The sequence below is a fragment of the Vipera berus genome (assembly GCF_964194415.1).
Source record: "Vipera berus genome assembly, chromosome: 4".
In the NCBI taxonomy this organism is placed as follows: Eukaryota; Metazoa; Chordata; class Lepidosauria; order Squamata; family Viperidae; genus Vipera; species Vipera berus.
Window position 1 is genome coordinate 62,180,166 of NC_138206.1, and position 288,358 is coordinate 62,468,523.

Sequence of the window (288,358 nt, forward strand, 5' to 3'; positions counted from 1 at the left end):
CATCTTTATTGGGAAAAGCAATACTTTTACATGAGACATTATAGCCCTTACTGAGATGCAAACCAGTGTGATTACTCTTGTACAAGCATTTATACTAAGTGCACAAATGCCTGAAGAGAAGCCATTGCCATTAGTGATGCCAGCCAAAAGAGAACATGGCAAGTGGTCCAGAATCTTAGTCTTTAAGGCGCTTACAAATGGAAGTATAGATCAAAGCATCACAAAACCTCTTTTAACACTCTTCTGAAGAATCAAAATATATGTGCTTGAATATAGTTAATATCCATTCATCAGTTTTAATTAGTGTTCATTGTAACAAGGAGAAGCATTTTAGAGACAAACCTGACTATTCCTACTAAATGATTTGCTTGGTTTTGCTATGCAAAGTTTCCAAAAATACTTATTTTGAGGGAAAAATTGTCAGCATTTCTTGCTGTAATCCATTTTGTTTAAGGTAAAGTATTTTTCAAGCCAGACTTCTGATGATTTCATGGATACATTTATGTAGTTTTCTTGACAGCAACACAGAAGTGGTTCACCTTTCCTTCAAGCTCTTTCCTTGACTTCTGCTATTCCCTGTAGGTTTCCCATTGTAATAGAAATCAAGACCAATTCTCCTTAATTTCTGAACCTAGATAAAGTCAGTCCTGTGTTGCCATCTGCTTAGACAATCGATTTTTATAATTGAGCCATTTATTAGCACCACTTTTAATAATAGAAAAAGTATGCACGACAATAATACCACACATAGTATTATATACGCTCACGCTGAAGACTATTTTGTTTCCCCAAATGTAGGGATTCTCACAGAAAAAAAAAACAAATTTGGAGAGTAAGAATTAGCGCTATACAGTAGAAATCTTTGAAACATCAAGTCGCAATAAAGTGCTAAAAAGTGTTAGGGTTCATTTGCTTCTACAAAGGGAGCATATACTCTTTCTCTTTCATTTGATGTTAACATGAGGTACTGAAATACTATTCACAATGTCCTCGTACTGAGGAGGAGGATCCAAATGATTTGCAAACTCATTTCTCTCTGTGCTTCGTTCACCAGCAACTTCCTCATAGGATGGTGGTGGTTCAAGGTTTGACAACGGGATTGATAGGAAATCCACAGGTCTCTCTGTGTAGCTCAGGTACACTGGGGACCGTCCACTGCCTTCAAACATTTCTTCTTGGGGAGAATGAAGAATGCTGAATGCCTGAGGGATGGGATTTCTCCCATCAGGAATGGCTCTGTCGCCTGTATCTTCCCTGCTTCTGCTCTGTGTGTACATGGATTGTCCATGTGGTTTTTTTTTGAACAGGCATCTCCATGTGACAAATACAATAAGAACCACCACCAAAAGGCCAATGATTAGAGGAAACGTTAGGTAAAATGGGTACCAGTTCTGTCCTGCCTGATTTCCTCCATAGAGTCCACTGGTGTAGTCTTTCCAAAATTCTGCCTAAAATAAATAAATTGTGGGTTATTGTAATCAATTTTTAACCTACTGGTGCTATAATTATGGTTGTTTGCCATTAAGTTTGATTTTGTATTTAGATTATAGCAGTATGTTTGAGTGACAAGTGGAATAGAAGTATTTGAAATAAAAGAAAGCAAAAAAAAAAAGAACAAAGAAAAATGAGTTCCTTTTTACAAATTAATCTCTAAAAGGAGGAATTTAAATTGGGGGATCTCTAAAAGTCCATCTTTTCCATGTTAGAATAAAAATAGCTGTACATTCTGATCAAGAAGATAAAAACAATGGAATCCTATTAGCCTGCTGAAAGATCATTCTGGGATGATTTAGCAAAAAGGAGCTGACTCAGAGTAAGGATCATCTAGGTCCAAAATTTAAAGTTTCATATTTTTAGCAGTTATTTTCTAGCCTCATTCTTTAAGACAACACAATGCATGGCTTAGCTCTAATGCAGTATGTATTAAAATATTATATAAATTAAATATATGAAGAGTGTTTTACATTTTTAGTAGGTAACGTACCGTCTTTTCATCATTTTCAAATGCTTCCCTTGCCTCTTCTTTATCACAATGTTCTTCATAACATTCACGCTCGATGTTTCCTTTTTTAAGTTCTTCCAAAAGTCCATTAGCCCGTGGGTATCTCTTTAAGACAGAATTGGCCTTAGCGTCTGTGAGGAATACTGCAGAAGACAAGGAATTACTAATACTTACAAGTTAAGAAATGTATGTTCAGGATATTAAATCAATATTCTGCAGCATGAAGATGTGCTGTTTGTGTCTACTTGGCAGCAAAGTTAATTCTACAGCCAGTTCAGTTAATCAAACTGAATTCATCCTAAGGATGAGAGTAGGTAGTAAGATTTAAAACAGCATCAAGTAACATGTTTCAGATATTTCAGATATAAACTCATCCTATCTCTGTAAAGCTTGAATCTATTGGATTATGCAAACATAAAAAATGTACTATACTGATAAATATTTGGAGTTGTTTAAATGCTGGAACTAACCACATAACAATAAAAAAATGATTGAGAACACTTAAAGTCTAATTCCTAAGTGTTAAAATTTAACAGACAATTAGTATACAAACATCCAACAGAGCATGCTCAACTTATGCGTGCTGTATTACTTACTTTAGGCAGGGATAGTAAAGAAAGGCAGCTTTCACAAAACAAAACAGGAAGTATTAGCACCCTAGTTGTCCTATATTCAATGCTTTTCTCCATGCTGGAGGAGAAATAGTGGCATGTATATGGAACTTAGGGACGCGGTGGCTCAGTGGGTTTGGATGCTGAGCTTCTCGATCAGAAGGTCGGCAGTTTGGCGGGTCGAATCCCGAGTGCCACGTAACAGAGTGAGCGCCTGTTACTCGTCCCAGCTTCTGCCAACCTAGCAGCTCGAAAGCACGTAAAAATGCAAGTAGAAAATAGGGACCACTACGGTGGGAAGGTAACAGCGTTCTGTGCGCCTTTGGCGTCTAGTCATGCCAGCCACGTGACCACGGAGACGTCCTCGGACAAACGCTGGCTCTTCGGCTTTGAAACGGAGATGAGCACCGGCCCCTAGAGTCGGAAACGACTAGCACGCATGTGCGGGGGAACCTTTACCTTTACCTTATATGGAACTTGGGGCTGGATAATAAATAACTATAGAAAACTTTGGGAAAAGAACCTATGTGCAGCTACAAATAATTTTCCCTTGATCTGATCTGAAAATGCTTAATTAGTGCCAGATACTGGGAAAGTGGGGGGTGGGGGAAGGGGGTTATCTTGTGATCTACCCATCATGGATAATACACAAATTAAATTTAATGTTAAAATAATGATGTAATTCCTGTCAGGTTGAATTGTTGGAATGGAGAAACTGATGTGAAGAATCTTACCCCTGAAATACATATATACTAGCTAGGTAGTTAGGCATGCAAAAAAAAATCACCCACAAAGATTACTCATTTTCCAAAGTGAATGTTCAGATAGATAATATGCACTTACCGCTATCCATGTTTAACACTTTTCTCTAGAAAGTGCTGTAAGGAAAAGAGAAACAACTTTTGTTAATGGGATAAAAAAGTTTTAAATCAAGAAGTAGTGATTATGTGGCACAAACTGAATTACAGGTTAATCTGATAATGCAGATATTACTATTTCTATTCTTAAATCTCATTTAATGTGACTATGTACATAAAACCATCATTTCATTTTAAAAAATAAAGAAAACCATGCCACACTTTTGTCAAATCTGTGTTTCACATCTGAAACGACTGATTAATGATTTCCATTAATAGAAAGCCTTTGAGTAGTTCCTAGGTAACAATGCATAAGACCATTTTGAACCAGAACAATCTTATAAGATGATTGGTGCCCTTAGTTAAAAGGAAAAAATGAATTGACTGCACTGAATTAACAATTTAACATGTTAAGAAATGTAAATAAAGTTTATATTAACTATTTCTCATCTGTTTTCAATTGTATGGAATGTTTACCAGACCTTTGGAATACAGAGGATGGAAAAGTATTGTTTCAGAAAAGATTTGTTAGTTCAGAGGAAAGAGAAAAGTGTGAGGAATATAAAATAATCCTGCCTTAACTTATTCGTAAGTTGATCTGGAGAATTACTTTGGCAGATTTCACTAGTCTACAAATTTTGGGAAATTATCAACCTCCGAGATAAAGTATGTTAATTCTTCCATTTTTTGAATAGCTGAATTAGAAAACAGGTGATAAAGGTGTTGGTTGGCTAAAGTTTTCAAGATATTTCACAATAAAGATTTATACATAGGCAAGTATATTTGCCTACAAGGGAGGGAGGGGTCTAATGATCATGATACCTCGTAACTTCTCAACAAAGTACAGTAGAACAATGAAAATGGTACCACATGGAAGTGTATAAATCTATCTTCACTTTGAGACTAAAGATTATTACCTAATTGTAATTTATTGTTGTTTTATTGTAAGATACATTTGTCGTAGTCAGATCTACGCATCATACAGTTACATCTGGTGGCTTGTGAAAGTGTCATTGCCTAACATTTCCAAGGAACAGTTGTGTGATATTTTCCCTCAGAAGCCAAGATGCCACAAAACCAGGGTAGATTTTATTTAAATGAAGTCGATTTAAATCACGTTTAAATCACTAGTAAAAAGGCTTGATTTAAATCAACTCAATTTAAATCATAATTTTTAAAGATCAACTGTCATCTCTGTCCCACAGTGGCTCCTCATCTGACCGGCTGTTGACTCACCAACAGTCCCATTCACTTTAATGGGACAGCTGGTGATGTGGCAGTGACACAACAATATGAGGGACGAGGCAGGCAGCAGGTGAGTGGATGCCCGCCAACAGGCGCTGGCTGCCATGATGGATCTGAAATGACAGGTGCTCTTTAAAAATAAGGACTCATTCTTGCTGGTAGTTAGAATCTTTAATATGATGATTTGCAAACAAAATGAAGGTTTCCTATTTAGAATAATAAACTGTCAGGTTAGTAAAACAGTAATATGAGAACCAATTTTAGGTTAATCACACATAGTTGGAAAAAAACTACTCAAATACTTTTATTTAATTAAAATATTTAGAGCCTGGTATAGATACATTTCGCTTCAAACAATCATAGAGTTTGTAGTGTACATAGATTTGCAAAACAAAGGGATGAAGTAATATTCCTGAGCAGATAACTTCTGCTACATTTGCGGCAAGGTTACATTTGCATCTCAAAAGTGCAGTATGAACGCAGTGGTAAAAAAAGGCATACCACCTATATTTTGGATGCAATATAGGGGATCAGGACAAGTTGCATTACATGTGCAACTTATCTGCATCATTGGCTAAAGAAGAAGAAAAAGTCCATGCCTTTTGCAGTTCCAATGGTGTGGAGGGAACCCACCAATTCATAGTAGTGACTGCTCTTTTTGCATGGTTCCCCCAATTGCAAAAGGGATCTTAAGAAAGAAGAAGTAGACCATAGCATATTGAAACATTCCATCTGCACTGGTCCTGTACCCTTTATGGTGATGACTTGCCAATTCCAGATCCACCAGAATCCTACTCTCTAGATTCAGATGATGATGAAGGTGATGAATAGGATAGAGCTGATCCGGGGCCGTTGATGTCAGCGGACCCAAACTTTAGCCCACTGTATGCTCCTCCTGAACCACATCTAATTTCACAGAGTGAACTAAATGACCTGGTCAGGGATTTGGAATTGCCTAAGAGTAAGGCAGAACTACTGGGCTCCAGATTACAACAGTGGAACCTTGTCATTTACCGTAATGTGATGTTAGAGCTTGTCAGTTTTTCATGCAGAAAGCATGAAAATATTACATGAAAAGCCAAAAAATGAATGAAAAGTTATGTTACTGATATCAGTAAAAAGATAAATTTATAATGATTGATGTGGCACCATTCTCATTGCTATATCACATTTTGCAGAAAAGTTATGGAACATAATTGCACATCCCCCTCATAATTTTGAATTATGCTGTGACCCAATTCTGGTAAAATTAAGCTACTTTCATTTCCGAGATTTTCTCCTTGTAGACCAGTGTTTTCAAGATTCTGTTATATTATTCAGCTAGCAATGAAAATCATTCCAGCAATCCAAGGGGTGTTTCGATTTCTGGAATGATCTTCATTGCTAGTTGAACTTGGGGCTGGATAAGTTTCCTGAACTTTCTAGGTGTGAAGACCTTGACAGACAAAAGCATTTTCACCATGTAATAAATAAGCTCACAAGAACACAAAAAAACCCCAAAAGTAGAAGTTGCAATGGACAATATTGAAGTTCACATTCTTATTTCCTGATATTAGGAACAAGAATGTTCTTTTAAATGCTATTAATTTTTCTAAGATTGTTAAATATTTTTAATGTTTTAAGTAGCAAAAAACTACCGGTAGTTCTTTCTGGAGAGAAAAAGAAGTAAATTACAAACTAGATATGGCCAATTAGTATTTCTTAGTATTATCTTCTACAAAATCTTATTTCCCATTCATCTGGAACAGAATCAAGAATTGATTCATCTTAAAATACTGTGGCTGAATTATGTATCAAACTATGCTAGGGTTTTCCAACAAGTCACACTGTGTTAAGCAATAATGTGAAGTATTGATTAGGTTCATGGAATGAACTGATACAGAAACAGCCACATTACCACTTAAAATGATGTGTTAACTTAGCTAACTACAGTGGTAGCTTAGTAATCAACTGCTTTGAAACTCATTGAATTTGGTACTCAGCACATTTTGTCCCAGTACTCAACACACAAGCTAGAATTTGGCTGCCTTGTGACTCATACATTATTCCTTATGAGAAAAATCTGTTTGGTACTCATTGTTTTTGGTACTCATCATGCCTTCCGGAATCAGGAATCAATTAACAATGAATACTGAGGTACCACTGTAATTTACACCTTGCTCCAAAAATTGAACAAATTTAGAAGGATTAAGAGGAAGTAACTGGAAGACACTGGATGGTTTAGGAAGAATTAATGTAGTTTATTCTCTTCCCTGCCATTTTTTTCCAAGCATACATAATCCATTAGAGAAACTAGTACTGTATCTCCATGGCAAACTCACAAATGAATTTAGAATTAAATGGCTTAACAGCTAGTTTTGTTAAAAAAAGAACTTCAAATATTTGCAGTTTTTCTTGAGACCATGCACACTATTTAACATCATTGTGGATCTCTAATGTAAAGCAATATTAAGACTTATTAGATTTATATTCTGCCTTTTCTCTGGGAGTTCAAAATGGTTTAAAATGAATAATAAGAACATGAAAGCAAATTCTTACAAATTCACAGATGGACAAAAAATAGATTGAAAAACAGTATACACATATTTATTGAACTTTTTCTTTTTAATTCCATCAGATTCAAGCAAAACCTTAAGCTTTGAAATAAAACAATCAACATTGTAAATATAAAAAAGGAAAATGCTGTATTATGAGTTTTGCTGAATTAAACAAAACCAAAAAGTATTAATTAAAACAATGAGGAAAAAAGTAGAAACTTGAGCAGAAACACATAAACACACACATACATGAAACACTGTCTCTTTTTCTGAACCTGAAGTATACTGTTATAAGAAGTTTCTTAATCATAATAATAATAATCCCACCTCCTTTACATGGATGATTTGAAGCTGTATGGAAAAACACCAACTGAAATAGTATCACTGCTCAACACTCTCTGTACATACAGGCAAAATACTGCAGCTAAGCTTGGACTTGACAAATGCGCCATCCTCACTATCATGAGGTGAAAAACAGTGAAAACTGAAGGAATCAGGATGCCCTATGAAATAACATCAAGAATCTGGATAAAGATGACATCTTTCAAGCTGACAATGGAAAGCATACTGAAATGAAGGTTAGAAGGGAATATATCAAGAAAATGAAGATCTTAAAGTCCAAACTCAGTGAAGAAAGAAAAAAAGGGCATTTGAAGAATATCTGAAGGACAGTGAAGAAGATGGACTGAAGCTAGTACACCATGAAGTCTTACTGAATACTAGAGTGAATGAACTGGCCTACAAAAACAAAACAAAAAAAACCCCAAAACCCCAAAACCAAAGTAGGCAAAGGAGTTAACAATAAGGCCTGGCATTGGCTAAAAGCAAGAAAATGGAAGAGACAGAGGAACTAATTCTGGTTACACAACACAAAGCCTTAAGGACAAATGCATATAAAACCAGAATTGAAAAGACAGCAACAGAAAGTAAATACCATCTCTGCAAAGCAGTGGACCACCTGATTAGCTGCTGCAAGAATATCACATAAACTGATTATAAAGGAAAGCATGATAAAGTAGCAACAATGATATTATTTGCCTGCACGCAAGAACTGTTGGGACCACAAAATAGACAGAGTAATAGAAAATGAAGCTAAAATGCATGGGATTTTAGAGTTCAAACAATCATCTGCCACATAACATCTTAACAACTGTTAAGAAAGACAAAAAGTCTACATAGTAAATATGGCAGTACCTGGAGAACAGCAGGAGAAAGAACTGGAGAAAATCACAAAATACAAAGTCCTGTAAATAGAACGTAGCAAAAGAAAAGATAGTACCAATAGTAATAGGCACCTTAGATGGAATCCCAAAACAGCTGGAGCAACACTTGAATACCACTGGCATTGACAAAACCACCTTCAGTCAATTACAAAAGGCACATTTATTTGGAACAGCTTACATCCTGTGACAATACCTTTAATATTATTGAACAACAACATCTGCCTATTCCATATCCTTGGGAAGGATTCAATAAGTGGACAAAAATGCTAAATCCAATCTAAACAACTGGTCGTGCAATCAATCATAATTTAATAAATGTATATGGTGTCAGATTCCCAAAGGCAGTTTACAACTATTGAAAACATTTCAGAACAAAAAAAAAAGATCATTCAAAACCCAAAACACATAGAAGAAGAAAATGGGCAGAACAGAACAAGACAGAACAAGGACAGCAAAGAAAACTAACCCAGAGAACAAAAAAGAAGAAAGGGTTTGCAATAGTGGCAAATATCTGTAGCTGTGAAGGAGAAGGGTGAAAGTTCATTCTCTGAGCTTGTGGGTTGGTTTCCGAAGGTTTCTTACCAGGCTACGTAACATCTTTGCCTATGTTTGCTTATAAGGGAAAAATCCAAATTCCATGCTTGGGTATATCTTTATCAAGATCAAAGTAACATAAGAAAGTGTACAAGGATCTGAGTAGTTCAAAACTGTCCACAAAACTATTTTTTTTAAAAATGATAAAAGTCCAAAAATTAAGTTAGATGTTTTAATCAATGAAATCTCTGATATAAGATCAGTACCACCATATAATTTGTGCCAACTGAATTATTATTGGCATTAAGATTACAGGCATGGAAACTTTTTGGATCCTGTCATTCTTTGGCTGTCATGGCACATTCTCGCTGAGAGTGACTAGTTCAAAGTCATCCAATAAGTTTGCCCCAAAAGGATGGACTTCATCCCAATACATCTAAACCACTACACCATGGTTTGAGTATACATAAATTGTATACAATGAATATATGTGAAGAGAATAAAATATAAATAATGCTGAGAGTACAAGTGTAACATTGATTTACAATAACCAGTTTCTCATAATATGGAACTGACTGGATTTCCAAATTATTTCTAGGAATTTATTATGTAAAACCACTATTTTTGCAACAGAAATGTAATACCTATTTTAAAAATCTATTTAAAAGATTTTGTAAAAATGTCTATATGTGATTGAATAGGCTTAAATGCTCAAAATGCAGAAAACTGTATCTTACACTTGTCCACATGTTTAGTCCTGTTTCACACTACAAAACACAGGCGCTTAAGCAAGTTTAACATGTTTCTTGAATTTTAAAAAGACACACATGCCCTTTGATTCAAACTACAGATTGTACAGTGTACTGACATAAATAAATCAAATCATAGCTTGTAGCAACTACTGTCAATGACTACTACACCAACACATTAACAAATCTGAAAATTAATTCTGAGACTGGTTTGAAGCATTTGATGTAGCCAGCAAAAATGCAGCCTATTGTTGACAGACGCCCCGAAGAAGAAGAATAACACCACCACGTATGACCCGGGGCAAACACTACAAAAGAGAAAAAACTAAAAGTGAAACAGCTTTCCCCAGCAAATATTCTCCAGTTGGACTGCTACTCCCATCATCCTGAACCAACGCGGAAGCGGCGTGAAGAAACAAGAAGCCATAATGGAGGAGTTTCCTGCTAAACTCGACAGGATTGGATTGCAACACGAGCGAGCGATCAACGCCGTGAAACTGAGAGAAGTTATTTTTTTTTAAGGTCACTTCATTGGGATGAACGAAGTTCGAGGCCATCTCCACTCGAGAACGGATAAAGTCTAGACGTTCCCCTACATTTTCCCGCGTCTGCTTTAAAATTAATCGTTATATTAAGATTAATTTACCCCTAAGATTTATGTGCATGCAGTTCCTGTCCCGAACGTTTTTTTTCCAAATCCTCGAACTTCTTCTCGTCGCGGTTTTCTGTGCCTGGCTTCCTAACATTTCATTTACTTCGGAAAAGGGCTGGAGCGCATTTTCACAACCAGATTACCAGTGCTACAAAGAGCCGCTCACAGCAACACCGGGACCAGCTTCATACACCGTATCAGCACGAGATGCCTTTGACAAGCAACGTAGGGTCTTTTTCAATACCGAGAATCTCCGGATCTCAAGCTAAGATTGGGGCGGAGGGGTGCGCTTACGTATCGGACTATCCCATTAGGATCGCAAGCGAGTCCATCGGCCCACCGAGGATCTCCAAGCACGGGAAGCCAAGCTTGACCTTCCGTCTCCCTGGGCTCAGAGCTGCTAATCCAAGCCTTCGTAAAACTTTTCTTACCGCCGCTCCAAAGCAAAGCCCTCTTCCTGGGAACCCCGCCACGTTAAGAACAATTTGTTTCCCGCAGATTGCAACGCGCTCCTTTCCCTCATCTTGTCCACTCAACCCGCCGACTGGCCGCCCGTTAACAGCCCGGAACTCACCTTCTTTTCGCCTTTGCAGGCGGCTTCGGCACTTCAACTAGTCCTTAAGCTGGAACACTTTGGAAAAGCACGCTCTGCGCATGCGCCATACCAAGACTCAACTCCACCCTGTAATTCCTAATGGTGGAGAACGAAAGAAAGCTAAGATGGGAGGAAAAACGATGCGAGAAGAGGCCGTAGCTCCGCCCCGGCTTATTCCGATTGTTTCAGTACAGTAACTCCTCCCCTGTTCTTTTCCGTTCTCCCCATATAAGATAGTTTGTGTTTTCAAGTTAGTTGAGGGTAGAAGGCAGCGGGAATGGTTTTAGAGTTTTAGGCAAAGAACAGAGTTACTTTCCCTAAAAGATCGTTTTCCAAAAACCCAACTAAAATACTAGCGAATGCTTCCTCAGTTTTACTCCTGGAAAGTCTGCGCGACTCACGATAGGAATTGGTATATAAGCGATCTGACTGAGGGAAAGAATATTTTAAGATACTGGTAGGCTTTGACTTACAACAGTTCATTTAGTGGCCAAAGTTAAAATGGCATGAAAAAGTGACTTGACTGTTTTTCACACTTATGACCCTTGCAGCATCCCCATGGTAGTGTAATCAAAATTCAGACACTTGGCAACTGATTAATATTTATGATGGTTTCAGTGTCTGGGAGTCATGTGATCCCCTTTTCCGACCTTCTGACAAGCAAAGTCAATGAGGAAGCCAGATTCACTTAACAACCATGCTACTAACTTAATAACTGCAGTGATTCACTTCACAACTGTGGCAAGAAATGTCACAAAATGGGCCAAAAATCATTTAACAACTGTTTTGCTTAGCAATATAAATTTTGGGCTCAATTGTGGTCATAAGTTGAGGACTACCTGTATTTTTTTCTGAACAGTACAGCCTCAATTATTCTTATGGCCAGCATTTTAAATCACATCTCACTCAGGAAAAACCTTTAGGACAGTTTAATTGTTATGTAATGCCAATTTTGTGAAACTAACAGCCTTTCTAAAGTTGATTAAAATTATCTAAAAACTTTGCTTAGACATCAAACAATGCTTAGTTACACTAGAAAAATTTGGGTATATTATATATTTTGAGTGTTAATAGTTAAACCATTTTTAGCTTACACTACAGCTTTAGCATGTTTTCTAAATAATTCCAAAGAAGGATACAATATAGATCAATGCAATCATGCAAAATTCAAGCTAAAATGATAAAAGACAATGGCAATACTTTTAAGGCTATGTTTCCACTTTAACCTAATCACTGAAAAAAACCTATCCTTGCAAATGTTGTTTTCTGAGGTGTCCCATTATATTGGAATTTATCTTGTCTCAGCCCATGAATAACAAAGGTTTAAATTGTTCTTAGCCTGTTAATCATTTCCCACTTTTTCTGACACCACTTAAGGGCAGCCTCAACATGTTCAACATCTGTTTGTCATTCATTCCTCAGATGGAAGTCAGGTGACTGGCAGTGACAAGAAAGAGGTGTATAGTGATCAGCTATAGAGAGCAAATTACATGCCCTATAGTTTTCTGGGCACTTAAGGATGGGTGGAGAATGCTATACCTTAATTGTGGGGAAAGGCCCCATATGACACACTATCTTAGTTCAGTCAAGGCAGTGTGATCAGCTAACTAAATCTGTGCTAATGGTAAATAGACAGGAATTCTGTAACCTGGAGGTTTGCATCACATATGAACTCATAAGATGCTGCATAGTCGATGTATAGCAAGCGATATATGTTGATTTTTAATTTTGGTCATGCAAAAAGCTTGCGTGACTCAGCAATGATCCAGGTCCATGGAAATGAGGCCTTATATTTTATGACAAACATCTTGAATTTGGCTTAGTAACACTGAGGTAGTAGATGGATTTTTAAAATGTTTGCAAATCACCCTAGTAAATTTTTGGCATTTTATTGTTAATGAGCTTCACATTTTTCTTGACCTGGACTTACCAGCATGGCCCTCAGTGGCTGTAAGCCCATATTTGGGATACCAGTGATAGTATCTATACAGCTTGTACTTTGCTGGCTTTTCCCCCCTTTGCCTTCATTATTCCAAATGTCAGGGTCTTTTTTGAATGATGTGTCCAAGATACCATACAAAATTGTAAATGAATACTTTATAGTAAAAATTCTGCTTCAGGAATGGCACCACACAGCCTCCCTACTGCATAGTGAGGCCGTGGGGAGGACTGCTTGCTCTCCTTCCCAAATTTCCTGGGTTTGAGGAAGAGTGTGTGGGGGGGGGGGAGGGGAGGATGTGCTTCAGGGAGTAGGATAGGTCCTGAGTGGCTCAGGCCAGACATGTGAGGTGAGGAGGTGCTACACTGTCTGGGCCTGTAGTAGGCTTTTCAGAGCCTTCCCCATTCCTGAGGCACCTCATGCTCCACTTAGCAACCCATGCAGTTGCTTAACAGGTTCCAGAGGGAGAGCAGAGATTGGGATCATTAAGCAAGATGATCATGTGGGCACCTCACTTAACAAATGTCATTACTTGTTGTGACTGTAATAGGCAGGCTCCATTATGGTTATTAGTTGAGGACTACTTGTAAGTGCTACAGAACAAAAAACAAGGAAGAGGACGTGCTAATGAATAGCAAGGTCTGTCTGGCAACATGGACGTAGGAGACTCAGATGGTTCTTCCCCAACCATCCTCTCTGCAGTGAATATAGGCTGAAATAAAATACCTGAATCAAAGAAGTACTAAGTAATTAGTAGTTTTGTTAGGTAGAATGTATTTAGCATTGTCTTTGTGTTAGGCTGTTGCCTTCCCATATTTTCATTAGTCCCATTTTCTGAATAAACCTCTTACATCTTGAGATTTGATTTCACTGCTTTTAGAAATTAATTTCTTATTAAAACTTTCCAAGGCTATGTGGTGACACAGCTACCTCAAAAACACATTTCTTTTTAGATTTCCTAAAGCTGAGCTGAAGGGTGAAGTCCAGCCTATAAAGCTTAAGAACTCTTCAGCTGAACAGAAAAGGAGTGTTATTTTATTTTATCATGGGGAAACCTTGCACAAAGAGGTCTGCCAGAGAAGTTTTCAACTTTTAAAGTGTCAATCTAAAATTTCTCCAGTAAGAATTGTAAGGCAGCCCAGATTTAAGCTCAAAAGGCAGCAATAAAACTATACTGCTCAAAAAAATAATGGGAACACTTAAACAACACAATGTACTGTATTTAATAGTAGGATGTCTTATTTTCTGTTCCCTTTATTTTTTTGAGCAGTATATGTTGTTGTTAGTTGCGAAGTCGTGTCCAACCCATCGCGACCCCATGGACAACATTCCTCCAGGCCTTCCTGTCCTCTACCATCTTCTGGAGTCCATTTAGGCTCACGCCTACTGCTTCAGTGACCCATCCAGTCACCTCATTCTCTGTCGTCCCCTTCTTCTCTTGCCCTCAACCTTTCCCAGCATTAGGCTCTTCTCCAGTGAGTCCTTCCTTCTCATTAGGTGGCCAAAGTATTTGAGTTTCAACTTCAGGTTCTGGCCTTCTAAAGAGCAGTCAGGGTTGATCTCCTCTAGGACTGACCGGTTTGATCACCTTGCAGTCCAAGGGACTTGCAGGAGTCTTCTCCAGAACCATAGTTCAAAGGCCTCAATTCTTTGGCACTCGGCCTTTCTTATGGTCTGACTTTCACAGCCATACATTGCAACTGGGAAGACCATAGCCTTGACTATACGCACTTTTGTTGGCAGGGTGATGTCTCTGCTTTTTAGTGTGCTGTCTAGAATTGCCATAGCTTTCCTCCCCAGGAGCAAGCATCTTTTAATTTCTTGGCTGCAGTCCCCATCTGTGATGATCTTGGAGCCCAGGAAAATAAAATCTGTCACTACCTCCATTTCTTCCCCATCTATTTGCCAGGAATTGAGAGGGCCGGATGCCATGATTTTGGTTTTCTTAATAAAAATATACTTCCAGATTAACAACAACAACAAACATACCCTACAGAATAGAAAGGTAATAAAGATAAGCAATATAAAACATATCTGGAAACACAAAAGGCAAGATGCATACCAGAATGTGGTATGTTTAAAAATTGTGGAATTCATAGTTCTTATGAATAGTTACTACTGTTGTAACAACGGACAGAAGGGTTTAGCAGATTTTGAAATCTTCATATGCAGACTTTATCAACTAATTAAATTGTTGATTATTTATTTATTTGTATCCCGCCTTTATTATTTTTACAAATAACTCAAGGCAGTAAACATATACAATACACCTTCCTCCTCCTAGTTTGCCCACAACAACAATCCTGTAAGGTGGGTTGTGCTGAGAAAGAGTAACTGGCCCAAAGCCACCCAGTTGGCTTTCATAGCTAAGGTGGGACTTGAAAGCACACTCTCCCACTTTGTAGCTTGATGCCTTAATTACTACACCAAACTAGCTCTCATAACCAGCTATAACTGGTTGTGACTCCTTTTCCCCCTCAACAGAATTATTTCATTGCTTCAAGAACTGTGGAACATCTATACAGAATCATAAGCTATTGGGATATTTGAAATAGAAGTTCTTTGAAATTAATCTGTTACTCCAAGCAGTAGTCTGTCAGTGTATCCTCATGTTTTAATTTGAATGAACTACACCTCTCAATATATGATCCATGGAAAACGTGAATGTGACTGAGACTTACACATCAACAAATAATAATTTTAAAATAGACTGATGATCTAGAAAAATGCAAAATAGAGAGTCTGAGCTCCAGATGATTCCATTTTTCTCCCAGAAGAGGCCATCAGAATAATACATTTCTGGAATAAAAGAACCCTAGGCTAGAACATTCAGCCTGACTCTTTATAAAGATTGAACACTGCAGTAGAAAAAAATTCCAAAGCTGATTTACTCCAATTTGCCTATAAGTATTAATCTCCCATCAAAATTGAAAGGCATAAATGTAATAATGTGGCAAGCTTTTGCTAAATTAGAGAAAATAGGGTTACTATCAGTTTTATTGTAATGCTCAGTATTTGAATTATAAACAAGTTACACACTCATCCTCCATAATATGAAGTTTTCCTTGCCAGGTCACCTCTGCACTGATTCTCTCCCTCACATAAGACTCCCAAGTTATTGCAAAATCAATAAAGCAATGAAATAAATCCATTTAACAGCCAACTGCTACTGGAATTTTTTTCACTAAGAGCCAGCCCAACAGATCTAGTTGCAACTGCTACAGCTACAGTCAATAATCACTTGGCTTTTATACAAATAGCAAGATGGGACAGAGAATTTTTTTGCTCAACTCTTAATATAAACAGGCAAGATAGTCATGTAATGTCTAAATAAATTAAGTAAATAAATAAAAATTGTGTTTTTCTGTATATTTGCTCTTTAATGCCAGTGTGATGCAGCTGCCAAAAAAGACAATGTGGTCTGAGAGAGAAGGTTTAAAGATCATGTGAAGTGATAGTACTGCTTTATACTGCACTAGTGAGACCGCAGTTGGCATACTGCATCCAATTCTGGTCATGACAATACAAAAAAGATATTAGACTCTAGAAGAATGCAGAGAAGAGGAACAAAGATGATAAGGGGTCTGGAGGCTGAACCATATGATGAACAATTGAGGGATCTAGGTACATCTAGTCTAAGGAAGAGAAGGGCTGTGGTAATATGATAGCAGTCTTCCGTACTTGAGGGGCTGTCAGAGAAAAAAGGGAGTCAACTTATTCTCCAAAGCACCTGAGAGCAGAAGTAATGAGTGGATCATTAAAGAGCTTTTCAACCTAGAACTAAGGAGAAGTTTCCTGATAAGAACAATCAGTGGAACAGCTTGCCTTTGGAAGTTGTGGGCACTCCATCACTGGAGGTTTTCAAGAAGAGACTGGACAGTCATTTATCCGGAATGGTATAGCTCAGATCTACTGTTATGGGCAGGGGTTGGACTAGAAGACCTCCAAGATCCCTTCCAATTCAATTATTCTATGTTCTAATGTTATTTCTACAATTTTTAATTGAATCTGAACATTAAGCTAAACTTCTAAATTTTATTTTTATTTATTTATTTATTTTTTATTTTAATTCCATTTATATCCCGCCCTTCTCCGAAGACTCAGGGCGGCTTACAAGCTTAGCAGTAGCCTTCATTCTATCTATATGCCTGCTTATTAGGGCTTTCAGCCCCCCCCCCAAGTGGCATTTTTACAAAGTCAGCTTATTGCCCCCAACAATCTGGGTCCTCATTTTACCTACCTCGTAAGGATGGAAGGCTGAGTCAACCTTGAGCCTGGTGGGATGCGAACCTGCACTAATTGCAGGCAGCTGGTGTTACTTAAGGAGGCATTAGCCCACTGCTCCACCAAGGCTCTTGACACAAGCTCAACTGAGATCTTGTTTTCAGAAAATGAGAGTTTATTTGTTGTTTGTAGATCTATGTTATGATCTGTGAATCTCCAAGCCTGAACAGACAGATCAGACAGGCCACCAGCCTGAACTGGGTGGTCAGTCTGATCTGTGGGTAAGCAGACATCTGTGCCATCTCTGCAAGACTCTGAGCAGACTCCTGATTCTGACAGGAGTCTAAGCCCCCATTATGTTGGCAGCTATAAAGAGCAGAGCAAAGTGACTCATCAAGCTGTAACAACATTCCTGTTTCTTCCATTGTTTGGGAACAATGACTCTGGGCTCATATTCCTTGCCCTTTAGTCAGACATTCAGACTGGCTTATGCAATTCTCTGGTGCTACTGTATATACCTGGACTGTTACAGACAATGCTTTTACTTCTGCCTTTGTCTTATTAGTAAAAAACTGCTACCTCATATTTGGAAGCAAATCATAGCGCTCTCTAGCTAATTGTCCTGGCTACTCTCCGTAAGTTTAAAGGTAAAGGTAAAGGTTCTCCCGCACATGCGTGCTAGTCGTTTCCAACTCTAGGGGCCGGTGCTCATCTCTGTTTCAAAGCCGAAGAGCCAGCGCTTGTCCGAGGACATCTCCGTGGTCATGTGGCCAGCATGACTAGACGCCAAATGCACACGGAACGCTGTTACCTTCCCACCGTAGTGGTCCCTATTTTTCTACTTGCATTTTATGTGCCTTTCCACTTACAGAATAACAGAATAACATACATTTGCCTAGTTTTTGGTTTTACATCATTTGGCTCCAGCCTCCAACAAACATAAGCTAGGTGGGAAAAGAAATTACTCAAAGAATCTCAATGATGGTTGAATGGTGTACAGGTACTCCTCGACTTACAACAGTTCATTTAGTGACCATTCAAAGTTACATCAGTGAAAAAAGTACCTTATGACCATTTTTCACACTTATGACCATTGCAGCATCCCCATGGCACATGATCAATATTCAGACAGTTGGCAACTCAAGTTTATGACAGTTGCAGTTTCCCAAGATCATATGATCACCTTTTAAAACCTTCTGACAAGCAAAGTCAATGGAGGAAACTGGATTCACTTAACAACTATGTACTGCATTGATTCACTTAACAACTGTGGCAAGAAAGGTCATAAAATGGGGCAAAACACACTTAACAAAAGTCTTACTTAGCAACTTTGGGCTCAATTGGTTGTAAGTCGAGGACTACCTGTATTTAATTCATCAAATTTGCAGACGACACCAAGCTGGCAGGAATAGCCAATACTCCAGAAGATAGGCTTAAGATACAGAAGGATCTGGACAGACTCGAACACTGGGCACTATCTAACAAAATGAAATTCAATGGTGAAAAAAGTAAGGTTCTACATTTAGGCAGGAAAAATCAAATGCATAGGTATAGTATAGGTGGTACCTTGCTCAATAGTAGTAACTGTGAGAGGGATCTCGGAGTCTTAGTAGACAATCACTTCAATATGAGCCAGCAGTGTGCTGCAGCTGCCAAAAAAGCCAACACAGTGCTAGGCTGCATTAACAGAGGGATAGAATCAAGATCAAGTGAAGTACTAATACCACTTTACAATGCTTTGGTAAGGCCACACCTGGAATACTGCATCCAGTTTTGGTCACCACGATGTAAAAAAGATGTCGAGACTCTAGAAAGGGTACAGAGAAGAGCAACCAAGATGATTAGGGGGCTGGAGGCTAAAACATATAGGGAACGGTTGCTGGAATTGGGTATGTGTAGTTTAATGAAGAGAAGGGTGAGGGGTGACATGATAGCAGTGTTCCAATATCTCAGGGGCTACCACAAAGAAGAGGGAGTCAAGCTATTCTCCAAAGCACCTGAAAGCAGGACAAGAAGCAACGGATGGAAACTAGTCAAGGAGAGAAGCAACCTAGAACTAAGGAGAAACTTCCTGACAGTTAGAACAATTAACCGGTGGAACAACCTGCCTCCAGAGGTGGTGAATGCTCCAACACTGGAGGTTTTTAAGAAGAGACTGGACAGCCATTTGTCTGAAATGGTATAGGGTTTCCTGCCTGAGCAGGGGGTTGGACTAGATGACCTCCAAGGTCCCTTCCAACTTTATATATATATATATATATATATATATATATATATATATATATATATATATATATATATATATATATATATATATATATATATATATATATATATATATATATATATATATATATATATATATATATATATATATATATATATATATATATATATATATATATATATATATATATATATATGGATCCTTGGTTTTTCGGGTTTTTCCCCGCGTAGAACTAGAGGTGTGGGCGCAACGTTTCGACGGAGTCCCATCCGTCATCATCAGGCTTTAGCTTCCTTCTTCTGGGAGAAGCATGTGGCTGTTAGTTCCTCTTTTTTTTTTTTTTTTTTTTAAACTGCCAGAGGGGGTGTGTTCTGTGGAGGTGTGCTCTGATTGGGTAGGGGACCAAGTGTGTTCTGATTGGGTGGGAGTGTGTTTTGAATGGTGGGTGTGTTCTGATTGGGTGGGGGGGTGTTCTGAGTGGATGGGCTGGTCTCAGCTGCCAGCTCCAGAACTGAGCTGGTGAGTTGTGCTGCTTTTGTTCGGCTTCGTGTTTGTGGTGGTGCCATGTTTTTATAGTGGGTGTCAGTTTGCTTATTGTGTGGTTTGGAGGGGTTTAAAGTGGCTGATGTTGCAGCTGTAGTTAGGTTTCTGTTTTGTGGTTGTGTGTCTTTATCGTTGTGGGTTCGGATTTGCTTTTTGAATGGTTGTGTGGTGGTGATGTCATGTGATGTTATCATGAGTTTGGGTCTGGTATCATTCTTGGTGGTTGGGCCTCGTCTGTCAATCAAGGCGGGTTTCTACGCGGGGAAAAACCCGAAAAACCAAGGATCCACATACAGGCACCCGCGAAAACCTCAGAAAACATATATATATATATATATATATATATATTATTATTATTATTTATATATCCTACTAGATAATGGTATCCTTCCCCTTTTAGTTAATGTGAAAATAAAACATTTAGGTAACTAGGAAGAACCTTTCTCCTCATTAGATAATCTGTTCTAATGAAAGGACTTTTCTTTCAGCCTATAAAATATTTGTTTCTAGTTCCTCTTTTTTCTGGTTCTCTCTTATGGGTTAGTTCGGCTGGCAAGTCTGAAGAAGGGATCAAGTTGTATTGTAAGTCTGATGTAGATTGCAAAGGCCCCGATTTCAAGGCTAAATTAGAGAGGTCATTCTGAAGAATAAAGGGGGGATATGGATATGGCAAAGATGAGCTTAGAAAATCTGTCTGAGGTAAAGAACACTTTAGATTAAAATCCTCCTTTATGAGACAGTAGTGGTCTGTGCAGTAAAATTAACAACAAATTTGTGATAAAGATTAGGAAAACCCACTATCTGTTGTACATCACAGATAGTGTGATGCTGTATGGTTTCCCAAGAGAGTTTTTGTGGGAATCCATTGGATTCTTTCAAAGGAAATATGACAGTCACCTTACTCCAGCTTGGAATTAAGTTTGTACCTATGAAATGCTTGAAAAACTGCCTGAACTTGTTCAGTGTGGATTGTGGGTGTTTTTGAGTAAATCAGCAAATGAATTTGTTTACCCAGACCAAATTGCAATCCCAGGAATAACGTTTGTAGAAATTGCAGAATGAGTGGGAAGAGCCAGAGCCTGAATTTCTTCCTTCCCAAATGAGCAGCAAAATTAATATCCCAGCACACTTGTCCACTGCTTTTTTGTCCTTTTCCCTATGAAAACAGTGCAGATATTCTTTATTCAAAAAGTTGACCCAATTGTAGCAAGAATAAAAAAATAATAAAACAGTAAAGGATGAGATAAAGGGATGATCAAGTGATCTGATAATAGAAGTAAAATAAAATGAAAAGTAGAGTTTTAGGACGAGTGCATTGTAACCACATTACCTTCTTGCCTGCCATTATATTGAAGGACCTGAAGTGTAATAGGAATTACTTCAATGTCTACTACTATGTTAAGATCTAATCTTAATATCGGATGTTCTCCAGTTGTGTTCTCTCTATTATTTTTTAGGCTTCCAAGCTGAGCAAATTACTGCCGTTTCTTTCTGCATGAAACAATTATGAAATTAACAAAAATAAATTATATTATTTTTCTCATGCATAAAATTACTTCTTTTGTGGTATCAAATAATGCCAGTATCTCACAAAAAAATTCCACACTCTGTTGTTTTACACAATAGGCAAATCCAAACTGGATCCTTGGCTCACAAACAATTACAAATTGTTGTATTACACTCAGGATATGTCCACTTTAGGGCTAATTACCCTCAGCTTAAGAACCACTGTGGTTGCAATAGGTTGGCTGTTTTAACTTTCTGGTGTGAATATGTATTTGAGAAATATACCACAATAAAAATAGTTACAGTTGCATTTATAATATCTATAAAATCTTTGCCTTTGTTAATGTTACATAATCACCAATTAAAACTGACATAAAATATTATTGCTTTTTTAATTTTTATTGAGAAATTTTACTTGAATAAAAGAAAAATAAGAAATATATAAAAAGAGAAACTGCAGGAAACAATACAAGGAAAACAAAGAAAACCAGATGAAGAAGAATCGTCCAATTGTGGGAAGTCAGCTCCCCAGAGAAGGAAATATTAAAAGGGCAGGAAAATATATTTCCTAAAAAGATATTGAAGAACCAGGAAAGCATGCTCAGATTTCTTAATAGTCCCAGGTCTCCTTCCCCTAAGCAGAAAAAAATAGTTCTATAGATATGCAAATGTCAACCATCAGGAAGGTTGGGGCTAGAACATTAAGAAGACAAAGGCCTACAATCTACATACCCCAGCCCCCTGGAAAGCAGGACATGACCTTTGGACATAATAGGATTAACCCATCACCATCAGAATGCCAGAAGGGGACACTCAGACTCAGGCCAAAAGTTCATGACACAGGAAATAGCCTCGAACAGGAACAGGAAGCAGCTCTAAACAAAAGGATCCAGAGGGTATAAAAACCTACTCCTTACATGTGCTCAGTCCTTCTTTTCTGCCAGCCATCTTCCTGTCTGGTTCTCCTTGATAGAAGTAAATGAAAGCGTCTTCAAATTTTAATACTGAAAGAGAAATTTAAAATTCAATATGCTCCAGTGGAAATTTACTAGGTGAATGGAGAAGATGAGAACCAGGAAAGGAGAGCACAAAGAAAGGATGTTAAGTGAAACACATAGGCAAAAATTAGCTAGGTCTTAGAGTGGGAAAGGAAGAAGACAAGCTATAAAATCGTCTGTAAGAGAAGATAACTAGTAAAACAGGAAAGAACCTATTTTTTCTAAGAGGTCACAAAAAGGGGGCCAGAACCCGGGCAACTGAGCATGTGCAATTAGTTGATTAATATTAACTGACACACCTTGCATAAATTATCTCTTAATTTTAATGTACATGGGATATATGATTTAGTATGTAGCAGGAAATATGTAGGAGGCGGTCAGAAAGTGTGTAACCTCATAGTACCTCAGCCAATGGCGAAAGAGGAGGGATGTGCAGCTGGGGCCAGGGATCTATAAAATTGGGAATAGTTTGGGTTGAAACTTTGGAGAGAACCAAGCTTTAATAACTTCTCTCCTCGCTTATTGCAATAAACGAAACAAAAGGCCTTCACTGTGTCTTGGCTGGTTATTGGTCAGGCGAGCTTGCCTCTGGTCACGAAGGAAAGTAGCCAGGAGCGCATAACATCCTCTTCAATAAACTACAATCTTCTTCCCAAAGCAGTTGCCATGTTTATTTCCAGCTTGGATGAACCATAATGAAGACTTTTCTTCCAACACAATCTTCATAACAGCAGTTACAATCAAAACTGTTATCCCTCCTCCCTCCCATAATTCCTTTGTCCCCATATTCATCAGTTTTTGATTGTCTAATCTAAAATTCATCATTTTAGCTCTGTTTGCAGCAAAAAGTTCATAAAAAGTTCAGTATTCTGCAAAAATACTTGTATTTCAATATATCACCATTTTATGATAATAATCTTAATAACTGGCAAAATAATGATTAATACAAATTAAAAGAAAAAAATAAGTTACAGAAAAGAAAGAAAAGGTAGAGAAAAAGTGAAAAAGGAAAACAATTAGTAAAGAAAAAGAAAATGAAATGACTTAAGAAATTTTAGAATCTTATGACTTCCTCATAAAATACAACAAATGCATGAGAAAAACCCTTTGGGAACGAAATCCATTTAAGGTTAGCATTAGGTCCATATGAAATAAGTCAGTCAGAGCAATGTGACAGAAGGTTTTGGAGATTCTTTTTTTTTTTTTATTGAAAAGTTTTAACATACAATTTTTGCCTTGAAAAATCCCCCCTCCCCCACCCTTCTCCCTCCCCCCCTTCCTCTCCCCCCTCCCCCCCTCCCCCCCCGACTTCCCAGAGCTAAATACAAGGTATATATAAAAAAAACAATCGTAAACAACCATATACTAACAACCATAAATTCTAAAATCTACCACTCTCTAGCTTATATAGGATAAAACAAACCTTAATAATATTAAATATATATATATATATATATAAAAAAAACTAATATAGAAAAAAAAAACAAAGAAAGAAGACTTATTCACATATAAAACTTCTCAACCCTATACTTATTCTGAATAAACTCAAGCCATTTTCTTCCTTCCATAATATAGCGTTCCTGCAAGTAATCTTTCAAATAGGCCGAAATCTTCGCTATTTCCACCAGGTCAGAAACCTTTAAAGTCCACTCTTCTATGGTCGGCAGTTCCTCTTTCCAGTACTAACCTATCAAAAGTCTTGCTGCCATATGAAAATATATTACGTCTTCATCACCACACCTCCAACATTTAGGCTAATAATTCAGATACATGCTTAACTTTTTAAAATCTAAATACCATCTATAAAATATTTTGTAAAAATTCTCTCTTAGATTTCAAACTTATATAGATTTTACATTCCTCACCCAAATCTTTTCCCACCTCCCACTACTTGGCTGTAAGTACGTTGTGAAAGTTCCATAGACTTCTGCTGATCTTGTTCTTTTATCTTTTTTGATCGTTTTAAAGCAGCACGCGTCACCCTCTGTTCTCTGGGATCATCCAAAAGTGTTATAACTTGATCTCCTCCAGCACCATTCTCCTCTGTCTGTCCATCTTCAGCCTCTCGATGTTCTCCTTCTCCAGATCTCTTTGCAGCTTCCAGAAGTATTAATGGGGTTGCTTTTAAAACATTGTTATAAAAATCACACGCTTGCATCACAGTAACCAGACGGTACCTTTTACCTTCATGCATCACCATCAACCCAGCTGGGATCTCCCATCTAAACCTTATATCTCGTTGCTTAAGCTCTTGCACAAGAAATGTAAAATCCTTCCTTCTCCTTAAAATCTTTGGAGGAATTTCTTTTAAAACCAGAACTTCTTGATCAGCAATCACAACTTTAGTATCATAGGCAGCTCGTATAACTTCATCTCTAATTTCCCTTTTTGCAAAATAAACCACCACATCTCTAGGCAACTTTCTCTGTCTAGCAATCCATGAGTTCACACGAAACACTTTATCCATGCCTCCTTTTATTTCAGATGCTGGCTGATTCAATACCACTTCGAGAGCCTCAGAAACCAGCTGCTTTAGATCTTCCTTAATATTCTCCTTTAAACCTCTGATTCTAATGGCAAACTGCATCTGGAAATATTGAGCAAGACTCAATTCTCTATCCATTTTATCTCTTAAATCTTCATTCTCCAATACTTTTGCTTCTAATATGGCATTCTTGTGAGTCAAATCTTCCACTTTTTCTTCCAAATCTTCCACACATTCAGCCACTTTATACACTGAAGACAAAATGTCTACCTTCATCACCCTGAACTTCTGTTCCATCCTCTCCTCCATTCTCTCCTCCAACTTCTTCAATTTCTCCTCCATCTGTGCAAATTTATCATTCATTGATTCCAAAATTGATTCCAAAATTACCTGAGTATGTTTTTCAAGAGCATCTTGTAAGTCCTTCAATGTTAATACATCAGGAGGATGCAATGCCTGCAATGATGATTGTTGCACCGGAGAAGTTCCAGCACTCCGAAGAGTTTTAGGGGGAGGTTTAGCCGCCATCTTTTTCTTTCAATTGTGACGCACTTTCACTTAAAGTTTAAAAAGTCCATCAAGCTCGAGAGTAGAATAAAATAATCCTCTTCACCTTTTCCTCTTGTACCGCTCTGCCTGCTCTTTTTATTCCATAGTCCTTCCTTCAGGCAGGGGTGGTCGCAGACGCCTGGCTCTGCTCCATAAAGTCAGGAGCAGAGGCGCTGGCCAGCTGGGAGCAACCCAGGCTACGGGGGAGTTCGATCCTTCGGTCGCCCAAGCTGCAAGCTCAGGCGGCCCCGGAGAACTCGACCCCTACCTGGGGCCTCACCCCCTCCTCTTCTCCCGAGGAGGGGGCTTCAAATTCGCCCGAACAGCTGATCGGCGCTGTTTCGGGCGAAAATCACTCAGCTGAGCCGCGGGCAGCCCGGGAAGGCTGTCTCCGGCGCCGCGCAGCCACCGGAAGTCCGAGATTCTTTTTATGGTTATTGGGGCTCTTAGTTTTCCCTGTTTCCATATATTATTCTTCTGGTAGAATGCATGGAAGTTGCATCATATTTACTCAGTGAGTAAATCCAACATGACAGAGAGGTTCAGATAAGCAGTTCATGGTTAGTTGGCCTCTTACATTTCTGTTCTATCTTGTATTATGTTTTTTGGGTGGAGGATGCATGTGGAAATCTCAGAGTTATAGAAATCTAGCTAATTAGGGTTAGTAGTCCCTCATGAAATTGGTTAGAAAAAGCAAGGTGGGAGAAATATTTGGAGTGGGGGGGGGGAGAGAAACTATATTTGGTGAAGCAAGGGGAATTGACTCCCATACTTTCCATAAATATGGATACCTGATTTTTGTGAGCAGACAGGAGTAACCATCATTTTTACATCCACTTTCAATCAGTTGTGGGTCACCAGTTCCATCATACAATAAGTTTTAAATGTAGTCTTTGAAGGACTCATGGTTTGACTAAACCTCATCCTTTCAATCACTTTAGAATTTTATTTATTAGTTTTTTATGATCAAAAAACCTTTAAAACCACAAGTTGCTGGGATTCTTTTCAATTTGTTTAAAAATAAGCAAAATTATGCCCTTTCAACATCATAAGAGCTTTATTTTTTTGCTATTTCTAGCTCTATACAGCAAAGATGTGACTTCTGGTTTGTTTATGGAACACTTTATAAATGCTAAGGATTTATAAAATTGACCTAAAGAATGTATAAGTGGAAAGAACCTCATTTGGGAAAAATCTGTCTTATTTACATATGGATTGTAAACAAGAATTTGAATGTCAATTACTAGAGTACAGGATGGCTGTTTTAAAGGAAATGTTTAATTTATGAGTTGTTAAAGCACTCAAGCTTTTTAACTCTTTACTGAAACCAACAATTATTACTGAAGATGAGCAAATTCCTCTGGATATAATTGTAATTGATTTTAAGGCTTATTTAAAAATTACAAATGAAAGATGTGGAAATATTGAAAGCACAACTGGATAACTTAAAAACTGTAAAGGACATACAAATAATGTATCAAAAACAGCAATGTGGACTACCCACTAAAATTGAAATATAAAAGATTTTCTGGAGCTACTTCAGGGAAATTACAAATGGACTTCAATAAAGTTAAGAATGTTGAGAGAAGAGGTAAAGATGATCGATGGAAAGAGGAGTTAGCATTTCATTTATTGGGAGGAAGAAGCAAAAAATTAAACTGATTTAAAGAAACGAGTTCCTGTTTTTGCGGTGCTTTGTGGTTATCTGGATTGAAGTTTTTCTTTCGCAAGTTAAAATTGTAATGGATTTTTTATTATGTTATTTTTGATATTTAAATAAGGGCTTATTTTTGTAATGTTAAACGGTTTTTAATTCTTTTTCTGCAATATTTATGTGAGATTTTTTTTGCACATAAAAGAGGGTCCTGGATGAAATTGATTATCTGTACCTTTTCAGTTAAAGATTTAGGCCTGGATATGGATGAAAATGGTATTGGTTGCACTTTTCAATTATTTCTGGCAAATGCTATTTGGATGGAAATTCACCTAGGATTAGGGTTAGCCTCCTGTGAATTTAGTGAGAAAAATGAACATCACAGTTATATTGGGAGACACATTTTATTGATTATGGGGCTGTTACATATGCAGCTAGTTACATTTTAGTACCGTATTTTCCGGCGTATAAGACGACCCGGCGTATAAGACGACCCCCTACTTTTAAGAAGTTTTTCAAGGTTTTTTGTCTTATACGCCGGAAAATACTTACATGCCCTGCCCTCCCTGTCCGTCGCAGAGGAGGCGAAGGCCCGACTGGCCCCACCGGCCCTCCCACTGCTCCTGCGCTTCTGCTGGCCCCCGAGACGCAGCGTTTCCCGGGCAGCAGGCAGCGCCGGAAGGCAGCCGCCACCCGCCACGGCCGGCGCCCCTCCTGCTTTCCCCCCCCAGGCCTTGAACTTCTCCCATTCGGCGCAGGGCGGGGCAGCTCCGCCCGCAGCCTCTTTTTCATGTGCCGCTTCCCTCTCACCGTCAGCCGAGGCGCGCTCGGCCCGGGCTCCCGGTCCCTCTTCCCGACCGGCTTCCCGCCCTGCCCCTCATGGAGCTGGACTGGGCGTGCAGCCTCTCGGTGTGGCTGCTTTTCCTGGGCAGCCTGGCGGTGCGGCTCCTGCGCTCGGACCTGTTGCTGAGCCGGTGGCTGCTGCTGCGCGTGGGGCTGCTGCCCCTCAGCGCCGCGCTCACGGCGGCTGCCTGCTGGCTCGTCTCGGCCAGCACCGCCGGCTCCCTGCCGGAGTTCCCTGCCGGCTCCACGCTCTTCCCTCTTGAGGCAGCTGCCTCAAGAGCGAAGAGCGTCGGACGGGAGTCGGCAGGGCAGTCCTGCACACGTGCGCACTCCCCAGCTGCTAAGGAGCAGCCGGGGAGTGCGCGCGTGCGCAGGACTGCCCTGCCGGCTCCCGCCAGACGCCACCCACTGATTTTCCGGCGTATAAGGCGGCTGGGCGTATAAGACGACCCCCCAACTTTTGAGAAGATTTTCAGGGGTTCAAAAGTCGTCTTATACGCCGGAAAATACGGTATCTTGGCAAAATGCATGGGAAATCCCTTTTGGCTATAAAAACAATTCATAGAAATTAATGCTTAAACATGTTTATATTTAAACTTCCATGAAATCAGTGAGGAAAACCAAACTTATTCATTATGAGGGCCCCTTTATGTTTCCTTTATTTCTGTTGTGCCTGGTTTTAATAGCTTGGTAAATGGATTGGGAGATCCTATTTGGCTGGAGATTCATATAAGGTTAGGATTAGGCTTCAATGAAATTGAGAGAAAGCAACATCACTGATATGGAGAAGCCATGTATATACAGTGGGTGTCCAACATTTCTGTTCTTCCACAAAACACACTGGAAATCCATTTTTGGATGGAAATTTATAAGGCTACAGAACCAGAAAATGTATATAGACAACAGAATGAATATGAGTTGGTCGTTGTCTCAGCCTTAGGAAAAAGGTAATGACAGAGCTTCTGAAAATGTTACCAGGAATCTGAAAAACATGGATTAAGAAAAAGAATATGTAAGATTGCTCTCTCTTCCTCTTACAATTATTACTGTATTATGTTGTACAGGTAGTCCTCAACTTACAACCACAACTGAGCCCAAAATACAACCTTTATTAGTTAAATGAATCACTGCGGTTATTAAGTAACACTGTTAAGTAAATTTGGTTTTCCCATTTCCCATTTTATAACCCAGAAGCTTATGAAAGGTGATCGCATGACCCCAGGACACTGCAACCGTCATGAGTCAGTTGCCAAGTGTCTTAATTTTGACTACAGGATGTTTCAGTGTGAAAAATTGTTGTCACTTTTTTCAGTGCCATTGTAATTTTGATCGGCTACCAAGTGAACTGTTGTAAGTCGAAGATTGCCTGTGGTTGGTTGTTATATCTCATCTATCACTGAATCATATATTCAATGCCTCTGTGATTAAGAGAAAGCCATTGGGATCACTGAGCAGCAATTCCAGCTGGTCAGATTCTTGGCTTTACTATATAGTACGATTGTGCCTTCAGGGATGCCTTTGTCTCTAGAACGTAAAACGGCGGGAACAACAAACACCAAAATAAAGCTCACCCCCTCCTTCCCCCCTCCCCTCCAATCACTCGTGCAGCGTTTCTGATTTGCTTGTTATTGAACGGCCGCATCTTTCCCTTTGCAGGACAAGGGTTCCCTTCTATTGGAGGCTCGGCGTTCACGGGCGGAGTTTCAGTTTGAAGCCTAGTCGCCAATCAGAATACGGATTCCGGTTGCGGGGCAACAGCTCTCCGGCGGCTGTCTGCCAAAGAAGCTTGCGTCTCCTTGGAGACACCAACTCTCGGCGCACCAAGCCGGCTGGCTTAGAGGCCGCCATGAGCTCCCGCGGAGGCGAGCAGGGAAGCGGCGGATCCATGGACGTCGACGGAGTGCGCATTACGCCGCCCGAGCTACGCTTCGCGGATGCGATGCCAGGCAGTTGTTACAGGGCGCTGCTCAGCGTCCAAAACCTGCAGACACGCAGCTGTTCGCTTCATTTACTGCCTCCGGAACGGCCTCAGGTGGGACGGGAACAAGGCAGTGTCAACCAAGGGCAGGGGTAGGCAACCTCGGCTCTTTTATGACTCATGGACTTCAACTCCCAGAATTCCTGAGTCAGCGTAGCTGACTCAGGAATTCTGGGAGTTGAAGTCCATGAGTCATAAAAGAGCCGAGGTTGCCTACCCCTGACCAAGGGAGTGAAATTAGCTATTTCTGTAAACTCCGGACAAACTGTTTTTTTTAAGCCGGTATCATATTGGACGGAGTTAGTTTTGTTTCAGCAGCATCAAACCTAATGAGTCTTAATGAGAAACCTCTTTAGCAATAAACCTTTAATTTGGATGTCCCATCTTTGGGGAGGGAAATACTTACAAGGAAAAAAAAAGGATACTGAGTGGGTTACTGGAACTCACATTCTTTTTGAAAAGCCATGATTATTATTTCTTGCACTATGATTAGTATATGAAGGGGGAATAGTTTTTGTTCCTCCAGTTATTTATAGGTTAGAAACATACTTGTCTACAATCTTGAACAAAGGCAGTTCAGTAATAAGTTGAAATAAGAATTCAGTCAATAAAAAGTTAAAATTCAAAGGTAGGAAATACATAACTGCATCGGCACAATATTGTCGAGTAATGCAGGTTTATCATACAATTTTTGAATCTGGTGCTAGATCTATTACTATGCCATCACCTGTCTATTACAGACATAATGTGGCTGGAAAAGATAGAAGATACTCAAAATATCTGCAGGGTGTAAGTTTGGGCAAGAATCTTGCAGTATATTACCAGGTAAATAGTTCAAAAAGAATAGGAGGCACAATGAGATTACAGTCCCTTTAAAAAAGCAGGTGACCTTCCTAATTGGTACTTCCTCTTTCATTTTTGTTGTATTTTTCCTATGTTTATGACAGTTTCACACTCCTTACCACAGTACTTTCTCTTGTAGTATTGTTTCCTATATCTACAGCACAATTTTATGTCCATCCATCCATCCTGTTTTGCTTTAGTTGTTGCCAGAATACATCATGCAACTAAAAGAAAAATGTTTCCTTTAAAAAATCTTTATTTGCACTATAATTTGCTGAGTGATAGTTGTATGGTGGCGAAGATCCTCATGTTCAGATAACATTTGTAAAATTGAATGGTTTCCTAATTTTGCAGTTCAAACTAATTGTGGAAAATCCAAAGAAACCTGTTGCTTCTGGCCTTTACATAACAGCCACTGTGGAATATCATCCGGACAATGAGGAAGACCTTCATGATAGGCTCCTCCTTCATGTAGAGAAAAAAATAATTGAAATTCCTCTGATTGGGTATGACATTTCAACATAAAACTCTACTGTTGGTTAAATATTTGGCAAGCTTTTGCACATTATACCCCAACAAATGGGCAAAACTTTAGCTTAGTTTATTCTGATGATTAGTTTGTTTTAAAACAGGAAGTTCTCAAACTTTGTGGCTCTGCAAAGCTCTAAAATAATGTTTTGTGACCTCCAGCTAAACCTAATTATTTAATTAGAGTAGCATTGGATGAGAAAAAAATACGCCACATTTAATAATTAAAATTTTAATCTATATATTTCAGGGGATCTCGATCTTTGTTCTACTGAAGCAGTCAATTGGTCTTGCACTAATGTGGAACAAAGCCTGTTCTGACTGTTCCTCCATTTTGTCTGTGTAAGGCCGATCAGGTGGAAAAAAACCATTAACTTTACTTATAAATGTTTGTGACTCTTAACCTGCAGTTTCAGAAGTTCTTAATTTAATCTGCTTTGTTTAATCTACTTTGTTATGTGTGAAATATGGCAGTATCTCTTACACCAAGTATTGTGAGTTTATGTAATACTGAATTAATATACAGTGGTACTTTTGGTACTCATTGTTAATAGGAAGGGACAATGAGTACCATACCCAACTACCAAACAAATTTTTCCCATAAGGAATAATGTAGTGAGTCACAAGGCAGCCAACAACAAGTTCTAGTTTGTACATTGAGCACCAAACTATGAATATTGGGGTAAAACTTTCGCATCAAAATGCATTGAGTACCAAATTCGATGCGTTTCAAAGCAGTTGAGTACCGAGGTACTGCTGTAATAGTACCAAAACTATGATGATATTTCAGGTATTAATTGTGTACTAAATCATTATCTTGAATAGAAATAGGCAATAAGTATTAAATATTTTGACATACAAAAATTTCAAGCTAAATAAAATGTAATTACAAATATGATTTCATTGTGCTTAAAAAACATAGCAACATAAGTATTAAGTTAAGAAATGTAGTTAGTGTATCTGTTGAAAAAGTCCAAAAATACCTTATTTCCCCTGAAATGTATTTAAAATTAAATCAATAAAATGATGATATAAAACCTATAAAATACCCTTTTTTTGCAGATTACGTCCATGTTGTTTCTTAGAAATTGAACCTGAGATAAATTTTGGAACAGTGATTGCGAACAGTAAAATAATACATGCAGTAACTAAAATTACAAACTATGGATCATCCCCAGGTAAATATTTTTGTAGAGTTTAGTGTATTTAGCTAGCTGTACACTTAGACAAATCATAATGTAATTTATTTTGGTTCAGCATGAAATATGAACCCATCAAAGGAAAAACAAATGACAATGTGACGTAGCTCAATGGCTGGACATAGCTTTGGCTATTATATGCGACATAGTAAACCATATTGTACTTTGATTTAGGATATTAACTAGATTTGAACCGTGGCATGCATTATGTAAAGACTGAGTGCTTAATCAAAATATGAAACTGGTTTATTTACAATAGTGTATCTCAACCATCAATATATTATCAAAACTTGAATCTGTTGTTTATCCCTGGCAAATGCTTTTATGAATAATTGCACAGTGAAATCCCTGTAGCAACAATGTTCTAGTGCATGAGCCACTTTTTATATTTTTTTATAGTTTCCCCCATCATACAGTCCATAGCCATAAATAGGTGCCCCAGTTGAAGAAAAATGAAGAATTGAAGAATGACAGATTAGTCACTTAACCCAGGTTAATGTTGTATGACCCTATGAATGGTGCCAATATATATAAAGAATATGATTAAAAAGCTAATGTCTATATAATCTATATATTAATTACATTGGTGATTTTCCTTTGCTCCTTAATGAAAGACGTTTCATGTAAGTTTAAGAAATTAAAGAAAAAACTTTATTGGGAAATAAGCAGCAAAAAGGTGATTAGAAGCTTGATTATGAAAAGTTTTGAAATGGACTAAGGGGCCAGATTGACTGGAAATAAAATTATAAAATAATTTTAAGTATATTTCCTGTGGTTTGTTCAGAATCTTATCAAAATATAGGAAGAATTTGAATTTTAAGTGTAAGAAATCCTTTCACTGGGAAAATGTGGAGTAGAGAAAAACATGATAAAAGGAGACTTTGGCGGCAGGTTATTAAAAGCAACCATAACTCAAGATTTTAATTAAAGAAGATGTCACACTAATATAGAATGGAGAAAAGTATTTTAACTCTGGGAGAATTCACGGATTTTTTGGCAACAATGTACTCAGAAGTTCCTTTTCAGATTGTCTTTTAGTATAATAATGGGCTCAAAAGAAGATGATACAACTGAGAATCGGGCTGTTTTGGATATGGATTTAAAACTTACAGAATACAAGAATGATGTCAAAGATATACTGAATTTATAAATAAAAGTGGCTGATATTTTAATAGCTAGCAAATAATCAGAAAAATGACTTAGAAGTGTGGATGTCAAGAAAGTTGTCCAAATAAGTCTTTTATTTTGGAATTACAAAAGAGATAGGTTATAATTTTGAAGAAGCTCCTGAGAAAAGATGAAGCAAGAATGAAAAGATATCGACTTCAGGCAGATGATTTAAAAGGAATAAACATCAAGATTTCAAAAGTAAAAAAAAAGGTTTATAAAATTGGATTATTCAACCAAAATTAAAATGTGTATTTTTTTCTTGCAGCTTTTTCTTTTTAAAATAAGGACTGAATGATGAGACTTTAAATATTTGTTTATAGTTAAGATATGAAAAGAAAAGATTTTTTGTTGTAGTTTTAAAGAGGAAAAGTGTTATATTTGCAAAGGAGTTTCTGAGGGGAGATGAAGGGAAAATGATAAGAATTTTTTGGGATATTATTTGATGGGATTAAATTTCAATATGTTGTTTCTGGTAGCTCTTGATCTTTTCTGATTCCTTGAATGGTCAGGCTTTAAATATTTGCTTTAAAAATATGGAACAAAAATAATTCTTTTTCTATTTTTAGAGAAAATAAATTAGGCAAATCACATCAAAGTAATATGAAATTTATATACTACTTAGATACATAGATAGGATGAAAGTTAAAATATTAAGAGAAGTCATTATTCTAACATTTCTAATTTACTGAAACTGTACTTGTGTTGATGAAGGGAGAAGTCATTTTTTATTATTTTCCACTCTTACATATTTTTTTCCAGCCCTCCCACATTCTTTTTTCTCTTTGCACTTTTTGCTTTTTTGTTTTTTTGTTTTTTTCTTAATTTGTATTAGTTTTTTATCTTTGTATTTTTAAATTTCAATAAAAATTATTATTGAAATTATTTTTTATGCATGAATTATAAGTAGCTAATGTTAGGTGGCTTACAGGTAAAAATACTAAAAATAGTAAAAACATGTTCAGATGCATCATAGAACCTGATACTTTTTGTTAAAATGAGAAAAATAGTGTGACAGCACAATGACATTTTGTTTGCACATTCAACTCACGATGTACAAAAGGGCTGGCACTTGTGGTGGTTTGATATTTGTCTTTTGCCCTCCTATGAATGAAAAATAAAGATATATTACATCATGCAAATGATATCAAATGATAAACTCCCATAAGCAGTAATTTCCAGTTAATTAGCATCCTCTACCTTGAAAGTATATTGGAAAAGCAGTCTTCGCCGCTGTCCAAAGTATAAGCAGGGAATAGAGTATTCCAGAGTAAGAACAATATCATTGTTTTGGCATTTCCTCTCCTGTAATATCTTGGGTGGGGGATTTGCAAGCTGCCATTACAAATAGGGTGGAAGGAATGGACAGGCTTAATGTTTAGTTTTCATATAAAGCTAAAGCATAGCAATAGCACTTAGACTTATATACCATTCCATAGTGCTTTACAGCACACTCTGAGCAATTTATGTTGTCAGCATATTGCCCTCAACAATCTGACTCCTCATTTTACTGCCCTTGAAAGAATGGAAGGCTGAATCAACCTTGAATTTGTCTGGATTGAACTCCTGGCTGTGGGCAGTTAGTCTGCAGTACTACATTCTAACCACTGTGCCACTACGGCACAGTATATAATGATTAATGCATTAATGGAAGGGCGTTCTCTGTGGGCGCGCCGGCCCTTTGGAACCAGCTTCCCACGGAGCTTAGGACCGCCCCCGACCTTCGCTCATTTCGTAGGGACTTGAAAACTTGGTTTTTTGAGTTGTCTGGCCCAGACTGAGGGGTTTTAATTTTTAATTAATGGGGTTTTAGTTAAGTTCAGGGATTAATTTAATCTTAGTTTTAATCATTTTTAATTGTATATGATGTATTTTAACTTTTAATTTTCCCTGTAAACCGCCCTGAGTCCTACGGGAATAGGGCGGTATATAAATTTAAATATAAATATAAATAAATATAAATATTGGTTAAATTTTTAATTCTTTCATTTCTATGGCTGTATCTACGACAAGAGGAGTCTGCAGTTCTGCTTCAGTTGTGTGAATGCTTGGGATTAACATTTATTGTTAGCTTTACCTCAGATTACCTGTATTTGAAGCAAGATTGTACTTTTTATAAACTTAGAATGATGTCTTTTTCAAAAAGAATAATGGATGTGAACAATGAATAACTAACTCATTGTTCATCCACATTATCATACAATATGACTGAGAAGAAATAGCTGAGAAAGATAGACAACCTTGATGAGATCTCTTGATGATGATGCGTCTTATTATGCTGTGATCCTTTTATCATTGGAGGCAAAAAGATTAGTATTTAATTTTATGCATATTGACTAAATGGTTTGGTTTTTAATTTATTTAATTTTTATATTTTAAGGTACATTTGACATAAAATATAGAGGAAGTGTTCCTCTTATTATTGCACCAACCAGTGGCGTGATAGAACCAAAAACAATGAAATTGATTAAAGTGGAGATATGTACCGATGTACCCAAAATAATTAATCAGTTAGCCACGTAAGTGCAGTATATTTAAATTGCAGTGTTGTCTCTTTTGATTTACTTCTTGAATTAAATTTTATGATACATATAAATAAATGGAAGCATATGCCATGCTGCAGTGTTCTTTGCCCTTTCACTGCATAGATATGTTTAATTACTTGTGTCAGTGAAGTAAGTAAAAGTATTGCCAATTCAAGTGCAGTTTATGTAATAACAATTTGAGTGAATGATAGAACCTTTTTATTGCATATTACTCAATTTCCTATCTAAAGAATGGATGGCTGTGCTTAAATAAATTATATGACAGCTCAGTGCATTGGGTATTACAGTTTAATTGAATCAAACTGTTTAATTTTATTTAGGTAGAATGCAATGGTAAACTCCAATTCTAAGTAAAATCTAATTTGAAGCCTCATTTAAAAATCCTTATATTGAAATTTGGTGTTTCCTTTATTATTTCAGATTGGGGATAATGAAGAATTAGTTCAGTTTTAATTATTCTAATATTATGTAATATTAAGAGCACTTTCTGTTCTATAAGAAGCATTAATGTTACAAATAGGCAACTGTTGTAAGTTTAAGTTATAAATGTGTGTGTGTTAAATATGCTAATAAAATCTTAAATTCCAAATGATTAATATGGCATTATTAATCTTAAGCTGTGATTGTCCTGAAGCCCACAATTCCTTTTTATCTGTTGTTATCCAAAGTGTGGAGTTGCAGGGAGGACCCACTGCTGAGATAAAAATCAAGGCCAATATTGTGGAACAAGTTCTTGAGGTTTTAGGTGTGCCTCACTCAAATGCTATCCAGTGTGTTAATTTTGGATGTGTCTACTTTGGAACTTCCAAGATGGAAGAAGTTATTCTTCACAATAAAAGTCCAGAGCCTGTGGATTGGGTGGCAGTCTTGATGGATAATGCTGTTGGTGGAGAGATGGTAAGTAAACTCTTGATTTTAGGCCTGCTTTTAAACACCTATCTTTTTTTCAGCAGAATTCCCTTTCCTCTCTGTCATACTTAGAAGGTATCAAAGGAGAAATAAAGTTTATTACTCTTTTACATTTTTAGCTACTATTTGTATATAAATGAGAGTTCCTATTATTCTTGCCCTTGATAATGTGAAAAGGTAAGAGTATAACTATAAGCCAGATTTGGGCTTGTTGTATTTTTAAACACAGTTCATATAAGCGTTCAAAAGCCATTTCAAAAGGCAGATTAAGATTTCATTCCAGTAATGTCCACAAATTTACTTCTGACATCTTCCACAAATAAGTGAATGGTATGAACATGGACAATATGTTAAAGTGGAACTAAAACCTACCCTGGTAGAGGACAGGAAGGCCTGGAGGAATGTTGTCCATAGGGTCGCGATGGGTCGGACACGACTTCGCAGCTAACAACAACAACAAAAACCTACCCATTGCTTTGATATTATATGACTTTATTATTTACTCTTAAGGTTTCATGAGAAAGCTGTAGTGATCTTATACACCAGATGAATGTTGTAATAGTTTTGGTATTTCTGAAGTGCATGCCTGTCATATCAGTGGACATTTGTTGATGAATAATAATTGTAGACATTTATTACTTTTAAAATAATATGCTAGCCATGTTTTAAAGGAAAGCTTAGTGGGTTCTAGACTTGGTGATAAGTTTTGTTCACATTTTTATAACTTACCTTTTCAGCAAGTTTATTGATCTTATGTACGAAACATCCATGTAAATACATGGAGTAATTTTTAGCATATTCATTTTATGTTTTCTTAAAGGGCACAGATATTCAGCAGAGTTCAAATGCTGCTTTGAAAGATTATCCTGAAAATCAAGGAACAGATGTTTCAACTTTGATTACTTGCATACCTAATGAAGGAACACTACAACCTTATCAGAAGATTGTGGTTTTTCTTTCTTTTAGTCCAGAGTAAGTGGTTTTGTAAACTGAAGTAATGAGCACAATGAAAATGATAAAAGCTGTAGTCTGTGTGTATGTATATATGTACGTAGGTGTGTATACATGTATACATACAAAACCCAGGTATATATATTCCTAATTTCATTAAACAGAATTTATTTTCTTCACTGTAGCAATAATCTGTATCTATTTATTGTAATTAGCCTATTTTGATGTCACCCCCACAATGTAGAACATACCAAAATATAAATTCCATAGAATTTTAAAACTTCTTTTTTAAGATGAACTATAGTAATATAATTTTCCAAATCCAATTATGCTTTCCCATATCCATGTGAATTGGGGCACTGGTTACTGGCTATGAAACCTTTACACATGCCTTCTTGTTTTGGGCTTAAGCAATGATTGCTCTTATTGTTAAAGGATTGTTGAACTATGCAAGCTCAAGGTGCCCCAATAGTAGAGGTATAATAGTATAATCAGGCAACATAGCATCAGAAATTATAAAAAAGGGTTGGAAATGCCAAATACAGTGTGTGCATATGTGTTCAATGATTTAGAAGTTGGTAAATTGAAATCTTAATATCAAAATAATGTCATTGTCAAAGATGTCAAGAAATATTCATTATCCTGAATTGTGAATAACCTAATCTAATGTAAGTATTACATGTGGCCTTATGATTAACAAATGAGAATATTTATTATGAAAAGATTCTGTTGAAATTACATAGAACATTTCAATTCTACATATCCTGATTTTGGATAAGTTAAATTTTACAGCCTGTGGTTCCTTAAAATTATGGTATCTGATGCCCTTTTATTTTGCTATGTAGTTTGATATCAGCAGTTACAAATCAGTAAGCTGAATGATAGAAATGTAAATGTAATTTTGAATTTTATAGGCAGCTGCAAATTGACAGGGACTTTGACAGAACGCCATCACGAAAAGATTATGCTGTCTTTTTGAAATTTGAAGCTGTAGGAAGCAAAGATGATTTCTTACACACAATGCTTGGTGCTGAAATACCCATCCAAGGTATGGTATGGATAAATACTGAATTAAGTATAAAATAAATGTATTTTCTAGGAAAAGTAACGAGATCAATATATGTATTGTTAAAAAACATAAAATTAATTTCTTGATGAGCATCTAATAAGAACAAGTTCTTCTTTCTAATGTTGTGTATAAGATAAAGATATTTTGAAGTTTGTAATGCTATAATGCTGATCTCATGGAATTATTTATATATTTCATTAGATAAAAATTATAACCATAATATTGATCACAATTATTGCATCCTATGGAATTTCTTGAAAGTACTTTAATTCATATTCACAAAATAACATTTCTAATCAGTTATGCAGCTTTTGAGAGGCCTTATTTTGTTAGCCTTTCTGAAATTATAAATTCTGGTTCTAGATGGGACTGCCAAACATCACAGTTTGGGCTTTCAGGTACTGTTGAAATATAATGATGAACATTTCCACTAGAATAAATTTGAAAGTTATGGCAATTGAGTATACGTAGAGTTGTTTAAGATTGTTTGAAACTATAGCTTGTAGATAGGTTGTTATAGGATACTGAGAATCTTGAATGTTTGAACTATATTTGGAAATCACGGTTATTTGATAAAAAATCTTTATGTAGTCTTCGTGGCAAGAGTCAGGGATATTGTACTGGCCATTATTTCATGTCCATTTTAACCAAGAAGTCTAACTCATTAGATTAAAGCATTCATGAGCTATGTATTGATTTATGCAACCTCATTACTTGTTTTAGTGAGTGAACGTGTTAATATAGGTAATTTAATATTACTGAGTTTAGGAATATTGATCATTTTTACCCAAGTAAGATAGATTTGTTAAGTCATTTTAAGATAGATTTTTTTTTAAGGAATCCTAGATTGTTTTAATATGGCAAACTTAACTCCATCTTCAGACATCACACTAAGCTAATCATCCTCATTTGTGTTTTTGTTGCTAAGAGCAGATAAAATCAGCTTATGAACCAGGCTACTTGAACTATCACATAGCTAATGCCCAAAGATACAAACAATACATGATTATGGCTATCTTCTTTGTTTTGATGAATTATTAAATAATTACAGAAAGATCCCATTTCATGCTATGCAGAGGATGCTAGGACATTAATACAAACAAATGACACCATCAATTTCCTTGCTATCTATGGTCAAGGTTAATTTGTCAGGGTAGATTAAGGTACTGCTAGTCCATCCACTCCCAACTTGCCCTTCTCCTTCATTTAATCATTTAATTATTTTGGTTAATTCAGCAGGTTTAAAAACTCACCTACATTTAATAATACCTGGGCTTTCCTTTAGGAGTTGTCACTTAAGGCAGCAACTGCATAGCTTTACCATTTGAGTGCAGGCATTTGTTTTCAAGAATGCTTTATTATTCATGTGAACAGTACTTTGTAGAACAGATTTTTGTTGTTATTAGCTTCCGTAAGTTTTTTGGTGCATTAGAGAACAATATTTGTATTTGTAATGCATTATTTGCTCCTTTATAGCAGCATATCCTATGAACACTTACTGGTATACTGTTACTCTCCATCTCAATGTCTTTTTCAGGGAATCCTCACTGTGTTGAATTGGGATTGATAGGCTCAGGGCTTCCAGTCATGTTGACATTCACCCCAGGACCAGTTGTCAGTTTCAAAGAGTGTTACATTGGTGAACACACAGATCTTGTTTGCACACTCCAAAATGAATGTGATGTTCTTCCAGTGACATTTGTTTTTCATAAGATTGCACATTATAATATTTGCCCTGAAAAGGGAAAAATAAAAGGAAAGTCTGCAAAGGTATTAGCATATTTTCTTTCATTTTTTATACACTATATATTTAATTTTTAATATATTTCATGTTAGAGTGTGTTGCATTACATAATATTGTACATTTAAAGAACACTCCTTTTTTAGCGCAGAGAAGGTAGCAGAAAGTTATAGATCAGGGCTTTTCAACTTTTTCACGCATTGTACCACTTTTAGGATATGGCAACATCCGAGTACCACCAGTCGCCTAGCAAGGTGTCAAGAACTTGATGACCCCCCCCAAAAAAGGAAAAAAGTGATTAAATACAGGTAGTCCTCGAATTACAACAGTTCGCTTAGTGACTGTTTGAAGTTACAATGGCACTGAAAAAAGTGCCCCCCCAAGCCACAGCCGAGCAAGACACCTGCCTGCCCACCTGGCGGTGCTCTTCTTCCTGTCCGAGGTTTTCATTGTTGTGAGCATTTCTGTTGAGGATTGGCAGTGTGGTTGGGATGGGGGGCGGTGTTTGGTTTTTATCCCCCCCCTCTGCTGGGTGGTTGCAGCAGGTTTTGGTCACTTCACATGACCCTGGGACACTGTGACAGTCATAAATATGAATCAGTTGCCAAGCATCTGAATGTAAATCACAAGACGCCGAAGATGCGGCAACATTCTAGCTGATGGGCGCTTCTTATGGGCTCAGCAGAAGTGCCAGGATCAGCGCCGAGCTCCACCGGTTCAGCTCATTCCCCTCCCCCGCTACCATTTTTCTAGGACGGTCGCGTACCACTTGCCAGGTGCCAATGTACCACAGGTGGTACCCGTACCACTGGTTGAAAAGCCCTGCTATAGATGATGTTTGGAGATGCAGGAACTGCTGCTTTTCTGTTCTTTTTCTTCAAACATGGCAAAGAAGAGAAAGTAACCATCTGTCACATATTGTGACTTTCCATTCTTAGCATTAAATCCTTTTTTCTCTTCTTCAGTTTTTGGTTAAACTACATTAGCCATTTTATTGCTTCCATATGCTGGTTCTCTCGTTACTGTTCACAATATTTGAATTGTAACTCATTTTCTCCTATGTAGTAGTCACTATTATTTTCTTTATATTTATTTCTCAGGTACTTCATCAATTACAAGTTTATACTCAATTCTAAATTATGTTTCCTTGTCTTGCATCTTCTTTATTTCCTCTTTTCTTTCTATCCTGCTTGGCTATATTTTGCTGGTGTTCATTCACATCCTCAAACTTTTTCTTCAGTTGCTAAATAGCATGCTCTCTTCTTCTTTTGTTTCTTGGTGAGATTCAGTTTTTTAGAATATTTTATTATATAAGCAATACGTACCTAATTTCTAATTTACGTCTCTCATTTTATTTTATCGTTATTTGTTTGGTACCCTCAATTTCTCTTTCATTATCCATTTGTATATTTAAATGTTATGTCTATTTCATATGTGAACGAGAACATGATAATATATCATTCAATTCTGTTGCATCATTTCAATTAGAAAATTTTTACAATTTTATTTTTTAAATATAAGAAACAAATCAAATTAAAGTTTTAAGTAAATAAGAGTAGGCATAATGTAACAAATTGAACTTTTTATAACTTGCATTAGCTTTTGGTTTCCTTTTTCTATGCTTAATACTTTTCTCCTTTTATTTTCAGGATGTGATATTTTCATTTATCCCACGACATATAGGAACCTTCACAGTGAGGCAGAAAGTAGATATTATAGGACCAGTACCAAAGAAAGATGACTTTCGGGTTTTAGAGATGAAACCATTTCATCAAATACAGTTAGTTTTTTCTGGCCTCTGCAAGTCGGTATCTGCTAATGTTGTGCTGAAAAGTAACCCTGGTATGTTATTAATTAAAAAGTGCTAACTTTTTACTGAGTTAGAAATATGTTTCTGAGAAACAATTTAGACATTTTCCCAAGATAAAAGTGATCTATTTATCACCTGAAATGATAGAATTCAGACATGCTGTCCTTATGAAGAAGTAACTGATTTAAGTGCATTATTAATTTTGAAAATTATCTGGAGGTCCATGCAGCTTAACATAAATCTTTTTTGAAATTAATTTTAGTTTTCAGTTAAGCTTATTTGTAATATTCCTTTTAAGATAAGTAGGATACCATAAATCTCCAGGATTCTAAATAGATCATGGAAAGATCGGAAAGGCTGGACAAGCTAGCTGTTTTTCCTGTGATTTTTTTTTTTTAAAAAAACTAAATAGAAAATTTTAATGTCTCAATTACATTTTTAAACACGTGGATTTAATTTTCTATATGGGTGGGAGGTGTTGATTTTAGTTTTAGCCTTTTACTTTCTCTTTTACAATTTATAATAAACTTAGCACTTAGACTTACTGTATATACTGCTTCATAGTGCTTTACAGTCCTCTTTAAGTGGCTTACGGAGTCAGCATATTGCCCCCAACAATCTTGGTCCTCATTTTATCGACCTCAGAAGAATGGAAGGCTGAGTCAACCTTGAGCCAATCAGGATCGAACTCCTGGTAGCGAGCAGTGAATTAGCTTGCAATACTGCATTCTAACCACTGTGCCACACATCTGTAATCTAAGTACTATTATAATCTGCTTTTGTGTGTGTGTGGGATTGGATGTGAAAAATATGCCACAATGTTTTCTTTCCATTTGAAATCTAGAACACTTACTGGGGCAAAAATATTAATGTAATATTAAACAATATGATGACAAGTCTATAAGTTACAGATAGTTTTTAACTTAACATCTGTAATTGACCCCAAAACTACCAATTTTACAAGCGTTTTTGTGGGAGTCATTAAGCCAAAACAGTGATTGTTAAGTGAACCTGTTTTAGCCAATGGATTTTTATTTTTGCTGAAAAACGGAAATAAATATAGCTTTCCAACAAAAAAATATGAATTGTGACTATGAGATGCTGCAAATGGCTGTAAATGCAGCCTGGTTGCCAGGCACTCAAAATGTGTTTGTGTGATCATGGGGAAGGGGCATTAGAGTCACAAAATGAGGTCCTAAGTATTTTTTGAAGGGTCCAATGTAACTTTGAATGATTGCTAAGTGATAGGTCGTAAGTTGAGAACTACCTGTACTCTTTTGGAATGGAAAACTAGGATTGCTAGAGCATTTTGGAATTTCAGATTTCTAATAGCAGTTCAGAGGAGCTCTTCTCCAATGTGCATGGTTTCCTGAAAGTCTCCCCTGGATTGTTCAAGACATGCATGCTGATTTTGCATTAAAAAAATATTTCACTTAAATGTCAAGCTGAATAGCTGTGGGTATATGGAGCACTACTAGTAAGCTAATAAATGATTAACTCAGATTATTCAGGTACTTATAATGTGTAGAATGCATGTGGATGCTTTGGATTCTAATTGGTGAGAAGCAGAAACCGCAATTGGTTTCCTATATTTCAAAATGATGTTCCTTATTTCCATAGTTCTTTTTTAGTACAAGAATACCTTTTTTATATAGTTCCTGATATTTGTTTGGAAGTGAGCTATAATTTAGTCCTGAAGCTTAATATTTTATACAGAAAAGTAAGTTTTGCAACAGGATTTTCACAACCTTTAGTGTACTCAACTAAAAAAATACTAGCTCTTTGAGATATTTTTGTAATTATTGAATGCCTTCAGTTAATTTTTATTATTTATTTTGATTTATTTATTAGTATCTGCTCTCACCTTATCTATGAAAAGATTGAAGCCTTCTGCTTCAGTTTATTTTTGAGTTATCATTTGATCATTATAGAAATATAACATATGAACACATACGCACAGAATGATTTAATTAAATCTCTTTTTGGTGTTTTATATTTGCCTGGTTTTAGGAATAAGAAATAGAATTAACATGCATAAATTCTGAAACATATTGCCATAAAATAGAAATCAAATATGTGATACTAACTAGTATATTTTGAAATTTAAGTTGTGTGTAATATCTTAGTTTAACTTTTTGAATGATGCAGTTTATTTTTTTTGTGTTTGTTTTCTCCAATCAGTTTTACTGAAGCTCATTTTAGATTTTAAAAGGCTCAGTCTGAAAATTGTTACATTATAAGAGGTTAGGTGTGGATATGATCCTTAACTGAATAAAATGTTACTGTGAATTTAATATTGTAGAATTTGTGGGAATAAAGTACAATAATTAATATTTTGGTTTGCTTGTCCTATATAATACAGTTTTTATTTAAATCCTGACCCAAGGTTTAACACCATTGATTTCCAATGCTACGGGGATATTTATAGCTACCAAGGGGGATCAACTGAGTGATGTTGCACCAGTAGCACTACTTAAATCAGATAAGACACAATTACATGCTCACCGGATTAATAGGAACTTAAGCAATGTACTAGTAGCTCTTCCCAATGATCGTCCAGCCAGCATAAGACCTGCTGAGTTGCATAAGGATTACAGGTATTATAAATAATGATGATCTTAAGACAGATTATGTTTATTATTTTATATGAGTGTTTTGCCATAGTGAATATTATGTTTATAGTGGGAATTATTTTTTTCTGTAATTTTTATTTGTGCAGAAGTTTATGTGCTGTTAATATTTTCTTAAATCAAATTCCAATTATTTTGTCCTTTTGTGCTTGCCAGATGAAATGATTAGCGGAATAATAGGATATAATATATACTATAATATAATATTATAATATTATAATATATATATATATAAAGCAGTACTATTTTGATTCTTCAATGCATATTTAAATATTCCATGTACTAATGAAGTTGTATGTCATTGTTCTGATTTAGGACTATTTTCACAAAAGTTCCCAGATATTGTTATATAGATCCAGAGTTCTCTTACACAGTATATGAAGAAATGGAAAAGCAAATGAATAAAGACTACTATGCAGACTACATTCACAATTTAAGAAAAGTCCGTTTAAATAAAAAAGAAGCTCGGTAAGTTGCTTCTAGATGAAATACCCAAATCTATAATACTGATTATACATCTTTACTTATTCGAATGTCTTTAAATCTCTACTTATTCTACTAAGTCTTTGGAAAACAATACTTCAAAGAATACGGAGGCAGAAACAGCCTGCAGACTTTAAAAGTAGCTGTGTCTTTTCCTGAAATAATTTAGTACAAAGTTTCTCAACTGGGCTTCTGCGAAACCCTAAGGTTTCATAAAAGCCCATCAGATGTTCCCCAGGAGATCTTGATTTATTTTGAAAAAGCAGAAACCAAATCCTATAAACTCCAACATTGGGTTGGCTTGCTAGATGGGGGAGGGGAGGATTGCTGAGGAAAAAAGACAAGTAGTGGATGCAGCCTTTTTGCAAGTGCAATGGCTGGGAGAGCTGTGTCTCAGCCAGGATTAGGCTGGCCTGGGCACCAATGGTAGCAAGTGCCACCACAAAAGGGGGGGGGAAGAGGAGGAGGCAAGGGAAGGGGAAGAGAAAATGGTGGTGGAGGCTTTGGCATTAGATTTCAGGAGAGGTTGAAGAGTGCAAATACAGTGGGACCTTGATACTCATCATTAATTGGTTCTGGAAGGTGCAGTGAGTTACCAAAACCCAGTACCAAACAGATTCTTCCCATAAGGAATAATGTAGTGAGTCACAAGAAAGCTGACACCGACAAGTTCTAGCTTGTTCGTTGAGTATCAAACAAACAATGAGTACCGGGACAAGATTTTCATGTCAAAATGCATTGAGCACCAAATTTGATGATTTTCAAAGCAGTTGAGTACCAAGGTACCACTGTATTAAGGGGACGGTATTGGAGGTTGCAAGATATCATCCTCCTTCTAGTTTTGTAATGGGGTCTTTGGGACAAGGAAGGGTAAACTAGATTTGGGGAACAAGCTTCATGAAATGAATATAATAATTTTATAACTTCTGGTCTATATTTGAGCCTGTATGTGCATGAATTCCATATCGCATGAAAAATATTTCAAGGGCAACTCCAGGCTTAAAAGGTTGAGAAAGGGTGATTCAGCAGCTGCAATGGGAAAAGATAAGACCGGTTCAAATAAGCTGCAGATGGCTGATCCCAAAACCTCCAAATTTGGGGGTAGTATTCAAAATTATTTCAGAAAGACTTCGAAGTCCTGTTTTCTGATCAATTTTTTGTAAAATTTCTTAAATGCTGAAATAATTCTGTGTAGCTCAGGGGTCAGCAACCCGAAACAGCAAAAGAGCTACTCGGAACCGGTTCCGTCATACACACAAAAAAGTGGGAGCCGCAAAATGTGCGCGCGCATGTGGGCATGCACGCGTGTGCGCAGAACAAGCAAAAACATACACCACCCTGACACCCGCACCGCATTCTGAGCCACACGCACCTGTCACTGCCCAGTGCCACCAGCTTACGGGGGGGGAGGGACGGACTCGCAGGCCAAGGAAGGAAACGGCCTTTCAGAGGATCCCTCCGGCCCCCCTCGGAGGCAACGGGCCCTTCCCCGGCCGAAGGAAGCCTCGCGAGCGTCTCCTGCAGCGTGGCTCCCTCGAGCCGTGAGACACCTGTGCGACGGCGGTGATGGGTCTCCCTGGCGACGGGCACTGGGTTGCGGCGGTGCCTTCAGCCCGGGCGCCGCCGGAGCCACCCGAGCGCCCTGCCCCTCTCCTGAGACCTCCAAACCTCTGCATTTGATGAACGCAGCAGCTCTCCAAACGTGGAGGTGGAGGTTTGGAGAGCTGTGCAGCTCTCCAAACCGCCCCCGCCCCGTTTGCAGAGCTGCTGCATTCCTCCGCATTTGAAAGAAACACGGACGAACGCAGCAGCTGTGCAAACGGGACGGTGGCAGTTTGGAGAGTGCACGCGCACCTCTCCAAACCGCCACCGCCCGTTTGGAGGTCTGCCGCGTTCGTCAAACATGAACGAACGCGGCAGCTGTACGAACGAGACGGTGGAGGTGCAGCTGTACGAACGGGATGGCGGCGGTTTGGAGAGTGCGCGCGCACCTCTCCAAACCTCCGCCGCAGGCAGCAGTTCTGCAAACGGGGTGGGGGCGGTTTGGAGAGCTGCGCGCGCAGCTCTCCAAACCGCCGCCGCCTGTTTGGAGAGCTGCTGCCTTCGTCAAACATGGACGAAGGCAGCGTCTCTGCAAACAGGGCAGTGGAGGTTTGGAGAGCTGCGCGTGCAGCTCCCCAAACCTCCGCCGGCGGAGGAGGACTGGGAGCCGCAGGAGACTGCTTAAAGAGCCGCATGCGGCTCCAGAGCCGCGGGTTGCCGACCCGTGGTGTAGCTGAATGAATATTAGAATATAGAAATCTGTGTACATTCCAGCTTTACTTGCTTTATCCAGGTATCAGCTCTGATCCTAACTACTTACAAATTGATCTCACATTTGTGTCACCTCCATTAAGCTGCATTAGAATTTTAAACGTGCTGTTAATACACAGAATGGTAAAATACAAATTAAGCAAGGGAATGTTTATTTAGATATCCACCAAGTCACTAGTTTAAACATCCTCAGATTCCTGCTGTATCAGAATTGATTGTTGTGAACTGAAATAACTGCCTCTCATTACTTTTGAAGTGCTTGCTATTACATAGGGCAGTGGTGGCGAACCTATGGCACGGGTGCCAGAGGCGGCACTCAGAGCCCTGGGCACCCGCGCCATGCCTCAGAAGTGGCAACTGTCCCTCTTCAACCAGCTGCCTGTTAACTTGCCGAGGTCCCACGTGGCTGGATGCATCCCGGCACAGCTGGTTTCTCTCCCCCCCGCCATCCCTCCTGGCCTCGCATGCTCTCCTTTTCCTGGGCATGACCCACTGCATCGCCTCCTCAGCTGTCGCCTGACTATCCATCTCGGAGGCGGCTTCTTTGAACTGCTGGCGATGGGCTGCAGAGCTTCAGAGTATGCCGGTCGAGGGGCCAGCATGCTGTGGCTACTGACAGACACCGTTGGCCTCCATGCGCTCGCTGGCATCTGTGTGCGGGGGCCGATGGTGTCAGGCAGCAGCCACCCCAGCGACATTGAGGTGACCACACCCACTTTGGCTACACCCACCCAATCTTCCATGACCACCACAGCCATACCCACCCAGTAGGCCACGCCCACCTGGCACCCAGCGATAAATAAGTGGGTTTTGGGTTGCAATTTGGGCACTCGGTCTCTAAAAGGTTCGCGATCACTGACATAGGGTTTAGACTTCTGGAGGACTCACATGATTATTTGCTATTATAAATGAGGCAAGAAAACATTGGTCCAGTGGTCTTGATAAAGATTTCAAACAGGTGTACCTGGCAGTTCTGAGGCTGATGAGCCAAAGAGAAAGAAAATGCCACTGATTTGAAGTCGCCTAATTTTGAGATCTCGCTGAAAGGATCTAGGGTAGCAATGATATTGTTAAGAGAATTTTACTTTCATAGTCACTTTATAGAAAGTTGCCTTTGGAAAATAAGCAATAATTGTTTTTGAAGAAAAAGTTCAAAGGTAGCCGGGGGAACTGAATATCCACCAGAAGTTTCAATAACAGTTTGGCAGGACATTGTTTGTTAGAATTTTCCCTTCACACGCATTCAGTTAATAAAATCCAGCAAACAAGTTAAGTCAAATTTTGCAAAACTCTGTAATATATATGGGCTAGATAGTTGAATATGACATTTTTTTTTATTCTGACACAATAGGATCTTCAGAATGCTTAATAATCCTGTGGACATAGGATTAAAGCCAGCATCAGGGCTAAAATCTCCTATGCTCAGAATTTTAAAGCATGATAACATGGAGAAAGAAGCTGCTTGTGTAAACAGAAATAGCCTGTTAACTAGTAAACAGCTAGGAGAAATCGAATCTAGATCTATACAAAAAGAGGTACGTTTACTATTGATGAATATAGTCTCTTACTTTTAGCTTCTCATAATTTACTTGACTTACACTGTTTACCCCTGCTCTATTAACCATTTAAATGTACTTTTCATATTCTGTGTATTTCCGTGAAGTCCCATTTAAATTAATAGGGTTTATTCCTAGAAAAAAATAAATTATTTGCAGTCTATTGCATCGACTTGAAAACCCTATCTCCAAAATCTAGTACCTTTTAGTAAGTGTGCAGCTTGCAAGCTCCTTCTCTATATTCACTGATGGCCAATGAGAGTCTGAGCTTTAGTCAACATTCAGGAGGAAGAGTTTGGCATAATCCGATGCACCAATCCTCCTGGTTAGGAAATCTCTTCATTTTTTTTTTAAAGAACTAGAAGCAGAAACCTGGGGAAGCTGTGTGATACGATTGAGAGAAGGAGCAAGCTACTATTGATCTCCTACAATGTCTGATTAAAATGAATTACCAGGGAAATGGCATTTTCAGTTAGCAGAGCCTATAGCACTGGGGAAAATTTATAGTTAGAAACAGTACTGATGTGTTTATAAGACTCTTATTTTGCTATAATTTACATAGAGACTTTTGAATTGGGGAGGGGGTGCCATAAAAATTATAAAATAAACTTGAAATGTCAAGTTTGTTTTACCATACTTGAGATTGGCAGGAATATATTAGATTTATTTGGAATATTTTTTTAGTCTTATGTTATACTGTACCATTGCATATTTCACAAAGGAGATTGTGCCATTTGTAGTGAACCAGGGCCATCTTGTGGCCAACTATTATATATTACTAAATTAGGGCATCTCTATAATTCATTTTCTGCGGTTTGGCATGTAGATATTTAAAATTAAAGTATTTTTTTAACCTCCTCTCCTTTAAATAAACTTTGATATTTTTTTTAGAAACCTTGTGAGTTATTTTATTTCTTTAAGGGAGAAAGGGGGCTCAAACCTCTAGTCATATGCCTATACTCCGTAGGCTCAGGAAATTATAATGTAGCAATTATTTCATTTTTTCCCCACCACATTTACTTTTTTATTTGCCAGGAGGGCACCATATCTGTCATTCTCATGGCTGGGGAATAGCAGGAGAATGTCAGGTGAAAGCAGTTGAAAAAGTTGCTGTCCAGTAGTTAGACTAACGAATGTATGTTTATACATTGATTTGTAATAATTGTAGACATAATTTTTTCTACATGACACATTTATATATAAATATATACCTTTATTGTTAAAGTACAACATGTGTACATTGAGATTAGCTGAGCCTCCCCCCCCCGTGCTCTCCCCCCCAACACACAGTGACAACAAAACCTCCATCCTACCACACCATGTGAACCAACTACACCACACACCGGCCTCCCAAATCAATTCTGCATAAGTTCACAGAGATTATATCCCATTTAAAAGCCTAACAGCCCACGGATAAAAGCTATTTTTCAGCCTGTTGGTACGGCTGGCTATACTCCTATATCTCCTACCGGATGGTAGGAAAGTAAAGAGATACCGTCCAGGGTGTGAGTCATCCCTCACTCTTCCAAGGCAACGAGCCCTGGTGATGTCATCCAGTGGTGTCAGGGAACAGCCCACAATGTCTTGTGCTGTGCTTACTACCCTCTGTAATACTTTCCTGTCCACGGCTGTCAGACCAGCATACCAAACCACAATACCATACAAGAGGACGCTCCCTATAGTAGACCGGTAAAAGAGGGTCATTAGCCGTTGTTCTACCCTGTTCTTCCGCAAGACCCTAAGAAAGTGAAGCCTCTGTTGGGCCTTTCTAGCCACCTGGGTTGTGTTAACTTTCTAGGTCAGATCTTCACAGAGGTAGACTCCCAGAAATTTAAAGAAGGAAACTCTCTCCACACAGTCCTCCCCGATGTAAAGTGGGGCAGGTTCCTCCTTTTTTCTCCAGAAGTCTAACACCATCTCTTTTGTCTTGCCGATGTTTAGGTGCAAGTTGTTGTTACTACACCATATGGATAGTTTTTGTACCTCCACCCTATATGCTGTCTCATTTGATCCAGTACTGTTTTTCTTAATTTGAGGTGTGAAGGAGAGATAATTAAGTGAATATTACATGGGAACAGATAGCCCCTTCTCTAAATAAAAATAGGATAACAACTTATGGATTGAATTTAAGAAGGTGAAGAATGTGGATTTATTGTTGGAATGCAAAAATAAAGGTGAACAGGAGGAGATTGTTGGCATGAGAAACTAAACAGGAATGCTTACAAAACTAATATACTCCTGAGCAAGAGCATACAATTTCAGCAGGGCCTCCTGTTTATCCGTGAGAAAGCAATGAACCTGGTCATCCTGAATACCAATCACTTGCTTCATAGCTTTTACCCATCAGTGACCTAGTGATTTCTCAGAATTGCTAGAAAAAGTAGCTGTTAGTCTCTGTTGTTGTTTTTTTTGCAAAGGAGGTAATCCATGAAACCTTGAAGTGGAAAATTGGCTCTTAGGAGATGGTGTAGCTTGCAGTCTTGGGTACCTCTTTAGTGGGAATGACATTTCTTCAAGGGAGGTGGTGAGTCCAACAAATCTTGGAAATGGGAAAAGAACAGAGAAGGCAGGAACTCTTGTCAGCTTGACAGATTTTCTGAAGCATTTTAATTTAGGAGTCATAAAAGCACAATTTTTTGAATTCAGTCTTTAGGACTTTCATATATAATTAGACAAGAAAATAGATGCGATACTTTTGTATCTAAACAAATTACGCTCTTTTAATAGTCTGTGGGGTGGTGTTGGTTTTTTCTTTTATAGGTGAATGATTGTCTTAATCCTGAACCATTGTCTCAGCAAGAAGTTGAAGACTGCAGTCTAATTTTGACACCAAAACAGCTTCACAAAATAGTCATTGGTAAGATAACGATTTACTAAAATGTATTTTCCTATCTTAAATTATCAACTATTGTATAGGTGAATGGAAAATTGGAGAGAGGTAGAATAATTCTAGAAGAGCATATAGATGATTTAGTTTGAAGAATATGGAACCTTAGAGCAGTGTTTTTCAACCACTGTTCCGCGGCACACTAGTGTGCCACGAGATGTTGCCTGGTGTGCCGTGGGAAAAATTGAAAAATTCAAAAGATTTTTAAAAAAAGACTCTCCCCTCGCGAGGGCGGCGCCTTCTGCTTTCCCTTTTGCCGCCACGCCAGTTTGGTCACTGCTCACCATGACCTTGTTGACTGCCGGTAGCAGGGCGGCCGCGCGCCTCTTGGGAGCCAAGGTGAAGGTTTTTTTTCCCTCCCCCCCCTCTCCGTTCGGCTCCTTCCCTTTTTCGGGGGGGAGTGGGGGGGTGACTGTTCTTGCGAGCGCCATGACCGCTATTGCCGTGACTTGGGCTTGGCTCGGGAAGGGGGAAAGAGGAGAAAAAGGGGCTGCAAGTCTTGTCACCGCAGGGCAGTCTCTCTCGTGTCCGCCTGGAAGTTCTCGGCGATTCCCTTCCCACATCAGCTTGCAGAGCAGCCGAAGTGCGATTTGGGCTGGGTGTTTCCCCTCGCACGCAACCCCCCCTTCCCCCTTTTTGGTCGTGCCAGCCCTACGGAGGCTTGGCGCGGAGAGTTCCTCGGGTTGAGATGGGGTGTCTTCCCCATCTCTGTGCGCTCTCCAGCAGCTGTGAGCTTCGCTCTCGCTCTTTAGTCTCCTTTCTTGTCCCGCTGTCGCAAAGAGATGATTATGCGGTTGTCAGGGTGGGGTGGCTAGAAACGGGAGGGAGGTTGGTAGTTGGGAAATCTGGGCTCGCTAAAGAAAACAAAACACGAACGAACAAGCAAACGTCGTAAGGTAACCCCTTTCTCTCCCCCCCACCCCGCTTCCTTCCAATACCGTGAAGTTTGACCACCTTGGCCTTTATGGTATTCTTTTAGGCCTTGGCGGGACGGCTCACACTTTTTTTTCCGTTCACGTGACCTCTGAAGGGGAAGCTCTTGGATCTCTTGTCATTGTTCAATCTGCATATAATATACTCGAATACAATTTTAAATTGGTATTTAGGGGAAAGATGCATGCTGGGTATTCGGTTCCTTTGGAAGGCATGAAACTGATACGGCTAGCTAGACCGAGCTGGTAGAAAGACAGCTTGGAAAAATATGTCTATTTCCCCTCCCCCCCTTTCGGAGTGCCTCGTGATTTTTTTCATGAAACTAGTGTGCCTTTGCCCAAAAAAGGTTGAAAAACACTGCCTTAGAGATTAAATGCTCCTGAGACTATTGCTCTCTTTTTCTTTCAAACCAACTTATTTTGAGCAGTTGACTTGTGGAAACTTTTCTTGATCATATGTACAATAGTATTGGGGTATATTTTCCAAAAAAGAATTACATTTTCCTCTTAACTTGTACAAGCTGAACTTTTGTTTAAGCAAATCTATTGTCATTAATCCCTTATCTGCAGAAAGAGAAAGGAAAATCACAATTGCAATTGTATTTTCATGTTTTCAGTTTTTAAAAATGAATTATTTAATTTTCAAAATAGTTATAATAAATACAATAAAGTATAGGAATATATAAATTCTCTGAAACACTACAAAATAATAGACCACATTTCAGACAATAGCTGAAAAGTTAATAAAACCAATAATACTTTAACTAAGCTAAATAAATATTTTAATTAAATATTTTTAACTTCCATACAAACACTTCACAGTAAGGACACGTTTAAAATCTGCGGGAAATTTATATCACTAGCTGGGCCTCATTACAGGGAATACCCCTCTACCACAACTGAGTGAATATAAACAGTGTTGTAGTCAGTAGTGCATCCTGTCGTACAAAGATTGAATAAATGAACTAGATATAAAACTATATAAAAACTCTTTGAAAATGTCTTAGTAGTTAACTGGCAGATGGTACTGTGTAATTAGGGGTTTCACTGAGTAACCTAAATACATATTTTGCCTTTGATGTGGTCCTTGCACAGCTTGAAAGAGAGTTCCTACACAAATGCGGAGTCTGAAAAATGAATTGTATATGGAATATTGTACATAATGCCGCTTGGGGTGTGTGTGAAAGCCCTAACAAGCAGGCATATACATAGAATGAAGGCTACTGCTAAGCTTGTAAGCCGCCCTGAGTCTTCGGAGAAGGGCGGGATATAAATGGAATTAAAATAAAATAAATAAATAAATAAATATATAGGTGTGCGCTATGATTTATGAGTATATTCCCCTTATCTATAAAACTATTATGCCTTTTCTATTCCTTCCAGGTCCTTCCACTCTTGACTTTGGAGAAGTCTGTGTGCATTCTACAACTGTCAGAAAAATGCATATCATAAACAACCTACCTGTGCATATATGGATACAATTAGAAATTAAAAGTGAAGAACTGCAACGGACTAATTCTTTGTCGCATGTCATAACACCTTTTATGAAAACTTGTATTCCTGTGGTGTTTGAGAGGGACACATTAGGGAACTTTAAAAAGTAAAACTAATTTCTCTATGTAGTAATTTGGTAGTCGAGAAATAATTCTTCAGTAATAACACTGAGCTGAAGGGCAGAATAGGATTCTTGTTGGAAAGGAGTTGTAAAAAGATGATTAAAAATTAAGTATTCTTTTGTAAGATTTCGTATATGTTGTCCTAACCAAATTAAGTTGTAAGAATTAAATTTAGAGACAGTATAAGAGCTTAGCAAGTCTAAGTCAATTTCAGTATTCCTAAGTTGAATATAATCAATGGCACAGTTTTACCATTGGGGCTACTTGATGGCATGGTAGTAATAATATTTCCATCTGTCAGTTACAAAAGGATACACTGCTTGGATCTGCACATATACTATACGATACATTACAATATCCAAGGTTCTTGAGAGGAGCCCAGTGTGCTTGAAAACCTGAAAACCCACCAGCTAAAGAACTGGTAGCTAAATAAAATATCAGTACCATGTAACATACAAAGTTAGTCTAAAATCTATAAAAGTTAAAGCTATCTCTATCTAACTATAGAAACCTACTGCTGCCTATTGTCTATAAATGTTTTATGCTTTTGGATAGTTTCTGAGCAGAGTTTTGCCACTAAGTTGGAATGTTAGGTAAGCCATCCTTCAGTAGAAAATGGGGGTTGAATTTTGTAGCTTTCCCACCCAATTTTCTTAAGGAGTGGAATAATCTTCCATCTCCAGGCTTGCTCATCAATAAAACAGTTTAGAAGGGTGTTTGCTATAGATTCTATTTCTCTTTATCCATAAGATCAGACTCTTTCAAAATAAGGAGTCTTGTGATATTTGTCCTCTGTTGCTGTAGAAGGATATAAATTAATGTGTACACTAAAGAAAGCCCATTTGTGTTTATAAAAGGTTAAATTATATAGGTATTTAGTAGGAGGTCCAGGAGAGACTTTCTGAGACTTTTGACAAATCTTTGTAGGATTCTGTTTCGGCTATTCTTGATTTGACTATATTAACAGTATCCTCACAGCTTATGTGATGTAGAAATTCAAATGAGAATCCATGTGTCTGACTTTTCCCCCAGGTTAATTGCCAAGTATCTTTGTACTTACCTAGTAATAACAGGTTAATAAGACACTAACGTGGTTAACTATTCTTAACTAGCTTGAGATTTAACACCAAACATTTCTGTTTCTAGCCTTAATGTTGAAGATGGCATGATAATGATGTTTTCTTAGCAAGTGTTTGGCTATGTGTAATTGCACCAGCAACAATGGTGCAATTACAATTCGGGAGAAGGGCGGTATATAAATTTAATAAATAATAATAATAATAATAATAATAATAATAATAATAATAATAATAATAATAATAATAATATAATAATTAATAATAATAATGGACCACAAAATCGCAATAAGCATACATAAATTGAGGAAAAATAATTATCTGTTCCAACTCTAAAACTGTAAGCACAATTGAAAAAAATGCAAATTATAAAGCAAAATCAAATTTTGAGGATAGAAATTTTAAACATATGCTATGTTCAGACATGCTAGAATTTGACTTCCTTTTTATGACATTAAACAAAGTATCTTATAATAATTTATATTGAAAAATATCAGTTAGTTGGTTTTTAAAGGGATCAACGTAAGAAAAAAAACTTTTATGTCAAAAATTGTCAGAAATTTTCAAGGTGCTGCAAGTATCATCTTTACCAAAAAGAAGAACAAATTTAAATTTAAACTCAGGCCTCCTGTGTGTGTGTTTGGAGGAGTGAGAATGAATTATTTGCACTCTCATCTTATCAAAATGAGCAGTCTCCCACCTTGTCAAAATAGAATTGCTAATTCCACGTGAAATTAGTGTTGAAGCTGCTTCTCCAGTTCAAAAATGTACTATATAAGGGTGCAGTATGTAGGTGTGCATGTATACCTGCCAAAAGCCACACTCCAAAGAAATGCAGTCAAGACAAGAAATGAATTTATATTAATTTAATAGGCTATTTTAACTACTAATTTAAAATAATTGCCTTTAAAATAAGATACTCCACTTTCAAAATTAATTGCCATCTACATAAACTAACCATTCTTTTGGGGAAAACACACACATATAACCAGAAATACCCATCGATTTTCCTTTCTACTTCTAGCAAAAATAATTACAAGACAAGGGAGAAGTGGGGTAAGAGAGGGAGGAAACTGCAATGGGAAAGGAAAAGAAAAGAAGATTGGATCTGATTTGGCTAGAAATGTGATGAAGCAAAGAGACTGCTGAGTAAGGAAAGAACTTTGCCCTGTGACTACGTGGATCTTCTATTGGGTTTCTTTGGCAACATAGGAAATTGATTTATCTTCTTTCAAAGGTTTTTTTTTCTTTTTACAGTCCAGCCTGCAGCCCTGGGATTTTCCAATGGTCTTATCCTAATTAGCACTTTTCCCCTCAGCTCAGTCAGCTACAGCTAGGAGCTGCTAAACTATATTATTGCATATATGATACTTAAATGAAGCATCTGATGAAGAATTTTTTTGTGTGTGTTACAGGTCTTTCACGTATTCAATAAACCAACACCATGTTGGACACGTTTTAGTGATAGCAAAAATTGTGCCAGTTGCCTTGGAGCTATCTACGAGGGAATTGACTTTAAATCCTGCTTTTAGCTTTCTAGCAAAAACTGGATTTAGAACAACAGTCACTCTATATAATCGAAAAAACTACCCTGCACATTTTACTTGGAAGCCTGTCAGCACGGATAACGGAATGGGATTTTCCATCTGTCCAGAAAAGGGTGATGCATAATATGCTTTTTTCCCCAATCAAAGAGCAATTTTCAATCAAATATGTAATGAGAGAATATTAACTTAAACCTGAGGGGACAAATCACATATAGCTAGCTTTTCTTGAAAGCACACTGCATGGTAATAATTTTGTTGTTCAAAATATTTATAGTTATCCAAGGTTGGTTATGTTTCATCACTTTCTTAGCCAGCCTAGCTGCTATGCATGGTCCATGATTATTGCAATCTAGTCTCTTAAATTATGATGAGAGATAGTGATTTGGGGTCCAAATTCATTTTAAAACCCTTTTGGAGAAGAATTGATCCCTGGTTTTCCAACACTTATATTATTGATGCTGTGCTAGCTAATAGCAGTTCTATTGCACAGTTTATATCAAAACTAAGAGTTACTGAAGTTATTCACTTATTGAAAGTATCAATAGATTAAACTTTTTTGTGTAATATCAATATTTATTAATAATGTTTCCATGTGTTGGACTGATAAAAAATATGGAGAATTGTAAATGAAGACGAAGAATGGCTTATAAAATGATATAAAAGAACCACCCTAATTTGGATACATGATTTTGTGTTCTTGTCTTGTAACGTTTATTTGTCTAATTGTATATTATGTCAATGATTATCAATCATGTTTTCATAAATATATTCTTCCCGTTTACGTATGCTGAAATATAAGTAGGAAAAGGAAATCATTGTTTTTCAGTACTCACCTGAATTAAAATTATATCTTCGATATGGCAGGGTTTTTTTAGGGATGGCATGGAAATAGGAAATAGCACATACTGGCTGCAAACAAACCTACGCTAGATAATTATTTGAAATTCAGTAAATTAATTTTGGGATATTCCAGATTAATTAAAAATACAACTGTAATTAATATGGAGAACTTTATCAAGTAATTCTGTGAAATGACTGAATATTGCAATACATTAAAATTAGTTTTCAAATTACTATTCATCTTTCATAATAGTTATATTTTTAACAGCTGTAATGTTTTCTCTCCTTTTATATTTAGGTATAGTAGAAGCAAGTAAAGATCTAGAATGTGAAGTTGTTTGGCATCCAAGTTTCTCCTCTTCAACAACTGGAGAATTCGATTTGTGTGTGCATGAAGGAAAAACACTTAGATTAAAATGTTTTGCAAAGGTATTAGTATATTTTTTGCCTACATAGTTAGCATTTCTTTTATTTGTAATAATGATGCCTATGTGTGTTAATATGTATAATTCTAAAGAAATAAACAATGCCAGTACATTAAGTTAATGTGAAAGAAACATTCTCTCTTCACTAAATTCAAAGCTATCAGGAGAAACGTTTGCCACAGTGGTACTTATAAGTACCAATAGTCTTCAACTTAACAATCATTCATATAATGACCTCACCTTAAAGTTATGACCATTGCATCATCCCTGGAGACACAAGATTGTAATTTGGCCACTTGGCAGCTAACTTGCATTTAAGACCAGTTGTAGCATCTTGTGGTTGCATAATTGTGATTTGCAATATTCCCAGCCATTTTCTGTTAGGCTGCAAAAACTATATTGTGATTCTTCTGAACAGATTTCTTTATTGTTCCTCATCCAAAGACAGAATCTTGCCAAACTAAAGCAGATTACCAGTCACATAAAGCATATACTCTGGGAACTATTAGGGAGGAGCTGGCTTTACCTTCTTTGTCTCACATAAACCGTCTGAACTAAGTTGTCTGAAATGCACTCCTTTCTCCTGGGAATCCAGACTACATGTCATCAAAATTTCCAACAAACGGTCAGTTGGGAAAGTCTAAATTTGCTTAGCAACCACGACATTCAGTTAAAAACTGCAGTAAAAATGGTCATAAAATTGGGTTAGGTCACATGATGACTTGTTTAATGTTCACACCACTTAGCAACTAAAATTCCAATCCCAACTGTGATTCCAATTTACAATCACAGTTGGGATTGGAATTTCATTTGCTAAGCAATGTGACCATTAAATAAGTCATCATGTGACCTAACCCAATTTTATGACCATTTTTACTGCAGTTTTTAATCACCTGTATACTAGGATAGAGATAAGTAATATTATTGTGGCAATCTCTGAAAGAGGTGCTTTGCAATAATCAGAGTACAAATGTACTACTCTTTAAATAATTACAATAACTATCATTTTCCAGGTGTACATCAATGCTTAGTAAGTTGCTATATATGCACATTCATGCATAGCCAGTTTATTTAATTTCACTAGCAACAAAATAATGCTGCCTCAATAGTAGTAACTGTATGAGGGATCTCACAGTAATAATCAAATTTATCATGTTTAAGTGATTGTCCACTAGATCCATTTCACAGTAGTAACTGAAAGGTATCTAGTGGACAATCACTTACAGTAAATAAGTTATTACAGTTATTACAGCAAATATTAACAGAGGGATGGAATCAAGATCACATAAAGTGTTGTACCACTTTATAATGCCTTGGTAAGACCACACTTGGAATACTGCATCCAGTTTTGGTTGCCACAGTATAAAAAAGATGTTGAGACTCTAGAAAGAGTACAGAGAAGAGCAACAAAAATAATTAAGGGACTGAAGGCTAAAACATATAAAGAACAATTGCTGGAATTGGGTATGTCTAGTTTAATGAAAAAAAGGACCCGGGGTGACCTAATAGCGGTGTTCCAATATCTCAGGGACTGCCACAAAGAACAGGGACTCAAGCTATTTTTCAAAGCATCAGAAGGCAGGACAAGAAACAATGGATGGAGACTAATCAAGGAGAGAACCAATCAAGAACTAAGAAGAAATGTCCTGACAGTTAGAACAATTAATCAGTGGAACGACTTGCCTCCAGAAGTTGTGAATGCTCCAACACTAAGAGTTCTTAAAGAAGAGATTGGATAACCATTTGTCTGAAATGATATAGGATTTCCTGCTTGAGCAGTGGGTTGGACTTTATTCCTGCTGGCTCAGGAATTCTGGGAATTGAAGTCCACGAGTCATAAAAGAGCCAAGGTTGCCTATCCCTGGACTAGAAGATCTCCAAGGTCCCTTCCAACTCTGCTATTCTGTTAATGCTGAGCCACTTACAAACAGTCAGAAATACTTTCCAAAGCAGCTGCCTGAGGCTGGATAAAATATTAACTCTTGTTCCATTTTTTTTGTCCAACATTTTTATTTGCCCACCAGTGAATTTTGGGCAGCAATCAATTGCATCTGCTTATTTCAGCTGTCTTACATTTTCCCCCAGCAAATGAGTTACAGTTAGGGTTATCAATTAATGGTTGACAGTTACCTCTATGAATATGTTATGACAAATAACATATTGTTTAATCTGCTGTAATCACAATAACATCACACCAATCAATAATATTCATGGCAGCCAAACATTTTTTGGATATGAGATTTTAACACTAGTGGTGGGCAAATAAAGATTAAGATGTCTGTTCAAATGCTTAAAAGAGATGCTTAATATGAATCCCCACATATTGCTAGGAACTTCTTCCAAAGGATGTTCAAGTTGTAGTAAATAAGGCAAAATCATGGTAAGGATTAAGATAGGCACAGTAGAATCTGATTTTGATAGGATTAGAACTGGTTGATTAGCCCATGGATAAGAAACTATTTTATCAACAAAATTCATAGACTATTACTACTACTACTACTTTAAGGACATTGGCCAGTTCAGTTCTGCTGAATGTGCCTCTTTAGAGAGTTTCATGCCATTAATGGTTTGCTGTCTGGATTTGAATTTGATCTCTCTGATACGAGTGGTAAATTTAAGATACCTGTTAAATAAATACTTTTGGGCTAGAAGCATAGCATTTTCACTAACAGAAATGTAATGCATTCCCCAATTTCTGAGATCAAGTTGTTTCATTTCAGAGGGTGAAATTTCAGACAGCAGCTGAGGTTTTACTGATAGCTGCTGACCTATCATGAGAAAGGTGCAACTGTCCCCATCTGTTTTTATTCTCTCATAATAGCAATAGGTTTGGGCCCACATAATAGAATTGATGTGGACTGTCCAAATAGAATTAGTCATCTTGCAAGACAGAAAGTAAAGAAGTAAGGATAGAAAGGCATTCTGTTATATTTATCATTTCAGCTCTTGCTTTGTAATACAGATACGTATTCAGTCCTTTTTCACACTGACAATTTTAGTTTCTAAAATGATTTGTAGAAATATTTCACATTTTGATGGTAATATGGAAACCCCTAGTTTCATTGGATTTTCTCTAATATACTGTACAGTATATAGCTTGACACTGGTTAGCTTTTTTTCTAAACAGCATACTTTTCCCCCCTGCTTATTCTACTTATCCATCTGCAAACTAAGAATCAAGTTCTTTCATGGACTTTTCCTTCTAAAAATAAACACGGATAGCAGTGTTCCAATATCTCAGGGATTGCCACAAAGAAGAGGGAGTCAAGCTATTCTCCAAAGCACCTGAAGGCAGGACAAGAAGCAACGGATGTAAACTGACCAAAGAGAGAAGCAACCTAGAACTAAGGAGAAATTTCCTGACAGTTAGAACAATTAACCAGTGGAACAACCTGGACAGCCATTTCCTGCCTGAGCAGGGGGTTGGACTAGAAGACCTCCAAAGTCCCTTCCAACTCTATTATTATTATCCTTAAAGGAATAAAATTCCAAAGAAAAGAAGAAAACAACAACAATCTACTCTTTCTGGTTATTATGTATGTGTGTGTGTGTGTGTGTGTGTATGTATGTATGTATGTATGTTTCACATTTCTTAACTGCCTATCTTCCTTGGAAATGATGGCAAATTAGAAACACAAGTCTATCTTAAAAGATCCTCACTACTGAGTGCTCCATTACCCAAATAACCCAGCTTCCCACAAGAAGAATTGTGTAAGAACATTATTCAGAAAGGCACAAGCATACTCTAGCAACCCAATACATCAGAAAAAGGAAACAGACTAGCTATGTAATAGCTTCCAGCAAAATGGATACCCAAATACTCAACCCACTACAATCGATCCAACACTATTTATTCATGTTGCCTTTTCATTCTTTTGAAGCATGATATCTGAGGGATAGTGCAGTATATAGCATCTCAAAAGAATGAGACATATTGCTTGATTGTTTTTTAAAAAAAACACACAATTGTTTCAAGCATTTGATTCATAACGTTGCTGAATTCAATGCCAAAAAGCTTTTAAAAAGCTGTAGAAAAGTTTATGGCTTTATTTTTGTTAGTTGACACCTGGATTGTTTACGTTTTGCCAGTTTGCCATCCAGTAAAATGAGTGATTCGTCAATGGCTTTGTCCCTGTTGGTGGTTCTGCATTAGAGGTAAAAATGTATTAATAGAAATGAAAATGTTTAATATTGATTTGCTAGCAATGATTAAATATATTTTTAAGGATGCTAGGATGTGTTTAATGGGTTTATATATTTATAATGCAATTAAGATATGCTTCTGTTTTTATTATAATTTTAATTTCTCAAAAAGAAAACAAAATTTTATGTTGTTTCCGTGGTGTACTCACATTATTGTGAAGTGAAAGAAAAATTGCAGAAAAATAGACATTTGATACATATTTTTTTCTTTTTTCACAATATTAGCTTGGCTCTACCAGTGTTAAGTTTAAGGAGCAAAGGATTACCTTTAATAATGCTCCTCTCCATTTAACCACTTGCAGAACAGCTATTCTTCAAAATTTGGGACATAACCATGCGTATTTCCAGGTAAGGTATATTCACAATGATATTGGGGTGTGTATAATGTAGCTTTACCATGGATATTCCGGCATGTTTGGTGATGAAATACTTCTAAGATAGTGGGGGAAAAGGACATTTATAATACTATACTTGCTTTTATTGACAGGTCCTTGATGTCAATCCAGTTCCTGGAATGATTATAACTCCTTTTCAGGGTGTAATTCCTGTGGGAGGCCGTACTGAAATTAAAATTTATTTCAGACCCAATGCATTAATGAAATTTGACAGCAGAGTAGAGGTATTTGAATTGTTCAAAAGCTTTTATTAACTTGGATAATAAATATTGTTTTCAAAATATATGCATATTTTAATGTTTTATTCTGTGAAAGTTGTGATTAACCACGTTTAGTTGAATTTCTGTAACAATATAAAATGTATATTCTGTTTGCTGAAGGGATAAAGCAGCAGCAGACATAGTGGTTGATTTTTGCTTTTGTGAGATTCAACTGAAACTTCTCACACTACAGTGGTATCTCAGTATTCAACTGCTTCAAAACTTGTTGAATTTGGTACTCAACGCATTTTGATGAGAAAATGTCTTGATACTCGTGGATTCTTTGGTATTTGGCACATTGTAAAAAGGAAGAGGGGGACGGCCACAGAGGGTGGGCAGGAAGTTGGCCATGCTGGGAAGGTTGCTGCAAAAGGAAGAGGGGGAAGGCCACAGAGGTTGGCAAGAAGTCGGCCATGTTGGGAAGGTCACTGACATAGGAAAAGGGACTGGCAGAAAGTTTTTCCTGGCTAAGAGGGTCACGAGGTAAGTCACTTGGTTTATTTGGCATTCGTAGTTTTTAGTATTCATTGTGCCTTCCAGAACCAATTAATGTCGAATACTGAGATACCATTGTACTTAGAAGCAAGGACCTGAACACAGAAAGGAAATTGAATACTACAAAGTTGACAATGAAGAATCTTAGCAGGAAATGCAAAGAATAGGTAAATAAAGAAGAAATGAAACTGAAAATGAGAAATTAGGAAATCACTGTTTTTCCCTCTCATTATTTAGGTAGCAATACGCAATGCAAAATCTTTGGAACTTAGGATTGGTGGATCTGTAGAGGTTCCTGACATTTATATCAGTGTGGTAAATATGTAACATTTTGTGCATCCTTTAGTTTCTAAGATTTATAGTACTGAATATTGTGCATTTATTCATAGGGAAGTCTCATTCATTTTAATGAAAGGTATGATAAGATTTAAAATGCTCTGTGGTGCTAAAGGTTCTATGTGGGTAGGCATGTCCTCAATCTCAAATATGTTTACCTGAGATAATGTTATTACAGAAATCAATATTTTTGGTCCCTCAAACAATAACACATCCCTTTCATAAAATATAAAAGCAGCAGTTGATAACTCCAAAGACTTAATTATTCACATTCTGTTTTTAGAATGTTTATTAGGTCCTGAGCATGTTTAAGATTGTTTCTTCTTAGCTCATGGCAAACTATTCTTTAAGGTAATTACACATCTTTGTCATGATCTTTATGGTGATGCAAATTCTTTGGAACAGTTTTTGTAATATGCAGGAGAATATATGAGGCACCAGTGTTCAAATTATTAAAGCAGATTTATTGTTTTTTCCATATTGATGTGGCTGTTTCATAAGCTGTCCCTTAATAATGCCACATATTCACAACAATAATATTGTTATATCTCCATATGCATATAGACATCCTATCTCTACAGCTTCTTCAACAGAATTGTTTGTAATTTTGTTTCTTTATCATTACCTTGGTCACTCACATGATTATTTATTGCTTTCTTTAAAGTGCTCTTTTATCTTCCCTGGTGTTTATGTTGATTCTACTCAAGAAATTCCATTTTCTATTGAGAACAAAGGAAAGTCATATGCTAAAGTGACAATAGATTTGTCTGAACATGATGACTTTACTCTACATTTTCAGTCAGGTATTTCTTAATTTAAAATTGTAATTGTCTAGAAAAATCTGCTTAGTTTTTTTTTAAAAGGAAAGGCTGTTATATTTATCTTAAAGTTTAAACTTTTAAAATGAATTAAATATTTTCTATTTAAATACAGACATTTATGTATTTGTTCAGAGAGTTCCATTTAGTAATTCTATTAAAACTTTCTGTGTTAAATGAGAGAAAGATTAGTTGTAAGCCTGCATGTATTCTTTTGATGTTCCTACATCCTACAATAAAGTAATATCAACCTGAAAACTATACAGGATATATATCTGTGTAAAAATATGGCCACCATCTCCAGCACTTTCCTCCAAAAGTGAAAACTGGATAAAAATTATCCAGAATGATTCAGTTTAAGGGGGAGTGGGATGGGATGGGAGGAAGCTAAAACAGATGTGGCTGAGTTAATAGCCACCAGAACTTTGTCCAGTTTATCAGGCACAAACTCTTCACTTTATCGGGAACAAACTCAGTCATGTCCACAGGATTTGCTTCTAAGCTAGCGTCCAATTTAGTGTGAATCTGATCAACTTCCTCCCTTAGATTTCTAGCATATTCCTTACACTGACCTTGTAGATGAACCTCTGAACTATCTCCTTCCAGGAGGGCTTGGGTAATTTAAAACAAGGCTGCTAGACAGCTAGTTATTATATAGACAGTAAGAGCAGAGGTATATTGACATTTGATTGCCATTATCACCAAGAGATAAGCCCTAATAATGGCTCTAACTCACATTAGGTAAAATTTGCTCCAGTTGTTTCTTTAATCAATTCATCTCTCTCAGTTCCTATAAGAGAAGGATAGTTCTGGGATTCCCGAGAAAGGAAAGGCTGCTTGGAGAAAATCTGATTCAGACACCAACTTCCTTTTTAGTGTTTGGGGCTACTGTGGTTTTGGTTGGATCATGTGGCATACCCTCATAAGCAACTCTTAAGTTTGCTTTAGAACTCAACAGGGTCCATCTGTTACTTAGTACATATGACTGATACTCATACTGTATATTGAAGTCTGGTCTCTAATCAGTTTCAGATAATTGTCACGTAATGCATGTGCCAAATGGGTGGCAGCTTATCTTCTTCTCTCAGCTATTCATCAAGAAAGCCACTCCATGTTCACTACATGGGTCATACTGGGAATAAGATGCAAGGGGAGTGTGGGCAATGCTAGGGTCCATGAGTGTGATTGGGAGATCATTGCAACCAGATCTTCTTAAATCTTTGAATGCTAATGCTATCTGCAGACTGTGACAATCTCTTGTTTGTACTATTGGATATAGTTGCTGCCTGCAGATTGCTTGTAGCTTTCTGGATTCACCATGAGCAGGATTTAAATCTATAGAATAGAAATATACTATTATAAAATTGAAAGTACAAATAATTGATAAAATTATTTTTATATTTTCTGATAGATATATATAATACATCAGAGGCCTCTCGAGTATATCGTATGACTATAGAAGCCAATACTATTATGGAATGTTCTCTGAATTTCACACCAAAAGAAGTAAGCTTATGTTTTAGTGAATATTAATCTATTTATATTGTTTTAAAATGTTATATCCCATCTTCCTTGCCCAAGTTCTTTTAGGCTGCCTCATCATAGCGGTGTATGTGTGTGTGTGTACGAGTATGGTAGGGGGAAGGGTGCTCCTGGGAGGGATGAGTGAGAGGATATGCCAAGATTATATATTCCCACTAGAGTTACCCACCATGTAAAGATCATCCCAGCTGCTCAGCTAAAGTAAACAGGCACCTATATTCTATACTGGCCAGCAGCAGTATAGAAAAATACTGGAGTGACAGTTGCAAAGTCATCAATTATTGTATGGGAGAAAGGGAAAGTAAACCATACCTATATTTTTTATCAATAAAACCACATGGATTGAAAATATAAAATGATTAATGATATTACACAACATCTTTAAAGACATTGAAGATGGAACCAAACAAGGAGTGGGAGGCACTGTTTTACAGTGGTTCTCCTCCTACCTCCTGGGCCGCTCGCAGTCGGTGTTGATGGGAGGGCAGAGATCCACCCCGAGATCTCTCGTTTGTGGAGTCCCTCAGGGGTCGGTCCTCTCTCCCCTCCTGTTCAACATCTACATGAAGCCGCTGGGTGAGCTCATTCGTGGTTTCGGGGTGGGGTATCACCAGTACGCTGATGATACCCAACTTTTTCTTTCCACCCCGACCCAACCCAGTGATGCCCTCACCGTGATGTCCCGTTGCCTGGAGGCGGTCCGGGTTTGGATGGGGAGAAACAGGCTTCGTCTCAATCCTGACAAGACTGAGTGGCTGTTCATACCGGCATCTCGGGCTGACCAGCCTTCTCCATCATTAACAATAGGGGATGAGGTATTACCCCCCGTTGATAGGGCTCGCAACTTGGGCGTCCTCCTGGATTCACGGCTCAGTTTGGAAGATCATATAGGAGCCGTGACCAGGGGGACCTTTGCCCAGATTCGCCTGGTGCACCAGTTGCGTCCCTATCCGAACCGAGATGCTCTACGTACAGTCACTCATCCGCTCGTGACCTCCCGGTTAGACTACTGCAATGCCCTCTATATGGGGCTGCCCTTGAGGACCACCCGAAGGCTTCAACTGGTGCAGAATTCAGCCGTGCGAGTTTTGATGGGAGCTTCCCGATACTCCCATGTAACACCTCTTCTCCGTGAGCTACATTGGCTTCCGGTTGCCCTCCGGGTGAGATTCAAGGTGTTGGTGATGACCTATAAAGCCCTAAATGGCTTGGGTCCGGACTATCTAAGGGAACACCTGCTGCCGGCATCATCTTCCCATCGTCCTGTGCGCCCCCACAGGGAGGGCCTTCTCAGGGTACCGCTGGTTAATGAATGCCGGCGGGTTATTCCCAAGGGAAGGGTGTTCTCTGTGGGTGCGCCTGCCCTATGGAACCAACTACCCACGGAACTTAGGACTGCCCCCGACCTTCGCTCATTTCGCCGGGACCTGAAAACATGGCTCTTCGATCTGTTTGGTCCAGACTGTGGGGTTGTTAATTTAACTGGGTTTTAGATTTACTCTTGGGGCTTGAATTTAATTTAATTGTTTTAATTGTTTTTAATTTTTTGTATTCATGGTTTTAACTGCCCTGTAAACTGCCCTGAGTCCTACGGGAATAGGGCGGTATACAAATCCAATAAAATAAAATAAAAATAAGGAAATACAACGAAAGTCTTTTAAAAGATTTCTGAATTTAGGTTCCAAGCTTGAATTGGGCATGCTGAAGAAATCCAGTGGATAGATCATAGCCAATTTAAAGGTTATCAAACAAAAGATAGAAATAGTATATTGAAATACTACATAGTAGAAATATCAACATTTAAGATTCCTTAAAATATATTTCCTGCTTACACAAACCTCTGGTACTAGATGATGAAGTTAGATCAGCATCCTGATCATTACCCAAATCAAAGGGCTACAGGAATCAATGGAATACCTATTGATATACAGCAGTTAAAAGAACAAGGTTGGTCAAGGCTTGGTTAAAATTCCAGCTAAACTATGCCAGCAAATCTGGAGAATGACACAGTGGGCACAGATTGGAAGAGATGAGTCTACATTCCAGTATGTAATAAAGTAGTGTGCAAACTATCGTACATATCCTTAATTTCACAAGCTAGAAAAATAATGGTTAAGATTATCCAATGTAGATTAGAACCCTATATGGAAAAAGAGATGCCGGATGTTAAAACTAGCTTTAGAAAAGGCCGAGGAATGTGAGGCCTAATTGCTGTATAATGGGGAAAGCGAAAAAATAAAATAAAAAAGAAGTTAGTATGTCCATCAATGATTATCAAAAAGTCTTTGATTGTACCAGTAACATCAAGCTGGAATGTGCTCAAAAAAAGGAGAATCTCAGAATATCTCATTGTATTCATGAGAAATTATATACAGATCTGGATTGGCAGAGGAGTGAGACAAGGCTGTATATCTTCTCTTATGTATTCAATTTATGCTGAATATATATATTAAGGGAAGCAGGAGTAGAAGAAGATGAATGTGGTTTTAAAATTGGAAGAAGCAATTTCCATTAGTAACATTGGAGATTTTTCTTGAAGTTACCTGGTACTAATTCACGGTGGTTCCCATTGCTGTTTCCTATTGTCAACGTTTCATAATCATGTAGTTTTGACTTCCCCAACATGGCTCCCTTCAAATGTATTTTATCAGTTTCCATACAGTTTGCACTGCCAATGGGAGCTAACAGTTGATACTTCTGAAAAGTATCAGATTTAGAAAAATTGATATACACAACATTTTTAGATGCAATGAATAAGCCTATATGAACCTCAGTCATGTATGCTTTCTTTTGCTGTCCTGCAACAGGAGGAGGAAAAAGGAAGGATTTTCACTTTAAAATAAATGGTACTTTGTACTGAAGACAACTTTGGAATTATTTGTGATCTGGCAGAACATGATAATAAATAGCTATTTTAACTAGAGTTCTATGGGCTTTGTTGTTGTTGTTAGCTGCGAAGTCGTGTCTGACCCATTGCTACCCTATGGACAACGTTCCTCCAGGCCTTCCTGTCCTCTACCATCTTCTGGAGTCCATTTAAGCTCATGCCTACTGCTTCAGTGACTCCATCCAGCCACCTCATTCTCTGTCGTCCCCTTCTTCTATTGCCCTCAATCTTTCCCAGCATTAGGCTCTTCTCCAGTGAGTCCTTCCTTCTCATTAGGTGGCCAAAGTATTTGAGTTTTAGCTTCAGGATCTGGCCTTCTAAAGAGCAGTCAGGGTTGATCTCCTCTAGGACTGACCGGTTTGATCACCTTGCAGTCCAAAGGACTCGCAGGAGTCTTCTCCAGCACCATAGTTCAAAGGCCTCAATTCTTTGGCGCTCAGCCTTTTTTATGGTCCAGCTTTCACTGCCATACATTGCAACTGGGAAGACCATAGCCTTGACTATATGCACTTTTGTTGACAGGGTGATGTCTCTGCTTTTTAGTGTGCTGTTTAGATTTGCCATGGCTTTCCTCCCCAGGAGCAAACGTCTTTTAATTTCTTGGCTACAGTCCCCATCTGCAGTGATCTTGGACCACAGGAAAATAAAATCTGTCACTACCTCCATTTCTTCCCCATCTATTTGCCAGGAATTGAGAGGGTCGGATGCCATGATCTTGGTTTTCTTAATGTTTAATTTCAACCCAACTTTTGCACTCTTATGTTCTTTTATCTGATTTGTTTGTTCATTCTTTATCGTTGTTTTCTGAGAGTTTTTTAATGGTAAGTTTAGGTTGAAGATGTGCTCATTTATGTCATCAAAGTTGTTTTTAATCTCAGCATGGTTTGTAACAATTGTCATTTGAATCTGTCGCAGCATTGCATGCACTTCCTCCTGGAAAGTATTTGCCTTGTCTTGGAGTGTTGCTCTTGCAGATCTCTGATGTTCCAGGTTGGGGCCTTCAGAAGAGAATATTAGGTGTGATTTCCTGTCACTTAGATAGGTATGCAACATCTATTTTGTCTCCCCCCCCTCCATATAGTCTTTCACCGGTACCATAGTCTCTATGATTAGCCTCATCAAACCATCCAATCTTAAAATCCAAACAACCAAATCTTATATAGTTCTTACCTTTATATATGGTTTTTGTAATCCAGTGCATTTCCAATTGTCAAAGTACCATTGAAAGCAGTGTTTTATAATAGTTCTTCTCTTCAGTGGTTTTAAGATTATCATCCAGCCAAAATTGCAGCTCAGAATGTTTAGCCACCTAACAGCTTTCCAGTAAATTCCCCCCTAGAAGATTAGCCAAAAGTTGAGGTTTTTCTTTCTCTGTAAATAATTCTTGAGCTTAGAAATCACAGTTTAGTAAGTATAATCCCAGAAGGTCAACAGTTTTTAAAACAAATGTGGTTTTCACTCTGTAGTAGATGGCCCAGTATATTTTCTTTCCTCTGTTCCCAGCTGTTTTTTATCTGGCTAAAAGTCTCTTGAGTTTTTCTCTATTTCTGGGTGTCTTGCCAATTTCTGAGACAATGCAGCTGTAGTTTTATGCTCTAATCCTTCACTAGATGTCAGTAGCTATTCATTTTCCAACTTTTAAGACAGATAATTATTTTCTTATAATTTCATCAATACTCTTTCAGATATGGAATCTTTAACAATTTTCATAATTTTCAGATTTATCCAGACTGTAGTATTATTAACTTCAATATATTTCTGTCCCCCAGAAACATTAATTCGCTGCTTTTGTCTATGGAAGGGTGGGGATGTAGTTCCCCTCCCTTCTCACTTTTGGAAGATTTTTTGCTTCTTGGGGATCTTTTCCAGGAAATCAGTTACAAAATAGGAGGGAGAAGATCGATATTCTCACCCAATTCCAAGTACGCTGTTCACAATTGTTCTGGTTAGTGCTTTTGGACTTAGGGTGCCGGTAGCTTGGGCTAATCAGCGAGATGTGGATAGCCTTTCTCCTGTCGGGTTGGAGGGTTTCCCCCAGATCAAACAGAACAAACGCCATTGTTACGCAATCAGCGGGGGAATTCTCCTTCGTTGCCTCTCCAGGGCGACCCATTTAGGGTCCCCTGGCAGGGCGAAACCAGCCGTGGGGTGCGGAGCCCCGCAATCCCTTGGCTGCGGTGCTACAATGCAAGACTGGAAGTCTCAGAGTTGTGGAATTATTGTTTCTTAGAAAATACATTGTATTCTTGCCATTTTTTAAAAAGTTAGAATCAATTATAACAGCAGCCTTTTAGAGCAATCACCTATGAATTTTCTCAGTCATTTTTCATTCTTAAGGAAGACTGTCTTGTTTCCTCTCCCCTCTTTTCTCATTCTTTGATGGATATTCCTAAATGAGAACTGATTTTTCTAGGATGATAGAAATAACTCTATCTGATTTTATTTTGCCAGTAGTAACAGTTCTCAAGGTATTAATAAAAGCTGAAGTGGATAGATAACTTGAGGTGTGAGGTCACTTCACCTCCCTCCCTGCTGCCACCATTTTTCTCAATGCCTCATTCTAATGATCCTCAGGAAGATGAATTTTGGTTATGGTGGTGGAGATCTGAAGCACTAACTTTCATCATGAGTAAAATAAGCAAGTCTGAGAATTATTATTTGTTACATTAATCAGTTAATTGCTAGCTGGTTAGAATAATGCAGCCCTTCATATCCTCCTGACCTATTGCCCTTCTGGTTGGGCATTCAATCAGGGGGTGATGGTATATAGTTAATCTCAGAACGAAAGTGGCTAGTGTTGGGATGGTGATGACTAATAACTCTCGTGGTTCTTGTGTGAGGGTTAGATTGAGCAAGATCTGTAATGAAGAGCCTTGAATCTGCTTTGTTTGACATTGTTGTGATTCAGGGTCAGCCTGTGGGTTCGGCAGTTGGGTCGGACGATTCAGAGGAGGAGGAGGGGGGTGTTGGAGACCTTGCTGAGGATAGTATTGAGGCTCCGCAGAGCCCTCAGCCAGGCCCCTCCCATCTGGTCACGACGCAGACCCAGCTGTGTGAGCCTGACAGCGTGGATGAAGATGACCCACAGCTGGCCCTGTTCAAGGACGCCCGACGCAGGAGGCAGTCAATCAGGAGTAAACAGAGGAAGGCAATGGGGCACCTCGGAAGGAGGCAGAGAGAAGCCACGCCCTGAACTGTTTAAAAGGGGAATGTGTGGGAAGGCTGGTTTGCTGAAGACAACCGTTTGAATAGCTCCTGTTTCATGGCTCGTGTTTGCTCTCTTTGCTCTGTTTGCTTTGTTTTATGTTAATAAATTTGGCAGGCTTAGTTCCAGCCTCTTGCCGTTTGTAAAGGGGTTTTGCTTTAAGGAATGGTTTATTTACAGCTAAAGTGCAATCTGTAACTTTTAACTAGAAATGCAAGTATAGTTATAATATATCATTATTTAAACTACCTGCTGAAGATAGATAATCCCATTAAAGAAAAAAAAAGGTGCATGCAGCTCTTATTTTCTTAATGGTGTTATTTAAATCTGCACTGATATTTTAGTTCTTCACTCTTAGCAAAAGCACATTTAACTAAAATAGCTGCACATCTTACATTCCATTTTCTAAGTGTTATTTTTTTATCCTTTTTTGCTTTAGGTAAAGATTCTCCAATAGTGATTTGTTTAGATTCTATTATTTATACAATTTGATTTTAATATGACTTGAACTTTCAAGTCATTATAGTCTTAGACACTTAAAAGATGATTGGGTGCTCACTCATAATTATCCCAGCAAATGGTTTTGATTTTCTTCCTATCATTATTGTACATCAAACCCACTATAGGCCGTTTGGACATTTGTTATAATTGAAACAAATAATTCTGGTAATTAATGAATCATTGGGGAGAGAGAGTGAGAGAGGGCTGTTTTTTTCAAAAAGAAAAATTAAATTTCTTTTATTGGTGAGTGCAGTAATGGGGCACTGTTTAGTTTTTTTTCTATTTTTGGCTGATAAAATATTTTTATGTGTGAAGCATCTATTTTTTCTCCTTTTAAATTTGATTGTTTATGTCAAATGAGTCTGCTTTAATTTTTATGCAAATTATCCCTGGAGATAAATAGAATGTTTTCCTATACAGTAGCTTTTGACATTTTGCTAAGCCAGATTTCTTGTTTCATTATCTCAGTTCTACTATTGCTTTGAACTGGTTTCACTCCACCTTGTTTTTTGTAGAAAACAGTTCTAAGAAAATTGTCCCTGTAAAACTCCATGTTCAACCATGTTCAAAATGCTATATCTGCCATATTAGGATGCATATTCATCTATATAAAGATAAATTGTCTGAAGCTGTAGGTTTGGTATCATCAGTGTACAAATAAATTCAATACACAACAAATAATTAGTACAACATAACACCACAGTACCACTGATATTTAACCTGTACTTCTTTATTGGCCCTGCTATTACTATTTGTAACTCGCTTCTGGAAGCAGGGATAGGTGGAAGACAATGAACAAATTGCAACTGAATGCAGATAGGTTGTCCTTCTTTAATATAAGAGCAGTGTTATATTTTCAATATACTCAGTCAGATGCTATTGTTAAAAAACAGAGGTTAGGAATGTGGTGTTTCAGCTGCATTTGATGCATTGTCTTCTTTCCTCTACTGAGATTCAACCTTGAAACGTTATTTCAGATTCAAAAGAATAAAATTTTAGAAAATTAACTTCTTAAAAAGAATAAAGCCTAAACTTCTAGAAACGCAACAACGGTAAAATGCAACATACTTTCTGAGGGCTGTCCTCAAATATTTGTTTGAAAACTAACACTTTGGGCAGAATGTGGCAGTCCCAGTGGATCTACTTCTTTTGCAATACTTGCTGATAAACTTCCAAGTCCTATTTAAAGTGCTATTAACTTTAACTTCTGAGTGCATAATCTTTTATACTATTCACTTGCTTTTGAGATAATTTTCATAGTACTTCCTCTTAAAATCATCTATATAGATCAGGTTGCAAGAATTTCTTTGAATATTTAGCGGAAGGAAGGCCACAAATTTAGTTTTTCACCAAACAATAGTCCCCCCCTTATTTTTAGAACTGTATTTCCATTTACAATCTTTTTAACCTTAATTTCATTTCTTTATGGAATGACTTTTCTTTCACAGTATTTTGGGAATATGAATTGACTACTGCCTGAATACAACCTTTGTTGGTTTCTGGTATTGAAACATTTGTATTGTTAGCAATAAGAAAATTATAAATTTATATTCATCCTCTAGGTGGCAGCCTATGACTTTACACTTCCAATAAAAATTAATGCTGATGAAGCTCAGTGTTCCACAAATACTTCAAAAAAGTTAAGTTCTGCTAGTTCAGCAAAGCATATGGTTGTTCCTCGACCTCAGTCATTGACTATACCTATTCAAGAATGCAAAGTTCAAGCAACTGGTATGTAAGCCTCAGAGGCAAATATAGATGTGTATATACAGAACATCCTTTAATAATTTTTAAATGTGAAAAAATGGACAAATCAGCTGACAAGAACAGATGTCTAAAATAAAATATTTTTTTAGGAATTTATTTATTCACATTTTTGAATTGCCCATCCCCCTCAGAGAGGGGCTCTGGGTGATGTACAGTAAAATATAAAAATAGTATATAAGAATTTAAAAAATAAAAATAAAAAATAGAATTTAAAAGGAGGCAAGGATGATTGCACCTTGTTAAAAATTAGTTAAAAAGGTGAAGAGAGGGCTCTCAGAGCTCAATCCAACCTGTGTGGTCCTCTTGGCTTCCCAGATGAGGCCACAGAGCCTTGTTTTAACTCTTTTTCAGAAGGCCAGGAGAGTGGCAGGTGCGCCTTACATAGGGTTGAGGGTGACAGCTAAGAAGTCTCTCTTTCTAGACATCACTCGTCAAAATTCTTTAGCTGATGGTATCTGCAACATATCTTCCTTGCCTGACTGGGTGGAATGGGCCAATGTAGTGGGATGAAGATGTTTCCAAAGGTAGCCTGAGCACATACCATGTAGGGCTTTATAGATCACAACCAATATCTTGAATTGGACCCGGAATCAAGCTAGCCAATGTAGTTCTCAGAGCAAAAGTGTTACATGCACCCTTTTGAGGGCATCTAGAATTGTTCCTGTGGCTGCATTCTGCACTAGCTGAAGTTTCTCGATACTTTTCAAGGGCAGTCCCATATGAACCTCATTGCAGTAGTTCAGACAGGAGATAGCCAGGGCCTGAGTGAAAATTTCTATATTATCTAGATACTTTCTGTGTGGATTCAGACTTGAGATGTTCTTGATTACCAGATGAATGATCTGACCTGATAGACAAAAACAAGAGAAGTGTGACCCAGTTGATATTTAGGGGTCTTTTAAGTGATCATTGATTTTTATACAATACTTTCATGGAGCTTAGAGAAGGAATACCTTGTAGTGGTTCTACCTTTACCACTCTAACAGAAGTATTCCTGAGATATCTACTCAGATCTTTTTATTTTCTGTATCATATGCTACTACATTTCACAAGGACCTATGATTGTGTACAGTATAATAAAAATGACATACAGTAATAAATCAATAAACCAAGTAACATACCCTAAATAGTAGTTTTGAAGATCACATGTTCCATAATACAATAAAGCCAATAATGATACAAACATGCTGTGACCAATAATCAACCCCCCCTCCCAACACTCTGTTTTTCCAGCCTTCCTGAAGTTCACAAATACCCTCCTGGTCTGCAGTGGGAGGATGGTCTAGAGCAGGGGCGTCAAACTGCCAGCCCATGGGCCGGATGCGTTGTGGCAAAACTGCACCCACCCCATTGCCGACAATGGAAAAAAAGTCACGATACGTTGCGACATGTCACGTGACGTTGCAAGTTTGATGACCTTGGTCTAAACTAAGCATGGGTGTCAAATTGCTGGCCCACGGGCCAGACGCGTCACGAAGAAACTGTGCCCACCCCATTGCCGGCAATGGGGAAAAAGTTCCGATACGTCGTGCGACGTCACGTGATGTCGCAAGTTTGACATGTCTGGTCTAGAGGGTGGGCATTGTTATCCCAAAGCAGTCATTCCTTTCTGTCTCCTGAATTTATGATGGGAGAGGAACTATTAGTATATTTATTTAGGATGAATACATTAAACAGATAAGACCTCTTTGAAAACAAATGTCCTGTAGCTACTGGAGTACCAAATTTTGTTGAGCTTTGTAAGTCAAAATGAGCATTCATTCCTTTTTTATATATTTATTTATTTTGCATGCTTCTATGCTGCTTTAGACATGAGACTCCATGCAACTTAATGCAAATATATACATAAAACATTAGCAAAATGATCAAATGTATCAATAATAGTAATAGTAAATACAACTAAATATAAATTCAACATAATGCTATTATTGTTCTAAAAACAATGCATCTTTTAATACCAAAGCAGACAGTTTTATCCCACTGCACATAAAACTTCCATTCTTACCTCAGTCCTCAAAGATATACTTAAAAATAAAAATAAAAAAATCAATAAAATATATTACCAAAAAAAAAGATGTACTTTTCTAATATACATCCTGAATATTAGAAGAGAAAGGAATAGTTAGGAAGGAGCAGAATCACTCTGAAATTCTGTAGTGCCCTATAGAGATACAATGAAATCAACCATTGCTGAGAGATCTAAAAAGGTAAAGAGGTACGCATCCATATTCTCACACAGGATCTCATCTTCTGTTTCATGCCTAGGCCTGAATTCTGGATGAAAAACATCCAGATAAACTTCATTCTATAGGGTGGTTTGCAAGTGATTGGACACTGGATGTCTTCTTCATGATGGAGTATATACCATTGCCTCTTTCAGATCAGAGAGCACCATCCTTTTCCACAATGAGGCATTGACCATTTTCCTGATCCATCCATTGCCTCCCCTACCTGCTACCAAGATCTTCAGGATTTTGTAGTTTAGAGCAAATCAATGTACTATAACAGTGGTGGCAAACCTATGGCACGGGTGCCAGAGGCGGCACTCAGAGCCCTCTCTGTGGGCACCCGCGCCATGCCTCGGGTGTGGCAACTGTCCCTCTTCAACCAGCTGCCTGCTAACTTGCTGAGGTCCCACATGGCTGGATGCATCCCAGCATGGCTGGTTTCCTTCCCCGCCACCCCATCCCTCCTTTCTTCGCATGCTCTCCTTTTCCCAGGCACGACCCACTGCATCGCCTCCTCAGCTGTCGGCCGGACATCCAGCTCAGAGGTGACTTCTTTGAACTGCTGGAGATGGGCTGTGGAGCCCCAGAGTGTGCTGGTTGAGGGGCCGGCATGCTGTAGCTACTGACGGACACCGTTGGTCCCCATGCGCTTGCTGGCTTCTGTGTGCAAGGGCCAATGGTGTCAGGCAGCAGCCACCCCAGCCCTTGTCTTGCCCCATGGCAATGGCACCCCCGCCCTGTCTCACCTCACCCCGCAAGACAAGCCTTCTGCCTATTGCCCCACCGGCCAGAGACCCCCTGGATCTTCTCCATCCTTTCCCACCCCCCACAGGTGTCCCTCCCCACGAGCAACATTGAGGTGACCACGCCCACCTTCACCACACCCACCCAATCTGCCATGACCACCACAGCCATGCCCACCCAGTAAGCTACGCCTACCTGGCACCCAGTGATAAATAAGTGGGTTTTGGGTTGCAGTTTGGGCACTCAGTCTCTAAAAGGTTCGCCATCACTGTACTATAACAAAGTAATCAAACATTTTAGCCTGTACCAAAAATATTTGGGCCTCAAAGTCTGAATGGACATAGTGACATTATCAGGAGTATGAGTTCCAAATTTAACAGCCTGCTTTTTGGAGAATTTGTGAGTTGCTCTTTACAACAAAAATAGGTATGGATGCTTTAAATTGGGATTTATTTAATCTTGTTATGATTTTGAGAATCTAAGAACCTTCTTAGAAATATGTATTTAAGTGCATAAAATCAAATACATAAGTATAGACTGCATTACAAGGGAAACCAATTGTACTCAAACATAGTTTTGTTAAAAATACATAACGGTAGTACAGTAATATATATGATTATTAATCCATAAATCAATAACAAAAGAATACCCTTTGTTGGGGCATAATAATTTTAGATATTGAGATTTACAAGTTAGCAAATAATTTTGGAATCTAGATGTCATAAATTACTTTCTTGCCTATATATACATTATTGAATGAAAAGCTAAATTTCAATTATTAGTTGATGAAAATAAAGTTTTAATTTTTCCCCATCCATCTTCCTAAAATCTCTTCATAGACTTTACATAAAGAACACCTACTTGATGTAGGTGCTAACTTAATTTGGCAAACCTATACAGGTCTGGATAGAGCTTCAGTTTTATCTCCCCATCAGGGTACCCTGAAGTTTTCTCTGTATAGTAAGCTGAGAAAAGACAGATCCAGTTTTGTTCATGTACTGAGTGTATTTCTTGCCATTTCAAATCAACCAAACTTTTGAAATCTGGATTCTTTATTGAGTCTTGTTTGATTTGAAGATTTTCCAATTCTAGTCAAAATTACTGATTTTTTCCAGATTTAATCCATGTATAGTTTAATAAATCTATGTTCTTGAAGTTAAAATAATTGTCTATGTTTGTTTTTTCTACAGTGTTACAGCCGCCACTGCATATTTATCCTTTAGAGCTCACCTTTCAACATAGTGTAAAATGTATCAACATGGGTGTTATAAGCGACAGCAGTAATATAAAGGTTGGTACATATTATAGGGAAGTGTGGATACTTCTAATTGTGCCACACTGTTGTTCTGAAATTCTGTTTATGTAGTGTTTTCAAACAAGAATTAATAATTCAAATGCTGGTAATTTTTGCTCACACTATTTCTGTATATTTTCTTTTAGATTCTATATCTGCTTTTGATTTCCTGTATAATGGCAGAATAAAAACATACCACACACAATCATACACAGATGCATATATACACTAAAAATTATAGTGCTTTTTTATATCTAAAATAAATCAAATATATCTTACAGAATATAGAGTACAGGATTAAAAACCAAGAAATCTACTTGCAGTTTTAAAATTGAAACCTAAAGACCTCACTGAAACATAAGACTAAGCTACTAATCAAATTTATAAACCTTAAGTCATGCCTTAGGTTCAGTCCTCTGATGTGGCCAAAGATAGGAGAAAAGTTTTATTACCTTTCTCTCTCTTTTTTTCTATTAAGCACAGTTTAGGATTATTTCAAGTTAATGCTGGATAGCGGTCATTTTTTTCCAGGAAAAATGTGTATTTATTGCATTTACATCTGGTTTTTTTCCCTTGAATAAAATTTTATTTTATTTAGAAAATTAAGGTAAAATAAAAACTCAAAGAAGACAGAGAAAGAGAGAGAAAGAAATGTTATAAAAACAAACAAGGATGGACAAAATATTAGATAGGAAATAAAAAATGTACATTAAAAAAGACAAAAGTTTTTTTAAAAAGGCAAAGTAGTTAACGGGAACAAATGGCAAAGTTAAAATTCAGAGGCATCTGTTAACAATCTGTTATTGTATTTAACTTGTAGAAAGTCTGCAGCCGCTTCTTAACTATCATAAATCATTGCAGTCATTGTCTCTGATCTGTCTGGGATCAAAGATCCTTATTTGATTTTTAATAATAAAATTTTTCCTTAAGATTTTGGTTGAGAACTTTTCCAACAATTGTATCTTTTCTCTCTAAATCATAAACCTCTGTTGTTGATCCATTTTCTCAAAAAAGTCCAATTGAAATTATTTTCCCGTTTAGATATAGTAAGTCCATTCCCCAGTGACCATCAATCTTCTTTAGAAAGTCCAGTTCATCACTCAATTCTGTTAACTCCAATTCTAGAATAGAATAATAAATTTATTGTCACTGAATGTACACCAATTGGCATACATTAAAATGAAATTTTGTTGCATACAGCTCTCAAAGGGTCACCACCTCCTACATAAATATGACAAAAATAAATAAATACAGAATTATGCAAATACCTACGTATATTATATGACACAGAGAAACAACAGTCTAGTTTGGGTTATGTATACATGTGCATGGTGAGAAAAACGAATCTTGCGAGTTTATCAGACAAGATGGCATAGGGAACAGAGCTATTACAGAATCAGGTAGCCCTGCTAGAAACAGTTTGAAACCTCTTCCCAGTTGGGAGCAACAGAAACAGACCATGAATTGCGTATGTGGGATCTCTAACAATGCTTTCAGCTCTAAGCACATAGCGCTTATAAGCAGCATCCTGAATACCAGGAAGTGAGCTTCCTATGATCTCAGCTGTTCTTACCATTATTGGTATGGACTTTCTATCTCCTGCCCCCAAACCAGACAGTGATGCAGTTTGTTAAAATGCTCTCAATCTTGCCTCTGTAAAAAGTGGCCAGGACAGAAGAAGAAAGATGTGCTCTCCTCATCCGACGCAGGAAATGCAGATGCTGATTTGCATGCTTCACTAAGGATGACATGTGGAGAGACCAATTCATATTGTTAGTTATCTGCACCCCCAGATACTTAATACTGTTGACCACCTTTACAGCTGCATTTTTGATACTGAGTGGAGTGTGACTATGCCAGCTCTTTCTAAAATCTACAATGATCTCCTTTGTTTTATCAACATTTAGAACCAGGTTACTTTTATATTCACCTCTTCCCTATAAGCATCTTCATTGTCATCCCAGATAAGACTCACCACTGCCGTGTCATCTGCATACTTCGCAATATGTTTCATAGCAGATTTGGCACACCAGTCGTGGGTCATCAAGGGACACAGCCCTGTGGAAAACCTGTACTCAAGGAGATGGAATTGGAAACTTTCTTTCCAACTCAGAAAACCTGGGACCTACCAATAAGGAAATCAAGTGTCTGTAGAATCTGTAGAAGCCATATCCCTTTCAGCCTTCTCCAGCAAACCTACAGTTTCCAGACCAAGCTTCTTCTTTAAATCTGCCAACAGCAGTTTAGATTCCAATCCATTCACTTGTGAGCTTGGTTGGGCTATATTTATTAATTTTATTTATTAATTTAATTTGTATACCGCCCTTCTCCCTAGGGACTCAGGGCGGTGAACAGGGCAATACATAAAAACTAGATACAAAAATTAAAATTATTAAAACATGATTAAACAATGCCCATAAATTAATACAAATTTAAAATTAAAGTCATTTCCCACCCCGTCCCATCAGGCCAGGCCAGCTTGTTTAAAGAGGTAAGTTTTAAGATCGCGCCGGAAGGAGCGGAGATCGGGCGCCATCCGGAGCTCAACCGGAAGATGGTTCCATAAATCCGGTGCACCCACAGAGAACGCTCTCCCCCTGGGGGCCACCAGTCGGCATTCTTTGACCGGTGGCACCCTGAGGAGGCCCTCTCTGTGGGAGCGTACTGGGCGGAGGGAAGTTGACGCCGGCTGCAGGTGCTCCCCAAGGTATTCTGGACCCATGCCATGAAGGGCTTTGTAGGTCATTACCAACACCTTGAACCTCACCCAGAAGACAACCGGTAACCAATGCAGCTCGCGGAGTAAAGGTGTAACATGGGAGTATCGGGAGACTCCCAGTACAACTCTCGCGGCTGCATTCTGTACCAGTTGGAGCCTCCGAGTGGTCTTCAAGGGTAGCCCCATGTAGAGAGCGTTGCAGTAATCAAGACGAGAGGTCACGAGCGCATGAGTGACCGTACGCAAGGCATCCCGGTCTAGATAGGGCCGCAACTGGCACACCAGGCGAACCTGGGCGAAGGCCCCCCTAGTCACAGCTACAATATGGTCTTCTAAGGAGAGTTGTGAATCTAGGAGGACTCCCAAGTTGCGAGCCCTATCTACAGGAGATAATGACTCACCCCCCCATAATGAGGGGTGGGATATCCTGAATATCCCGAGATGCCGGTACGCACAGCCACTCAGTCTTGTCAGGGTTGAGTCGAAGCCTGTTCCTCCCCATCCAGACCCGGACCGCCTCCAGGCACCGGGACATCACGTCGAGGGCATCACTGGGGTGGTTTGGGGTCGAAATGAAAAGTTGGGTATATCAGCATACTGATGATACCCAACTCCAAAACCACGAATGATCTCACCCAGCGGTTTCATGTAGATGTTGAACAGGAGAGGCGAGAGGACCGACCCCTGAGGGACTCCACAAGCGAGAGGCCTCGCGGTCGACCTCTGCCCCCCTGCCAACACCGACTGTGAGCGTCCCAGGAGATAGGAGGAGAACCACTGAAGAACCGTGCCTCCCACTCCCAATCCCCTGAGACGCCGCAGCAGGATACCATGGTCGATGGTATCGAAAGCCGCTGAGAGGTCTAATAGGACTAGAACAGAGGAATATCCCCTGTCCCGGGCCCTCCAGAGATCATTCACCAGCGCGACCAATGCCGTCTCCATGCTGTACCTGGGCCTGAAGCCCGATTGGTACGGGTCTAGATAATCCGCTTCATCCAGGACCAGAGGGAGCTGATGCGCCACCACACTCTCAACAACCTTCGCAAGAAAGCGAAGGTTGGAGACCGGACGAAAGTTATTCAAAACAGCCGGGTCCAAGGCAGGCTTCTTGAGGAGAGGTCTCACCACCGCCTCTTTCAAGGCGGCGGGAAAACTACCCTCACTCAGAGAGGCAGATATAACCGCCTGGAACCAGCCTCGTGTCCCCTCCCGGGCTGCATAAACCAGCCAGGAAGGGCACGGGTCCAATAAACATGTGGTGGAGCTCAGCCTCCCCATGATCCTGTCCACTTCCTCCGGAGTCACAGGATCGAACTCCTCCCAGGTGACATTGACAAGACCGCTCGTGTCCTGATCGTCCGATACTGCCCAGTCGGAGTCCAAACCGGTCCGAATCCAAGCGATTTTGTCCAACAGATGTTGACTAAATTCCTCGGCACGCCCCTGCAAGGGTTCCTCACTCACCTCCTGATTAAGGAGGGAGCGGGTCACCCTAAACAGGGCGGCCGGGCGATTATCTGCGGACGCGATGAGGGCAGCGAAGTAGTTAGATCTCTATAGTTGATTGTGTCTGAATATCCTCTTTAGATAGATTTAAAACTATTGTTATGTTATCAAACTTTTTACCAAAGTTTTCAATTTGAACTTATAGGTTAAAGAGCAATTTGTTACCCTGAAGGCTTCCCAGAGGGCTTTATCTTTAAGTTGGTACACTGCCTTTTTTAAATTCAAGTTTTATTGGTTTTTCAGTATTTACATATACATGTATTTGTGAAGCAATATGGTGGTTGGGTAGTGAAAAGTAACAAATAACAAGTTGTTTGTAAATAGTTCAGGTTGCATCACTAAAGATTCCCTCTCTGATTCCCTTAGTTTTCACACAGTCATTTTTAATATAGTCCTTTTAACTGGGCATTCATAAATAGACATAAAAGGTTCCTTTCAAAGATGGGAGTAAGATATACCGTAACAAAGTAACCATAGAGAATGTTGAGATAATATTTCTCAAAATAAAGATGGAAAAAAAGAATAGGAATAAAATACAGAACAGAAATACAAAACAGAAAAAAACATACTTCCAGCAATAACAACAACAAAAGAAAAAATTACCCAAACATCCAACATTAAACATAAAAAATTCACCCTGGCTGGATGCTGAAAAGAAAAAAAAACCTGATAAATTCTCACCATACCTAATGGGTCTATAAATAGTTATAAACTTTCTCATTCTTATTAACAAGAAAAATATATAAACCAATATTTCAGATGAGATCTCTATCTAATTTTTTATTTTTTTATTTTATTTTTTATATATATTATGTTGGGTCTATTAAAGAAAATTTTCATCAAACATTAAAAAATCAAGATCAGAGCTTTTTTAAAATTAAGAAAACACAAAATCTGTATAGTGAAAATCTGATGCAAATGAAAAGCTACGCAGGTCACTTTCACTACCCAGAAAATCTCCATCAACTTCCATACAGAGAAGCCAATAGTAATTCAGAACAGCAGAGTGAAAGAGTGAAAAAACATTAAAGAATTCATGTTAAAATCTAGCAAGGGGTTAGAATAAATCAGTTTTCAACCAGTCGATTAACTGATAAAATAAAAATCAAGATAAAGAAAATTCAAACTGTACAATTAAAGCCCAGGTGTGCCTAAAAAAAAATCAAACACCTGGGAGGAAAGATGGAGATTTGACTTTCCACCGCTCCTACTGGAATCCTCAAGATTCCTCTTCACAGGAAGGTCTACAGTTGTCCGAGGATCGTCTTGATTCTTATCCATCTTGATCCATTTTGATAGACTTGAACATTGGGTGCTATCTAACAAAATGAAATTCAGAAGTGAAAAAAATAAGGTTCTACATTTAGGCAAGAAAATCAAAGGCACAGGTACAGTATAGGTGGTACCTTGCTCAATAGTAGTAACTGTGAGAGGGATCTCAGAGTCCTAGTGGACAGTCACTTAAATATGAGACAGCAGTGTGCTGCAGCTGCCAAAAAAAGCCAACACAGTGCTAGGCTGCATTTACAGAGGGATAGAATCAAGATCACGTGAAGTGTTAATACCACTTTTCAATGCCTTGGTAAGGCCACAGTTGGAATACTGCATCTAGAAGATGTTGAGACTCTAGAAAGTAGATAACAGAGAAGAGCAACAAAGATGATTAGGGGACTGGAGGCTAAAACATATAAGGAACGGTTGCTGGAATTGGGTATCTATAGTTTAATGAAGAGAAGGGCAAGGGGGGGACATGATAGCAGTGTTCCAATATCTCAGGGGCTGCCACAAAGAAGAGGGAGTCAAGCTATTCTCCAAAGCACCTGAAGGCAGGACAAGAAGCAATGGATGGAAACTAGTCAAGGAGAGAAGCAACCTAGAAATAAGGAGAAACTTCCTGACAGTTAGAACAATTAATCAGTGGAACAACCTGCCTCCAGAAGTGGTGAATGCTCCAACACTAGAGTTTTTAAGAAGAGACTTGACAGCCATTTGTCTGAAATGGTATAGGGTTTCCTGCCTGAGCAGGGGGTTGGACTAGATCAGTGTTTTTCAACCTTTTTTGGGCAAAGGCACACTTGTTTCATGAAAAAAATCACGAGGCACTCCACCATTAGAAAATGTTAAAAAATTTAACTCTGTGCCTATATTGACTATATATAAAGTAATTCTCTTGAATAGGAATCAAATAAACACAAAGAAAGTATTTTATAATTACTTTTCAATTTTTCCCACGGCACACCAGGCAACATCTCGCGGCACACTAGTGTGCCGCGGAACAGTGGTTGAAAAACACTGGACTAGATGACCTCCAAGGTCCCTTCCAATTTTATTATTATTTATTATTGTTCTTGCCGCCGTCATCAAAATCTTGGCCCATTTTTAGCTGCCATTCAGATCTAGGAACCAGCTGTCAAAGAACCCACTTTGGTGGCAAAATCAACAGTTTATCGACAGGTGAAACAGATTGCCCTTCGTTCAGCACATCATCTTGGGGGAAATCCAACAGTAAAATGAAACAATTCAATTCTCACAACTGCCATAGAGATAGGAAGGGCCTTCTCTTTGGGCATTATTGCTTCAAAAGTGACCTGATCAGTGCTCTTTCAGTAAAGTTGAAGTATCTTTTGTATCAGAAATATGTCTGAAATATCTTTTGTTTGGATTTCTAAAGCCTTGATTCTGAGCATAGCATTTTTTCCCCTAATTTGATACATGCGTATCAAATTAATTTGTTTGTACAGCTCAAAATTCATGCAGAAACAGATATTTTGCGTTTGTCACTTTTACATCACTCATTTTAATTAGCAATCTGAACACCCCACTACTATTTTGCACAATATTATAACTCTGGTATTTTTCAATAACACTCATAATTTGGAGAAAATATGCCTGAAATTTGGAGGATACACATAAATCTTTTGATGATAGGTCTTTTTGGTGTCATTAATTATTCATAAAGTAGCCCATCTTATATCATGTGGCTTACCTTATCTCTTTCTGCAGAAACTGTATTTGAAAAACTTCTCAAAGAAACAGCTTACTTGGCGATTTGATCTTGATGCAGCAGGCAAAGACGTAGATGATGGTATCTTCAAATTTAGTTTACATACTGGAATTCTCTATCCGGGACAAAATACAGTTGTTACCATATGCTTCTGCCCATGTAAGAATTTGTTTTCCTGTCTACTCTGTATATGTTTAAATCAATTCTACATCTGAAATGCTTTATAGATACTTTCTACATTTTTCTACATTTGACAAGTTAGTTATTTTGTTTGAAATTATATATATATGATACAGGAAATAAAGATTTGTCCCATGTTTGGGGCCTAGCAAGGTAATCTAAATAGTTAGCAAGCATTTAACATATATATGTATGTATGTATGTATGTATATATATATAGTATACGAAATCCCATGCACCACCTGCCCCACCACATACATCGGACAGACCAACAGAAGAATAAGTGCACGCATTGAAGAGCACAAAAACTCACTCAGAAAAGGAGAACAAACTTCATCCCTGGTCCAACACTTTGAAGCCATGGGACATGAAATTGATTTTTAAAAAACCAAAACTATCGCCAAAATTGAACATTTTAACAACAGAATAATCAGAGAAGCCATTGAGATAGAAAAACGCCCCCACAGCATAAACAAACGAGATGATACCTCTCGCCTACCAACCATTTGGAAACCCGCCTTGATTGACAGACGAGTCCCAACCACCAAGAATGATAGACCCAAAGTCATGACAACACCACATGACATCACCACCACACAACCATTCAAAAAGCAAATCCGAACCCACAATGATAACGAGGCACAACCACAAAACAGAAACCTAACTACAGCTGCAACATCAGCCACTTTAAACCCCTCCAAACCACACAATAAGCAAACTGACACCCACTATAAAAACATGGCACCACCACAAACACGAAGCCGAACAAAAGCAGCACAACTCACCAGCTCAGGTCTAAGGCTGGCAGCTGAGACCAGCCCATCCACTCAGAACACACCCCCACCCAATCAGAACACACCCACCATTCAAAACACACTCCCACCCAATCAGAACACACTTACTCCCCCACCCAATCAGAGCACACCTCCACCCACAGAACACACCCCCTCTGGCAGTTTAAAAAAGAGGAACAAACAGCCACATGCTTCTCCCAGAAGAAGGAAGCAGAAGCCACCAGCCTGATGATGACGGATGGGATTCCGTCGAAACGTTGCCCCTACACCTTTAGTTCTACGCGGGGAAAAACCCGAATAACCAAAGATCCACATATGAACACCCGCGAAAACCTCAGAAAACAAATATATATAATATATATATATATATATATATATATATATATATATATATATATATATATATATATATATATATATATATATATATATATATATATATATATATATATATATATATATATATATATATATATATATATATATATATATATATATATATATATATATATATATATATATATATATATATATATATATATATATAATGATTTGAAAGAAGAAATGCTTTTGTTTGAACAGTTTCAAAGAAATTAATGATTTCATTTAGTTGGAAGGTGACTGAAAATTACCACTGTAGGGGGTGATATACCTTGTCTCAAATCATCTCAAACAACATGCAAAGCTGCACAATCACATAGTATGCATTATAGGTTAGCCTTTTAACTTTTCAATTAGTAAATCATTATGGTTCTTTCTAAAGATGAAGACTATCAGACTTTTCCTATACAGTAATTATTCTGCATAGCCATAAACATGTGCACTGTCTTCCTCTAGAAAAACATCTACAGCAAAGTTATGCTAAACTCTTGCTCCTTCCACTCTACAGAGAGATTTAATTTTCATTTCTTTATGTACTGAACAACATAGCAGAGGATTTTGACAACTTTACTAATAAGACAGATAGACAGATAAATAGATAGATCAATAGATAGATAGATAGATAACCCTTGTCATTTTTTTTTTACTGTGGGCACAATGGCACACATTAAAAATGAAATTTAGTTGCTTGCTCAGTGTGTATGCCTACATAACACACATTTAAACACACTATATACAACATATGTATAGACCTACACCTTACATATAAGTAATATATAAAATTGTGGGCCTGTTAATATATATTTCTTTTTTTTGATGATTTAGCAATTTGATAATTTAATAATTATAAACGACTTAGATGTGGGAATTGAAGGGGAACTCATTAAATTTGCAGATGACACCAAACTGACAGGTATAGCCAACACCTCAGAAGACAAACTCAGGATCCAAAAAGATCTTGACAAACTTGAACAATGGGCCTTATCCAACAAAATGAGTTTCAATGTGGAGAAAAGCAAAGTCTTACATCCAGGCAGGAAAAACCAAAGGTACAAATACAGATTGGGTGAGACCTGGCTTAAAAGCAGCAACTCTGAGAGGGACCTTGGAGTCCTAGTGGACGATCACTTGACTATGAGCCAGCAGTGTGTAGCAGCAACCAAAAAAGCTAATATAATCCTGGGTTGTATAAATAGAGGCATAGAATCAAGATCACACGAAGTATTGTTACCACCCTAGTAAGACCACACCTGGAATACTGCAGCCAATTTTGGTCACCATACCACAAAAAAGATGTTGAGAGTTTGGAATTTTTTTTAGAGAAAAGCAGCTAAGATGATCAGAGAGTAAAACATACGAAGAACGGCTATGGGACTTGGATTTGGGTAGTCTAAAGAAAAGAAGTAATAGAGGAGACATGATAGCAGTATTCCAGTATCTGAGGGGTTGTCACAAGGCAGAGGGGGCCAGGTTGTTCATCCAAGCACCAGAGGGAAGGACGAGAAACTGGTTGGAAACTGATCAAAGAGAGAAGCTACCTGGAATTAAGGAGAAATTTCCTAACAGTGAGGACAATGAACCAGTGAAACAGCTTACCCCCAGAAATTGTGGGTGCTCCATCACTAGAGATTTTTAAGAAGAGGCTAGACAGTCACCTGTCTGAGACAGTATAGGTTCTTCTGCTTGAGCAGGGGGCTGGACTAGAAGACCTCTAAGGTCCCTTCCAGCTTCTATTCTATTCTATTCTATTATTCTATTCTATTCTATTCTATTCTATTCTATTCTATTCTATTCTATTCTATTCTATTCTATTCTATTCTATTCTATTCTATTCTATTCATTCCATTCCATTCCATTCCATTCCATTCCATTCCATTCCATTCCATTCCATTCCATTCCATTCCATTCCATTCCATAACAAGAAATTAACGCTTTCCATGAAAACATATAATCCATTCAAAAGACTTCATTTTAAATGATAGACTTCATGTGATGTTGCACATTAGGTTACTTGAATTTGGCAGTGGAGATCATCAAAACACAAGATAGAATGACTTGTAAGACTGTATGTTTTGAGACTGTGTGTATGTCCTAAGTGTATGTCCTAAGAATTGCTGTTTATCCAGTGTGATTGATTGAATTATTATTTCCATATAAGAGGCAAAGGCTTGTTTTTTGGAAGGAGTTCACTAAACAAATAAACAAGGACAGCTAACAAGAATTTGGTGATGGAGTTCAAACAGGAGATTCTCAACATTTTTTTTTCTAAGTCAACAATGTGCTTGGCTAATATGAGAGCCTGGGATAGGGACAAGAAATAAAAACATTTCTATTTGTGGTGCCTCGAGAAGCAGAGGTGAACATAAATGGACATGACAAGGCAATAATGATTTGCAGTACTTATGGCATGTTTTTGTTTTTGCTTGAAAACAATTTGGCATATATTTGCAGCACACAAGTTTGTAATGGTACTTGAAGAAAAAAAATAGGTTTGCAGCAGTGAGAGGCCATATTTCAGCTTTTCAAAAAGATTTATTACACAAAACAACAACAACAACAACAACAAAAAGTCATTACCAAAGGAGTTGACACAATAAATCTCTACAAGCAGAAGAAAACAGGAAAGAGAGCAAGTCCAGTGGATAAAAATGTCAACTAAAAGAAGAGACATGGACTGTTAAAGCATTCAGAAGAGCTGCTTTATAAACCATTTAAAGTTGCCCCATCATGGGGAGGCTCACTAACTTTTCCTATGCATGTATGGACAGCAATTTTATTTTTATAATATTGGAAGTCTTGTTTGTACACAAGCAAGTAGTTGTAGTACTTGGTGAATGTGATAGAACATTTGCCAAGACTGAGCACTTCTTCCTTATTTAATGCAGAGAGATGATACTATTAAGAACACATCACCTTGGCCCTAGAAAGAAGCTGAAGAACTTGGACCTATCCTTTTCCTTCCTGAAATGTTAAAGTAGCTGGATCCTTTTGGAAAGTTTATGTGTGCATTGAAATTCTGACCCTTGAAGGTTCAAGTATTTTGAGTACATGGAGGCTGATAAATTAGCTTTCCTGAATAGAAATAGTGTGGTAACAGTTATCCAGAGTTTATTGTTTTATTATTAGACCCAAGTTTTTTATGGCAATCATCAGTAATAGAATATGAAATAGTAGTTGGTAACCACCATGTATTTTGTACAGTAGTACAAAACAATATCAGATTTTAACAAGAATAGTACCTTAGAAAGTGTCTTGACAGAATTTTAAAGTGGTATATTCATTACTCTTTTGTTTTGATCCAACTGAAGGTCCTTGTGTTGACCTTTAATTATTCAAGTCTGCTTGAATCTCAAATCATTAAAAGTCTGTCTACATATCTAGAGTCATTTATTGATGGTCTTCAGATCATGTACAATTGGAACAGATTATTATTTGAGTGTGATTGTAAATGTGCCCACCTTAAAATTTATGGAACTGCTGCTGGAGATGACCATCTGCTATATAGTCTGTTGTTTTTTAGGAAACATAAACCTCTTTAATCTCTCAGGCTTTATATTATTCTATTTAAAAATAAATGTTGTGGAATCTTTTATAAGTTGGAATAAATACTTTCCCTGAGTAAAGAAACTATAGTAGGCCAGCTAGTAGCCCTGGTACTTATAAAGGCTTCCACATGTCCCATTCTCAATTATACAGCTCTGAATGATGTGAACTAAAAATTCTGGGGAATACTTCAGTGAAATATCACTTACATGCTCTCGGTGCCACCTGGCTGCCTTTAATACAGTATTCTAGACTACAAGTCTTCATGAGATTAATTTTGTATCATCAATAAAGTTAAATTCAGCATCTTACAAGCACCACCTTATTCTCCTGAGTTTCACCAAAGCCAGCAATCTCAAACTTGGCTGCTATGTAATAATAGTCTGCTAGACAGAAGAGGTTTTGTAAAATGGTATTTAGTCTGAACATTTTACCTCTTACACTTAAGATTTTCTATTAATTTTTGCTGGAAAGGTCAGAATGAAAGGGCTAGGGAAAAAAGGGAAGATGACATCAAAAGTATAAATGGGTCAGATTTGCAGAGGTCCTTGCCCCAGGATCTGAATTGTATGTATCAAGATGAATGTAAATGATTCAAAGAAAACTACATTATTTTTTCTTCTTTTTAAATACACTGCCAGATAATACATATTAATATTAGTAAGTTGTAACTTATAAATGAACAAAACATGAACTTCTGTGACACTTTTCTGTAAAAAATGGAGGGATTTTTTTGATTTATCATAATTCACTATGAGCAATTATATTCAAACCTGTCAGTTATAACTGATTATAAATAATACACGTTGAACATTAATATGTGTGTGTGTGTGTGTATAGATGATAGATAGATAGATAGATAGATAGATAGATAGATAGATAGATAGATAGATAGATAGCAGTTTGGCAGGTCAAATCCTGAGTGCTGCGTAGCAGAGTGAGTGCCTGTTACTCCTCCCAGCTTCTGCCAACCTAGCAGTTCGAAAGCATGTAAAAATGCAAGTAGAAAAATAGGGATCACTACGGTGGGAAGGTAACAGCGTTCCGTGCGCCTTTGGCAGTAGCCACAGCAGTGACAGCTCATATTTGTGGAATTTTTTTTTGGCTTGCTAACAAAGAATAAAGGGAGACCGATATGATCATTTCAAACTTATTTGTTCTCATCAGTCAGCCATACCCTTCTGAGATTCGAACCTGGGCCCATATCTTCCTTGCTTCTCAGCTAACAGAGAGAGAGAGAGCCTGTGGCCTAGGTATATATATATATATATATATATATATATATATATATATATATATATATATATATATATATATATATATATATATATATATATATATACATATATATATATACATATACATATACACAGACACAGACACACACACACACACACACACACACACACACATACACACAAAATCTTATGTTGTTAGTTGCAAAGTTGTGTCCGACCCATCGCGACCCCCTGGAAAACGTTCCTCCAGGCCTTCCTGTCCTTTACCATCTTCTGGAGTCCATTTAAGCTCACGCCTGCTGCTTCAGTGACTCCATCCAGCCACCTCATTCTCTGTCATCCCATTCTTCTATTGCCCTCAATCTTTCCCAGCATTAGGCTCTTCTCCAGTGAGTCCTTCCTTCTCATTAGGTGGCCAAAGTATTTGAGTTTTAGCTTCAGGATCTGGCCTTCTAAAGAGCAGTCAGGGTTGATCTCCTCTAGGACTGACCGGTTTGATCGCCTTGCAGTCCAAGGGACTTGCAGGAGTCTTCTCCAGCACCATAGTTCAAAGGACTCAATTGTTTGGGGCTCAGCCTTTCTTATGGTCCAACTTTCACTGCCATACATTGCAACTGGGAAGACCATAGCCTTGACTATATGCACTTTTGTTGGCAGGGTGATGTCTCTGCTTTTTAGTGTGCTGTCTAGATTTGCCATGGCTTTCCTCCCCAGGAGCAAACGTCTTTTAATTTCTTGGCTGCAGTCCCCATCTGCAGTGATCTTGGAGCCCAGGAAAATAAAATTCAGGAAAATAAAGGTATATATCTTATACCTTTGTATACTTTGTATACCTTCATTAATGTCTTATAAGAAAATAAGATATACGCTCAAATATATCACATTTTAAATTGGCCAAATTTGAACTGGCTGCACAAAAATAAATCATGTACTGTATATACTTGAGTATAAGCCGACTCGAGTATAAGCCGAGACCCCCAATTTCACCCCCAAAAACTGGAAAAAGTTATTGACTCAAGTATAAGCTGATCCGCCGTTCTGCAAGCCTCTGCCACCGGCGGAGGCTGGATCCGCGCTCTGCAAGCCTCTGCCGCCAGCAGAGGCTCGATCCGCCATTTTGCAAGCCTGAATACACAGGAATACCCTGTGTGGCCGCGGCTCTCGGGGAAGCCCTGGCTGTCCGCTTCCTCGCTCCACGCTGCCATTCGGGGCCCGCGCGTTCCCCGGGCAAATAGCGGCGCCCAGCAGGCGAGGAAACACGCCCGCTCCAGTCGCCCCCCCTTCCCTCAGGAGACGCGAAGCAAGTGACCGCCCGGAGCTTACTGAGGACTTGCGCGCGGCCGAGGCTTCGGTGCTTCCAGGATCGCGCGCACCTCTCCCAAGCCGCCGCCGTCCGGAGACCTGCCGAAGTTTGGGGAGGTTTGGGGAGGTGCGCGCGCACCTCCCCAAACCTCCCCAAACGTCGGCAGGTCTCCGGACCTCCGCACCCTGCCTGCCTGCTTCTTTCCGCTGCGCGGAGGTCCGGAGACCTGCCGACGTTTGGGGAGGTTTGGGGAGGTGCGCGCGCACCTCCCCAAACCTCCCCAAACTTCGGCAGGTCTCCGGACGGCGGTGGCTTGGGAGAGGTGCGCGCGATCCCGGAAGCACCAAAGCCTCGGCCGCGCACAAGTCCTCGGTAAGTTTTTTTGTTGACTGGAGTATAAGCCGAAGTGGAATTTTTCAGCCCAAAAAGTGGGCTGAAAAATTCGGCTTATACTCAAGTATATACGGTAAATTATAAAATCAATTTATTAATGGCAGCCTTTGGCATCTTCATAAAATGAGTGATAATGTAATTTTTTAAAATGTATAAACATTGATCTGAGAATGGAGTTTCAATTTCTGTTTTTTATCTACAATTAATCTGTTTAGGATAATGGGTTCTATACTATTTGTGTCCTTTCGAGTTAAAATATTTTCATTCTGTTTTTTTCATTCTGTTAGAGAGCCACACCATGGAAAAGCATTTAGGATATATTAAAGAATCATTACGGGCAAAATGTCACTGCATTATCAGATAGGTACGGCTCCAGCAACATTAGATGAGTTTGCATTCTAAAATTAACTGTATAGATGCTTCATAGCTGGCTTAATAATCTGATTTAGTGAAGAAGAAAGACAAAAGAATTTTAAAGCAGAAATACTATTTAGGTGCTTCTGACCAAATAAGATGCAGTTGCTTCTAATTTAGGTTTTTCTTCTGGAAATCATTGTATTTCAATCAGTCCATAATTAGAGGAACTGTTCTTTGCGATGTGTACAAAATTGCTATTGATATAACAAAAGCTGTGTTTGTTGTGAAAGATAGGAGGTAACTTGGAAGACCAAAATTCAACCTGGGTATTGGATTTAATACATTGATGGATTTTATCATTAATTTATTTATTGTTTTTTTATTTGTTTTTTTTATAATACATAATACATTATAATAAATAATACATTCATAGCAATACATAAATAACTTTTTAAAATATTTTTTGTAGAAAGAAGTTAATACAGATCAGAAATTCCAGTCCTATATTATATCCTCATGCTTTCATTTGGTAATAGGATTTTATAACAACAATTTGGCCTGTTACATAAAGAACTGCACACATTGCCAATTGCACTTTTCCCCCCCTTCAGATTGCCCTGGAATATATACTGCTGAGCTGCCTACATTTTTGAATGATGAGCTACTTGTTTATAGAACAATCGCATTATCTGGAATTGTGAAATCAAATAAAATCAACTTTAAACCTCAGCTTTTGATATTGATGCCTGTTCCTCTCAATGTTAAAACAGGAGCAGATGTCTGTATAATTCCCCAGGATTATTTAAGGTAACTAACAATTCAAATTTTGACTTCATTAGGTGTTATTGTTTATTGTCTCTATATAATTTCAGATGGTGAATTTATGCAATTAATAACAAAAACAATAACTGTAGCAAGTAATGAATTTCAACTAATTTAAACCTTTTCTCATCAGCTTACAAAAATATATGTGGATATTTGAAATTATTCCAATTATTTGCCATTTGAAATATTAACATGCAAATGTATGGAATGCTAAACATTTTGATTTTTTAAAATTATTGGTTGGGTCAGTTATTCCTTGTTACTTTTAGCACTAATCATTATTAGACGATCTTCATTACAGTCACTGTCAAATAAATTAAACAACTAATTTTGTAATAAAAAAGTGGAGGGAGCCATAATGTAGGAAAGAAAACATAAATCAAAATATTGTCAACTTCTAAACAACCCTGCTTGAGGCCACTCACTTTCATTTCTCAGTTGCCACAGAAATGGGGGGTGGGTGGGGGGATGATTGTTTTAGCTACTTTGCGCCAGACACAACAGAAGACAGGAAGTTTCTTAAATCATGTGGAATTGAAGCATTCAAAAAGAAGGAAAACAAATCCACTGAATGTGACCTTGACTATACCAGAAGTTATTTGGGCCAAACCTGAATACAATTCCAAACTAATTTAAGATAATTGGCATTAGAACTCAACAAAGGAAAATTAGTGCATTATTATATTATACCATGTAGGCTACTTCACTTTACATTTTACTGCTTAGGAAGCTAGAAATATAAAAGTATAATTAAAAATGTGTAAAGTGAAATATAATTTTCAGTAACTTCCCTTTAGATCTAGCTATTTTAACAGAGCATCTTTATTGATAACTTACATTTCACTGTGTGTTTTTCCTTTGAAAATTACTATTTTAGCCTAACGGTGAGTGTCAAATAGGTGTCAAATAAATTAAGTAAATAAATATTTTAAGTCCTGTTATTTTGAAATTTCATGTCTTACTCTCTTGGTTTTAACAGGCCATCAGTTTTACAAGCTGAAATTCCAGAACTTGATTCTGGAGATTATGAGGGTGGTGGTGATACTAGTGCTCAACAGAGACATCCCTTAACAGTGGACTTTCCAAAAGGCAACAAAATTGAAATAACACCAGAAGGAAACTGTATTGGATTCAGCTGCCGCATCAATTTCATTTCTTCAAAGCCATTGTCTTTTTTGAAGAATATATTCTTTGTTGATGAAGAAAGTAACAGGTAGCTGCAATATGATTTTTTTAGATACTTAAGTAACGTAAGATATTTCAAGGCTCAATGTTATTTTACTTATATGATATTACATGCATAATTTGAAATGCTTTATGTACCCATATTTTATTGCTAAAATATTAACAATTTTTGGCTAGTATAAAAGAAATAGTTTAATATTACTTACTTTAGAAGAGTGTCAGCACATACCATCTGCCATGGGCTCTTGTTCAAAAGTTAGTATATAGAAAGAAATACATGAGGGGAATTGTTCATTCTCTCTGTGATATAAAAAAGCTTGAGTTGGAAATTAAATGGCAGTAGTAGCCTATGTAGAAACTCCATTTCAGTTTTGAATTGAAAGATTAGAGCAATAATACTTCATCATTTCAGTTATCCAAGATCAAAAGGTGTATGTATGTATGTGTATATATATATATATATATATATACATATATATATATATATATATATATATATATATATATATATATATATATATATATATATATATATATATATATATATATATATATATATATATATATATATATATATATATATATATATATATATATATATATATATATATATATATATATATATATATAGTTGTCAAGATTTGTCACTGTTATTATTGTACATGAATTGAACTGGGGGTAAAAATATCTAATAAACTGTAACTGTAGTTATTACAAGGAAATCAGTATCACGGGGGGAGATAAATATATTTGAAAGAGATTTGATCAAAATAGGCAGTGCCACATAATATTCCAGGTTTTTTTAAATGAATACATTTAACTTAAAATACTGTGAAAAGCAGTTTTGGTTTCCTAGCTTCCAGCTATTCAATTGATTTACAATCCTCTAATAATTTTACATTGCACAGTGAACAGTTCTCCCTCCTAGAATGACAATATGTTGTAAAAGTAATAGTGACAAGCCTGTTTTATTTATTTGGAAGCTTTTTCCATACATAATGCAGCGTTTGCACTTTTGCATGGATGCCAGGACAGTGAGGAAACTGAGAATTTAATTATAAAATTCTGCTAATAGCAGGGAAATATTCAACTATATTTTTAATGAAAGTTATTCTAATTTTAGATTCTCACTTCAAGTGTCTGCAACAGCAGAGAATTGCCTTCTTACAGTGTATCCCTACTTGGCCTGTCACCTTACTAATCAACAAATTGTCTTGGAAAGTGGTGAGTAGTTTCTGATTTGTTTTTATATTATTCTGATTAGTGTTGCTTCAAACATTTGACAGTTTAATGTGCTATATCAAGATTCTATTTTTTTTATTGTTTGCGGTCACCAAAAGCCCTTAGTTTTTACACAAAGTACATCCTGATGCTTGGATGGGTGAGACATTACTGAAAGTTATAAAAGTACATTTGAAGAGGTATACATGATAAGGCTGGTAGACATGAAACAGTGGGATGAAATAAGAAATAAATAAGATTGATATACATAAAGTTTAGAATGGATATTATTAAGCTTTCTAGTTCCAAAAACTAGAAATTAATCTAAGTGATTAAGTTTTCTAGAATGCTAAAACATAATGCAGAAATATAAAATATGAATTAATAATTTGTTTAAATGAAATGAATTTGATGTATCTTAAAAATTTTAAGTGTTTCACAGCTAGTTATAGCCTAATGCTTTAGCATTAGTATTTAAAGAATTTTCACTAATTGAAATTATTTTTTTCTTCTTAATTACCTAGAACATTTATATTCTTACTTTCAAAAATTCTAAATTATTTTCTTAGCAATTTAAAAGTCTTTACTTCCCTGACATACTTAGAGGTTAAGAATTTTGTCATTGAATGTGATGGATTAGCATTAGCTTATTTATGCTAGTTTGAATTCATGATATATTTGTGCATAATATACAGTTAAATATTTTGGGATGTACTTTTAGAATGAACTGAATCCTGCATGATAGCTTTTGTGTGTGTTTTCATCATACTTAGATTCTAGTAAGATAATTTACAGCACTGGAGATACTTTACAACATCCCTGCTACATTCCTGGAACATGTATACAATCTTCTTCCAGTATTTTTGATCCAGTTACCAACTCTGATTATGAAAATTCTGTTTCAGGTATAATTAATTAATTAATTTATCAATTTATTTATTTATTTATCAATTTATTTATTTATTTATTTAATTTATTTATTTATTAATGGGATTTATATCCCGCCCTATCTCCCGAAGGACTCAGGGCGGCTAACAACAAAACATATAATAAGTACAGAAATTAAGAGAAAAATAAAATTAAAATCATCTGTGCAATAAATTAAAATTAAAAATTAAAAATAAATTAAAAATTGTAAATATAATTAAAATGCCTGTCAGTCCAGGTCAGCCAGGTGGAAAAGGAGTGTTTTGAGGCTGCGGCGAAAGGACTGGAGATTTTGGGCCATCTGAAGCTCAGGGGAGAGCTGATTCCATAGGACTGGTGCTCCCACAGAGAAGGCCCTCCCCCTGGGGGGTCGCCAGTCGACATTGCCTAGCTGACGGTACCCTGAGGAGGCCTTCTCTGTGTGAGCATACTGGGCAATGGGAATTCGTTCCCGGCAGCAGATGGTCCTGCAAGTATCCCGGGCCTAAGCCATGTAGGGCTTTAAAGGTAAGTACCAGCACCTTAAATCTCACCCGGAGGGCAACCGGTAGCCAATGCAGCTCACGCAGGAGGCGTGTAATATGGGAGTATCGGGGTGTTCCCATCACTACCTGTGCAGCTGCACTCTGTACCAGCTGAAGCCTCCGGGTGGTCTTCAAGGGCAGCCCCATGTAGAGAGCATTACAGTAGTCTATACGGGAGGTAACGAGTGCGTGGGTGACTGTACGTAGGGCATCTCGGTCCAGAAAGGGGCGCAATTGGTATATTAGGCGAATCTGGGCAAATGCCCCCCTAGCCACGACTCCAATATGATCTTCAAAACTGAGTCGTGAATCTAGGAGGACGCCCAGATTGCGTGCTCTATCAATGGGAGGTAACATCTCTCCTCCTATAGTCAAAGATGGAACCTCTTGGACTAAACAAGATGACGGTATGTAGAGCCACTCAGTCTTGGCCGGGTTGAGTCGAAGCCTGTTCTTTCCCATCCAAATCTGTACCGCTTCCAGGCAACGGGACATCACATCGAGGGCATCACTGGGTTGGTTCGGGGTGGAGATGAATAGTTGGGTATCATCAACATATTGATGATATTTCACCCCGAAGCCACGGATGATCTATCCCAGCAGCTTCATATAGATGTTGAACAGGAGGGGTAAGAGCACCGATCCCTGAGGCACTCCACAACTAAGTGGCCTAGGGCTTGACCTCTGCCCCCCTGTTAACATCGTCTGCGAACGGTCCGAGAGGTAGGAGGAGAACCACCGCAGAACGGTGCCTCCCACTCCCAATCCCTCAAGACGACGCAGTAAGATACCGTGGTCAATGGTATCAAAAGCCGCTGAGAGATCTAATAGGACCAGGACAGAGGAATAACCTCTATCTCGGGCCCGCCAGAGATCATTCACCAGTGCGACCAATGCCGTCTCCGTGCTATACCCGGGTCTGAAACCCGATTGGTACGGATCCAGATACTCAGCTTCCTCCAGGATCAAAGGGAGCTGTCGTGCGACCACGCTCTCAACGACCTTCGCAAGAAAGTGAAGGTTGGAGACAGGACGGAAGTTGTTTAAAATAGCTGGATCCAATGCAGGTTTCTTAAGGAGGGGCCTTACCACCGCCTCTTTCAAGGCGGCAGGGAAGTACCCTTCACTCAGTGAGGCATTGATAACTGCTAGGAGCCAGCCTCGTGTAACCTCCCGAGATGCATAGACTAGCCAGGAGTGACACGGGTCCAACAAACATGTGGCGGCACTTAGTTTCCCCATGATCTTGTCCACTTCATCCGGAGTCAGAGGATCAAACTCTTCCCAAATGTTCTCGGCCAAATTCATCATTTTCCTCTCGTCAGATACTGCCCAGTCAGAGTCCAGACCAGCCCGAATCTGAGCAATTTTGTCCACCAGATATTTACTAAATTCCTCATCCCGTCCTTGTAGGGGGTCCTCTCCCGTCCCTTGATTTAAAAGGGAGCGGACCACTCTAAATAGGGTGGCCGGGCGGTTATCTGCGGATGCAATGAAGGTGGTGAAGTAAGCGCGCTTTGCCACCCTCATTGCCACAAGATAAGATCTAGAAAAGGATCTTAACTGTGTTCGGTCAGACTCGGACCGACTGGTTCTCCAAATGCTCTCTAGGCCCCTTCTCCGGCGTTTCATCTCCCGCAGGTCCTTGGAGAACCAAGGAGCGAGTCGGGACTTGCACCGGGTCAGAGGCCGCAAAGGGACAACGCGGTCGAGAGCCTCCGAAGCAGCCTGTTGCCAGGCATTAACTAAGGACTCGACCGGGCTGTGGGAGAGGGAGGTGGGAATCAGTCCAAGCGCCATCTGGAATTTATCTGGGTCCATCAGGCGCCTGGGGTGGAACCATCTGGTCGGTTCCGCCTCCTGACAGCAGGGGGTGACGTGACGGAGGCCCAACCGCAGGAGATAATGGTCTGTCCATAATTTACAAATGATCTCTAAAATGAAGGAATGATTGAGAACTATGGTTGAGCTTTTCAAAAGTTATTTGGAGATAGTAAATTTTGTGCTCCTTTCTGAGACTTGCAGCTGGCTATAATTGGCACAGTTGTTGAACAAATGGGATATCTACTTGGGAGGCCTGATTTATATAGCGAAGAAAAGTTCATTAATCAGATTTTAATTTGCTCAGTTTTCAAATATAAACTTAAGAACTAATATCAAATAGTTCCATCTTTGGAACTAAAGATGCTAAATAACTTTTCAATGAGTAGTTTTGGTTGTGATATACCAAAATAGTGTAATATAATTCTGCACTGTGGATGTTAAAAATTACATTGAAAGTACCAATTGTCATTTTATGTCTTGTTAATACTAATAATACTTATTACTTATTAATCTGGAAGCACAATGCAAAATGGTTTCTTTGGAAGATTTCTGAAAAAAAATATATATAAAGGAAAGTACTGTTCAGGTACCATCTGCTTTATTTAATTCAAAACTAATTCTCTGAACCTTGCTTGGGAATTATTAATCAGCCAGTGGAACTGATACAAAGAAAAAGAAGAGGTTTTGTTGCTTTTTGTAATAGTTTCAAAGGAGACCAATATAGAATTAATTATAATCAAGACAATTAAGACATGGTTCATCATAGCAAAATCAGAACATTTCATAAAATATTATCAAATCTTATTTTGTGCATAAGATCTTCTGGCAAGAAACAAATTGCTAGGCCTTTTGCTAGATCTAAGAATACTTCATAGTGAAGGATCAGAGTGAAGATCCAAACTGAGATCACTGCTAATTGAACAAAATGTTTGCCAGTAGCCAGATTACTAGAAGCCAGCATGGGCTTTTTAAAAATAGGTCATGCCAAACAAACTTTATTGCCTGCTTTGATAACTTGACTAAATTAATGGGCAAAGGAAATGTTGTGAATATAGTATATTTAGGCTTTAGTAAGGCATTTGATAAAATAGGTCACGGCCTACTTCTTAGAAAGAGAACAATGTAGGACAGATAATATCACCAGATCGATTTGCAGTTGGTACTCAACATGTAGTCTTCAATGGAAGTATATCTATGTGGAAGGAAGCAATGAGTACTTCAAGGTTCTGTCTTGGACCCAGTTCTCTTCAACATCTTCATAAATCAGCTAGATCAGGGGATTGAAGGGGTCCTCATCAAATTTGCAGAAGACACTAAGTTGGGGGGAATTGCTAGCACTGAGTGATAGACTCAAGATTCAGAAGGATACCTAACCTTTATTGTCATTTTTTACTGTGGGCACAATGGCACAGATTAATGAAATTTAGTTGTTCCTCTCGAAGAGTACACATACATAACACAGATTTAAACATACTATATACAACATCAGACTTGAGCATTGGGCCAATCAACAAGATGCAGTTGTTAGTGTGAAGAAAAGTAAGGACCTATACTTAGGAAGCAAAAACTAGATGTCCAGGTGCAGGATAGGCATACTTGGTCAACAGTAGTACCTATGAGAGGGATCTAAATGTCCTGGTAGACCATCACTTAAGTATGAGCTAGCAGTGTGCTGCAGCTACTAAAACAACAACAACAATGCAGCTGCATTAACAGAAATAGCATCAAGGACATCAAGCCTGAAAATAAGGAGGAATTTCCTGACAGTCAGAACAATTAATCAGTGGAACAACTTGCCTCCTAGAGTTGTGGGTGCTCCATTGCTGGAGATTTTCAAGAAAAGATTGGACAAACATTCATCCAGGATAGTATAAGGAGGTTGGACTGGAAAACTTCCAATGTCCCTTCCAGCCCTCTGCTTTTATGATTCTGTGAAATACTACTACAATACCCCAATTTCATTTCAATATTTTTTATTTATTTTATTTTAATCCCATTTATATCCCGCCATTATATGAGTTGTCTAGGTTAACCAATAATTCAGTAATATACATAATTTTTTTTAGTTTAGGTCTAATATTAGAAGCTCAAATACTCCCTCTCTTTTTCAAGTAATAACTGTTATCTCATATTGGGCAAACAGAATTCTTATTTTCAACTAAGTAAAAACATTCTTGTTACATTTATCAATACTTTTATCCTATACATAAACTTTAATTTCCCGTCAATATAAAAAAACAAAGAAAAAAAACTATTATTTATGATTTCCAAATATTTTATGTTAGGTGACCAAAGGTTTTCCTTATCTCAACTTCTCCCTTTTCCCCTTTTCATACCAATGTCTAATAGTCTAGTTACACATCTTACCTATTCAATTATAATGTTACTCTATTTTCTAAAAGTTATCTATTTTCCACCGTATTCAGCCCTCTAATTAGTAATATAATATCCCCTCTAATAAATCAAAGTCATTATTTTCTTCAGCCTTACTCTGGCTTTCTTCCTTTGCCTCCCTATTACTCCAATTTCCCACAATTGTCCTGATAGGTTTATCTTCCATTCAGTCTATTCTTCCTTTTCCTCAAATTTCTTCTGATTTTTGTAAAAAGTCTTTTCCAGTTTCAATGTTGTCACTCTGTTTTCTGATTTTTCTGTTGGCTGGGTCTCTTGGTCAGTTGGGTCCTCTATCTTAGTGTTTAGTTGTACCAATTTTCCTTTTATTTTCTGCATTGTTAGTTCTTTGGTTGTAGTCAAAATCTGGGTTTGTATATTTAAGTTGGCACATTGTTCCTTTATGTTACTTCTTATTTTGTCAGAAGCTGAAAGGATGGTTTTTGTGTATTGATTTCAGCATGGAAAGGATTTTTTCCTGATCTTCATCCATATTCTGTTGATAGTTTGTTAAGTTGGCTGGACATTTTTATAGGGGTTGCTTAGTGTATGTGGGATTAAAGTGGGGTATAAATTATAACAAATAAATGAGTAAATTATATCAATAAATACTTATTTCTGAGGGCTCACAGGGAAGGAAAAAAAGAGAAAAAGTAAAAAGTAAAAATGTAATAAAGAAAAAGACATATATGAAGAAGTGATTTCAATCTTAATCACAACAAGCGTAAATAAAGTAAGTGACTATCTCTTCTAATTTTATAAACAATTATTTCTTTATCCCATATTTATTTATTTACTAAATTTATATTCCACCCATCGACTCTGGGCAGCTTAAAGTAGCATAAAATCCCTAGATATAAAAACATTAAAAGCATTAAAACTAAGATTAACAATTAAATCCCTTATCTGTAGACAAAACCATAAAGCATCATCTTCTCAAGCTTGGTTTCAGCAGAATTCCACTTTTGGATAGCCAAAAGTGACAATATATCTTCTTTTAACCTTGAACAACTAAATCTACTTTATATTCACTTTTTTTTACTTTACCTAAAGTTTTAATTTTCATTCAAATATTGTCATAGAATTTCATTTTTCTTCTTTGTCTTATTGTACAGGGTTCTTCACGACTTTAACAAGCTTCTTTTGTAAATTCCATAAAAAATTGTCCAGGTCACTGTCTTGGTTTATCATTTGTATTTGCCCCTTTGAATTTTAAAACAGCAATAAAATCCTTTTCTGGATCTAGTAAAACGTTCTTTTCCAAGTCATATGCCTGTCATTTTAAATGCATTTTTGATACCATCTCTATCGTGTGGGCTAAAATGTGTTATTTCATTTCAATACATCTTTTGAATAGAAGGAGACATCATTTCTGATATTGTTAATATTGTGGCTACTAATTTCTGACTCCATTCTTCAAAAGTCTCCTTCAGTATTTTCATTGTTACTATACCTGTATAGTAATTCAGTTTCATAGAAACTGTGATTGATTATTGATTGAATGATTAGGTACACCATCAATTTTATCAATCAAATAATGGCATATTCATAATCAGTCTGACCCATCCAATATGAAGCTATGAATTTTATTTTATTGGATAACTACTTATATTTACAAAGTAAGAAATAGATACATTACTGATTATTGGATCATAATCACCTATATTTGGACATACCTGAAGTGTTTGAACTTGTTTTCAAAAAAACCTGAATATTAAATAATTAAATAAGGTTTAATTGTTTGCCAGAAAGTGGTACAACTAAATTACTTTATTTTTATGCAGAACTGGAAAAGATCGTTGAAAATGAAAAGTTAAAGAAGTGGGAGGCTATCATCCAAAGTAAATGGGTTAGGAGGAACACATGTAATGAATTAGTTTTTCCTGCAGAAGACACAGCAAAATATACTTTTTTCCAGAAAATTGTAATGGCAGTTCAGAACTGGTTTACTCTTTTTGGCTGGTCTAAAGGACCAAATCCAATTTCAATTCCATATACTCTAAGACGGTAAGAGCAGATCGTTATCATAGAGAACTTTTTTTAACAAATGAACGCTTTATTAAACTTAGGGAAATATTTCAGTATGAGTTGAAAGAAAGAGCAGCGATTTATATTTATAGTTATAAACTAGACAGTTCTTGACTTATTGGATTATTGTTTCGCTGATATTTCCTTACCAGATTTCTCAGTGTGTTCAACAATGGCAAAGCATCTAATGTATTGCCTTCACTGGAAAAGTTCCTAAAAATTCAGAAAGATGTTCAGAAATTTATCTTGAATTCTATAGCAGTCAACATCAGGAACCAATTACAGGAATGTTTTACTCCATTTTGTATTATGTCATAAAACAACGTATAAAATTTACCCTATTTCAGTTCCATGGGAGTCATGAATTCTGCATTGTGTATGTGTCCTGTATTAGGACCCCAGAACTGTACCTTCTCTATAGCAGTACCCACCTTTTGGAATGAGGTTTTCCCTGAAATCTGCATATCTGTTTAAAAGGCCTTGAAGACCTGACTCTTTGCCCAGGCCTTTGGTGAGATGGATGAAGCCCCCTTGCTTCCTTTTTGGGGGTCTTATTGTTTCTGCCATCTCTTATTTTTCATTTATTACTAAATCTGCTGTTCTTATTTAGTTTTTGTATGCTATCTAGACTTGTTGGTAGTAAGACAGTATACGCAAATAATAAATGCATCTAGTCCTCACCTTACAACAGTTAATTTACTTACCATTCAATGTTACAATGGCGCTGAAAGAAGTGACTTATGACCATTTTTCATAGTTATGACTGTTGCAGCATCCCCATGGTCACATGATCAATATTCAGATGCTTAGAAAATGACTTACATTTAGGAAGATTGTACTGTCCCAGGATCATGTGATTGCCTTTTGCGATCTGACCAGCAAAGTCAATAAGGAAGCCAGATTCACCTAACAACCATGTGACTAACTTAACAATAGCAGTGATTCACTTAAGAACTGTGGCAAGAAAGATAATAAAATAGGGCAAAATTCACTTAACAAATGTTTCACTTAGCATCAGAAATGCTGGGCTCAATTGTGTTTATAAGTCAAGGATCACCTGTACCAGAAAATAACAAAATAAACCAGTAGGAGGTTCTTTAACTTACCTTACTTTTAATAATAACAGATTTCTTTCTGTCCTCTATCTAGTGATATTTGTAAAATTCAAATGACTTCATCAGATGAAAAACTCAAGCTAAACCTTGGTAAAGATACCAAGACAATTTATGACTTGCTCCTTCATTTAAGTGGACAGTTATTGCCTGGAATTAGTTCAAGTCAAGTTTTGCCTTTTGATCCCATCCAACGAGTAGTGCAACTTCACTGGCAACATTCTACAATGATCACTTTTCTCAAGTATGTGCTTTGAAAGTACTGGTATGATTTGCATGTAGTTTCAAACGTTTTCCAGATCTGTACATTTTTACTGAAGTACTAATATGCTAGACCATCCTGAAATACAATGATATTAATTTTAAACTGACCTCAAAAATCACAACAAAAACACACAAATATTATAGATAGACTGGCTAGAGGCCACAGTCCATAAATGAGCAAGGTAAGGGCAAAAATATAAAATCAATATCAATTCAATTAAAAGGTGTTAATTTATTTCACAGGCAAATACTTTTAAATATCTAATTTGTAAAAATCAATAAAATATATGAAAGTACATATATTAACCCTCATTTCCTTCCTTCCTTCCATCAAATGCAGTAAATAAGAAGATGGTAATAAAATGAAAGGAGAAAGGACAGAACTGGGAAGAGATGAGAAAGGGAGTTACAATTTGGGATGGAGAAGAAGAAAAGAAAATAGCTGTTTGCAAAAAGCTGAACAAGCATTCATGTGCATTTTGCAATCATAAACCAATGTATACTTATCCTATAGAAAATTCTATTGAGTTCAATGGTTTTTATTCCCAAGTATTCTTAGGATTCCTATTCTTTGGTTGTGAAATCCTGCAATAGTCTACTCCTCTATTCAAGAGGGATAAATGTTCTTGAGAGAAAAAGTAATATGTTAATTATCTCTTTTGGAGGCTATCATATTTATAAGATTTCATATTTATGGCTATGGATAAAACCTCTTGAAGTTAGTGCATTCACAGGTAGTTGAAGAAAGGGTGATTCTTTTCCAATATTTTGCATTGTTTTCTAATTTTTTATTTTGCTTTGATGTTGACTTTAGAAGTCAAGGAGCATCTCTTTCCCACATTATGCCTCAGTTTCTTCTTGACTTTGAAGATTATACGATATGGTCCCGTTTGCAGCTTATGCTGAAGGTAACATACCTAGCTAAACTTCGTGTTTTCAATCTTAATGTTAATATACTGTAATAATTGAAAAAGATATTTTCCTCTGGTTGTATGAATAATAGTATCATATGTAAATCTACCCCTTTTTATTTTGTTGTGAGTTATTTACAAGCTATGGCCAGAATGTAGTGCTTCAATGAAACTTACATCAAGAAGGAAATGTACAGATTTGTACAAGGATGTTTGCTGGAAATATAATATACTTTTTTTCTCTTTCCTGCATGGCAATCTATTAACAGCTCACTGAAGCATATTTGTTTGAAAGCATATCAAGTTACCAAATAAATATTGGTATGACTAATACCATTTTTATAGTATTTATAGAATTTTGGACACAGTATTTTCTGCACCCACAGATTTATTACTTATACTAATTTATGAGACTTCAGTGTCATCCAAATGTGCAGAACATCTTAATAATAATTTTATTTCAGATAATAGTTAGTATTAGTTCATTGTGGTAGATGATGAAAGAAAATCAAAATGTAAATCAGAATTATTTCATCTTTATTTAAAGATTCAAAAATCTGATGAAGATGACAATTATATTGATGTTTTGGATGACTCTATCTTCGAGACTGTGAGTAAGCGAGCCTGGACAGATGTGCTACTTCAAATATATAAGGTGAGATGAATATGTCTTTATTCACATAAGCTTGATTGACATAATGTAGAAGAATTGCTTGTTTTAGCTGTAATTATGATAGTGCAAAGACTAAAAAAATAACTTCACATTATCATTTATATCAATCTGAAAATTGATTGGATAGCTTAAAAGCAATTTTGTACTTAAATAAGATTTCTGCTGAAGAATGTAGACTGAACCTGGAGATTTGAAATCTTTAGTGAATTCTCTGAAAGATTGGAAAAAGACATCCTGATTAAAAAAACGATCACAAGAGATGCTGTGTAAGAACATTATTCAGATGAGTACAAACATTCTACAGCCCCCCAAAACACCAGCCTACCTCTCCAACATCATCCAACAAAATGGCTATATTTCAAAAAGTGTCTGGCCATTCAGCTTAGTACAGCACAATAAGCACAAGCTATGGAAAGGTTAACACTGCCATAGTTCAGAAACATCTCAGAAAGAACAGACAAACTATTATAACTGCACCCAAATCAACTAAGCTCTCCAAAACATTTTACCATAGGTTAATCAAAAGACCCAGTAGCCCAAGAAGGAAAAAAAACCAGGAGTTACTTACAACATAGATGTAAGGACTGTAACAACTACTTTGTAGGACAGAAGACTGAACACCAACTAGCAGTCAGAAGACATGATGAAAATTCCTTAATCTGACAACACAAGGACAGATCAGCTATAGTTTCAACTGGGAAACTGCACATCCTAGACTAGGTTAAATGCAGAAATGCTAGGAAATTTCTGGAAATTTGGAATGAGCCATCAATAGATACATAAGCCACATTTACACATCATTCAAAAGAGACAATAAAAAACAAGGAAGCAAAAAGACCAGAATACGTCCTCTCCAGCAGCCAACACTCAGATGAACTTGGATTAACAACAGGCAATCAATCAATCAATAATTAAGGAACTACCAAAGAAAACTACATCCCCACCAAAACTGGCAGGTAAAGCTCCTCTCTATATAAAGGGAGCATAAGCTACATTCACTCTCATTATTTAGTTGGGTAATGAAATGTCTGTAAGCAAACAACTACGCTCAGAGAGAGAGAAAAAAATAATGTTTTCAAAATGCAGAGAAAATGACGAAAAGAGTGGAATTAGAATTTAGTCTATTTGCTAGAGCATTGGAGCTGTAGTTGGTAATTGCTTGAATATAAATATAAATATAAAGGTGAAATCTAAAAAGTACTGTGAGTTTGGCAGGTAAATAAATAATAATCAAATACTCTTCAAGATGGCTGGAATACTGAGTCAGGAGTGCTGAGATGGATAATGTGTTGCAATATTCTGATATAGATCTCACTCATGTTAATATATTACTGCTCTAACGGATCTTAGAAATACTTACCTAATTACAGGCATTTCTGTACAGGTATTCCTCAAGTTATGACAGCTCATTTAGCAACTGTTTGAAGTTACAACATCACCCCCGCAAGTACTTATGACACAGTCCCTAGGTTACGAATGTTGCAGCACCATGGTAGTTGTTCCCCCTTACGAATGACCACAGAGGCACCCCAACATTCACCCTGCCTATTTCCCCCCCCATTGGATTTCCACAGGCAATGGGCCACTTACCTTGCAAAGATCTAGTGAGCTGTCTACTTCTAGCCTTCCTGCTGCAGTTTCTTTGCCTGCCTTTGGTGCTTCAGGCCGTCCGTGCATTCACAGAGAATTCGCTACTGATCTCACGTGATCTTGCGCTACTTCAGGTCTCCATTCTTTGCAAATGGATGGGAGGCTTTGATGTTTCTGGCCTTCCATCCATTTGCCGTTTCCTTGCTGAAGCCTACAGGGGCGAGAAATTGCATCCCTGCAGGCTCTGGTGGTCTTTGCAAAAAGCTTTTGGCACAAAGAATGGAGGCTGGGAGCAGCGCACATGCCCCTCCTGGCCTCTGTTTTGCAAAGACAATTAGAGCCTGCAAGGATGTAGGCAAAGAAACTGTGGCATAGAGGCTGGAGACGCCACAGCTTGCTTGATCATCGAGATCTTCAAAAGATAAGTGAGGTGGGGCAGGATGGAGGGGGGAGGGGGGGAAGCATGAAATATCTCAATGGGCTAGGGGAGGCCTTGGGTGGTCGGAAGCAGTAGGTCCCACAGGGTCTTCCCCTCTCTGAAATTCCTCATGTGCAATTAACGACCTGAATGTTTGATTAGCAAATGCATTGGGTAAATCAGGGAGGGATCACGTTCATTTAACGTGATCCGATTAACAAATTCCTCGAGTTACAAATGTAATTGGTAGGCTCTCTTACATTCGTAAGTCGATGACTACCTATACTTCATGTATTGATTTACTGTAGATGTCCAATAGATAGCAGCAGAAAGATACAGAAAAAAGTGTTGCCATCTAGTGTGTCAACGCTGCAAACATTGCATGTTTTTGCTTTGACAATATAAGAGGCAGCCTTTTCCTTTAAATTGTTTTGCTCTTAAAATTAGATGAAGCTGGGGAGAGGAGGGAGAATGTTTTCCCCAGTTGTTTTTAATAAGATAAGAAATGGAGTGTTACAGACCGGAAGGGAAACTTTGCCCTTCAAACTGATTGGAGAATGTGATTTATGACTGCTAATTGGAGGAGGGAATTGTGCCAGATATTACTGTAGGTGCTGAAGGGAGGGGAATTCAGATCTTGGCATGCCAACATGCTGTGCCGACAATTTGTTCTCATTATTATAGACTTTTTAGAATAAACAATGCCTGAAGGTTCTTTGAAGTGTTTCATTAGTCAGAACCATGACATTGTGGTTATCTAGATTTCCACAGCTCAGATTTGGTAGCCCCTAATCTTTAATCCAAAACTGAAACATTGAAAGATAGTGATATAGGTTTGGTTTGCTATAACTGGGGTGAGGGGGAAGGAATGGAATGTGCCATAAACAATGCAGGGTCCATCCTATAATAGTACTACTATGCAACCACTGAAATTACTGGCATTTTGGGCCCTGGATAAGAGTGGAAAGAATTATAGCTCCAGTGGACACAGTTTGTACATTGTAGATCATTATTGTAGCAAAGAATCAATTTTCTTTTTCAAAAACGTAAGCTTTCCTTTACTTGGGTTTGTTTCTAACACTGATAGGGACTCATAAGCCCATGTGTGGCATTCAGCAAAGATAAATATGAAATGTGAATATTTTCATAGTAGCATTACTAGTTATAAAATTTAACTGTTGCATAAGTAGAAAGACCACAATATTAAAGTTCATTTAATGGGATTTTACCTAAATGTAAAATTATTGGTAAGAAGCATTATAGCTTGCTGTTTCAGATTCTGATTCTCCAGCGAGTTTCGGTTCTTGAGGACACTAGCCAGACCAATACAGAAGACACAGAACACCTTCCAAAAATAAGCATCGATCCTTTGTCAAGTAACATATATTCTTCATCTGAAAGAATTATTCTTATTTGGATGAACAGACATTTTGAGAAGACACGAAAAATTGTGTGGAAAGATTGCAAGAAAGGTGGGGAAAATCACTAAATTCATGTTTTTGTAGATTCTCCCCCCTCCCCTCGTGCTGTACAGGAAAGAAGTTTGTCTTATACTAGTGCTATACAGTAATTTCCTAGTGCAGTTTTACAATTTTAGAGTTTATAATTTTCTCAAATATATTGCATTACTAAGTTCAGAAATATAATTTCTTCTCTGAACAAAATTTCCATTTATACACTTTTTTTACAGCTGTTGTCCCTTGACTCTCCCTTGTCTTAATAACTTCCATTCATTGGTAGATGGTTGTTGGGAGTGCAGAAAGAAAAGATCATATTTTATCATTCTTCTTGTCAGATAAGTTCCAAGGAGAAACTACCAGAACGCTTGTCAATAGTATCTGGGATGAAGAACAAAAGTTCACCATTTTTTAAGGTGATAGGTTCCTTTCAAAGGGGGGAGGCAGTCTAAAAGACCAGGATGAAATGACTATGAAAGCTTGTGATCAGTTCTACATCAGAGAGGCACTCTTATTATAGCACAGAGTAGCCAACTAGTTTATTACGTCACTGAAAATATGTTAACTATGACAATAAAACAATTTTGGGGGGTATTGATTGCAGATGCAATGCAGAATTTCAGTTTGATGAGCATTAATATTTAAAATAATGTGCAAAATATTCTTTTAGTTGAATTATTTGAAATATATTTTTGTTTATTTAAAAGAGATATATTACACGGCTCATGATACAAACATATAGTATACATATACATAGGGCATGACTGTATGTATACCTTGAAATCCTTTGGAGTTGTACAAGCATAAATTCCTGATACTCATTAAAGCACACGTAATTTTTTAAAGGTTATTCTTCATCCTAATATAGTAGTTACAGGTATTAATCAGTCCAAAAATACTATTCTTGTAAAAGAATAACAGAAGTAACAATAACAAATTGCAAAGCAGATAGCTGTTGATGCTACACATTGACTTTATGATTACTACTTTAAATAGGATTTAATTGTTTTTAATAGCCATGCTATTTTGTATTTTTAGTTTATATTTTTACAGTTGACTTAAGGTATTTTAATATAGATAAAGAGTGAATAGGTGACATAATTTTACATGTAACATCTAGGTCAGGGGTGTCAAACTGCCAGCCCGTGAACCGGATGCATCATAGCAAAACCGTGATCACCCCATTGCTGGCAATGGAAAAAAAGTCATGATATGTCAGAACACATCACGTGATGTTGTGAGTTTGACACCCCTGATCTAGATGTACAAAACAGCAAGAAAGGAATTAAAGAAATCATGCGTCTTTTTCTTAACTTAAAGCAGGGGTGCTAAACTGCTGGCCTGCGGGCCGGTTACATCATGCAGAGGCTGCGCCCACCCCAGCTCCGGCAATGCAAAAAGTCACGATATGTCACGACACATCACGTGACATGGCAAGTTTGACACCCATGACTTAAAGGGTTAGACTTCACATAAGGTTCAGCTCTTGTACCTTAAATTACATGTATTAACTTGTGAACAAATTCAAGTTGCCAGTGACTGTCCAGTGACTTTAAAGAAAATGAGGAAGCTCTGACTTCATACAGTTCAAAGATATTGAATCATTCTCATGCTTTCTTGTTAATCTTCTCTTGGCAATGCTTCAAGTTTTTAGAACTGAAGTACTTTAATTACTTTAAATATTAAAAATGTCCAAAGTTATGCTTATAAATTGGGTTATATTTTAATTCATTATAATATTTACCCATGAGTCCTCTTCTTATGCATTGTTAGTTGATAAATATTCTAAGTGATGAGCTGTATTAATTATTGAAGCACATAATGTAATTGTCAGTCAAGACATATGGGGAATTCTAATTAATAGATTTCCTAGTTATATATTCATAAAAAGAACAAGTAATTGTTGAGTTTTGAAAAAGCACACACTGAAGCAGAGGTAAAGCTAGTCAACCTAGCTATTCATCAATGAATGAAAACTGTTGTTTCATTTACATAATAGAATGCACTTTCATTTGTTAGAGAACTAAATCTACATAATTCAAATGCATTAAACAAACTTATCAGGTATTGTACACTAATATTCAAACATAGATATGTATACATAATATCATAAAATAAATCTTTTTAGAAGTAATATATATTTAATGATATGATCATATGATTAATTTCCATGGCTTCCAAGTGTTATCTACAATAAATACATAGACAGACAGACAGATATATCCTGCATGCCTCCTTTTAGAACAAATGGAATATTTAATTATACAGTTATACTCACAGAGACAGTGGCTTGCTCTTAATCGATCCCATTTTAATAGTCAGCAGTCACAAGTCAAATAAGCAGGTAATAGTTGTCATTACTCCACAGATCTTCTAAACCATGGGTGTCAAACTCGATCGTATCACGTGACGTATTGTGACATATTGCGATGTTTTTTTGCCTTTGCGGAGCCAAGGGTGGGCGTGGCCTGCATATGACACATCCAGCCCACGGGCTACCTACCAGTTTAACAAAATTTCAGGATTGTTAGAAGTTGAGAAGTACTTTCCCCTGATTTCATTATCACAGAGTAGGTTAATACAGCTCTTAGAGTGATTGACAGGCAGCGTGATGGGCAATATGCTAAATATATTCCTACATTTTTCCTGCCATCCAGATAATGTGTTTGAGCAATTAAATGGAATTCCATGGAAGACAGACACTTCACTTAGTACCCTTTAATCCTAGAGCACCGCTCTATGAAAGTAACTTTACAGAAAGAGTTTGGAAAAATAAAACCCTCTCTATTTCAGTATGGTCTCTGTGACATGTTCCAGGGCAGCATTTTCATCAAAAATTAAATTCTGAAACCTCTGCCATTAAAGATCAGAAAAGTTACATTGGACATGCTGTGGTCAGTGGTCAACATTCCTGGGTTAACCTATAGTCTGAAATGAAGGGGGCACACGTCAGCCCTTCCCCCTTTCCCTTGAATGGGAAGTTGCAATTTTCCACCCTATATTCCCCTACTGCTTTCCTATTTGCTCCCAGGCTATTTTGTATTTTCCTTTCACTGACCTCAGTATCTCTCTATAGCATTCTGTGATGCAATCAAGAATGCAATTTGTTGCCAATTAAGAACTGCTCCCTCACAGTAAGCATGTACTCTGTATAGGAAATTTAGCTTATTCCTATGGCTCTATGAACATTGAAACTACTGAAATATCTCTTTCTGTTGTTCATTTTATAGAATCATGCAAAGTTGATTTCTCCAATATTTGTATCACTGCCAGGTTGTGCATACCAATTTATGTTTTCTCACTAGTCTCAGTAATTATTTTATGACATGCAAGATTGCTAAATTTGGGGCAGGAGCTTGTAAAAAGTTAATTAGATGCAACAAAATCCTTACAGTTGTTTGCTATGTGCTTGGTTATTTGTAGTCATTTATTTTATCTAATTATTTAATTTCAATACAGCATTTGCCCATTTCAGAAAAGTAACTGTGGGCAGTGATCAATCATAAAACAATTAAAACAATTACAATATAAATAAAAAGTAAATATATATGGCAGCCAATCCTTTCAGCAATCCCACTGTTCCACACTTGTTTGCACTCTGATTCAGGTGACCCTAAGGATACAGTTTAACTCCAGTTGGTTTTAACACCTCTCAGAGTGCTAATGACTGGCTGCTGTAACAAGCATAAAACTTTCATTCACCCTCAGTTAGAACTGAAGAAGCTTGTTAGATGAAAAGTGAAATGTCTTCAAGAAAATCAAGAAAGTCCAGTTGTTTTAACACATCTTTGGGATAGCCATGACTGGGATGACGAGAGCATCCTTAGACATGAGGCAGCTGAGAAAAATTTTCAAGATAGATATCTATATAGCCAGGAAATAGAACCTTTTGTACATTCAACATTCCATATCCACACACATAACCAGGTCTTCAAGGGCTTATGAAAAGCCAATAAGATTGGAATCATCTTAATCTTTAAGGGAGAATGTTCCAGAGGGCAGAATTATGGTAGAGAAAGCATGTCTCCTAGTCTCTGCCAGTTGACATTCCTTGGCTGACAGGACCCTTAACATGACCAACCTGTTGGACTCATAATGACCTATACTCTATCGTTATTGTTTTGTTTTTATTTTCATAAAACATTTTATTTTTTTCCATATTTTAGATTTATTATATACAATTTAATTGTTTTATAGCAATTTTCAGCTCGTCATATACCTATATTAAAACATACTAAAGATATTTTAGTATTAATATAATTCATCTTTAAATTATTTGTAGACTTTAGTTTCCCTTGTTTCTGTGCTATTAATTTTAATCTTTTATATATATTCCTCATAATCTATAGAGATTGTAAAATTCTAGTTTTAGGCTAGTTTATGTTGTTCTATGGCCAAAAGAACTACGTAACTATAAGAAAACAAAGCAATGTATCGCTCATACTCTTTTGGAAATGACCTTATGCCCCAGGATGTTGAACCTCTTTTGCTCCATTCTCAAGCAGCTAATAAGATTTTGAGCAGATGTTCTACATTGGGAGTCGGGACCAGTTCTTAAGAAGAAGGAGCACACTCTGGGTGCCACAGTGTCTTGGAGCTGTAATCCTAAAGACAAATTAGAAAATGAAGCAGCAAGAAAGAAAATTACTCCCTGTTTTTCTTAGTGTACCTACTGTATATATAAGATTTTTTTCTGCCTCAGCTTGCAACAGTATGATCTTTGTCTAGCAGATTTATGGAGAAGTTGGAAGCGTAATATAATTCAGTGAGGGAGTGATAATTTATAATAGTTGTCAGAAGAGTTAGGTTTATCAGATACATTGCAACATCTTTCCTATGAAGAACAAACACAGCATTTTTATAAGTCCACAAAATTTGCATTGTGAAATTCTAAAATCTCATTTCAAATAGGGGACATACCTCCAACAAGATGGATAGTTAACTTCGATAGAGATCTTCATGACGGCCTTGTCCTTGCTGCACAATTGGCAAGCTATTGTCCCTATTTGGTAAGAAAGATTTTAAATTTTTTTTTGATAGAAATGTTATTTTATGTTTGTTTATAATATATTTTAGCATATTAATGGAAGAGCTAATGTGGTATTTTCATGAAGTTTGAACCAAACCAAAAAAAAACAAATTTAATTATTTTATAATTGCATAAGCTATTTATTTAATATGGTTACCATTTTAGCTTGTGCATTTTATGTCTCCTCTTCTAAGTATGTTACTTTTAAAACTATGTCCAAACTCATTGCCAAACCTTCTCTTTTATCTGAGTCTCTCACACTAGTATTGAAACTTTTCCTTTATCTTTAGGGTTATTTATTTTATTCAATTTGATGCCACCTCACTCTAAAACAAATATGGAAGCTAATAGCACAGTGAATAGAATTTTTTAAAAAAGTCTTGATAAATAAAACAAGATAATACAGAACAAGAAGCATACTGGAAAAGGGAAGAGAAGAACACAGTGGGAAACTGGCTGAGAACCAGAGCATATTTAACCTGCACCCAAGGGGTTCCAGATGCCTTGACTCAAGGCCTGCAGAATAGCCAGGTTCTTAAGGACCTCTGGAGTGCCATGAGACCACCCAGATCTCAGGGAGAACTTCATTTCAGAGAGCAGGCCCCACAGTAGAGGAGGCACACTATCTAAGTCCTGATAGAAGACACTGATCACAGGAAAGTGTGCCAGCGTTATTATTTTTTTCCTGTTCAACATGCTATTCCCTGTGTTTGAATTCACAGGGAGAGAGAGAGAGATTGTTTGAGATTTATAGGAGTGGAGCAGATATATATATATTATAATATTCAGGATTGGTCAAATAGGGTTCCCAATAAAACACTTAGATATTGGAGTGTTCTGATATCTAAGAGGCTGCCGCAAAGAAGAGGGAGATCAATCTATTTTCCAAAGTCCCGGAAGGCAGGACAAGAAGCAGCGGATGGAAACTAATCAAGGAGATACCCAACCTAGAACTAAGGAGAAATTTTCTGACAGTCAGAACAATTAATCAGTGGAACTCCTTGCCTCTGGAAGTTGTGGGTGCTCCAACACTAGAGGTTTTTAAGAAGATATTGGACAGCTATTTATCTGAAATGGTATAGGCTTCCTCCTTGAACAGGGTTTTGGACTAGAAGGTCTCTAAGGTCCCGTCCAACTCTGTTATTTTATTATTCTTATTCTGTTATTCTTCACCTGTAACTATTCAATAAATTCACTCAGAAAAACTTTCATTTTCATTTTGGTTGCAGATTTCAACTCACTTTGTGAATATGTACACTCATCCCACAAGTTCTGAACAGTATTTGCACAATGCCTTGATACTTGTGAATGCTTTTCATGCAATAAATCTTGACATAGATATAGTGGTAAGTGGTCCTATATTCCAAATACTCTAGGAGTAATTATATTCTTTCAGTTATATTGTTTTATATTCCTATTTTTTTATTGAAAAGTTTTACAATACATTTTATCTTTAACAATCCCCCCCTCCCTCCACCCACCCCTACCTAACCCTCCCTATCCCTCCCCCCCATTCCCCCCTCCCCCCCGACTTCCCAGAGCTAAGTACAAGGTATAAAAACAAAGAACAATCATAAACATCCATATGCTAACAACAATAAACTATTAAGTCTATCGCACTCTAGCTCATATAAAATGACTACAAGCAATACTAATATTACATAAAAAAAAGAAAAGAAAAGAAAACTTATTCAAATGCTAGGTGAAACTTTTTAGTCCCATATTTGTTCTGGATATATTCCTATTTTTAAAGTATGCACATAGGTAATTAAATTAATTATTATAATAATTCCCATTATAATTGGTATAATTAGCTTATTTTAACTCTGTAAGAATAAAAAGGGATTAAGAACTTTAATTTTATGGTGGTTTGTAATGTTTAAAAATATGGAGGCTTTGAATTAATTATGCATGAATTTATTTGGCTTATATCTTGCCTTTATTTGTCATATCAAGTCAGTGTACATAGAACTTCCTCCTCATATTCTTACCACAACAACAGCGCTGTGGGATCAGTTATTAGAGTAAGAGAAAGAAATAGATCCAACATCTCTCAGTCAGCTTCCATCACTAAGGAAGAACTAGAATTTACAGATTTCTGGTTTCTAGGCCAGCATCTTAACCATCACACCAGATTTTAATATGTGTGGATAGGAAATTTGCTTTTCAGAAAAGTAACCACTAATGCTATCCATGTTGTAAATCCAACTAAAAAAATGGCAATTGTTAGAGGAGGTTAGGATGAATCACAATTTTGCTGTGCTATCCAAAGAATTCAAATTATCATATTTTGAATACAATGAACAAAGATTTAGCTATCTGGAGAAGTTTATAATTCTGGGAAAGGTGCAAGGAAAAAGAAAATGAGGATGGCAGCAGCAGGATGGACAGTCTTAGTTACGGCAGCAATGAGTGTACCATAGAAAAATCTGAAGAACTAGGTTGGGGACAGGATGTCCTGAAGAAAATTTATTTTATGTGATCACTTGGAGTCAATGCCAGTTAGATATTGGATAATCATCGTTAAAGTGCAAACTTTTTTTAAATGAGCATGTAATACAATAGGCTAGAGCTGTATACATCATATTCAAACCCAAACCAAACTAAGTCAGTACCAATAATGCTGGCCCAGTTCCAGATTATTGTCCAAACAGTGAACAGGGTAGCTCCTAACCTTTGGAGTTGGGAGAGATTTAAATTCAGCACGTATCCTGTTATTCTAATTGTCAGCTCAGCCTGGTCTTGGATTTTGTTTTACCAAGAATTGGGTTGTGGATACCTTTCTCTTAAAGAGTTTGCTCTTGCTGCTTATGTTGAACATCTGCTGCAAAAGAATATTGTTTTTTTTAAAGTAGGAAAATGATAGAAAAGAGATAGTTTTGCATGAATTGTTTTATTTATTTAGTTAGTTCACAATGTATAACATTTTTAAGGTAGTTTTAAATGGCTTTGTATGTGTTTGATTTCCTAGTCCAGCTTTCCTTTCCTGCACTCCCATCCAGTTACTAATTAAACCATATTATACATAGCTTTTTGAAATCTATTAATAGAGTAAGCAAATGATTAAGTAAATCAGTACATAAAGAAGTAATAAAATATTACTTGAAGTTTTATTTTTGGCTTGAAAATTGTGTTTTTTATTATTTTGTTTACATACAACTTTCTCTTCTGTTAGTTTTCTTTCTTGAATGATATTTCCTTTACAGGAAATATGTGATAATCTGAATAAATAGATATTTTGTACTTCATATGTATAAAGAGAAAGTGTTATCCTTCTCTGCAAATTTCACTTCCTTGTGGAAGGAAGTGAAATTTACAGAGAAGGATAACGGTGATCTGGTGGAATGTCTATCAGAAATAGGAAGAAAATCATACCTCATCCTTCACCCCTCAGAACATAATGACCTTTTTGTCTTTTGCCTTTAACATACTGATTTCAAGAAGGCTCTATAATATACTGTATTTATTACTGCTAATAAATTGTAATTGTAAGTAGTAGCAATTGATGCTGTTATTAGTACTGAGCAACCTAAAAGCACATGATCATGAAATAGCTTTTCATTGATTATTGTTCATTTCATCAAATAAATGTTATACTAAGATAGCAATAAATACAAATGTGGGAGTTGTTATAAAACTATAAACAATGAATTTTGCAGAAAATAAAATTTGTAAGTACAAAAAGTAATACTCCAGAGTATTAAATATTATTTCTGTATATTGTATATTTATGAATATTAATGAGTTATTTTGAACAGTCAATCTTGTTGCTTTAACGAAAACCTTTGAAATAAAACCACAGTAATAAAGGAGTGAATATATCCTCATTATGATTGTTCCCTCATCTTGATTATATGCCATCAATCATTCTTGATTCTTAGCAACCACATACAGTAGATAGATTTTTCTTCATGACAATTTGTCTATAACCAGGTCTTTCAAATCTTTCAGTGGTGCACATATTGCCACTGTAACTGAGTACATCCACCTTGCTGCTGATTATTATATTCTCTCTCCTTCCTCCTTTCCCAACATTAGAGCCATGGCCAGACAACTAGGTCTGTGTAATGTGTCTGAATTAGAATAATTTGACCCTGGTCATTTGTACGTCAAATGAGAACTCTGGGTTGATTTATTCAATGATCGATAGATTTTTTTCCCCTTGAACTGTATTCCCAGGATTCTTTTTTCAAAACCAAAGTTTCTGCTCTAGAGAAACACATAACTGAATTTCAGTAAGCTGTTTTAAAAGTGTATTTTAAGGTTTTATTGGTATACTAATTTTAAACAACCAGTCACTATAAATATATTTGTAAGAAAAGAATTATGAAAATGTAATATTTTCTGTATTACTCACTTACCGGTAATTAGTTCTTAAATATTTCTGTAAATTTCCTCTTGTTTGTAACACAATACACTCAAAGGGTTTGTTTCTCAAATATCTGCTTTTATCTACTTCTTTATGTTGATGTTTGAAATAAAATTGGTTTTAGTTCCTACGTTTTACTTTCTGTTTTGTACTGGCTTTATATATGGAATATTGTTAGTTAAGAAGATAATTATAATCTCTTAACATTTTTTTCAAAGATTTTATCTATAGCATCAATTTACACTGCCTTATTTTTAATGTAAAATTAGGCTGCTGACATTTCTGATCCAAATCCAGTCATGATGCTTATGCTTTGTGTCTATTTATATGAGCGGCTTCCTCAGTATTCACCTAAGAAAACTCTTGTGTTTGCTGGCCAACTTCATGCTACTATTCTTAGAAAGGTATTTGTATATAAAGATTTTAAGTAATTATTGATAGAATTGAAAATAGGCCTGGGGATTTCTGCTACTAATAGTGGAAGAAATGAACCTTTATAAATAAGCATTATTAGTAGATACTGGAAGATAAGCTATAACTGACAGGGATTTTAATTATGTTTTTAATTTTTTAACTCTAATTTTTAATTTATTTTAATTTTAATTTTAATTTATTGTACAGAGGCCTTTAATTTTAATTTTATCTTAACTTCCGTATTTATTGTATGTTATTGTTGTTAGCCGCCCTGAGTCCTTCGGGAGATAGGGCGGCATATAAGTCCCAATAATAAATAAATAAATAAATAAATAAATAAATAAATAAATAAATATAACATGAAGAAAAAAGAACCTGCACTTACTGATTCATAGCTAGAGGGCTGGTTTCCGAATTTTAACCTTAATAGGCAGTCATGCCATATCAAATATTAGGTTATTATCTGCAGATCTGAAAAATGTTTTCACATTGTTATTCAGATATTTTACACTTCAGTTTCCATAATACTTGTGATTACTGGCAATTAAATTCTAACACTCAAGATAAAGGTTGTCTCATCTTTTACTATACTTTAACACTTTTACTATTTGAAGTGTTTTTGATAATGAGGCAATTTATTTGATTGTTTTCATTTCTTTTAGGAATTAATCAATTTTTATTCAGCATTTTTTTTAATGTTCTGTGATTTTGGATGTCCCTGTTTTGTTACTAGAGCTTTCATCTAATAAAAGATGTAATTTAAAGTCTCAATACAACTCACTATCTTTTAGCTTTTCTTTCGTCTGTAATATATGAATTATAATTCTGTCTTTTTCAGTGATATGCCTCTACAAAAAAGCATATAATATATAGCTTGCTGCTTCCCCCAACATCTTGTTGCATTTACTGAAATGAAAAAAAAAGTAATATCACTTGTCATACTTTTTCTGCACAGTTTTATGTAAGCCTTTGGGGGCTGCTCTGAAAAGCAGAGTAAAAAGATTTAATAAATGAAATCTTGTATTTTTGCAACAGATACAGTTGAAAAACCCCAGCATAAGGCCCTTGGTATACAATGCTATAATTTTAGGAAAAGAATCTTCTACCTTTTCATTACCTAAGGGAAACACTGTCACAATTCCCCCAAAGTAAGTAAAGTTCTATTTGGTTTACCCCCAAAGTAAGTAAAGTTCTATTTGGTTTAATTAAACTTTTGATTTACTTTGATTTATGAGTATTAGTTAAAAAATTGTTGGTTTTATGTGACTTGGAATTCATTTATGGCAGAATTCTTGAAATTAGGGCTAGATCAATCTTATCTATCCTGAAATTTACATTTTCGTTGCTTTTTTGGGGGGGGTGTAACTGCCTTTCAGATTGTTTTCCTTGTTTTTAGCAGCCATGTATTTTTATTTCCTTTGCCATTGTAAAGTAGCTTGACTACTTCAAGTAATAATAAGTCTTTATTGATTAGCTTTGGACCATATCAAAGTGCAAAGTTCCAGCAACAAATTATTACTAAAAGTTGATAAAAGCAATTTAAAATGGAATTAGATAAAATACAATTTAAAATGGAATTAGAATAAAATATGATTTAAAATGAAATGGGAATAAAATACAATAAAATGAAATTATAATAGTGTACAATAATTTAAGATATAGATAAAATATGCTAAAATCATATTTTGGAATCGCCCTTGCAATCTACCCAAATCAGTCCCACACATGCAGATCTCAACCGAACCATTTAGTACTGTGCTGCGTTAAATGTTATTTTCAAGTTCTGGCTGGACATAAGGTAAGTTGTTTTGATACAGGGATCCCCATGGGTCATTCGTTTAGAATATAGACCAAGATACCTGTCTCTCACTTTCTTATACAGGCAACAAGCCAATAGGATGTGAGCCAGGTCTTATACCACTGCCACTTTGCAAATGCAGAGATGCTCATTGTAGGGTATAGCATGAAATCTCCCATATCTGACCATTGTGTCAAGCTGTTTGAGTCTCGCTCGCGTAAATATTTCCCTAAGATGTTTTTCAAATAATTGTCTACTTGAAAAGTACGTTTGTATTTACTCAGCCATTTTAAGTTACCTACCTTACCAAGGATAGCTATATCATTTTGTGCTTCTATATCCTTAATTCTTTGTGCAACTTTTTTTTGCAATTGTTTTCCTGTTACGCAAGAGACAGGAAGGCCACAGCTTCTTACAAAATTTGTTAGTTTGGTGATCCAGGAGATTTGTGATTGTTTTATTTGCTCTAGTAGACAGAATTTCCGGCTCAACCCGGCCAAGACTGAGTGGCTTTACGTACCGGCATCTTGTTTAGTCCAAGAGGTTCCATCTTTGGTTATAGGAGGAGAGATGTTACCTCCCGTTGATAGAGCACGCAATCTGGGCGTCCTCCTAGATTCACGACTCAGTTTTGAAGATCATATTGGAGTCGTGGCTAGGGGGACATTTGCACAGATTCGCCTGGTACGCCAGTTACGCCCCTTTCTGGACCGAGATGCCCTACGCACAGTCACCCACGCACTCGTTACCTCCCGTATAGATTACTGCAATGCTCTCTACATGGGGCTGCCCTTAAAGACCACCCGGAGGCTTCAGCTGGTGCAGAATGCGGCTGCACGGGTAGTGATGGGAGCACCCCGATACTCCCATATTACACCCCTCCTGCGTGACCTGCATTGGTTACCGGTTGCCTTCCGGGTGAGATTTAAGGTGCTGGTACTTACCTTTAAAGCCCTACATGGCTTAGGACCGGGATACTTGCAGGACCATCTGCTGCCAGGAACGAATTCCCATCGCCCAATACGCTCACACAGAGAAGGCCTCCTCAGGGTACCGTCGGCTAGACAATGTCGGCTGGCGACCCCCAGGGGGAGGGCCTTCTCTGTGGGAGTGCCAGCCCTGTGGAACCAGCTCCCCCATGAGCTTCGGATGGCCCAAGATCTCCAGTCCTTTCGCCGCAGCCTCAAAACACTCCTTTTCCACCTGGCTGACCTGGACTGACAGGGATTTTAATTATGTTTTTAATTTTTAACTCTAACTTTTAATTTATTTTAATTTTAATTTATTGTACAGAGGCCTTTAATTTTAATTTTATCTTAACTTCTGTATTTATTATATGTTATTGTTGTTAGCCGCCCTGAGTCCTTCGGGAGATAGGGCGGCATATAAGTCCCAATAATAAATAAATAAATAAATAAATAAATAAATAAATAAATAAATAAATAAATAAATAAATAAATAAATAAATAAATAAACAAACAAATAAATAAATAAATAAATAAATAAATAAATAAATAAATATACAAAGGTGTTAACCTGTTCAATTGGTTCACCATCTAATTGCCATTTATGTCTCTGATGGTGTCTTCCAAACACCATTATTTTTGATTTAGATTTTTTATAATTTATTTATAATTTAATTTGTATACTGCCCTTCTCCCGAAGGACTCAGGGTGGTGTACAGGGCAATAAATACCAAAAATACAAAATACAAAAGTTAAAAACAAATTAAAAAATTGTGCCCGAATACAATAAATTAATTAAAAACAGTAATTAAAACCCCAAACCCATCAGGCCAGGCCGGCTTGTTCAAATAAATAAGTTTTTAGATCAAGTCGGAAGGAGCGAAGGTCGGGAGCCATCCGGAGCTCAACCGGTAAACGGTTCCAAAGGTCTGGCACGCCCACAGAGAACGCCCTCCCCCTGGGGGCCACCAATCGGCATTCTCTGACCGGTGGCACCCTGAGGAGGCCCTCTCTGTGGGAGTGCACTGGGCGGAGGGAAGTTGACACCGGCCGCAGGTGCTCCCTTAGGTACTCCGGACCCATGCCATGTAGGGCTTTATAGGTCATTACCAGCACCTTGAATCTCACCCGGAAGGCAACTGGAAGCCAATGCAGCTCACGGAGCAAAGGTGTAACATGGGAGTATCGGGAGACCCCCAACACAACTCGCGCGGCTGCATTCTGCACCAGTTGGAGCCTCCAAGTGGTCCTCAAGGGCAGCCCCATGTAGAGAGCATTGCAGTAGTCTAACCGAGAGGTCACGAGCGCATGAGTGACTGTACGCAAGGCATCCCGGTCTAGATAGGGCCGCAACTGGCGCACCAGGCGAACCTGGGCGAAGGCCCCCCTAGTCACAGTTACTATATGATCATCTAAGGAAAGCTGTGAATCTAGGAGGACTCCCAAGTTGCGAGCCCTATCTACAGGGGGTAATAACTCACTAATGATTTGCTAATGACTTGCTAATGATTAGGGAGTTATCCTGACAATAAGAGCTGAATCTTCTTATAGCCTGTGTAATCCTACTTGTGAGTATGATAGTAAAATCATATCAGCATAAAGCAAGCTGTTATAGTGAGTATTTAGAATCATCAGCATATGTACCATGGGATCCTTCATTAATCCTGGCAAGTCATTGATACATAAAATAAATAATAATAATGGGGCCAGGATACACCCTTGCCTTATCCCTTTATTTGTCTGAATCCTGTTAATCAGAGCCCCATTAACCTCATACCGCACCCTCAAAAAGGTACTTGTGTAAAGGGCTTTAATCAAAGCCAGAAGTCTAGGTTCTATTTTAAGAGATGTCAATTTACTCCATAGTACTTCTCTGTTTACCATATGAAATGCTGCTGTAAGGTCTATGAAAGCAGCAATCAGGGGTCTCCTCTTATAGGCATATTTGGCAGTTAGATGGTTCAAGACAAAGCAGTTATCAATAGTAGATCTGTTTTGTCTAAAACCTGCTTGTTCTTCTGTGAGGATATTGTTTTCCTCTACCCAGATTTCAATTCTGTTCAAAAGGTACCTGGCATATATTTTTGCTACTGTTAGGCATATGATGATAGCCTACATATTGGGTTGGAAATATATAAGCCATGATGATGATGTAGGTAATTGATCCATGGGTGTGTGAGGTTGCTCATGGCCATAAGAGGGAGCTAGAAACGTAGATTCTCTCTCTCACTGGATCTCTCTGAATATCTGAATTTGCTGATCGCTCTATTATTGCTTTTTTGCTCTGTATCTGTATAACTGTGTTTTTGACCTCTGGACTGGTAAGAAGACTTTGTATTAGGATTTGTACTTGGACTGTTGCTATTGTGTATGACCTGGACTGTTTATTTTTTGACTGTGCATTTTTGTTTTTACACCACCTTAAAGTAAACTACTTTCTATTTTCACAACTCAGTGTATCTTGTGGTTACTGTGATCTTTTACTGCTCTCAATACCCTTCCTTGTCTGTGCAACTTCTTGGTAGCACAAGGAGACCTCTGCACAACAATACCTAACAGCTACAATGTCAATCAGGCTGATGGGCCTGTAATTACTAGGATCCTTTTTATTCCCTTTTTATATATGGGGACAACTATTGCCATCTTCCACCCATCTGGTATATGGCAGGTGTTATTTATGTGTGTAAAAAGACCTGCCAATATAGGGCCCCACCAATTGGGAAATTTCTTGAATAATTCTGCTGTTAAAAAATCCTCACCTGGGGCTTTATTGCTCTTTAAGCTTTTAATGATGGACTGTATCTCCTTTTCTGAGACTGGTGGCCAAGGAGGGGGGAGTTCTAGGGTTTACTAAATCACTGTTTAAAGACAGTTTCTCTACCGGTTCCGTGGGAACAAACAAGGACTGATAATAATTCTCCCAGTCCTCAGCAGAGATTGTATATCAAATGCAAATCTCCGTTCCTTCAGGATACCTGCTATAGAGTGCCAAAATATTACGGAGTTATGACTTCGGGCAGCCAACTCGAGTTCTGACCAGATTGAAATGGCAACTACTTCAAGTAGGAAAATAAGGCTGTCTTCTTTTTTTTAAAGTAATTTTATTATCATTTCTGAGATTGGTCTATCTATCAGAGAGGGAATGAGACTGCTTCCCTAGTCCCATATGGTGACTAGGGTGATGCTATGGAATTTATTGCATTTCTGTTGTTGTTTTTCTGTTTGATAGTAAGATAAAGTTGCATGTGTGGGGCCTAGAAGATGTCTGTAAGATACATATTGGTTATCTTACCAAGTATACACCAAAGGAATTCTCCATGATACAGCGTATGTTGACAATAGGATTTTAAGCATAACTTTACTAGCATGTGAAATTAGTGCAATGGTGCGATAGCTTGAACAGTGCCTTTCTTTGGAATTGGAATGTAAACTGATCTTTTCCAATCCTGTGGCCACTGTTGAGTTTTCCAAATTTGCTGGCAAATTGTAACTCTTTTACTGCATCATCTTTCAAGATTTTGAATAGCTCAGCTGGATTACTGTCACCCCCACTAGCTTTGTTGTTCCTAAGGCCCATTTCACTTCACATTTTAGGATGTCTTGTTTGGGGTCAGTGACCACCCAATCGTGATTATCTGGGATGTTAAGCTCGTTCTTGTATAGTTCTTCTGTGTAGTTTTGCCTCCTCTTCTTAATCACTTCTGCCTCTGTTAGGTCCCTGCCATTTTGGTCCTATATCATGCCCATCTATGCATGAAACGTTCCCTTCATATCTCCAATTTTCTTGAAGAGATCTCTAGTCCTCCCTATTCTATTGTTTTCTTCTATTTCGTTGCACTGTTCATTTAAGAAGGCATTCTTATCTCTTCTAGCTATTCTCTGGAATTCTGCATTCAATTGGGTGTATCTTTCTCTTTCTCCCTTGCCTTTTGCTTCCCTTCTTTTCTCAGCTATTTGCAAAGCTTCCTCAGACAGCCATTTTGCTTTCTTGCATTTCTTTTTCTTTGGGATGGTTTTAGTTGCTACCTCTTGTACAATGTTGTGAACCTCTGTCCATAATTCTTCAGGCAGTCTGTCTATCAGATCTAATTCCTTAAATCTATTTGTCACCTCTACTGTGTATTCATCAGGATTATGATTTAGTTCATATCTGAGTGGCCTAGTGCTTTCCCCTACTTTCTTCAATTTAAGCCTAAATTTTGCAACGATCTGAGCCACAGTCAGCTCCTGGTCTTGTTTTTACTGATTGTACAGAGCTTCTCCATCTTTGGCTGCAGAGCACATAGTCAATCTGATTTCTGTGTTGACTGTCTGGTGATGTCCATGTGTAGAGCCATCTCTTGGGTTGTTGGAAAAGAGTGCTTGCTATGACCATCGTATTCTCTTAACAAAATTTTATCAGCCTGTGCCTTGCTTCATTTTGTATTCTAAGGCCAAACTTGCCTGTTATTCTGGTTAACCTTTGGCTTCCTACTTTAGCATTCCAATCCCCCATGATGATAAAGACATCATTTTTTGGTGTTAATTCTATAAGGTGCTGTAGGGCTTCATAGAACCGGTCAATTTCACCCTCTTCAGCACCAGTGGCTGGAGCATAGATGTGGACTACTGTGATGGTTTGCCTTGGATTCACACTGAGATCCTTCTGTCATTTGGAGGATTGTATCCCAGTATTGCTTTTCCTACTCTTACTGACTATGAAGGCTACTCTATTTCTTCTGAGGGATTCTTGCCTGCAGTAGTATACCTGATGGTCATCTGAATTAAATTCACCCATTCCTGTCCATTTTGCAGTTTAGGTATAATTGGATGTATATCTGAATACAACAGCCAACAATGCAAGTACAATACTAAGTGAGCAAAACTGGCGACTCTTCGGGACATTAGAGAAGTTATGTGAACTAAAAGGGGAGAATGTTCCTTCTGATTTAGCAGATTAGGCCAAATAAAAAAATAGCATTATAGAAAAAAGTGTGAAATGGTTTGAGGTCCTTGTGTCCAAAAGTGTTACTCAATATTTTTTCCAGTAACATGGAGAGCAAAGCATTGCACATGGTAAATGTGAAAGCTTTTTTATGAGATGGACATAAACTAATGGCTAAATAGACAATTGCAGAATAGTCTTCCAATTAAACTCATCCCTTACAAAAATATATTTGTGCTCAGATTTCTCTGAATATCATTCCTGATATTGCATCCGAGCCAATGAGGCTTTAGTAGGGTTACATAGTACAGTTACATAGACTATAGAATTTTATATTCATATCTATGCCTTTCTTAAATACAGATAAATAATTATTTTGTAAGATCAATGAAGACAGGGAACTATCAGTAAATACTAATTTAAGTCATTTGAGGCATCAGAGTTCTTAAATTGTAAAGATTTTTTTCAGAAATAAAAAAAAATGTTGGAGGTGCAGTTGGGGACTCACAATAAGGCTTTAAAAATTAGATTGGATTATAGAAACCTTAAGTATGATGATTGTATATATGTGTACCATATAACAGATGGCTAATTAACTTTGCTCTGTGACTGGTGCATAATTGTTGCCATTACAGCTGGCATAACATAAAATGGCATTTGCAGGTCTGTGGGTCTGGACAGAAACAGCCATTGGTAGTTCTTTCCAGAGTGCTTGCTTGATAGTGAAAGACAATGTACAAGAGTTTAAAAATCCTAATTTATCCACTAAAGAATTACTAATTTTCTGAAAATTTCATTGTGAAATACCAGTTTTCAAATGTCCATAGTTTTTAATGATTTTGTAGACTTGATAGATGGCAAGACTTGATTAATGCAGTCTGGGCTAAGTCCATTTGGAACTTCCAGGGAATATCAGAGCTATAGGTTAAATCTGGAAGTAAAAAAATATATCCTGAAATGTAGCCATGGGAAACCCCTTCTATACTGTTGCTTAGAAAACTTCATGGATATGTCCATAAATTCACAAGAAGTGAAGACTTTACCTTTCAGTTTGTTTTAGCAAAAGATATTCAGTATCAGGTGTATAAAGCTGTTGCACTTTGCCTGACATAATTGCATTAGAAGATATCTTATTATTCCCCAATTCAGGAGTGAAGTAAAAGTTAATGTGGAATTTACTAGCCGTTTCCTGTATCCTGCTGAAGCTGTACTTTTGCTTGTTTCAAAAGCTTTAACTGGAGTAGCAGGCTTTACAATGGCTTTTTCTTTGAAGACAAAAATTAACTCTGTCAAACCTAGTGTAAGTATATATTTTGAGGAATTCTACAAAATATGTAGTTTATTGTAATTAATCCATCTATAATACTCAATAAAATTAAGAACGCTTACAGTTTAAACATAAAAAGAAGAAACTCACTCATGCATGTAAAAAAAAACCATTTTATTTATAGATAGATACCTGGAAAGAGGAAGAAGATACTTGGCAAAGAAGACTATTTGATCAGTAACATATTCATTTGAATTATTAACTCCCTCTTCCTCCCTTCTTGCTGAATAATATGGTTCATTCCTGTAACCAGCAAAAAAGATACAATAGACTTGTTCTATTTTCCTGCTTCTCTCATTTCTTCATGGGCCCCTTCTTTCTGAATTAAAAGTTTTCTTCAATCTATGTTTGGACACATTTAAGAACATGTTATTGGAAATATATTTCAAATTATCACTGTGCAGTAAAGTTTAAAAATCAGGAAAATGAAATTTAGACTCTTTGTAAATCACTCTAGGATTTTGTTATACTTTTTTTTAAACTCAAAGCAGCAAAATGATCTTTCTTCCTCTTCCTATTTTCAGTAAAACAATTCTGTGAAGTAGATTGGGTTGAGAGAGACTGACTGGTTGGCTTTCTATTTATTCTTTTCTATTAAAATGCCTAGGATTATTAGACAACCTGATATTTTCTGGAAGTTTTGGAGTTCTACACCCTTTTTAACATTCCTACATAGCAATGAAGGAACTCTATACAACATGGGTGTCAAACTTGCTGCGTTATGTGATGTGTTACGACGTATCACAATTTTTTTTGCATTGTTGGAGCTGGGGTGGGCGTGGCCTCCACGTGATGCAACTGGCCCGTCGCTGGCAGTTTGACACCCCTGCTATACAATGTCTGGCAGGCACTTGGTTGCCTTCTTCAGCTGCAAAGTAAGTTAAGTCCCATACCTTAAAATTTCATAGACATTTATGCCTACATCTAAATCAGCAGAACCTGTTCTACGCGTTTCATTGAGAAATTTTTCTTAAAACCTGGTCCATTTGAACTGGTCATGCCTAAAAGCTGAAAGGCGGGGGGGTTGCTTACAAAATAGCATTTAACAACTGTGTTTTTATTTCATAAGCTGTTGCTGTGAATTCCCAAGCTAATACATGTTTCTATTTATCTAAAGGGCATATTAAAATGCAAATCCTCATGTTATGAGTTGAAAAAATATAATCTACAGGTTACTAGTCCATTCAGAACTGAGGGGCCATTCAGGTATGCATTTGTAATAAAAAAATGTAATTCATTTTGAAAGTAAAATTACTGAATCCTTCCTCCCCCCTTTATCCCCCCTCTTGTTTTATAAAACCTGACAGGAAATACGGCATATATATATGTACATGTATATGTATATGTATATGTAGATTTTGGTCATTCGGGTTTTTCCCCACGTAGAATTGGAGGTATCAGGGCAACGTTTCGACATTGCCCTGATACCTCCAATTCTACGTGGGAAAAACCCCAAATTACCAAAGATCTACATACAAACACCCACGAAAACCTCAGAAAACATATATATGTAAATTATTCAAATTGCTAATAAAGAATTTTAGGGAGGCTGAAATGATCATTTACACAAATAATGAGCTGTCATAAGTTGTGACTATATCCTGTGGATAGCCTTGAGTTAGGCCAAAACAGGAAAGAAAGAGGTAATTAGCAAGGCATATTCAAATGACTTGACAAATATTTAACATATATATATATATATATATATATATATATATATATATATATATATATATATATATATATATATATGCCATATATATATATTCTCCAGATAAAGGGTAAAATAGAACATGTGGTGTAGATACAAAAAACACTGTTACTTTCAAAGAGCATTAAGATGCATAGGCCCAAATTCTAAGCATGACATCAAATGTTATGGGAATTTCCAGGACCTTAGCCAAACTGCTACACTGGGATATTGAGTAATCCATATGAAAAAAAAGGATTATGATGGTATTGATGGGGTGTTGGGGGAAAAGAAACATGGGACAAAATTTTGGGGTAATTCTCATAACATTGGCTATACAGGAAGATTGGCTATCTATTCATGCAATATTTTTGCAAAATTTGGATGGGACAAGAAGTCTGCTGAAAAGTTGTTTTCATAACTTTCCTTCTGTGAGTACCAAATTAGATATCATCCTGGAAATCTAAATAAGTATTATTATGTTCTAGTTTTGTAAAATATTTTTATTTTATTATTTGTGAAAACTATAGACTTTTTGAAAATTTAGATTTCTTTTTGCAGTGTCATTTTAATTGAATCAACAAATTGCATCATGGATCCTGAGACACTTGATCACATCAGCAAAATAAGGCAAGGAAAAAATAAAAGGTAAGTCTTTACTAAGACTATACTCACAGTACAGTTTGTCAGGCTGGTGTTGAAGCTTAAAACAAGTTGGCTACTTGAATGTATAATTGAACGATGCTGTGTTCATGGTCATGCCCAAAGCATTATTGAGATTATGCTTCTCAGTAATTTCTATTTAGTAATGTTTTATTTATTTATGAATTCATTTGCCTCCTCAATCTAGGCAGTATACAGATACTAATTTTTAAAGCATACACAGCCCTGGTATTTAATCTTATGCTACATTGTACATATTTGTTATGTTATGTAACTTTGTGTTAAATCAAATCTGTACTATGTCAAGAAACCTAAAATGCAATTTAATGTTAAAATCAAATTGGCTTTTATTACTGGAATCTTAAGTTATTTCATTGTTTCACTTCTGTTTCTTTTTGCTTAGTTCTGAAGCAGATTTCCTAAAGGGTGCACATGATGTGATAGATGTATGTGGATTATATAATCAGGAGGAAAATGCTGGTAAATGTTCTCTTTTTGGTTTCTTACTAGCTTCCTAAAATGTGCGTGAAATTTTTTACAAATTGTTTTTTTAACAAATAAGACTTCCCATCCGATTAATTAGTATGGATTACATTGTATATTTTAGTTCTCAAAAATATTGCAACGTTTCAGGTATCTGTCAGTCATTTCTTAATTTTCATATTGCATATAAAACTTTCTATTATATTCTGACAGCTAATGAGTCCAATTGCTTGCAAGAGTTCTTTAGTCCATTGGATACAGTATTTGTGGACCAAGATAATTCTGTCACTCTTGATCTCCACTATCTTCCTTTTAAGATGGGAAAACGTTATTGTGTGATTATTTTGATCAATGAGCAGGTAAATTTTATTATAATGCTGAAATGGATTAAAGTCACCATAGTAACAATTAGAATGAACAAAATAATGTGGTGCAACTTAAACTTAATTTCAGTGAAATTAAATAGTAATGTCAAGAATAATAGCATTAAATATGCTGTATATATAAAGATAATATAGTATATAATGTTTGACTATAATTTTCTTACTGTTTATTTTGGGACTGTGGTTTGTTTTTTCATCAAAAGAAAATATTGCCATACTTTTACTAGTAGAATTTTGTTGTGAATTTGTGATTTTTTTCAATGTGATATACAAATTGACAAATAAGAAAAAATAAAATAGAAACAAACCAAAAAAGCACAAATGCTGCTGCTTAAATCAATTTCATAATTCAGCAAATGAAGCCATACTAGCAAATGAACAGCCCCAACTCACATTGTCATATGTTCATCCTTGTATCTGCTGTAGCATTTAAAAAATAGCTCACATGAGAATGACATCATGTAGATATTCAAAATATTGAATACTGTACCAAATATATGTCCAGTTTTCCCCCCCTAAACTTGAGTTTAATAAGGGTCACTCTATAAATAAGGGTCACCTTATAATCATTATGAACATTAGGTAATCCAAGAAACTTCTAATTTATTCTGAGGAATTGTTTCCAAGAAATGGCTTGCATATGTTCTTGTGTTTCAGATTGGGGAATTTTTGTATTTGGTGGAGGGTATATGTGGTTTGCCATTGCCTTCAAGCCTATTTCAAATGGACAGCTCAAATATTTTGTACATTAACAGCACATGTGAAGGTAAGGGGCAGACTTTAAATTTGGAGGTGCTATGAAGTTTTTACAGTAGCAAGAAGTAAGGAAAGTTGCTGTTTGATTTATGTGTGTGTGTGTTCTTCAACTAAGGTACTTTAATTGTAAGGCACTTACTGCCGTATGAGAACTTTGTGCTCGTGCTAATATCTAACAACCAGATATTATTTCAATATTTCATGTTTTTTTTTTACTAGTTGTAGTCTCTTTTCTAGCTGTCTTAGCATAGCCATATTTGGTCATGAAAATTAGTGCAAGTAGTAAAAGCTATTTGTGACTATTATATTTTATTTATTTATTTATTTATTTATTTATTTTAATTCCATTTATATCCCGCCCTTCTCCGAAGACTCAGGGCGGCTTACAAGCTTAGCAGTAGCCTAAAAAAGCTTTAAAATATTATTCTTAGAAATATTCTTCTAAAATATTTATATTAGACTGAAATTTAATTTGGTTTATCAAGATTAAACTGGCTTTGTTCAACTGATCTTTTCTAAGAATGCTGCCATCAGTATTTATTGGTGGTTGATATGACCACAAACTGGTATCCATGGAAGCAATAGGCAGAGAGAAAGAAAGGTTACTAAACAGTAATTGTAATTCTCAAAGATAATGACTTGTATAGCCTTCATTCCCTTTGCATGGATTCATGCAACAAATTATCTTGAAAGAACTACAGTTACTGCCCAAGAGACGTTTCTCTCATGAATTTTGATTCAGACTTATTTTTGTATGCCCATTTAATGAAGGCTAAACAGTCCTGTCAGTAAGAGACTGATAATCATGGAATTATTGTGCACTAGGTTTCTCCAAAACAGGGCTTACTGTACATTGACACAGTTGTAGCAAAGAGAAATATATCTACAGTTCTGAGTACAATTGATTTAAAGACATATAGCATTGTCAACAGATATGCAGTGCCTCTTAACAGTTTACAGTACTTGACCTCTCTCTTTAAATACATCAATTTTTTTACAGTCCGAATTTACTTTGTTTTCATCGGTTTGAATAGCTCTTTCGGTTGTAATCCTGAAAGTGACTTTGTCAACTGCATACCGACATGATCATTGGTCTATGTATGTCATGCATCAATCACTAACATTTTTCATAGTTTTGCTCTGTATTTATGTTTTGAAATGATTACATCAAAATATATATGACTTCATTTTCACACATTTAAAGTGTACTTACTGTGGTGGAAAGTATATTTTATTCTTTTTTATTTTGTTCTTACACCCCTCTTTCACAAAAAAGCACTCACTTTTTTTGTTTAAACTGTTTTAAATGACAGTTTTCTCAAACTGATGTCCAATTGAATAATGAAAGTGTGTATTATAAGTAAAAATTGCCAACTTTTTTTCCAACGGCATTTATTAATCCGTTTCATTAATCTGCTATTTCACATTTTAACTATTATGGAAAACTTTACATTTATATACTACTAAAACATTCAGGTTTGTTTGTAATTGTTAACTTGAGAAAATAGTGCATCCCATGACAGTTTTTGAACCAAGATACTTCAAGTGGGCTAACTTACAGAATGCATCCAAAATCCAGGACCCATGACTCTCATGAAATTGAAATTTGACAAATTTTATAAAACGTTTTATGACATAAATATTATCATAAAACCTTTGACATAGTAAAGTTTAAAATGTCATAAAACATTTCCTATGATCAATTTCTGGTGTTTGAATGTGCTGTACAATTCGGTATGGGCTATTTTCAAGGGAGAGGCATCTGAAATTTTCCTTGAAAATTTAAGAGTTTTCTAGCAAAGGCAGTACATTAGAGGCTCTGCCATTGTTGAAGGCGTTGAGGAATCGGGTAAGGAAATATCTGTGAAAGGATAACCCAAGGTTTCCTATTTGGTCTTTAAGGGAACAGAAGCCTTGTTAAAAGTCTGCAGCATTGGTTGTTGACTATACTGAACCTCTCCATTATTTCCAACTTTATGTTGAAAGAAGCAAAAAAAAAGTTAGTGCTATTGTTCTAGATTTAATACTGACACATGCTAATAAACCTGCACAAGCAGAATTTTACTGTGTAGTTTATGATGCTGCTTCACTTTCCTACCAGCATTAGAGCAACAGAGAGGAGGCACAGCATGACTTTATAGTGATGAATCTTTGTTGCTTGCTCGCTGTCTCCTCTGTGAGTTGTGAATAAAAGGGCAGATGACAAATGATTTTATTACAGGTCAGAGAGAAATGCCACCAGTTCTTTATCTGAAGTGTCACCTTACTGATATACTTAGAGAAAAGCTGAAGATCCCTTTGGTCAATGAAGCTAGAGAGAAAGCATTGGCTATCGCAGCACAGCAACATATGTCTGCTCTGGAATATGAGCGAAGAAGGGCCACAGGAACACTTGAGAGCAGTAGCGTTCGAGTTGCAGTTGCAGCTTTGGGATTGTCAAGAGTTGAGGTGAAAATGCTAATTATTTAAAATATGACTATAATTTTGCTTCATACATTACCTTTAAAACCACTAGCTAAGCAGGTTTTTATTGCACATAAAACAGACTGAAAAGGGACCTGACCCTCCTTTTGCACCTCTTATCTATCTTTTGGACTCTAGTTTTCTTTCTTCCGTTATAAAATCACCAAAGCTTTGAAAAGATTGGATTTCTTTTAACCATAATGCTGCAAAATGGAACATTTATGTCTTTTTCTTATACTGCTATTTAAGAAAAGTCTTAAACAGAAAAAAGAATTAAAGAACGTGCTGTCATAAGTGCAATTTCATGGCACATGTATCTTAGCCAAAACAAGTCTGATTGAATTGGATTTACTAATGAAGTCTAGTGGACAATAATGTTTAGGCCCCCTTTGGAATAATTTATAAATAATAATATATTAAAATTAATATACTTGTCCCTCCTGAGCACTTCATTTTCTCTTCTGTTTCATGTTATTAGTTTAAATGGGCTATGGTTTTGATAATTTTCTAAGTTTTTAAGAAATTCTGTATTCATTTATTCTAACTTTTTGATATATCATCCAATGGGGGATGTTTAAACAAGATAGATTTCTCAGCCATTAATTTCTGCTATTCAAAGGTGCATTCTTAATATAATCACATATTTTTCTGTGAATCTTGTTTCTAAAAATTCTTTTACATCATCATTAAATCTATGTTTTTACAGAAAGATGCTCTGCACAACTATCCTTTATTCTCTGAAAAATGTATTGAATATAATGTTGAAGTGAGCATGCCTGAGTGTTTTGAAATTCCTTCAAAAATATATATACCTGTGTTAGCCTCAAGCAGAGTTAATTCCTCAAAAGCTAGAAAACAAGACCATTGGCTTGATAAAGCAGGTAAGAAGCATCAAATTAGTTCAACTAAAAATTAACATTTAGGTGCCATCTGATCCAGGAACAAAATTTATCTAATATTAATTAAGACGCCATCTACTGTACTGCAATTTTTTATCCTAAGCTTTGTATAGCAAAGAGATACCTCGTGAGTAGTACATATCCAGTACTGGACAGAAAGAAATCAGTTTGGAGTTGTTTATGAGTCATCAGGAGTAATGTAGGCTACAAGATAGTTATCTAATTTTCCACCAAAATCTCCCCAGTTCTGGGATAATAATGCATACTAGTGCTTGATTAATTTATTTCAGACTAGACAGGTGGGGATGTCATGATCATGATGTAATTGTTATATTTTCATAATTATCAGCAAGGTACAGGCATTCCTTGATATACAGCTGCAATGGATCCTGCCCATTATGATTGCCTTGCTTAACCACCCACACCCCATGCTCTCCTTGATGTGGCTGTTAAATGAATGTAAGGGTTGTAAAGTGGAGCACAGGTACCTCAGTGGTGGGAGAGGCACTTGGAGGTCCAGACCCAGGCCTGCTACCATAGGCCTCCTAAGGCCTCCTCAGCTCTCAAGATACCCCATATTCTACTTCCCACCCCTTGGCAGGCCTTCTCCCCCCAGACCCAGTCTGCAACCCTTTTTCTCCTTCCATTGATTCACCATGGTTCTATGTAGGCTTTACCTCCCCTACTATGTCCTTACAGGAATTTCCCCCCTCCTACTGGCTCCTTGTAGGCCTGTCTCTTTCACCGGGTCTCTGCAGGTCTTTTTCACCTCCCCCTGGTTCCTCACAGGCTTTTATCTCCCCCACTGGGTCCCCATAGGCCTTAGGCCTAATTTCTCACCCCATCAGACCCCACACTCTCCTCACTTATCTTTTGAAGAGCTCCAAGGCCTACAACACTGGAATGGACTGCTTCACTGCACAGACTTTGGAAGTGGTCACTATGTTCCCAGCTACCAGAGTTCACTTGGCAGGTGGGAACATGGTAGTCACTTCTGGAATTATGTTGCATGTAACCAAAAGCATTAAGCCCTATTAAAAATGAATCCTTAAAAAAAACTTTGGTAGAATAATAAAATAAAATATGGGGTAGAAAAATTGTATTAAACTTAGACTGATGATAAAGATGTATCCTCTATAAATTATTAATGAAATTTATTTACTTCAAAATATTAACTGTGTCAAAAATTGTTCATAAATTAAGTGAACATTGTATTAAAAAGTTCTTATATTGAATTATTAGCATTTGTTTTAATTTGGATATTTTCTTGTGCTCCTGTTTAAACAAAAAGGGACAGTTATAATCTTATTCAAGCAAAATTTATTCATGAGCCAGGAATATGGAAATTAGTTGTACTGCTTCTCTAATTGTCAAATCTGAGTATTTTTGTGAGACATAGCCAATGAGGATAATAATTGGGTGAAAAATAGAAACAAGATAATTCATGAATTAGCAGGTCATAATCTTACCTTTAGGAGACAAGAAACTGATTTCTTTCTGATGAATTTGAACCTTAGGTGCAATGTGTAATCTGATAGCTAGTGATAGTATTATAGTAACATTGGAGACATAATATAATATAATGGTGTATTATTCTCCTTAAATAATAGTTCAATGAGGGAAACTATTTAATACAAAAATGATTATATCCACTAGCTTGCGTAGGTCAGCTGTAAACATCTTAACTTGAGACTGAATTTTAATTTGAAGAGGTCCATTTACCAGTGAAGATATTATAAGAAATTATTCTAATCACAAATTAGCAAATTAGCAATGAAAATTGTGCAACAAAGTAATAGACCAACAAGAAGGAGCAATTTACTGTATAAAGCTGATCAAACTCATGAGCAAAGTACAAAAGATTAAAAACAATATGAGAACTAGCAATGGTAATGGTATATATATAAGTTGCCCCAGTTGTCCACATGGCTCTAGGTGTTGTATAACAAGGAATAAAACTTCAGTACTAGTGTAGAGGCATATACTCTCCTATAATGAGGTCTGTTAAAAAGCCCACCATTAGGGCTTCCCTAAATTAAAACAAGGGACGCGGTGGCTCAGTGGGTTGGGACGCTGAGCTTGTCGATCAGATGGTCGGCAGTTTGGTGGGTTGAATCCCGAGTGCTGCGTAACAGAGTGAGCACCTGTTACTCGTCCCAGCTTCTGCCAACCTAGCAGTTCAAAAGCACGTAAAAATGCAAGTAGAAAAATAGGGACCACTACGGTGGGAAGGTAACAGCATTCCGTGCGCCTTTGGTGTCTAGTCATGCCGCCCACATGACCACGGAGACGTCCTTGGACAAGCGCTGGCTCTTTGGCTTTGAAACGGAGATGAGCACCAGCCGCTAGAGTTGGAAACGACTAGCATGCATGTGCGGGGGAACCTTTACCTTAAATTAAAACAATCAAGGCCATGTAGTCTTTAGGCTATTACACAAACGCAGCCACAGAAATGACACATCTTTGAGGCCCCAAAATTTATATAACTTTAATGGTGAGACATGGAACATGGTCCTTCTAAGTTTAGAACAATGGTGCAGGAATCCAACCTTGTTTTTTTCCCAATAGATTGTCATGTTGAGGGAGAAAATGCTAACTTTTTTTGCTGTTTACTCAGTCTAGTAAACTTGTTTCTGATTCACAGAACAAATGTGGAAATATGTACCTAAAGGAAATGCATACTTTAACATCTTCTTTCCCAATGAACAAATTTATTATAATTTGCTTAAATCGATCAATAAGTTTTTTTTCAATACAGGTTTTCCATATAACATTAATATCACTTGTTAGCTGTCATAGTTACGATAGATCAGGGGTGTCAAACTGATGGCCCATGGGTCAGATGCATCATTAAGAAACCACGCCCACCCCATTGCCGGCAATGGAGAAAAAGCTCCGATACGTTGTGAGACGTCACGTGATATTGCAAGTTTGGCATGTCTGCGATAGATGAAACCCATCAAAAGAACTTCGAGGCAAAATTCTTCCTTAAAGAACATTTTATTCAGGAAACAAAGTATCACATTATATAGTTGAACCCCAAAACTAAATTCCCTTCTCACGGATACAGAGTAACAAAGTGCAATTCCCACCCCCAATAAACTGTCATAAATCACATTCCCCAGTTAGTTAAAAGCGCAGGCTTTCTCCCCAGCTCCTCAGCCCGCCAAAATGTTATCAGCTTGTCCTTGGGTTCCTTGTGGTCATGTGATCATCATTTGCAATCTTCTCAGCTACTTTCCAACAAGCAAAGTCAATTGAGGAAGCCAGCTTAGCTTAACAACCACTTGATTTGGTAAACTACCGTAGTAAATTCTAGTCCCAATTATGGTAGTAAGTTAAGGACTGCTTGTAACAATAAACATGAACGAGCATTGGAAGACAACAGCAACATCTATTCAGACTGACTCCTGTTGCTAATTTCAACAGTCTTGCATATTCAAATTGTGAAATTGACTAAATCAATTTCTAGCCAAATTTTGTTTCCATTTTCATATATTCCAGTCAGATGCGTAAAGTCCACTTTCTAATTAGCTTCTGAAAGGTTTCATGCATCCCAGAAATGTTTATAATGCTTAAGTATGGAATTTAACTTTTAACTTTAACTTTTCCCCTCTACAGAAGATGATGCAATTGAACTTCCTCTAACATTTAAGCCCCAGCATGCTGGTCGATATCCTTGCCATATCCTTCTGGAATCTAAATATGACGTCCGCCTCTTTAAGATAGAATGTGTGGTGAACACAGATACATGTGAGGCTGAACTAGAGTTTGTAACTCCAGCATATCAAGCAGTGATACAGGACATCCCAATAGTATGTCTTTTTTTACTTTATGAAAGTTAAATATGATGTATTAAATAAATTAAATATTACTATAGTCAAGATGCTATTCTGAAAACTAACAAACTAAAATACAATTATGCAAAAAATGTCAAAACGTTTTCCTATAATTAGTATTTAATTAAGGGAGTAAGTTCATATTCGTTGTAGCAGCAGGAGAAAACAGAAGACTTTTATCCCTTCTCTTTATTGCAGGGCTTTTCAACCAGTGGTATGGGTACCACCTGGCAGGTGGTACGCAACCATACAAGAAAAGTGGTAGCGGGGGAGGGGAATGAGCTGAACTGGGGGCAGCACCGCACAAGCCTGAGCCAGAGATGGTTGGAGCTGCAGGGCTGTCAGGGCTCAGCGGAAGCACCAGGATCATTGCCGCTTTCCAGCTGATCAGCGCTTCTTCGGGACTGTCAGCTGGAGCTTGGCGCTGATCCTGGCACTTCTGCTGAACCCTGAAGAAGCGCCGATCAGCTGGAATGTTGCAGCATCTCCAGGGTCTTGTGATTTATATTCAGATGTTTGGCAACTGACTCATATTTATGATAGTCACAGTGTCCCAGGGTTATGTGAAGTGACCAAAACGTGCTGCAACCACCCAGCAGACAGGGGGGAATAAAAACCACCCCACCCCTACTGCCAATCCTCAACAGAAATGCTCACAACAATGAAAACCTCAGACAGGAGGAAGAGCGCCGCCGGGTGGGCAAGCAGGTGTCTTGCTTGGCTGTGGCTTGGGGGGGCACTTTTTTCAGTGCCATTGTAACTTCGAACAGTCCTTTTTTTTGTCATCAAGTTTTTGACACCTTGCTAGGCAACTGGGGGTACTCGGATGTTGCCCTATCCTAAAAGTGGTACAGTGGGTGAAAAGGTTGAAAAGCCCTGCTTTATTGCATTCAAAAGATCTGTCTGATTTCAACTAAACTGAAATCATTCTAGCAATATAACAATTTATTTACTGTATAACTCAGTCCAATATATGTTTATTCAAATCATATATTTTCTATGAGTTTAAACTTGAATTCTCATTCATGTTGTTTTTAGCTACATTTCAGCACATCTAACTACAATATTTTATATCAGGTCCTCTCTCTTCTCTCTCTTTTGTCAATATTAGATGTTAACATCTTTCATTGTAAATATTTTTTGTTATTTTACCAATTACCACAATAATTTAGCAGTTTATGTAAAAAATCAAAATATCTAAAATCAAAGTATCTTGTTATTGCAATATTGAATTGAAATTTTTCCCCTTCCCCCTATTCTCTGCTGTTCTTTAACTGTTCTTATATGTCTTGCACCTCATAAAATATTGACTGCTTTCATATTTTAGACTAATCTGAGTCAACAAGATTGGAAGCTTAAAGCAGATTTAAAAGGATACTGTTTTTATGGTCCTCCTGTTATATATGTAGTCCCTGGTGAAACAACTCAGTATCCTCTCATGTTCAAGCCAACTGCTGAATGTGTAACTATGGTAAGAAATTAAAGCATTGCTTGGTTTTTTTGTTTTGGTCCTTTGGCATGATATTCGCTTTCACTTATGACAAGAGTATTTTAATCATATATGCATCATACGCTAATAGTGACTATAAAGCAGACTAAAATAGCATGCAATTTGTAAATATATGTACAGTAAGCACACATAAAATAAAATCTAAACCCAGAGCTTATAAAAGGTTTTCTATTTCAGTTTTATCTTTCGATCATTCACTAAATCAGGCATGTCAAACTTGCGATGTCTCGTTACTTTTCCCCCATTGTCGGCAGTGGGGAGGGCATGGTTTCGTTGTGATGCATCCGGCCCGCAGGCCGGCAGTTTGACATGCCTGCACTAAACTATTAACTCTATGATTACATTAACACAGAGAGATAATCCAGAATTTCAGGAATCAGCATATAGTATTGATAAGCTATGTGCTGATATAGCATTAATATACACTTGCTCCTCCCATTCTTAGGTGCAGCTAAATTAACCAGAAAATCAGAAATTCATTTTTTGTGGTGTCTGGGCTTTGGACCTTTATCCTTCCCAGATATTAGATTGGCCCCCAACATTATGTCTTTTTGTAAGGGTTTAAAGATATGGTTTTATTATCAAGTTTGGAGAGCCAGGTGTTTGGTATAGCTTATGTAGTAACTTAATTGCTGTTTGTGGTTTTTGTAACTCGTCTGCTGACTGTACTTGCATAATTTTTATATAATTTTTAATTCCTGCTAGATGCTAAGAATCATGAATTTGAGATGGGCAGCAGCCATATAAATTGAAATAATTAATAAAGGAGCTTATCCGCTCTTGAAAATACCAAGGAAATCATTCTTTGGTGTAGTATTACCTGGACATCCTGGGTTTATGGACTAGGTTGTATGGATTTGTCTGTAATAATAAGAAGGTTGGTGAGCATATTCAAAATATAAGGAGAAAAGAACAGAATGCATATGTGAAAGTACAATTTCTTTTCTCACTTTCAAGTAGCTCTCTGTTCTGAAGCAAGGTCGCCCCCAAATCCAAATGGGTCTCTCCCTGATAGCCTTCTGAAAGGACTTGGAAGCTTGATTATTCTCCTAAGCCTTGGGATGTGTGGATGGATTCCAGTTTTAGAGAGCCATTTGTATGTTACTGGGATTGCCATCTTGTAACTACCTTGTACGAAGTAGTTCTTGATTTACCACCACTCCTGTAGCAACTATTCAAAGATAAAGTAGCATTGCAAAAAGGGTCTTATGACAGGTCCTCACACTTAAAACCATCACAAGCTCCCCATGATCAAGTGATCAAAATTTGGGCAAACAAAATCAGTGGGGGAAACTGAATTTGCTTAACCATCATGTAATTCACTTAACAACTGGGGTGATTTACTTAACAACCATGGCAAAAAAGTTTGTAAAGTCAAGCACAACTCATTTAATAATCACCTCGCTTAGCAACAGAAGTTCTGGTCTCAACTGTGGTTGTTAATTGATGACTATCTGTAATTTTGGGGGGGATTAATTTTTATTCTTATTGCTTTTTGTGTTTTGCAAAAATGTATTTTGCCCTGATAATAAATGTTCATTTCTATAATCATAGGGGCAGCTTACTTTACAAAATGAAGCAGATGGTACGGATCATACCTTTCTCTTAAAAGGAATTGCAACAAAACCATTGGCACTGGATCATATTAAGATAGATTGCAAAGTTAGACAAACTATACAGAAAGTCATAATGGTGCCAAATTTCACCAAGAATGAATTGATATACAAGGTATATATGTCAGTTGGAATGAGACTGTATAATTGTTTTACAGAATATTCAGTTGCTCCACAGAGATTTCCCTGAAATAATAGACAAGTCTATTGCTTGTGACATAATCTAAATGACTCTGGTAAATTTAAACTGGTTTCATATCATTCAAGCTGATTTGTATCATGATATTATTTGCAAATGATGCAAATAACTTCATTTCTGATGACCTGTGCAATGATGTCATTATACAAATGATATAAAGCACCATCAGTGATGTAATATATGAAGCACTGGGCTTTCATAAATAAAAGGTATTCTATTCATCCAACTAGTTTGAGATTCCTTTGATCTTTATTATTAATTAAATTATCTTCCATCTTGTGATCCTTAATATGCTCAGAATAGTAAAATAAAAGAAATACAATTTAATTTTTTTCTCTCTTTTCATAACATCTTCTCAAAATCAGAAGATTTGTCTTCAAAACCAAAAATAAGTAATGCTTCAATTGGGTATTTGTGTTTGTTTATTTTTAATACTTTTACTACAGTATTAAATGCAGGAACTAGTTTGTTTTAGTGGTTAAGGCATCAGGCTAGAAACCAGGAGACCGTAAATTCTAATCCCACCTTAGACACAAAGCCAACTATGTAAGCTTGGACCAGTCACTCTCTCTCAGCCCTAGGAAGTAGATATTAACAAATCAGTTCTAGAATCTTGCCAAGAGAACATGCAGGGATTTTTCCAGGCAGACACCAAGAATGAACATTGACTTGAGGGTGCTCACAAACACACACACACACACACACACACACACACACACACACACACACACACAGACAGACACACACACACCACCACCACTGCCATCGCCACCACCACCACAAAACTCAAAACTTATTCAATGCATGTTTAATAAAATATACTCTTCCAACCTCCCAACTAGTAAGCAGTTTTAACATACTTTTGATAAACTCACACAATTCTCAATTAGATATAATTTTAGACATTTTAAAGGTGCTAGTATGTTCCAAAAATTAAATAATTGCAGGGCATAGCCACCAGCTTTAGAATGTAGAGAATACTTGTCCTTTTCATCCGCTGTTGATTATCAGTCTGGCATATGACACAGAATTTGGTCCTTGGCATAAGATACCCCAGAATGAAGTTACCTTTAGATTGTCTTGTTACCACTTCTACTCCATATTTATATTTTTACCTGCAATCCCACTCAAGTAGCTGACCTTAAAGATTTTGTTAACTGTGAAGGAAAGTATTAAACCATTGGATACAAGTTGGGTGGCAAATAAATTTCATAAATAATAAAAATAAATAAATACTTATGTTCTGCACAGTGATTTAAGCAGAAAAAAATGCTGTCAAATTTCAGGACAGTACAATGCTTTAAGAGCAACAGAAGAGGTTTGCTCAAATTTGCCTTGTTGCTGGCTTATAAGAACATTGTATATAGTATGTTTATTTGGCGGAATAGCTTTTTTTTAGTACAAAGTATGCTTATTGCAATAACAAAAGCAAGTACCAGGGGGACTTATGATAAGTAATAGTCAACTGCTGCAACTATCTGGTTTTTCATGTGCACCTGTAATGATATTAAAAGAAATTTAACTATTAATATTTTAGCTTAGAAATTATTGCAGAATCCTGCATGTAAGAAAAATACTGCAAACATATATTTTCCAAGCAAATTTTTTCTGAATATACAGTTTAGACCAGTGATGGGGAAAAGATTCTGTGTTGTCAATAGCTCAGGCTTTGGCAAAGCCTGGGAAGATTGGTCTGCTTTCCTTATTACACAGGCTCCTGTTAATTGGTGAAAAACTGATGTCCAGAAATACTCAGTCTCTTTCATTACTGTGTTAGCAAAATCTATTGGACTTTTGTGACTTTAGATTATTATTTTTATACTATAATCTGACATTGGTCTTAATTCCAACCATAAATAGGTTTAGATCTGAGGTTATTGATATCAATGATATAATTTTTCTAGTACAAGAGTTGCCTTTGATTTTTGAGTGCTATGCTCGGGGCCTGCACTAGAAGAAAGGTAATACAGTTAAAGCAAATAAAATCAGATTTATTTCATTTTAATTTATACTTAATTATCTAGTTAAAATATTTCTCCTTAGTCATATATTCAATATTTTTTCTCATTCTTAAACAATTAAAAGTGTAACTTTTGTAGATCTTTAGGGTCTGTATCTTTAGGAGCTTTCAAGAGCTGCATGATGTCTTGAGGTTTCAGGCTGTCTACCTCTAGTTTGCATTATTCTACTTGTATCAATTATGCATGTTATCTATCACCCTGAGAAAATAGTTTTTAACACTAGAATGGAAAGAGGAAAAATATTCTTTTAACATAATGAATATACACTCTTAACATACATACATACACACATACCTCTAAAATATCACTTTGTAATTTTTTTCGATGACAAATGTCAATTAAAATGATTTGTATATCTACATTATGTGTATAGAAGTATATAGAGTATTTCTTGATTTTTAAACTTAATGTATGATTTTAAAGTGTTAGAAAAAAATCTTGATCTTGCAAGCTTTACTTTGTCAGAATTTTTCAAAAGTTGTTACAGTGGTACCTCGGTACTTAATGTTAATTGGTTCCAGGAGGCGCGATGAGTACCAAAAATGATGAGTATCAAACAATTTTCCCCCATAAGGAATAATATAGTGAATCACAAGGCAGCTGACACCAACAAGTTCTAGCTTATGCATTGAGTACCAAACAGACAATGAGTGCCGGGACAAAATGTTCACACTGAAATACCTTAAGTACCAAATTCAGTGAGTTTCAAAGCTGGGTACCAAGGTACCACTGTATACCTAAATGTGATAGATTTGAAATGACACACTAGAAATCGTTTCCTTCATACAACAGTCAATGAAGCTGGAGTACAAGATCAAGATGATTACTAGAATGCAGCAAAGTGATCAAAGTGATAGCAGCAACAAGCTATCTTTTGCAATGTAGTTATTTGCACTTTTATAGTGAAGACCTGGTAGTTCTTATTAAGCATGGTAGAAAAATACTGGCATTTGAACTCATTTTAAGAGCAAAAGTTTCTATATTATTTGCAGGAAAATTGTAATGGAGTTTTTTTCCCCCCTGGTCTTATTAGGTATCTTCAGATCTTTCCATAGTGAGTGGTGAAATGATTTTGAAGGTAGAACCTGAGGATACAGCTGCCTATACTCTGAATATATCTCCATGGAAACGGGGAAAATTTAATGGTATGTTTTAAATTTAACCTAGTGTTAGATTACAACTATGGGATAATTAACAGATGATTAACAAGGAATGCTAACCACTCATTAAATTATCTGATCTCTAGCCTGTTCTATTTTTCAAAGGATCAATTACAAAAGCTTTTCCTTCTTCCTATTTTAAAGCCCATCAAATATAATTCTAATCTAGAACATATATTTCCCACAGTTTAGAAAAACTATTTTTCATTTGTTTTATCCAGCCCATTCTCTCTTCTGGCCTGTTGCTTTTCATCATGTTGAACTTGGTTTTTATCATTTATGTCTCTTGTAAGAAAGATTATTTCTTTCATAGACGTTTCTCTGCTATATTTATCACAGCAGTTCTTAGCGCTAAAGAGGGTAATCATTTTTTAAATAAAATAGCAACCTTCTTGATGAGTAGCAATATCGGTAGAAAAAGCCATTACTTGTCTTCTGGGGTTCTCGTGATTTCCTTGCTAGTAATGTCAGTTATTTTGAACAAAATGACCATACTTATCAAAATATATCTACCCCTTTAAAGTTATTTCATAATGCTTCACCATACTTTAAAATGTTGACTGATGTTGATTACTCAAAAGAAGGAAATCTTTAGTTTACCATTCAAGTATTTACCCATTCTGCAAATGGGTAACAAACTTCAAAAACATTGTAACATTTTATTCGGCTTATAGTCTCAATTCAGACACTGGAGCATTTTTAAAACATGACTTTTTTGCATGTGAAAATAAATAATGAGTTAGTTGCCTAGTTTCCCGTCCTCTTTCCATTGCAGCCATTATATCCTTCTTCTTCTCTCCTTTTTAACGGAAAGTGCAAAATGAGAAATTGGACTGATGCTTTGTCGCCGTCCCCTTTATGTTTCTACAAACCTATGTTTCCTTTTCTTTTCATATTGATACTTGACATGTTTTTAACTGGTCTGAGTGCTCCTAACACCTAATTGATAAGAAATGATTTTATTTTTTCCCCTGAGAAGATGAATTTGAAAAAGATTTTTTTCCACTTTAATTCCCAGAATTCTTCTTCACAATCAATGTTTTTAAGGAAAAAAAAACATATTCCATGGTGGCTCACTGGGACAACTTCAGCAGAGAAAAAATTCCATTCCCCTCTTTTCTTACTGCAGAAGAAAATATGTTTAGTGTTAATTGCTAAAAATTTGGCAGGAGAACAGTTTTCCTCTGAGAGCTGGGAATTCCTCTAAGATTTCTAATTTATTGTTAACTAACCTTAATAGTTGTTGAAGAGGCATCTCGTATTAATGCAGATAGCTTTGGACAGCTGACAATAAATTTCTGACTGTTGCTATATTTTTTTCCAATTCTAATTACCAAAATGGATAATTCATTTTCTAAAATTTGTTTGATATGTAATGAGCAGATCATTATTTCATATCTGATGGTGATGTTGCAAAATTCAACAGTTTTTTGACCCATACTGGAATGAACAATTTTTGCCACAATGAAACAAATCTAAAAAAGTGAATCCCATTTTCACTTTCTATAGTTTTTTTAAACTTTACTGTACCATATATATCCCTTGCACTTCTACTGTTAACTTTGTATATGTTAATTGTTTCAAGGTTATTATGTGGTTTTTCTGGAAAAAGTAAGGTTCTTACATTTAGGCAAGAGAAACCAAATGTACAGGTATAGTATAGGGGGTACCTTGCTCAATAGTAGTAACTGTGAGAGGGATCTCGGAGTCCTAGTGGACAATCACTTCAATATGAGCCAGCGGTGTGCTGCAGCTGCCAAAAAGGCCAACACAGTGCTAGGCTGCATTAACAGAGGGATAGAATCAAGATCACGTGAAGTATTAATACCACTTTACAATTCCTTGGTAAGGCCACACTTGGAATACTGCATCCAGTTTTGGTCACCACGATGTAAAAAAGATGTTGAGACTCTAGAAAGAGTACAGAGAAGAGCAACAAAGATGATTAGGGGACTGGAGACTAAAACATAAGGAACGGCTGCTGGAATTGGGTATGTCTAGTTTAATGAAGAGAAGGACAAGGGGGGACATGATAGCAGTGTTCCAATATCTCAGGGGCTGCCACAAAGAAAAGGGAGTCAAGCTATTCTCCAAAGCGCCCGAAGGCAGGACAGGAAGCAACGGATGGAAACTAATCAAGGAGAGAAGCAACCTAGAACTAAGGAGAAACTTCTTGAAAGTTAGAACAATTAACCAGTGGAACAAACTGCCTTCAGAAGCTGTGAATGCTCCAACACTGGAAGTTTTTAAGAAGAGACTGGACAGCCATTTGTCCAAAATAGTATAGGGTTTCCTGCCTGAGCAGGAGGTTGGACTAGATGACCTCCAAGGTCCCTTCCAACTATTATTATTATTATTATTATTATTATTATTATTATTATTATTATTATTATTATTATTATTTATTAAAACATCTCATAACTGAAGGTTATTCATGTTAGCTAGATTAACAAATAATAAACCTTTCTTAAGTTCATATAGTCCTTAATGACTTGTTGAAGAACAAAAACCTGTTCTGCACATCACCTAGCTGGTGTCACACATAATGTCACACTACACTTCCCAGGTTTTGTTCATTATCATCTCCTGTATCATTTCAATCAGAATTTTATCAAATGTGTCTGTAAGTTTACCTAACAAACTAATTACCCTGTAGTTTTTGCATTCATTCTTGGTATACATTCCTCTGCATAGTCTCTGCCTTTTACAACTCTTAACTATTCCTTGCTCTTTAACTACATCCTTTTATATACATATACATTATGAAATATCTTCATGTCTTTTTCTCAGCATTTGTCTTCTTACATGGCTTTCCCTCCTTATCCACAGTCTGTTTAACTTCATCCACCAAGGATTATTTGCCTTACATTCCATTCTATGTAGTTCTGTGGAATTTTATTTTTCCCAAGCAAATGTGTGTGATGGGCAGAGGAATAACTTTGAATAATTGGATAGCAACCGAGACAATGGTCAGATAAAAGAAATATCAAAACTCAATTTGAATTAATATTTTGGATATTGTTCTGTAATTAAGCACAATATCAGCATTGAGATGAAGATAGCAATTGATCTTATGAAACGGATTCTTTCGTTAATAGAACATCTGGTAACTATTTGCTTAGGTATAATTGCATTTGTTGCTGAAGATAGAGAACAGCAGCAATATCAACAAAACTCTTTACTGGAGGAGCCAGATGGTGTTCAGTACTCTCAGAAATCATCAACAGAGAAGCTTGAAACGGGCAATGGGGCAAACAGTGGTAGGTTTTTTTTAATAGCCTTTTTATTAGTCTGCTTAAATGTTCTATCATCAGTCGTTTTGCATTGAAATACTTATTGTATATGTCAAATCAGATTCTCCTTAAATAATGCATTTTGCCTGATTCTAAGACAAATATCTATTTGTTGTGCAGAAAACATGTTTATTTTTCAATGTATAATCAGACTGTATAATCAGTTTTTTCCTAGTGTTATAAAACCAGCTTTCCCCCCCATTAAGAATATTGAATTCGAGCATAAGTTTCAAAGGTTTCTTCGGATATTAACTAAAATGTTTATATGGTCAGTATATACAAAATATAAATTAGCATTCTAGTACAAATAAACTGGGAATGCTTCTTGGTCACTGTACGGCATGAATATTAACTAATTTGTTATTTTTCAATTTTAATATGAAGTCTTTGTTTGCATTTAACATTTGTGCTCAGAATATAATAGATACATGGCTCATAACCAATATAGGAGTCTTGGGATAATCCTGAGACACATTCTCATCTTAAATAGAAGGATATTATTTGACAGAAGCTCCTTTATCTTCTGCACTTGAGGAAACTGTAGAAATTGTAAGAAACATACCTTCAGGACCATATAGAGTCCAGCTTATTTTACCAACCAAAAACCTCATATGATTCCCCCACCCCCTTTCTAGTATTCTCTCCTGATTATTTCGAAGAGTTTGAAATGGAAAATGTGCTTTATTGTAACCTTGGGACTTGGGCCTAGCTGGAATTGTAACACTTCATTAAGATCTTCTGACATCTATTTAGCCATGCAAGAATATGTTCTGGCTTAATGTGAGACCTGCCTTAATTTGCACCTTTAAGCAAGAAGGACCCTTAACTCCATTTGTTGAGAAAGTTATAGTTTACTAACGACCCTTAACTCCATTTGTTGAGAAAGGTATAGTTTACTAAAGGTCAAATGAAATACAGTAGAGTAAAGCCAGAACTGAAAAGTGCACACCAAAATTCCCAAGTGTAACTTCCCCCACTTTAGGTGTTGGGCCCCATTGTCTAATCAAATTCAAAGTGATTGGTTTTGGAATGGTTCATTCACATGCGGGTTGGAATATAGCTGGGATCCGTTTTCAGCTGTCTGATCTTGAAGTCATATCTCTGGGTGAATACAATGAACTCTTCCTTACCCCTGAATCCTACCCACTCCTAGCCGGGGTTCATGGCAGACTGCACCAAGCGATAGCAGAGCACAAGTGTGAGATGGCAGTTCTGACAGAAACGAGTGGAGTGGTTGGGGGCTGTAGTATTAAATAATGAATATCAAGAAATAAATTTTGAGACAAGCAGAAATGGTTATCTATAAGAGCATCCTTCACCCTCCTTTTTGTATTGAAGTAAGAACTGAGGATGTCAGAAAAATCATTAGTTTGAATAGAGTGCTCATGGGAAAGTAAGTGTGTATGAAAAAGAAGGAACAATATAGACAATGCAGAATGAATGCAGAATGCAAAATGAATGACGGCTCATTATGAAGGAGGTGTATTAAAGTAATTTCGTTCTACAGAAAAATTAAGGATCAGGTGATGTTGCGTGACTTGGGAGGAATTGCTAACATTTTGGAAGATAGATTCAAGATTCAGAAGGATCTTGACAGACTTGAGCATTGGGTCCTATGCCAAAAGATGCAGTTCAATGGCTAGAAAGTTAGTGTCTTGCATTTAGACGGGAAAAAACAGATGCACAAGTACAGGCTAGGCAGTACTGGCTCAGTAATGCCTATGAGAAGGATGTAGGATCCTGGTGGACCACTGCTTAAATATGAATTAGGAATATGCTGCAGCTGCCCAAAAACCCCCACAGTCTTGGGCTGCATCAACAGAGGTAGAGTATCAAGATCAAAGTAAGTAATTGTTGTTGTTGTTAGTTGCGAAGTCGTGTCCGACCCATCGCGACCCTATGGACAATGTTCCTCCAGGCCTTCCTGTCCTCTACCATCTTCTGGAGTCCATTTAAGCTCACGCCTACTGCTTCAGTGACTCCATCCAGCCACCTCATTCTCTGTTGTCCCTTTCTTCTCTTGCCCTCAACCTTTCCCAGCATGAGGCTCTTCTCCAGTGAGTCCTTCCTTCTCATTAGGTGGCCAAAGTATTTGAGTTTTAGCTTCAGGATCTGGCCTTCTAAAGAGCAGTCAGGGTTGATCTCCTCTAGGACTGACCGGTTTGATCGCCTTGCAGTCCAAGGGACTCGCAGGAGTCTTCTCCAGCACCATAGATCAAAGGCTTCAATTCTTTGGCGCTCAGCCTTTCTTATGGTCCAGCTTTCACTGCCATACATTGCAACTGGGAAGACCATAGCCTTGACTATACGCACTTTTGTTGACAGGGTGATGTCTCTGCTTTTTAGTGTGCTGTCTAGATTTGCCATGGCTTTCCTCCCAAGGAGCAAGCGTCTTTTAATTTCTTGACTACAGTCCCCATCTGCAGTGATCTTGGAGCCCAGGAAAATAAAATCTGTCACTACCTCCATTTCTTTCCCATCTATTTGCCACGAATTGAGAGGGCCGGATGCCATGATCTTGGTTTTCTTAATGTTTAGTTTCAACCCAAGTTTTGCACTCTCCTTCTTCACCCGCAACACGAGGCTCTTTAGTTCTTCTTCACTTTCTGCCATTAGAGTGGTATCATCTGCATATCTTAGGTTGTTGATGTTTCTTCCGGCAATCTTAATTCCAACTTTTGATTCATCTAGCCCTGCCTTTCTCATGATGTGCTCTGCATATAAGTTAAATAGGCAAGGCGACAGTATACAGCCTTGCCGGACTCCTTTCCCAATTTTGAACCAATCAGTGGTTCCGTGTCCAGTTCTCACTGTTGCTTCTTGGCCTTCATATAGGTTTCTCAAGAGACAAATAAGATGGTCTGGTATGCCCATCTCTTTAAGGACTTGCCACAGTTTGTTATGATCCACACAATCAAAGGCTTTAGCATAGTCAATGAAGCAGAAGTAGATGTTTTAATGGAACTCTCTAGCTTTCTCCATGATCCAGCATATGTTAGCAATTTGATCTCTAGTTCCTCTGCCTCTTCGAAATCCTGCCTGTACTTCTGGTAGTTCTCGATCCACATACTGCTGGAGTCTAGCTTGTAGAATTAAGTAAGTAATAGTACCACTCTATACTGCACTGGTGAGGCCATAATTGGGATGCTGCATCCAGTTCTGGTCTCATCACAATACAAAAAAGATGCTGAAGCCCTGGAAAGACTGGAGAAAAGAGCACCAAAGGTCATAAGAAGTATGGAGGCTGAATCCTATGATGAACAGCTAAAGGAACTAATTGTGTTTAGCTTAACAAAGAGAAGACTGAAGAAAAACATGATAGCAGTCTTCCAATACTTGAATGGCTGCTACAGAGAAGATGGTGTCAATTTATTTTCTGTAACATCTGTAGACAGGTTAAGAAGCAGTGGGTGAAAACGTGTCAGAGATAGCTCCAACTTGGGAACAAGGAGGAATTTTCTGACAGTGAGAACATAAAGCAATGGAACAGGTTGCTTCTGAAGTTGTGGGTGCTTCATTGTTGGAGGTTTTTAACAAAAGATTGTATAATTGTCTGAGATGGTATTAGGACTCTTGCTTTCAACAGAGAGTTGGACTAAAAGAATTTTTAAGGTCCCTTCCAACCTCAGGATTGTATGTTTCCATGAATCTTGAGTAGAGGTGAGCCTGCCATTATAAATATAAATCGGCTATATAAACCAAATAAATGAGTAAGTAAATACATTTGTGTTTGTCTGTTTGTGTGTGTGTGTGTGTGTGTGTGTGAGAGAGAGAGAGAGAGAGAGAGAGAGAGAGAGAGAGAGAGAGAGAGAGAAAAGGTGCTTCATTGTTTAAGACAGGGGTGTCAAATTGCCGTCCCGCGGGCTGGTTACATCATGTGAAGGTTGCACCCACCCCAGCTCTGGCAATGCGAAAAAAGTTGCAATATGTCATGACACGTCACGTGATGTGGCGAGTTTGACACCCGTGGTTTAAGACATCCGATGTTCATCACTCAGATGACATATTGACTCTAGAAAGCACATAGTGGTTTAGGGTTTCTAGCCTATATTCTCCAGCCTATATTCCAGTGTGTATAATTTAATTACCGTATATACTTGAGTATAAGCCGAATTTTTCAGCCCACTTTTTGGGCTGAAAAATTCCACTTCGGCTTATACTCCAGTCAACAAAAAAACTTACCGAGGACTTGTGCGCGGCCGAGGCTTTGGTGCTTTCGGGATCGCCCGCACCTCTCCCAAGCCACCGCCGTCCGAGACCTGCCGAAGTTTGGGGAGGTTTGGGGAGGTGCGCGCGCACCTCCCCAAACTCCGCGCCTTGCCTGCCTGCTTCTTTCCGCAGCGGAAAGAAGCAGGCAGGCAGGGCGCGGAGGAACGGAGACTTGCCGACGTTTGGGGAGGTTTGGGCGCCTCCCCAAACCTCGGCAGGTCTCCGTTCCTCCGCGCAGACCTCCCGACGTTTGGGGAGGTTTGGGCGCCTCCCCAAACCTCGGCAGGTCTCCGTTCCTCCTGCCGACCTTTGGGGAGGTTTGGGCGCCTCCCCAAACCTCCCCAAACCTCGGCAGGTCTCCGTTCCTCCTGCCGACCTTTGGGGAGGTTTGGGCGCCTCCCCAAACCTCCCCAAACCTCGGCAGGTCTCCGTTCCTCCTGCCGACCTTTGGGGAGGTTTGGGCGCCTCCCCAAACGTCCCCAAACCTCGGCAGGTCTCCGTTCCTGTTTGGGGAGGTTTGGGCGCCTCCCCAAACCTCCCCAAACCTCGGCAGGTCTCCGTTCCTCCGCGCAGACCTGCCGACCTTTGGGGAGGTTTGGGCGCCTCCCCAAACGTCCCCAAACCTCGGCAGGTCTCCGTTCCTGTTTGGGGAGGTTTGGGCGCCTCCCCAAACCTCCCCAAACCTCGGCAGGTCTCCGTTCCTCCGCGCAGACCTGCCGACGTTTGGGGAGGTTTGGGCGCCTCCCCAAACCTCCCCAAACCTCGGCAGGTCTCCGTTCTTCCTGCCGACCTTTGGGGAGGTTTGGGCGCCTCCCCAAACCTCCCCAAACCTCGGCAGCTCTCCGTTCCTCCGCGCAGACCTGCCGACCTTTGGGGAGGTTTGGGCGCCTCCCCAAACGTCCCCAAACCTCGGCAGGTCTCCGTTCCTGTTTGGGGAGGTTTGGGCGCCTCCCCAAACCTCCCCAAACCTCGGCAGGTCTCCGTTCCTCCGCGCAGACCTGCCGACCTTTGGGGAGGTTTGGGCGCCTCCCCAAACGTCCCCAAACCTCGGCAGGTCTCCGTTCCTCCGCGCAGACCTGCCGACCTTTGGGGAGGTTTGGGCGCCTCCCCAAACGTCCCCAAACCTCGGCAGGTCTCCGTTCCTGTTTGGGGAGGTTTGGGCGCCTCCCCAAACCTCCCCAAACCTCGGCAGGTCTCCGTTCCTCCGCGCAGACCTGCCGACCTTTGGGGAGGTTTGGGCGCCTCCCCAAACGTCCCCAAACCTCGGCAGGTCTCCGTTCCTGTTTGGGGAGGTTTGGGCGCCTCCCCAAACCTCCCCAAACCTCGGCAGGTCTCCGTTCCTCCGCGCAGACCTGCCGACCTTTGGGGAGGTTTGGGCGCCTCCCCAAACGTCCCCAAACCTCGGCAGGTCTCCGTTCCTGTTTGGGGAGGTTTGGGCGCCTCCCCAAACCTCCCCAAACCTCGGCAGGTCTCCGTTCCTCCGCGCAGACCTGCCGACGTTTGGGGAGGTTTGGGCGCCTCCCCAAACGTCCCCAAACCTCGGCAGGTCTCCGTTCCTGTTTGGGGAGGTTTGGGCGCCTCCCCAAACCTCCCCAAACCTCGGCAGGTCTCCGTTCCTCCGCGCAGACCTGCCGACCTTTGGGGAGGTTTGGGCGCCTCCCCAAACGTCCCCAAACCTCGGCAGGTCTCCGTTCCTGTTTGGGGAGGTTTGGGCGCCTCCCCAAACGTCCCCAAACCTCGGCAGGTCTCCGTTCCTCCGCGCAGACCTGCCGACCTTTGGGGAGGTTTGGGCGCCTCCCCAAACCTCCCCAAACCTCGGCAGGTCTCCGTTCCTGTTTGGGGAGGTTTGGGCGCCTCCCCAAACCTCCCCAAACCTCGGCAGGTCTCCGTTCCTCCGCGCAGACCTGCCGACCTTTGGGGAGGTTTGGGCGCCTCCCCAAACCTCCCCAAACCTCGGCAGGTCTCCGTTCTTCCTGCCGACCTTTGGGGAGGTTTGGGCGCCTCCCCAAACCTCCCCAAACGTCGGCAGGTCTGCGCGGAGGAACGGAGACCTGCCGAGGTTTGGGGAGGTTTGGGGAGGCGCCCAAACCTCCCCAAACAGGAACGGAGACCTGCCGAGGTTTGGGGAGGTTTGGGGAGGCGCCCAAACCTCCCCAAACAGGAACGGAGACCTGGGGAGGTTTGGGGAGGCGCCCAAACCTCCCCAAAGGTCGGCAGGTCTGCGCGGAGGAACGGAGACCTGTCGAGGTTTGGGGAGGTTTGGGGAGGCGCCCAAACCTCCCCAAACAGGAACGGAGACCTGCCGAGGTTTGGGGAGGTTTGGGGAGGCGCCCAAACCTCCCCAAACGTCGGCAGGTCTGCGCGGAGGAACGGAGACCTGCCGAGGTTTGGGGAGGTTTGGGGAGGCGCCCAAACCTCCCCAAACAGGAACGGAGACCTGCCGAGGTTTGGGGACGTTTGGGGAGGCGCCCAAACCTCCCCAAAGGTCGGCAGGTCTGCGCGGAGGAACGGAGACCTGCCGAGGTTTGGGGAGGTTTGGGGAGGCGCCCAAACCTCCCCAAACAGGAACGGAGACCTGCCGAGGTTTGGGGACGTTTGGGGAGGCGCCCAAACCTCCCCAAAGGTCGGCAGGTCTGCGCGGAGGAACGGAGACCTGCCGAGGTTTGGGGAGGTTTGGGGAGGCGCCCAAACCTCCCCAAACAGGAACGGAGACCTGCCGAGGTTTGGGGAGGTTTGGGGAGGCGCCCAAACCTCCCCAAACGTCGGCAGGTCTGCGCGGAGGAACGGAGACCTGCCGAGGTTTGGGGAGGTTTGGGGAGGCGCCCAAACCTCCCCAAACAGGAACGGAGACCTGCCGAGGTTTGGGGACGTTTGGGGAGGCGCCCAAACCTCCCCAAAGGTCGGCAGGTCTGCGCGGAGGAACGGAGACCTGCCGAGGTTTGGGGAGGTTTGGGGAGGCGCCCAAACCTCCCCAAACAGGAACGGAGACCTGCCGAGGTTTGGGGAGGTTTGGGGAGGCGCCCAAACCTCCCCAAAGGTCGGCAGGAGGAACGGAGACCTGCCGACGAGCCTTGGCCACACAGGGTATTCCTGTGTATTCAGGCTTGCAAAATGGCGGATCGAGCCTCTGCTGGCGGCAGAGGCTTGCAGAACGGCGGATCGGCTTATACTCGAGTCAATAACTTTTTCCAGTTTTGGGGGGTGAAATTGGGGGTCTCGGCTTATACTCGAGTCGGCTTATACTCAAGTATATACGGTAATATAGTGACTGGTACTGTCACAATCCTAAGAAAATAAATCTCTCAAATCATTCTGCTCCTTGGCAGTGTATTTGAAATACTCAGGATACTTCAAAAACAGCTATGATAATTTAAATACTAAAATGCTAAAACTCAGGACCTTCCTTCCTTCCTTCCTTCCTTCCTTCCTTCCTTCCTTCCTTCCTTCCTTCCCAGAATACAAGTCATCATGCTGCAAAGTGTGGTTCTCCTTGGAAATACATGGTATGCCAGCACAGCCAGAAAAAACTCTGAATGTTGAATGTGCAGTTTTGGTAAGTCAGCTTTCATTAATAATGCCAGGAAGTATATTTTAGTTGTATGGTGAATTGTGATTTTAACTGATGAGGCAGGATTCTTCCAGAAATCCCCTTATTTTAGAAATATGTCAAATTACTGCTGTGTTTTATGGTGTAAAAAGAAAAAGAAGGAAAAAGTGCTTGGACAAAAGTCTTGATATTCTTTTATTGTGTTTAAGTCTTTTTTTAAACCCCATCATCTAAGACTATAGAGTAATTGACTGTAGTCTGAAGCTTCTTTATCCTTATTGTGGGATAATTCTGTAAAATGTTATATTTTCTAATCCATCATGAACTTTTCTAAGATAGGAGTACAGTGAATATTACTTTAAAAAGTAAGAAAAACTATAGGATTGTGTGCACTGTCCACACATTCATCTATCCTTCAATGTGTTGCTCATTTTGAATCAATTTTTAATTTTAATATAATTGCTATATTGGCGCAGTGATTAGAATGCAGCATTGCAGGATAACTCTGTCCACAGCCTGGATTTTGATCCTGATAGGCTCAATTTTGATTCGGCCTTTCATCTTTCTCAGCTCAGTAAAATGACTACCCAGATTGTTGGGGGCAATATGCTGATATTTGTAAACCGCTCAGGGACGGCTGAAAAGCACTGTGAGGTGGTATATAAACCTAAGTGTTATGGCTATACAATAACTACTGATTATGCTATTTTGCAAATTATTGGGATTGATGTCCAAATATCCACAGGACACCTGACTTGTTGCTACAGTTGTTATATATGTTTTTACATTATGCAGTTGTTATATATAATGTTTTTATTTCTAGATATGTTGGGCTTTTTAAATGTTCTATTATATAGTATATGATTCAGGATTGTTCACCAGTAGATTTTTTTTCCCTGAAATAAATTTCAGAAAGGAGGTAAGAAATCTTGTGCCATGATTATAACACAGAGGGATTAGCATAGAAATTTCATATATAAGAAATGTCTTCTTATCATGAAAATGTCAGGCTCAGAAAACCTCAAAATATCTTGCTATTTTATGAAAAATATAGAAACTGATAAGAAAATGTTAATGAGAATAATATCAAATGAGAACTGATGGATATTATCAGAGGACAGGAAGGGACAGAAACTTCCTAGACAAGGCATACATTTCTTCTCTACTTACAATGATAGTTAATACATATATTGTAGAAAAAGAGCCACATTAGAGCAGCAAAAAAACAAACAAAACAAAACAAAACAGAAAGAATAAGGTTTTGTGATTGCTTTCCATCATAATTCTTAAAGTACTTTTTTTGTTTAGCTGATGTAAGAATGTTAATGCTGAAAATGTTGTTATTACAATAAAATCTGCATAGAGAAACAACTGCATTAATTTATCTTATCAGTTCATAAGAAGCAACTATCAAAAAGAGAAATACACTATCCCTAGAGAGAAAAAACGTTGATTAATACAGAATAACTGCTAAAGATTACTGTAATCAGTTCTCTGATGTATCTCTTTAGGCCTAACATTAATCAGTACATGATTATCTTCAAATGCAAGCTGAAAAGACCAAAAATATGGTAACTAGAATATACTATTCACTGTATACCATATATGGATATTTAAGAGAAGAAATTACTTAATGTGCTATATGTATGTACACATATAAGCAGATTTTTAATTTGCTTTTTAAATATAAAAATATTCTATTGATTTTTCACTCTGAATACTATAAATAAATGAATAGTATAGTCATGAAGAAGAAGCTTGCTTTAAACACTTTCAAACACAAATCCATACTACTTGTTTTTTTCTGTATTAAATTGCTCCAATTAACAACTCATTACTGAATGAGAAGTTGGAATAGCTACAAGGCTTTCCCCCCCCCACCCGTTTCAATATGCAGTAACTCTTAGTAACCAGAATAATATCAGGCTTGATTTTGAGGATAGCTACATTAAATGCATCATTAGATTGAAAACATATTAATGATCACAAATATAAGGATTTGTGTTTTTTAAAAATAATTTGTTTGCTGAATAATGCGACAAACTTTCATCATTATTCAGTCATGTCTGACCCTTGGCCACTTATAGATCAGCATACTCCATGCCCCTCTGTCTCACATTGCCTCCTTCCACTATACTGTGGTAATGTTTTTTATTTAAAAATGGCATCTGCATTTTGCAGTAAAGTATCTTCTAAATCATCTAAAAGTTGGGAAATTAAGAGATCAGTGACAGTAGGCAGGACTGCCTACTCTAGGAAGAACTGGATGTACAACTGTAGATGTACAACTTGAAGTAGTTGGACTCCAGAACATTTTGTTTCTCATTTAAATAGTTTTTACATTGGTACATTACTTGAGTTTTTTCATGCACAAGAGGTTATCCCTCATATCTGAAACATTTTGTTTGTTTGAGGCCATGGGAAATACAGTTTTCACCCCCCCCCCAGAAACATTGTCTAAACTTTACCATTTGTTGCTTATGTGGAGTTTTCCTTCTTTCTCTTTTGGATTCTTTGGATGTATTTTCATCCTTAATGAGATAATGAGTAAAGGAACCTAAAAGATCCACACTATGTAGAGAATTGCAATACTATTTGAAATAAACATTATTTCCCTGCCATTTCCCTGCCATTTTACTAAACTTTTTACTAAAGTTTGAAGATATCTCTCCTTTTGTCTCTCTTAGGATACTATTGACTTTGGAATTCCAATAACTAATCCCACAGCTGATGTTCTTGAATTAGAAGTAGAATTAATAGATGCTATTATACTTAGTGGTGAAAACAAGCTTATTCTTGAACCAAAAGAAACATTATTCTATGAAGTAAGGTATTCTCCAGCTACTACTGGCCATATGGACGGGAGGTATGTTCTGCTATTGTAGTTGATATATCTCACATATTTCTTGTCATTAAATGTTTTCAGTTTACCTTTATTCTGTACTTTATTGTGAACTTTCATATTAATAAAAGCGGCTTCAGATTGCTTCAGTACTCGGGTGTTTGTCTTTTCAATGTTGTTTTATGAATATTTCTCTTTGGGATACAACCTTCAAACTGATGGATTTTTCCCCCCTTGAAATACATGCCTGGTGATGAACGACTTTTGTATCATACTTTCTGTGAACTTTATTTCAGTCAACTAAAAATAAGATACATTTAAAAAAACAACAACCCAGAAAGATAATGTTGATTACAGTTACATCTGATTACAATAACAGAGACTTGGCTTACCCAGTGAGAAAGTATATATTTTTTCCAAAGTCTACTTAGTTTTCCTGGTGACCTTTCTTGTGCTACTGAGAGGCTGTGCTATCTAGCTTTCAGAGGAACAAACAAAGCTCAACAAAGCTAATGGAAGAAACACAGTGGAAAAGGCAGTGATTGTTTTCTTCTGCCTTCACCACTGATTTTTTTCCCTTTAGCTTCTTTTCTGTTAGACTGATCACTGTGATATGAGTTTTGATGTAAGCTTAGAAAGAAATAGAATATGTTAATCTATTTCAGATTGTCTCCATGGAATAATTCATTGATTATTAATTAATCAGCCTATTTTTGGTGAAATTACAAAGAAAATTATCTGCATTCTTTTTATCAATGGATATCATTACACATAGATTTTGAGATTGTAGTTTTATCTAAATAATGGGAAATAATGAAAGGAGCCCAATTTATTGCAATTTTGGAGGATTTTTGGTGCTTTTAAAAAGAAAACTAGTTTTAGAGTGCAAAGATAGGATATACATACTGTATATTTACTTTGGCATATCCAAAATTCTGCAATATTTTAAGAAGAATTGTAATGCAATCTTACTTCTCTATGTTCTTTGTGGATTAGATTCTTTTCTGTGGTCTGACCTTTTTAGTTTTATTTATGATAGTCTTTATGTTTATTACACCTAATATTCTTTTTAATTCTACTAGTTAGCCTATAGATATACTGTATGGCTATATACTGTATGCCTCATAATTTACTTTGTGCTAGTTCATAATGGAGGAGGAGGAGGAGGAGGAGAAGGTGATCATGATGATAATTATTATGATAATTATGGTGTTGATGATGATATAGATACCTAATCTGTGATTAGATGTGAGAAATTAATTGAGGTATAACAGAAAAATTCATTTTGCTGACCCCCTTTATCATCTTCTTTTCCATTTTGTTGCTGTCTTTTATATAATAAGATATTTTTACCAACAGATTTATAACTCTCATTTTAGTGTTATATTTACATCAGAGAAATTAGGAGAGTTTTGGTATGCATTGAAACTGAAAGGACAGATGCCTCAACCAACAAGATTGCCTGAAGTAGAGTGTGAACTTGGAAAGTAAGCAATCCTACATTTAACCTGAATCATGGGTTTAGTTATATAACAGTACAACAAAATATTATTTTCTTTTGGCTAAATTGTTCTTTTGATATTGAGACAACTAACCATTAGTTCAGCTCTTGGCAGACTTGGCAGGAGATTATAGACCATCCTCAGCTAGATTAGAATTTTTACTGCAGACAAAAATGAAGTTTTCAGCATAATAGTTCATTGCCTACTATAAATATTTTCCTGAGACCTACAGAATACAGAATAAAAGAGTTGGAAGGGACCTTGGAGGTCTTCTAGTCCACCCCTCTGCTCAAGTAGAAGACCTATACCATTCCGAACAAATGACTGTCCAGTATCTTCTTGAAAATATCTAGTAATGGCATACCCCCTGGAGGCAAGCCATTCCATTTACTAATTGTTCTCACTAGCAGGAAATTTCTCCTTAAATCTACATTGGATCTCTCTTTGATAAACTTCCATTCATTACTACTTGTACTGCCCTCAGGTGCTTTGGAGAATAGGATGATCCCCTCTTCTCTGTGAAAACCCCTCAAATATTGGAAGACTGCTATCATATCACCCCAGTCCTTCTCTTTGTTAGCCTAGACCAGGGGTAGGCAACCTTGGCTCTTTTATGACTCGTGGACTTCAACACCCAGAATTCCTGAGCCAGCTGTGCTGGTTCAGGAATTCTGGGAGTTGAAGTCCACGAGTCATAAAAGAGCCAAGGTTGCCTACCCTTGGCCTAGACATACCAAAATGGAAATGATAGTTAACATAACTGGGAAAAACCTACCATTCATTTGACTAGAAAGCATAAACACAATCATCTTATTTTTTCTGCTCAGACTTCCAAGGTAATCAAGATATATAACAAGTTGCTATAATAAATGCTATTTTGAGGAGTTAATGAATGACAGGTTGCTCTTGGCAATTATATGTATTAAAAGGAAATGCAGTTATTATTGCTTACATTTTGATTATTACTAATTTTGTCTGGTTTTTCTGAAGACAGATTTTTATGGAGTGTAGGTGTGTATATTACCTTTTTCTGGGTGCAAAATATTTTTTAAAAACATTTGTAATTGGTGCATAGCTAGCATGACCTATATAGTATCTTAAAAAGATACCTAATTTGATCCTAAAGCTCTTAAGTTTCATTTCTGAAAGCATTGTTATTGTAATACTTTAGATTTTTTAAATACATTATGCTTGCTGTGTTAATTCTATTAGGGTCTATTACTGATTTTTAAATATGGTCATGACTCTACCTTGGAAGAGAATTGAAAGAATGCTTCTTTTTTATCAGAGTTTCTGTCAATTCATGATGTCAAAATATGTTAAATCTTTGCCACAAAACAGAACAATCAGTATTAGCATTGGTAAAACATAATGAATAGTGCTGAAGATATTAGTTTGAATAACTTTTCAAAGAAAAGTAAATGCTATATAAATAAAGTAACCAGCAGCAACATCAGAAGTAGTCAAGTACTTTGTAATGATTAAATAACTGGATTTTTTGTGATGCTTTGTTACAGATGGGTCCGCCAGCATATTCCTCTGGTTAATCCTACAAATGAAATTCTGGAATTGGAATATGTGAACAGCAATCGAGCCCATTTTTCAATGGAGATTAACCCCAAAGCCCAGGTAGGTTTTACTGATAAACATTTGTATTTATGAAAATGTTTCATGTGAGACACTTTCCTTTAAGAATTTAGATATCGCTCACATATTCTATTTAATTGATTAGAAGAAAAAAATATCTCTGCATGAACTCTGTATTTTGTAGAAAACAAGTGGAATTTCAGGCCAAAATTTTGATGAAGTTTATAGGGAACAGGTAAGACAAAGCCCAAGGATGATATACCGTAAGAGTTAGAAGTAAACAAATGTCTTAATGGAGCAAAGAAGAATAGTGCAATATAATGTAGAAGCCAGTACAATTATTTTGCAAAACAACAACAAAAAACCAAAAACCTAGAGTAGTTAATTATGGAAGTTTTAATGTTTAGCATTCCTTTAAGAATATATGAATTGAGTCTAAATCTTGGTGACTTCATAAACATAGTGTTGTTGTCTTCACAACAATATGGAATGGTTTGCTTTTGTCTTGTCTGAAGATGTGTTTTTCAACCTTGCACTCTAGTTAGTAGCCTGGATTTCTTAATGGTGTCTCATCTAAGTAGTAAGTGAGAATGGAGAATGGAATAGAAATAATCATACTAAACTGAAGAGGAAGTGGAGCCAACAAAAAGAGGGAAAACGAATCACTTTTTCTTTGGAAAGGTCATTCTTTTTTTAAAAAAAATCCCATTTATATCCCACCCTTCTCTGAAGACTCAGGGCGGCTTACAATCTAAAGCACAAATCAATGTGCTTAGCAATAGCCTTCATTCTATGTATATGCCTGCTTATTAGGGCTTTCGCCCCCCCCCCAAGTGGCATTATTACAAAGTCAGCTTATTGCCCCCAACAATCTGGGTCCTCATTTTACCTACCTCGGAAGGATGGAAGGCTGAGTCAACCTTGAGCCTGGTGGCACTCGAACCTGCACTAATTGCAGGCAGCTGGTGTTACTTAAGGAGGCATTAGCCCACTGCTCCAGCAAGGCAGTGGGCTAATTCTTGTTACTAGAATTACAGCATCCAGCAAATGAACAAGAACAGATGAGGGCAACCTATTTCTCGTTACCCTAAGATCCCTTTTCTTAGTAGAACTATCTTCCAGATTGTTTCTAGCACATGAAATTATCAGTTTTATTGTAGTAGAGAACTGTTGTCTGTGGTTTTTATTTGTTAATTTGACTGTAATAGTAATAATGTGCAAACATTTAGCCCAGACCTGGGCATTTTGCAGCTCGTGGACCACATCCGGCCTTTTGGCTATCTCTGTCCCTGTCCATCCCAAACAGGTTAGAGCAGGGGTGTCAAACTGCTGGCCCGCGGGCCGGATGCATCATGTGGAAGCTGCGCCCACCCCATTGCCGGCAATGGCAAAACCATCCCGATACCTTGCGCGACATCATGTGACGTCGCGAGTTTGACATGTCTGGGTTAGAGGGATGTATTAAATCAGGCAACAATAAACTAACATCAGGCTTGAAACTGGATTGAAAATTATTTTATTTTTGAATGTGCATGTGATCCTTAAATGCTTTGAGCTTTATCACATCTTCTAATGATAATGTGGCCATTGCATGTAGTCATGAACCAATCTCTTTTAATTTAGAGTAAATAAGTCACAGTAGGGTAGTTTCTTTATTCATATGAATGTGTATAACTATTGGAAGAGCATAGAGACACTGCAATTAAAAATAACCTGGATAATGCTCTTTAAAAATTGCATTTTGACTTTTTAAGATTGTGTCACATGTAAGACTTAAATATATCTCTGTGATATGTAAAAAAAAAGGAAAAGGAAATTCGACAGCAGCTCTCTTTCCCCCCATATTTTAAAAGTAACCCCAGTTTCATTTTTGTGGTTAGCGACACATTTTTTAGTTTCTAAGGAATAAGCATGCTGTGATTTCACTTAGTGCTGTTTACTGTAGTGTATTTTATCAGTTTTATCAGTATTTTATCAGATCCTGCATGCTGAGAATAGGAAGGCATACAGTAGAACACATTAATCATGTAAACATCTTGATACAAGGAACAAGAAGAGAATTGGATTGAAAAGAAAGGAAAGGAAAAAAAGAACACTGGAGGTTTTGGTTTGTTTTTGTTTACTTGCTTTTCATCTCTCGCTTCGCTAACCATGTTTTTGCAGTTGACCGTCGCTCCTCATTGCACCACTGAAGTATCAGTTCTGTTTTGTCCATCTGCACTTGGAAGAACAAATCACACTGCAAGCATAATTTTCAAATGTCCACAGGTAGGAATGTCCAATTACATTTAATAAATAAAAAAGTATCTTAACATTAATACAAGTAACAGGCTGACAATAAAAGCTAGTTTTTGTAACATGGCTCAATTGTAATTCTCTTCCTCCTCCCTCCTTGCCGCTCCCCTCTCTATCCTCCTCCTCCTGTTAGACAACCCACTCCCTCCTTCTGTCTAACCAAGAGGATTCCTATATACTTGGAAGTAAGTTGAGAATTTAGGTCCCAAAATGCACCTCCAAAATTGGGTTTGGCTTATCCATAGATGTGCTTATCCATGAGTATATTTGGTATATAAAGATAAATATTTTCCTTCCTTCCTTCCTTCCTTCCTTCCTTCCTTCCTTCCTTCCTTCCTTCCTTCCTCCCTCCCTCCCTCCCTCCCTCCCTCCCTCCCTCCCTCCCTCCCTTTTTTTGAATATAGTTTATATTATAATTAAGATCTTTACTAAGAATTATGGGGGGGAGAACAGGTGGTCCTGGCTAAATGATGGTATTTGAGACAGTTATTTGCATTGCTAAGCAATGCAGCTATAAAACACAACATGTGGCTACATTACTTAGCAACAGCAATTTCAGCAATCTCTTTTGCCATCACTGAGTGAGGATTGCAGGTCATTAAGCAACTTCCTGCTGGTTTCCATAAAGCAAAGTCAATGGGGAAGCTGGCAGGAAGTCACAAGTCTCAGTTGGCTGATGGGCAGGTAAGGGGCTGCAGTGGAGTGCAGAGCAAATGTACTGTAGCTGGGCAGGGGATGGATGCTTTGGAAGGTAGATGAATGCTGCTATAGACTGATACAAGCGCAGCTTGATGGGAATAGCTACCGTGTAGTGGAGGAAGTATGAAAGTGGCAGAAATGACTAGCAATCTTCCCTAACTGCTTCCTCACTGACTTTGATTTTGGGAAACCAGCAGGGAAGGTGGCAAATGAAGATCACATGATCATGGGATGCTGCCATTATCATAAGTGCAAGCTGGTTGCCAACTATCCAGATCCCAATCATGTGACAGTGGGGATGCTGAGACGGCTTGAACTTTGAGGACTAGTTGGAAGTATCACTCATTGGACACTGACAGTTGCTGAACAGCTGGTTATTAACCAAAAATTACCTGTTATATTTTTTTCAAGGTATCCATATATCTTGTATATGTCTGTTCACATTGTTAAATGTTACACTTACTAAAAAAATGAATGACTCTTGAAAGTAACATAGTGATATTTTTGATCTGGTTTTTATAGAAGACAAATCATAAAGACAGCAGGATGGCAAGTCCTGCTCTTTCCCCCACTGTTTTATTTGCTACCCCCCAGTAGGTTGATTGGAGTCTTTGATTTATAAGCTCTTTGTACCTGCCAATATCAACTTGCTAGCAGGTTTCTGTTTATAGACAATTCTCACTTAGCAACAACTATTTGTTCAATGACTGCTCAGTTATGATGGTACCAAAAAAATAATTTTATAGTCCGGTTATAGCCATTTACTATCTTTGCACCATCTCTCAGTTACATAATCACTATTATAATCAGAACATGTTGTCCTTTGCCTGAAGTATGGTTTTTTCCCCCTCCCCTCTTCCCTTGCAAAGCACAGACTTCAGAGCGGAAAATATTGCAAGACAATAAGCTGTTTCATCTTCTATACATCAACAGCAATGCAATTATGCCAGCAACCCAGATTGGGAATTCTAAATGTGTTATTCAAGCTAGCTTGCGGTATTGTCTTGAAATCCTTTCCTTGCAATCTCTTTGTTCTGTGGAGGGGGGAAGGTTTGAGAAAAAAAAGTAAGCAATTTCTGTTGGCAATTTTTCCTTTGCCTACCCCACCCCTAAGAGGAGAGATTGGAGAGAAAGAGATTTAAAGAGAGTAAGTTATTTGTGTAGTGTACCTGTGGTTCCCAGCCTGGCACTGTGGTCTGATTGCACTGCTTTTGATAAGAAGAAAATAGTTAGCAGGCGTTGAATATTTCAAAGGACAGGGGGATGGTTAGGAGGCAAACAAAAGCCTTAGATGTGAAACTGAGATTTTTTGTTTCTTTCCAGCCAGAAACACAATAGTGAACACATGATTTCCCACTTAGCAATCACTTTGCTTAGGAGTGAAATTGCTGGTCTTAATTAGGGTAATTATGGGAGGACTATATCTACTATTTTTAAAATAAGTTGGAAAGACCTTATTGGAACTTTGCAAATGTTTCACAAAAGGTTTCTTGCAATCCTTGTCTTTGCTGGGAAAAAATTGGGAAGCAAAATGGCTATGCAGGCACATGGATATGAGACAGCTAGGAGTATATAAATTTACAAATCAGCTGTGCAAAATCTGTCAAAGGATTCCAAGAAAGATGCTTTACTCCCATGTGTTGAAAGATATTTATTTATTTATTTATTTATTTATTTTAATTCCATTTATATCCCGCCCTTCTCCGAAGACTCAGGGCGGCTTACAAGCTTAGCAGTAGCCTTCATTCTATGTATATGCCTGCTTATTAGGGCTGTCAGGACCCACCCCAAACCACGTCTTAGGAAGACAAAAACTCTTGGAGCCAAATCTTACTCCAAAAGAAATCTTTACTATGACATGCTTGGTTGTAGGAAATGAGACAGGGCTTAATGGTTCCACGATGTAAATCCTTATAAAGAGTTCCCGGTTTAACCCCCCCTTAATCCCCATTTGGTCAGTCCCCCCCATCCTTCCTCTCGTATCATCCATCTCGTGGGAAAAAGGAAGTTAGGACCCTTTTGTTTATTGCTGTCTGCCGTGACAAAAGCCAGATGCTAGCCCCCCCTTTTGTTTCCCCAGTTCAAAAGGCTTCTCCTTTCCTTTGAAATGCCTATTGCCGGTTCAATACACATCTATCCTCTTCTCTTCGGGGGATGGCAGAATCCATGGGATATGTTTGAAACATTCCATTTATGAATATGATATAAATGGATTCTGACAAGGGCTTTCACACACACCCCACGCGGCATTATTACAAAGTCAGCTTAATTGCCCCCAACAATCTGTGCAACTCTCATATTTGAACCTTTACACTTTTTACTCTTAATGTTTTTGCAATACTTTATAGTTTTTACACCAAAGGTTAATTTCAAAAATAATGTAGATTATTTCTTTTTAAAATTTTATTTGGAAGAAGTGTTTAAAAAAGCAAGTACTAGTATTTCTGTAATGTATAGTTTAATAACTAACTCAAAGATGGTTCAAAGCAATAAAGTGATATTTTGTTTGAAACTACGAGAGTTTATTAAATTAAGAGGTTAATTCTTTATCAAAAGCTAAAGAAACAAATTAATAATTTAATGAAAACTTTCTACTTCAAACTGAAACTTAACAATTTTTGCTTTTCCTATCAAACAGTGATAAATTTCCAAGTTTTTATTTCAGCTAAACCTTTAATCAATATCTTATTTTTATATTTGTCATGTTGTGCTACATTAACCTTTTCCATGATTTTTCCTTTAACACATATTACTTTTCTTTGCTCTTTTAATCTCAAAATCATTTAAAACCTTTGACTTCTTAACTGCATCTCCTAAGAAAAGGTACCAGTTTATTGTACTGAAAATATATTAGTAATTTGATTGTGCTGATTCAGTGCCCAGATTTTGTTGCAAGGCCCTTCAGAAATTATTTCGATAATGTATGTAGAAAAGTTGGCAAAACTTCAATTAAAAAAATGATTCTCTTTTCTTGATTTACTGATTAAATTCTTCTGAATTTATACTTTAAGCCATCTCAAAGATAAGTAGCTGATAATCTAAAATCAACTAATGACAGCACTTACAAGACAAGCAATAATCATTTATGATTGTAATAGGTGAATTGAGAGAAGTTGCTATGGTTATTATCTGCTCCTTTTCTAAATTTTTTGAGAAAAACTGTCGGCAATAAAAATTTGAACCCGGTAATCATTTTGCTCTTAATTGAGTTTGATAGTAGAATGGAAATACCAGCCTGGCTGTAATAGTTACTTGAGATCTTAACATACGTGTATAACTAGCTCCCTTGACAAACCAGCAACATTCATTTAGAATGGAAAGAGACTAAGTGCTTTTAGAGGTAAGAAGAATCTGTTATCAGGTCCTGCAAAATATTCTTTGCTTAGATTTTTTTTCTTTGTCTTATTATTTAATATGCTACTGTGACTATGCAGCTCCTCTAAATAAGCAGAACTATTCAAAGATAACAGGGATAGGAACACAAAGCTTGTAAAAAGTTTAAAATTATTTTAAGATTGGGTTTATTATCTTTCTTATTTTGATTGAATATAATTTCCATTTAAGTGAAGCATTTATTACAGTAGACTTTGTTGCTTTAATTTAGTGACTTCAACTTTTTAAAGTTATTTTTCTGGAATGCTTTTAGGATTGTTATTTGTATAGTTGTACTATTGTTGATCCAACTGTCAAATATTGTGCTTAACAAAGTACTTGTTTCTATAAAAGTTGCACTCTATAATAATTCTTTTCTGTGTAGAATGCCCAACTTATTTGCTCTCAGGGCAGTGATTTTTCATTTAATGTTTTGATAGTTTTTTTCACTGTTATCGAAATAGTGTAATAATTATTCATGGCAGAATTCTGATTCATAAGAGATTTGTCATGTTGTTGTTTTATAAAAATGCACAAATTAGGTCTCCATGAGAAGCCATAGTGCCATGTGCTATTTGTATCAATGGTGATGAAGAAACTAGTCCACCATCACAAAGACAGGAATAACCAGTTTGTTAAGAATTTGTTATAGCATTTTCCCAAATCATAATGATTATAGTAATCATAATCAACAATGGCTTCAGTGGGAAAGCAGCAGAACTCTCTCTTGTGGTCAAAGAGTATTTTCCTTACACTGTAGCTCTGAGTTTGTGTTATAATACTGTAAGCATAGGAGTACCAAAGCTACTTGACTGGTGTGGAGTCAAATGTATTTATATATTTTTATCTGATACAAGTTTTACATATTTTATTTTAGAGTAAGCTAAAAGACTTAATCTAGTTAAAATATGAGCCTTTCTATCCATTTACAGTTTGAAGAATGGGTGTTTTACTTGTCGGGTATCGGTCGGATACCTCAACCAATGGAACCAGCTAGTGTCAGTTCTTGCCTTAGTCACCATTCTTCTATCATTGTAAACTTCAAAAATCCTACATTTGAAGAAGTAGTGGTAAATATCATTTTAACAGGTACGGCAGTGCCCTCATATTCGTTTATGACTGGGAAATTGGATTACCAACTAAAGAAAGCTTTAAAAAATTCTACTGTATACCATGGAATGATTTTTTAAAAAAAATAAATTATATTACATAAAACTAATTTCTCCCAACAGTGAAGATTGAGTTTCATAGTAGGCCTTCTACCATAGTAACTAGGATGCAATATAGGGTTTTATTCTGCCAACCACTACCCAACTCTAGAGAAAATAGTCATGATGCTGATAGATAAACAGCAAGTTGGACAGTACCTTTCTGAATCAGTTTGTTTTCTTGAGTAGCAAGAACAATATAACTGCAATAATTCATGCTGCATGATCATTGAAATTGACAACTTCTGTCAGTCATTTTAGAATCTTTACTTAGAAAGTACATAAAACAGAAAGAGAGATACAGGATATAACTCTGTTATCTCTTTCCAACAAGAACCAATACAAGTAAGATCTGAATCCATCCATGTACAACTGTATAGCAATAATTGTGCAATGCCATATCATAGCAATAGAACATTAATATTCTTTATGTTTATCTATAGGAATCTTGATTTTCATGTTAGCAGGCCCTCAATGGGGAAATAGGAGCTAACTTTTATGAAAATCAAGACAGAATTTTGCTGAACTAAAAGATTAATGCCTCTGTGCAATTACTAATGTTCTAGGTGGTAACTTTCATATTTTGGATCAAGTTATATGTACTGTGAATGCTTTTTAAATTTTAAACCAAACTCTGCAGAAATATGTGATATTGCATTTAATTGGTATACTTTATTTCACAGATAATAATTGCTTCACTTGCAGAGGGCATTGCTATTAAGAGCATTTGCATAACAAAATTGTAGACCACACACCTCAGTCACTTCATTTCCATTGTGAAATTGCTATTTTTCTGTTCCTCTGCTTCTTAGGGATACTGTTATTTAGATAAAATATTTAGCAGAATTACAGTATATGCTGGATGCAATCTAAACCAAATTCATATTGTTGCTTATAGATAAAGTAATTGGTATATTTTAAACTGTGAAAACCATTCAGTATATTAAGAACAAATTATTTTCACGTTTATTTACATGTGATAATGAAAATATTGATTTTGAGAACAGCTATAACTTTCATTTTAACTATATTATAGATTAACACGCATAGGTAGATGTTCTGACAAATACCTTTAATACGTTCAGTGGTAGTGTAGTAACTGGTAGCATAATTCCCTCTTCAAGCTGCTCCTGAGGGTTTAGTTATGATATGTTCATGTTCTGCACTAAGTATGTGAAGTTAATGTGAACTGTATCCTGAGACAGATCACTCTATGATTGCCTTCTGGCTCACTGGTGTCAGACTCACCCATTCAGTTGGCCCATCCCAGATGACTGTTGGACTCAATGGGGATCCAACTACCAATGGAATGTCTGGTTACTGTCTGTCCTTAGAGCAGTAAGATTTTGTTTCTAGTTATATTTCTAGGCTCACTCATCATATCAGTATAGGTGCTTAAGAAATGTTTCTATTCTCATATTCATCCATTTGTTTTCAGTTTTACTGTGTTGATGATGTAACTTTTCACTGGTTGCACATTATAACAATGTTATCATTCAAATCATGCTATTCTTGTAGAACTGTGTTTTAGAAATATTATTTTTTGGTAAATTAATAATATAGAAGGGAGTAATTAAGCTCCATAACCTTTGCACACTGCTAGCCAGGAGTACATAGATTTCTACTGTGACATGAATTAAGTCTGTAACAGAACAATTGGACAAAATGACTCATGGCAGTTAGACTTTGTGCAGTAAACTGCTAGATGGTTTGATAGCACACATCTAACATTTTATTCTTGAGCACAGATGTAACATTGTTTTATTCTCCATTGATAGTAACATTTTTCTGTACATCATTTACCATAGACAGTGCAAAGCTTTTGAAATCCATTATACATTATACCATGCAAAAACTAACCCTACCATACAAAAAAGAGGTGTTGGAAATGACAGCCAGAATTCTCCAACCCCTAGGAATAGCAATAGCCCACAAACCCCCAGTCACACTTTAGCAGGAATTATCCAGAACCCAAAAAAAGACACAGAAGGATGAAAGAAACAATGTAATCTACAAAATCAAATGTAACCATTGCAACCAATTCTACATGGGACAAACATCATGTCAATTAAAAACCAGGATCCACGAACACCAGCTGGTAGTCAAACACCACTATCCCAAATCCTTAAACTCTACCGACACTAAACAGCACCAGTTTGATTGGAGTAATAAAAAAATCATCGGCCATGCTACCAGCCGTCATTCTTGTGAGTTCATTGAAGCCTGACACTCCACAAAAAATTCCATCAACTGACACATTGATCTGCAACCAGTCTACAAACCCCTCAGGATCTAAATCAACCACACAGCCAACCAGAGATCAACCCATACAAGCCCCCCCCAGCAGTTCACCTCCCAATGATCCTGACCTGATGTAACCTCCCCCATCACAAGACCCATCACAAGACTCACTGATGACCAGGGCTTTTTTTTCTCATAGAACGCTTAGAACGGCGTTCCGGCACCTTTTTTTTTTTTGCAAAAAAAGCTCCCTCTATTGGCTTTCTTAAGCCTATTGCAGGGCTAGGCAATCTTGGCTCTTTTTTATGACTCGTCGACTTCAACTCCCAGAAATCCTGAGCCAGCCAAGCTGAGCTCAGGAATTCTGGGAGTTGAAGTCCTTGAGTCATAAAAGAGCCAAGGTTGCCTACCCCTGCACTAGAGAAGGACATTAAAATTATTTACAGGGTTACTTCTTTAGGAACTAAACTTTTAGAATCTAAAGCAGCTAATTCAAAAAAGCCAACAGGAAAGAAACTCAGATTTTTCATCTGCTTCTGTCTTTTGGAAGGTAAAATTATATAACAAAATAATCTATTTCCTATGTTAACATCTCTGCAATGATGATTTCATAAAGGTAACAGGGAAGAAATGAGAAACATTTTTCTCAATGTAATATGTCTAATTTAGCTGATGCTAGAAAAAAATAATAGTATCTTTTGTACATACTCTTGAAAACTATTTTGAATCTAACCATCTATTACAAGTAAACCACTTTAAATTAAACAATTCTTAAGAATGAAATATTCTTAATTTGGACTTTACTTCTACTGTTTGGACTGTTGTGTGTTTTGAAAAATAGATTATTTAGAATCTAGTTATGTTGCACTTCAGTCTTTAAATAATTAACCTAGTATATACAGTACATAACAATATATGATGTTTTCCATGGTGAGCTTAACGTCAATAACAACATTTATTAAAAAGGCTAAAATAATTAATGGTGGTATCTGTACATTAAAATTTTGTTTAGTCACAATCTTTCATTTTTCCCATTCTGGACAAGCAGTGGTCATGTATTCTAGCAAAAGATGTTACATATATGCATAAGCGTAGTCAGTAGCATATGCCTTTTTAAAAATATCAAACATGCAAAGAAACAAAAATAAGTCCAAAGTATCTGTATTACATCCAGAAATGCCAACTTTGCAACCAATATTTCTCATCCATAACTATGGCACTCTAAGGATACCTACATACATGCAAATGCTTCTCTGGGATCAATAATGCAGCAGGGATTGCTTTTTCCTTCCAGTAACATATACCTAAAACCAATTTATTGCATTTGGCAATTGTACTAAAAAAAATCTCATTGTCAACCAATACAATTCATTTAATTTGAAATCAAGTAAAAAATTGATTTAAATTATTTTATTAAAACAAATTAACGGCAATTCTTTTATAAGAAGTTGCCTCAAACAAAATGAGTTTGACATGCCTGCTCTAGATAGTTGAATGCTCCAAAATAAATTCTAGACCAGGCCTGTACATGCAGCCTACCAAGCACCCTTGGACAGAGCACAGACTTTTTTTTAAAAAAAGTAATAAAATCACCACCACTGCCCTGAAAGACATGTTGCCTAGTGTCTCCATGGCTTACCATGACCACAAGCTCCAACACTGTAGATGCTCCTCTAGTCACCAAATCATTGATTAGCCCACCAGCATTCCTTTGCAGAACACAAAGATATTTAATTTATCAGTGTGGGCCTTTCCCTTCTACAAGTTGCACAGACCTCTTCTAGATTTTCCTCTTGCCTTTCCGAGTTAACTCTTTGGTCTGTCATTGAGCAAGAATTGACTTTGTAGGGAAGCATATTATCATTTAATGTATATTTAACATATGTTCTACCTTTGTTTACCATTTATATAATATTTGTATGCAGTCCACATGGCGAGGTTTGGGGCAACTTACAATAGAAAAAATATATTTTTAAAATCATAAGATTGAAACATAAAAGCAGGGCTTTTTTTCTCATTGAATGCTCTGAATGGCGTTCCGGCACCTTTTTTTTTGCACAAAAAAACAGCTTTTGTACAAGCTATGCTATTCCCTCTATTGGCTTTCAAAAGCCTATTGGCTTTCGAAAGCCAATAGGAATTGCTGCTGAGTGCACCAAAAGACCCGGCCGGCAAACGTTGCACCGGCAAGTTGTCTGCAGCGAAGGTGAGTTGGCAGGAACTTTGTATCCCTCCCTGCTGCCCAACTACACCATCTCAACTAGGTAAGTAAGAGAGGACAAGGAGTGGGAGGTGGGTTCTGCGGAGTCCATGTGCACTCCTTCCTTGTGCTCACCTGTGTCAGCCAGGCTGGTGGCCTACCCAGTGCTTGACCTGCACCACTGTCGCCTTGCCCTGCACGCCTAAGTGGCCGCCCTGCATTGCCTGGCTCGCCCTGCCTCCGCCACCCACCCCGCACAGCCCCTCCATATAGAGCAGGCCCCGATGATCTCACAGCAGCACTGCCCCCCACCTCCTGTACCCGCCAAGATGAGAGGTCCGGCACCTTTTTTTTTTTAGAAAAAAAGCCCTGCTGATGACACACCTGGTCCATCACAAAACCCACCACAGACCCCCCACTTGACACACCCACACCTGAAGCCCTGATAAACAGAACACTGACACTGACATCCCCTAAACTCTGCTGAAGATGTGACCTAGCCTGGTGATGAAATATTCAGGAACCAACCACAAGCTCGGACAATGAATCTTCACCCTCATCCATTATACTTTTTATACATTTTCCATAAATGTCATCTTTATTAATTAGTTACCTATTTTTTCATATGCATTAACTATCTCAAGATAAATTTTTCAAAACAGTTATATGAACAGTTATATGAGTTAACAAACAGTTATATGAACAATTTGTAATTATTAAATCATGAAAAGTAAATCTGTTTAGGTTATCATAAATCTTTGTAATCATGAAAAAAGATAAAAAATGTGATTGGTTTGCTCATGAGTAGCTTATCTGAAGACCTCATAGAGGTCTTCCTGCTATCCATTTACTATTCGTATTGCAAATTGTATAGTTTTAGTAAAGAAATATGTATTTCTTTCCCATTTCCTAGTGCTGGAATGGACAGTCTGTGCATCAGAAACCTTAGTTTGTTTTTTAAAATATTAATAAATCTGGTGCAGGATATTCATTTGATGCTAATTAATATAATAAAATGTCAATAACTTTCAATAACCCTTTAGAGAGTCATGGTATTGCGTATATTAAAAATTCTTACGATAGATGTCTGCATACCAGTTATAAATAGGGCCATTCCCCCTCCCATGTGACTTCTGATTGTTATCCTGGTTGTCATTTAATCCTTAAATCTATTTATTGTACTGGATTGACCAAGAGTCAGTTGAAATAGCATGTACATCTGATAGATAGATAGATGCAGTAGATAGATAGATAGATAGATAGAAAGAATATTCAACTATGTAGGCATATATAATCAGATTATCCATTATTTTCCTTTTTTATTTTTAACTAGTCTTATTTTTCTCTCTACAGTAGCAGTCTCATTGTTTTCTACATTATAGCAGTAGCATTTATTCTTTTCTATTGTATTATTCGATTATATGATATTTAAAAATCATTTTATCATCAAACTCTATTCAGAGACTTGTTGAATCAGGAGAACACTATAAATCTTCAGAAAATTTATTGCAAATAAAAATTATAAAATAAAGAATTACTAAAAGTAAATCTTAGTCTGATTGTGTTTTCATTGCAGATAATAATGTCTTTTAAACTATGTAAACATTATTTTAAATAGCAAACCTCTAACTCAACCCGTTTCCAAAATGGATATTTTTGGGGAAGGGTAGGAAAGAGCAGAAATTATTTATACATTATTTCAAAGCATTTTAATACGTCTCCATGAATATTCATAGGGGTTTTTTTTGGCATGTAATATATAAATTAAAATGCAAAAGGACCTTTTAACAAATTCAATTTCTGTTCCAAGGACTACTTTGATCATTTCAATCTTTAGTGAATTTTCCTCCTTGAATGTGACTAGAGATTTTTTTTTCTTTTTCATTAGATCGAGATCATATCACAGATCATCTTCATGCAACTTCCACTAAAGAGAGTGTTTTCTGGCTTCCACTCAAGGAAACGCAAGGTAGCACTTTTATAAGATACCTTTATGTAACTGTGAAACTATATGGTTATGTAGCTCAAATTCACTTAATAGTGGTATGCAGGCATAACCATTTTACAGTAGAAAAAATGGTTTGATGTAAGGAGAGTTTTAATATGAGGGATCACTTCCACTTGGATTGAAAACAATCTGTTTGTATCAAAGTGATAAAATCTATAAGAAAAATGTGGAGTGTAAGCTAGTATATAAAGATATATAACTAAACTCTACCTTCTGTTTTCATTAGATATATTTCCAGTCATATAAAAGCATTACAAACACAATGGGTAACCCAAAGTAGTATTTTAGGAAATTTATATTGAACAAGCTCTAGAGGGGCAAAAGGAAAAAAGGACCTAGTTGTATTCCATACAGGAACTGTGCTTTAATGTTAAATAATTTGACAGCTGACTCATAATAACTCCTTTTGGTCTCTTTGCAAACATCATGGTTTTAGTATCATTGATTTTTCTTATAATGCTGAATTGCAACGTATAAAGCTCTTCTAAGAATCAGTGCATCATCTGCATAGAGACAGATAGAGATATACTTGTCTGCAACCTTAGGAGGACCTTAGGGTCATTTAAGTAGCATAAATTTGTTGTTTTCCCCTTTAGGATTCTCATCCATGGAATTCTTCCCATGGTGTCTCTAAGTTTATTGAAATTAGCTCTTTTAAAGTCCAAGACTCTAGTTTGTCTGTGTTCTATTGCTTGTGCTTCCAGAATGTTGAATTCCAATATTGCACGATCACTTCCTCCCCTTGTAGGAAACACAGAGAAAATCAGATGTATTATAATAATGTTAGGAAGTCTTATTACTTTAATTATATTGTTTATCTTTTTCAAAACTAATAATATCAGAACTCTCATTCTAGACTAGTGCAGTTATTTAAATTGTTCACTGTAGCAAAAGATTAATTCAATTAAAATGAATATATCTGCCCTGCTTCACCACTGTAATACTGTTCTTTTTGAAAATATTTTTTAGAATGTTCTAAATCTTATTAAGGTAGAAATGATACATAATTCATTTCACATATACAAACCCATCCCTTGCCATTTGGATTTCCCCATTTTCTATTCTGAACAGTAGTATTTGGATAAGATAAAACTCATGCTGTTAAACTTGTCTGAGTTAATTTAGAAGGAATATTCTTCCACCACTTCAATTTACATTTAATTATTAATTCATTTTAAAGTATTATTTCTATTTCTCATGACTGCAATAAATGGAGCATAGGACTCAGTGCTCAAAAAAAAACATTAAAATATGATATGTGTTTAATATTCATTGTTTATTTTGCATATTAGATTTATATCCTGCCTTTGCTTTAGGTTGGGAAGATCATATTCATAGCACTTATCTTTTTAATTTTTTCTCATAACATCAAATGTGAAATAGGTCAAATTTGAGAAAGAAGAACTGGCCTACATCAAGGAAAGGGCATCTATTGTGATCCCCTTTATAAGCTTGTACAGTATAAGAATGCTTCTCCTAACTTGGCATTCTGTCCCCCTCCCCACTTCAGATTTATTGGAGTATAAAGTCTTGTCATGCACAAACAGTTCATACAGGTGGGCTTAATATCTTAAGAGTTGCAGTCCAACATACTTGAGGTCAGTAGATTGGAAAAGGCTGCCATAACAAATTACGTACATAAAGGTATATGCAATTAAATAACATCTTTTATTGATCAAAAGATGGAAAGAAATTTAATGTTTTTATTATGCTGAAAATATTTAAAATTCATTCATTTTCACATGGTTTGTGATGACCTTTGGAATAAGAATACACTGAAAAGGTCAGAACTGTGGGATATAATCATTTGGAGACTGCAGGAAATTTCCTTGCAATCATGGAAAATGTAATGGATACAGTAAATAAGGACATTCTATTGAGTGTAAAATGCTAATATTCTTTGGAACTTGAGTATAATTGGTACTCTAACAGAATAAGAGTTGGATTTTATCCTGTTTGCTTTCTGGGTTACCTTATTTTGCTACCACATTTTTTGATAGTTGTATAGTTCTAGGTTGGTTTATTTTTTTTTTGCACAACAACCCAAAATTATTTGAAGTCAGGCAATGCAGAAAAAGTTATGTATTGTTTATATTTATTTATTTTAACCCTATGAAAACCAAAGGGAGTGTTTTCCAACATTTCATGTGGTCATCTTGCAAGCTGCTTAAATACCTTATTGCTGTTAGAATGTCCCTAATGTCATCTTTGGTGTCTAAAGCACCATGATGAACCATAATGAAGCACAATGGTAATACACCACACCACCCCGGTTACTACTTGGGCTAATACACCTATCTCAATTGATTCAGTAACTCTTCCAAGTACATTCCAGTAATAATTTTGATCTCATCCATCCACCTCAAATGGTATTTCTTTTCCCTCTTTTACTTTCTTCACCTTTGCCAAGCATGGTTTTTTGAGGTCATCATTAGTCTGATCACATACCAAAAGAATGTGAGTTTTTCCTTGCTGACCAATGTCTCAAAAGATTGCCAAGACTGATTGATCAATTCTTCTTACTGTCCACAATAGTCCTGATTGAGTCTTATAATTCACAGTAAAAACCATGTGCAATCTCATTCGTTGAAGGTATGTAACTATTCTTACCTTGTTTGCCATATAAATAGCTTTATCTTTCATCAGAATAAATCTCTTTACCTGTTCACTTCTTCACTGTCAATTGTAGAGTAAATATTTATTTATTTATTTATTTATTTATTTGTTTTTATAAACCGCCCTTCTCCCGAGGGACTCGGGGCGGTGTACAGAATAAGGTAGGCATACAGAATGAACAATAGTGAAAACAAACAATAGTAAAATACAAGCTGGGACCCCAGATTAGAGCTATCAGGCCAGGCCAGACTGCTGGAACAGATAAGTTTTTAATTCGCGCCGGAAGGTGCGGAGGTCGGGGGCCATCCGGATTTCGGTTGGTAAGCTGTTCCAGAGGGCTGGCGCACCCACTGAGAATGCCCTCCCCCTGGGGGCCACCAGCCGACATTCCTTGAGCGGTGGCACCCTGAGGAGGCCCTCTCTGTGGGAGCGCACAGGACGGTGGGGTGCTGACATTGGCAGAAGGTGCTCCCGTAGGTAGTCCGGACCCATGCCATGTAGGGCTTTGTAAGTCATTGTTAGCACCTTGAACTTCACACGGAAGGCAACTGGAAGCCAGTGCAGTGCACGGAGGAGAGGTGTGATATGGGAGTATCGGGAGGCTCCCAAGAGTGTCCGTGCCGCTGCACTTTGCACCAGTTGAAGCTTCCGAGTGGATCTCAAGGGCAGCCCCAAGTAGAGAGCGTTACAGTAGTCTAGGCGAGAGGTCACAAGAGCATGGGTGACTGTACGTAAGGCATCCAGGTCCAGATAAGGCCGTAATTGGCGAACTAGTCGAACCCGGGAGAAGGCCCCCTTGGTCACAGCTCCTATGTGATCTTCCAGGGAGAGCTGCGAGTCAAGGAGGACACCCAGGTTGCGGGCCCTATCAACAGGGGGTAGTAACTTGTCCCCGATGTTAAGGGATGGGATGTTCTGAGTATCCTGGCTTGCCGGTACGTACAGCCATTCAGTCTTGTCCGGGTTCAGTTGAAGCCTGTTCCTCCCCATCCATTCCCGGACCGCTTTCAGGCAGCGAGACATCACGTCGAGGGCATCACTGATGTTGTTTGGAGTTGAGATGAAAAGCTGGGTGTCATCAGCATACTGATGGTACCCTACTCCAAAGCTGCGAATGATCTCGCCCAGCGGTTTCATGTAGATGTTGAACAGGAGAGGCGAGAGGACCGACCCCTGAGGGACTCCGCAAGCGAGAGGCCTCGGGGTCGACCTCTGTCCCCCTGCCAACACCGACTGCGAGCGACCCTGGAGAAAGGAGGAGAACCAACGCAGAACCGTGCCTCCCACTCCCAGTCCCCTGAGGCGTCGCAGCAAGATACCATGGTCGATGGTATCGAAAGCCGCCGAGAGGTCTAATAAGACTAGGACAGAGGAATGGCCCCTGTCCCGGGCTCTCCAGAGATCATTTATCAGAGCGACCAATGCCGTCTCCGTGCTGTAGCCCGGCCTGAAGCCCGATTGGTACGGGTCTAGATAAACCGCTTCATCCAGGATCTGAGGGAGTTGGTGCGCCACCACGCTCTCAACAACCTTCGCAAGGAAGCGAAGATTGGAGACTGGACGAAAGTTATTCAATGAGGATGGGTCCAAGGTGGGCTTCTTGAGGAGAGGCCTCACCACCGCCTCCTTCAAGGCGGTGGGGAAGTGACCCTCCCTCAGAGAAGCGGAGATGACCGCCAGGAACCAGCCTCGTGTCCCCTCTCGAGCTGCATATGCCAGCCAGGAAGGGCACGGGTCCAGTAAGCATGTGGAGGAGCTCAACCTCCTCATAATCCTGTCCACTTCCTTAGGAGTCACAGGATCAAATTCCTCCCAGATGACGTCGACAAGACTGTCCATGCCTTGTTCTTCCAACTCAGCCCAGTTGGAGTCCAGGCCGTTTCGGATCCGAGCAATTTTATCCAGCAGATACTGACCGAATTCCTCGGCTCGACCCTGCAAGGGTTCCTCCCTCACCTCTTGGTTCAGTAGGGAGCGAGTCACCCTGAACAAGGCAGCCGGGCGATTATCTGCGGACGCGATGAGGGTGGAAAAGTAGTTGGATTTTGCCACCCTTATCGCAGCGAGATAAGACCTGGTGAGGATTCTTAATCGCAATCGGTCGGATTCGGATCGACTGGATCTCCAACGGCTATTGATTGGCTTTACCTTTGTCTTCTTAATAGATCACAATAGACTAGATTTTCACTTTGTTTTTACTTTCATAATGAACACACCTCTTCAAAAGGTTATTACCTTCTTATCTCAGGTTTAAGTATTTAATCACCCTTTCTGATTTTAGAAAATTCCCAAAGTATTGGATATTCCATCAAACAAAGTGAAGACAGTCATCAACAAGTGGAGAAAATATGGCACAATAGTGACATAACCAAAAACTGAAAAAAACCTAGTCCAAACAGTTACCAAGAGACCTACAGCAACATTAAAGGAGCTGCAGGAATGTCTGGCAATCACTACCACATAATCTCCCATATTCTTCATTTGTCTGGGCTGTAGGGTAGCATGGCAAGACAGAATCCTTTTCTTAAGAACAAAAATATCCAAGCCCAGCTACATTTTGCAAAAACCTACATCAAGTCTGACAAAAGCATGTGGGAGAATGTGTTATGGTCTGATAAGTCCAAGGTTGAACTTTTTTGGCCATAATTACGGAAAGTATGTTTGATGCAAAAACAACGCTGCACCTTACCAAAAATATACACCATGCTCATGGTGAAGCATTATGCTTTGGGGCAGCTTTCTGCTAAAATACTGAGGTTGAAGAGGAATTTTATCTTTCAACATGACAATGACCCAAAGCTTAGCTTGAAATCGGTAAAAAAATAGCTTCACCAGAAAAAGATCAAAGTTTTGGACAGGACCAGCCAGAGTCTGGACTTGGATCCAATTGAAAATCTGCAGGGTGACCTGAAGATGGCTGTGCACCGGAGGTACCCTTGCTATCTGACTGTGCTTTTGCAAAGAAGAGTGGGCAAAGATTCCCAAGGCAAAATGTGCCATGCTGTAGGCTCCTACACCAAAAGACTGAATGCTATCATAAAATCAAATGATGTTTCAACAAAATATTAGTTTTAGGGGGCTCACACTTATGCAATTACATTACTGTAAGTTTTTTATTGTTATTTCCCCCCTAAAAGATTCCAGTTTGTTTTTCAGTTGAATTGTACAGCTTATATGTTATAATAAATATGGAAACAATTCTGACGTGAGTTACCTTAGTCTGACTTTTTTTTACGTCGCAAAAATCTGGCATTTTAACAGGAGTTTGTAGACTTTCTATTTCACATTATTGTATATATCCTATTTGAAACTATTGCCTATCATATCCTAGTATCTAGTGCATGGGTGTCAAACTCGCTGCATCACATGACATGTCGTGACGTATTGCAACTTTTTCTGCATTGCCTCCGCATGAGGCAACTGGCCTGCGGGCCGGCAGTTTGACACCCCTGATCTAGTGGAATAGAATATGAACATATTTTCTCTGCTAATGTTTTTGTCTTTCTATAATCCTGCTTGTAAAGGATTTCAGTATAGTTTTCTGTCTTCTGCTTTTGTCTTGACAAGATTTCTTCCATGATCACTATTAAGTATTTTAGTTTAAGTCTAATTTTTTTTGGTGGTTGTCTTATATTTTAAAATAAACTATCATGATAGCATGCTCTGTTTGTTACTTAAATCTTTTACTCTTTACATATTTCATTGAACTATAATATAGCTTGCTGTTATATTCTGAGTCCATCTTTTCCATGTCAAATCGGGTATTAATGTATGTTTTTTTCAGAAAACTCTATTATATGTCTCATGTATGATTGTATTTATCCAATGCAAATCAATTTGTTATTACAGATTCCTCCGTTTCTTCTATTTTTGCACTCTGATCACATTATAGTAGTTTTACATTCTTTCTTGATGTTGCATTTAGCATTTCTTGCAAATTGTTGAGGAAGTAATTGCTGTACCTTGTATACTACCCACCTACCTACCTACTAGATATTAATTCTAAAACATATGACCTTGTCATTTATTAAGTTTTAATCAAACATATATTTAGCACACTTTTAAAAACTAATAATAGTTGCACTCAGGTCTTTTTTTTGTTCCCATACCAAGGGTTTTATATAATATGAGTTGAACCTGCCCATTCTGGTTCATCCAAATTTACTTATTCCTAAAACACACTATTTAATGAACTTTTTCCTTCTGTGTCAAGACATGTTTTCCTGTATTGTAGTTCCTTTAAAAACAACTTTTTCCCCACACTGACCGAATGAAGGACCAGCATTTTGTGCTTTTGGTCTGGCCAACTCATAACCTGTAACATATCTATTCATGAAAATTCAACATTTATGCTCACATAATTAGAGGAGTGTTTTCTGAAGTGTAGATTTCATCACCTAGCATCTAAACTTAAACAAATGTTAACAGCCTTGTCCTGTTGGCAACAATATTCAGATGATTTACCAGTACCTTTTAATGATTGTTTATAAAGTTATTTCTCTTAAGAGTCATTTGGCTTTCACAAAAGTTCTTGCTCCCCTTATCGCTATTTGTGGAATATTCTTAGCTTCCCTGTCTCTGTCAGCTTTAAGAGTGACCCTTGGGGTAGCTTATTTTTCTTCCTGAATTGGTCTCAAGGTCCTGGAGCCAGGGATCATTTCACCAAGTCGGGGTGGTAAATCCTTTGGAAGGCTAAAGGTTGTCCGTTAGAAAGAGAGATACCGATATATTTTGTCTAAATTAACCTAAGAGAGAGAGGAATAATCTCATGGTTGTATTAGATAAGGGTGAAATTAAAGAAGCAAAAGTGTAGATTAGATAAGCACCACTATTTGGATATCAAACACTTGTAAACTGGTTACCTGTTTCTGAGAAATAATGGTTTCAATGTTGTTTATATATGACTGGATTTTTTTTAGTAGGAAAAGGAGTTCTTTATAAATAATTGTGTTTCCTTTTATACTGCATATTTTTAAAATGACAAACCAATTATTTATACTATTTAATTTTCTGCTTTTTAGGAATAATTTTACCTCAAAAAAGCAAGCTTGATATTCCCGTATTATTTGCCCCTCTTTCTATGAAACTCTATGAAACTTTTCTTGTTATTGAAGTTAAGAAGATACATGAAGAAAACTGGACTTATGATGACACATTTGAATTAAAGGAAGCAGTAAACAGGTAAGTATTTTAAACATTAGATATCCATAACAAATGTTGATTTAAATTTGAAATTCTTAAGAATTTCATACTATAAAACTTTAGATAATTCTGTACTGCCTGAAATTATTAGACTGTATAAGTGTGACAAAGTCATCTTTGGTTACAACTCTTGGACAACTCTTTCATAAGATTTGTTAACTACCCAAGAGGGTGCTTTTTGGTCTAGCCAACTCATAATCTGTAACATATCTATTCATGAAAATTCAACATTTATGCTTTGGATACTTTTCAGCCACTAAACTCAATGGAATGATGATTATATAAGATGAGCCAAATTGCCATCTTTGCTGATTAAAGCAAAACAAATTAAAACTAATGATTAATTGAGGGAGTCAGTATCTCTGTTATAAATAATGTAATATTGGTAGCTGTAAAAGAGGCTATAATGAGGTATATCATCAATGCATGTGTTGTTATTTCCTTTCTGTTTTGATGTTACATTAAGTTTTTGTACCAAAGCCACTTTAATTGCTTGGTGGATGGCATATATTATGAAATGGCATCAGCCCTAGTACATGGCATAATTTTCTAAGAAGTACATTTTTAAACTAGATTTTGTATCAGATATATTATTGATACAAGAAATTTCAAACAAGTTTTAAATGGATAGATAAAGTCATGAAGTAATGATTGTACTAGTTTTTTTAAAGTGATAATGTTAATATTAAAGTTGCTTATATTTCTCAGCCAATCTGTAATAATAGAGGATGAAGAACTTAAAGGACTCCGTTGGATCTACCCAATTTATGGAATTTCTGAAGCTCCACCCAGTGAATTAGCTCCAGGTATCTATGAGCAATTACATTAAAATTGGGTAGAGTAAAATGAACATTTTCCAGCTATGATCCAAGCTAAAATAAATGGAATAGTAGATAAAGTAAATTTAACACAAACATTCAAATGACCAAGTAAATTACTATTGCTATTATAATCAATCAGTGCCTTCTTCTTGTGGTATAGTAAAGAAATGCATGTCCCATTTGGTATGCAATAGGGCTTGACAAACTGCTGTTTCCTGGAAAACTGGAAGATAGCTCAGGATTGACAAAGTAATTCTATACAGATTGAATTCTCTCCAACTATCATCACATCTACTACTTTTTCAGCAGTTTGTTCTACACTAGTTTATGGAGAAAGGAGGAGAATAGCAGAACATACTTTCCCCTCTGTTTGGCATTTACTGTTTCAAAAAAAGAAAAATTAGCAGGTTAGAGAAGAGAAACTACTTCTCTTTCTCCCATTTAAAATAGGTGAAATAACTGTATGCAAGGATAGAGGCTCATAGAAGCTAGCAAGTAGACAGAGGAGGTTATTTATTCTCTATTTTGAATTTAAATACCATCTGAAGAATAATTTAGGCATAATATGCGAATCTGAGAATTTATGATTTGCCAAGCCACAATTATGCATTCAGAATCTCCCATGCATAACAGTGATTGGAGATTTTAATGTATTAGCTTTAATGTAATCAGAGACTTGAAGCATAGCCAACAGTATCTTGGATCATGGCTGCAATCTTATAACCTTAGAGTATCAACTGAATTGTATCTTAGTATGAAAAAGCTGAACCAAGAATATTAAAGGTATTGTTTGATATAATAAATAATAATAATAATAATAATAATAATAATAATAATAATAATAATAATAATAATAATAATAATAATAATAATAATAATAATAATTTTATTTATATACCGCCCTTCTCCCGAAGGACTCAGGGTGGTGAACAGGGCAAACATATAAAAGTACAGGAATACAAAAACTAAAAAAGAATTAAACAAGATGCCCAAGTTAAAACAGTAGATTAAAATACATTTAAAATAGCAATGAAACCTAAACCCATCCCCCATCAGGCCAGGCCGGCTTGTTCGAACAAATAAGTCTTCAGATTGCGTTGGAAGGAGCGAAGGTCGGGCGCCATCCGGAGCTCAACCGGCAAATGATTCCATAAATCCGGGGCGCCCACAGAGAAGGACCTCCCCCTGGAGGCCACCAGACGACATTCTCTGACAGGTGGCACCCTGAGGAGGCCCTCTCTGGGAGCGCACTGGGTGGAGGGAAACTGTGGTTAAAAAATGTGGTTAAATTAAATGTGAAATCCAGAGTGGTTTACAAGAAAACTCCCAAAGGCAGCTATTGTAAAGCATCACCAGCATAGCTTAAAACAATATCAAAAGTGTGCATTTTAAGAAAGAAAAATATTAGTAGTAATTTACTTAGTGCTGTTTGACCATAAAATCTGTTGTTGTTCTACATATGCCTGGCTGAACAGTGTGTTTGGAGTTGCCTCTAAAATGGTGAGGGATGCACAGTTCGATATGCTGTAGAGCAGTCATTAATTGTTTATTAAGACTATTGGTATTACCTCCCATTTTAATTTTAAGATTTAAATTGGAGGGGGAGCTCACTTTTTTAAAAAATCAATTTGTATGACAATTTTATGATTGACTTTATGCTAATTGGGCAGCTAAAACTTTTTTTTTGCTATTGAATACAGCTGTTACAGAAATTTGTAAGGCAAAAGGGAAGAATTCAAAATTTTGGCAGCCTATGATAATTAGATCATGCAATGGCAGAAGCAAAAGGTGAAATTTCACATTAAAGTTCTATTGATAGGTCTCATATAAGATTTATGATAGTGTTTTGATCAAAAGATCTGCAACAGAACTGTTGTGTAGCAAGTTCTTTGGAGGCAGGAAGCAAGACAAGGTTTCAAACAGGAACATTTCTTTATTGAGGTAAACAGGAACAGAACTGAATCAGAGGCTTCTGCGCAGCTACATATATGGTTGGCCACTAGGTGGCGGCCAATAGGTTTAAAGGAACCCACTCAACTCATCCAATGATCTTCTTGGAGACAGCAAGTCTGGCTAGTCAGTGACGGTTACACAGAGACCTCAACTGAGCAACCTTAAACAGCATTCAAAAGACACATGAAAACAGTTCAAGTAAAATCCCAATACATTACAAGAACCATCTAGATATGCATGCTAACTTCATAGCAAGGCTAAAAGCTGTCTTTGATATCTCTGCCAAATGGGTAATAAGATGTGACATTTACAAGTTGAATATACAGTATGTGACTAACTTTCAATTGTTGGATCAGGATGTGGTTATTCATAGTTGACCAATTTAAAGAGAACATACAGTCATGGCCGAAATTGTTGGCACCCCAGAAATTTTTCCATGTTTTGCTATACACAGGTTTATTCCCTTTGTGTGTATTGGAACACAACAAAAAAAGGGAGGAAAAAAAGCAAATTGGACATAATGTCAAACAAAACTCCAAAAATGGGTTGGACAAAATTATTGGCACCCTTTCAAAATTGTGGATAAACAAGATTGTTGCAAGCATGTGATGCTCCTTTAAACTCACCTGGGGCAAGTAACAGGTATGGGCAATATAAAAATCACACCTGAAAGCAGATAAAAAGGAGAGAAGTTCACTTAGTCTTTGCATTGTGTGTCTGTGTGTGCCACACTAAGCATGGACAACAGAAAGAGGAGAAGAGAACTGTCTGAGGACTTGAGAACCAAAATTGTGGACAAATATCAACAATCTCAAGGTTACAAGTCCATCTCCAGAGATCTAGATTTGCCTTTGTCCACAGTGCGCAACTTTATCAAGAAGTTTGCAACCCATGGCACTGTAGCTAATCTCTCTGGTCATGGACGGAAGAGAAAAAATGATGAAAGGTTGCAACGCAGGATAGTCCGGATGGTGGATAAGCAGCCCCAAACAAGTTCCAAAGGAATGCAAGCTGTCCTGCAGGCTCAGGGAGCATCAGTGTCAGCGTGAACTATCCGTCAACATTTAAATGAAATGAAATGCTATCGTAGGAGACCCAGGAGGACCCCACTGCTGACACAGAGACATAAAAAAGCAAGATTACAGTTTGCCAAAATGTACTTGAGTAAGCCAAAATCCTTCTGGGAAAACGTCTTGTGGACAGATGAGACCAAGATAGAGCTTTTTGGTAAAGCACATCATTCTACTGTTTACCGAAAACGAAATGAGGCATACAAAGAAAAGAACACAGTACCTACAGTGAAATATGGTGGAGGTTCAATGATGTTTTGGGGTTGTTTTGCTGCCTCTGGCACTGGGTGCCTTGAATGTGTGCAAGGCATCATGAAATCTGAGGATTACCAAAGGATTTTGGGTCGCACTGTAGAGCCCAGTGTCAGAAAGCTGGGTTTGCGTCCGAGATCTTGGGTCTTCCAGCAGGACAATGACCCCAAACATATGTCAAAAAGCACCCAGAAGTGGATGGCAAGAAAGCGCTGGAGAGTTCTGAAGTGGCCAGCAATGAGTCCAGATCTGAATCCCATTGAACACCTGTGGACAGATCTTAAAATTGCTGTTGGGAAAAGGTGCCCTTCCAATAAGAGAGACCTGGAGCAGTTTGCAAAGGAAGAGTGGTCCAAAATTCCGGGTGAGAGGTATAAGAAGTTTATTGATGGTTATAGGAAGCAACTGATTTCAGTTATTTTTTCCAAAGGGTGTGCAACCAAATATTAAGTTAAGGGTGCCAATAATTTTGTCCGGCCCATTTTTGGAGTTTTGTTTGACATTATATCCAATATGCTTTTTTTCCTCCCTTTTTTGTTGTGTTCCAATACACACAAAGGGAATAAACCTGTGTATAGCAAAACATGTGTTCCTGCAATACTTTTCTGTGAGAAATACTTGATTTTCTGGAAAAATTTCTGGGGTGCCAACAATTTCGGCCATGACTGTATATGATGAAATATAGGATAAGCTCATTTAACTAATGAATTCAGTGGAAACATTAATACTCATTTGAATATAGATGCAAATCTTAAAGAACTGGCTCTTCAGGATATGAGCGTCCCAATCTCAGAAGGCTCAGAAATAAAAACCACCCCAAAATTAATTGGAAGTAACCACAGGAATATGGAAATGAACAGGCTGATTTTCTGTCATGCAAATCTAACCCCTTTTGTTCCTTATGGCTCTTTCTTACCTCTGTCTGGTGACCTAAACATTTTACTCTCCCAGGTTCAATTTGCGAAACCACTGCAGCAGAAGAAAAACTTTTCTGGCTAAGCAATTTTGCACATAGAAGCTGAACTGATATATTAAATAGAAGATATATTTGACATATTGGGAGAATAATATTTTTAGCCTTTCCTCCATTTCTGAGATAGTCCATCTGGTTATGCCTTGACATTAAGGCATCCCTAATCATCTGAACTTTAATAGAGGTTGGCAATTCATAGCCCATTTCTATTTTTTAAAAAGACTTTTAAATGTTAAATATCATTTTTCCTCTCACCATTAATTGCAATCTGATAGTAAAACGTAGATGAATGCCACATTGAAACAATGCTCTCATTGCTGGTTTAACCACAGATAGTCTATTCATTCAGTGACTGTTCAAAATTATCACAGTACTAAACAAATGATACTTGGAGTCTGGCCATTGCAACATTCCATAGTCACTTGGTATACAGCCCATGATTATGACATTGCAGTGAGCTGCAGTCACATAATAGCAATTTCCAATGTTCCCTGCTGATTTTCCACATGCAGTCAATGGAGAAACCAGCAAGAAGTCAGAAGACATGATCATGTGAGTTTCATCCTTAAAGACTCACATGGTCATTATCATATGTGGTGGTCATGTCCTAAAGCTAAAAGGTTCTGGCTTAAGATACATTTATGGTTGGAGAAGATGATTAAAAAACAAATAGAATTTAAACCAGAATTGTTTCTGTTAGGAATGATAGGTCCCAACTATGACAAGGAGAGTGGATACCTAATGTTACATGTATTAACAACAGTGAGAATTATGTATGCCCAATACTGGAAAAATGAAAAGTTACTGACTGAAGAAGTATTAATTAAGAAAATATTGAATTGTGCAGAAATGGATAGATTAACTTTAGAGATTAAAGAAAAGGAGCATTCAGTTTATTATAGAACTTGGAATAAATTTTATCAATGGCTAAATAAGTGAGTTAGAGAGAAAGGAATGTGATATGTAATTTTGAATTTAATACTATACATTGAAAACTTAGTATTGTTTATGATAATTTACTATACTTATTATTGTTATCAATTGTTACTTTTACCATTTCTATTTATATAGATTTACCCAGACAATATGCTGTTTGCCAAATATTGAATGTTATTGGGGGAAACCCCAACCCTTACCCCCAACCCTCCCTGCACCCTAACCCTAATTCCCACCCCCTTACCCGCCTCCCCAACTCTATAAAAACTAATAATTTTTTTTAAAAAAAGACTCACATGGTCCTTGCTTAATAATGGCAATTGGAATTGCCATCTCTAAGCAACGTGCTCATGTGATGTTGTGTTTTACAATTACATCACTTAGTAATGGAATTTCTGGTCCTAATTGTTTTCATAACATGAGGACTACCTGTACCAGCATGACAACCATCCTGATCATTTGCTTATACTGTAGTTAAGTTTGTCTATAATAATGATTTCATTCTTCTGCTTGACTGTCACTATTTCATGCCTAGCTGAGCTATCACTTCCTAACACTTCTACATCATCCCCCCATTCTGGAGGCTCCTGCTTTCTCTAGGAATCCCAAGCAACTGAATCTTGCCAAATCTTGCCACAAATATATTGCTGGCTGACATTGCTAGGAAGTTCCCTTCACCATTCTAGTGGCATTCTACTGTCATCATCATCATCATCATCATCATCATCAAGTTGGAAGGGACCTTGGAGGTCATCTAGTCCAACCCCCTGCTCAGGCAGGAAATCCTATACCATTTCGGACAAATGGCTGTCCAGTCTCTTCTTAAAAGCTTCTAGTATTGGAGCATTCACAGCTTCTGGAGGCAGGTTGTTCCACTGGTTAATTGTTCTAACTGTCAGGTAGTTTCTCCTTAGTTCTAGGTTGCTTCTCTCCTTGATTAGTTTCCATCCATTGCTTCTTGTCCTGCCTTTGGGCGCTTTGGAGAATGGCTTGAGTCCCTCCTCTTTGTGACAGCCCCTGAGATATTGGAACACTGCTATCATGTCCCCCCTCGTCCTTCTCTTCATTAAACGAGACATACCCAATTCCAGCAGCCATTCCTTATATATTTTAGTCTCAAGTCCCCTAATCATATTTGTTGCTCTTCTCTGTACTCTTTCTAGAGTCTCAACATCTTTTTTACATTGTGGTGACCAAAACTGGATGCAGTATTCCAAGTGTGGCCTTACCAAGGCATTGTAAAGGGATATTAATACTTCACATGATCTTGATTCTATTCCTCTGTTAATGCAGCCTAGCACTGTATTGGCTTTTTTGGCAGCTGCAGCACACTGCTGGCTCATATTTAAGTGATTTAAGGAGTCCACTAGGACTCCAAGATCCCTCTCACAGTTATTACTATTGAGCAAGGTACCCCCTATACTATAGCTGTACATTTGGTTTTTCTTGTAGAACCTTATTTTTTTCACCATTGAATTTCATTTTGTTAGATAGCGCCCAGTGTTCAGGTCTGTCCAGATCCTCCTGTATCTTAAGCCTGTCTTCTGGAGTATTGGCTATTCCTGCCAGCTTGGTGTCGTCTGCACATTTGATGAGTTCCCCATCTATCCCCTCATCCAAATCGTTGATGAAGATGTTGAAGAGCACTGGGCCCAGAACAGAGCACTGGGGCACCCTACTACATACTTCCCTTCATGTAGATGCTGTTCCATTGAGGACCACACACTGAGTATGGCCGGTCAGCCAGCTACGAATCCATCTGGTGGTGATTCTGTCTAACCCACATTTTTCTATCTTGTCAAGTAGAAGGTTGTGATCCACTTTATCAAATGCCCTATTGAAGTCCAAGTAAACTATATCCACAGTATTCCTCTGATCCACTAATTTTATCACTTGGTCAAAGAATGCAATAAGATTTGTCTGGCATGATCTGTTTTTGACAAACCCATGTTGGCTTTTAGTAATGACTTTGTTTGCCTCTAGGTGCTCGCTGATTTGTTATTTGATTATATTTCCCAGAATCTTCCCAAGTATTGAGGTCAGGCTGATAGGTCTGTAATTTTCTGGATCCATTTTTTTTCCTTTTTTGAAGATGGGAACTACATCAGCTCTTTTCTAATCCTCTGGTAGTTCCCCAGTGCTACAGGATCTTTGAAAAATATAGTTCAGTGGTTCTGAGATCATATCTGCCAGTTCCTTGAGGTGTAATCTATCTGGTCCTGGTGATTTAAACTCGTCTAGACTGGACAGGTACTCACTTACCATTTTCTTGCCTATCTTAACTTGTGTTTCTCTTCTGTTTTTTATGGCACTGTTTTTGATAGGTTGGACTGTTTTTTTCCCTTTGTGTAAAGTCAGATGCAAAAAATGAGTTAAATAGTTCTGCTTTCTCCCTGTTGCTTGTCACCTTCTTGCCTAGTTATGTGCCTCTCTTTCCACTTTTTATACTTGACCTTTTTATCTTTCAATTATCAGAGAGTTCTTTATGCAGCCATGCTGGTTTCTTTTGAGAGCTGTTATTTTTCTTCTTTGTTGGTATTTTGCTAGACTGGACCTTTATTATCTAACTTTTCAAAATTTCCCAAGCTTCTTGAGTTGTTTTCCCCTTTAGGATTCTCATCCATGGAATCCTTCCCAAGCTCTCTCTACATTTATTGAAATTAGCTCTCTTAAAGTCCAGGACTCTAGTTTGACTGTGTTCTATTGCTTGTGCTTCCATAATGTTGAATTCCAACATTGCATGATCACTTCCCCCCAAGGTTCCTGTGGCTTCAACACCTTCTATCATTTCATCTCTGTTAGTGAGAATTAGATCCAATATGGCTAATCCCCTAGTTCCCTTCTCTACTTTTTAGGAGACAAAGTTGTCTGCTAGGTTTGTCAGGAATCTGTTTGATCTTCCACTTGTTGCGGAGTTTGTCTCCCAGTTGATGTCAGGGTTGTTAAAGTCCCCCATTACTACTGTGATGTGCTTCCTACATACCTTAGTTAGCTGACTAGCAAAAAGTTCACCTATTTCCTCTTTTTGGTTGGGTGGCCTATATTATACACCTATGGCAATGTCATTTCCCCACCCCCTTTTATATTGAACCAAATGCATTCAAGTTTACAGTTTTCATTATTGTTGAAAACTGTAAACTTGAATGCATCTTCCTCCTTACAACCTTCTCTAGAAAGCTGGATGTCAAGTTTATTGAACCATTCCTTGTAATCACACATGCCAGTGGTCACTTTGTGGCCTGCATTAATGTAGATGAAAATGGGAATAGCGAGAGGATGTGAGTGCTAGATTTATTTCTTTGCTTGCTTGTTTCTTTATTTGACCAATCAGTCACTTTATCTGAAATGCATGACTCTCACCAGACTGAGTAAAAACAAGATACAAGTATCATAACAAAACAATAAATAACATATACAGTGCCCAAAACAAAAACCAACCAAATCAGTGTAACTAGGACACAGACTCAGTCACATACCCAGGACTTCAGACTTGGGAATTAAACACAGTCTCAATTTCTGGTGGAGTGATATTCCAGAGGGCAAGATCAGAAGCCAAGGGCCTGACCAAGCTAGTCCACTGCAGTAACAATATAGAGGCATTAATTACTATTCTTAGTCAGAAACAGATGGGTCTCAGTCAACTATATCATTGTTGGTGTGGGGAAGGAACAAGAACTTTCTACATAAGTACACATACAGAGAAAGAAACAGTATAATTCTAAAAACTAAAGTATTGTTTATTTTTAAAGTGCTAAGAAAATAATTTGGGTTTATTTCTAGTGTACACTGACATTATTTCCACAGACTACTATATTAACATACATTTATATACAAAACAAATTACAGTCTATTCACTGTCTCATTTCATTATTCAAATAAGTGTTAATTTTACTATTGCGAGAGGAGGAGGGAAAGAAGAATAACTCTTTTTTGAGCCTCTTGTCACATCTTCCTTCACTGAATTTTGCTCCATTTTTTCTCAATTCAAGTTTTCATCCCCTCAATTGCTTCTCTGAACTCCCTGTCTCATTCTGCTTGTTCCTCCTGGGTCCTCACAGGTTCTTCCTACAGGGATCCTCTCTCCAACATCATACCTGCTTTATTCCAATGTCTCTAGTCCTTGTACCTTAGCACACATCGTATCTCCAATACACAGAACAACAATTTTTTTGCAGATGTTTTCACCAAAAGGCATATGAAAAGTAAATGAATAAATAAAAATCCTCCACTTGGAACCAGATAGTAAGTTAGTCTCAGTCAGGGCAGCTCACCGGACATATAGACAGGAGAAAGAGACGTAAGATTACATCTTAGAGCTGTATTGAATTTTCACAAAGGTGATTTTCTTCATACTACCAGCTTTTCCAGTATCTCTACTAAAGCCATCTTTTCAAGAGCTAATGTTTTTGAATCTCTATCTATAAGCCTTCTAATTGCAGTATCAGACTGGGGGGAAGCCTAACATAATCTGAGATATTCACCCAATATACAGGTGAAACTCAAAAAATTAGAATATCGTGCAAAAGTTCATTTATTTCATTAATGCAACTTAAAAGGGGAAACTAATATATGAGATAGACTCATTACATGCAAAGAAAGATAGTTCAAGCCGTGATTTGTCATAATTGTGATGATTATGGCGTACAGCTCATGAAAACCCCAAATCCACAATCTCAGAAAATTAGAATATTGTGACAAGGTGCAATATTCTAGGCTCAAAGTGTCCCACTCTTGTCAGCTAATTAAGCCATAACACCTGCAAAGGGTTCCTGAGCCTTTAAATGGTCTCTCAGTCTGGTTCAGTGGGAATCCCAATCATGGGGAAGACTGCTGACCTGACAGTTGTGCAGAAAACCATCATTGACACCCTCCATAAGGAGGGAAAGCCTCAAAAGGTAATTGCAAAAGAAGTTGGATGTTCCCAAAGTGCTGTATCAAAGCACATTAATAGAAAGTTATGTGGAAGGGAAAAGTGTGGAAGAAAAAGGTGCACAAGCAGCAGGGATGACCGCAGCCTGGAGAGGATTGTCAGGAAAAGGCCATTCAAAAGTGTTGGGGACTTTCACAAGGAGTGGACTGAGGCTGGAGTCAGTGCATCAAGAGCCACCACACACAGACGGATCCTGGACATGGGCTTCAAATATCGTATTCCTCTTGTCAAGCCGTTCCTGAACAACAAACAACGTCAGAAGCATCTTACCTGGGCTAAAGAAAAACAGAGCTGGTCTGTTGCTCAGTGGTCCAAAGTCCTCTTTTCTGATGAGAGCAACTTTTGCATCTCATTTGGAAACCAAGGACCCAGAGTCTGGAGGAAGAATGGAGAGGCACACACTGCAAGATGCTTGAAGTCCAGTGTGAAGTTTCCACAGTCTGTGTTGATTTGGGGAGCCATGTCATCTGCTGGTGTTGGTCCACTGTGCTTCATTAAGTCCAGGGTCAACGCAGCCATCTACCAGGAGATTTTGGAGCACTTCATGCTTCCTTCTGCAGACGAGCTTTATGGGGATGCTGACTTCATTTTCCAGCAGGACTTGGCACCTGCCCACACTGCCAAAAGCACCAAAACCTGGTTCAAAGACCGTGTGATTACTGTGCTTGATTGACCAGCAAACTCGCCTGACCTGAACCCCATAGAGAATCTATGGGGCATTGCCAAGAGAAAGATGAGAGACATGAGACCGAACAATGCAGAAGAGCTGAAGGCCGCTATTGAAGCATCCTGGTTTTCCGTAACACCTCAGCAGTGCCACAGGCTGATAGCTTCCATGCCACGCCGCATTGAGGCAGTAATTGCTGCAAAAGGGGCCCAAACCAAGTACTGAGTACATATGCATGCTAATACTTTTCAGAGGTCCGATATTGTTCTATGTACACTCCTTGTTTTATTGATTGCATGTAATATTCTAATTTTCTGAGATTGTGGATTTGGGGTTTTCATGAGCTGTACGCCATAATCATCACAATTATGACAAATCATGGCTTGAACTATCTTGCTTTGCATGTAATGAGTCTATCTCATATGTTAGTTTCTCCTTTTAAGTTGCATTACTGAAATAAATGAACTTTTGCACGATATTCTAATTTTTCGAGTTTCATCTGTATTTGTTCAATGAATATTCTGTATATGAAAGGAAGTTTGGACTAATAAAGCATAAATCAGTACTATGAGTCATCATGATCAACCTCAGGATAAGGGGAGAATTCTACTCTTCAAAGCAATATCTCTGCTCATCTAGGATCTGGATCGTATTATTTGGTTTTCTTGTTCTTCATTTTTTTCTTTTTCCTTCTATTATTCTGGCATAAAATGTGTTAAGTTGTACTTCTTTTAAATGCATCTGATTCATAGTATCTGAAGGACTGGGATTTGCAGAAGGAGCTGTTTTGAGTATGTGCAAAGTGGAAGCCTTTTTAATTCTATATTCACTCTTACCTGGATTACTATAGTGTTTGAAAGGCTATACGCAGTTGATTACATTGAGATCAGGCCTTTCTTCTATATCTTCTTCCTTTTTAATTAAATAGGTGTTTCACAGCTTATTGGAGCTCTAAATCCTTACTGGATAATAAGAGATTCAGATGCCCCCTGAACTATACCTGAGAGTCACTTGCTTGGATTAAAATCTGCACTAAATAGCCCAATGTGTATGAACATGTATCTTGTATAGACAATATCTCTACATACTAATAGGCAGGAACTGAAAAGCAGTGTCATGGTTCCGATTAATAAGAGAGATCAAAGAACATTCAGGCATAGCTTTCTTAAAAGTCTATAATAATGAGAACAAAGCATTGGCACTCATGGATGGATGCCAGATTATGAATTCTCCTCTCCTGAACACATCGTATCATACACAATTCCCTCCCTTAATTACACGTCATGAATCACATTCTCCAATTAGTTTAACATGCAAAGTTTCACTTCCTTTCTGTAGTGCACTATTTCTTATCTTATCAAATCAACCGGGTCAGCCTTCTCCTCCTCCCTCCCCCCCAGCTTCATTGATTCAAAGCAAAACAGTTTCAGGGAAAAGACTGCCTCTTATATTGTCAGAGCAAAAACATCCAATGGTTGCAGCATTGACATCTGGCCCCCCTTACAAAAAGGATAGATCCTGTAATGTAAACAAAAGTATATGTCAGGGATTATCTCTTGGTTTGTTGGGGGTTTTTTGAAACTTTTTTTTATTTTTTATTAAAGAGTTTTACAAAAACAAAATTTTACAATATATCCCCAAATCCCTCCCACCACAAACTCACCCACTTTCCCCCCCCCCACTTCCCAGAGCTAAATACAGGATTATAGTTACAATAAACATATTCTAAATAAAAATTATACATAATATACAATTAACCAAATTCATAATGTGCTTTAACTCCCCTTTGATATAACTACAAACAACGTGCCAATAACAATATCCCACTAAAATCTACTCATAAGCTAAATGGAACTTTTTAGTCCCATATTTGTTCTGGATATAATTTATCCATCTCCTCCAAACTGAAATATATCTTTCCTGTGAATGATCTTTCAAATAAGCAGAAATCTTAGACATTTCTGCAAGATTCGAATCTTTAAACACCTATTCTTCTATAGTGGGCAAACTATCCTTCTTCCAATATTGTCCCACCAGTAACCGTGCTGCTGTTATCATGTTCAGCATCAAGTTAGTTTCTTTAACATCACAATCTACAACAATACCCAATAGAAACAATTGCGGAGAAAACTTTATCTTTCTCTTAAAAATCTTTTGAATGTTCCACCAAATTTTGATCCAAAAAGCTTTTATATTTCTACAAGTCCACCACATGTGAAAATAAGTAGCTTCTAAACTACCACACCTCCAACATTTAGACTGTAAATTAGGATACATGTTGGACAACTTCTTGGGATCCAGATGCCATCTATAAAACATTTTATAAAAATTTTCTCTTAAATTTTGAGCCTGAGTAAATTTTAACATTTCTGACCCAAATTATCTCCCAGGTGTCCAACAAAATTGGTTCCTGAATATTTTATGCCCACTTTATCATGCAGTCTTTAACCAGTTCCATTTCCGAATCCAATTCAATTAAAGCATTATATATCCTCTTTATATGTGCACAATTTAAATCTCTAATTTGCTTTACTAAATTTTGATCTGTAATTGTGATGCCAACCTTTTGATCTGACTTCCACCTAGCTTTCAATTGGGTATATTGAAACCAAGAGTAACTTATGTTTTCTTGTCTTAACTCCTCTAATGGTTTAAGTTGCCAATCATTCCTTTGCAATCTAAGTAGTTCCTTATAAGAAACCATATCCATACTCACTCCCATAGATACGCCCTCTATCGCGTGTCCAGGAATTCCCCAAATCGGTATTTTATAATTTAACTTATAATAATACTTTTTCCAGACACGCAATAAAGCACTTCTAAGAATATGGGATTTAAAAGCCCTGTCCACCTTCTTATCATAAAGCAAATATGCATGCCATCCATATACCAAATCCCATCCCTCAAGATGAAGTATTCTCTTGTTAGTTAAATTAAGCCAATCACTAATCCAGGTCAAGGCAACCGCATCATAGTACAATTTCAAATTCGGCGCCTTGAGTCCCCCTCTTTCCCTGGCATCTTGTAAAATCTTAAATTTAACTCTTGGTTTTTTCCCCGCCCAGATAAATTTGTTAATACCCTTCTGCCATTGATCAAGGTTGGCATCCTTTTTCAGTATAGGTATCATTTGAAACAAAAAGAGAAACTTTGGTAGAACATTCATTTTAACAACTGCAATTCTTCCCAGTAATGATAATTGTAATTTTTTCCAATTGTTTAAGTCCCTTTGTACCTTTTTTGAAACTTTTTGATGAGTCGGTCAGCCTTCACATCGCTAGATTTCACCCAAGTAGCTTCAGACAGCGAGTACCTCTTCCATTGTACTAGGTACTGCAATTTCCCTTTAAAGATTCTAGAGTCAAGAATGCCTTTCACTTCATAGTGTCTCTGACCCGCTACTACGAGGGGCCCGGGTGTCTTCTTAGTGGGAGGTCTTAAGGTGGAGTCCCGAAAAGGTTTCAGCAGGCTGCAGTGGAAAACAGGATGAACTTTCCCTAAAAGCCTAGGGAGTTTTAATTCTACTGTGATGGGGTTGATGATCTTTACAATGGGGAAAGGCCCCAAGAATTTCGGTCCTAATTTCTTGCTGGGTAATTTGAGGCATCTGAAGTCTCCGCTGGAGTGGTTCCAGCCTGACGACCAGATAAGCTCTCCTAACTGCTTGTGTTCTCCCTGAAATTGGGAGACCTGCACAAACTCATCTTCCCACAGCATGCTATCTGTTACTTCCTCCTCAGTAGCTGCCAGGTCCACCGTCTCCAAGCAGTTTCTCTTTTCCCATGATGAAGATTTTTCCATGAATCTTTGCCAGTTTCTCTCAAGGCTAGAGACAGTGGCTGGCACTCAGGACTCCCAGGTTGTTTGAAAAGAAAGTAGATTCTGGCATGATGTCATGGTTCCGATTAATGAGACAGATCAAAGAACATTCAGGCATTGTTTTTTCTTAAAAGTCTATAATAATGAGAACGAAGCATTGGCACTCATGGATGGATGCCAGAATCTGAATTCTTCTCCCCTGAACACATCGTATCATACACAATTCCCTCCCTTAATTACATGTCATGAATCACATTCTCTAATTAGTTTAACATGCAAAGTTTCACTTCTTTTCTGTAGCCCAACTATTTCTTATCTTATCAAAACAACTGGGTCAACCTTCTCTTCCCCCCCACCTTCATTGATTCAAAGCAAAACAGTTTCAGGGAAAAGGCTGCCTCTTATATTGTCAGAGCAAAAACATCCAATGTTTGCAGCTTTGACAAGCAGTTTGTAGCTTCAGACTAAGATGAAAGAAGGCCAAGATTCATGAATGAATTAAAAGTTATTTTGGTATATATTTCAGAGATATGTCAATATTGTTATAAAGGTACTGGGACACTCAAGTAAGTATGATGGACATATTCTTCAGATTAAGATGCCGACTACTATTGTAACGAGTCTACTACATATTACAATGGCTCTTCATGTATAATATACTCTCAGATAAAGTTATCAAAACTAAAAAATATGTCGCACATTTTTTCCTAGCTGTTGTATGCTGCCGTGCCCGCAGTAGATTAGAGGAAAACATAGAAGTGCTATTAACTGGTGTGGTTCCTGGGACAACTGCTTCACAAATACTCCAAGATACTGCAATGTTAAGTCTTTCTCAGAGCAAATCTTCCCCAATTCATGATGAAGTTCAAGTTACTGATGGTAAGGAAATTTTTTTTTAAATTTACTAGGTAAGGCAATAAGTACAGACAACTTTATAGCTCTCTTAAAACTATACAGTATATATTTAAGAACATGTTTTGAATGTTGATGGGGTTGCAACAGAATTTAAAGATTTCACATAAAAGTTGATTCATTCTATTCATTCCTTTTTTCTAATATTATTAATCCAAGCTTCTTGATTCTTGCTACTTGGATTAACTCAATTTTAATTGCAAGAAGGGAAATCTGATATTAATTCCAACAGTCTTTACTCCCTGTACAACACAACCTTGTTTTGAATGCTTAGACTTGGATTGTGGCAACTGATTCTCTTGCTTTGTTGTTGACTACAGTTGTTACAGATCACCACTACCTTACTTAAAGCTAAACTTGCCATGGGCTAGAAACAACCAGATGGTGAGCCTAATACCACTGGATAACATAGATAATTTTAGGAATCATTGTGCTTTATAGGGATTAGGTCAGCAACTTTAGTTTCTATACCATTTCTATGACTATGAAACTAGCAGTTGCCCCAGAATTTACAAGAACAAAAAGTTCCACCTTTTGTCTGGATTCCAAATTAACAATAACAAGAGTAAAAGTAAGTATGCTTGCCTTTTGTTAGTTGAGGCAAATTTTATCCCAGTTGCTGCATTAGTTAAATCATGGCACCTTGTAAGTTGGTCATCTGTACATCTATTTGTTGTTGGGGTTGCAACAATCTGACTACCAGATATTAGTGATTAGTGCTATTATTAGTGCTATCATGTCACCCCTAGTCCTTCTCTTCATTAAAATAGACATATCCAATTCCAGCAACCGTTCTTTATATGTTTTAGCCTTCAGTCCCCTAATCATCTTTGTTGTTCTTCTCTGTACTCTTTCTAGAATCTCAATATCTGTTTTACATCATGGTGACCAAAACTGGATGCAGTATTCCAAGTGTGGCCTTACCAAGGCATTATAAAGTATTAAAACTTTATGTGATCTTGATTCTATCCCTTTGTTAATGCAGCCTAGCACTATGTTGGCTTTTTTGGCAGCTGCAGCACACTGTTGGCTTATATTTAAGTGATTGTCCCTGTCACAGTTACTACTATTGAGCAAGGTACCACCTATACTGTACCTATGCATTTGGTTTTTATTGCCTAAATGTAGAACCTTACTTTTCTCACCATTGAATTTCATTTTGTTAGATAGCGCCCAGTGTTCAAGTCTGTAAAGATCCTCCTGTATCTTAAGCCTGTCTTCTGGAGTGTTGGCTATTCCTGCCAGCTTGGTGTAGTCTGCAAATTTGATGAGTTCCCCATGTATCCCCTCATCCAAATCATTGATGAAGACGTTGAAGAGCACTGGGCTCAGAATAGAGCCCTGAGGCACCCCACTACACACTTCCCTCCATGTACATGCAGTTCCATTGAGGATCACACACTGAGTATGGCTGGTGAGCCAGCTATGAAAACATCTGGTGGTGATGCTATCTAACCCACATTTTTCTATCTTATCAAGTAGTAGGTTGTGGTCTATTTTATCAAATACCTTACTGAAGTCCAAGTAAATTATATTTACAGCATTCTTCTGGTCCACTAATTTTATCACCTGGGTCAAAGAATGCAGTAAGATTTGTCTGGCATGATCTGTTTTTGACAAACCCATGTTGGCTTTTGATAATGACTGTTTACCTCTAGGTGTTTGCTGATTTGTTGCTTGATTATCTTTTCCAGAATCTTCTTTTTTGAAGATGGTAACTACATCAGCTCTTTCCCAGTCCTCTGGAAGTTCCCCAATGTTCCAGAATCTCTGAAAGATATATTTCAGTGGTTCTGAAATCACATTTGCCAGGTCCTTGAGAACCTTGGGGTGTAATCCATCTGGTCCTGGTGATTTGAACTCGTCTAGGCTGGACACGTGCTCACTTACCATTTTCTTGCCTATCTTAATGTGTGTTTCTAATCTGTTGTTTACGGTACTGTTTTTGATAGTTGCACTGTTTTTTCCCCTTTGTGTAAAGACAGATGCAAAAAACAAGTTAAGTAGTTCTGCTTTCTGTTGCTTGTCACCTTCCTGTCACTTTCTCCCAGTAATGAACCAATCATATCCTTAACTTTTTAATTGTTTTTTTACATGTTGACAGAAGCTTTTTTTTGTTATTTTTGACTTTTGTCACAAGCCTTATTCATTTTGAGCTGTAGGTTTCCTCATTTCATCTTGCAAGCTCGAGCTATTTGCTGATATTGTGCCTTAGTTATGTGTCCCTCTGTCTACTTTTTATACTTGTCCTATTTGTCTTTCAATTTATCAGAGAGTTCTTTATGCAACCATGCTGGTTTCTTTTGAGAGCTCTTATTTTTCTATTTCATTGGTATTGTGCTGGACTGGGCTTTTGTAATCTCACTTTTAAAAATTTCCCAAGCTTCTTGAGTTGTTTTTCCCTTGAGGATTCTCATCCATGGAATCCTTCCCATGCTCTCTTTAAGTTTATTGAAATTAGCTCTCTTAAAGTCCAAGACACTAGTTTGACTATGTTCTATTTCTTGTGCTTCCATAATGTTTATTTCTTAATGTTTAAATTTTATGTTAATGTTTAAATTTTTTCAATTTTTTTCTCAATTTTTCCCCTTAATTTTCTTAATTACTTTTAGTACTCCATCTGGGATTATGCCAACCAGACTACTGAAAACTACAAATCTCCTTTGGTGCTGCTTATTTTTTTTATCCAGAGATTTACGTGTAAATACAGGTTTACAAATTTCACTCAGTCATTCTCACCGATACACATCGAGCTTAAAATCTGGCTAGTTTCCACATTTGTAGAATTACCCATGTACAGTTGCAAGAAAAAGTATGTGAACCCTTTGGGATTACGTGGAGTTTTGCATGAATTGGCCATAAAATGCGCTCTAAACGTCATGTAAGTCACAACAATAGAAAAACACAGTCTGCTTAAAATAATACTACACAAACATTAGCTGTTGTCATGTTTTAATTGAACATAAAATGGAAACATTCACAAAAAGTATGTGAACCTTTGGACTTAATAACTGGTTGACCCTCCTTTGGCAGCAATAACCTCAACCAAACGTTTCCTGTAGTTGCAGATCAGACCTGCACAATGATCTGGAGTAATTTTGGACCACTCCTCTTCACAAAACTGTTTCAGTGTAGCAATATTCTTGGGATGTCTGGTGTGAATTGCTCTCTTAAGGTCATGCCACAGCATTTCAATCGGGTTGAGGTCAGGACTCTGACTGGGCCACTCCAGAAGGCGTATTCTGTTCTGTTGAAGCCATTGTTTTGTTGAATTACTTGTATGCTTTGGGTCATTGTCCTGTTGCATCACCCATCCTCTGCGGAGCTTCAGTTGGCGGACAGATGGTCGTACGTTTTCCTGCAAAATGTCCTGATAAACTCTGGAATTCATATTCCCATCAATGACAACAATCCGCCCAGGCCCTGAGGCAGCAAAGCAGCCCCAAACCATGATGCTCCCTCCGCCGTGTTTTACAGTGGGGATGAGGTTTTGATGTTGGTGTGCTGTGCCTTTTTTTTCTCCACACATAGTGTTGTGTGTTTTTCCCAAACAACTCAATTTTGGTTTCATCTGTCCACAGTATATTTTGCCAGTAGTGCTGTGGAATATCCAGGTGCTCTTTTGCAAACTTCAAACGTGCTGCAATTTTTTTTTGACAGCAATGGCTTCCTCCGTGGTGTCCTCCCATGTACTCCATTCCTGTTTAATGTTTTCCTTATTGTAGATGTGTCAACAAAAATGTTAGCATGTGCCAGAGATTTCTGTAGGTCTTTAGTTGACACTCTAGGATTCTTCTTTACCTCATTAAGCATTATGCGCTGTGCTCTTGCAGTCATTTTTACAGGACGACCACGCCTAGGGAGAGTAGCAACAGTGCTAAACTTTCTCCATTTGTAGACAGTCTGTCTTACCGTGGACACATGAACATCAAGGCTTTTGGAGATACTTTTGTAACCCTTTCCAGCTTCATGCAAGTCAACAATTCTTGATCGTAGGTCTTCTGAGAGCTCTTTTCTGCGAGGCATGGTTCACATCAGACAGTGCTTCTTGAGACCAGTAAACCCAAAACAGGTGTGTGTTTTTAAAGGGCAGGACAGCTGTCAGCAACACATCCAATATCATCACACTGATTGGAGTCAAGGTTCACATACTTTTTCCACCCTGCACTGTGAATGTTTACATGTTATGTTCAATTAAAACATGACAACAGCTAATGTTTGTGTAGTATTATTTTAAGCAGACTGTGTTTTTCTATTGTTGTGACTTACATGATGTTTAGAGCGCATTTTATGGCCAATTCATGCAAAACTCCACGTAATCCCAAAGGGTTCACATACTTTTTCTTGCAACTGTAGTAGGGTTGGTTCCCAAGAACAAGCATTCTCATAAATTTTATAACTTCCAACAAGGTTTACAAATCCATGAAAGCTTGCCCTGACCCACCTTGGTGGTGGTGTTTGTTTTTTTTTGCACTCCTCCTGGTAATGTTTCATTAGAATTCATTGCTTCTTTCATTTCACAAAAGATACTTTTTATTGAATTGTCTTTATATCTTCATACTCTCTATTCTGATACTTTGCTGCATGGAGCAGGAGCTGAAATCTCAAGCTTTTTGGCCTGCTTTGAGAGAGTCTTACATCCAACATCTTTCATGTACATCCATTCATGCTAATATACTGCATAAAGGTACATTATTTTTCTATCAATGCATTATATAATGTGGTTTGATGCTACTGCTAATCCACTGACATTAATATACTGATATATTATTCATCCTTTAAAATGGTTATTCATGATTAATATATTCAATAATGCATTTGACAGAGACATAATGTAGTTTATAAAATAGAGATTTCAACAAAAATAAACAGTGAATGATAGGAGATGGTGAGTATATATGGGAGAAACAAAACTAACCAATTTTTTTTTTAAAAATGAATGGAAATGGAATATATACCACAATTATGAAGTTATAGTTCAGACCTTGATATCTGAATACCATGATTTTCAATAACCATTGTGTTTGCACAATACAATGATTTGATTGCTGAAGGAAACATCTGCTTAGCAATATAATTTTTCTCTGTGTGGTAGGTTTCAAATGATGTCATTCTTCCTCTCTCCTATTAAGTTTATTTTTATGTTAGAATCTCTGCATGATGACATTTTATACAGTGGAATAATTATAAGTCTTCAGTGGTATCCTACTGTGAATGCACTACTTTAGTACACAATTAGTAACCAATCAATTTGACAAAGGTTGAAAATGGTATTCATACCTTAATGATAGAGTGTGCATATCTGCTAGAGGATATCATGATTTATATATGACATAAATGAATAAGTTCTAATATTTTAACCCAAGAGCTCTCATACAGAATTTAATCTTTGTTTATGAACTTCCATCTTTGGCGTACACACACACACACACACACACACACACACACACACGCACACACACACATACATACATACATATATATAGTCATTAGTGAGCAATCTCTGGTTCAAAGGACATATTATACCTGGTTGGCACCTGTTTCTGATCTGTGGCCAGTGGAACTTCATTTGGGAGGTGGAAAAAAATTGTTTCCTGCCTCATCTTGCCCTGTTTTCTTTATTCCATAAGAGAGAAGACAAGAAAGGAGAATATTTGTAACTCAGGGTTGAAATGAGGGGTCTTTGGTGCTTTCTGAAATTGGTGTTTTCTTGCAGATTTTAATTACCCAAACTAGGTAACATCTATGCTTATTTGAGTTCTGATTGCTGGTGGGGAGGTGCTTAAGTCTTTTTGTTCCCTTTTTGGCTTGTTGATTGTCTCTTTTGCATAGTCTTTAGATACTTTTATGTTTATGTATCTATTGAGGGCTTCTTCACTTCTTCAAATCCCTATACTGAAGCACCAACCAGCCTACAGAAAGTAAGATACCGTGTTTCCCTGAAAGTAAAACATACCCTGAAAATATGCCCTAGATTGATTTTTGCTGGTGGGCCTAATATAAGCCCTATCCCAACCATAAGTCCCAGTTTTGGGGTGAGGCACACACTTAAAAATGAAGCAAGGCCGGGGGTGGGGGGGGAGCTGCTCCACGTGCCCCACACCCACTTTCCTCACAGGCTCAATTCTTGTCTGGTGTCTTCTGCAGCCATACCTTCATTTCACAGTCAGGCCTTTCCAGAAGGCCTCTGCAGTCAATGGATTAAATCCATTGCTCGGTTATTGGTTGCAGAGGCCTTCCGGAAAGGCCTGACTGTGAAATGCAAGCTCGAGCTCCATTCCGAGCTGCAGAATGAAGCTGCTCCTTTGGCTGCAGAAGAAGTGGATTGGCTGGACAGGGCTGTCAATGCCGGAGGTGAGTGGAAAAGACCTGGTGCCTCTTTTGGAGGCAAAACAAAACAAAACAAAAGTCCCAGTCTTATTTTCGGGGAAACATGGTAATTCTTCAGCTTAATTTGACAGTTATAGAGAGCACTATAGATGGGCATTCAACTAAGCTATGATATCCTGGAAGAGACGTACTGTATTTGTCAAATTCATTGACCTCTATGTGTAGATATGGATACAAATATTATTTTTTTCTGATATTTGAAAAAAAATCTTTTCCTCTTTCCTCTTTTTGATAAATACAGTACTTTTATAGATGAGTATTGAGTTTTTCAGTTTTGACATTTTCACACACAAAAATTTTGTGAAGAAACTCAAAAGAGGTTGGAACTAAACCTCTGCATTGGTTTGCAATGCAAGATTTGTTTGTGCTTAGCTATTCTTTGGGAAATTGACTCGTGTTTCTTGATTTTTTATTTTGGTCATTAAAATCTCTGTAACATTTCAAGCTGTTTAAAAAGCCAAATGCATTTATATTACATGGATAATTATCTTGATTTTACAGGATTCTCCACAACAGATGAATTTATGTATGAAATTCAATTTGAATCTGAAAGAATGAAATCTCAGCTGAAATCTGCAATAGCTATAAACTTGGTAAAGAAAGAGCGAGATCTGAAAACTGGAATCGTGACCTTGGTCTTTAACATAATATTTACACCCTACAAACCAACGAGGTATATTTATGATAGTATCCACAGTTTACTTACTAGAATTGAAACATGAATTTTCCTTTATATCTTGGATAAAACTAAAGAGTTGGTTCTAATCCATTAATTCTGGCACATGCAAAATACTACTGTCTTGTAAACTCTGATTTAATAAGCTCTGGAAAATATCACATAATTCATGTGTTCATGTTAAAAACCAAAAATTCTTGTTCATGTACTGAACTATCCCCTGTATCCCAAGTCAGGGCAATTAACAAAACATGTGTTGCAGTGTTATGATACAAACTCTGCTATTTCTATGATTCAGGATCAAATACGCAGCATGTATCATGAGGTCAGAATGCATGTCATTTTGGTATTGTCATGCTTAGAAACAAACTCCTGTGTCTCTAGTCATGGAATTCACTTGAATCAAAGGTTTGTGTCCTCTAAACTGAAAAGAGGACTCTATATTAGGAATCTATTTAAATTTATCTGCTTTTTAAATGACCAATTTTAGCCATTTTGAGCCTAACTATTTGGAATTTCCACTGGATAACATAGTTTTTGCTGTGAACATTGATCTCAAAAGAATTTAAATATCCCATGAAATTAATAATAATAATAATAACAATAATATAATAATAATAACAACAACAATAACAACAACAATAATAAGTTGGAAGGGACCTTGGAGGTCATCTAGTCCAACCCCCTGCTCAGGCAGGAAACCCTATACCATTTCAGGCAAATGGCTGTCCAGTCTCTTCTTAAAAACTTCCAGTGTTGGAGCATTTACCACTTCTGGAGGCAGATTGTTCCACTGGTTAATCGTTCTAACTGTCAGGAAGTTTCTCCTTAGTTCTAGGTTGCTTCTCTCCTTGACTAGTTTCCATCCCTTGCTTCTTGTCCTGCTTTCAGGTGCTTTGGAGAATAGCTTGACTCCCTCTTCTTTGTGGCAGCCCCTGAGATATTGGAACACTGTTATCATGTCAACCCTCACCCTTCTCTTCGTTAAACTACACATACACAATTCCAGCAACCGTTCCCTATATCTTTTAGCCTCCAGTCCCCCAATCATCTTTGTTGCTCTTCTCTGTGCCCTTTCTAGAGTCTCGACATCTTTTTTACATCGTGGTGACCAAAACTGGATGCAGTATTCCAGGTGTGGCCTTACCAAGGCATTGTAAAATGGTATTAGTACTTCACGTGATCTTGATTCTATCCCTCTGTTAATGCAGCCTAGCACTGTGTTGGCTTTTTTGTCATTGATCAATGATCAGAAGGAGTTATTGTTTATATTTCAGGTTGGATTTGAATTTGAATTTGAATAGGTGAACTCAAACTCAGCTTCAGCCAAGATTTGACAAAAATGACTTCAGAAAGCTAATTGTCCCTCATACTTTCTTCCACTGTATCTCCAGTTGTCGTCAAACTAACTTATATCTGAAAAACACTTTCAGCAGTTCAGTCCCTGGTTGTGCAGAAGAGGAATAGGAGGGAAGAGTTATCTTTTCTGACTAGTTTCCTTAAGAATGAAATCTCACCTCTGATGGAATGTGGAATTTATGATAGAATGTTATATTACTTTTGGAACTCAGCTATTGGATATTATACTGTTGTCACATTATAAATAGTTTTCTCTTATTTAAATACTGTAGTATTTAAATATACTGTGGTTTAAGGTGAACTAGATTGCATCAATTAGTTTTGGTTTTTCATTTCATAAAGGAGCACATAGAAAAAAATAATACGATATGTAGCTGTCAGCTGTTTCAAAGGAAGAAAAAATATACTATCCTGCCTAAACATAATATCTACAATGCAATTTAGAAAGAGCTGTGCAATGCATTACGTGTTAAGGAATATAAGCTTCCATTGCACCATCATTGACTTGTCTTGTGTTTCATTAAACTTTTTAATGATAACTAATATTGTATGCTTATTTTTTTTTCCAGGAATCCAGCAACTTTGGTGGTACAGCATAGCACAGGAGGCATTTGGAAATTTCCAATATTGTTTGTTGTCACAGATCCAGAAGTAGATGATGTTATCGATATTGAAGCAATTGGTTTAAATAAGGAGTCTTTAGTCAGCTTTAAGCTTACAAGTCAGACAAGGTATGAATATTCAAGACAAAATGTCTTATCTATTTGTTTATTAGAGTGATATTTAGACTCTAGTGACTTTCATCATGGTGTAAGATAGATAGATTAGATAGATAGATAGATAGATGATAGATAGATAGATAGATAGATAGATAGATAGATAGATAGATAGATAGATAACCTTCATTGTCATATTTTTTACTGTGGGCACATTGGCACACATTAAAAAAGAAATTTAGTTGCTTACTCTCAAAATGTACACATACATTACACACATTTAAACATGCTATATACAACATATGTATAAACCTAAAAGGTAAAGGTTCCCCCGCACATGCGTGCTAGTCGTTTCCGACTCTAGGGGCTGGTGCTCATCTCCGTTTCAAAGCCGAAGAGCCAGTGCTTGTCCGAGGACGTCTCCATGGTCATGTGGCCGGCATGACTAGATGCCAAAGGTGCACGGAATGCTGTTACCTTCCCACTGTAGTGGTCCCTATTTTTCTACTTGCATTTTTACGTGCTTTCGAACTGCTAGGTTGGCAGAAGCTGGGACGAGTAACAGGCGCTCACTCTGTTACATGGCACTTGGGATAAACCTACACCCTTACATATAAATAACATATAAATATTAATCACTGTCCATCTTGAATACATAACAGCAAGAGGAAGCTTTAGAATTCACAGTGTTAATACTGTATGGAACGAAACTATGACTGAAGCTGGATGTTCTGCTTCGGATACCACGAAGCCTCCTCCCTGAAAGAAAACAGGTTGTGAAGAGAAGGTGTAGTGTCCCAGTCAATCAATAAGTAGCAGAAGCCACAAAATTAATCAGTACAATGGTTCACCGAACATTTTCTTCAATTGTTCATATACAAGTAAGTCAGCATATAGGTGAAAGGAATATGGTATCAGAATGAAATTCGAAAGCAGATTAACAACTGCTGTAGCTGTTAAGTTATTGAATCTCTCCAGGATCCAATCTATGGTAGTTTTTAATTTTTAACTTACTATTCGATTTATGTTTTGCTTTTCTTAAGGAGATCAAGCGAGAGCACAGAGAGTTTTTTCCTTGTGTTATCTTCAAAACAACCACCTTGAAAACCTGGTGATTGTACAATGAGCAAACCCTCCTCTCCAATTATTACATAATAATAATAATAATAATAATAATAATAATAATAATAATAATAATAATAATAATAATAATAATTTTTATTTATATACCGCCCCTGTCCCGAAGGACTCAGGGCGGTGAACAGGGCAGATATATAAAAAATACAAAAATACAAAAGTTAAAAAATATTAAACATATGCCCAAGCTAAAAACAGTAAATACATATATTAAAAATGACAATAAAAAACCCAACCCATCCCCCATCAGGCCAAGCCGGCTTGTTAAAATAAATGTGTCTTCAGCTCGCGACGGAAGGAGCGAAGGTCGGGCGCCATCCGGAGCTCAACCGGCAACCGATTCCATAGTTCCGGGGCGCCCACAGAGAAGGACCTCCCCCTGGGGGCCACCAACCGACATTCTCTGATCGGTGGCACCGAATGGGAGGGGTTTGAAAAATTGCTGCAATTCTTTCACTTCAGGGGGGAAGGAAAATGCCAAGAACCCAGGAAGGGAAGGGCCAACAGAGAATGCTTGCTCTACTGCTCCATATAAAATAGGACAAAATTGTATTTGTGTTATTTACTTTGGAGCAGTAAGATTCGAAGTAAATTGGCACATCAGGCAAGGTCCATCAAAAATTTCACAATAAAACGAGTCTACAGGGGTTCAGTATCAGTTACATCAGTTTTTCCTCAAACTTGGCAATCCCAGAATTCCCCAACCAGCATGAAGTCCATACATCTTAAAGCTGCTAAGCCTGAGAAAGACTGCTTTAAAGACTGCTCTGACCTTTCAAAAGGCAGTGAGAACTTCATTATTATAAATAAGTATGTGGAACAGACAGTCATGATGTTGACAATTTAATCAAATTACGATAAGGAAGCTGATATTTTCCTAAGCCAGTTTCTGGGGGGAAATAAAGACCAAAAACACTGTCTCAGAGAATAGGCAAGGTTTTTTCTGAGTTGAAATTATATCTAGGCTCAAGAATTACAGTACTGGTGTGGCTTCAGCTGCCAGCACCTTCACACATCTCTAAAAATTCAGCCTATTTAATATTGTGCTGCCCAATTACAGTGTGTAGGGCTGAATTTGAAAAGCCAGGGACTAAAGCTGCACAACGAGTAGAGTGTGTAAATTCCAGGGATTACATGGAATAATGGTTTTGAGATTTTCTGATTTTGTTTCACAAAACTGATTTGTAATCTTCACAGCAACTAATGAAATTAAAAGGCCACCTGTCTCTCCTGGAGCTTATTCCTACCTTTATAAACATCGATAAAGACACTTTCTGACTATCACGTGAACTACAGAATATATTAATGTATGTAGGAATGAGGGGCAAAATTAGGAACATACCCCCATGAAAGATTGATAAAACAAGCATATGGATCTCAGCAAAACTTTACCTTTGAGTATCACTTTTCTATCCTTTGTTATTTCCTATCAATCTGGGCAAATGATTAAGGGAGGGAAGTTCTTGGAAAAGAGGAGAGAGATGAAATGTCATTACTTCCAAAGGATGTCCTTGGCTATAATTGATTTTCTGTGTAGAATTGACTTCTTGCACCTGTGTATAAGAGAGGGACATTGTCACAGTTCCTTTTCTTGACTCATTGGAGAGGATTCTTCAGAACAAAGCAGAGCTTTCTTTACAATTTTAAGATATCCACTTCAGCGGAGTAGTCTATTTTAGATCACAAAAATGAAGCAATTGCCCTGTGAATGCTATAATCTACTGGTAAGGGTTGATGGTGATGAGAGATTTAATGTTCTCTGAAAAGGTATAATAAAATATTTATAAAAAGGGCTATTCGCAGCCTTGATTTTGCCATTGCATGTAAAATGAAATTAGAAAATAATCTTATTTCATTTGGAAAGCGTTTTCCCCATCCCTCCCTTTTAATTAGCCAATTGACATTTGTACAGATAGATAGACCAATATTTGTTCTTCATCTTGGAATAAAATTATTAATTTTGCTTTTTCAGTATTGGAAATAATTCTAGTTGCATAGTTAAAGAGCAGAAGTCAGACAATTTTACTTTCATTGCTAGGGTTGTGAATGCTTTGAAAATGATTTAAAATAAATGTTTCACATCTCCCTGATAGGGAATCCATAGAACTTTTCCAGCAGTAGCACCTTATTTTCAGGTTTTCATGGAAATAATAAGCAATTTCCTAAAGTAATTAAGAGAGGAAGCAGTTTCTCTTTAAAAGACTTCCAACATGGCTTAGACAAAATAAATATTTGCCAGGTCTCCAGACCTCTCAGACCAGCTGGAGAACACTATTTTGCAATCTCTTTGCAGAAAGAATCTGAAAGGACACAAACATGGGTTATCCTTGCCTTCTCCGTAATCTGGAGAGGAGTTCCTAGCAGCTGATCTCTTCACTGGCTCCTATTTTGGTCATGTTTGTCAAACACAGTTTGCTGTGTTGTCCCAGAAATCCAGGACAGAAAAATTCTAAAAATGTATCAGAGTGATAAATGAGATATTTCGTGCTCTTTCAGAAACATGGTAAATTATGGTTGGTTTCTTTATGAAGACTCAAATTGAGTACCAGCAAAGAAGTTCTATAAACCAAGACATTTTCACACCTAAAGTAGGAGCATGCAAAATACTTCAAGGGCCAACTGTTTAAAGTTCAAAATTGATGCTTCTAGTGTGCTGTTCTCAGAGCAAAGCACCTGTGTTTTGAGAGTTTGTTTCAGAAATACTTGGACCAAAATAACCAGCCATTTAAAATGACGCATTTGCAGTGTTTCCTGCTGCTCTGGGTGATTTGATTAGAATGTTGTCTTGAGTATAGCTATTTCTTTAAAATATTCCATCTTGGCCAGCTAACAGCTGTTCTTGGCATGGCATTTGGCAGAGAGGAATGGTGAGTTGGGATAAAGGATCCAAACTGGCATATACTGCAAACAGATTAGATCATTTATAAAGAGTCATTGGGGATTGTAAAGGCTGAAAGAGAGAGGAAGACCAGGAATTCTGCAAGAAACTTGTGACTGCATTGATCTCTGTATACCTATTAAGTCTTCTGTCGGAACTGGTGGTTTGAGTCAATCGTATTTTGGTTTAAGAGTGCAGCTTTGAATTTTGACTTTTAGGTTGAAAGCAGCATAATAAGATAGATGGTTAAAAGTGATGACTAAGAAGCAAAAGAAAAATGCCTCTTATTTTGTTTGTTTTTCAGTTCAACCACTTTAAAATTTTAAATTTCTCCTCCCCAAAATCATTGCCTCCAAATAAGGCTAGTTTGTTTATTTAGATAAGTTAATGATCCTCACAAGGTCTTGGCTATTGGTATGGAAATAATGTTTTCTTGTTTTCCTGATACATATATAACATATTAAATAGATTTTAAATACTGTTTCCCTTTAAAACATATTTTCCTCTCTTTAATCAGATTTAAGATTTTCCCACCTCTCCTGCAGTGTGAATTAGTGAATGGAATATTATGTTTAGGACACTGAATGCAGGACATTTTTATTGCTCCTTAGTTGCTGCCTCCTTACCTGTGCTGAATAAATGTTTTATGAAGGATTTGCCAGAAGCTATCACACTATCGCACCATTGCACTCATATCTCATGCTAGTAAAGTTATGCTTAAAATCCTACAAGCTAGACTCCAGCAGTATGTAGATCGAGAACTACCAGAAGTACAGGCAGGATTTCGAAGAGGCAGAGGAACTAGAGATCAAATTGCCGACATACGCTGGATCATGGAGAAAGCTAGAGAGTTCCAGAAAAACATCTTTTATTTTATTTTATTTTAATTCCATTTATATCCCGCCCTTCTCCGAAGACTCAGGGCGGCTTACAAGCTTAGCAGTAGCCTTCATTCTATGTATATGTCTGCTTATTAGGGCTTTCACACACACACACCCCAAGCGGCATTATTACAAAGTCAGCTTAATTGCCCCCAACAATCTGGGTCCTCATTTTACCTACCTCGGAAGGATGGAAGGCTGAGTCAATCTACTTCTGCTTCATTGACTATGCTAAAGCCTTTGATTGTGTGGATCATAACAAACTGTGGCAAGTTCTTAAAGAGATGGGCGTACCAGACCATCTTATTTGTCTCTTGAGAAACCTATATGTGGGCCAAGAAGCAACAGTGAGAACTGGACACGAAAACACTGATTGGTTCAAAATTGGGAAAGGAGTCCGGCAAGGCTGTATACTGTTGCCCTGCCTATTTAACTTATATGCAGAGCACATCATGAGAAAAGTAGGGCTAGATGAATCAAAAGTTGGAATTAAGATTGCCGATAGAAATATCAACAACCTAAGATATGCAGATGATACCACTCTAATGGCAGAAAGTGAAGAAGAACTAAAGAGCCTCTTGTTGCGGGTGAAGAAGGAGAGTGCAAAAGTTGGGTTGAAACTTAACATTAAGAAAATCAAGATCATGGCATCTGGCCCTCTCAATTCCTGGCAAATAGATGGGGAAGAAATGGAGGTAGTGACAGATTTTATTTTCCTGGGCTCCAAGATCACTGCAGATGGGGACTGTAGCCAAGAAATTAAAAGACGCTTGCTCCACGGGAGGAAAGCCATGACAAATCTAGACAGCTCACTAAAAAGCAGAGACATCACCCTGTCAACAAAAGTGCGTATAGTCAAGGCTATGGTCTTCCCAGTTGCAATGTATGGCAGTGAAAGAAGAACAGTTTAGCTTCTTCCTTTTACAATAAGAACAGTTTAGCTTCTTCCTTTTACAATATGACTGGAAATTTTATTTTTTTGTTACTATAGATATTATTTTCTATATGCCAACTGTCCCTAGGCCCACTCAACCAGTAAGTAAAAGATGAAACACCTTGAACTGTACAGTCAGCACAGTACAATTGAGAAATAAAATATGTCAATTTCAACTGAAACAACTGCACACATTTTCCATTTTAACAAAGTTCAGGCCTCTCATGCTAGTTAGTGGATCATTTATTTCAGGTGTAATAAAATCAGCCTAGAATTTCTGATTTATGTTAATTCTCAGTTTCTTGTCTGATATTTCAAAGCATATGAAAGCATTCTCTGAAGATAATACGTGTGTTTGGAGAAGGCTATTGCTATCACAGATCACTTCAACAAAATAAATGGAGAGGAGGGATGCAATTAGAAAAGTTCTACATAAAGAGTATGGAGGAATCTATATTTGCTAAAGAAAACTTGCCAATGGGTGTAGCAGTGATGGATGTAGTTTCTATAATCCTCAATTCAAGTCTTCCTTCAGCCTCACTAAATTATCACATTTTCCATTTATGTTGGCCATCTGCTTTCCTGGTTTCCACATTGCTAAACAATAATATGGCCAGTTTCTTTTTATTCAATTTGTTGTCCAAACTTACCCATTATTTCTCAGGCTTATTTGTTGAGGGTCATTTTAGTTTCTTCATCAGGTTAGGTTAAAAATCCTGGCTTGCTCCAGTGAGGGTCTTTCAATTTTATCAATCATACAAGAATATTACAGGGAACAGAGTGGGAAGAGGAGTTATACAGGTAGCCCTCAACTTAGGAAAAGCGGTCATAAGTCACTTTTTTCAGTGTCATTATAACTTTGAATGATCACTAAACAAACAATTGTAAGTCAATTTTTTGCATGTGTAAATGTTTCCTGATATTCATTTGGCTCTGGATGAATTTCATGTGAATGCTAATCAACAAGCAACTGGGTTTTTATGTTATTAGATTTTATATACAAGAGATTAGATATCTAGTTTGCCCAGAAGATATAATTAAAAATTGAAATATATTTTAACAATATATTCTTGAGAGTATTAGTATAAAAAAAAGGTAAAGGTTCCCCCGTACATGCGTGCTAGTCTAGGGGCCGGTGCTCATCTCTGTTTCAAAGCCAAAGAGCCAGCGCTTTTCCGAGGACATCTCTGTGGTCATGTGGCCAGCATGACTAGATGCCAAAGGCGCACGGAACACTGTTACCTTCCCACCGTAGTGGTCCCTATTTTTCTACTTGCATTTTTACGTGCTTTCGAACTGCTAGGTTGGCAGAAGCTGGGACGAGTAACAGGCGCTCTGCTACGCGGCACTCAGGATTCGACCTGCCAAAACTGCCGACCTTCTGATCAACAAGCTCAGCGTCCTAACCCACTGAGCCATCAACTCAAGATGCTGGTTGTCACCTTTAAAGCCCTACATGGCTTGGGCATAGGTTATTTGAAGGCCTGTCCTTTCTCATTCACTTCTACCAAACCCACCAATGCAGGGAAGCAGGGATGCTATGAGTCTGCCCTCCTAAGAGTTATATTTAGTGGGACCGAGAAGAAGCCTTCTCTGTAGTAGCTCTGTTCCTTTGGAACGTAATCCCTGCAAAAATAAGATTGGCCCCCTCTTTCGCAAAGCCCTGAAGACCTGCTTTTGCTAAAGGGCCTGGGGAACCCAGAGTGGGATGGAGCCCATGAAGTGGCTTATTTGTTGTTGCTGGGGGGGGGGGTTGGGGGATTATCACTTCTTGTTGTTTTATATATGAGATTTCTATTTTTATAAGCTGCCCGGAGTCACTGAGAATCAGTTGTGCGGCTGTAATAAATTTTCTTAAATAAATATATAAAGATTTCATCATGCAAATGACATACTGCCATGATATTGCATTTCCTTTTGCCAAAGCAGTCATTCTCTTACTATTCCACAAATATTTCAGGAAAATCAGACATGGCAAAGAAAAATAAGGAGAATAACAGGATGCTAATTAATATTTAGTTGCTAATATCCTAGAGCAGAACACAAATTACTTTGAATTATTGTTGCATTATGCTAACTGATGGGCAATTTGTTTTTCTTTGTTGTTCACTAGGTACCCAGAGCCTTACACAGCATACTTTCTACCAGGCAGTGATCCTAAATTCACTGTATCTCCTCAAGCCGGGGAGCTTCTTCCACTTGATACAGCTGGAACCTGCATTACTGTTGGATTCAAGCCCAGTATGTACAGCAAAAAACACAAAGCAACTCTGGTAATACAGGTGAGCCCTAAAAATGAGATTCTTGATAACAAACTTGTAGATTTAAGGATATTTTTCCTCCCTGGTGAATATGAAGACAATATTTTTATATTTAAATTTTCATGCTTTACTATATAAAGGCAACTGAGAAAAGTTTTATTTTGTTCCTGATTTTTCATGCTGTACTTGCAGAATTGTTTGTAAGTTCATAAGAAAATAAATCAGTTTGTGAAATGTAAATATATATTTTTTTCATTGTATTACAAGAAAACCTACATGTTTGTTAAATGTGATTCTTACTAATTTGCCTGAAGTTTTAATATACAAATGCAAATAACATTTGGGTCAATTTAAATAATTTGTGTACAGATAGTCCTTGTAACCTTGTTTAGCAACCACTTGAAGTTACAACTGTGCTGAAAAACATGACTTATAACTGGTCCTCGCATTTACAACTGTTGCAGCATCCCTGCAGTCATGTGATTATGATTTTTGTGCTTGTCAACTGTTGCACATTTACAATGGTGGCAGCATCCCATGGTCATGTGATTGCTATTTGCATCTTTCCCAGCCAGCTTCGAACAAGCAAAAGGGAAGCCAAGAGACAATGTTGCAAATCATGGTCACATGATGCCTCATTTATGACCACCACTTAATGACAATTTTTACAAGTAGGTCTTTATTGTGGTCATAAGTCAAGGACTACTTGTAGTGACATTGCTCATTGCAAATTCCAATGCAAACTGGTGGAAATAGCATAAATTTAATAATGTAAATGTAAATACTTTCTCCAGACAACTTGAGTTATACAGTAATGGACATTTAAAGAGATATCGGTATGGAAATTTGCCCATTTCATCCAAAATCCTATATTAAATGGGGGTAAATTAAACTGAGTTTTTACTTTATTTTAACAAATGGTATATTCATAAGGGAATATTTGAAACCACAGCTTCCATGCATGCTGCTTTTTGTTATTGTTGTTTTAATTCTGTGAGGGTTTTTCTTCAATATGTCTTAAACTTGGAAAATGTTAGCTCGGCCTTTTTTTAAAAAATAAATAAAATAGAGGTGACTCTTCTTTCACCAGCAGTGAAATTTTATTCCCTCAGGATTAGTTGTGAAACTCAGTTCTACTCTTGCCTTAAGAAGAAACCAATATAATAAACTGCTTGGAAGTTATTTCATACACACACACAAAGACAACCCAGAATTATTACATAAACAAATCATCCTTGAATTAGAAGAACAGAGAAGTGATTCAAGTTTTTCCCCCCTAACGAGGTTAAAAAAAGAGCCACTGATAAAAGCATACCAATATTAACATAATTAAAGTGACATTTTAAAACTGTACAGTACATAGATTCTGGGAGGAAGAACGTCCTGAAACGAAGTTATTTTAGTAAATCATATCTTTTAAGTCAGAAATATGGTTAGAACTGACTATGTCTCGTTTTAAAGATGCTTATTCATGCTGTTCCCTTTACTCTAGTACAACATAAGTTGTTTTTCAAATAAGACTGGGTCTGTAAAATTTTGGGGATATTTATCATAGAATTAAATTCAATTGACTGACATTTCTTCCTATAGTCTTCTATTTACTATTAAAAAGCAAACTGTGAGAATGATCCAATTTCTCTGTACAGTATGTAGAGTTCACATAAAATACAAAATTCACCAAGAGTCAATATTATGATCTGGCTTTCTTTTTCTGAGTAGTACTATTGATGACACTGCAAAGAGGTCATTCATTTGTTCAAAATTATTTGATACCAGACACCTAAACATGACTATGCAACATATAGCTAGAGAAGCATGAGGATCAAGAACATAATAAGTTTATAATTATGGGAAACATGGTGGGATGAAACTCACAAATGGAACACACAGGTAGAGGGATTTAAATTATTTAAAAGAAACAGACCAAATAGAAGAGCAGGTGGAGTTGCTCTCTTTATAAGAAATCTCTACAGAAATAGAGAACAACAATGATGAAAACTGTCTTGAATGCATTTGGGTCAATATAAAAGGGGGAAAAATGACATTGCCATAGGTGTATACTACAGGCCACCCAACCAAACAGAGGAAATAGATGAACTTTTTGCTAGTCAGCTAACTAAGGTATGTAGGAAGCATATCACAATAGTAATGGGGGAATTTAATTACCCTGACATCAACTGGGAGATAAACTCTGCACCAAGTGGAAGATCAAACAGATTCCTGACAAACCTAGCAGACAACTTTGTCTCCTAAAAAGTAGAGAAGGGAACTAGGGGATTAGCCATATTGGATCTAATTCTCACTAACAGAGATGAAATGATAGAAGGTGTTGAAGCCACAGGAACCTTGGGGGGAAGTGATCATGCAATATTGGAATTCAACATTATGGAAGCACAAGCAATAGAACACAGTCAAACTAGAGTCCTGGACTTTAAGAGAGCTAATTTCAATAAATGTAGAGAGAGCTTGGGAAGGATTCCATGGATGAGAATCCTAAAGGGGAAAACAACTCAAGAAGCTTGGGAAATTTTGAAAAGTTAGATAATAAAGGCCCAGTCTAGCACAATACCAACAAAAATAATTTTTAATATGTATCAATTACTACGGGCATAGTTGTTTAATCACTTTTTAATTTTTGTATCCTGTTTTTTATTATGTATTGCCCTGTTCACCACCCTGAGTCCTTCAGGAGAAGGGCGGTATACAAATTAAATTATTAAATTAAATATTAAATTAAAGAAGAAAAATAACAGCTCTCAAAAGAAACCAGCATGGCTGCATAAAGAACTCTCTGATAATTGAAAGATAAAAAGGTCAAGTATAAAAAGTATAAAGAGAGGCACATAACTAGGCAAGAAGGTGACAAGCAACAGGGAGAAAGCAGAACTATTTAACTCATTTTTTGCATCTGTCTTTACACAAAGGAAAAAAAAACAGTCCAACCTACCAAAACCAGTGCCATAAAAAACAGAATAGAAACGCAAGTTAAGATAGTCAAGAAAATGGTAAGTGAGCACCTGTCCAGCTTAGAAGAGTTCAAATCACCAGGACCAGATGGATTATACTCCAAGGTTCTCAAGGAACTGGCAGATATGATCTCAGAACCACTGAACTATATTTTTCAAAGATCCTGGAGCACTGGGCAACTACCAGAGGACTGGAAAAGAGCTGATGTAGTTCCCATCTTCAAAAAAGGGAAAAAAATAGATCCAGGAAATTATAGACCTATCAGCCTGACCTCAATACCTGGGAAGATTTTGGAAAAGATAAACAACGAATCAGCGAACACCTAGAGGCAAACAAAGTCATTACCAAAAGCCAACATGGGTTTGTCAAAAACAGATCATGCCAAACAAATCTTATTGCATTCTTTGATCATGTGACAAAATTAGTGGACCAGCGGAATGCTGTGGATATAATTTACTTGGACCACTAAGGCATTTGATAAAGTAGATCACAACCTACTACTTGATACGATAGAAAAATGTGGGTTAGACAGCATCACCACCAGATGGATTCGTAGCTGGCTGACAGGCCATACTCAGCGTGTGGTCCTCAATGGAACTGCATCTACATGGAAGGAAGTGTGTAGTGGGATGCCCAGGGCTCTGTTCTAGGCCCAGTGCTCTTCAACATCTTCATCAATGATTTGGACAAGGGGATAGATGGGGAACTCATCAAATTTGCAGACAACACCAATCTGGCAGGAATAGCCAATACTCCAGAAGACAGGCTTAAGATACAGGAGGATCTGGACAGACTTGAACACTGGGCACTATGTAACAAAATGAAATTTCAATGGTGAAAAAAAATAAAGTTCTACATTTAAGCAAGAAAAGCCAAATGAACAGGTATAGTATAGGGGGTACCTTGCTCAATAGTAGTAACTGTGAGAGGCATCTCGGAGTCGTAGTGGACAGTCACTTAAATATGAGCCAGCAGTATGCTGCAGCTGCCAAAAAAGCCCACACAGTGCTAGGCTGCATTAACAGAGGAATAGAATCAAGATCACGTGAAGTATTAATACCAGTTTACAATGCCTTGGTAAGGCCACACGTGGAATACTGCATCCAGTTTTGGTCACCACGAGCTAAAAAAAAAGATGTTGAGACTAGAAAGAGTATAGAGAAGAGCAACAAAGATGATTAGGGGACTGGAGGCTAAAACATATAAGGAACGGTTGCTGGAATTGGGTATGTCTAATTTAATGAAGAGAAGGAATAGAGGGAACATGATAGCAGTGTTCCAATAACTCAGGGGCTGCCACATAGAAAAGGGAGTCAAGCTATTCTCCAAAGTGCCTGAAGGCAGGACAAGAAGCAGTGGATGGAATCTAAGGAAAGAAGCAACCTAGAACTAAGGAGAAACTTCCTGACAGTTGGAACAACTAACCAGTGGAACAACCTGCCTCCAGAAGCGGTGAATGCTCCAACACTGGAAGTTTTAAAGAAGAGACTGGACAGCCATTTGTCTGAAATGGTATAGGGTTTTATACCTGAGCAGGGGGTTGGACTAGATGACCTCCAAGGTCCTTTCCAACTTTATTATTATTATTATTATTATTATTATTATTATTATTATTATTATTATTATTATTATTATTATTATTATTATTATTCATTATGGGAGGCATATTTGACCAAGCGTAAGGTTTTCTGCTCTGTGCTACCTTTACAGCATCTACTCTTTCAGAATGATTTCAAATGCCTGATTTGTATCTTGTCACTCAATATCATATACTGTGCATTCGTTTGTTTATTCTATTTGTATCTGGCTGCAATCTAAAGTGATTCTTGGCAGATATCCAAAAAAAGACTTAGAACCTTATTAAATAATTATATTAAATTGTATTAAATATTAAATAATTTTAATTTTAATATTAATGATTTGTAATATATTAAATAATAAGATCCTCATATTTCTTGGACATTGGATTAAACCCAGTGTCTAAGAAATAATCAACAGCATTAGCTTCTGTGATGACCATTGGGGAGGAATGGAAACTATACATCTGGATCTCTTGCATTGATTGCAATTGGATATAATGGTAAATTACAATAAAACATTATGAGACACAACTAGTACAGTGTTATGAAAAAAAACTTGGAATCAGGCTACTCTTTGTTACAAAACCACAGTGCTTTGCTTCTTTTTAATAAAAGCTGGTTACAAAAGGTGGTTCATCTTCTGATAATGTTTACATAAAATAACATTAAATGTTTATTAAATAATCTTGTTTCTACCAATTCTAATTAGTAACTTTAGCATTTAGAAAACATTCCAAACTTGATGTGATCTTGCACCTTGTTTTTATTATAAATCTTGTTTTAATGTTGTAATGTTGAAATCTTGTTTTAATGTTTAATGTTATAGTAAGAATCTTATGCAATGTATACAAACACTGGAAAAGCTGTTCAATCCTAATACAAACAACAATGCTTGCTCTTTGCCAGCTGTAGATTTTATATTGGTATAATATATCCATATGTCCCAAATACAGAAGTTTCCAGGATAAACTACTCGCAGTTTGCTTTTTCTATGCTAGATTATGAGATAACTCATTAACCCAAACTAAGACACTGAAAGTTTATGCTATTTCTTGTGCTTACCCCCAATAATCAGTGGGATATAAATAAAGCCAGCACCTTATTTGTTGGTTTTGTGTACTTCCTACTGTGCAATTATCTCCTTGAAACAGAATTCCAAACTGTGGCACATTAACAAGTGCATAGATTACCTGGGGTGCTAGACAGTGTGCGTATTTGAACATGCTGCTCTTAGTAGATAAAACAAAATATCCTTTCTTACTATGCATGGTAATGCTTTCTTTCCAGTATGGTGCAGTTTCAACAGTGTAGCACCCCCGCCTGGAAAACACTGAAAGACGTAATTACAGGCCTTGTGCCAGATAGCTGTGTATGCTTCATGTAACAAATGATAAACTTTTATTGAAACTTTTCTTCTATGTTTCAGACGGCAGCTATGCAATGGATGTATGAAATTAATGGTCTACTCCCAAAGACTATCCCACCCACTTCTCCAGCAAAAGTAATTTGCAGGAATACGTACATGAGATCAGCAACAGTAAAACAACGCAATTTTGTACGGGAAAATATGAAAATCTTATCCACCAGCGTGTCCTCCCCAATTAAGGGGGCACCTCTCGTTTTAAGAACAAAATAAACTTTTATACAAAATAATTTTTTATCTTATGAAAAATGTAGAAAAAATATTGATATATAGACAGATATACTACACTTGTGTTAATCAGCAATTAATGAAGAATTTTGTTTCATTAATTTGGAAAAAATGTGTAAATCTGTTGGGTTTTCTATATCCTTGGGATCTAGTGGCGATGGTGAAGAAGAGAGCCTTGCAATTTTCACAAAGCCTAAGATTGGAATAATATAGTACTTCATCTATTTTTAGGGTAGAAACCAAATTCAGTAAGTTAGCTAAGTATAAGGCATTGCAAAGCACGATTTGGGCTATTCATGCATATAAATAGGAGCATCAAAGTTATTATGGCATCCTTTATTAACAAGTACTATAATTATTTTCTATTACCAGCGCTATACTGTTGATCATTAAACTACTATTTTATGCTGATTTCAGTTTGATATCTGCTGATTTTTTTATTCATAAAAATACAAATTATAAAAAATTGCAAGTACCTGGAATGTTTAGCAGCACATTTGAAGAAATTTTTTTTAATAATATTGATGATATGAACTGGTAGAATCACAGGTTTGCTATAGCTGCTGCATCAGCTTCATTAGCAGGAATAGAGTGAAATTTTATCAGGAGCCCAAAAACAGATTTTGGTTGAATTCTGCTTGGCTAAATAAAACAGAAAGATGCTCTAAGTTTAAAGATGCTTTAAACTTATTCAGTCATGAAAGTAATTGAGATCTGTTACCTGCTAACATATATGGGAACGCTGAATAAATGACATAATAAGATTTGTAAGCACTATTGGAATGAATATAGATTACACTAATCAGAGTTACATGGATTATGGCCCATTTTAGGGATTAATTCAAAACTGTTAATGGCCCATCAAGTTTTTTATTAAAGTTTTTGAATAAAACTTGTAAATTAATGATACTTTTTTTCCAAAAGATTCCAAGAGAGCTTTATCTCTTTTTGTAGACATTGTGAAGGCAAATTGTTCTTTTCAAGGACAGGAAAAGCTGATATACTATAAAAAAATGTCTACAGAAAGAACATAAAGATAAAATTTCTCAAAATAAAAGGTGATTTAAAAAAAGGAATTTTCCCATCAAAAGTTTTTAAAAAGACCAGAGTTTTTTTTTAAAAACTAAAAACAAATCCTTATAGTAAAATCCAGTATAGATATAAATCAATGAAATCGCTTTTGCTATGAAGAATCCTTTCACCACATTTTCTTACATAGTAAGAAAATGAGAAAGTTTATAAAAATCCAGCAAGGGGTTATAGGATAGATCAGCATTGAACCAGTTGATTAAAGTGTAAAACAAAGGTAAGAAAAGCTTTTAAAAAATGAAATTGAAACCCAGGTGTGCTTAAAAAAATCCCAAACAGCTTTGGGGAAAAGATGATAAAAGACCTGACCACCTGATTGCTCCTACAAAGAATTGAGGTCATCAAGATCCCTCTTCTTTGAAGATACAGAGTCATTTGATGGTTGTCCTGGGTTGCTCCCATTCAAATTTAGAGAGCATAAGCCACCAAGTAATCGAAAGGGACGCGGTGGCTCAGTGGGTTAGGACGCTGAACTTGTCGATCGGAAGGTCGGCAGTTTGGCGGGTCGAATCCCGAGTGCCGCGTAGCAGAGTGAGCGCCTGTTACTCGTCCCAGCTTCTGCCAACCTAGCAGTTCGAAAGCACGTAAAAATGCAAGTAGAAAAATAGGGACCACTACGGTGGGAAGGTAACAGCGTTCTGTGCACCTTTGGCGTCTAGTCATGCCGGCCACATGACCACGGAGACGTCCTCGGACAAGCGCTGGCTCTTCGGCTTTGAAACGGAGATGAGCACCGCCCCCTAGAGTCGGAAACGACTAGCACGCATGTGCGGGGGAACCTTTACCTTTACCTTTAATCAGCTTTGGTGGCATAATCAGCTGTTTGTTGGCAGGAGAAAAAGGATCGCCCACGCTCAGCATGCCATCTTGGGGGAAATTTTCAAATAGGCTTTAATCTCAAACAACTTTAGATATATAAAAATAGAGCTATAAGGGTATGAGCACTCATACAAAAGGCTCTGCGACTTTTCTACAATGCATGCCTTGCATTCATAGAGAAATATGTCTACATTATGCAAAAATTGGTTTAAATAATTGTCAAGGTTTTGAAGAATTAAGTTCTGGCAGATTTAAGGGCACACAGCTGCTGAGATGTCAGATTATATATGATAGAAAAGGCTAATAGAAATTAGAAATGAAAAAGGTAGAAATAATTTCCTCTCTATTAATGGTCTTATTAGTAAACAATAAAAATGTTGATGTTAATCCCTAAATAGTAATGCTTACAAAATAATACTAAAGGATTTACAAGAAAAGCTAAACTATAATCCTAAGAATTGAAATAGCCATAGAATATGCAGAATAGAATGTAATAGTATGCTCCTGGAATACCATACCTGGAATTAGAATAAAATTCCTGAAAAATAAACAGGATTAACAGCCTGAATATGTGCAGTGCTTCAAAGTCAATTTCAGCACGATGCTTCAGGATATCTGAGGAGTCACCCAAACCCAGGTAAAGACACAACCACTGTAAAGAGTTATAGCCAGGTGTGACATTGGTGCTCCCATGCACTCCACAGTTACTTTTCTTAGTCGTTTCTGAACGACTGTACAGCTCTCACTTCAACTACTAAGGAAAAGAAGATATGCAATTTACATATGTGGGTCAAACATGATACAGTGGAAATTTCTTGCCTTCAGAAATTGTGGGTGCTCCATCAATGGAGGTTTTATGAAGAAATTGGACAGCCATTTGTCTGAAATGGGTCTAGGCAAGGGGTGTCAAACTCGCAACATCAAGTGACATGTCGCGACGTATCGCTACTTTTTCTCCATTGCCAGCAATGGGGGTGGGCATGGTTTTGGCATGATGCATCTGGCCTGCGGGCCGGCAGTTTGACACCCCTGGTCTAGGGTCTACTGCTTGAGAAGGAGGTTAGACTAGAAGACTTCCAAGGTCCCTTCTAACTGTTATTCTGTGTTATTTGTATGATGACATCATAATGTGTATGTGATTATTCTGATGTAGGTGTCTTGTGTGAACATGGTTGTGGCTTATTCAACCAGTCACTAGTTAGTAGGATGCCAGATGATTACCTTTTTGATCAGCAGTTGAGAGGTTTGATCATCAAATTTGAATCAAATGTTTTTAGATGAGGTTTTTTTAAAAAAAGATTTTACTACATAACATTGCTTTTTATTTGAAGGCTCTTCTTTTACTGCCATACCTTCTGTGTCTTCTTCTCATCAGAAAATATATGAAACAAAGCTGGAATAATAATGGCTTTGAATTGATGTTAGGGATCACACGTCTAAAAGCAATATACTTGATACTATACCATGATGCCACAGATGAGTGCAATTCAAAACCATCCAGTATGGGACTGGCAATGTCACTTCCTGTATTCTAAATTTACAGATGTACTAGAACCAGCCATTTTAGACTGTATTTGAAAGCTAGCAAATAGTGTGAACAGTAGTATGTTTTTTTTCTGTAGGCTTCTAAAATATTTTAGTATAACCTGTAAAGGAAAACAAATCAAAATCAGGCTGGATTGACTTCCGGTTTGCCATTACTGTGCCGCGGACACAGGAAGACTTCTCTGACCTTGACAGCTAACCACCTGTGAAAAAACCCAGCTGCAAAGAAGGAAGTTCTGGGTGGCATATCTGGCTTATTTTTGAACTATGAATGTAAACTTTTACTGACTTTTGGAGCTATACTTGGCTGAAGAAAATAACGGCTTTGATTTACTAAGTAGAGGGTTAGTTAGTTATACTACTTAGATGGTTTAATATGGTGGAAAATAGATATCTTTTAGAACAAGACTATATTCAAATATATAAGATGTGTAATTAGAATATTACACTGTTATGAAAAGGGAAAAAGAAGAAGTTGAGATAAGGGAAACTTTGGTTATCTAAATATAAAATGCTTGGAAATTTTAATTTGAATATTGATGGGAAATTAAAGCTTGGGGAAAAACAGTAACAGGACATTGATTGTATATAAGGATTGAATGCAAACACAAGATATGTATAAGCTAAAAATTATTGATAAATGTAACAAAGATCTTTTTATTTAGTTGATAATAAGAACTGTATTAGCCTAATATGAGATAGTAGATATTAAGGGAAAAAGAGAGGAAATATCTGATGTTGTAACTTGAAATTTATACTAAAGACGTATGTATGTTATTGAACTAATGATTAACCTAGTCACCACATTGTTTTTTAAATATTTAATTCTAAAATGAGAAAATTAATAAAATATTATTAAAAATATCAGGATGGGGTTTAAAAATAATCCCTTTTCCTTGAAAGATATATAAAAAACCTTAGTAATTCTATATTGCAAACCATAAACATTCAAAATTACCAATGAAACAGAATGATATGAATTTGTTCTGTTTTAAAAGATAGCAATATTAACCATTTCATATAGCAGGATGTAAGTGCATTAACATGTTTTATTTATTTGTCACATTTATAAGACTGATTCCATAGAGATGGCTTGATTCCAGTCTTATTATTTTAGTTTAAGCTGAGGTTATGACAATGTAGGAACATTTTAGTGCAAAAGGGTCAGCTTTTTTTTCTGTTGGCAGTATGTTTTTAATATTAGCAAGTCTAAAAGAATATTTTCATAAGGCTATCATTTAAAACACTACAGCGCTTTAAAAAAAATCTAGTCATATATATGCCGAACAAAATCAGAAAAAGAAACAACATACAATTTACTTCTAATGCCCTCTGTAACTCAGGGAAAAGACAAAAATGGTATTGTCAGTAAAGTATTTTACATTCTTTTATATAAAAACCCCCTATTTTAAGAGCATTTATTGCAGCTGTTAATAATAATAGCAAAACTGTCAAGTCAGGTCAAATGGATTGCCCTTGTCTTAAAGAATTCTGGGTGCCAACGTTGAAACAATACCACTAGCCTGGTAATTGACCTGGTAATTTCTGGATGTGCTGAATTAAACTTCTGAGTGATGCAGTATAGCTTATCTAGGAAGTACTACAACATTTGAAAGTGGACCAGCAACAGTCATTAGGAATTCATTGTCTGTAATTTAGCTATTATGCAAAGAGGTGATTTGTTTTAATGATGATTTTGTAAAGAAGCCGCATCCATTGCTTCACACCATCACCACCGCTGCATTTGTATGACTTTCTGCCTTGCCAAAGTTTCCAGTCCTGCTCTCAGTTCTCTGGAATGAAAGGCGGACTACCAAAATTATCTGCTTGAAAAATGACAGTAGACTGCTTTAGAAGCACTCAAGGGGAAAAAAAAAACCCTTTTAATGAGAATAAACAACTTTTTTGTTCTTGTTACGGTACAAGTTCCTTTTTTTGATAATCGAAGCTGGAATGAGCCATCATCTCCTTGCTCTTTCCTCCATGTGGGTTAAATATATATTTGAAGGGATGAAAGCCTCTCCTTTCTTTCTGATTTCCAGGGAAGAGGAAAGCAAACTAAGAAACGGATACTAAGGCTGTGAGGGTAGAGCTGCCAGGCCCCTGAGTAAAAAGGTGTTAGAAACTGCAAGTTGTTTCTTTTCAATCTTCATTAAACAGCAGTTAAGAGCAAAGTAAGTGGAAATGCTGCTGTTGCTCAGCATCCTTGCCATTTTTACAATGAGTTGGCGAAAATGCAGCCGTCAGCATGAATCGCTTCGGTTTAAGCTCGCTCGAGCCATTTATTGTTTGAAGCTTTAGAAATGTAGCGGTCCAGAAGAAACATTCTTTTCTTTTTTCTTTTTAACCCACAGCAGTAGATTGACAGTGATGAGCAGAAGTTAGGCCCCGGAGGAGTTGCGGCCATTGGTTAGGATGATTTTCACACACTTCAAAAAAGAACTAACAACATCGTTATGAGCCAAGAAAATGGAAAGTCAGATCTTAGTTTCACGCAGTGCACTTCCTAAAAATCATTGCTAGATGTCACTGGCTTAAAGACGATCTCCTGCCAAGTTTAAGTGAGGAAAATGTGATTACCTAAATGAACAAATTACGGTAGCTCTAGAGCCGTGAAGCAGGAGGCACAGCTTACCTTTTGCGCAATCTTTTTTTACCCCTTCTCAACCATTCAGGAAGTCTGTGAATAAGTAATTCTGCAAAATTGTTTCGTGTTATACAAACAGCATAATCTGATGCATGTTTACTTCAAAGCCAGTTCCACTACAGGGATTGGAAATAGTTTTGTGGTGAAGGCCCTATTCCTTTATGCTGTACCACGTGCCAGTCATCATAAATGAAGGCAAAAGGTAAGCAGAGCTGGCTGAATAACTTCTATATTCTTCTATATTTAGTCAAATGTGCACACACATACATACAGATGCACACACACACACACACACACACACACACACACAAATATACTTCTTGAATCTACTATATTTCTGACAACATCTTCTCTTTTTTTCTCCCCAGGCTTACACAAGTAACTTAAGAAGAACTTCTTGAAATTAGGCCAAGAACCATGTACTGTGTTTTGATGCCTATAAGTAGCTTATCTTTGTATTTTTACATTTGGTGCTGTTTAAATTATTTGTAAATATATTCTAAGTCTGCAAGTGTAGCTTGTATGACAAGGTCAGCCCTTCAAGGTCATCCAGACAATAAAAAAGAAGAACTTGGCTTGAGTTCTAACACTACCTTTACAGTAAAGCTAGAATAACAGAATCTTGCAAGTCTGAAAGCATTTCTTTCCTCCTTTACTTTTACTTTCCAGAAAACTAGGAAGGGCTCCCATTTCCCCTCCTGCTTCTGTAGACTGAAATATCTTTTGCATGATAAATTTCTATGCTGTGGCTCCCAAGACATTCTGCATATCAGTTTACAGCACAAGTTCATGCCTGGTCTTTGTGAGGGCGGTATATAAATCTAATAATAAAATAAAATTTTAATAATAATAATAAAATTTCTCTCTTGGCCTGCCTTTTGGATATTTTTAGAATTTTCCACATAGCAATTAGTAAATGGTGATTTCTTCATCCCACATTGAGCTGAGGTGACCACCAGAAAGCAAATATATATAAACCCTCTGATTCCCAACAGTCACATGTTATGCCTTAACCAAAGGAAACAGTGTACCAGAGTAATAAAAGACAGTTGCACATATCTTTTTCAAAGGTTCATTAGACAGTATAAGATTAAATGGTCTTACAGCCCAAGGTAAAGGTAAAGGTTCCCCCGCACATGCGTGCTAGTCGTTTCCGACTCTAGGGGCCGGTGCTCATCTCCGTTTCAAAGCCGAAGAGCCAGCGCTTGTCCAAGGACGTCTCCGTGGTCATGTGGCCGGCATGACTAGACGCCAAAGGCGCACGGAACGCTGTTACCTTCCCACCGTAGTGGTCCCTATTTTTCTACTTGCATTTTTACGTGCTTTCGAACTGCTAGGTTGGCAGAAGCTGGGACGAGTAACAGCCCAAACAATCATTCAATTAACAAATCAACCATTAATCAATCAATAAGGACCAACTTTAAATCTAATATTTATTTCTGTGGATATCTCTAGCCCCATATAGATTCCAAAGCATTTCAGAAATAATACGGTGGGTGGTTACAGCTCGGTGTTTTGTTTGGAAGTATACTTTTTGGATCGGAAAGAAGAGAAATGAAACAAAATCTACAAAGCTAAATTGAAGTTATAAAGAATATTGTGGGAGGCTAGAGAAGGCTGAAAACAATTTTGCTTTCTGAGAAATCAGCATTTTGTGATTAACCATACCCACAATGACAATTGTTTTGACAGTATCAATAAGTTTTCAAATGTCTGAGTGTACCTACTACCCCCCCTCCCCAAAGTTGAATGACAGGAGCTTTCTAGATATATTGTCCTGTCATGCGTTTGTGCATGTGCATGTCTGTGTCTCAAAACCTAAGCAACCACACAGTATTATCTTACATGTCATGCCTGAATTCATGAGTTTAATTGATTTTATCTATGGGTTTTGCTTAATTAGAATATTTTTATATTGTCTTTAGACAAAAGTTATAGAAATTAGCCACCTGTCACTGAAAATTATACAATAATAGCTACTCCAAGCAGTTGTGTCTTGCAACGTGTTGTCTGGGTTCACATATTTAACATTAATAATAATACAATTTCCATTCCTACTCTTTACTCCGTTTTTCTAGCCATTTGTAAAAATTATCCCAAGTTTGCTTACTAAGCACTAAAGTTTGTAACTGTAAAAAATCAATTTATATATATATATAGCTTGCTGAGCGCCAAAGAATTGAGGCCTTTGAACTATGTTGCTGGAGAAGACTCCTGCGAGTCCCTTGGACTGCAAGGTGATCAAACCGGTCAGTCCTAGAGGAGATCAACCCTGACTGCTCTTTAGAAGGCCAGATCCTGAAGCTAAAACTCCAATAATTTGGCCACCTAATGAGAAGGAAGGACTCACTGGAGAAGAGCCTAATGCTGGGAAAGATTGAGGGCAATAGAAGAAGGGGACGACAGAGAATGAGGTGGCTGGATGGAGTCACTGAAGCAGTAGGCGTGAGCTTAAATGGACTCCAGAAGATGGTAGAGGACAGGAAGGCCTGGAGGAACATTGTCCATAGGGTCGTGATGGGTTGCACACGACTTCGCAGCTAACAACAACAACATAGCTTGCTATTAGAAGACAAGAACAACATTCACAGGTGTGGGCACACATGGCCACACATAACCATGTCTTTAATCTAACAGGGACCAAGGCAATTGCCAGTGACAACACTAAAGGCGGCCGTTTGTTTAAGGAAGCTTGGTTTTCAAACCACTCCTATATCAACCGGCACATAGACCTCCCCCCTGCATACCAGGCACTAAGGAATTGGGAAGAGGAACGACGTGCATGATATGGAGGCAAACAGCGCAAGCATTTACAGAGCACATCATTGTATCAAAACTGAGATTACACAAACATACAATTACCCTGTATTGTAGAACATAGGGAAGAAGAGAAACAACTATTTACAACCTCTGGTATAAGAACACGGGCAATGACTAGAGCTATGGCTATAACACACGGAACTGTCAACAATCCACTTTTGATAACAGACACCCAGAGACAAGTACATCCCCCCAAAATGGATGCGAGACGACTCAAAGTAATACAGCCGGCCACAACGAACAGACCGGTGACACGCTCCATGAGCAGAGTGCAGAGGCACTAACAGTATAAATGCGATCTCCCCACCCCAGCGTTTCCATCCTGCCGATGTTGGCAGTTAGCCAATGAAAGCTTGATCTTTTAAATAAAAACTGTTTTAGTTTTTCTTATTCCATCCCAGTGTTCGCTTAGTTTGTTAATTTTAATATGCCTGGGATTCGCATTTTTAATCTTATGAAGGAATATATGTGTGTGTGTGTGTGTGTGTGTGTGTGTGTGTGTGTGAATTTTTTGGATTGCTAACAAAGAATTAAAGGGAGACTGATATGCATTTCAAACTTATTTGTTCTCATCAGTCAGCCATACCCTTCTGAGATTCGAACCTGGGCTGATTGCGAGAAAGAGCCAGTGGCCTAAAGGTTAGAACAATTGCCTAAGGTGCAATTGGCCCAGGTTCGAATCTCAGAAGGGTATGGCTGAGTGATGAGAACAAATAAGTTTGAAAGCCATACCCTTCTGAGATTCGAACCTGGGCTGATTGCACATTAGGTAGTTGTTTTAACCTCTAAGTTGACTGATGAAAACAAATGAGTTTTTTAGCAAGCCCCCCCAAAAATTTACACAAATATGAGCTGTCATTACTGTGACTACTGCCTGTGGATGGCCTTGGGTTAGGCTGAAACAGGAAATAAGATTTGTTTGGGGCCTAGCAAGGTATTCCAAATACTTAACAAACACTTAACACATATCTCCCTTGCTTCTCAGCTAACAAAGCGAGAAAGAGCCAGTGGCCTAAAGGTTAGAACAGTTGCCTAAGGTGCAATCAGCCCAGGTTCAAATCTCAGAAGGGTATGGCTGACTGATGAGAACAAATAAGTTTGAAATGCATATCAGTCTCCCTTTAATTCTTTGTTAGCAATCCAAAAAATTTACACAAATATGAGCTGTCACTACTGTGACTACACAAATATGAGCTGTCATTACTGTGACTACTGCCTGTGGATGGCCTTGGGTTAGGCTGAAACAGGAAATAAGATTTGTTTGGGGCCTAGCAAGGTATTCCAAATACTTAACAAACACTTAACACATATCTCCCTTGCTTCTCAGCTAACAAAGCGAGAAAGAGCCAGTGGCCTAAAGGTTAGAACAGTTGCCTAAGGTGCAATCAGCCCAGGTTCAAATCTCAGAAGGGTATGGCTGACTGATGAGAACAAATAAGTTTGAAATGCATATCAGTCTCCCTTTAATTCTTTGTTAGCAATCCAAAAAATTTACACAAATATGAGCTGTCACTACTGTGACTACTGCCTGTGGATGGCCTTGGGTTAGGCTGAAACAGGAAATAAGATTTGTCCCATGTTTGGGGCCTAGCAAGGTATTCCAAATACTTAACAAATACTTAACAAACACTTCACACACACACACACACACACACACACACACACACACACACATGATAAAACTACTAAAAATGTGATCACGGAGACTAAAAACTTTATTAAAAATTTAGCTTTCATCAGCGACTGCTGATGTTGTCAAAGTATAAACCAGGATCTGGGAATGCTCATCTTTATAGTCTTTGAGAAGCTAACAATTTGGACAATGAGCGTGTCATAGGTTTGTCCATCCCCCGCCCACCCACAATTGGCTGCATCTATCCTGTTTCTATTGTGCTGGCTGACATCCATTTGAATTTTACTGCTCTTCCTCTCCCCACCTGCCCCGCCTGCCGAGAAAGTTCGTCTTGCAGCATGCGATCATCTAACGCCACTGCCTGACTGTTCTCCCCACTGTCATGCCTGAGTATGTCCCCCGCATGCAGTGCCATTGTTCCAGCGTGCAATCTCTCCACTGTGCCAGCATCGTTGGTTGTGTTAATTTGATGTCCTCTCCTGGAGTTTGTAAGTCCATTCTGCTCTTCCGTGCATCCAATCAATGCAATTATATATATATATGTATGTATGTATATATATAATATGTTATATAATTATATATAACAAATTGCAAATTTTAACAATAAAAATAGTAAGATACTATACACAATAAATATCAATAAATGTTATAATGGTTAATACTACCAGCTACCTGTGGGTGGCAACTGTCAAATTGATTTATTTCTTAACACAGAAAATCATAAAAAACTCATTGCTATCATCCATAAGTTGATCTCTGAGGGAGATGGGCAATTTATATATATATATATATAAATCTGGATTATTCTATTGTGATAAGTGGGGTTGAGAAATTGGATCAAAGTACATTTTTCGAGAAATAAAATTAATATGGTAATTATAGAAGGTACAGCAAAAACACATTTTAATATCATAATTAAATAGTTTAATTAGTTGAAGGTATTATATACAAACATGCCCAAAGAACCCAGCATAAAAATCTGCACTAAATGGACAGTTAAACATATCCAAACTTTAACAGTAGAAATTTACAAACAGTTTATTGAGCTTTTGAAAATATTTTCCAGATAAATATAAATTTCAAATAAAATATATAGTATCCTTAAAATTGTATTCACTTTAAAAGCGTTTATACTATCCCAGAGACTAAGACTAATGGGCCCATTAATCTTTATATACCTTATTCATATTCAGGGTAATTGTTGAAGAAATATTGCTTGTAATAAGAAAACCTAGATAATTGACAAATGTCCATATATGAAAATGACAGTTAATTAATGCTTGACTGAACAACCCTTCACTTTTAGGCATAACTTTTAGCTTAGACCACTTAACAGAAGGTCTCATTTTGAATAAAGGCATTAATCATATACATCAAAGCAGGAACCCATCCCACTAAGACAAGACTGTCCAACTTGTGCTGGCAGAGAAAGCCTACCATAGATCCCATCGGTCAAAGAACTCTACTATCAGAATCCATAGGAAGAGCCTTCTCTGCCACTGTGTCTGCCCTTTGGACCATCCTACCCTTCAGGGTAAGATCTTCCCCTCACCCTCCTATCCTTTTGTAGGAGCCTGAAGACCTGGGGACACAATGGGGGAGTTTCATGCTGAGCTTGGTTTTGGATTGATGGCTGACTCCCCCTCCCCCCTCTCTCTCTGCTCTCCTCCCAGCCATCTTTTGTTATCATATTGATGTATTCTTGTTTTCTTGTTTCTTGTTTATTTTATTATTCTATTATTTTACTTCTGCTTCATTTACACTTCTTTTGATTCCTTTGTTTTTTATTATTGTAAGCCGCCTAGAGTAGCCCCATGGTGAGATAGGCAGCAAGTAAAAGAAATAAATAAACTGAAATAGGAGGTTCAGAGATAAAAAAAATAAACTATCACTGGCGTCTAGAACAACTTTGCATTCTGATAAGCTATGCAAAAATCCATGGATATTATAATCTTGCTAATAACACAGTCTCAAGATGTATCTGTCTGTCTGTTTGTTTATCCAGTTTGTTGTCTCTGACAAAGAGTTTCTGCTTTCTTCTACAGGATGTGTCCCCTCTTAAAACAAAAATACCCACCCTTGTATAGTATAAGACATTCCTGTAATGAAATGCTTCATCTTGCTTTCAGTTGCAAATTTAAAGCTGAGAACTCTAGACTGAATACAGATTAGATGAAGAATTTAAGTCTATAAGCATTCAGGAAAAAAACAAACAGTAGAACAGAAAAAAACCCCTGTGATGAAACAGAAAAACAAAAGACAACACATAAGAGAGAGAGAGAGGGGAGAGAGAGAGAGAGAGAGAGAGAGAGAGAGAGAGAGAGAGAGAGAGAGAGAGAGAGAGAGAGAGAGAGGGAGACCATTTGACTTACAATTGAATGGCTGCACTTTTTTCCTCTCAGTTAAAACAGGTTCATATAATAGCATGCTTAAACAAGAGGGAAAAAATTAACACAATAAAACAAGCTGTAAGGCAGGAAAAAAGAGTTGGGTGGGGGAAAAAATGAAAAAAAAATCAGACACAGCATAACTTGGTAGCATAATCAAAGACCAGATAAATAAGAAATAAACCAAAAGTTACTCCATAGTGACCACAGGAGTCCAGGAAGCAAGGCAAGAGAAGTGGGGAATCCAAAGGTATTCACTTTAAATCTCATTTGAAAGTCCTCTATTGAAGAATCAACACATGAAGTGGATTTTAGCTTAATATTGATATTGATAACGGTAAAGACAGTACTGATCTTCATTCCTTCAATAGCTGAGGATAGAATTAAGTAACTGAAAAAGCAGTGTTAGCTTTAACTCTCACTAAAAAAGTTTCAGCTAAGGCTAGTGTTTGATATGTTTTTATTTATCCCTGATGACTGATCCAAAATATAACAGTGAAGTGCCTAAGATATTGTAAATGTGGCGATTTAACAAATTTCCTTGCCTTGGAAATATTTCTTCTTGATTCTTACTCAAGATGGCATCCTGACTCAGCAGGGATTTTCCCCCCACGCTGACAGAGAGTTGGTTTTGCTGCCAAAGCTGGTTCTTTTGGCAGCATGCTTCCCAGATTTAAATGGGAGCTACTAAAAATGACTCAAGATGACCCTTGGATGACTGTTGACGAGAAGAGGACCTAGAAGGTAGCAATTCTTAGTGGGCCAATTGGAAAGAGCCTTGGTGGAGCAGTGGGCTAATGCCTCCTTAAGTAACACCAGCTGCCTGCAATTAGTGTAGGTTCAGTCCCACCAGGCTCAAGGTTGACTTAGCCTTCCATCCTTCCGAGGTAGGTAAAATGAGGACCCAGATTGTTGGGAGCAATAAGCTGACTTTGTAAAAATGCCGCTTGCCCCCCCCCGAAAGCCCTAATAACCAGGCATATATGAAGGCTATTGATTTGTGCTTCTTAGATTGTAAGCCGCCCTGAGTCTTTGGAGAAGGACGGGATATAAATGGGATTAAAAAAAAAGTCAGTCACAATATATCATACAATGGAAGTACAATAATATGAAATTAAAAAGATGAATGGAGAGGGATCAGGAAGTGTAGGGGAGGGGTGGGGTCAGCGAGTTACTCCAGTAGCCACCTTTAGTGATGTATTGGTCCAAGGCTAACTAGCAGAGTAAGTTCCTCAGGCCCTTGTGGAAGAATAGGAGGATGGGACAAACCTCACCCCAGGAGGCAGGATGTTACAGAGGCTAGTGCTACAGCAGGAAAAGCTCTTCTCCTGGATCCCATTAGTCCGAGTTGCTTGACAGACAAGATCCTCAGCAGGCCTCCTCTGCCGCCACAAGTAAGAGGAGCTTGTCTTAGCGGGTTGAGATGGTTCACCAAGTAGTAGAAGTAGAAGACTTTATTGTCATTTCAACAATATACAGTGCAGTACACAGTGAAATGAAACGATGTTTCCACAGGACCAAGGTGCTACATCAGACGACACGAATAATAAAAAAAAGTAGTCTGGGCCTGTGCCCTAGATAGCTTTTAAGGTCATAACAAACACCTTGAACTGCACCTGGCAGCAAACTGGCAGTCAGTGCAGCTCGTAAAACAGTAGTGTAACATGGGTCATTCTACGGGCCCCAAAGACTGGTTGTGCTACTGTTGAAGCTTCCAAATGCATTTCAAGCATAGCCTTATGTAAAGCTCTTATTTCCCATAAGAGGAAGCTTGATCCATAATATATCTGTGTTATTTGTATTATATTTCAAGAGATTTTTCATGGGCTTCGTTTCGGAGAAGTCTGCAAAACCTGCTTCAAAATGAGCATTGCAACACTGCAATTCAAGCTCCACATATGTGCAATGTCACCAGCATGTACAAAATAGGCAATGCTTACCTGATGTTCACGTTGTCATCTGCCTCCTCCTGGTTTCCCCTACAGATGCCCATGCCTACTTTGCTATTTTCCACAGTAATTCCTACACTCACTGTCAGAGTTTTATTCAGGTAATGTGCTATTTTATTTCTTTTACTGCCTCTAACACAGGTTGTTTCCTGCTTTCAGTGTGCTCCTTTTGTTTTTGTAACCTAGGGTTTCTATGGTTTTTCTCCCCTCCTCACCTGTCTTTGCACATTACAGTAAATATGATCCTAAGAGCAAAGGTGGAAAGGGTAAAAGGTGTTTTCCTGGGATGCTAGCTAAGGAATTGAAAAAGGTTGAAGAGGTTAAGAAAAATATTACTCATGAGCGGCAGGAAATGGGGAAACTGACAGCTTCAAATCGCATGGCTTTTATGTGATTGTCTTTGAGGAAATTTATACACATGTAGTAATTTTCCTGTGTGGTAGCTGAGCACAAAAGACAGTTCTCAAGGAATGACTTTCTTAAAGTATTAACTCTGGTTGCATATTCATTTCTGCACCTAGACCTGTTCCTGACATTCTCTTGGGCCAAGGAAAATTAACTTTGCTTGCTTTCCCCAGATGTGCTCTGTGGGATCCAGTTCCTGAAATATTGTTTCCAAGTACTTGTGAAAAAAGAAATACGAGTTTTCTCTCAGAGCACAATGTTTCTATGCAAATATGAAGGTAATATTTGCACTCTGTCAAGCAAGTTCTCCTAATAGGATTTAAAGCCTCTAGCTGGGAGCAAAACTTCCATTATTACAAATAATTTACACATGCCACTGGCAAATATTAATGCTGAAACAATAAGAAAGAACACAACTTCTATTGTCTAAAAGATAGAATGTAGAATTACAGTAATCGCATTTCTGGTTCTCCCTATATCCCTTCCTAACACTATATCATCTGGGCTCAAAATCAGTCAGATATGAATTTAGCTGCTCCGTGGGACATTTAATATCTGCTAACCCATTTATCTGAAGGCTATTTTTGTTGGAAAAGTTCTCACAAGATGGCTTCACCTGCTTATTTTCTCACCGGCAGACTTTTTATGAAATAGTTTCTCTTGTCTTTGTGGATGAGTATCCTGCCAGAGAGGTTGCTAGTCTTGCGCCATGTGAAATCAGCTCAGGACTCTGAAAAAAAAAGAACCTTCATCATTTGCCTTTCAACATTTGGCAGTAACATGATGCGTTTTGGAGGACACCACAGATCTGATGATAATGCATGTATGCAATCATGTCAGTTTACACAGAAATATTTTAAATTATATCTACCCATATTTACTTGTGGGGAGGTTGGGTTTTTTTGCTATATACCCATAAACTATCTTTCTGTGTATCCAAAGGCTGTGCTTATTGTGCAGTTGCTTTGCTTAGCTGGAATATTCTTATCTTCTGAAAGGGTAATAATTGATTGGCCTTCATCTCCTAATGCTGGCGATCGACAATTACAAAATGTGCATCTTTTTCAAATGCTGAAATGTTCTTTTGCCATTTCAAGTTCATTATTAATGTGTGCCCTTATTTAATAACATTGAAAAGGAACCTAAACAAATCATTAAAATTACCTCAGTATAATTTTCTTCATAATATGGCCCTGCCTCTTATTCTGGGGTAGTGGCCTAGTACCTCTCATTGTCAGCATATACCTAATAAGGAGAAAAGAACAATATAATCCTAGTGCATATCTTCAGTGCTGGAGATGCAGTGTTCGTTGTATAAAAAGAAATGAATATTTGTACCCTTGCACAACACAGAAATCTAAACCAACAAACTGGCACAAATCTATGGCTAAAAACTTATTAAGAATTTTTATCAAAAGACAGTCCTTCTGTTTTTTCTTTTACTAAAATTTTCCTTTTCCAGACTTTAATGAAGAGCTATGGGAGATGATAAATTACACTTTTTCACCACCTCAATCCAAAGGTTTTCTAAGTTTTATCATGAGTGGAGAGAGTAGTTTGGTTATTTGTGTAGATGATCCCTACATATCCTTATGGATCCCTTTACCCTCATGTGGACTGAACTGTAGGCTTTAGCTATTCATGCTGCTATCTGGTATTTAGTGACTACAACCACAAAGAATAAAAATGACTTACATCCATGTATAAAATAGTGGTTTTTAATATAATGCCTTAAATCTTGTTTGATACATTGCAATTCATCTAAGATAAGCACACCCTTTGTTTAGTATAAAAACATGGCTCATTCACAGCCCAATGTCAATTTCTTCAAATATTTTATTTAATGCTAAACACTACAAAACCATTAGCCTTCGAGATTTTTTAAAAATACAATGGATTTCTGCCATTTATGGTGTTCAGTGAAGCATTTCATACAAACATTTACTTGGAATATATCCTGCTTTGTGAATTAGTTGGCTTTTCAACTTGCCAGTTGTGCTAGCTGTCACTGTCAAATTGAACTGCAATGGTTCCTGTCTTGACAAAGTAAATTGGAAGGGGATGGTATGCAAAGGCTTTATTGAAAGTAACTTTAGCAAAAATAATTGACTCCTCCTGCAAAGTCCAGAATACTTGAGGGTAAGTTGTTGTGTTGGATTTGATGTAGCATAAACTTGCTTGATTAAATAGCTTCAAGTGAGTTAGGACTCCCATGTTCCAGAATTGGACTGCACTGGCTGGCAATCTGAGGTTTTATGTTTAAAGCATCTGGGCACCATCCAGGCAAGGAATACTGATAAACCTCAAGAGAATAAAGAATAATAATAGAAATACAAGTATATATATAATATTATCATCACTTTTTAAAAAGATCACCCCCCTTCTTAATATAATAATAATGCTTTCAATCTCATATTTATTTGATTTGAATAAGTATTGAATATTAACTTTAATTAACTTTATAGCGTAGAAACCTTCCCTCTCTCTCCACCAGATCCTCACATTTGTACATGTGGATTGATGCATAATATTCTGGCTTTCCATTACTTTCATAAGTTCCCATAACTTTCATATCATTATGGACAGTTTCATGTACAGATGATAAAACTGTATCCACAAAAAGTCCATGCCATAATAATAATTAAGTCACTGTTTAGATAGCACAGCACATTGCCGTTTTGGGATCCAATTTGGGCCAGTCACTGGGATGAGAGCTTTTGTCTTCCTAGCTTTTGGACTCATGCTGGAGCCCCCATCCTTGGGGAACTTCTCTCTAGTAGAAAGTGTGTGTGCCCTTTGTCAGTCAACAGGGGTGCTGATTTACCACCAGCCTACCAAGTGCTTAGAAGGTGAGGACTGGACAGCACAAGCAAATGACAGCTAATGAGTTAAAAGCCAGCCATCAACACACCCGAATCAACTTCTAAAAAGCCACTTACAACAGGCACTATAAATACCACACACAGAACAGCACACATTTTCTGCTAGAGATAATTTCCCTGAAGTTGGGCTCCAGCACAAGTCAGAAAGCTTGGACGACAAAACCTCTGGTCCCGGTGACCAGCCCAGATTGGATGCTGCAACATTATTCTGGGACATGTACATTACTATTTCAATTTGGGTTAAACATACATGCGACGTTCAAGTAGGAGAAGGTTATAGAATAGAGTGACAGAGAATGTTCTTATTTTAATCAAAGGATATTTCATTCTCTTTTGCTAAAATCTGCCTGCCCAAACTGCTTTTATGTGGAGAGTAAGTAGGGATATTATAATTGAGTTGCAAAAGTCTGACCATCATTAGGTTAGCAGCGAGGGAGTTATGTTATCTCTGTTGTCATCTAGTGCTCCTTCAGTTTTCATAATTGGTAATCCTACATTAAGAGGAATATGGCTGCAAACCCAGGCTGAGAGTGAATGTTACATTGTACCCATACATATTTTGTGAGATTGTGCCTTGCATTTTCTACTTACATGGCATAAATAAAGGCATGAGTAACTGCCCTGCTATTTGAAGAAAAAGTAAATGCCTCCCCATTCTTCTTTTTTTCATTTTTTTCAATCTAATTTTAAATTATTTAATGCACTGAACTACATTTCTCCTTGTAGCATAGTAGGATCACAAACTCTCAAAGCATACTGTTGCTGTCATTCTTCACTCTCTTCATCTAAATTTGGAAAAAAAGTGAAGAAACCAAGAGCTATCCCCTCTCTCCAGTGATTAAACTATAGATGCTTATCTTTAAATTGCTAGTGGCCTATGTGATGAGTTTTCTCTCTTCTTTCTTCTAGAGCCAGGAAAACACTCTTGGTTATTTTATGGGTCTAGTTTTTCACCCCAATTATCTCACTCCATTTCTTACATAGGGTGGAAGTGGAAGTTATATAATTATCAGTGGCTCTATGGCCAGGCTAGGAATCCTACTAAAGCTGAGGACCCTGAACAATCCATGCAGTTGGTTTTCATTGTGATTATCCCAGAAAAAGTAAAATGCCAAAATTGCCAGACTTTTTATTGCATGTGACGTTAACAAGTGATACAATCCGCTGTAATAAAACTTTTATCAAGAATGTAAAAACTGCATGAGGTGCCCTCCTTAGAGGTTTATGAAGCTCCGTCAAGTCTGAATTTTTCTATTGTTTTGTATTCCGTACACATTTTCCAATTGCCGTTCCACCAAAAGAATGCATGAAAATGCTGCATGAGACCACAGAAACATGCAGGAAGAAGAACACGGATATTCTGTTTGCTAGCTCTTACGCAAATGCATTATTTATTCCCAAACAAGTCTTTTAAGTTTTCTGTTCGTTTAGTTTTTTTTGTCTTTACTTGTCGAGACTTTAGAACTAGAGTATTTTCTTCTGTAAAACAAATATTCTCAGTATTTTTTTTAAAAAAAACCTCCTTAAATCTTATTCATTTTTTTCTTTTACTCGATAAAAATCTGCTGTAATTTGTCAAAGGCTGCTGTGAATCTAGCCCCCTGCTCTTCCAACAGTGTCACAGCTTGGCAAAGTGGAAGTGTTTTAATTATCTGCTGTGGTTTCATAAAACTGCATATAAACTTATTTGCTATTCATGGCCACTATCTTGTTTCTTCCTCTATTTTTCATTCTCTCTATTCTGGTGCTTCTTCTCTTGATACCTTCTGAATATAACTAGTGCTGTGAAATCTCTTTGGCTGAAGATTGCCAGCAAATGTTTTCAGTGAGGGCAATATTCTATAATAGCCCATCTACAAGGCTCAGAAATGAATAGCTCAGACACATTGAACTGCTGTCATAGCTACTGTCTGTAATTGTAGCTGAAGGCCCTCATAAATTCACTGCTACAGCAGAAATACTAGTCTGTCTTTTCAACTGAAGATTCACTGCCAGAAAGGAAGGCGGGGAGGCGGGGGGGGGGAACATAATGGTATGAAGTATTCCATGTGACAATTAATTGTGATGCACAAAGGACTCAGATGTGTGGAGGGCGATATAGGCAATAATAATCTACTAGACAACTTTCTGTAAAAAAAACTTTTCAGACATTGCTAAACCAGAAATCATCTAAGAATACCAGGGCCCCAGCTGCATATATGCAAATATCATTGCGATTAAAGGCATAGTTCTTAGGTGATTTATTTCTCATTTGCAAGTGTAATTTCCAAAAGAGGAAATAAAAGGAGGAAATGCAACCTGATGCTCGTAACAACGAGAGAGCCTAGCTATGGTGGTGCAGTGGTTAGAATGCATTATTGCAGGCTGACTCTGCCCACAGCCAGGACTTTGATCCTAACTGACTCAAGGTTGACTCATCCTTCCGAGGTCGACAAAATGAGGACCCCGATTGTTTGGTGCAATGTATTGACTCTGTAAACTGCTTAGAGAGTGCTGTAAAGCGATATACAAGTCTAAGTGCTATTGCTAGATGCAAGTATTCATGAAAAACTCCATAAAAATGACTTCTTATTACATGAGTTGTCAGCCATTGATCTGTTATTAAAGTTTTTCATTGAAAATTCATGCAAATTTCACAGCACTTGGCATTGTTCAAAATTTTATGTCCTTATCTTCCTTATCTCCTTCTTCCACCATTCTTGCAAAATGTCTTTTTTTCCTTCATTCAGTATGATGATTATACCATCACACTGACAATTATAGATCCTTTCATTCCTTCCCCTTCTTCCTTCCGCTTCTTCCTCTTTTCCTCTTCCTCTTCATTATCTTCTTCATTCAGTCTTGAATTCGCTTCCGTTGTGGCAGACATGTCAATGGTTCATTGTCTAGAAATCTACCTCAGGCTATGCTTGTTGTAACAGTGTGCCTTTCTCAGCATGCTTATTCAAGTTAAGTCTCCAAGTGGTATTACATTTCCACTTTTTGCTTCTCTTTCTTTTCATGTGTTGCTATAAGCAAGTCAGGCACATACTGCTATTCAAACCTATAAGGGAAAATATGCTGTTCCTACTTTGCCAGCATTGTTAAACTGTCAAAGTACTGTACACAAAGAACACCTCTCATGATCTCTGTTCAGCAGCCATCACAATGGGTATAGGCTTACACTGTTTGAACATTGTGAAGAAATGGATAAAATGCAAGACAACAGGAAAGAGAGATTCTCAGGTTGCTACAACATATAGACCATATGTGTGGTAGTGGCAACAAGAAACAGATTAAAAGCTGAATCAAGATTTAATAGAGTGTAGCATTTGGGCTTGATTTTGGTGCCACAGGTTAATTCTGGGTCATGTAAATAATAGTAAACATAGTATTAGAGCAGAGTACCACCAATAGCAGTATAGTAGAAATGTAAAAATGAAGTAAAAATGTGTGAGAAGAAACTGAATGTTTAGCAAGTGGTTCAACATTGATCATGGAGAAAGACAAGGATGTGTAATATCTTCTTATTTGCTTCATATATTGATGAATTAATGTATAAAGAATGTTGGCATTGTGAGCTAATTGAGATGTATAAAGAATGGAGATAAGCTAACTGAGATGCTGAGTATGTGCACTTTTGTTTGCTGATGATGCTGTTTTGTTGGCTGAGAATTTGAATGATTTTCTTGAATATTACATAGATTATACAACTAACAAGAAGCATGGATCTAGACTTCTGGTTTGAGTCACAGCAGAATGGGATGCAGGAAGGCAGGGCTCTGCTTCCACACCTGATTTTGCCCTGCTGGGAGCCTCATATGAATAAAACTTTTAGCTACATAAATGTAATTAATATTGAGAAAATCATAACTGATAAAGATATTTCAAATACTGATGGGAAAACAAACCTTAACAAGAGCACAAAAAACAGGATATTGATTAATGAATTGATATTATTATTTGTATAATATTAGTAAAATACAATGGAGATGCTTATATTTAACTCTGTATACATTAACAGTACCAAAAATTATAACTGTAATGAGGGGAAAATGGAAAAAAATATGGAGAAGAAAGGAGGATCAGGGAAAAAAATATTGGATTTTGTATTATTGAACAGATATATATTGAAGAAGTTAATGTTAAATATTTGAACCCAGACAACATGTTGTTTACTAAGCACTAAAGACTGTAATTCTTAAAAATTAATAAAACTTTTATAAAAAAAAGAAGCATGGATCTAAAAATTCATGGTTTCAAAAACCAAGGCAACAATATTTGACAGGGAAAATAAAATGAACAATTGTAACTTAAAAATGGTAAAAAATGATAGGAAGTAGATGAATTTGTGTATTTTGATAGAAAGTTTACTAAATATTGTAAAATAAATGATAAGATGTGCAAATCTGGCAGAGATATCATACGTAGAACACAGTCTATTACAAGGTATGAATGTTAAAGGAAGTGAACACTGTTGTGTATATGAATGTGCTTCTGTATACAACTGTTATATATTTGGAAATCAGAGTTAGGTATGTCAGGAAAAACCAAAGTAAGTCAAATTCAGTAGATTATTAAGATATCTGAGTGGTTAAAAAAAGAATTGGTTTAAGGGAGAATGGATGCTAAGTGAATTTTGACTGAATGCAGAAGCAAGTGCCCAATATGAAAAAATACACTGATGATTTATTTATTTATTTATTTATTTGATTTGTATACCGCCCTTCTCCCGAAGGACTCAGGGAGAAAGTCATAGTTTTAATCAGAGAAAGTCATAGTTTTCATTTTCAAAAGTTTATATATCAAAGATATATAAAGGAAGAGTAACCGGGTTATGAGAAAAGGGAAGGCCAAGAAAATATTGGTTGTATGAAGAGATCCTTATAAAAAAGATGACTAATTTAAGAACAAGTCCAATGTAGGAAGAGTTTTATGGTAAATGGTCTTGATGTAATTAAATTTAAATTCTTTTTCTTATTTCAAGTCATAATTTGATATTTCAAATTATTTTTTATGCTTTGTGTGGTGTATGTCTGTATGTGTCTCTCTTGTGTCTTCAGGTCATTCTTCACTCCTGTGACAGCTTGGGCAGGTACACACAGTCTCCCAAGTTTTCATCTGGTGCCTTAAGCTAGTACAGACATGTCAAACACAAGGCCAGGGGGCCGGATCCGGCCCGCGAAGTGGTTTCATGTGGCCCGCGAAGCCATCCTGGAAACAGTGAGGGAATGGCCCCCACTGCCTTGGCCCTGGCCCAGAGACCCTCCTTCTGCCAGAGACCCTCAAATCTGTCCCACTCCTGTCCAGGCCCCCATAGGCACCCTTGATGTGAACGATGTAGAGCTGGCCACGCCCACCCAGTAGGCCATATGCACTCTAGCCACGCTCACCCAGTAGGCCACGCTCACCCTGGCCATACCCTCCCAGCCCCCTGAGGGCAACCGCAATGCTGATGTGGCCCTCAATGAAATGTGAGTTTGACACCCCTGAGCTAGTACATCAAACTGGCTCTCTTATACTGTATTACTCATCTTGACAAGATGTAGGATGATGGCTTTGCGTATATGCACTTAAGGATTTCAAGAAACATTTGAGTTCTAATAATTTTATTTGTACAGATTAAACTTTTCCAACATCACCTAAATCATGCTGGTTGGGGAATGCATGGAGTTGAAGGCCATACGTCTTAAAATTGCTAAGATTTTGCTGATTCTAAGTTGATGAAGCATCACATCCAAATGGTAGCCCAGTGATTCAGCATGCTACCTACTGTTAGTTTTGGCTAAGAGCTAAAATTTAATGATTGTAGATCAAGTATTATAATACTTCCTAGTGATAAATTAAACTAGCTTCTTAAGCTGAAAAACCTTGATGAACTCAGTCTTTTAACATTTACATATTAAATAACACCAACATACTAAATAGAATTCCCTTATAAAATAGCCATTATGTAAGCTCTAAAATGTCCAGGCACAGATGATCAAAGCATTATACTTACTTCACCACACATTAGGGTCAAATTTTGCAAAGGACTGTGTCCTCCTACCTTGATAAGAGTCTAACTCATGCATGTCAACCTTTTGCCTTGCCTCAGCTGCACTGAGTGAAGAGGAATTATTTTGGGCCACATATAAAATATATAATATAGTTAATGTATATAAACAACAATTTCCCCTTATTTTTAAAATATTTTTATTATATCTTGTGGGGACACATTACTAGTTGGCCAGGGTTGCCTGCAGCCATGGATTGGACTAACTAGACCAGGGGTAGGCAACCTCAGCTTTTTTATGACTCATGGACTTCAACTCCCAGAATTCCTGAGTCAGTATAGCTGACTCAGGAATTCTGGGAGTTGAAGTCCATGATTCATAAAAGAGCCGAGGTTGCCTACCCCTGAACTAAACTAACTGGAATAGAATACTTCACATTTCCAAGCATTTTGACTTCAAAATACTTTGTTAATATTTATGAGAGTTATGTATGATTTCAACTGCTCATTTCTGAAGATGATATAGATAAATGTCCTAAATTGTACTCCGGGATTTTAGGAGTAAGGAATTACCATAATTGATATTCTTCCAAATTACTCCAGAGTCACAGGATAGCAACCTATCTATACATTACTCTTTAAAGGAGTATGTAAAGTTTTCTTCAAATCTTCACTAATGATCTCATTTGAAATATTAATGACTAAATGATGTAAACCACAGATTGTCACAGGCTTGTTTGTTCTGGCCTGTGGACCTCATCTAGGAAGATAAAAGAGATCTGTCAAGAACTGACAGGCAGACTGCTTGTTCAGTTACAAAGGCCAAATGAAAATTTCAAAATATTCAAAGAAAACATACTTAAGGTGCTTTAAAATAAAGCCTAAAAGCCTAAAGTTGACAATGCATTATGCATGTTCTTGTCAATATATTGCTTATTGTTTGCACCCATGTTTGTTTATAAGTCTCTCTTCATTTGGGAAGCCTGCTAGAATGACTTTTAGGTCAATAAAACACAACACTCTCTATCTTCAGGTTTAAAATATGGTACAAAATAGAACTATGGAGTGAAAAAAAGAAAAGAACAAAAATCAGGTCCTAGTTCTCAATATTGCACAGGTGATTAAATGACTCAGCTGCAGTGCATTAGTGCTATAATGCTTTAATGACCTAATTTACAGAGATCTTTCCTATAGGTAAAAGTGGCTTGTCCCCTTAGCACTCAGTGTGATATGTTAATTATGCCAACTACCAATATCCATTGGCTTTCACTGAGATTACCCATTATTAACTTTTGGTGGATTGTAAAAACAAGGTATTTAAAGCTACTGTATACATCTTCCACATTATTCATTCAGCTGGATGATCAGTATAGCAGAAACCTTGTTTCATGTGGTAGAAATTCTCTTGAGGATTTCATTTGTAGCAACAGCAACTGAAGTAAGCAATCAAATAAGTATGTGTGTACAAATTGTAAAGATATAAACATAATGGTCATTTTGCAGCCTCTATATGCCTTACTGCGGACTATCTATCTATCTATCTATCTATCTATCTATCTATCTATCTATCTATCTATCTATCTATTGAAGAGGTCCCAACCTTCCCACCTGGCAGCCCGGGTGTGTGTGATTGGCAGGCGCAGATGCAAGCAGAGGATGCTTGTGCTCGCGCATGAAGCTCCACTTGTGTGAGTGGAGAGTACTCATGCATGAAGCTCTATTTGCATGAATGTAGCTTTGATAAGGAAGGACTCACTGGAGAAGAGCCTAATGCTGGGAAAGATTGAGGGCAATAGAAGAAGGGTACGACAGAGAATGAGGTGGCTGGATGGAGTCACTGAAGCAGTAGGCGTGAGCTTAAATGGACTCCAGAAGATGGTAGAGGACAGGAAGGCCTGGAGGAACATTGTCCATAGGGTCGCGATGGGTCGGACACGACTTCGCAACTAACAACAACAACAACAACAACAAGCTTTGCATACAAGTGCCCTCCACTTGCGCAAGTGGAGCTTAATGCATGCATGTGCGCATTTGCCCTTTATTCACATGGCTGGATTTGAACAGGCTGTGGCCTGGTAGTGAGCCACAGCCCAGGGGTTGGGGACGTCTGCCCTAGAGATGAGCAAAACTTTTCAGGCTTTAAACAAAACACTCATGGTGCCTTAAAAGTACAAAATGGAATCCTCACCTATTGATTTTTAAATTCTAAACAGGACAAGCAGTAATAATCCCTCTGACTGATAAATCAGGCTTTTGTGCATGTGCAAGAAATATGAGCCAAAGCAGCAAGATGAGGTTAAGGTCAGCAAAGTGTCATGTTAAAGTGGGACACCTCATTAAAGCAGATTATCTTGATGTTGAGTGGTGAAGTAACTCCCCAAATTGAAGTGCTGATGCTTCAAACACTTCTAAAATATAAAGCCTGTGTTGGTCTCTGTTGAGACACATGTTTATATATTTGTCTCTGTTCTTATCATCTTACCTACTCATCTCTCTCTCTCTATGAATGAAGCCAAGAATCAGTACATTTATTATTAATGTTTAAAGGCATGATGGTAATAATTTATACATAATCTGAGCAAGCAGCTGAAGGGAAAATAGATACTACAATACTGCTTTGACAAGATTTGATTGATATGACAACCACATGAATCATCTCCAATGTTCTTTCTTTCCCCCGAGGCAGCTTTTGGAACAAATGTAGAAGTGATTATTTCACCCTTTTCTTGAAATACAAGGACTTCAGAAACTGAAGATTTTGTATACATTATATGAACATATCATATGCATTGCTAACACACTGTCATCTACATTCTATTTCAGAAATTAGAGCTACAGTATTATTTATGTAGATGAGTGCACATTTGTTGATCGTGGTATTTTCCATGCAGTGATAAATATTTACTATTCCATGAGTGAAAAATATTTTTATTCACATTAAAGAAAAGATGAGTGAAAGTAATTTATTTGGAACTTGACAACAAATTAAAACATACTTAATGTAAAGATTTCAGCCCAAAAGGAAGAAAGCCACTAATGCATTAAGTCATTGTAGTATTAGATATTTCATCACTTGCTTCCCTGTGAATAGATATGGGTCATCTAAGGGGGTCCAGAAGAGAGGAAACACCAAGAAAGCACCCTGAAATAAATTGTGTCTTTTGTGTACTTGTGATGCAATGGGGTGCACAGGTATGTAAGGGGTAAAACTTGTCTTGACAACATCTGACTGCAGATATGGACTCAGATACATACAGTCTATCTCAAAAGTGAATCTCACTGTGTCCACTGGAGCTTACTGCCTGATAAATGGGTTTAGGTTTTCAGATTTAATGACTAATTTTACTTGGTATAGGAAACTTATTTCATTCATTTCATTTCATATTTCATTTCATTCTGTTGCCTCTTACTCCAGTGTAGGATTGGTTCACCTTACAGTCAATATACATATATTAATTTGATGTAGATAAGATATTACCCTCACAAAATGTTCATTTGTTAGAAGAAATATTGCTCATTCTTCCAAGCCAACATAAAAATGATTTGTATTGCACAGTTTAATGATAGCTTCTGGGAATAGAAGTAGTGCAGTAGAACATACGTTTACCCTGAGGGATTTTATCAATGTTTAGTCCCCCCCATAACATATTTCAACACCTGAGGTATGACAGTTCAACCTTCTGCAGAATAAGGATTTACAATCCTTGGACAAGGAGCAAAAATTTGAAAGCCATGGGAAACAATAATGAAAGCAGAAGGGGAGGTGAAATTCCACAAGTGATAAAAATAATTTCTGTTCTAATGCCATTATAAAGCACTCATGGAGTCATTTACATAGTCTCTGGCATACTTGTACAGATATCCAACAAAGCTGTACTTGTTTGTCTTCAGATATCACAAAGGAATTTCAGTACTCACAATGGGGAGTGCTAAACACCTGCAAACCAATAGAAACAGACATCTATTGTCTCCTTTCTGAAATTCAAGTTCAATAAATCAGATTTAGTTAAACCCCCAGGCTCAAATTGCAGCAGCAAAAAAGATGCAGTACACCATCTGACCTCTGTGGATAGCCTCAGTACAGTAATAAATATTGTGTAAGGCAAAATGCTTTCTATTATTATCTGGGGATAGATAGAGCTTCCCCCCCTCCCCATTGATGTAGACGTATTAGCATGTCCAAAGAATAATTTTGGGTCTGAATTAGACCCAGGATTGTGCAAGAACAAATTAGAATGAAATCCAGACCCGCTGCATGGAAAGGAGATGATTTATTTATTGCCAAAAACAAAGAGGTTCACTTTGGGGGATAACCAGGGCTTTTTTTCCTATAGAATGCTCCGAATAGCATTCCGGCACCTTTTTTTGCACAAAAAAAAAAAGCTGAAGGAAACTGTTCTGGAGAGCCAAATTCTCCTCAGCAGCACACCAAGGAGGCAGTCAGATTGCAGAGCACCAGAATGTATCGCGGCAACAGGCCTTCAGATGGCTCAAATTGAAGGAAATGCATTCCATATGGGCTAATTCAAAAGTGGGAGGGTAAGAAGGGCCGAGTGTGAACAGGTTGCCTAGCAACCTGCTTGAACAGTCTCCGTAACTTTCAGCTCCCAGTGTGGGATGCCTTGCCTTTTTTTTCTCTTCTTGAGTGGTCGAGTAGTGATCATGATCATCCAGAAACTTCTGGTGTTTGAAACCTGCTCTATGTTTTTTAAAAAAAGAAAAAAGAGGGAAAGTTCCTTATATGAGAAAGAAAATAGTTCAATACTGTATCCACATCTGACATGGTATGTTTTGGATTCTAGTATTATGAGGAATTGAATTAAATTGTCCTTATTCGTGTGATCCATCCTTTTCATTTTCCAGTTCAAATGCATTGTATAACAGAGAGCAGTAACAATCATAAAGTTTTACTATGTCTGTAAAAGACATTTTTAAATGAAAAGAATGCTATGTTTTGTTTTGACTTTTTTGTTGTCGTTCTTTCTATCTTGAGTTACTAACAATGGAATAAATGTTTTTATTAAGTATCAGATATGAGAGTTATTATCAGTTTGGAATATATCTGTTCTCTTGCTCTACTTCAGTAACAAAGGATTTCAACCAATAAAGAACATTTCTCCACATTTTGATAGCATAAATTGTTTAACTAAAAAGGATAAAAAGAAAGGCAAAAAGACCCACTAACAGTACAAGACAAACTGTGACATGAACTTCAGCTAAAAAGAATAAAAGCAGAAACAGTGTGCCCAGACTGATGAAGAAACAATTGTCTTGGAAGAGCCACTTAAGAAAGACAATCCCCCCAATAAGTTTTTCAATGCATACGAAGAGCATCTTTTTACTTGTTTCTTTCTGACTATTGTTAGCAAAATTGAATGGGTTTATGTCCTGAATATACATATCAAGGCTCAAATCGTTCTGTATTAAAATTATGCCAGTTTGACAGGTTGATATTATAAGAACATTAATTATGTACACTAAAGAATATTGATGCATATTCTTTAGTGTGTATTTGAATATATATGAATGTATATTTTAACACAACCTTTAATTTTCTATATAACTAGGAGTTTAATATCTTGCTATGAACCCCCCCCCCCCACCAGCATCACTGAAATCTGTTTGGCACTTCACCTTTCTGAAATCTTAGTGGAGCCACATAGATATAAACTAGAAGCTTTATGTGCTGTAAATTCATGTGATAAGTCTAAGAACCAGGGCTTTTTTTTCTCATAGAACACTCAGAACGTCGTTCTGGCACCTTTTTTTGCACACACACACACACACACACACACACACACACACACACACACAAAAAGCTTTTGCACAAGCTGTGCTACTCCCTCTATTGGCTTTCAAAAGCCGATAGGAATTGCTACTGAGTGCTCCAAAAGACCCGGCTGGCAAACGTTGCACAGGCAAGTTGTCTGCAGCAAAGGCGAGTTGGCAGGAACTTTGCACCTCTCCCTGCTGTCCAACTACACCATCTCAACTAGGTAAGTAAGAGAGGACAAGGAGCGGGAGGTGGGTTTTGCGGAGTCCATGTGCACTTCTTCCTTGTGCTCACCCATGTCAGCCAGGCTGGTGACCTACCCAGTGCTGGACCTGCACCACCGTCGCCTCACCCTGTGCGCTTACGTGGCCACCCTGCAGCACCTAGCCCGCACCGCCTCCGCCTCCCACACCGCACAGCTCTGCCGTGTAGAGTGGGCCCTGCTGGTCCCACAGCAGCCCCAGGGGGTAGCCTGCCACCAATACCCCTCATGCCCATGACTGCAGCAGCGCTGCTGCCCCCGCCTCCTGCCCCCGCCAAGATGAGAGTTCTGGCACCTTTTTTTCAGAAAAAAGCACTGGGGATAACTACTGACAGAGGTACAAAAGATTATTTACTTTTATAGGGGAATTGGACCTTGTGAGGAGGGTATGGGGCATGAATGTGTGTGTGTCTCTCAAACTGCCCATGTGATTCTGCTGGGAGGCAGTCTTAACTGACCTTTCCTGGGTCTGCAGGCTTTCTTCTTTGTTGTACTGTTAATCTATTGTTGGTTGGGTAAGTGTAGGTAGATGGCTTCTTTGTCTAATTACTCTTGTCAGGGCAGTTGGTTTTTGTATTTATTTTTGTATTTTGTATTTATTATTATTTTTTTAAGCAGAGGTGCAATTGAGCAATCTATTGTTACAATATATTTACCTTTGCAACATAATTTCTAGTTTCAGTGGATCATGGATTTGTGTTATTGGTTACGTGACAGCTGAGATCGTGAGAAAATAAATTTAATTTGGAATAAAGAATCTCCTATGATTATTATAGATTATTAAAAAAAATTCCTATGAGCAAATTTACAATGATCTCATTGTTTAGAAATATGGGTACAGACCACAAAGGCAATGCTATGGGATAATATATTCTCAGTATTCCATTGCTTTATTGGCTATCTTTAAAGATAAAGGATAAACTATTTGATAGACCAAAAAATGTATAAGAAGGATCTATGTTACAGTGGTACTAAATAATCTCCCAAGCTTCATGGGAATGTGTGAAAGGAATACTGAGTCAGAAACTGCTTAACATTTATTTCTCCTGCCCCACTAAGTGCTGAAGTATTATTGGCCCCAAAGGATGAATAGACTAAGGAGAAAGCTTTATGGTAGTAGTATATTTCAGGGAAAATGTTTCCTGTGTTTATAGTAGGAAACTAACCATTATAATGGTTTTGTTTCAGCCTCTTTTGAGTGATGATTGGTATGCACTGTGAAGGTCAGATATTACGCCAGAGGAAATCAAGATACTTGTATGTATTGGCTTTATGCACACTTTCTCTGTGGATTAATATTTATGTGAACTTGGCTGGCACTCTATAAAGCGTTGTTTACAACTTAGTTGGTTATATGAATCCAGTTAGTAAATTATGTGGATTTACAAGCCTTTTTTTAACTTTCATTATAATTTAGCACAATATATAAATCTATTCTATAATGGAGATCAAGTTTGTGCAAAATACTGAGCAAATATCATTAGGTGGCATGGACATTTTTATGCTCATGAACAGTGTTTTACCATTCTTTGTTTGTTTTACACACTTTGTTTGGTGTGTACATTCCATACCAAAGACTCTGGGCCACTTACAATAATAAAAACAAAATAAAAACATCAAACAGTCTTTAACATAAAATGATAAAATAATATTTCAAACATCCAGAAAGCACTCGACTTTATGTCAGAGACAGTTATGCTACACCCTACTATAATACACCACACTACTATACTATATGCACTACTATAAAGACATACTAATATAAACTATAACTGTTGGAAGCATAATAGCCAACATCATTATTTCTTCTTCCCTAAAAGCTCAGAGGAAAAGCATTTTTTGAACCAGCATCCTAAAGGACATCAAGAAGAGGTCATCCTAGACTTTGTGTGTGTGTGTGTGTGTGTGTGTGTGTGGGTGGGTGGGTGGGTGGGTGGGTGGGTGGAATCAGGATCAGGGTAGCTATTTTTATGTGCCTGTGCATGAATAACAGAATAATAGAGTTGGAAGGGATCTTGGAGGTCTTCTAGTCCAATCCCTTGCTCAATTCTATACCATTTTACAAAGGTGATTGTCCAATCTCTTCTTAAAACCCTCCAGTGTTGCACTCACAGCTTCTGGAGGCAAGTCGTCCCACTGATTAATTTTTCCTTAGTTCTAGGTTGCTTCTCTCCTTGATTAGTTTCCATCCATTGCTTCTTGTTCTGCCTTCAGGTGCTTTGGAGAATAGCTTGACTCCCTTTTCTTTGTGGCAGCCCCTGAGATATTGGAACACTGCTATCATGTCACCCCTCATCCTAATCTTCATTAAACTAGACATACCCAATTCCTCCAACTGTTCTTCATATGTTTTATCCTCCAGTCCCCTAATCATCTTTGTTGCTCTTCTCCGGACCCTTTCTAATATTCCAAATATTGTCTTACCAAGGCATTATAAAGTGGTACTAACATTTATGTGATCTTGATTCTGTCCCTCTGTTAATGCAGCCTAGATATGTATTGACTTTTTTTGTGGCTGCAACATACTGTTGGCTCATATTTAAGTGGCTGTCCACTAGGACTCTGAAATCCTTCTCACACTTTCTATTATTGAGCCAGGTACCAGCTCTTCTATACCTGTGGTTTTGGTTTTTCTTGCCTAACTGTAAAACCTCACTTTTCTTACTATCGAATTTCATTTTGTTGCCCAATGTTCTAGTCTGTCAAGATCCTTCTGGATCTTAAATCGGTCTTCTGAGGGGTTGGCTATTCCTGCTAGTTTGAAGCAATCCAGACAAATGGAACCAGAAGCATTTCCTTCTAATATGAACATGTGGGATGGGAAGATCTACTTGGAGCAAACAGACCTGGAGAATTTAAAGAGCTGAACCATAAAGGACTTTCCCCCCCAATAATGATCAGTATTTTAAATTACATCTGTAAACCTATTGGTAAACAATGCAGCTGTCTCAAAATAGGCATTATTCTGCTAAGCCAGAACACCTTGGTCCAGAGATGGCTGCATCTGGTATGCTAAACTGATATTTTTTAAATTGAAATAGAAACATTTTGGAATTACTTAATCAGACTGTTGTGCTGGTTACAGTTAATTATACAACATGTTACAAAGAAGACAAATTTTGGTTCTATCTTGCATGAATGCAGACATTGTATGGAATGCAGTAGTTAAAAGACTAAGTTAAGAAGTCTTCAGGCCAATTTCCTCCTTTTACCCTATACTTAACCATCCTCCTGTCTGTCATCTCACTGATAATGTAATGTAATGTAATGTAATGTAATGTAATGTAATGTAATGTAATGTAATGTAATGTAATATTATAATAATAATAATAATAATAATAATAATAATAATAATAATAGAATAGAATAGAATAGAATAGAGTAGAGTAGAGTAGAGTAGAGTAGAGTAGAGTAGAGTAGAGTAGAGTAGAGTAGAGTAGAATAGAATAGAATACAGCTGGAAGGGACTTTGGTGGTCTTCTAGTCCTTCCCTCTGCTCAAGCAGGAGAACCTATACCATATCAGACAAGCGACTATCTAGTCTCTTCTTAAAAATCTCTAGTGATGGAGCACCCACAATTTCTGAGGGCAAGCTGTTCCACTGGTTAATTGTCCTCACTGTTGGGAAGTTTTTCCTTAATTCCAGGTTGCTTCACTCTTTGGACAGTTTCCAACCATTGTTTCTTGTCTTGCCCTCAAATACTGGAATACTGCTATCATGTCACCCCTGTTTCTTCTTTTCTTTAGACTAGCCAAACCCAAGACCTGCAGCCTTTCTTCATATGTTTTAGTCTCCAGGCCTTTGATCATCTTAGTTGCTCTTCTCTGAACTTTTTCCAAGGCCTCAACATCTTTTTTGTAGTATGGTGACCAAAATTGGTTGCAGTATTCCAGGTGTGGTCTTACTAGCAGTACTAATATTTTGTGTGATCTTGATTCTATGCCTCTCTTTATGCAACTCAGGATTGTATTAGCTTTTTTGGCTGCTGCTTCACACTGCTGGCTCATAGTCAAGTGATTGTCCACTAGGACTCCAAAGTCCCTCTCACAGTTGCTGTTCCTGAGCCAGGTCTTGCCTAATCAAAACCTTTGATGTTTGCCACCTAAATGTAAAACTGTGCTTTTCTCCACATTAAAACTCATTTTGTTGGATAAGGCCCATTGTTCAAGTTTGTCAAGATCTTTTTGGATCTTGAGCTTGTCTTCTGGGGTGTTGGCTATTTTTGCCACTTTAGTGTCATCTGCAAATTTGATGAGTTCCACTTCTATTCCCTCATCTAAGTCATTTATGAACATATTGAAGAGTACTGGGCCTAAGACGGAGCCTTGTGGTACCACACGGCTTACTTCTCTCCATGTGGATGTAGTACCATTGAGGACTACTTGCTGAGTATGGTTTGTCAGCCTGCTACAGATCCATCTGGTGGTACAGTTGTCTATCCCACCTTTTTCTAGCTTAAAAAGCAGCAGGTTGTGGTCTACTTTGTGAAATGCCTTACTGAAGTCTAAATATACTATGTTCACAGTGTTTCGCTGGTCTACTATTTTGGTCACTTTATCAAAGAAGGAAATAAGATTGGTTTGGCATAATCTGTTTTTGACAAACCCATCTGGCTACAGGTTATAACTTTGTTTGCTTTTAGTTGTTTGCAGATCTGTTTTTTGATTATTTTTCCCAAGATTTCCCAGGTATTGATGTTAGACGGATTGGTCTGTAGTTTCCTGGGTCTGTTTTATTTTTGCTTCTTGAAGGGGAAGCATGATGAATCATAGAATAGTTGTTCAGAGGATTATTGATTGAGCAATTAGGAAAATAGTTGTTATGGAAACAAATCACTAAAATAAGTGAAAACAAGCAGAATTTATATATATAAATCTTCAGAAAGTTGTGGCGACGTTTCGACGAAATCCCATCCGTCGAAACGTCGCCACAACTTTCTGAAGATGAAAGGAACGCGGGAAGAAACCCGAGACTCTAGACCTACACATACAGGCACCCGCGAGAATCTACGAAAACATATATATATATATGGCTTTCTCTAAATATTTTATATTATATCTCTCATGATTGCTTTTGTTTATAATTGAAATCTCCAATGGAATTTTTAAAAACATATTGAGTTTTTGGGTGGCCACAATGGACCCATTTGCTAAATAATGTACTGGGCTGCAGATACCCATAATTTTGTTATTATTTTAAATAATTCAGATGGATGCTCAGAAATATTCTTGGAAATCAAAATTATATTTGAGAATGGTACTTTTCTTTGCAGCCTCCTAGTTATTTTAAATTAATTTACTCTGTAAAATAAAACAAACTACAATTAAGTTGGACAAGGAGCCTTTGGAACCCTAAGTGAAGGAAGATGAACAGGAACATTTGAACTCACAGGCACCATATTGGATCTTCAGGGAAAGTTAGGCCAAACTATTTGTGAGCACCATGTTGTCTACCTTTGTAGCAAAAAGGCTACATACTATGAAACACCTCATAGTAAAAAACAAAGCAAACACCTTGGTTATTATTTAAGTACATCAGTGCATTTCACATTCATTATCCAACTTCCTGTTCCAATTAATATAGCAAAAGATAACGATGTACAACAATAAACTTTAAGTCACCATTAATAGTCTTTTGATTTCTGCCTACACCATATTCAACTTTTGCCTACACATTATTTAATATTAAACTTGTTCCTTTTGACTGATGTTTATAGACCACTGCTGGTAAATGAATTTTAAAAGTAATTGTTTCTGTCTGCAAACTTTGGCTATGATAGTAACAGATCCTGAAATCTTGAAATTCAAACTATCAGATTGCTAGACTTAAGCTCCCAGGCAAAATATATCATAAAGACCCACATATGTTTTACAAGACAGTTATAAATTACTTTTCATATTCAAAAATAGCTGACAGATCTAAAATATGTGTAATTTATGAGAGAATAGCTAAGTATAATTAAAACTCTTAATTAAGTACAGTCACACTTTGTCATTTATTCCCCAAAATCATTTTACATTTTCTCAGCATTATTTTACATATTTGTAATTTTTAAAAGTCTTTTTAGTTCCTAACCTTGATCAGAATCCAGTCCTAAGCTGTAGAATTCTTTTATAGAGAAACAGAAGTAAATCCTATTGATCAAAGGCTCCTATTCCACACACGATAACGAAGAAAATTAAATTTCACAGTGCAATTCTATAAATACCTATTCAGTGGTAAGCCCAGGAAGCATAAAGCAGCTTATATATAGATAAATGAGATTGCAACTTCCCTCACCTTTTATAGAAATTTACATAATAACTATGATTCTCCATTTCAGTTAAGAGAGAGGCTGATTTTTTTTATATAAAAGATGGTCATATTTATTGTCAAGATACAAGACTGTCAAATACAAGATTGGAGAAGGGGCTTAGGAGCATTGTGTCTGAAAGCTATTTAACCAGTCCAATACAATGGACTGGCTCTCTAACTGCATTCTCCAATTGTAGTGATGTGATCTGAAAAGACTTGGAGAGAGTCAGAGTTGGAGGGGTCAAAGAGCACTTTTGGAATTTAGAGTTTTCTTCCATTTTCTCCCCGCCATATATATATATTTATTCTTTGTTAGCAAGCCAAAAAAATTTACACAAATATGAGCTGCCACTGCTGTGGCTACTGCCTGTAGATGGCCTTGGGCTAGGCTGAAACAGGAAATAAGTTTTGTCCCGTGTCTGGGACTAAGCAAGTGTATTCTGAATGCTTAACAAACATTTATTATATATATATATATATATATATATATATATATATATATATATATATATATATATATATATATATAATCTTAAACATTATACCACTCTGGCTCTCATAGATAGGTAAATAAGTAGATAATAGAGAGCCCTAATAGTCATTTTTGTTGAAAAAAATGAATTTGTATCATATGATATAGATACATAACATATGGTAACAAAGGAAAAAGTCTTGGTGGCCAAAGGGTGACGGCTTTGAATGATTAAAACAATCTGGATAAGTTTTAGTCTTCCTGGTTCACTAAGATTCAAATTCATACATTTGCCACCTGTTTCAAGTTTACAGTCACTAAGAATGTATACCAATCCAGTGTTAGACTTCTGTCTTTTCTTATAAGGAATTTAATTTGTGCCTCAATAAATGATTTCAGATTGATTGGATCAAATCTCAATTTCCTGCAAATAAAATGTATTAGTACAGAAAACAGAAAAGACAATTAAAAATAACTAAATATTAATTCTTGCCTGGAAAGAGAAATATCAGCTCCCTTTTATCCCATATTTCTGTAAAGTTTGAGCCTGAGAAATTTTAGTAGTAGTGAGAAAAGCACGTGAAGTATTTCATTGCATCTTATGTGAATTGGCTTATTCCATTTTGTATTGCCACAGAAATCAACAAACAATACTGTATATGATTAAAATAAGAATATTGTTGAAAAGTACCAGTCTACAGCCTTTTCTTTGAGCCTTGTAAAAGGATTGGGAAATTGTATTTAAAACCATTTCTGTAACAGATTCTTCTGTAGTTATATACATTCTGAAGATATCTCCTGATGGAAGTTGGTTGACAATTTTTTCCATATTTGCACTGAATCAGAACAGGACATGGAGGTAGGATCGATGGTAAAATGAAGTTCAGGGGTGTGTGTCTATTAATTCAGCTAGGTCCACAAAGTGATGAGTTCTACCAAACAGAATTTATTTATTTAAAACATGTATTTGTAAGATTTGGATCATTTTTGTAGATATTCTCCACTTGAGTAACTTTATATATCATAAGCTCTACATAAGCAGATTAACTGGAGAACTGTCAAAACACTTTAAGCACACATTTGCTCTGTTTTCACAAAAGTCACTGTGGGTAATCAGACCATCAGCCTAGTATGTGTGTCTGGCATCACAGTGATAACTCAGACTTTAAGAGTGCACATTTTAAAGTTTGTCATAACCTCTTCAGCATGAAATATTAGGGTCCAGCTTCTGAAGACCATGCTTCTGTTAGAGAGACTAAAATTATTTACCTACCCAAAATGTCATTATTACCTACATTTTAATACCTTTCATCTTATTTAACCTAAACTACTTCCATGCATTACAGAGTGCCTTGCATATTACTTTTGTTTTCATACTCTCCTGCCCTCCTTTCAAGATTTGAATTTTGATCGATTGTTACTGTGAGAAAACACTTTTCTATAATTCATAAATAATGTATTTAAAAAAATTAAATGCAAGTTGAAATTAACTGTAACTTCAAATGTGGCTACATTTATGAAAGTATTATATTTAATGTACCGCAGAAAGAAAAGCTTATGATTAGAATAAATGCTCTCTCTCTCTCTGTGTAATGTATGTGTGTACAAACATACAAACACATATTATATATTTTTGATTATAATTTCTATTCACTCTAAGAAAATATGGGAAATATAGGCCAGTGTTGAGACTAGGGAAGGCTGCAGTATGTTCCTCAGAAAATGTGTTAAAAATAGTTTGATTGATTTGATTGGTTGTTACAACTGTTATTAATCATTAACTTTGTGCTAGTAGGACATATGTAGCATCCCAAATGGTAGCTGGAATTTGAAATGAGGTAGGGAGTTGGCAAGGAAGGCACCATGGTTGGAATTGGAGAGGAGGAAGAGGAAGTTGAGGAGGAGGAGAAGGACGTCTGCAAATCCAGTTGGATTTTGGCAGTTTTGACTGCTGAAAAATGAAAAAATGGGGATATAAATGAATTTTAGTTTGAGAAAGATATGTTTTTCTTTCTCTTTTTCTTTTTTTCTTCTTATTCTGAGTAGTATTGTATCTTTTTTAATTTATGATATGAGAAATGTAATTGTTGGGAGGATTATTGTGAGGGAAACAGCTTAGATATATTTAAGTGTAAATCATCTTTGAGAAAATCTTAACAGATAAAAATGATTTCAATTTTGTGGGGAAAAAGTCTAAATGAGAATGTTGAAAACAGGACATATAATGCAACCAAGAGGACTAACTAGAAAAGTAGTTCTATACTGATGCTATTACTAATCGGATAAATGTTAGAAAAATGTTTATATTTAACCTCTTTGTTACTAAAATACTAAGAACTGTATTAACCTAATGCTTGCAAAAGAGAATAATATGGGAAGAAGAGAAAATCAAGGAAAGCTGTTATGTAGAGTACAATATCATAGAAATTGACTATTATTGATTGTTGTCAAATGTGAACCCAGACAACATGCTGTGTACTAAGCACCAGATTATTAGTTTTTAAAAAAAATCAATAAAATATATATTAAAATATTTTTAATTTTTCATATCATGCAAACCACCAAAAGTTTATATGAATTGCATATGAATTATTTTAGCTGCATGCTGTCCTGTTATTAAAATAAAAATCTTCCAGAAACTGATATTTTTTCTCTCTCTTCCAAAAATTGAACAGTCTCACAAGATGGATCTTTTGTGTTTGGCTCTGAAGAACATCTCCCCACACATTTCATTCACATAAGCACATATCCCTGGACATAATATTTTGAAATGTTTCCTTTCAATAACCTTATACACATGACAGAAAAAAGGAAATGTGTATACGTACAAACTTTACCAAGGTGAAAATAAACAGACTCCTTTATTGTAAAGGACTTTTCTCAAAATCACCCATCAAACTGACAAGAAGAAATAGCAATTTATGGCAGAGCATATTTATCTCTGAAACTGTCTTCTTTAAAAAAAGTGTTGTAGATATTCTAAGTTCCAGTCAGTAAGTTTTGCAAGGAAAAAAAATTACATGCAAAAATAATTATGGCACAAGTTATGAAGGAAGAATTTACAGGGACGTTCAATCTCTCCAATCTCTCTCATTCAAAGCAGCAGCAGTTGAAGCCTAAAATCCAGTTATACACTGGGGACCTTGTCCCTTGTTTATTTCTGACATGGGGAAAAAAAGCAGCCAATTCCCCAAAGCTTTCCACTCCTGTCTAATTTTCTGGCACACCTTTTATGAGAACCTTGTTTTCCAATTCCACTGTTTAAAAATGGGTAATAAGGGGTGTGTGTCTGTGTGTGTGTGCGTGCTTGTGTGTGTATGTGTACATATATATAAAATTTAGAGATTGATCATCTTCTCTTTACCCTTTATAAGCATTTGGTTCTGTTTTAGAGCCAAGATGTTTTCACAGAGGATTTAGAAAAGATCTCAAATTCAAAGAGGTCTCTTTCTTTGTCAATAAAACGTTCCAGGTTCAGTCTATAGCCTTCTCAATATCAGAGAAATATAGGAGGGGACATGTTGCAATGGATGTACAGAACCTCTTCCAGTTTCCTTTGGTAATATTTAGGTATATTTTCTGATTCTCCAAATTTATTTTACAGTTTGCTTTCGGTCATTTAAAATACTTCCTGAACAGCTCAGGAGAATCCTGCTCTTGTTCAATAGTTTTGAAGCTAATATTAATCAAGGAGGGACAGCAAAGTTATCTAACCTTTATCTTACAAATGTAATTTTTCTTCACACATAATCCGACTGTCATCAGGGAACTATTCAAGTTGAAGGTGAATAATCTCCTTTTTACTAAAGTATAATTATTCCTTCACTCTAGCAGGGTGAAAATATTTTAGTTTCACTTGCTATTTTATTACTATAGAATATGATACACAATATATACTATGCTATGCTATGTTATGCTATATTATACTTGTTGTGTAGCCGGCTCTTTACAGGCATGGAGCAAGATGAAAGAGTCAAAACAGCAACATGCTTTATTGAAGGTCAGAACAAACAGAGCGAAGGATGCTGCTGCACAGCTAGTTATACAGTTGGCTGATAGGCGGCAACCAATAGGTTTGAAGCATAGGTTTCCCGCCCAAAGACCTAGCCGGCTAGAGACAACCAGTCTGGACCGGCTAGCAACCGTTACAAAATACACGTGAACTAGCACTTAGCAATTGAATGAATGCAAGCAATTAGCAAGCAGTGCAACAAAAGCAAACACTTACAACATATACAAAAGGCCAATACATTACAATACTATTAATACAATTTAGATCTAATCTGCAAATGATTAGGGGCACGTATTTTGGAAGCACCTTATTGATATAGTCTGCATTAAAGTATCCAAGTATCAGAAAGCAAACTGGTGAAACCATTTATTCCAGTGCCCCAGAGCCCCTTTTTCTTATATTTTTTTCCAGTACATTATTTTACTTTCAAAAGACTGGATGACAATCAATCACCACTTTAGTCTTGAAGAATGCCTCCTTATGGGTTTCACTTGCATAGATAATACTTTGGCCACCTAATGAGAAGGAAGGATTCACTGGAGAAGAGCCTAATGCTGGAAAAGATTGAGGGCAAGAGAAGAAGTGGACGACAGAGAATGAGGTGGCTGGATGGAGTCACTGAAGCAGTAGGCGTGAGCTTAAATGGACTCCAGAAGATGGTAGAGGACAGGAAGGCCTGGAGGAACATTGTCCATAGGGTCGCGATGGGTCGGACACGACTTCGTAGCTAACAACAACAACAATATAATTTATTTAGGATAGTTCACCAAGTACTTTGATGGTTTTTACCTAGTATAGAAAAGACTAGTCTCTTGAGTGCCATGCAAAGTTCTAATTCCTAAAATACATAGCATAGGTAAACTGAAGAAATTAATTATTCAGATGTATCTTCCTTCAGTATACAGTATCAATAAAGGAAAATATTTGCAGCTCAGTATTGAAATGAGGGGGTCATCGGTGCTCTCTGAGCTTAGTTGTTTCCTTGAAGATGTTTCATTACCCAAATTAGGGAACATCATCAGTGCCAATCAACAAGTCAACTATTTTTTTTATTACATTTATATCCCGCCCTTCTCCGAAGACTCAGGGCGGCTTACAAGCTTAGCAGTAGCCTTCATTCTATGTATATGCCTGCTTGTTAGGGCTTTCACACACACCCCAAGCGGCATTATTACAAAGTCAGCTTATTGCCCCCAACAATCTGGGTCCTCATTTTACCTACCTCGGAAGGATGGAAGGCTGAGTCAACCTTGAGCCTGGTGGGATGCGAACCTGCACTAATTGCAGGCAGCTGGTGTTACTTAAGGAGGCATTAGCCCACTGCTCCACCAAGGCTCATTACTAGCTGTGAGGATGTTACCTAGTTTGGATAATGAAACAACTGCAAGAAAACAACGAAGCTCAGAGAGCACCAAGGACTCTTCATATTGGATATCTTCCTTCCTTCCTTCCTTCCTTCCTTCCTTCCTTCCTTCCTTCCTTCCTTCCTTCCTTCCTTCCTTCCTTCCTTCCTTCCTTCCTTCCTTCCCTGCAATAAGGCATAGGAAGATAAAGTTCAGAAAAAACAGTATGAAATTGTATTTAAGGGATGAAGTTTTCTGTTTGGATACTTTAGTAATCTTTTTCACATCTTTTATATACATTTTTTTTAAAAAAAGATTGTTGATTTAATTCAACAAAGTATTCATGATGCTAGGTTCTTTCGGTAAGCGTGACTTTGTGGTTGTGGAGTAATAGCTGGAAAGAGGATAAGAAATTTATTTCAAAGATAATGTAAGAATCTTCTGCTACAAGATAGAGCAGTCCTGCAGAATATGTTGGAATGTCTGTTCTTGTTATAGTGTGAAATGACTGAGCTTCTGTTTGACAGCTTGTAAAATGGCATATAACAGAAATAAGTCTGGTGGCTTGAGAATAGGGCTTCATTTGTGCTAACAGCTGATGTCTGACCTTTGCTTACTGGAATTTGAGTGTAATTGCTCTCCCATAGATATGTTATGGTTGGTATTCCAGTCATTTGTGATTATTGTTTAGGAAGTCAGTAGTAAAGTGAGAACAAATTACTAAATGATGTGATTTATTTTTTTTAAGTTAGGAGCTAGAATTTAGCCAAGAACAATTTAAAGAGAAAGAATCTTTATTTTTTGCATTATAAGTAGGCAAGGTATGTTGGAACAATTTTAAGAACCTCCTTATGCCATTTGTCTGAAATGGTATAAGGTTTCCTGCCTGAGCAGGGGGTTGGACTAGATGACCTCCAAGATCCCTTCCAACATTATTATTATTATTATTATTATTATTATTATTATTATTATTATTATTATTATTATTATTATTATTATTATTATTATTATTATTATGCATTTTACTATCTTGAAGGCCTGTTTAGACCCAGAGTTAGCTTTGTTATTCCAGCTTGTTATACCAGTTTTGGAGTTTCCACCAAAAGGATAATATATCACATTAGTGTAGCCCAACCTATTGCTCTCCAGACGTATCACACTAAAATTCCCACAATGCTCTTTTTTAACATTTTGACAGACAAGTAGAATATTTAGTTAATTGTTCACTATTTCCTCCTCACTGTCTTTTATATCAATGTAATTTTTACCCACATTTTGCCAACTGAAGTCAATGATCAGGTAAACAGCAAGCCGGCCTGGCCTGATAGATTTTGGGGTTTCATTTGTTTTTACTATTGTTTTACTGTATACTTACCTTGCTCTGTACACCGCCCCGAGTCCTTCGGGAGAAGGGCGGTATATAAAAACAAACAAATAAATAAATAAATAAACCCTGAATAGCAAAATGATACTTGAGATTACAATTTACATTATTTTATTGGCTTGAGTGAAAAGTACCAATCTAATTATTTCAAATACTGGTGCCCATAATTGCTCTTATTTCTACAGTACATGTCCACCTCGACCAAGATGACTGTGTAGAAGAGACATGAAAACAAACCAAATACATATCACAAATGTCAGGACTTAACCTTTAGCTCCAAAAGATGTCCTGTGTAATTTAATGCTGCAACTTAGCCTGACAGAACACCTTTATTGCTTTTGAATATTATTTTATTTAAAAGATTTATATAGCTGCCCATCTTATGCAATGTAATCCTGGATAGTCACCAACCATAATTATAGTAATAAAAAGCATTAAAAATAATAAAAAAACCAATGCAGACACTCTGGATAACCCCAATTACAACACATTTCCACACATCTACAAAGAACTTTTCTGGGTGCCAGCCTCACACTACCCTATTGCCTGTGGGAAAATCCAGGTCTTCAAAGCTTTTTGGAAGGCTGAGAGGACAGGGGTCTGCTGGGTCTCTGGAGAACACTGTAGCCGGTTTATTCCCAAGACTTGCAAGGAAGCATTTTTACAGAATGGTTTGAGCTCTATATGGTCACTTGTGTAGTGTTCAGCTTGGATTATTAATTGGCCTCTCTCCCTGAAAGGAAACACTGATGACTCTGACTTCCTGTGTTTAGTGTCATTTCCATTGAACCTACCACTTGTTTATTGGATTCCTAATCTTGAACATGTGTTATGGCTTGACTACATTATAGGTGCCATCTTTAGCTATAGGTAAAAAGGACTCTTGCATTCTAAAAAAAATTGCCTGAGGTTGCATATCTCTATAGTGTGGCCATCATTCAGTTTTCTACCTTGTTCTCTGGCAGCCAGTAACGCCAGCACAGAAAAAAAATTCTTTTTTGCCTAGGTCCTCAACTCATTATCAATGCTTACAAATCATCTCAATGTCTTTTTAATGAGTTTTTTTCCCTGTGGGTTAATGACTGCCTCACGTCCAGTCTTCTGAATCATACTTCTTGGGCTGTCAACCACAACTGCTAATATACTGATAACATAAACTAAGGGAAGACAGTTCTAATTCAGTTAGTATTTCTTTGGCATCTAGAAAACAGCACTTAGTCACCACACAGTTAAATTGGTGTTGGAATTCTACTAGCTGAAACTGGCTTTTTGCACATTCAAACTTATTAACCACTAGGCCTGTAGAGATCGTTGGCAGAGGGATTTTGCACATCCATGTTTTCCCATTTAAAGGACATGTCTCAATGTAACATATCTCTTATTAATTGGACTGAGATTTTCAAGCCTTTCATCATTTTCTTCCCTTCTCAGATCAGCTTCCCCCCCTCATCTGACCTGTACAGTTCAATTTTTTCCTTGACTCACCTTCTCTTCATAATGGAGATCACCACCGTAGCTGCATATTTAATAGTTTAGCCTTCTTATCCCTATATTATTTTCTAAATATATTTTATATTTATTTTATTCCATCCAAGCACCAGCCTGAAAAGTAGTTTCTCAGTAAAATTATATTAACTTTTTAAATATAATTAAATATAACATTTTTCTGTCTACATTTTATTTATGTTGCACCAAGCTATCTGTTGTCCACATTTTAAACCCTTGTTCTGTTTTAACCTCTTTAATTCTTTGCCTATTAAATTGTTCAGGTAGGAGGGACACTAGGAAGGTTCTGCTTTTGGTAAACTCTCAGACTTTTCTATCTTATTGGACTTGCATCTCCATATTCACTTCTACTCATTATTTAAGGCTCCACTGATGTCATCATTAGCATTTCATTCTTCTACTCTTTTTCTATTCTTCTTTAGTTCTCATGGGGAATTTGCCTCTGCAGTTTTGTGCCTGAAATAAAAGAATGGGAACAGCATGAACTGTAGCGCTTCAATTATGAAATGCCTGGAATAGCAGTGTTTGCTAGAAGTAGAGTCTTGGCCATGAAAAAGCTCCCTACAAGTGAAAAATGTAAACCCTTTGGCACCTTTTTGTTAAATAGCATGAAAAGAAACAAAAGGACAGAATATGGATAAGCAAGTTGGAACAGTGCTGAAAAACCTGATTTAAATTACTCTGTATTGGCTGTTCTTAATAACAAGCACAACAATGGTTACCAAGATCTTTCTTGACAACTTTCTCTGTTTTTGTCTAATGTCTTTCTTCTCAGGCACTTTAATTTTATATTCCAAACACTGTCATTTGGGGAATATTTGTTTTGAGGCTTTTTGTTGACAAAGATAAATTATTCTGATTAATGGTATGCTCATGGATTTATAGTTATATTGTGCTGTTGTGCCATCTGGTTAATGAGAAGAGAATTCTTGTAATACAATTTAGAGATTTTTAGAATGGATTCATACTAAATATATTTTGTGTGGTGTTTTTTAAAGGATAGCTCAAACATACAAGGTGATTATTTTCTCAGAAACATATTTAAAAGCCAGTTGAGTTTAAATGTATCAGATAAACTTTTCTGGAAAAAAAACTTAAATTGTCACCAAGATTAGTGTTTAATCCCTTACAATCTATTGCTGATTACTGTGAGCTTTATGATTGGATTTGTTAGGATGTGAACAAGCCAGATGTAGCTGTAGGAAAAAAAGTTGAAAATAAAAATAAAAATAAAATAAATTTATTTTACTACCAGTCATGCTGATTCTGTATGCTGTTCCCCATGAACTTTTGAGATGAGACAATTCTGACAAGCTAAGTTTTTATTTCTCTTTCTAAGGAAAGGAAAGGAAAAATATTGTTCTTCTTTCCCCCCTTTTTGTCAATACCTAAGATAATTGAAGGGTTAGGATAATATTGTATAAGATACTAGTAAATAATAATTAATGATAAAATATTACGTTATTCAAATGGTAAAATAATGGACTTTCGTGAGATAATATCTGTTCAGTTGCATGCCATAAAATATTAGTGGTACAGGCATTGAGCTTAGATTAATGATGGGCAAAGAAGAAACAGCTGCATGTTCCTTTACAATCAGGACTGTTTCAGGGGTGCTTAATAATAATAATAATAATAATAATAATAATAATAATAATAATAATAATAATAATAATAATAATAATAATAATAATAATAATAATAATTTTATTTATATACCGCTCTTCTCCCGAAGGACTCAGGGCGGTGAACAGGGCAAACATATAAAAATACAAAAATACAAAAGTTAAAAAAGAATTAAACACAATGCCCAAGCTAAAACAATAAATAGATATATTAAGAAACAACAGTAAAAATCCCAACCCATCCCCCATCAGGCCAGGCCGGCTTGTTCAAATAAGTGAGTCTTCAGATCGCGTCGGAAGGAGCGAAGGTCGGGCACCATCCGGAGCTCGACCGGCAACCAATTCCATAAATCTGGAGCGCCCACAGAGAAGGACCTCCCCCTGGGGGCCACCAGACAACATTCTCTGATCGGTGGCACCCTGAAGAGGCCCTCTCTGTGGGAACGCACAGAATGCACAAATCTAAGTTAGATTTGTCTGAGAAGCAAAAGCAAGCATTAGTATAAACTAACTTTTTTAAAATGGGTACGTGTGACTAAGGACAGCTCTGTGCAATGTTTCTCCTGGATTCCCCGTATAACTTTGGAATTTATACCAACACATAGTTAATGTCATGTATTGGAATTTGTAGTTTATTAATTAGATGACTGAAAAAAGGCAGGAAAGGGAAGAATAGTTCATTATATTAACAAACTTCAAGGAATGAAGGTTGGAACATGCTTCTTCATGATCTCTAATGATGTGGTACCATCTTTAGTTGGTGATAAAGAACTTAATGCTCTCCAGATGTTTGCGTAATCCCTATCATCCCTTTGCATTGCTTTGTGACCTATGTCCATAGGATTGAAATCCAGTACATCCAGAAGGCCCCAGACCCTTTATTTTGAATTAAGTTTTATGAACCAACTTTTGTCTATTATACACAGAATTCCCTCATTCACAACAGCAAAAATGTTTAATTCATTTAATTTATCCTTGAATGCCTTTTCAGTTATCTCTGTTTCTTAAACTACCATTTAACAGATTTATTAGCACCACCAAAAGTGTCCCATTAATCATAAAATGGATCGAAAAAGTATTATGTCTAATCACAGAAGAAGGATTAACTGAGTTTGATAATAAAACAAAAATTCTGGAATAAAATCTTTATCAATAACAGTATATTGAGGGAGGGATGGGGACTTTGGATGGCCTTATATTTTATGTACCCCTTCTGAGACAATCATAATCAATCCTTTATGTCATTTAATTCCAAACTGGCTACCAGTAGGAAATCAGTCTCTAAAATTATACTGTCAGTTTTAAAAACTTCTGATTCTTTTGTTAGTTTTTGTTTTCTGTAAGAAAAATTCTGGGTATTCAAAGCAAGCCATTGTGAATGTTCAGAACTTATTATGTCATGCATAGTTAATGCAACAGAAGGAATATTGAAGTTAGTGCATAACCTTAAGTCCATTATATGGCAGAAAACAAGCAAATAGCTGAAAACAATATGAATTTGCTAATAAACTTACTGCTATATGCTCTTGACTGCTTATATATTTTATTTAGCTCAGTGGAATATTATTCTGAATGGATGTGGATAAGTTTGAATTAATGGTGGTAGAAACAAAGAAAACAACGTTTAAATGAGCCTTTTAAATTATAGACATTTGCAACAAAAAGAAAACAAGTAGAATTCAATAATTATCTTTGTATTTGAATAAGGAAGTTGATGAAAAATGTGGCTTCATCAATGATCTAAATAGAGGTAGTCTTCTCTTAACATGCTAATTGGGACTACAAATTCCAGAGTTAAGCTACACGGTCACACGTTGAAAAACCATGTGACCACATCACTTAGCAATGGCTGTTTTGGCAGTCCCAGTTGCTGCTACTAAAGGACATTTGTCATTAAGAGTCATTAAGTGACATGCTCACATAATTGCAGCTTGACACTTCTGGGTGGCTTCTCCATTGACCTTGTATGCCAGAAGCCAGCAGGAAAGGTCATATATGGCAATCACATAACCATGGGGTCTTGTGATGGCTATAAGTACAAGGACCAGTCATAACTAAAACTTTTTCAGTACTGTTGTAAGTTCGAACAGTCATTAAATGACTTAAAGTAAAATAAGTAAAAATACTTAATATACTGTACTTCAATAAATCTATTCTTAAAGCTCTTCTATAAATCATTATATTATGGTATAAGTATTGAAAATAGAACGTAAATTTATATTTGAAAAGCTTTTGTAAGTATGATTAGACTTGGTTCATTTCCCATTCATACTTGAATTGTTGGCATTGAAAAAACGAATGACAAGAACAAAGACAGCAGTTCATTGTTTCCTATCTCAATTTTATTCTTTTTCCTCCTTTAATACATAACAGAAATATATTTCTTTGCTTTCCTAATTTTGTTGAAAGAACCCACATTTACTTGGTGTTTTCCTTCATCTTTGCTTAGAAAGATTAGTTCAACCATTTATAAAACCATAAATATCCATTAAGCATTTCCCAGTTCATTGCAACTGCTCTCCAGATCTGCTTCTCCTCTAACACAGACTTTTAAAAATGATCTTCCATTTTTCTTTGTGGCAGAAAATATCCTTGCAGTTCTAGCCATAAACAGCCTATATAAAATCACTTGCATGTTTCTAAAAATATTTTTTAAAGGAACTGCCTTAAAATTGAATTTTACATCAAGTTGGAATATGAATTTGGGTAAAAACGTTCACACTTTTCACCCAATTAGTTTCTGAAACCATTTAAAATAACTGAAAGAGATACAAAATTGGAATTAATTTGCATAGCACCAGAGGAAAAATTGCAGAATTGTGAAAAAAGGTCTTAAAATATACAGTAGATGGATGAATTCAGATTTTTTTTAGTTGGGTAAGGGAATGATAACTCCTGGCCTTTCAGATTGATATAAAATGTCTTTCTCTAATTAACCTGTTATAGGGACGCGATGGCTAAGTGGGCTAGGACGCTGAGCTTGTCGATCAGATGGTTAGCAGTTTGGCGGGTCGACTCCCGAGTGCCGCGTAACAGAGAGAATGCCTGTTACTCGTCTCAGCTTCTGCCAACCTAGCAGTTCGAAATCACATAAAAATGCAAGTAGAAAAATAGGGACCACTACGGTGGGAAGGTAACAGTGTTCCGTGCGCCTTTGGCGTCTCGTCATGCCGGCCACATGACCACGGAGACATCCTCGGACAAGTGCTGGCTCTTCGGCTTTGAAATGGAGATGAGCACCGGCCCCTAGAGTTGGAAATGACTAGCACGCATGTGCGGGGGAACCTTTACCTTTTACCTTAATTAGCCTGTTATCAGAAACCGTGCAACACCAAGGAAATTAAGGAATATGACCTAATTACCAGGCAAACTTCATCTGAATCTTTTCTCTCAGAAAACTATATTCAGCAAGAATTTAGAGCTGTATACATTCTGTACTTTTACACAATATAACATACTTAAATATTAATCTGTTGATATTTGAATGTTATTTCATTAAGTGTATCAGTTATTCTTCCCAGGAATATCATCAACTATTTGCTTGGTAACATCAGTTGAATTTTGATGAATTTAGTTATCTGCTGACATGATTAATTAAAGAGTGAAAGTTCAGAAATCTTTTCTCTCAGTTACATTTTTGTTGTTGGTGGTGATGTTGTTGCAGATAGTATTAGAGTGTTTAAACAAGTACTTTTCAAATTTTGAGAGTTTTGTCAGTTTTCCTGAGCTCCAACTAGCAGCATCCCATTGTCAAATATGTTTTGTCCTGGTGGGGAAAAGGTTTTGTCTATAAAAGTAACTGCAGTTGCAAGTCTCCATATTTTTACCTGTAAATTACGTTAGGATTAAAAGAAATCTTTGAGTTTTTCATGAAAAAACATTCTTCCTTATCTTATTACAGCCATCTCAGGCTGAGTAAATTCCTGTTTTCAATCTTACTTCCTTGTCTCCAAAACATTTAGTAGGAGCATCAGCTTGTTATGATATCAAGAATTAACAAGAGTTTCTTTCAACCAAGCATTGTGCAAGTTCTATTCTGTACTACATTAATTGTGATTTGCTTTTGAGAGTGGTTTGTAAACTATATGGAGTGCCTTTTCAGGCTACTAAAGCAAGATAAAAATATTCTGAATGAATACATAAATAAATGAATATATTTTGAGATATTGTTTGGCGCCTGTTTACAGCTGGCTTTTTCTCTGAAATGCATATACTTTACACACTAATTTTTACAAGACTACAAGTTGCTTCCTGAAATAGCTATCATTCTAAAGATATTAGTAATATTGTTGAGTAGTCATATTGAAAATTAGGGTTCTGAACCCCCTTATTCACCTCCAATAAACCTCTGGAAAATTCTTGCTTATTTCATATCTGTTGCTTGGAAAACCTCCATGTAGAACATCCATTGTAAGGTACATTTCTTTTTTCTTATGCTATTTTTTCTCCATTTCCATAGTTTTCAAGAATACAAAACAATGAGGAAATAAGATAGGAGGCTCTTCCACCTTCTAAAAGTTCATATTTGATTATGGTACAGAATATCTATACAGGGATCATTGCAGCTTAAACTGATTCGTGGATTTGGGATGTCATACACACAGACTAATTTTAATACGGTGTAGACCAGTTTTCTCAATCTCAATAATTTTAAGACGCATGGCGTTCAACTTCCAGAATTTGTCAGCCTGGAGAATTCTGGAGATGGAGTTGCACATCTTAAAGTTGCTGAGTTTAAGAAAAAACTAATATAAATTATCAGCTATTTTAATTTTAAAAATGATTAGAAAAAATTGGATACAATAGCAACACATAGAATGCATTAAGCTTTTAGATTCAGTTTCCTTTCCATTTTTTTCCTTTATATTTTGAGAAAGGGTGTGCATGAATTTCTCTGTGTCCCTCAAAGTCATACTTAAGGGAGGATTGGCACTCTCTCTCTCTCCCTCCCTCCCTCCCTCTCTCTCTCTCTCTCTCTCTCTCTACACACACACACACACACACACACACAGACACACACACACATTCCCCTAGGCAGTTTTAAATCAGGAGGAGTCATGTTTCTTGCTGGGAAAGGGCAGCTCAGTAATTTGTCTTTAAAATTTAGCATAATGGCGCATTCTGCTTACATAGCATATCTGAGATAGTTGCAATAGCTGACAATGTGCAAAACACAACAAGGCAATGGGAAATAAAAAGGAAAGGTTATGCTGTAAATGGAACAAGTCATAATATAGAAGTCACTGTAGTATTTTCACTCAGCTACTTGGTGTGCAATGAGCTCTAATAATTGAGTGAATCACAGACTTAAAATGGCATCAGCAATACACAGCTCAATGTAATCCCCAATTTTACTGCCATCTTTAGGAAAGGTAGTGGCCCTACAATAGGGACAAAAACAATATGGGAGAAGATTAACAGACTGTACTCATGAACTAGTAGTCAGTTCACCAACTAGTAGTCAGAAGACATGATGAAAACTCTTTAATTTTTACAAGAGAAGTGTTGCGGCAAGATAGGTGGCAAACAAATTTAATAATAAATAAATAAATAAATAAATAAATAAATAATAAATAAATAAATAATAATATTTTTTTAAAAAAAATTCACAATACATGAGGCCTGGCACTCAGACAAATCAGCCATCAAGCACATAGAGATGAACATTCAAAAGAGATAAACAAAAAGCCAAAACAAAAAGACAAAAAGACCAAAACACCCCATCACAAAAAAACAGAAGCAGAGATGAACACCAAGATTAGCACTAGGCCAGCAGTCAAGCAAACAAAGCACCATTAAGGAACTATCAACTCAGACTTACAGAATGTGTCCCAAATCTGGGACCCATGACTCTTGAGGGCATGAAATATGGGAAGTTTTGGCTGCTTCAGTGCTGCGACGTTGTTGCTGCCATGTGATTCTCCTTTTCAATATTTTGTGAGGTTCCCAGGCGCTCTCCAAATCTCTTGCTACCTCCGCCCCACCAGCAGACCTTTACTTCCCTCCTGGGAAGAGAAAGAAATCAAAGGAAAGGGAGAGTGGAAGGAAAGGAGGAAAAGAGAAGAAGGAATGGAGGGAGAGAAGGAAGGAAGGAAGGAAGGAAGGAAGGAAGGAAGGAAGGAAGGAAGGAAGGAAGGAAGGAAGGAAGGAAGGATGAGACTCTTTTCTGCTCATATCACCTTTCTCATGTACTATCCCTGACCTGCACAGCACCTCTCGGGCACTCCCAAGGCACCCTTCCCAACCCACATCCCACAAATTGACCCATCCTTATGCCTTCCCAGTCACCACTTGTGCAGCCCTGTGCACACTTCCTGACTCATACTGCCCACCTGTATGCCCTCCCTCATCCACGTGGCACATCTCATGCACCTTCATATGCCATTCCCAACCCAAGTTCTCATGCATCCCTTTGGTCCTTCCCCCACCCAAAAGTAACCAGTTACCTGTTGCTGGCCTTGGACTTGCAATTTCTTGTCGGCTTCCTCACTGAGTGTTTCACTGTAAGATTCTTACAAGCAAAATATATGGGGAAGGCCTGCAGGAACTCAAGGAAGAAGAAGAGGGAGGGAGGGAGGGAGGAAAGAAGATAGATTTCTGATGTTCCTTGTCAGCTTCCCACAAGAAAACTCAATGGGGAAGTCAGCAGGAATTTGGAAACTGCTCCTGATCCTCTGCTTATTTGCCCACCAGTCATCATTTCTTTTCTCAGTTTAGGTAAGGAAATATCTCTGAAATAATGACCCAATGGAGCACAGGTTGTCTAGTTCTATACTAATTCTTTTGATGTCTTTTATAAGTGTAGTGGTGCTGAATATGGTTCTTAATGATGTGATGTTTTGCATTTTGCTTTGTGTGTGTGTGTGTGTGTGTGTGTGTGTGTGTGTGAGAGAGAGAGAGAGAGAGAGAGAGAGAGAGAGAGAGAGAATTCAGTCTGTCTTCTGTAACTTAGCCCTCCATCAACATTAAATGTCAAATGACATAGTGACAATCATGAACCCAGTATCCAACAATTATATAATGAATGCTTTCCCATCAAATTTATCTGCAGTACAGTAATTAATTAATCCTCAATAGGTCATGGCATTGAATAAATTTCAGATTTTTTCTAGTGTTTTTATAAATAATTAAAAATAAAATGAAAATAAAATATAAAATAAAATTGAACACTAAGGCAAACACATCTTTAATTCACTGTCACCACTGATGATACTAGTCGATATTTTCTAATGCAAATGTATATGTTCACCGTATCCTTGCATTTCCACAATGTCAGAAGCTATGAAAACTCTATCTCAACCAGCATAATTTGGATTTAAATTGATGGCATCAGCTGGTAATAACAGCTTTGTTCTTTTCCTGAACCATCATATTCTCTTAGTTTCAATCCAATTTTTTTAAGTGGTACACATCTTTTCAAAACAGCCTGGGGATACACAGTTTTTGACTTGTGAATGCAATTGTTTTTATAGATCACATTTAGAAGAAAAAGCAAATGTTTTGCTGTATAGCAAATTAGGTATAATGAGCTATCTTGCAATAAGCAAGATTATTGATCCATGTAAGAAATTAGAAAGTTGCCTTACAGCAGATCTAGCCATCTAGCCATTCAGTACAGTATTGTCTATGCTGATGGCCAGCTGCTTTTCATTTGGTCATCCAGACAAAAGTATTGAATCAAGAGATTTTCTGCAAGTGGTGTGTTTGTGTCTGTGTTTGTTTGTGTGTGTATCTGATAATTCTGTTGTGGATTCTGTCACCAAAATACATGATGCCTGCCTTTTTTGATGGATGACTTCTCTCAAAATTTTACCAAGATGTATTTCCTAACCCTGCTTCAACAGATTTCTTCTTTCCTTTTTTTCAATGCCAGGGATTAAAGTGTAAAACTTTTAAATGCAAAGTATGTGCTCTTCCACATTGCATCAGATAATTATAACAGCTGTATTTTATCTCTACTCAAAGTTGGTTTTAAACCATAGAAAATGTTCTTACACATTCTTTCTACATGATGCCAATAAAAATAAAAGTCCAAAGTGCCCACATCTCTAAGGTTTGGGTGGCATGTTTTATAGTGCTTAAAAACAAATATGATTTCTATTTTATTTGTTACAGATTTTCAAGAAATGATTTTACATAGGTGTATGTCATCTGTCTCTTATATGGAACAGAAGTTTTAAAAATGGATTGCCTATGCAAAATAACAGAAAAGATACATAATTTTCATTCAGTGAAATAACCAATGGTTTGTAAAAATATAGTGCTGCTTCACCAAGAAAGAAGGGGGAGTCTTATATTCTTTTTACAGTTTCTTTTTATCCAAGTATAATTGAACTAAATACAACAGTAGTTTTTAAGAAGAAAATATATCTTTAATAAAAAATCCCTCCCTTTTTACGACCCTGTAATCCCTTAATTCGGGGTAGAGTCAGGGTGACTGAATGGACCTGAGCATTTATTGGCCAGATGCCCTTCCTGATGCCTATGTGAGTACTCAGTATATATTTTTCCTTTGTGCCCTAGGAGACAAATGTCTGCCACTACCTAGGATTGAGCTTCTGAGTGGGAGGTGAGCATCTTCACTACTAGGCCAATTTCTGCTCTAAAAGTATATCTTTAATATCAGATAAATACTTGGCAATATTAATGGGATGGCTTTTAAAATACAAACAATTTGGTAATGTTATAATTTAATAGATCTGTAATAATTTAACAGGGACGCGGTGGCTCAGTGGGTTAGGATGCTGAGCTTGTCGATCAGAAGGTCAGCAGTTTGGCGGGTTGAATCCCGAGAGCCGTGTAACAGAGTGAGTGCCTGTTACTCGTCCCAGCTTCTGCCAACCTAGCAGTTCGAAAGCACGTAAAAATGCAAGTAGAAAAATAGGGACCACTATGGTGGGAAGGTAACAGCGTTCCGTGCGCCTTTGGCGTCTAGTCATGCCGGCCACATGACCACGGAGACGTCCTCGGACAAGCGCTGGCTCTTCAGCTTTGAAACAGAGATGAGCACCAGCCCCTAGAGTCAGAAACGACTAGCACGCATGTGCAGGGGAAACTTTACCTTTACTTTAATAATTTAATAGATCTCTAGGAAAGGCACTTCCTTTTCTTTTTTGATCAGTAACAAAAAAAAATCATTTCAAATCTTAAGGTCTTGACTACAGTACCTTTATTTCTTTCTACTACAAGAATATACACTATACCTTAGCCCTTAATAATTTGTGGGTCATTTATATTCTTCAAAAGCTATAAATTAACTAGAAGAAAAATCTCAATGAATGGTACAAATTTCTGGAAAGTCAACACTTTATTTCAAAGGAGAGGAGATGATGTATTTCTTAGATTGCAACTGCTTATAAATTAAAACCTTATAATTTTAAAAAGATAGAGCTGTTGATAGATGAAAGTGTACTAACTGATAGGGACATAATATTTACCTGTTATTTTATTCAGCATTTTAGTAAGTAAAATAGTGATGTTAGTAACAAGGACTGCCAGGATAAAGAAAAGCCAAGTTCTTCTTTCTGCTGGATCTTCCCTTTGTGCCAAATTGGAAAGGTTCTAGAGGCATACCTTCTCCATCAAAAGTAAAGCGTAGCATTTTACTTTTGCATAGCTAAATATTGTCTTTGTAGACTTCATCCAGGAAGAAGAATCAAGTAGGGAGGATGTAGGGTTGAAAAGTTACTGTAAAGTTTCTATGAAAACAGAAATAATAATAATAATAATAATAATAATAATAATAATAATAATAATAATAATAATAATAATAATAATAATAATAATAATAATAATAATAATAATAATAAGTTGGAAGGGACCTTAGAGGTCAACCCCCTGCTCAGGCAGGAAGCCCTATACCATTTCAGGCAAATTGCTGTCCAGTCTCTTCTTAAAAACTTCCAGTGTTGGAGCATTCACCACTTCTGGAGGCAGGTTGTTCCACTGGTTAATTGTTCTAACTGTGAGGAAGTTTCTCCTTAGTTCTAGGTTGCTTCTCTCCTTGACTAGTTTCCATCCATTGCTTCTTGTCCTGCTTTCAGGTGCTTTGGAGAATAGCTTGACTCCCTCTTCTTTGTGGTAGCCCCTGAGATATTGCAACAGTGCTATCATGTCCCCCCTCACCCTTCTCTTCGTTAAACTACACATACCCAATTCCAGCAACCGTTCCTTATATGTTTTAGCCTCCAGTCCCCCAATCATCTTTGTTGCTCTTCTCTGTACTCTTTCTAGAGTCTCAACATCTTTTTTACATCATGGTGACCAAAACTGGATGCAGTAGTCCAAGTGTGGCCTTACCAAGGAATTGTAAAGTGGTATTAATACTTCACGTGATCTTGATTCTATCCCTCTGTTAATGCAGCCTAGCACTGTGTTGGCTTTTTTGGCAGCTGCAGCACACTGCTGGCTCATATTGAAGTGATTGTCTACTAGGACTCCGAGATCCCTCTCACAGTTACTACTATTGAGCAAGGTACCACCTATACTATACCTGTGCATTTGATGTTTCCTGCCTAAATGTTCCCCATCTATCCCCTCATCCAAATCATTGATGAAGATGTTGAAGAGCACTGGGCCCATAACAGAGCCCTGGGCCACCCCATTACACACTTCCTTCCATGTAGATGCAGTTCCATTGAGGACCGCACACTGAGTACGGCCTGTCAGTCAGCTACGAATCCATCTGGTGGTGATACTATCTAACCCACATTTTTCTATCTTATTAAGTAGTAGGTTGTGATCTACTTTATCAAATGCCTTACTGAAGTCCAAGTAAATTATATCTACAGCATTCCTCTGGTCCACTAGTTTTGTCACTTGGTCAAAGAATGCAATAAGATTTGTCTGGCATGATCTGTTTTTGACAAATCCATGTTGACTTTTAGTGATGACTTTGTTTGCATCAAGGTGTTCACTGATTTGTTGTTTGATTATCTTTTCCAGAATCTTCCCAGGTATTGAGTTCAGGCTGATAGGTCTGTAGTTTCCTGGATCTATTTTTTTCCCTTTTTTGAAGATGGGAACTACATCAGCTCTCTTCCAGTCCTCTGCTAGTTCCCCAGTGCTCCAGGATCTGAAAATAGCTAAACAATGCTGTTTAAATAGGACCTAGAAGGCATTGGCTTCAAGACCAGTCATTTCTTACAGAAGCTAGCATAAGCCAGTTTTTCCCAACTCTGGCAAAAGAAGAAATGAGCAGTGAAATGGCCCCGGCTAAACTTTGATAAGTAAGGAGTTTGACTAGTGGGTACATTAGTAGCTGAAAAGTCAGTTATCATGAATCAGTGGAGGAATGTCTGATCATTGTATCATTTTAATAGACTCACTGTTCTACAAACTAATTTTTTTCTCATGCAAATCCTGAAAGATAATGTTTAAAAGCATTTTTAGCACATTTAGCACTATCATTGATACTTTCCACATTCCCACAAAATGTTTCAGAAAGCTTCAGAAAATTACAATTCTTTAGAACTCTGACTGGTTCTTGACTTCATGTTTCAGAGTGGTTTTTATTACCAAATAGTAGTTCTGGTATGATATTATCTTTTTACTTCTTAAACAGCTTGAACATTTCCCCAAACAAGGGAAGCCCACTACTTCTCTTGTTAGTTGGTTAAATATTCTTACTATTAGGAATTCAATTGGAAATTGTTTTCCTGGAATTTAACTCTGTTATTCTGTGTTTTGACTTTGAATACATCCTGACCCTAAGGCCATCAATAACTTTGGTCCAACTGTAGTCATAAAGCACTCATGTGAATAAGTGGTTACATTTTCAAATAGAAATTTTATATTCTATTTATATCAAATGATTCACGGATCCAGTTTAGTTAAGATTGGATGGTATTACACAAGCCAGAAGAGGTTATGCCTATTGTGCTGGATTTTCCTAGATTTGAGGGAAGAGGATTTGTTCATTTACCTCATAATTTTTGTCACTGTGAATTGTAGGCCTATCACAAAAAATGTGCACTTGTTATAAGTAGCAATAGCACTTAGACTTATATACTGCTTCATAGAGTTTTACAGCCCTCTCTGAGCGGTTTCAGGAATCAGCCAATTGTCCGCAACAATCTGGGTCCTCATTTTACTGATCTCAGAAGGATGGAAGGCTGAGTCAACTTTGAGCCAGTCAGAACTGAACTCCTGGAATGAGTAGTGAGTTAGCCTGAAACACTGCATTCTAACCACTGCGCCACCATATCTCAAGTCTTATATTATGTGATGGAAGCATAATTACTTCATTCAAGACAGTAATTTCTAGTTAATAGTTGCAGAGATTATGTCTCCAGATTATAATTTCTTAATTTATTTTATGTTTTATAAATATTTCAATTTCTGTATAGCTGTTGTTTCCTTTAAATAGCTACAGGAGTCCTCAGTAATAAATATGAAAAGAAAAGATAGAAGTATCAGGCACTCCTTTTCACAAATGAATGGATTAATTTCCTGGATCTTGTTTTCATACCAAAGCCTGAGAAAGAAAAAGATGTGCTCTGAATCGTCCTTTGACAATGTTCCCAGTAAAAACTGAAAATAATATCAAAGACACCCATTCCTTCACTGTCCTTTGTTAGTAGTGCATGACTGGGTTCATCTTCTGATCCTTGCTTGCTCTGCAGGAGTCCACAAATACAAGTTGCAAAGGTGATATTTACAAGTGCATCTGCTCTTTGACAAGCAGCTCTAACAAATATCATTACACATTTTCCTCCAGCAAAAAGTCAAGACTCTTGTGAACTCTGTGCCTCTGCCTGCCCTCCCACCACCAGAGATTCACACCCATGTTTTTATGTGATGCCATGTTCCTGGATTTTTATGAATAAATGCAAGAGGGCATGATATTGTGTTTCTGCAAAAGACCTTGTACAGAATCCCAAATTATTTTCCATCTGTGCACTCTTATAAGAAGAACTTTTGTAACACTTAAGTACTTTAAAAAAAAACTTTTTTCTCTCCTGGAGGCAAAACTGTGAGTAGTACAATTCTGTTTTGTAACTAATAACTCAGAGAATTCTATAAGAAAAAAGAGAAGCCTTTAACTCGGGGTTTATGAAGTGTAATTGATGCTGAATTAAAAAAAAAGAATGTATATAAATGAAAACTACCTCCTTATAGGTTAAAATGTTTGTATTTATAAATTACATCAGATGTTAGGAGAATTATTTAATTCAAACTCTAAGAGATCCTGACTTTAAGTTTTATATTGTAGATGTTGCAATAAAGTTTTCATTTTTATAACTATAATTTGCATTATATTTCTATTAAATTATCTTAAATTAATCTCAAATATGAGTAATCTTTATTCTTTAATCAACCTATCTATGCTCAATTGGTGGGATTATACTGGTTCAAACCCAGTATGGTAAGATTTAAAATCTGTTCAAGGAGTAGGTTTGTTCTTTCAAAGACCTTTTAGAAAATAATCAGAAAATTGTAGACTTTTCCCAACCAATTTCTAACTTGTCTGAAATAACAGGCTCACCCTAAATTCTTCTCTATAGCTTTTCCCATCCCTCCTTTCAATAATTTATTAATTTATTAAACCAATTTATATAGCCACCCATTTCACAAACAAGCAAGTTCAAGCAGCCTAAAAGAGAGCTAACATTTAATAAATACATTAAAAAGTATAAAAACCAAACTGAAACAAAGAATAATAGACAAAGGGATTATAAGCAGCATAGCCACTATACTAGTTCACCCATCATCTGAATTCTCAGGTCTGCTGGCATAACCAGATCATGAGGGACCTCCAGAGGCTTAGGAGTGATGAAGCCAACCTTACCTCAGAGGAGAGGAGATTCCATAGCACAAGTACCACAATAACAGAAAAACAGAGTTGGAAGGGACCTTGGAGGTCTTCTAGTCCAACCTCCTGCTCAAGCACCCAAGGAGAAAAGGACCATCACCCAGGGCCCACCAAAACAGTCTGTAACACATGGCCTCTCTGCTAGAACAGGTGGCCGAAACAAATAAAA

At 37.2% G+C, this 288,358-nt stretch overlaps 2 protein-coding genes across 3 annotated transcripts; one reads left to right on the plus strand and one right to left on the minus strand.

Annotated features, from left to right (window-relative positions):
* Positions 1-38: 38 nt before the first annotated feature.
* PRRG1 (proline rich and Gla domain 1) lies at positions 39-11,029 on the minus strand. Of its 2 annotated transcripts, none has more exons than XM_081326305.1 (4): positions 10,985-11,029; positions 3,457-3,491; positions 1,985-2,145; positions 39-1,448 (listed from the first exon to the last, which is right to left on the minus strand). In XM_081326305.1, exons 2-4 carry the CDS (start codon positions 3,464-3,466, stop codon positions 945-947), a joined length of 675 nt encoding a protein of 224 aa, XP_081182431.1. In that variant the 5' UTR covers positions 3,467-3,491; positions 10,985-11,029; the 3' UTR covers positions 39-944. The 2 variants fall into 2 exon arrangements, with proteins under 2 accessions (XP_081182431.1, XP_081182432.1); XM_081326306.1 differs by lacking the exon at positions 10,985-11,029 and adding an exon at positions 10,842-10,940.
* Positions 11,030-29,795: 18,766 nt separating this feature from the next.
* Positions 29,796-227,861, plus strand: CFAP47 (cilia and flagella associated protein 47). The gene is made up of 64 exons (XM_081326237.1): positions 29,796-30,005; positions 31,149-31,300; positions 32,385-32,500; positions 36,069-36,207; positions 36,903-37,131; positions 37,964-38,115; positions 39,009-39,142; positions 40,701-40,933; positions 42,554-42,746; positions 45,101-45,311; positions 45,660-45,812; positions 49,492-49,675; positions 52,457-52,553; positions 54,899-55,115; positions 57,623-57,867; positions 58,893-59,023; positions 63,448-63,570; positions 63,710-63,841; positions 64,610-64,687; positions 65,373-65,511; positions 66,938-67,032; positions 75,224-75,392; positions 79,591-79,691; positions 86,926-87,085; positions 95,727-95,922; positions 96,920-97,153; positions 98,249-98,349; positions 99,120-99,251; positions 105,797-106,019; positions 107,190-107,396; positions 108,231-108,324; positions 108,875-108,982; positions 112,285-112,480; positions 117,377-117,474; positions 118,724-118,840; positions 122,133-122,267; positions 123,313-123,425; positions 131,114-131,264; positions 132,409-132,497; positions 133,543-133,629; positions 134,048-134,124; positions 134,341-134,486; positions 135,168-135,276; positions 137,488-137,714; positions 138,436-138,610; positions 142,250-142,443; positions 143,795-143,938; positions 145,532-145,705; positions 148,844-148,955; positions 152,093-152,230; positions 159,928-160,025; positions 162,707-162,885; positions 164,241-164,348; positions 165,881-165,992; positions 168,114-168,218; positions 173,249-173,405; positions 179,854-179,934; positions 187,611-187,770; positions 188,500-188,597; positions 203,924-204,091; positions 211,016-211,187; positions 213,119-213,280; positions 221,209-221,377; positions 227,330-227,861. Exons 1-64 carry the CDS (start codon positions 29,820-29,822, stop codon positions 227,537-227,539), a joined length of 9,525 nt encoding a protein of 3,174 aa, XP_081182363.1. The 5' UTR covers positions 29,796-29,819; the 3' UTR covers positions 227,540-227,861.
* Positions 227,862-288,358: the final 60,497 nt, after the last annotated feature.

Bases quoted from the DNA above. Each gene is read 5' to 3' on its own strand.
- PRRG1 (XM_081326305.1), bottom strand. The intron at 1,449-1,984 runs GTACGTTACCTA...TATTTATTTTAG, and splicing joins TTGAAAATGATGAAAAGACG to GCAGAATTTTGGAAAGACTA.
- CFAP47 (XM_081326237.1), top strand. From the start codon at position 29,820: ATGAGCTCCCGCGGAGGCGAGCAGGGAAGCGGCGGATCCATGGACGTC. The intron at 39,143-40,700 runs GTATGGTATGGA...TGTCTTTTTCAG, and splicing joins TGCTGAAATACCCATCCAAG to GGAATCCTCACTGTGTTGAA. The intron at 49,676-52,456 runs GTACGTTTACTA...TTTCTTTTATAG, and splicing joins CTAGATCTATACAAAAAGAG to GTGAATGATTGTCTTAATCC.